General features: G+C 45.5%; 1 protein-coding gene and 1 long non-coding RNA gene across 2 annotated transcripts; both read left to right on the plus strand.

Moving 5' to 3' along the window:
- The first annotated feature begins 155,206 nt into the window (after positions 1 to 155,206).
- LOC127573862 (cyclin-dependent kinase 5 activator 1-like) lies at positions 155,207 to 157,143 on the plus strand. The gene has a single exon (XM_052022407.1). The coding sequence runs from the start codon at positions 155,445 to 155,447 to the stop codon at positions 156,393 to 156,395; it is 951 nt and encodes a 316-aa protein (XP_051878367.1). The 5' UTR covers positions 155,207 to 155,444; the 3' UTR covers positions 156,396 to 157,143.
- Positions 157,144 to 244,865: 87,722 nt separating this feature from the next.
- On the plus strand, positions 244,866 to 248,395 carry LOC127576108 (uncharacterized). The gene is made up of 3 exons (XR_007957171.1): positions 244,866 to 244,967; positions 245,542 to 245,695; positions 248,124 to 248,395. It is a non-coding gene; the product is annotated as an uncharacterized LOC127576108 (long non-coding RNA).
- Positions 248,396 to 288,358: the final 39,963 nt, after the last annotated feature.

Below are 288,358 nucleotides of genomic sequence, written 5' to 3' on the forward strand. Positions count from 1 at the left end.
AGGAATGGAGAGAGGGGGCGAGTGAGAGAGAGGTGAGTTCAGAGGCAAGACAGAGGAACATAATGAGAGGAGGTATTGGAGATATTGGTTTATCATTGTCACATGTACCAAGGTACAATGAAAAGCTTTTGTTTGTGTGCCCTCCAGACAGATCATAAGTATATCAAGGTGGTAAAAAGAGAAACAGAATGCAGGATATAGTGTTGTCACCACAGAGAGAGTGCAGTGCAGGTAGACAATAAAGTGCAAAGGCCATGACGAGGTAGATTGGGAGATCAAGGGTTCATTTTTTGGTATTGGTATTGGTTTATTATTGACACTTGTACCAAGGTACAGTGAAAAACTTCTCTTGCATACCGATTGTACAGGTCAATCCATTACACAGTGCAGTTACATTGAGTTAGTACAGAGTGCATTGATGTAGTACAGGTAAAAACAATAACAGTACAAAGTGTCACAACTACAGAGAAAGTGCAGTGCAATAAGGTGCAAGGTCACAACAAGGTAGATCGTGAAGTCAGAGTCCATCTCATCGTATGAGGGAACCATTCAATAGTCTTATCACTGTGGGGTAGAAGCTGTCGTTAAGTCTGGTGGTACGTACCCTCAGGCTCCTGTATCTTCTACCTGATGGAAGAGGAGAGGGTGGGTGGGGTCTTTGATTATGCTGGCTGCTTCACCAAGACAGCGAGAGGTAAAGACAGAGTCCAAGGACGGGAGGCTGGTGTCCGTGATGTGCCGGACTGGGTCCACAACTCTCTGCAGTTTCTTGTGGTCCTGGGCAGAGCAGTTGCCATACCAAGCTGTGATACATCCAGATAGGATGCATCGATAAAAGTTGGTGAGTGTCAAGTGGGACAAATCTGAATTTCTTTAGCCTCCTGAGGAAGTAGAGGCACTGGTGAGCTTTCTTGGCCGTGGCTTCTATGTGATTTGATCAGGAAAGGCTGTTGGTGGTGTTCACTCCCAGGAACTTGAAGCTCTCAACCCTCTTGATCTCAGCACCATTGATGTAGACAGGTGCATGTACACCGCCTCCTTTCCTGAAGTCAATGACCAGCTCTTTTGTTTTGTTGACATTGAGGGATATCCGAGGGGAAAGGTTTTTTTATGCAGAGAATGGTTGAGATCTGGAACTTGCTGCCAGAGGAGGGGGTGGAACCAGAAACAATCCCTCTATTTAAGAGACATTTAGACAGGCACTTGAATAAGCAAGGCATAGATGGATATGGACAATGTGGGCAAATGGGATTAACGTAAATCGGTTGATATTGACAACGTCTCACAGTTTGCTGTTCACTACTGCATTAAGGAGATCTCCCAGGCTTTGTACTCAAGGAGAGGAGGCCTCATCCTGCTTCTTTCGGCACATAGGACCAGGTAGAGTCAGGACCCCCCTGGAGAAATCCCCATGACCAATCCGCGCAGAGAACGAGGCATAGGTAAGGTAGGTAATCAGTCTTTTTCCCAGGGTGGAAATGTCAAAGACTAGAGGGCGTAGGTTTAAAGCGAGAGGGGGAAGGTTTAAAGGAGATGTGCGAGGCAAGTTTTTAGACAGAGAGTGGTGGGTGCCTAGAATGCACTGCCAGAGGAAATGGTGGAAGCAGATGCGATAGTGACATTTAACAGTCATTCAGACAGATACGTGAGCAGGTAGGGTTTAAAAGGATATTGACCATGTGCAGGCAGATGGGATTAGTTAAATTGGCATCATGGTTGGTACAGACATGGTGGGCCGAATGGCCTGTTCCTGCACTGTACTGTTCTATGTTCAATGTTCCATGTGTCTCCTGTCCAGCTGCCTCTGAGCCTCAGGGAGCCCTGTATCTCCCTTGTGATTCTTGGTTGCTGGAAGAGTGCTGCCTGTATTGTGGTTTGTGCTTTCAGTGCCATTAGAGTCATAGAGTCATACAGCACTGACACAGGCCCTTCAGCCCAACAGGTCCATGCCGACCATGGAGCCCACCCAGCTAGTCCCAATTTCCTGCGTTGGGCCCATAACCCTCCAAGCCTCGCCCCTCCATGTACCTATCCAAGTGATTCTTAAATGATACTATTGTACCTGCCTCACCCACTTCCTCTGGCAGCTCATTACATACACTCACTACACTCTGTGTGAAGAAGTTGACCCTCAGGTTCTTTTTAAATCTTTCCCCTCTCACCCTAAACCTATGCCCCCTTGTTTTGGACTCCCCTACCCTGGGGAAAAGACTGTTACCATCCACCCTATCTGTGCCTCTCATAACTTTAAACATTTCTATAAGGTCGCCCCTCATTCTCCATCATTCCAAGGAATACCTAGCCTGGCCAACCTCTCCCTGTAACTCAGACTATTATTGCTAAGGTGAGTGTCTGTAACGACAAGATCTGGTGATAGGTCTGTAGACTAGCATGCACTGAACAGGGAAATCACACATTGATATTCTAAGACACTTGCATTGGAAGATCACAACCTTTATGGGGCTCTTAAGTGTGGCATTAAATGATGCATAATGCTAGTTCAAAGCCAGTAAAAAATAGGAAAGGGACTTCTCGGTTGGTGTGTTAGTTTGACTCAGCCCTGCAAGAAAACAGGTATGCATTTTGAGTATGCATTATGAGGAGACTAAGGGACCTAGGGCTTTACTCTTTGGAGAGAAGGAGGATGAGGGGAGACATGATAGAGGTGCACAAAATATTAAGAGGAATAGATAGAGTGGACAGCCAGCACCTCTTTCCCAGGGCACCAATGCCCAATACAAGAGGGCATGGCTTTAAAGTAATGGGTGGGAAGTTCAAGGGAGATATCGGAGAAACGTTTTTTACCCAGGGAGTGGTTGGGGTATGGAATGCTCTGCCTGGGGTGGTGGTGGAGGCAGGTACATTGGTCAAATTCAAGATATTACTAGATAAGCATATGGAGGAATTTAAAATAGAGGGATATGTTGGAGGATAGTCCTTTCCCTCAATGACAACAAAAGAGCTGGTCATTGACTTCAGGAAAGGGGGCAGTGTACATGCAGCTGTCTACATCAGTGGTGCTGAGATCAAGAGGGTTGAGAGCTTCAAGTTCCTGGGAATGAAAATCATCAACAGCCTGTCCTGGTCAAATCACGTAGATGCCACAGCCAAGAAAGCTTACCAGCGCCTCTGCTACCTCAGGAGGCGAAAGAAATTTGGTTTGTCCCCTTTGACTCTCACCAATTTTTACTGATGCACCATAGAAAGCATCCTTATCTGGATGTATCACGGCTTGGTACAGCAATTGCTCTGCCCAGGACCGCAAGAAACTGCAGAGTTGAGGACACAGCCCAGTGCATCACGGACACCAGCCTCCCCTCCTTGGACTCTGTCTTTACCTCCTGTTGTCTTGGAGCCAGCATAATCAAAGACCCCACCCACCTGGGACAGTCTCTCATCTCTCCTCTTCCATCGGGTAGAAGATACAGGCGCCTGAGGGCATGTACCACGAGAATTAAGGACAGCTTCTACCCACTGTGATAAGACAATTGAACGGTCCCCTTATACTATGACCTCACGATCTACCTCATTGTGACCTTGCACCTTATTGCACTGCACTTTCTCTGTAGCTGTGACACTTTGCTCTGTACTGTTACTGTTTTTACCTGTACTACATCAATGCACTCTGTACTAACTCAATGTAATTGCACTGCGTAATGAATTGACCTGTACGATCGGTTTGTAAGACAAGTTTTTTACTGTACCTCGGTACAAGTGACAATAATAAACCAATACCAATACCAATACCTTAGGCGAGGTTTACAGGTCAGCACAAAATTGTGGGCCGAAGGGCCTGTATCGTGCTGTACTGTTCTATGTTCTAAAACTCCTCTGACAGAACGGCACTCCCTTGGCTTCAAATCCTACTCGAGCCTCTGGAGTGAGATTTGAACCTGCAGCTTTCCCAGACCAGTGAGCTCCCATTTGATGCTGTGCCCATAAAAGGCATGTGGCAGGAATATGCTTGATGGGCAAAGTTGCCAATTTTCTGCTTTCTTTAATTGAGAAGGTAGTGTTTATACTAATCCTTGACTTCCCAATAGAGCATGGACTGTGCGGATATGTGCAAATATTGTCAGGAAATGTTATAGCCTGTGGGTTTCTACAACCGGGGAATAGCTATGTAAGGTTGGCAAGTCTAAGATCACAGCTTCTTTCATCTTTCATTCAGCAGCACGACGTAAACAACATTAAACAAAAGCTCTAATGACTGGTGTCTGTCTTCATCTGAATTAACTTCAGCAGGAGCTAACTCATGCTCAGTCTACTGGTTTCTGTGCCAAATGAGGGTTCTTCCTATCATCAGATCAGGCACAAATAATTCGTACATCAACTTTAGTACCACAAAGAAAACTAAACAGGCAAAGGTCTCTCAGGCTCTATCTGCAGAAACCTGAGAATCAAGCAGAAGACTATCACTTAGACAGGGACTTCTTTGGAAATGAAAGGAGATTCAATGGGAACTTTCAAAAGAGAGTTGAATAACAACTTGAGGAGAAATAGTTGGCAGGATCACTGGAAGAGGGCATCAGGGTGGCAGAGTCTGAACAACTCATTCAAAGAGTTGGTTACATCATGATGGACAGAGAGACCTGCTGTTCTGTGAATGAGCTTCAAGACAAAGTCTAACAAACGAGTTACCAAATTTGAGACACAAGAGACTGCAGTTGCTGGAATCTGGAGCAACACTAAAGGCACTAGAAGAACTCAACGGGTCAGGCAGCATCTATGGAGGGAAATGGACAATTGATGTTTTGGGTTGAGTCCAGGTGAAGGATCTTTACTGGAAATGTTGACTGTCTATTTCCCGCCACAGATGCTACCTGACCCGTTGAGTTCCTCCAGCTCCTTTTGTGTTGCTCTCATTATCAAACTGGCCAGTGTTGAATGAATACCTCCTTATTTAGAGAACAAGTTCTGCAAAGAACAAGATATGTAAACTCGTTACTAATCTGTGTAACTTTCACAGCCATCATGAAATCAAAGCGGAAACCTTTGAACACCCTCCAGTGTTGGATCTTCCTCTGGGGGGGGGGGGGGGTAGAACACATTCCCTGAGAGGGACAGTTGAAATAGGACTTCCACTTGTACTGGTATTGGTATTGGTTTATTATTGTCACTTGTACCGAGGTACAGTGAAAAATTTGTCTTGCATACCGTTTGTACAGGTCAATTCATTACACATTGCATTGAGGTAGTACAGGGTAAAAACAATAACAGAATACAAGTTTGCAGATGATACCACCGTTGTAGGCCGTATGTCAAACAGCGATGAGTCGGAGTACAGGAAGGAGATAGAGAGCTTAGTGGAATGGTGTCATGACAATAACCTTTCCCTCAATGTCAACAAAACTAAAGAGCTGGTCATTGACTTCAGAAAAGGGGGCAGTATACATGCACCTGTCTACATCAATGGTCCTGAGGTTGAGAGGGTTGAGAGCTTCAAGATCCTGGGTGTGAACATCACCAACAGCCTGTCCTGGTCAAATCACGTAGATGCCACTGCCAAGAAAGCTCACCAGTGCCTCTACTTCCTCAGGAGGCAAAAGAAATTTGGTTTGTCCACTTTGACTCTCACCAACTTTTATCGATGCACCATAGAAAGCATCCTATCTGGATGTATCACGGCTTGGTACGGCAACTGCTCTGTCCAGGACCGCAAGAAGCTGCAGAGTTGAGGACACAACCCAGCACATCACAGACACCAGCCTCCCCTCCTTGGACTCTCATTGTCTTGGTGTAGCAGTCAGCATAATCAAAGACCCCACCCACCCGGGACATCCTCTCTTCTCTCCTCTTCCATCGGGTAGAAGATACAGGTGCCTGAGGGCACATACCACCAGACTTAAGGACAACTTCTACCCCACTGTGGTAAGACTATTGAATGGTTCCCTTACACGATGAGATGGACTCCGACCTCACGATCTACCTTGTTGTGACCTTGCACCTTATTGCACTGCACTTTCCCGTAGCTGTGACAGTTTACTCTGTACTGTTACTGTTTTTACCTGTACTACATCAATGGACTTTGTACTAACTCAATGTAACTGCACTGTGTAATGAATTGACCTTTACGATCGGTTTGTAAGACAAGTTTTTCACTGTACCTCGGTACAGGTGAAAATAATAAACCAATACCAATACTAATAGCATACCAATACCAGAGTAAAGTGTCACAGCTACAGGGAAGTGCAGTGCAGGTAGACAATAACGTGCAAGGTCACAACAAGGTAGATTGTGAAATCAAGTGTCCATCTTGTCGTATAAGGGGAACCGTTCAATAGTCTTATCACAGTGCGATAGAAGTTGTCCTTGAGCCTGGTGGCATGTGCCCTCAGGCTCCTGTACCTTCTGCCAGATGGGAGAGCAGCTTTCAATGAGTCACCACACTCTGGCACCATCTTGCAATGACCCATCTCCTACTCTTTATTTCCTGCGTCATGCCTCAGTGAATATAGGAGGTGAGATGCCAGGCTACTGGGCATGAGAAGTTCTTCACTGTAGCAGCTCAAGGAGGAGAATGTTAAAACTGCACTACCCATCAAAAAATAGGCCAACTGATATGATACCAAAGAGACCCTTGATGCAGATAATAGGGCTGAGGAGAGAGAAAGCCCCATTGCTTGGTCTTCCCCCCTTGCAGATCTAATAAAATTAGATAAAATGACAGGAGCCAAACATTTCTCGGGGGTGGGGGGTTGCTGAGCTGGTTAAAAAGGAAAGGGTTTGGGATCTGGGATTATGTCTGACCCCAGCCAACACTAAATACAGATAAGAAAACTAAACAGTACAGAAGGGATGGTTCATTGAGCCCACATCATACTTCTTGAAGGCACAATCATTCGAACTGGACAAGTTGGACTCCCAATCCTTCCAAAGCCATACCAACATTCAAACATGCCTTCCTTGAACAGTGTCACTCTCAGAACAACAAAGAAATGCAAAAAATAATTGACATCCTTCCTGAGAATTGGAAGAAGGAAAGAGATTTAAAACATCAAACATACAACAGTACAGCACAGGAACAGGCCCTTCGGCCCACAATGTCTGTGCCGACCATGATGCCAAATTAAACAAAACCTATCCACCTACACATGTTCCATATCCCTCAGTTCTCTGCATGTTCATGTATCTGTCTAAATGCCTCTTAAACATCACTATCGTGTCTGCTCCAACCACCACCCCAGGCACCCACCACTCTCTGTGTAAAACACTTGCCCCACACATCTCCTTTAAACATTCCCCTTCTCACCTTAAAGCTATGTCCTCTAGTATTTGACATTTCTACTCTGGGAAAAACACTCTTGACTCTTTACCCCATTTATGCCTCTCATATTTTTTAAAAACCCCTCAGCCTCTGACAATCCGGAGAAATTAATCCAAGTTTGTCTAATCCTTCATTACAGCTAATATGCTCTAATCCAGATAGCATCCTGGTGAACCTCTTCTGCACCCTCACAAAAACCTCCAGATCTTTCCTGTAATGGGGCAACCAGAACTGCACACGACACTCCAAATGCTGCTGAACCAAAGTGATATATTTCCAAGTCAGGGTGGTGTGTGGCTTGGAGGGGAACTTTGTGGTTGTGGTGTTCCCCATGGTTTTGCTGCCCTTGTCCTAGATGTCCTGGTGAATGTTTAACCCAATATTTCACCAATGGCGTTTTATAGAAAGGCTTTCCTGGAATGATTCCAGTTCCAAATTTGGGATTTTTTCTTCTTGGAGCAATAAAGGCTAAGGGAAGACACAAAGTACCCCAGATGCCAAAACCTGGAGCAAAAAACAAACTCCAGGAAGGAACTCAGTGGGTTGAGCAGCATTGGGTTGTGACCCTGCATCAGGACTGAGAGTTGGAGGGGGTTAGCTAGCATAAAGAGGAGAGGGGGAGGGGGAGACAGGGACCAGTAGGTGATTGGTGGACCGAGGGGGGGTGAGGGATGATCGGCAGATGGAGGAGGGGGATGAGGTGTTGGCAGACAGAGGAGGGTGGGTGATAGGTGAAAACAGATAAGGAAAAATTAAGCAGATGGAACCATGTAGGGGAAGGGGGAGGGGGCAGAGGGGAAGGGGAGATGGGGGAAGAGGGGGAGGGGAGGGGGAAAGAGGGAGGGAGAGGGAGGGGATGGGAAGGGGAGGGGAGGGGGAGAGGGGGAGGGGGGAGGGGGGAGGGGGAGACGGGGAGGGGGAGAGGGGGAGAGGGGAGGGTGAAGACAAAGAGTCTGGAGGGAGATAAGCAGGGACCAGTTCTGGAATCTGATAAGTAGGGAAGGTGATAATGGGGACCATTAGGGGAGAGGTGTAGGGCAGAGGGGAGGGTGGGATGTGGTGGGTGAACGTGTGGGTGGTAGGTAGATGGAACCAAGAGGAGGAGGGATGAAAATGGGGGATTGGGGGGGGTGGGGAGCCGGAGGGCTGTAATGCAAAGGAAACAAGAATGGGAGGATCTGAGGGGGTTCAGAAGGGGAGAGAGGAGGCAACACAGGAAGTAAGGGTTACCTGAAACTGGGAAACTCGACCCGCTGAGCTCCTCCAGCATTTTGTGTGTTGTTCAATGTCCATACCATTAGGTTGTGGACTACTCAAGCAGAATATGAGGTGTTGGCAGTACAGGAGGCAGAGGCTGGAAAGGTTGCTGTGGAAACGAGAAGGGGAATTGAAATGGCATGGAACTGTCCTCAATGGGATGGCCATTGAAGGGAGAGTGCAATGTCTGCAAGTCAGTGGCTTGGCTTGCTGTAGTAGGCCGTATCTCAAATAACAATGAGTCAGAGTACAGGAAGGAGATAGAGAGCTTAGTGACATTGTGTCATGACAACAACCTCAATGTCAGCAAAATAAAAGAGCTGGTCATTGACTTCAGGTAAGGGGGCCTGTCTATATAAATAGTTCTGAGGTCAAGAGGGTTGCGAGCTTCAAGTTCCTAGGAGTGAACATCACCAACAGCCTGCCCTGGTCCAAGCACATAGATGTCACGGCCAAGGAAGCTCACCAGCACTTCTACTTCCTCAAGAGGCTAAAGAAATTTGGCATGTCCCCTTTGACACTCACCAATTTTTATCAATGCACCATAGAAAGCATCCTATCTGGATGCATCCTGAATAACCTTCTTTTGTACCAAAACAAGTCCATGATCCTATAATTCTACAAGTTAAGATGATCTGGCCATTATTACACCATTATCTGTGGGAGTTCACAGTGTGAAAATTGGCTGCTGTATCTCCTACGTTGTAACACTGACTACATTTTACAGGGAGGTTATGGTACGACTTGATAAGGCACTGCTTCGGCCACAGCAGGAGAACCGTGTGCAGTTCTGATCACCACACATTGGGAAAGATGTGGTTGCACTGAAGAGGGTACAGAGAAGATTCACCAGGAGGTTGCCTGGAATGGAGAATTTCAGTTATGAAGAGAGACCAAGTAGGCTGGGGTTGTTTTCCTTAGAGGAAAGGAGGCTGAGGGGGAACCTGATAGAGGTATACAGAATTAAGAGATGCATAGAGAGTGGGAAATTTTTTCACATAGCAGAAGTGTCTAAAACTAAGAGGGCACAGTTTAGGATAAAGAGTAAGAGGTTCAGAGAGGATCTGAAAATTTTTTTTTCTCCCAGGGGAACCTGCAATTGAGTGTTGGAGTGTTGTGTTCAGTTTTGGTTGTCATTTTGTGGGGTGGGGGGAATACTATTGAGCTGGAAGGAATGCAGGGGAGATTTGCAAGGATGTCGCCAGGACTCGAGGGACTGAGTTATGGAGATTGGGACCTTTATCATTGAAACATAGGAGAATGAGGGGTGATCTTACAGAGGTGTATAAAATCACGAGGAGCAGAGATAAGGTGAATGTGCACAGTCTTCTGCCCAGGGTTGGGGAATCAAGAACCAGAGGGCATAAGTTTAAGGTAAGAGGGGAAAGATTTTATGGGAACCTGAGGGGCAACTTTATCACCCTCAGAGGGTGGTCCATATATGGAGCGAGCTGCCAGAGAAAGTGGTTGAGGAAGGTACATGAACAGCATTTAAAAGGTACTTGGACAGGTACATGGATAGAAAAGGTTTAGAAGGATTTGGGCCAAACATGGGCAAAATGGACTAGTTTGGATAGGAATCTTAGTCGGCATAGACAAGTTGGGCCAAGGGGCCTGTTTCGTGCTGTATGACTACGAGAGTGATTGGTGGAGGCACACTTAAATGAGTACTTGAATCGTCAATGTGCATAAGGCTATGGACTATGTGTTTCTCGATGGGATTAGTAGAGATGGATACGATGGCCAGCACAGACATGGTGGGCTGAAGGGCCTGTTTCTGTGCTATATGACTCTATGAGCATGTTGGGTTAGAACAAAGAACATAGAACACTACAGCACAGTACAGGCCCTTCAGCCCACAACGTTGTGCCGACATTTTATCCTGCTCTAAGATCCATCTAACCCTTCCCTCCCACATAGCCCTCCATTTCTCTATCATTCATGTGTCTATCTAAGAGTCTCCTAAATGTCCCTAATGTATCTGCCCCCACAACCTCTGCTGGCAGTGCGTTCCAGGCACCCACCACTCTCTGTGTAAAAAACTTACCCCTGACATCCCCCTTATACCTTCCTCCAGTCACCTTAAAATTATGTCCCCTTGTGTTAGCCATTGTCGTCCTGGGAAAAAGTCTCTGACTGTCCACTCGATCTATGCCTCTTATCATCTTGTGCATCTCTATCAAGTCACCTCTCATCCTCCTTCTCTCCAAAGAGAAAAGCCCCAGCTCGCTCAACCTATCCTCATAAGACATGCTCTCCAATCCAGGCAACATCCTGGTAAATCTCCTCTGCACCCTCTCTAAAGCTTCCTATATATTCATCCTTCCTATTATAATGAGGCGAACAGAACTGAACACAATACTCCAAATGTGGTCTAACCAGAGTTCTATAGAGCTGCAACATCACCTCAGGGCTCTGGAACTCAATACCCCAACTAATAAAGGCCAACACACTATACGATTTCTTACAACCCTATCGGCCTGCGCTATCTATGGACGTGGACCCCAAGATCCCCCTGTTCCACCACACTGCTAAGGCTCCTGCCATTAACCTTGTAGTTTGGGGAAAGGTTCTAAATAACTTGTTCAGCAGATCTTTGTGTCTTTGAGTCTTCTGTTTTTGCATAATTCTAGCCTTTGTACTTAACCTTAGTTCAGATGAGTCTTTGCTTTGACCGACTTGCTCAGGGTGAGTTGCCTGTGTCTGGTGTCGAGATTCCTCTCTGATGTAATCTGTAGCGAGTGAGTAAAATCTTAGCCAGTAGCCTCGGGGCCGTTCGTGCAACGTGTCAAGTGTTAGTCGGCAGAACCGCTGCTGACTTAAGGCTCACTCACCCGTGAGTGTCGAACCCCCGAGAGGCACCGAGATGCTAGGATGTCAGCAAGTTTAATCAGGCCTCCAGCGAGCAGCAGTCTCCATCCAGCCTTGGGTTCCTCTGAGATCTGAAGGCAGGTCCTCGCCCCTGACAACGAGCAGGGCAAGGGAAGAAAATGGGGGTGAACTAATCAACTGACATAGTGGAATCGTCTCAAGACAACTGCTGCGATGGGAATCAAAACAGAAAAGACATTAACTGACAGACACCGTAGTAAAAAAAAGCGCCACGGTTATTTTGTACTTGGAGCACAATGGAGTTCTTGTTTCCATGTGTGTAACCAATATCCCTCTATCGCTGCATTGCCCAAAGCCAATTAATGATTCATTGGCAAGTCAAAATATTTTAACTCTTTCTCTATTGAGTAATATAAACTTTTTCAAATCTCTTCTTCGTTTCACTAATCAGTACCATGATATAGGAACAGAATGAAGCCATTCAGCCCATCGAGTCTGCTCCATCATTCAGTCATGGCTGATTTTATTTTTCAACCGCATTCTCCCCGTAACCCTAAACCCCTTCACCAATCAAGAACCTATCAATCTCTGCCTTAAATACACCCAATGACTTGGCCTCCACACCGCCCTCTGTGGCAACGATTTCCACAGATTCACCACCCTCTAGCTAAAGAAATTTCTCCTCATCTCAGTTCTAAAGGGACGTCCCTTTATTCTGAGGGTGTGCCCTCAGATTCTAGACTCTCCTGCTGATGGAAACATCCTCTTCACGTCCACTCTATCCAGGCCTTTCCATATCTGGTAGATATGAGATTCTCCCCTTATCTTTCTGAACTCCCAATTCTGCTTGGGATGGAACATTTCAGTACACTACTTCTAAAGTAGAGCATAGAACATAGAACATCGAACATTACAGCACAGTACAGGCCCTTCGGCCCACGATGTTGTGCCGATGTCTTATCCTGCTCTAATATCTATCTAACCCTTCCCTCACACATAGCCCCCCATTTCTCTATCATTCATGTGGCTATCTAAGAGTCTCTTGAATGTCCCTAATCTATCTGCCCCCACAACTTCTGCTGCAGTCCGTTCCACGCACCCACCACTCTCTGTGTTAAAAAACATACCTCTGACATCCCCCTTTTATCTTCCTCCAATCACCTAAAAATTATGCCCCCTTGTGTTAGCGACTTTCACCCTGGGTAAAAGTCTCTGACTGTCCACTCGATGTATACCTCTTATTATCTTGTACAATTTTAGGAGGAGGTACATGACCTGTTGGTGAATATACACCAATGTTTGAAGGTAACAGGTTAGGGCAATTAGAGAGGCCCAAAGATGAAGGGCTGCAAAGTTTGGTCGTTGAAATATCATTGGTCGGACCCCACCGTGTCCTGTTTTGTCCCATTTTGGCAAGGGTCAAATCCTTAGAGAGGTTACAGAGGAGATTTTTGGAATGGTGTTGGGATGACAGATTTCAATAATGCAGAGAAATTGGCCAAGCAAGTTGTTCTTCTTAGCACAGGAAAGGTTAAGTGGAGGTTTAATAGACATGCTTTAAATCATCAACAACATTTTGATAGATTAAGGGTGAAGCTCTTTCCAATGGTAGGAGGATTTACAGCCAGAGGACATGGATTTAAGATCATTGGCAAAAGCCCAAGAGGTAGACAGGAGGATTAAGCTCACGCGGCAAGTTACTGTGATCAGGAATACACTACCTGAAAGGACAGACGAGCCAGATTTAGTAGGAACTATCAAAAGGGAACTGGATAAATAGATGGAATGCTCAAGAGTCAGGTGAGGGGACAGATCTCCCAGAGGGCTAGTACAGGCATGATAGCACAAATGGCTTCCTCCTGTATTTCATCGTTCCATTAAAGTTAACCTTTAATTTTCTTCCCATTCCTCCCCATTGAGAACAAAGCGACATCATTAAACTTACAAGGTATCAGTTCTGGCTGTATGTAGGTGTAACACATCGACCTTACCCTCTATTCTACCGAATAAACATTGTGGTATAAGCCTCAAGCTCCAGGTACGGGCAGGCACAGTAGTGTAGCAGTTAGCGTAATGCTTTACAACGCCAGCGACCCGGGTTCAATTCTGGCCACTGTCTGTAAGAAGTTTGTACGTTCTCCCTGTGTCTGCATGAGTTTCAACCTGGTGCTCCGGTTTCCTCCCACATTCCAAAGATGTACGAGTTAGGAAGTTGTGGGCACGCTATTTTGGCACTGGAAACGTGGCGGCACTTGCAGGCTGCCCCCGGAACACTGTACGCAAAAGATGCATTTCACTGTGTGTTTCAATGTACATGTGACTAATAAAGAAATCTTATCTTAGAGGTAGTGAGGGTTATGTCTTGGAGTGAGAAGCTGGACTCAGAAGTGCAAAAAGTGGGAGCCAGATAAAGAGGTGTGTGTTGGGATCCAGTTCTTTTTCCAGGTATTTCCAGACAGTATCAGAGGCACACAGCTGTGAATTGTTAGGTGATAATTGAATGGGAAATTAGCCAATTGGCAACAACCAATAAAAAGAAGGGAGGGTCAAGCAGGCCAGTTATTGTTGAAGGGGTCCAGTATCAGAGTGGGTGAGCAGAGGCTAAGGTAAGTTTTTTCCCCTTTGTCTATTAGTGACTATCTAAAGTAGTGACAATGGATCTAGGGTCAGTGGTGTGCTCTTGCCAGATGTGGGAGACCTCTTGGCTCCCTGGTAGCTACATCTGTGGGAGGTGCATCCAGTTGCAGACTGTGTTAGGGAACTGGAGCTGCAGTGGGATACCTTTGGCTCATATGGGAGAATGAGGAGGTGCTAGATAAATGCGACAGGGAGGTAGCCACACCTAAGTTGCAGGAGGCAGGTAGCTGGGTGTCTGTCAGGAGAGGAGAAGGGAATAGGCAGGTAGTGTTGTGTACCCCTGTAGCTGTTTCCCCTCAATAACAGGTATACTGCTTTGGATACTGTTTTGGGGGTGGGTGGGAATGACCTACCAGGAAAAGCTGCAGCAGTCAGGTTGCTGGCACTGAGTCTGTCTCTGTGGCTCAGAAGGGAAGTGAGACAAGAGGAGAGCAATAGAGATAGGGGACCCTATAGTTAGGGGAGCAGACAGGAGATTCTGTTGATGTGAAAGACTCTTGAATGCTATGTTACCCCTCAGGTGCCAGGGTCAGATGTCTCTGATCAGGCCCATGGCATTCTAAAGGAGGAGGTTGAGCAGCCAGAAGATGTGGTCCACATTGGTACCAATGATGTAGGAAAAAGATGAGGTCCTAAAAAGTGAATATGTGGAACTAGGTAGGAAGCTGAAAAGCAGGACCTCAAAGGTAGTAATCTCTGGATTACTGCATGTGCCAGTGAGGGTAAGAACAGGTCGACTTGGATGATGAATGTGTGGCTGAGAAAGTGGCCCAGAGGATGGGGTTTCAGATATATGCATCATTGGGATCTCTTCTGTGGAAGGTACAACCTGTACAAAAGGATGGGTTACACCTGAACAAGAGGGGGACCAATATTCTTATGGGCAGGTTTGCTAGAACTGTTGGGGAGGGTTTAAACTAGTTTCCCGGGGGGTGGGAACCTGAGTAATAGGTCAGGATGGGGCAGTTGGTGTACAGGTTGATGCAGTGTGTTGAGAGACTTATAGGTAGTTTCTAGGGCAACATTGCAGTCAGTTGGATGGGTTGAAGTGTCTATTTTAATGTGAAAAGTATCACGATTAAGGGTGATGAACTTAAAGCATAGGTCAGTACGTGAAATTATGATGTGGCCATTACAGAGACTTCTGTCAGAAGAGTAGGACTGGCTGCTGGATGTTCTGGGGTTTAGATCTCTCAAAAGGGACGGAGAGGGAGGTAAGAGCTGGGGGAGTGGCTTTGCTAATCAGGGATAGTATCACAGATGTAAAAAGGGAGGTTGGCCTGGAGGGATCATCTACTGAATCAGTGTGGGTGGTGGTCAGAAACAGGAAGGGAGCAATCACTCTATTGGGAGTATTCTATAGTCACTCCCCACCCCTACTCCATAGCAACAGAGACACTGAGGAACAGATTGGGAGGCAGATTTTGGAGAAATGCAAAAATAACAAGATTGTTGTCATGGGTGACTTCAACTTCACTAATACTGATTGGCACCTCTTAGTGCAGAAGGTTTGGATGGGGTGGAATTTGTTAGGTGTGTCCATGAAGGATTCCTGACACAACATGTAGACAGGCTGACAAAAGGAGAGGCCATTCTGAATCTATTACTAAGCCATAAGATTAGTCAGGTGTTGGATCTCAGTACATAAGCATTTTGGAGACAGTGACCACAACTCCCTGACCTTTACCTTTTGCCTTAGAGGGATAGGAGCAGATGGTATGGGAAAGTATTCACCTAGGGGAGTGGAAATGATGCTGTTAAGTAAGAACTTGGGAGCGTAAATTGTCAGCAGATACACTCAAATGCACAATGGAAATGTGGAGGTTGTTTAGAGATTACTTGCAGGGGGTTCTGGATAGACTTGCCCTATTAAGGAAAGGATGGTAGGGTGAAGGAACCATTGTTGACAAGAGATGTGGAATCTCTAGTGAAGAAGAAGAAAGAAGGTTGTTTAAGGTTTAGGAAGCAAGGATCAGACAGGGCGCTGGAGAGGTGCAAGGTAGCCAGGAAGGAGCTTAATGGATGTCAGAGAGCTAGAAGGGGCATGAGAAGGCCTTGGCAAGTAGGATTAAGGAAAACCCCCAAGGCATTCTACTTGTATTTGACTGGAGTGCAGGTAAGATCAATTTAGGGATAGAGGAGGAAACATGACTGGAGGTAGGGGAGGTCCTTAATGAATACTTCAGTATTCTCCTGTGAGAGACGTTTGTGGACAGCATAAAACAAGCTGAGCTGGAACATGTTGATGTTAAGGAGGATGTGTTGGAACTTTTGAAAAACATTAGGATAGGTAAGTCTCTGGGGCCTGACAGGATATATCTTGGGATACTATGGGAAGAGATTTGAGTCTTTGGTGATGACCTTTGTCCTCCCTGGACACAGGAGTAGTACCAGATGATCAGAGGGTGGCAAATGTTATTCCTCCCAAGAAAGGGGGCAGGTCTAACACTGGGAATTAGACCAGTGAGTCTTACTTCAATGGTGGGGAAAATCATTGCGAAAGATTCTTAGGGATAGGATTTATGAGCATTTGGAGAAGCATAGTCTGATTAGGGACAGTCAGCATGACTTTGGGAGGGGCAGGTTGTGCCTCATAAGCCTGATTGTCACATCCTCAAAGAATTCAAACACATTGAGGGTTGAGCAGTGGATGTGATTATATATACACTTTAGTAACCTTTTGATAAAATTCCCCATGATAGGGTCATTCAAGAGGCATGGGATCCAGAGAAACTTGGCTTTGTGGATTTGGAATTGGCTTGCTCATAGAAGGCAGAAGGTAGATAGTGTATTCTGCCTGGAGGTTGGTAACCTGTGGTGTTCCACAGGGATCTGTACATGTACAAGTTTGCAGATGACACCAAGGTTGATGGTGGTGTGGATAGTGTTGAAGGTTACAACAGGACATTGATAAGATACAAAGCTGGCCTGAGAAGTGGCAGATGGAATTCAACCTGGAAAAGTCCAAAGTGATTCACTTTGGAAGGTTGAATTTGAAGGCAGAATATAGGGTTAATGGCAAGATTCTTAGCAGTATGGAGGAACAGAGGGATTTTGGGGTCCAAGTCCATAGATCCCTCAAGTTGCCATGCAAGTTGATAGGGTTGTTAAGAAGGCATATAGCATGATGGTCTTCATTAGTCAGGGGATTGAGTTCAAATGCTGTGAGGTAATGTTGCAGCTTTATAAAACCCTGGTTAGACAACACTTAAAATACTGATCAGTTCTGGTTGCCTCACTCCTGGAAGGATGTTGAAGCTTTAGAAAGGATGCAGAGGAGATTTACCAGGATGCTATCTGGATTGGAGAGCAGGTTTTGAGGATAGGTTGAGTGAGCTAGTACTCTTCTCTTGGAGAGGAGGATGAGAGGTGACCTGATAGAAATGTACAAGATAATAAGAGGCATAGATCAGGTGGAAATGGCTAACACAAGGGTCATAATTTTAAAGTGATTGGAGGAAAGTACAGTTTTCATTTTTGGGTCATTTTGGCAGACTTCAGAGCAGCTAAGTTTTCTCTAATCAGGAATAGCAGGGCAAGACTGTGTGCAGGCATGTGATGTAAGCAGTTAGTGCATGGGCAGTTTAAAAAGAAAACTGCCATATCCAGTGGGCAGTGGAGTGAGAGGGAGCAGAGTGATTGGGCTTTGGCTCAAGGGGCCTAGGTGGTAAAGAGGTGAAGTGGATTTGAGGAAAGGAAGTAGAATGAGTGCAGTTTTCTGTGCTTGGTGTCAGATGTGGGAGGTCCTGGAGTCTCCCAGCTTCTGGGATGGCCACATCTGCACCTGGTGTTTTGAGCTGCAGCTACTAAGGGACTGTTAGGGAACTGGAGACATAGCTCAATGACCTTCATATGGTCAGAGAATGAGGTGATAGAAAGGAGTTATAGGCAGGTGGTCACACTGGGGAGATGAGAGTCAGGCAAGTGGGTCAGTCAGGAGGGGGAAGGGGAATAGTCGAGTACTAGAGAGTACCCTTATGGCTGTACCCCTTGACAATAAGTACTCCTGCTTGAGTACTGTTGGGGGAGACAGCCTACCTGGGGGAAGCAATAGTGGCAGTGTCTCTGGCACAGAGCCCGGCCTTGTGGCTCAGGGGTAGGGAAGGAGAGAAGAGGGCAGTAGTGATAGGGCATTCTATAGTTAGGGGGGCAGACAGGTGATTCTGTGGACTCAGGAAGGTAGTTTGCCTCCCAGGTGCCAGGGTCCAGAATGTTTCAGATCATGTCCAAGATATCCTGCAGAGGGAGGCAGAACAGCCAGAGGTTGTGGTACATATTGGTACCAATGATATAAGTAGGAAAAGAGAAGAGGTCCTGACAAGACTATAGGGAGTTAGGAAGTTGAGAAGCAGGACCTCAAAGGTAGTAATTTCAGGATTACTGCCTGTGCCATGTGACAGTGAGTATAGGAATAGAATGAGGTGCAGGTTAAATGTGTGGCTGAGGGATTGGAGTGAGGGGCAGGGATTCAGATTTCTGGATCATTGGGGCCTCTCTTGGGTCAGTTATGACCTGTACAAAAAGGACAGGTTGCACTTGAATCCTGGGGACCAATATCCTGGCAGGGAGGCTTGCTAAGGCTATAGGAGGAGTTTAAACTAGAATTGTTGGGGGGGGGGGGGGTGGGATCCAAACTGGAGAGACTGAGGAAGAGGTGTTTGGCTCTCATAGAGACAGCTTGTAGTCAGTACAAGAGGGAGGATAGGCAAGTGATAGAGATGGGATGTGTTTGAGATGTTTACTATACTCCTTGCATTAAAATAGACACAAGGCAGATGAGCTTAGAGCTTGGATAAGTACTTGGGCTATGATGTGGTGTCCATTACAGAGACTTGGATGGCTCAGGGACAGGAATGGTTACTTCAAGTGCTGGGCTTTAGATCTTTCAGAAAGGACAGGGAGGGAGGCAAAAGAGGTGGGTGAATGGCATTATTGATCAGAGATAGTGTCACGGCAGCAGAAAAGGTGGATGTTGTGGAGGGACTGTCTATGGAGTCTCTGAAGATTAGGAACAAGAAAGGGTCAATAACTTTACTGGGTGTTTTTTATATAGGCCACCCAATAGTAACAGGAATATTGAGCAGGTAGGGAAGCAGATCCTAGAAAGGTGTGAGAATAACAGTTGTTGTGATGGGAGATTTTAATTTCCCAAATATCGATTGGCATCTCCATACAAGGAGGGGTTTAGATGGGGTGGAGTTGAAGTGTGTTAAGGCAGAATCCTTGACACAATTTGTAGATAAGCCTACAAGAGGAGAGGTTGTGCTTGATTTGGTATTGGGAAATGAACCTGGTCAAGTGTCAGATCTCTCAGTAGGACAGCATTTTAGGAAGAGAATTATGATCACTATCTCCTTTATGACATTGGAGAGAGATAGGGACAGACTAGAAAGGCCTATAGCTGGAGTAAAGGGAATTGAGGCTTTCAGGCAGGAAATTGGAAGCTTAAACTGGGAACAAATGTTCTCAGGGAAAAGTACAGAAATATGACAAATGTTCAGGGGATACTTGTGGAGTTCTGCATTCTCATGAACCAATGAGACTGGGAAGTTATGATAGGATACAGGAACTGTGGTGTAAAAAGGCGATAATAAATCTAGTCAAAAGGAAAAGAAAAGGTTGTTAGGTAATGTCAGAGATCTGAAGAGTATAAGGCTAACAGGAAGGAGCTTAAGAAAATTAGGAGAGCCAGGAGGAGGCATGAGATGGCCTTGGTGGGCAGGATTAGGGAAAACCCCAAGGTATTCTACAAGTATGTGAAGAGCAAGAGGATAAGATGCAAAGGAATAGGACCTATCAAGTGCAACAGTGGGAAAATGTGTATGGATCTGGAAGAAATAGCAGAGGTACTTAATGAATACTTCAGTACTCACTACAGAAAAAGATCTGGGGGATTGTAGTGAGGACTTGCAGCAGGCTGAAAAGCTTGAGCAAGCAGATATTAGAGGTGTTGGAATTTTTTTGAAAACATCAAATTGGATAAGTCGCCAGGACTGGATGAGATGTACCCCAGGCTGCTGTGGGAGGTGAGGGAGGAGATTGTGGAGGTTCTGACAATGATCTTTGTGTTGTCAATGGAGACAGGAGAGGTACCAGAGGATTGGAGGGTTGTGGATGTTCCCTTATTCAAGAAGAGTAGGGATAGCCCAGGAAATTATAGATGAGTGAGTCTTACCTCAGTGGTTGGTAAGCTGATGGAGAAGATCCTGAGAGGCAGGATTTATGAACATTTGGAGAGGTATAATATGACTAGGAATAGTCAGCATAGCTTTGTCAAGGGCAGGTCCTATCTTATGAGCCTGATTGAATTTTTTGAGGATGTGACTAAACATATCGATGAAGGGAGAGCAGTAGATGTAGTGTATAATGGATTTCAGCAAGGCATTTGATAAGGTACCTCATGCAAGGCTGCTTGAGAAAGTAAGGAGGCATGGGACCCAAGGGGACATTGCATTGTAGATCCAGAACTGGCTGACCCACAGAAGGCAAAGTGGTTGTTGAAGGGTCATATTCTGCATGGAGGTCAGTGACCAGTGGTGTACCTTGGGGATCTGTTCTGGGGACTGTTACTCTTTGTGATTTTTATAAATGACCTGGATGAGGAAGTGGAGGGGTGGGTTAGTAAGTTTGTGGATGACAAAAGTTGGATGTGTTGTGGATAGAATGGAGGGCTGTCAGAGTTTACAGCAGGACATAGATAGGATGCAAAGCTGGGCTGAGAAGTGGCAGATGGAATTTGACCCAGATAAGTGTGAAGTGGTTCATTTTGGTAGGTCAAATGATGAGAGAGTATAGTATTAATGGTAATACTCTTGGCAGTGTGGAGGATCAGAGGGATCTTGGGGTCCGAGTCCATAAGACACTCAAAGCAGCTGCACAGGTTGACTGTGGTTAAGAAGGCATATGGTGTATTGTCCTTCATCAATCGGGGAATAGAATTTAGGAGCCAGGAGGTATTGTTGCAGCCATATAAGACCCTGGTCAGACCCCCACTTGGAGTACTGTGCTCAATTCTGGTCACCTCACTACAGGAAGGATGTGGAAGCCATAGAGGGTGCAGAGATTTACAAGGATGCTGCCTAGAATGTGGAGCATGCCTTATGAAAGCAGGTTTTGGGAACTTGGCCTTTTCTCCTTGTGACAGAGGATGGGGGGGGAGCGGGGGGGAAACCTGATATATAAGGTGATGAGAGGCATTGATTGGGTGGATAGTCAGAGGCTTTTTCCCAGGGCTGAAATGGTTGCCGCAAGAGGACAAGTTTAAGGTGCTGGGGAGTAGGTATAGAGGAGATGTCAAGGGTAAGTTTTTTTACTCAGTGGTGAGTGTGTGGAATGGGCTGCTGGTAACAGTGGTGGTGCATACAATAGGGTCTTTTAAGAGACTGTTAAATAGGTACATGGAGCTGAGAAAGAGGGCTATAGCACAGCTTTGGGCTGAAGGGCCTGAATTGTGCTATAGGTTTTCAGTGTTCTATGATATTGGTGTAAGTTTTTATCATTGGCGGGTGCATGGAATGTGCTACCAGGGGTGCTGGTAGAGGCAGATACATTGGGGAAACTTTAGACTCTTGGGCACATGGATGATGGAAAAAGAGGGGTATGTAGGAGGGAATGGCTGGATAGATCTTGGAGTAGGTTAAAAGGTTGGCACAACATGGGCCAAAGGGCCTGTACTATGCTATAATATTCCATGTTTGTTTCTATGTGGCCATGGGAACATGGAGCCCATGCCAATATAAAGGCCTCCAACTCCAGGCCAGTATGAGGAGGAGCTCCCCAGCACATCTCCTCTTTCCCCCCCCCCCCCCCCCCCCACAATTTCTGGTGTCTTCCCAACTCTAAGTAAAAGTTGGATTCTTGATTGCATTTTTTGCCCAACAATTCTGCTCCAATAGGAGTATATTTGATTTGGATTTTTATATTTGTATGATATTTGTATTTGATTCACTTGGCCCATCGTATCTAAAACTTTCCCTCTGTAAAAGGAAGTATTGATCTTGGAGGGATTTCATTCTGGGTTCACAGAACAATACTGAAGTTAAATAATGAGAAGACATACCAATTGGGAATTGCTGGAAGGTTGGTTTTTTGGACTTTGAGGAATTCACAGAAGAGATAGCAAAAAAACTGTTCCCACTTGTTACGATTTGGGCAGGGGATAATTTTAATTTAATATTGGGAGATATAATTGGCATCCATATCACCAACAACCTCACCCAGTCCCTTCACACTGATGCTGTGATCAAGAAAGCACATCAGTGTATTTACATGGGCATCTGAGAAGATTCGGCTTGTCCAGGAGCATTCTCTCAAACTTCTACAGATGCATTATAGGAAGTATTCTGGTATGATGACTTCTCTGCTCTGGACTGACAGAATCCACAGGGAGTGGTAAACACTGCCCAGTCAATCACAAGCTCATCATTCCCTTCCTACCAGTCCATCCCAATGGTCCTGTCACATTCCCAGACTCTTGGTAATTCCTCCTTCTGTTATTCCATTATTGTCACTTCATTTCTTTTCACACTTCTTCAGACTCCATGCTGATCTTTGAAATGTTCTACTGTTTTGCACTTGTATTTTTGTATTTATTACTGTGTATACAGTTTGTTCTGAGCAAAAAATGTTGTTACACCCTGGTGCATATGTCCTTGAACTAATCTAAGGAGATAAATTCAGGAAGACTCCTTCAGAGTGGGTGGAGGAAGTGTGGAACTTGCTGTCACTGGATCAACTGTTAATATTGGACCTGAGATTGATGTTTTTGCCAATTAATAAGGAATGCTAAACCATGTTGGAGCTTGCATGTATTTAATGTTAGAAAAGACCTGAAAAGCTGAATGACTGAATAAAAACAAAAAGATATTAATACTGAACAGTGGAAATAGTGAAAGTAGAAGGGGTGCAGCATGGCATATGCCTGCTTCTGTTGTCTTCCAACATTGTCCACATTTTTCCAAGTCCAGGCAAGCATAGGAGTAGGAAATGAGAAGTAATCTTCCACAAAGGCAACTCCACCAAAAAAAAGTTCAGATTTTCCAGAAGAGTATCATTTCCCTGCATGAGCATCAAGTTTCAGATGCCCAGGTGTGGTTGTGTCCTGAGTGCTATAGAGATACAGAATGGAAACAGGCCCTTCAGCCCACTGAGACTGTGCTGACCACCAATGTTGTATTATAATTTTATAAATATCCCAACTGTTTTGTGCTCTCCAGTGGTGAACTACAGCTTAGTGATTACCCCACTGCTTCCTCTGGGATTTCTACCTGTTGAATCTGTGCCAGCTGAGACCTTGTGCAAGAATATCAACTCCATTCAATCCATGGAGAAGGTGTAAGAGACCAAGGCAAGTTCCAGGTTATCCATATTTTATGTATTAGGTAATTAACATTTCTGAATAAATTGAGGTTTTAGTTATCAACACTTAAAACATAGAACAGTACAATACAGAACAAGCTGTTTGGCCCACCAATTCTGTGATGACCATGATGCCATCTAACTAATCCCATCTGTCTGCACATAATACATATCCCTCTATTCCCTGCCTGTTCATGTCTGTCCAAGTGTCTATTAAACATTGTTATCATATCTGCTTCCACCACCTCTGGCAGTGTGTTCCAGGCACCCACTGCTCTGTATAAAACTTGCCTCGCAAATCTTCTTTAAACTTTCCCACTCTCACCTTAAAGCTATGCCCTTTAGTATTTGACATTTCCACCCTGGGGGGGAGAAGACTTGCTCTCAACCCTATGCCTCTCATAATTTTATTTCTATCATGTCAACTCTCAGCCTCTGATGCTCTGGAGAAAACAATCCAAGTTTGTTCAACCTCTCCTTGTAGGTAATACACTCTAATCCAGGCAATATCCCGCTCACCCTCTTCTGTACCCCCTCTCCTGTCCCTGAATAAGCTGTGCCTTTCTAAATGAAGGTGTGTGCTATCCTTTATAATGGGTTCTACTAACTTGCCCACAACCATTATTGGCTTGTAATCACTCTATCTCTTCCTTTTACCAACAGCACATGATAAACAGTTCTCTGGGACCATCCTAGTAGCCAGGAAGGATTGGAAAATGGTCTCCTAAATACCACTATCATATCTTCCTTCACAATACCCCTGACAGCTATTTCAGGCACCTACCACTGTGCAAAACAAAAACAATCTTGCCCCACACATCTCTAATCTTCCTCCTCTCACCTTAAATGCATGTCCTCAAGTATTTAATATTTCTACCCTGGGGGGAAAAGGCTGTCTACCCTATCAATGTCTTTTAATTTTATAAACATCTATCAGGGCTCCCCTCAGCCTCCATTGCTCCAGAGAAAACAACCAAAGTTTGTCCAAACCACTGTCTGTTTGTACGTTCTCCCCATGTCTGTACAGGTTTCCTCTGGGTGCTCTGGTCTCCTCCCACATTCCAAAGGTGTACAGGTTAGGAAGTTATGGGCATGCTATGTTGGTGCTGGAAGTGTGGCAACACTTGTGGGCTGCCCCCAAATCACTATGCAAAAGATGTATTTCACTGTTTTCATGTACATATGACTAATAGAGATCTGATCTTATACCATCTAATCCAGGCAGCATGCTGGCAAAGATTTTCCTGCACCTTTTCCAAAGCCTCTACATCCTTCCTGTAATGGGGCAACTTGAATTGCACGTGTGGCCACTTCCAGTGAACTATAGACTTGGACCACAAGATCCCTCTGTATATCAATACTGTTAAGGGTCCTGCCATTTACTGTACTTTCATTTGACCTCAAGTGCAACACCTTGCACTTGCTCAGAGTACACGTCATCTGCCATTTCTGTCCATAACTGTAACTGATCCATAGCCTGCTTTATCCTTTGACAACCCTCTACACTGTCCACAAGTCCATCTACCTTTGTAGTCTGCAAACTTACTAAGCAATCCATATTTTCATCCAAGTCATTTATATATATCATAAACAGTTAATGTTTCAAATTGGAGACATTTTGTCAGAACTGCAGTCCGGTGCCCAGTGTAGAGTTTTGATTTACAAGTGGGAGTATTGCTTTAAATTCATTCAGCAGTGGTACGAATGGATGACACATCTACTGTCAAACACAGTCACAGATCACTGACAGACAGTAATGAATCTCTCCATTGACACTTCCTCTGGAGGTCCCTTGGTGGTGAAACCCAGACTTGCTAAGACTCCCCTAGCATTTACACTGAGGATGCTGTACCATCTTTGACCTGGTGCAGTGGTTGAGACACCACTGATTTCAATAGAGACTGTAAGGGAGAAATGAGATGAAATGTTTTTTAAGTAGTATTTTGCTTTACTTCAACCTTCATTAGTTATAACTGTTTTTAGTTTAAATTTTCAATTTGCTTCAGGTTTTTAAGGGCATTTAAAAATTATTAAAGTCCTCATGACTTCCACAGCTGGCAAAGCTAAGGGAAGACATTTCTCACTGCATTGTTAGAGGGCCCATTGTTGCTTAATCTACGTCATTGGAGTCATGTCTGCATCTGGTGTGAGATTGGCTCTCCATGCCTGGACTAGATGCATGGCTGAAGGGATCGGGCAGCAAGACCTGCCCCACTCTTGCTCAATATGAACTTTTTTTGTTAAATTCAGTCACAAGATATGATGTCACAAACAATGCCAACATTTAATTTGCATCTCTAATTGTCCTTGAACTGACTGACTTGCTAGACCATCTCAGAAATGTTCAGAGTCAGATACATTACTGTGGGTCTTAAGTCAAACACAGGCCAGACCAAGTAAGGCTGCTAATGGTAAGTTATTTTACTCCACTCCAGCAGTCCTAAAGTGCCCATCACTGATGCTAGTTTTTTTAATCCCTGTTTATTTAATCAACTAAATTTAAATTCTTGGGGGAGACAGACTGCAGATGCTGGAATCTAGAGTAAAAAAAACTGCTGGCAGAACTCAGCAGCTCAAGTAGCTGAAACAGAGTTTTGACCATAAATATCAACTATCCCTTTGCCTCAAATTCCTCCAGGGACTAAAGAAATTAGGTATGTACCCTTTGATCCTCCCTAATTTTTAATCATTGTACCACAGAAAGCATCTTATCTGGCTGCACCACAGCTTGGTACGGCAAATGCTCTGCCCAGGACCACAAGAAACTGCAGAGAGTTGTGGACACAGCTCAGCACATCACAGTCCATGGAGGGGAGGCTAGTTTCTGTCTACTCTTGCTGCCTCAGTGAAGCAGCCAACATAATCAAAGACCCCACCCACCCCAGATATTCTCTTCTCCCACCCACCACCATAAACCCCCACCCCCCACAAAAATCAGGCAGAAGATACAAAGGCCTGAAGGCACATACCACAAACTCAAGGACAGCTTCTACTCTGCTGTTGTAAGCCCCTTGTACAATAGGATGGACTCTTGATCTCACAACTTACCTCGCCATGGCCTTGCACCTATTGTCTGCCTGCACTGCACTTTCCCTGTAACTGTAACACCTTTATTCTGCATTCTGTTATTGTTTTCCCTTGCACTACCTCAATGCAGTGATGTGATGAAATGATCTGTATGCATGGCATGCAAGATAAAAATTTTCTTAGTGACAATAATAAACCAGTTTATCTCAGAGATGCTGTTTGACCTGTTGAGTTCCTCAAGTGTGTTTTTTTGCTTAAATTCCCAAGTCATGCCTTTAAATTGTTGTTTAATGATTCTGGGTACTAATCCAACAACATAATTGATATGGTGTCAAATCCTTGGGTACAGGAGCTGAACTCAATTTTTAAAAAATGAGGCTCTCAGTGATGAGATTAGTGTTGGAAATGTATTTGCTGAATATTATTTGGCCTTATTCACAACAGCAGGCCACTTCCCAAATGGTTGCATTCTCACACAGGCTAATTCTCTTATTGAATTATTTCCTTTGAGCAATGCAAGAAAATTACATTGTAATGTATCAGGTTATTTTTGATTCCAGCATTGGCTCTTGTCAAATTAACCCGTTGTGGCTAAAGCTCAACACTCATGTCTACCTGGAACTCAAGACCATAGATAAGCCAGGCACAACATGGGAGAATCCTCTAAAAGCCCCTGCCCCTCGAGGCAATGGTGCATCTCATTGTCTGGTAGTTAGTTTCCACCTGACATTGTCAGTCCAACAGGCACTTGTATCTGCAGGAGTAGAGCATCTGGCCCATTCAGCCTGGTCTGCCATTCAATAAAATCATGCTAATCTGTCCATGGACCCTAATCCACCTACCTGCCTTTCCCCATAACCCTCAATTCCCCTACTAGGCAAAACTATTCCCCTATCTCCAAGATTCCTTCTAAATTAGAACTCAATATCATCTGGAACTCTGCTGCCTTGTCCCAATTCCCAGCTAAGCAATGTCTTGATCTAGGACTTCTCTCCCTTGTTTCCATAGAATAACAGAAGTTACAGCACAGAAGGCCATGCAGCCCATTATTTCCATGCTGGCCCTCTACCGGAGTAACCCTTTAGTTCCATCCACTGGTCCCCTCTCCATAGTTGCAAATTTTTCCTCCACTATATATTTGTCCAGATTCCTCTTGAAGGCCACATTGGCACCTGCCTCCACCACACCTGCAGGCCATTTGTTCCAGATTTCAACCACACAATATGTAAAAGATTTCTCCATAATCACTTCTAATTCCCTTTACCTTTATTTTATGCCCTTGACCTTGGGTCCTTGGTAACCAATGGGAACCACACTCTGCTCTCCACTTTGTTCAGACCTCTTATGATTTTGTATACTTCCATCAACTCTCACCTCTTCTCTGAAGGAAGATAATCCTAGCCTCACTAATCTTTCCTTGTAACTGTTATCCTTCATCCCAGGAACCATTCTTGTAAGTCATGTCTGGACCCCCTCATGCCTTCAATCCATCCTACAATCAGCCAACCAGAACTGAATACAATGTTCAAGTTGAGGTCTGACCTCCTTCGTTTTATACTCTATTCCTCCATCGATAAAGCCCAGATTTGTTTGCATTATTAATTATTTCAATCCATGTTGCATTTCCCACCAAGTCTCTTCATCCTCCTCCAGCCCTAATATCCTCTACATTCTTCCAACTCTACCAACTAAGTCTTTATGTGATTTATCCACCCCACTACTGATGGCTGTGTATTCACCTGGATTTACCTCACTAACTCTTCAACTCTTTCTTCCTTTTAAAGCTGATCTTATTCTGACTGAGCTCTTGTTCACCTAACGCCCTGCCCCCAACCCCCATACCTCATCTTGTGACTCAGCATCAGTTTTGGTTTGGTAATGACACATGAAGTGCCTGAGAATGTTTTTATTTCATTGAAGGTAGGCCATAAGTTGTCGATGCTGTACCCAAAAGATTCTCAGCAATGGCTCTATCAAGTTGAGAGACTTATACAGGTATTGGTCCCTTTTGACTACATTGTAAATGTCCTTCAGTGACAAAATCAGCTTGTGGGTGTACCTTGGTATTGCAGTGGTCAAAGAAAGTGGCTCATAGCCACAGTCTGTGGGATAATCAGGAGTTTATTATTGTCACATGTACTGAGATACAGTGGAAAGCTTTTATGTGCTATCCAGATTGTCCATACGTAAGTACATTAAGGTAGTAAAAAATGCAGAATAGTGTTAGAGTGTAGTGCAGGTAGACAATAAGTTGCAAGGGCTATGGTGAGATTGAGTTTATCTTTCTCTTGTAAGAGGTCCATTCAAGAATCTGATAAGTGGGATAGAAGCTGTCCTTGATTATGAAATGAGGATGGGCAGTACATGCTGTATGTTCTGGGAGCACAACCTCCTCAAAAATGTGCTTTAAAAAAAAATTATGTAGCTGTCTTTTGGAGTTTACTGTGTTTAAAATTGGCTGTGTAATAACTGACACAATTTCAATCACTTTTCATGCTTTGTAAAGACTTGGGATTCAGAAAGACACTTAAGGTTTACCAAGTGTTAGGTGCATGGAACTGGGTTGATATCAATGAAAATACTATCAGTAACATGTTGAGCTGAAGAGTAAAGGAGTGACTGAGCAATAATGAGGGAACTGGGTGAACATCAGCTGCAACCACAATTAGTGATGCTAGACACTGGAGGGAAGAGGGAGCTTGTCAGACCTGAGTGAACATTAGTGAAAACGTGGTCAGTGATGCATCTTAGTAGCAGGTGTGTGGGAGAAATGGAGGAAGCTGAGTGACTCACTGGCAATGTGAGCAAGCTGGATTAATACCAGTAGAAGTTCAGTCAGTGATATAGGGTGCTGGGGAAAGAAGGGTTACTGACCAGCAGTGTGAATGAGCTGAGCTAACTTCAATAGAAATGCAATCAGTAGCACAGGGTTCTGGTGGAGAACGGTTACTGGATATGAGGGAACTGCGTTAACATCAGCAGCAATACCTCCAGAGGGGGAGAGGGGTTACTGACTCTCAGTATGGCTGAGCAGGTTAATAACAATGGAGACACACGAGACTGCAGATGCTGGAATCTGGAGCAACAATCAAACTGCTGGAGGAACTCAGTGGGTCAGGCAGCATCTGTGGAGGCAGAGGGATGGTCAATGTTTCAGGTTGTGACCCTGCATCAGGACTGAGGGTGTAGAGGGTAGATGGCCGGTATCTAGATGTGAGAGGGAGGGGTGAGACAGGTCAGTAGATGATAGGTGGAACTGGGTGGTGTGGGGGAGAACGATGGGCAGGTGGGGGAGGGGATTGGAAAGGTAAAACAAGGGAGAAGAAACCCAGGGTACAGAAATGTGGGCAATGGGCAGATGAAACCAAATGAGGGAAGGTGATCAGTCTTGGTAATGAGGGTGGAGAGGTGAAGAAGGTGAACAAAGGAAGAATTCAGGTGACCCACACCCTGTGTTCCTTGCCTACCCTACTCCCCAGTTTTCTCTCCTTTTGTTCTGCTTTTCCATCCCTCTAACGTCCTTGTGTAGTGAAGTCCACATTCTAACAACTTTCTTCTGAATTCCTGTCATACCTAAGGCTCAGTTCTGCTCTCGAGCAAGTGAAGATGTATTTCCTGTGCCCATTTACAGAAACCTTTAATGGCCTTAAGAGCTTAGTATAGTTTGGCCTTTGTGTTCTGGCTTCTCATGTGCAACCTTTCAGTTCTGGTTCCACTGATTTGGGCAAAAATCACTGTGCCCAAGTGTGTGGGACTCTCTGGTCAGAGGGAGATGTGAAAACCTTTGTAAAGAAAATTCTGTATCCTCCCATGGATGGGCCAAAACAACCAACATCAAGGTCGAAATGAAGTACTCATTTGTCCATCCTTCATTCTCCCCCTCCCCACATCGCTCCATCTGCCTCTTTCTTTTTCTTTCTCTTTATCTGCCTCCATCTATCTCCACCTGCCACTGTCTTCCACCTCTGCTCTCTTCCCCTACCTGGCACAACCTGCCTGTCATCTTGCACCCCGCCTCAGTCCACCAGTCACCTCGGACTCCTGTCTCACCACTCCCCTTCTCTTGAATACTGGCCATCTCTCCTCTCTGGTCTGTCCTGATGCAGGGTTGCGACCCAAAACGTCGTCAATTCCTTTCCTCCCACAGATGCTGCTCGACCTGCTGAGTTCCTCCAGATCATTTGTTGCTCCTTTCTCATTGAGATTTTCTTGTCTGTTATGTTGCAAGAGAACGATACATCAGAAGGACTTTGGGAGATCCTAAAGGTGTTTGAATGAGTAGAGACCTGGTACATTTACAAAACATAAGATATATTCATGATTGTTCATTCTACGAGAGTTCAGTTCAGTCACAACTATTCAATTGGTCTGGTGAGCGTGCCCCAAATATCTCTCCCTTGGTCTTTCTTTTTGCTTCCTTTAAGTTTACATCACCCAGTGAAAAGACCTGGTGTAACACTTTCTGTAGCTTATGTAGCAGGTATTAGAGTATTTTTTTAATCTGCCATCTCTCATGAATGTTCCTGGATGACAGGTATTTCATTTTGCTTGCACTAATTGTAGCAAAAGAGCTTCTTAATAGGAACAACCTACAGAGAGAACATTGCCTCCTTCACCTCAGCTGCCCCATTACCTGACCGCAGTCACTGAGAATGGTTCTCCTCCCTCCCAGAGTGAACATTGGTCCCTCCATTAACGGCACATTACCTTCATACCACTGTTCAATTATTTTATCTGCCCAACGCATCGCTGGATTAATATAAAGAAGGGCTCACTGCCGATCAACAATGCCAGTAGTGTGCGTGGTTGAGGAATTTTGGCCCAAGTCAGGGTTTGTTTCCATTAGCTGCATTCAGAAATGTTTTCATTGTTAGTGGTAAACCCAAGCAGTAAGAATACAGTTAATTTACCACAGGGGGAAGAATACAGCTGGGTCAGTAAATCTGTCATCACAACTCCAATTCAGCAGTCAAACAGTGAAGGCAAAACAGCCTATCCCTTCCAGTCCAAACCTTTACAGACAACAATCACTGTGTTTTGTATTGTTTCCTTAAGATCATGAGAAACTGGAGCATATTTAGCCCACGTAACAGTTTGACTCTGCTCCATGATTGATAACATGTCCCAAGTCCACATTTCCTTCAACCACCCTTTGCTTCTATTTAAGGTCTCATCCCTATTGAATATTTTTAAGGAGATAGATAAGCTTCTACCTTGTCATGGCCCTTGAACTTTAGTCACCTGCACTGAGGTACAGTTTTTAAAAAAAAACTTTTTGCATGCCATCCATACAGATCATTTCATTACAACAGTGCATTGAGGAAGTACAAGAGAAAGCAATAACAGTGCAGAATAATGTTAGTTACACAGTGCAGGCAGGCATTAAGATGTAAGGCCATATTGAGATATGAGGTCAAGAGTCCATCTTATCGTCCTAGGGGATTGTTCAATAATCTTATAACAGTGGGATAGAAGCTGTCCTTGAGCCTGGTGGTGCATGCTTTCAGGCTTTTGTATCTTCTATCCAATGGGGGGGGGGGGGTGGGGGGAGAAGAGAATGTCTGGGGAGGGTGGGGTCTTTGATTATGCTGGCTGCTTTACTGAGGCAGTGAGAAGTGTAGACAGTCCATGGAGGGGAGGCTGGTTTCTGTGATGTGCTGAGCTGTATCCACAACTCTAGTTTCTTGTGGCCTTGGGCAGAGCAGCTGCCATACAGATCATGTGATGCATCCATATGGGATGCTTTCTATGGTGCAGGTATTTAAAAAAAAAAATTGGTGAGAATCAAAGGGGACAGGCTGAATTTCTTTAGCCTCCTGAGGGAGTAGAGGCACTGGTGAGCTTTCTTTTCTATGGTGTCTAAATTGTTGGACCAGGACAGCCTACTGATTCTCACTCCTAGAGATCCACAGCTTCCCATTTTGGATTTAACCCCTGCACCTTCATTCCCATTGTGAGGAACCAACCAATGATCCTTTGGTTCTCTCATTGTCCCCAAATTCTATTCTCATTTACTCCATGTTTGTAATCACATGAAACTAAGGTTCTTTGACTGTCTTATTTATAGCAATGGAAATGGAACAGATCTTTCTTTGCTATGGACCAGACAGCACAGAAACGGGCCCATCAGCCCATTGAGTCCACAACTACCATCAACCACCCACTAACACTAATTCTTCATTAATCCAATTAAGCTTGAGAACATGTACCACCAGGCTCAAGGAAGCTTCCAGCTTCTACCCTGTTGTTATCAGACTCTTGAACAGGCCTCTTGGATGCTAAAAGGTGAACTCTTGATCTCCCAATCTACCTTGCTGTGGCCCATGCACTGTATTGTCTGCCTGCACTGTGCTGTCTCTAACTGTAACACTATTTTGCATTCTGTTTTTTTACTCCTTTGTATGTACGTATCACTATCTTGGGGTATATCACAATAATAAACCAACACCAATACAATTCTCCCCACATTCTCATCAACTCCCCCAGATTCTACTAATCCCTGTGCACTCACAGCAATTTAGTGGCCAATTAATCTACCAACTGCACTTCTTTGGGTTACGGGAGGAAACTGGAGCAACTGCAGGAAACCCACAGTCACTGGGAGAACATGCAAACTCCACACAGACATAACCCAAGGTCAGGATTGAACCTGGGTCTCTGGCACTGAAGCAGTGGCTCTACCCACTGCACCATTCTGCTACTCCACTTCATGGTGGTATTGGTCATGCAACAAGCCACTTCTGCCCCTCTCATTAGGCAGAAGATACAGGAGCTTGAAAAGGACAGGTTCTATCTTGCTGTTATAAGACACTTGATTGGACCTCTTACACAATAAGGATGATCGGATGATCTCTTGATCTCTCAATCTACATCGTCATGGCCCTTGCACCTTATTTTCTACCTGCACTGTACTTTCTCTGTAACACTGTTCTGCAATCTGTTATTGCTTTTCAGTTTGTACTGCCTCAATGTACTTGTGTTTTGAAATGATCTGTATGGATGGCATGCGAAACAAAGTTTTTCCACTGTATCTCAGTACATGTGACAATAATGAACCAATTACCAATTAAATTACTATTGTGAACAACAAATTTTGCAGCAATTTCTCCCCTTCATTCAGCCTCATTCAGAACACATATTTTCTATTTCAATATCTCGGTGGCTTTGCCACAGGGCAGAAAATGACTGCTTATCAGCTGCTGTTTAGTACATTGTTCACTGAATATAATTAGCCCATTACTGAACTTTGTTTGGTGATATCAAACCACTTCTTTGGAAAACAGATGCAAAGTGTTCTCTGTATCTTCTGTTTCAATTTAATCTCTCAGTTTCTGATTAACAGTGTTCTGTATAAAGATATTCCAATCATTTGGTTTTATCTGCATTTTGTGGAATCCCTGACTCAAGCACAAATCTGATCTAAGCACAATGCTGCTTGGCATTCATCAACTCCCAGATGGCGAATGCAGTTAGAGCAAGAACTGAACATAATAAACGACCTTGCTTCAAACTACCAGAGGAGGTGGTAAACTGAGGACACGTGTTACTTCAGAAAAATGTGTATAGTTTCTTGTCAGTGTTTAAAGTGAATTCCTCCTGAACAGTGTTCTTCCCTCAACCAAACAACAAACTTGGCACAGATAATCATTTGTAGGATCTCACTGAGTAATGGTCACCACACTCTAGAAGTGCATCAAGGAGCTCTTTTTGACAAAATATCGCAGCTTACAATTGAAATAAGTACTGCTTTCTTTCTCAAAATGCTGAGCTGGGGTTCAAGTGATTCCTGTCCATCAAACATAGATGTTCATTATGGTGGGAGGGGGCTTTTCTGGAGCGTAGCATCAGGCTCAAGCACAGCTTCTATCCGCTGTTATAAGACTGTTGAACAGACTTCTTGTATGATAAGATGGACTCTTGACCTCGCGTCATGGTCCTGCACCTTATTGTCTGCCTGCACTGCACTTTCTCTGTAACTGTAACACTATATTCTGCATTCTGTTATTGCTTTTCTCTTGTACAACCTCGATGTGATGAAATGATCTGTGTGGATGGCATGCAAAACAAAGATTTTCACTGTACCTCAGTACATGTGACAATAATAATGCAATTTAGATATTGGTGAGGCCGCACTTAGAGTATTGTGTACAGTTTTGGTCACCCTGCTACAGGAAAGCCGTTATTCTGTTGGAAAGAAGATTTACAAGAATGTTGATAGGACTTAAAGACCTAATTTACAGGGAGAGGTTGGGCAGGCTAGGACTGGAGCATAGGAGACTGAGGGATGACTTTATAGAGGTGCATAAAATCATGAGGGGCAGAGATAGGATGAATGCTCAGTCTTTTTCCCAGGGAAAGGGAACCAAAAACTAGTGGACGTAGGTTTAAGGTGAGAGGGGAGAGAACTAAATGGAAACTCGGGCAACTTCTTCACACACAGGGTGCTGTACATGTGGAATGAACTGCCAGGGGAAGTGGTTGAGGCAGGTACAATAACAACATCCAAAAGACATTTGGATAAGTACATGGATAGGAGGGGTTCAGATGGATATGGGCCAAATGGGACTACCTTAGGTGGGCATCTTGGTTGGCATAGACAAGTTGGGCTGAAGGGCCTGTTTTTGTGCTGTATTACTCTAGGACACGATATGGTATAAATGGGATGGTAGTGGCTTTAAAATGCAGTTGCTTCCTTTTCCAGCTCATGCTAGGGAATGTCTTATTTTGTCTATAGTTTTGGAAGCCGATGGGAAAGCAGCCTTCCTCTTAAGGCTGGAGCGGTCTGACACCTTCCTGCTCCTGCAACCCCACCGTTCCCTGGAAGCTCAGCGCACCTCCAATTCCAACCTTTGGATCATCCCTGAATTTAATCGCTATACCAATGACAGTCATGCCTCAGATGCCATGGCTCTAATCTCTGGATTTCCCTTCCTAACCTCCTCTACCTCCAACTTCTTTTAAGATGCCCCTTTAAAGTCTACCTTATTAACCAAATTTTGGCTGTTTTCCTTAATATACCCTTATATTGGCTCTATGTTAAATTTCATTTGGTAATGTTCATATGAAAAATCTGGGATGATGAACAAATAGAGTCACACAGTACAGAGACAGACCCTTCATCTGACCACATCTATGCCAAGTACCAGGTACCCGTCTATACGAGTCCCATTTACCAGCAAGTGTTCTTGTGTTCATAAGAGCAAAGAAAGAAAATTGAATTTTTTTTTTTTTTGTTGAGATGTGTTCCACCGGATCCCCAAAAAAAAATCACTGGCCACGTTCCCCTACCTAGGGAGGAGTTCTGAGTGTCCCTGGCCTCCTTGTAGGGCCTGGCCAGCTGAGACCCTCCTTAATAACGAGCCCACCAAAGGACGCAGAATTCAAACAGACAGGTGCTGTGTGGAACCTGGGTCTCAGTAAAGGCCCTGGCCAAATGGTACTTATAACAAGCACATAGATCACTCAATCAACCAGTCATCCACTGTGTGGCAAAGTTTAGAGTCAATCTCTGTGCAATTAACATTTTTGATCTGATGTTTCTGCTCCCTCTTTGTGGTGGGCGTCCACTGCTGAAGCTGTAGGAAGATGCCAGATAAATCCATGTTCAACCCGGAAAAGTGTGAAGTGGTACACTTTGGAAGATCCAATGTGAAGGCAGAATACAAGGTTAATGGCAGGACACTTAACAGTGTGAAGAAACAGCGGGATCTTGGGGTCCACATCCATAGATCCCTTGAGGTTGCTGCACAGGTCCATAGGGTTGTTAAGAAGGTGGATGGTGTGTTGGACTTTATTGAGTTCAAGACCAGCGAGGTGACGTTGCAGCTCTGTAGAACTCTGGTCAGACCACACTTGGAGTATTGTGTTCAGTTCTGGTCACCTCATTATAGGAAGGACGTGGAAGCTCCAGAGATGGTGCAGAGGAGATTTACCAGGGTGCTGCCTGGATTGGAGAGCATGTCTTATGGGGATAGATTGAGTGAGCTAGGGCTTTCCTCCTTGGAGAGAAGATGGATGAGAGGTGACTTGATAGAGGTGTACAAGATGGTAAGAGGCATAGATCGAGTGGACAGTCAGAGACTTTTCCCACGGAGAAAATGGCTAACACAAGGGGGCATAATTCTAAGGTGATTGGAGGAAGGTATAAGGGGATGTCAGAAGTAAGTTTTTCACACAGAGAGTGGTGGGTGTGTGGAACGCACTGTTGGCAGAGGTTGGGAGGGCAGATACATTAGGGACATTTAAGAGACTCCTAGATAGCCCCCCATTTTTCTATCATTCATGTGGCTATGTGGGAGGGAATGTGCTGTGCTGTAATGTTGCGTAGAGTGTTCTGGGGGCAGCCCACAAGTGTCACCACACTTCCAACGAAAACATAGCATGCCCACAAATTCCTAACCCGTACATCTTTGGACTGTGGGAGGAAACTGGAGCACCCAGAGGAAACCCACGCAGACACGAGGAGAACGTACAAACTCCTTACAGACAGTTGTCAGAATTGAACCTGGGTTGCTGGCGCTGTAATGGCATTACGCTAACCACTACACTACCCTGTAAACCTTGAGTCGCAATTCAATCCCATCAAACATGGGGTGACGGCCGAATAATATCCACTTTTTTGTTCCAATCTACCTCAGCATCCAATCACATTGAGAGTTCAGTGGAATAATGGTGAAGTGACTGAGTTAGCGTCGAGACAGCTGGACCATTAACCCACAGAGAAGAGTTCAAATCACACCACAACAACTGACTCATCGGACACTCAACATCGAGAACATTTTCAAGAGGCGGTACCTCAAGAAGGCAGCATCTATTACTAAGGACCCTCACCACCCAGAACATGTCCTCTTCACATTACTACCATTGGGGAGAAGGTACAGGAGCCTGAAGACCCACACTCAATGATTCAGGAACAGCTTCTTCCCCTCTGCCATCAGATTTCTGAATGGTCCATGAACATTACCTCATTATTCCTCTTTTTGCATTATTTATTTATTTTTGTGACTTATAGTAGATTTTATGTCTTGCACTGTACTGCTGGCACAAAACAACACATTTCACGGTACATGTCAGTGATGATAAACCTGATTCTGATCTTCTGACCTGGCCACCCTTACCTGATCTAGGCTACAGGTGACTTCAGGCCCACCAATGTGTTTTTTCATATCTCCTTGGTTGGGACAATAAGTAATGTACACATCCTTAGAATAAAAATAAATGAAGTAAAAACAGAAAATGCTGGAAACACTCAGCAGGTCAGGCAGCATCCGTGGAAAGAGAAACAGTTAATGGTCCATGTCCAGGATCCTTCATCAGAACAGGGGAAGAGAGAAAACCAAGTTAGTTTTCAGCACATACAACATGGAACACATACAGCGCAGGAACAGGCCCTTCAGTCCACGATGTTGCGCTAAACTAATTCAACACCTAACTAAACAAATCCTTTCTGCCTACAAGGTTGAATGAAATAACCCAAGATTTATTTATTTATTAGTCACGTGCATCAAAACACACAGTAAAATGCCTCTTTTGCATAGAGTGTTCTGGGGGCAGCCCGCAAGTGTCGCCACGCTTCCGGCGTCAACATAGCACGCCCACAACTTCCTACCCCGTATGTCTTTGGAATGGGGGAGGAAACCAGAGCACCCGGAGGAAACCCACGCAGACACGGAGAGAATGTACAAACTCTTCACAGTGGCGGGAATTGAACCCCGGTCGCTGGCGTTGTAATAGAGTTATGCTAACCGCTACACTATTGTGCCTTTGGACACAACGTCCATATCTCTCCATTCTCTGCACATTCATGTGCCTAACCAAGAGCCTTCTTAGATGCCTCTATTGTATCTACCTCTGTCACCACCCCTGGCAGAACATTCCAGGCACCCCCCACTCTCTGTGTAAAAAAAACTTGCCCTGGACATCTCCTTTGAACTTACCCCTTCTCAGCTTAAATGAATGCCTTTTAGTATTAAACATTTCAACCCTGGGAGAAAGATACTGGCTGTCTACTCTATCTATACCACTCATAATCTTGTAAGCTTCCATCAGGTCTCCCGTCAGCCTCCGCCATTCCTGAGAAAACAACCCAAGTTTGTCCCACCCACGGTAGCAGAAAGGTGAGGGAGGGATGTGTAGAACAAAGGGAATATCTCTGATAGGGAGGGACCAAATGGGTTGATGGGGGTCAGTTATAAGGACATTATGTTTCTTTGTGTCATGTGTTGTTCATGTAATGCTCTGGGACATGCACAGCACGTGAGTTTATACTAATAAGAAAACTGAGCGAAAATGATAATAGGCAGAAATGGCCGGTTCCGATAAGGACAGAAAGAAAGAGTGAACTACCTAATGTTGGTGAATTCGATATTGAGTCCTGTAGGCCAAGTGGAAGGTAAGCTGTTGTTCCTCAATCGGCAGATGGAGTTTAATCTGGGTTAAGTATGAGGTGTTGCACTTTTGGGGGTTGGGGGGGGGTGGGGGTCAAATGAGAGGAGAGTACATACAGTTAATGGTAGACCCCTTAATAGCATTGAGGTACAGAGCGATCTTGGGGTCCAGGTCCATAGTTCACTGAAAGTGGCTACACAAGTAGATAAGGTGGTAAAGAAGGCATACGGCATGCTTGCCTTCATTGGGAGGCATGTTGAGTATAAGAGTAAGGAAGTCATGCTGCGGCTGTACAAAACTTTAGTCAGACTACAATTGGAGTATTGTGTGCAGTTCTGGTCGCCCCATTATAAGAAGGATGTGGAGAGGGTGCAGAAGAGGTTCAGCAGGATGCTGCCTGGATTAGAGGGTATAAGCTTTCAGGAAAGGATGGACAAACTTGGGTTATTGTCCCTCGAGCGTCAGAGACTGAAGGGAGCCCTGATAGAGGTTTTTAAAATTATGAGATACATAGATAAGGTAGGCAGTCAGAATCTTTTCCCCAGGGTAGAAATGTCAAACACCAGAGAACGTGCTCTTAAGATTAGAGGGGGGAAGTTTAAAGGCGTCGTGAGGGGCAAGTTTTTTTACACAGAGGGTGGTAGGTGCCGGGGACGGGTTACCAGGGGTAGCAGTGGAAGCAGGCAGTTTAAGAGGTTGTTAGATAGACACATGAATAAGAAGGGAATGGAGGGATATGGTGATACACAGGAGGAGGACATTTAGTATAAATTGGCATCAAGATCGACACAATATCGTGGGCCGAATGGCCTCTTCAGTGCTGTACTGTTCTACGTTCTGAAGTTGGTCCACATTATAACAGTGCAGGAGGCCACAGACAGAGAGGTCAGAGTGTAAGTGGCATAGTGACTTGGAGTGGATTATAAGAACAGTTAGCACCCACCCAGAGAGGCATCTGACCTGTGCTACACCAGATGTGCGAAGCAGCTACTAGCCAACTCCAATGTAGTCGAATGAGCTGGAAGATTAATGGCCCACATTTCCGATCCCCTTCAGAGGACCCACTATACAAGCCCAGATCTTTTGAATTTTCTGGTGGAATTAATGACTGAGGTTTTATATAACCTGCACACCTTTCTAAGTGCATCTCCTGCACAAAAACCAACAGACTCGATGCAAGTCACCCGATTCTGATTCAGGGTCAGTGTTGAGCCTTGCGCTATCTACAGAGGCTACACGGAAACAGATCTGAGCGATAAGCAGTTCTTGTTCTTTCTGGACCTCATTAGTGCTGATGAGGAGGGAATCTGGTCCAAAGCACTAACATCTGTTGCGTTGGCTCAACTGCTTGTCACACAATGAAAAGCACAAACCCCTGACTCATACTCACAGGCACAACACTGGCAGGTACTGGATGGTTCAGTTTATTAGATTAATTTTGCTGCATTCATGCCCCAGGTATGGGTATCACTGCTATAGTCTCTCCCCAGATGGCCTGAGAAGGTGGTAGTGAGCCACTGTGTGCACCAGTTTGTTATAACTGAGTGGTTGTCATTACAAGGGTAGTTCAGGGACTGGAGTCTCTTGCCCTTGAACGGAATTGCTAACAAGGCCATTCCAGAAGGCAAAGCTGTGGGTCTGGAGTCACATATAGGAGAGATTGTGCAACGATAGCAGATTTCCTGAAGGATGTTCCGTAAGGGGACCTGTGAGTCACAGGGCTGTAGAGCATAGCACAGGCCCTGCAGCCCACCATCTCCATGCCACCATGGAGTGAACATGTCCTGGTCCATCCATGTAGATGCCATGGCCATGACTGCCTCTGCTTCCTCAGGAGGCTAAAGAAATTTGAGCATGTCCCCTTTGACCCGCTCCGATATTTATAGATGCACCATAGAAAGCATCCTATCCAAATGCATCACCGCTTGGTATGGTAACTGCTCTGCCCATGACTGCAGAGAGTTGTGGACGCAGCTCAGCACATCACAGAAACCAGCCTCCCCTCCATGGATTCTGTCTACACTTCCCACTGCCTCGGTAAAGCAGCCAACATAGTCAAAGACCCCACCCACCCCAGACATTCTCTCTTTTCCCCCCTCCTATCGGGTAGAAGATAAAAAAGCCTCAAACCACAGGCTCAAGGACAGCTTCTATCTTACTATCGAACGGTGCCCTAGTATAATAAGATGGACTCACAACCTACCTTGTTATAGCCTTGCACTTTATTGTCTGCCTGCACTGCACTTTCCCTGTAACTGTAACACTTTATTCTGCATTCTGTTATTGTTTTCCCCTGTACTACCTCAATGCACTGTTGTAATGAAATGATCTGTATGGATGGCATACAAAGCAAAGTCTTTCACTGTACCTCAGAACATGTGACAATAATAAACCAATTTACCAACCATTGTATTGGTATTGGTATTGGTTTATTATTGTCACTTGTACCGAGGTACAGTGAAAAACTTGTCTTGCATACCGATCGTACAGGTCTCATCCATACTAGTCCTATTTGCCTACATTTGTTCTGTAACCTTCCATGCTTTGCCCATTCAAGTTCTTGTCTTGATGCTTCTTAAATACATAGGACACTTCAGGGCAGAGCAAGCCCTTGGCCCACAATGTCTGCGCTGAACACGATGCCTAATTTATTTAAACCCTTCTGCCTGCATATCCCTCAATTCTCTGCATATTCTTCTACCTAAGAGCCTCTTAAACACCTCTATCGTATCTGCCTCCCACCACCACACCTGGCAGCCCATTCCAGGCACCCACAGCTCTCTGTGTGAAAAAAAAAACCTGCCCCAGACATCTCCTTTGAACTTTCCCCTTCTCACCTTAAATGCATGTCCTCTAGAACTTGACATTTCTACCCTGAGAAAATGAATCTGGCTGTCTACCCTATCTATGCCTCTCATAATCTTATAAACTTCTATCAGATCTCCCCTCAGCCTCCGACGCTCCAGAGAAAACAACCTAAGTTTTTCCAACCTCTACTTATAGCTCATACCCTCTAATCCAGGCAGCATCCTGGTGAACCTCTTCTGCACCCTCTCCAAAGCCTCCACATCCTTCCTGTAACGGGGGCGACCTGAATTGCACACAATACTCCAAGTGCAGACTAACCAAAGTTTTATACAGCTGCAACATGACTTGTTTACTCTTAATGCCCTGAAATGTTGTGATATACTTGCCTCAACCACGGCCTCCACTTCAGACAGCACATTCCAGATTCTAACCACTCTCTGTGTTAAAAAAAATCCCCCCTTACTTTTTCTCTATACTTCCTCTCACCCTAAACCTATGCTCACTTGTTTTAAAAACCCCAACAAGAGAAAAAAAGGTTCTTACTATCTGCCCTACCTACCTGCCTCTTAATTTCGTATACCTCTCTCAGGTGACCACTTAGCCAGGGAAAACAAAGTCAGCCTGTCCAGTGCCTCTTCATAACCAAAACGTTCTACTCCAGGCAACATCCTGGTGAATCTCCTCTGCACCCTCTCCAGCGCAATTGTGTCCTTCCTTTGATGAAAAACACGATGTTGCTGGAGGAACTCACCAGGCCAGGCAGCATCCGTGGATAAACCCACCAGGCCAGGCAGTCAATGTTTCAGGTCAGAACTCTTCTTCAGGACTGAAGATAAGAAAAGGGGAAGCCCAATATATAGGAGGGAAAAGCAGAGCAGTGATAGGTGGACAAAAGAGGGGAGGCGGGGTGGGCACAGGGTGGTGATAGGTAGACACAGGGAAGAGATAGTGATAGGCAGGTGTGGGGGAGGAGGGGAGAGCAGATCCACCGGCGGATGGGTCAAAGGTAAAGAGAGAGAGGAAGAAAAAGAGGGTAGAAAAAAGAGAGGCTAGGAATAGGGAAGAAGAGAAGAAGCGTGGTGGGGGGGATTAATTAAAGTGGGAGAATTCAATGTTAATGCCATTGAACATGTTCTTTGACCAAACTGGATGGACAGAATAGAACTTCTCTTCCATTCAACCTCTCCCACAAAATTCCCTTGGGAATGTGTGAGTGGTAGAATCTGGGGGGAGTTGAAGAGAATGTGGGGAGAATAAAAAATAAAGAGATTAATGTTTGATTAGTATAAATGGGTCAGCACAGACTCGTGGGCTGAAGGGCCTGTTTCCATTCTGTGTCCCTCTATGTCTAAAATTCTTCAGTTCTTCGCAGGAGCAGCAATCTGGAATCTTTGTGGTCCACCTGAGGGGCCAGACAGGTCTTGGTTCAAGTTTTCACCTGTAAGAAGGCACCTCCAACACTACAGCACTCCTAAGGTACTGCAACATGTGATATGGCTCAGCGTTCTGCACCTGTACCTCTGAAGTGGGACCTGAACCCATAATGGGTTCAACGAGACAAGAGCAGTAGGACACAGCTAATTAATCATCCATAAAAGCTCTCAGAATCAAGATGTGTTGATCACTTCAGGTTCACGATTGTTTTCCAGATGTCTTTCAGTTTGGGTTTAATCCCTTCAAGGGGATTCCAACCTTCACTGTTTGATGGAACAATGCTGATTCTGGTGACTATTTCAAAATCAAAGTTCTAAATTTCAAAGTTGAGTTTATTGTCATATGCAGAAGTACATGTATGCACAGGTGTAATGAAAAACTTATTTGCAGCAGCATCAGAGGCACATAACTTTAGAGACACAACATTTACAAAAAACATAAATTAACAACATAAATTATACAAAACCGTACAAAAAAAGAACATGATGAGGACAAGAAAAACTGAGTCTATTATAGTGCAAAGTGGTCAAAGTGGTCGTAGTATTTGCTATATTGAGGTAGTGATTGCTGTACTGAGGTAGTGATTAGGGTTGTGCAGGTTCGTTCAAGAACCAAATGGTTGAAGGGAAGTAGCTGTTCCTGAACCTGGTGGTGTGGGACTTCAGGCTTCTGTACCTCCTTTCTTTTTCAATCTTTTTATTAATTTTCAAATTAATACAGATTAATACATATAACATCATTGATTATACACGTGATACGAAGAGATCGGGAGGACAATCATGATATATATAATCATAAAGAATAAAAAATATATTCTGGGCCCCATGGTCTCTTAGTAAGCGAATATATTACAAAAAAAATCAAAAAGGGAAAGAAAAAGATTTATTGTATATTAAAAAATCGAAAAAAATTATGTAATAAATTGAAACAAACTAAAAAAAAATTTCAAAAGAAAAGAAAACTGGACTGATATTTCTTGAACAAAGAGCATTATTATGTCATCAACTCTGCTCTAAGTTCAAAGATTATAGAAAAGGGATCTATATCATTTGAAAATATTGAATGAATGGACTCCAAACTTCCTCAAATTTAAGCGAAGGATCAACAGTACCACTTCTAATTTTTTCTAAGTTTAAACATGCTATAGTTTGAGAAAACCATTGAAAAGTGGTGGGGGGTATTGGATCCTTCCACTTAAAATGGATCGCTTGGCCATTACTGTAACAAAGGCAATCATATGACAAGCAGCAGCAGATAGGTGGCCAGATTCCATCATTGGTAACCCAAAAATTGCAGTGATTGGGTGAGGTTGTAAATCAATATACAATACAGTTGAAATAATGTCAAAAATGTCTTTCCAATGTTTTTCCAAAAGAGGGCAGAACCAAAACATATGTGTCAGGGAAGCGACCTCCAAATTACATCTGTCACATATAGGATTTATATGGTGATAAAAACGGGCTAGTTTATCCTTAGACATATGGGTCCTGTGAACCACCTTAAATTATATCAAAGAGTGTCCAGCACACATAGAAGACGTATTAACTAATTGAAGAGTTTTCTTCCATGTCTCTGTGGGTAAAAGTATCCGGAGTTTTCTTTCTCATTCATTCTTAATTTTATTAAGTGTCTCTGGACGTATTTTCATAATTAGATCATAAATTATTGCTATCAAGCCCTTCTGATAGGGATTAAAACCTAAAATTTTTTCCGTAATTTCAATTTTATGTGGAGTCAGAAAAGAAGGCATAGTAACTTTTAAAAAATTTCTAATCTGTAAGTATCGAAAAAGTGTGATCTAGGCAAATTGTATTTGTTAGAGAACTGTTCAAAAGATAAAAAAACAAATTATACACAATTTTTACAAGAAAGAACACAATTAGAACAAAAAAACAAAGTCCATTTTAGTGCAAAGTGATCAAAGTGGTCTTAGTGCTGCTGAACTGTAGTGATTAGGGTTGTGCAGGTTGGTTCAAGAACAAAATGGTTGAAGGGAAGTAGCTGTTGTTGAACCTGGTGGTGTGGGACTTCAGGCTTCTGTACCTCCTGATGATGGTAGCTGCGCGAAGATGGCATGGCCCGGATGGTGGGGATCTTTGACGATGTGTTGCCTTCTTGAGGCAGTGCCTCTTGCAGATACTTTCGATGGTAGGGAGGGATGTGCCCGTGGTGTATTGGGCTATTACAAAGATGCATCAAATTATTGCTTTTTTTTCCTGCTGCCAGTTCTCAAATTGCCAGATTTTTTTTCAACCCCATTCTCCCGCCTTGTCCCCATAACCCTTAACCCCCTTACCAATCAAGAACCTATCAATCTCTGCATTAAATACACCCAATGACTTTGCCTCCACAGCCGTCTGTGGCAACGAATTCCACAGATTCATCAACCTTTGGCTGAAGAAATTCCTCCTCATCTCAGTTTTTTTTTAAATTTTATTTACAGCTTGGTAACAGGCCCTTCCGGCCCAACGAGTCCGCGCCGCCCATTTTAAAGCCAAATTCACCTACCCGTACGTCTTTGGAATGTGGGAGGAAACCGGAGCACCCGGAGGAAACCCACGCAGACACGGGAGAACGTACAAACTCCTTACAGACAGTGACGGGAATCAAACCCCGATCGCTGGCGCTGTAATAGCGTCGCGCTAACTGCTACGCTACCGTGCCGCCGCAAAGTTCTAAAGGGATGTCCCTTTATTCTGAGGCTGTGCCCTCAGATCCTAGACTCCCCCACTGATGGAAACATCCTCTCCACGTCCACTCTATCCAGGCCTTTCAGTATCCAGTTGATTTCAATGAGATCCATAGTGTAGCGGTCAGCATAATGCTATTACAGTACCAGTGACCCGGGTTCAATTCCAACCGCTGTCTGCAAGGAGTTTGTATGTTCTCCTGTGTCTGCGTGGGTTTCCTCCGGGTGCTCCGATTTCCTTCCACATTCCAAAGACGTACGGGTTAGGGAGTTGTGAGCATGCTGTGTTGGTGCCAGAAGTGTGGCAACACTTGCGGGCTGCCCCCAGAACACTCTACGTAAAAGATGTATTTCATTGTGTGTTTCAATATACATGTGACTAATAAAGATACCTTATCATCCTTCTGAACTCCATCGAGTACAGGCCCGGAGACATCAAATGCTCCTTATATGTTAAGCCTTTCATTCCTGGGATCATTCTTGTGAACCTCCTCTCGACCGTCTCCACATCTATCCTCAGATATGGGGCCCAAAATTGCTCACAATATTCCAAATGCAGTCTGACCAATGCCTTATTGAGCAATGAATAGGAGGATATTCCTATCCATGAAGGGTGTAGGTAGAATAAATGCACTCTTTTTCCCAGGGTTGGGAAATCAAGAACTAGAGAGTTGTGTTTAAGGTGAGAGGGGAGAGATTTAATAGGAACCTAAGGGGCAACTTTTTTACACAAAGGGTGGTATGTATGTGGAAAGAGCTGCCAGAGAAAGTGGTTGAGGCAGGTACTATAACAACTTTTAAAAGACACTTGAACAGGTACATGGGTTGGAAAGGTTTAGAAGGTTATGGGACAAACGCTGGCAAATGGGACTAGTTTGGATAGGGCATCTTGGTCGTCATGGACCAGTTGGACCAAAGGGTCTGTTTCCGTGCTGTATATCTCTACGACTCTAATTTTTAATGCAGGTGTATGGGATTAGTGTAGCTGGGCAAAATGGTTAACATGGACATGGTGAGTTGAAGGTCCCATTTTGTGCTATATGGACCTTTGACTCTGAACCTCATTGTCACATTGCCAGCTGCAGTGTCTTTGTTGAGTTCACCTTTGCTATGATATTGAAGTACACATCAAAAGTGCTTGGTTGCCTGTGAAGTGCTTTGGCATGGCTGAGGTGCTGAGAGGCTTTGCGAAGGTTGAGGGTGGAGAAGACGGCAGGTGGGGTGGGTGACCACATTAACGGAGAGCAACATAACACTCTGCAACAGCTGAATCTATCCCATATTGAGCCTGCAGGGTCTGCACTGATTACAGGAGCTGAAAGTAAATAAGTAGTAAGGGATAAAGAAAATAACATCCCAGCCAGGGTCCAATGCAGAGCTGCAGCACATGTTCCTGCCAAAGTCTTTGGGATTTAGCTTGCCTCCAATCTAACATCTGGAGTCCAGCTGCATGCAGACAAGGGGGCTTGGGTCTACTTGAGGACGGGCTGCCCCCTGCTGTGCTGGGAGTGGAAATTCATCCAGGGGACACAAGAGACAGCAGATGCTGGAATCCGGAGCAACAAATGATCTGCTGGAGGAACTCAGCGGGTCAAGCAGCATCGGTGGGGGGAAATAAATGGTCGACGTTTTGTGTCGAAACCCTGCATCAGGACACGAAACATCGACCACTTCTTTCCTCCCGCTGATGCTGCTCGACCCGCTGAGTTCCTCCAGCAGATTGTTTGTTGCTGGAAATTCATCTTTTTTGCTCCAGAGATGTGGAACTCTTTTCCTCAACTGACCGAAGGCCGGGGAAATTGAGGAGGATCGGGAATTCCATCATCAACATCTGAGAGATGCTTCCCAAGATGTGGGAAGTGGTCTGTATTTTCCAGGGTCATGCTATGAGCCTTTATTGTTGGAGGGTGGTACATACGGAGGAAGCAGGTTGGTGGAGGACCTTTTGTCTCGTGGATATTTAGTCTAAGGTCCCATTCTCTCACATAACTCGGTAAAAGCGTCGAAAATGCTTGGAGCTTCCACAGACACAAGATTCATTTGCGTATTACATAGAACATAGCATAGAACAAGCCCTTTGGCCCACAATATCGTGCGGACATAGCTAATCCCTTCTACCTACAGAATGCCCATATCCCTCTGTTTTCCTCTCATTCATGTGCCCATCCAAGCCCCTTTTAAAAGCCCCCAATGAATTTGCCTCCACCACCCTATCAGGCAACATGTTCCAGGCATCCACCACTCTCTCAGTAAAAAACGTACCCCTCACATCTGTTCTGAACCTACCTCCTCTCATCTTAAATGCATGCCCTCTGGTATTGGATCTCTCAATAATGGGAAAAAGATATTGTTTGTCCACCCTATCTATGCCCCTCATAATTTTACACACTTCCAACAGATCACCCCTCAGCCTCCACCGCTCCAGAGAAAAGAGCCCAAGTTTGTCCAGCCTCTCCTGATAGCACATGCCCTCTAATCCAGGCAGCATCCTAGTAAACTTCCCCTGCACCCTCTCTAAAACCTCAACATCCTTCCTATAGTGAGGTGACCAGAACTGCACGCAATACTCTAAATGCGGCCTAACCAGAGTTCTATAGAGATGCACCATAACTTTTTGACTCCTGTACTCAATACCTCGATTAATGAAAGCAAGCATTCCATAAGCCTTCTTAACCACCCTGTGTAGCCACTTTCAATGAGTCATGGACTTGCACCCCAAGGTCTCTCTGCTCTTAAGGGTCTTGCAGCTTGATTTCTGAATTTTGAGTAACCTTGGGTCTGGACAGCAGTCACTGTAAGTCAAACAGCTTCGCATCAGCTGTGAGGATTAGCTCCACTCCTGCAGGAAGTTTGTTGAAGGTGAGGTACAACATTGTGGCATGGTACCAATGTAACAGCACAACATGTGGTGGTGAAATGGTTCTATTCCACTGGTCTTGACGCTCAAGCTGATGATCCAGAGGCATGTGCGTGAACCTTATTATGGTAACCAGGGAGTTTGAGTTCCGTTAAGTAAATAAAAATAAAAACATATGAAATAGGAGCAGGAGAAGGTCAACTGACTCTTTGACCCTGCTCCACAATTCAATAGGATCATGGCTGATCTGGCCATGGACTCAGCTCCACCTGCCTGCCTTTTCCCCATTAATTCCCCTACTATGCAAAAATCTATCTAACTGTGTCTTAAGTATATTTACTTAGGTAGCCTCTACTGTTTTCCTGGGCAGAGAATTCTGCAGATTCACTGACCTCTGGGAAAAGCAGTTCCTCCTCATCTCCATCTTAAATCTACTCCCTTGAATCTTGAGGATATGTGTATGTAATGGTGACTATGACTTTCTGGATTGTTGCAGAAGTCTTTCTGGTTCTGCAACACACTTCAGGCGAGGATATGTGCCTTCCTGATGTGACTCCATAATCCCTTGTGCTTCACTTTCTCTGTAACTGCAACACTATATTCTGCATTCTATTTTCCTTTTACTACCATGACGTACATATGTATAGAATGATCTGTCAGGATAGCGCGCAAACAAAAACTTTTCATTGTATCTCGATACAATAATAGACTAATAATAATGAACAATAATAAGGCACGGTAGTGTAGCGGTTAGCGTAACGTTATTACAGCGCCAGCGACCCGGGTTCAATTCTAGCCACTGTCTGTAAGGAGTTTGTATGTTCTCCCCGTGTCTGCATGGGTTACTCCAGGTGCTCCGGTTTCCTCCACATTCCAAAGACGTACGGGTTGGGAAGTTGTGGGCGTGCTATGTTGGTGCTGGAAGTGTGGCTACACTTGCGGGCTGCCCCCAGAACACTCGATGCAAAAGATGCATTTCACTGTGTGTTTCGATGTACTTGTGACTAATGAAGATATCTTATCTTAAAATGGCCCAGCAGGGTAATAAATTTCAGTAATGTCCGTGTCCTCTGAATGAATAATAAAAAATATAAACAGAGAATGCTGGAAACACTCAGCAGGTCAGGCAGCATCTGGGGAGAGAGAAAACGAGTTAATGTTTCAGGTCAACAACCCTTCATTACAACTGGTGAAAGTTAGAACATAGAACATTACAGCACAGTACAGGCCCTTCAGCCCACAATGTTGTGCCAATATTTTATCCTGTCTCACCCTTCCCTCCCACATAGCCCCCTATTTATCTATCATTCGTGTGTCTATCTAAGAGTCTCTTAAATGTCCTAATGTATCTATCCCCACAACTTCTGCCAGCAGTGCATTCCACACACCCACCACTCTCTGTTTTAAAAAACATATCTCTGACATCCCCCTATACCTTCCTCCAATCACCTTAAAATTATGTCACCTCGTGTTAGAATGAAAAAAAAATTTCAAAAGAAATAAGCGAGGTATGGAGAGAACCAAAGGGAAGGTGTGTGAGAAGAGGAGGGTTCAAATGACCACAAGTGGTGGTGGTGCTGACTGAGAGACAGTGGTGAAGGTTTGTCTGAGGGAGGTGGAAATAGGCGATCTGCTATACAAGAGGAGAAAAGATTGCACATGGGAGACTGGTTCATGAGGTCAGGGCCCACGGGATCCAGGGCAAGTTGGCAAACTGGATCCAAAATATGCTTGGCAATAGGAGGTAGAAGGTAATGGTATCGGGTTGTTTTTGCGATTGGGTGTTTGTGACTAGTTGTGTCCAACAAGGATCAGTGCTGGGACCCTTGCTGTTTGTAACGTACGTGAATGGCTTGGATGTCGATGTGGGAGGCAAGATCAGTAAGTTCACGGACAATATGAAGATTGGTGGAGTTGTTCACAGTGTGGAAGGTGGTCTTAGGCTGCAGGGAGATATCGATGTGGTCGTGAAGTGGGCTGCAAAATGACAGATGGATTTTCATGCAGACAAATGTGATGTGATGCATTTTTGTACTGGTTTATTGTTGTCACTTGTACTGAGGTACAGTGAAAAACTTGTCTTTCATACTGATCGTACAGGTCAATTCATTACACAGTGCAGTTACATTGAGTTAGTACAGAGTGCATTGATGTAGTACAGGTAAAATCAATAACAGAACAGAGTAAAGTGTCACAGCTACAGTTGAGACTGGGACATGAATGGTAGGACAGGGAGTACTGAGGAACAAGAGGGACCTCGGAGTACAAGTCCATAGATCTTTGAAGGTGGCAACGCAGGTAGACAACATGGTTAGGAAGGCATATGGGTTACTGGCCTTCATTAGTCAGGGCATTGAATACAGAAGTAGAGAAGTTCTGCTCCAACTTTATAAAACCTTGGTCAGACCTCAGCTGGAGCACTGTGTGCAGTTGTGGTCATCAATGTATTGGAAGGATGTGACAACGCTGGAGAGGGTGCAGAGGAGATTCACCAGGATGTTCCCTGGGGTGGAGCAGCTCAGTCATGAGGAGGGACTGGAGAGGCTGGCTCTGTTCTCCCCGAGGAGAAGAAAGTCACGAGGGGACATGATTGAGGTAAATAAAATTATGAGGGGTATAGATAGGGTAGACTGCAGGAAACTTTTCTCCATATCAGGGGAAGATAAAACAGATTTACAGTAGGAAGAGTTCAGCGTGGATCTGAGGGCGGACTTCTTCACCCAGGGAGTGGCATGTACCTGGAACACACTGGCTAAGAGAGTGGTTGTAGCTGGGTTGCTGACAACACTTAAGTATCCAGATGAGCATTTGAATCACTTAGGCATAGAGGGCTATAGAAGTTGGATGGGGTTAACATGGGTAAGGCATAGGGAGCTATGGAGTAGGTGCTGGGAGATGGGGTTAATATGGAAGGGTGCAACACTGGTCAGTGTGGATGAGATGGGTCGAATGGCCTGTTTTCATGCTGTATGACTATTATTCTAAAAATAAGCCTGAATTCTGGAAAAGGCTGGAATGGGTGATCATCCAAAATCGTTAGCTCAGTACAGCACAGAAACAGGCCCTTCAGCCCATCTTGTCTACACCGGCCATGATCTGCCTACACATGGTCTGTATCCCTCTCTTCCCAATCTGTTCATGTGTCAGTCTTAATGTCTGTCTCATGTAAATGTCCCTTAAACATTGCTATTGCACCTGTTTCCGTCAGCTCCCCTGGCATTCTGTTCCAGGAACCCACCACTGCTAGTTCAGTGGAGGTACAAGTCACGGCCGATTCTGGAAGATGGAGCAACAAATAGTCTGCTGGAGGAACTCAGCGAGTCGAGCAGCATCTGTGGGGGGAAAGGAATTGTCGATGTTTTGGGGTGAAACATAGAACATAGAACATCACAGTACAGGCCCTTCGGCCCACAATGTTGTGCCGACCTTTTATTCTGCTCTAAGATCTATCTAACCCTTCCCTCCCATATAGCCCCCCATTTCTCTCTCATTCATGTGTCTATCTAAGAGTCTCTTAAATGTCCCTAATGTATCTGCCCCCACAACCTCTGCAGGCAGTGCGTTCCCCGCACCCACCATTCTCTGTGTAAAAAACTTACCCCTGACATCCCCCTTATACCTTCCTCCAATCACCTAAAAATTATGTTCCCTCGTGTTAGCCATTGTTGCCCTGGGAAAAAGTCTCTGACTGTCCACTCAATCTATGCCTCTTATCATCTTGTACACCTCTATCAAGCCACCTCTCATCCTCCTTCTCTCCAAAGAGAAAAACCCAAGCTCACTCAACCTATCCTCATAAGACATGCTCTCCAATCCAGGCAGCATCCTGGTAAATCTCCTCTGCACCCTCTCGAAGGCTTCCACATCCTTCCTATAATGAGATGACCAGAAGTAAACACAATACTCCAAGTGTGGTCTAACCAGAGTTCTATAGAGCTGCAACATCACCTCACGGCTCTTGAACTCAGTACCCTGACTAATGAAGGCCAACACTCCATATGCCTTCTTAACAACCCTATCGACCTGCGTGGCAACCTTGAGAGATCTATGGACGTGGACCCCAAGATCCCTCTGTTCTTCCACACTGCTAAGAGTCCCGCCATTAACCTTGTACTCTGTCTTCGAATTTGATCTCCCAAAGTGTATCACTTCACACTTATTCGGGTTGAACTCCTCGATGGAGGGAAAGGAATTGTTGACATTTCAGGTCGAAACGCTGTATCATGAATGAAAGTGGAGAGGGGAGATAGCCGGTATAAGGAGGATAGGATAGTGGAAAGACAGGGGCCAGTAGGTGATTGGTAGATCGAGGAGGGGTGAAGGATGATGGGCAGATTGAGACAGGTGGGGAGGAATTGGTATTGGTTTAAATTTATCATTTGTACCGAGATACAGTGAAAAGCTTTTGTCTGCATGCCATCCAGACAGATCATTTCCATACATAAGTACAGCGAGATAGTAAAAAGAAAACAGAATACAGAATATGGTGTTGCAGTTACAGAGAAATTGCAGTGCAGGTAGACAAATAAAGTGCAAGGGCCATGACGAGGTAGACTAGGAGATCAAGTGTTCACCCTTAGCGTGCGAGAGGTCCATGCAAGAGTCTGATAACAGTGGGATGGAAGCTGTCCTTGAGTCTGGTGGTATGTGTTCTCAAGCTTTTGTATCTTCTACCAAACTGGAAATGGGAGAAGAGGGAATAAGAGGGGTGGGAGGGGTCTTTAATTACATTGGCTGCTTTCCCGAGTCAGTGGGAAGTGTAGACGGAGTCATTTGAGGGAAGGTTGGTTTGTGTGATAGACTGGGCTGTGTTCACAACTCTGCAATTTCTTGCAGTCTTTTGCCGTACCAAACCATGATGCATCTGGATAGGATGCTTTCTATGGTGTGTCTGTAAAAATTGGTGAGGGTCATCGAGGATGTGCTGAATTTCCTTAGCCTCCTGAGGAAGTAGAGGTGTTGGTGCGATTTCTTGGCCATAGCATCCACCTGGCTGAACCAGGACAACTGAGGCCTTGGTTTAAAGAGAATTCCCCTAGATTTATGTGTCAAGTCACTGAATGTGTTTCTGAACCTGCAACTTTGCATCAAGCAACAGCTCATAGTTAAGAAACAAATTATCTGATTGAAATACTGCTAATGTTGAATGTAGCAAATAAAAAAAACATTTGCCTGTCATTCATTACAATGTTTATGGTGGAATTTTCCGATGTGAATTTATCCATGTAGTGATACAATGCACAGTGAATCATGCAGCTGTTCAGCATAGAAATAGGCCCTTTGGCCCACTAAGTCTATGCTGACCATCAACCATCTATTTACACTAATCCCATTTTCTTCTCCATCCAGATTCTACCACTCTAAGAGGCAATTTTCAGTAACCTACCAGCCCACACAACTTTGGGATGTGAGAGGAAACCCACACAATCTCTGGGAGAACATGCAAACTCTACACAGACAGCACCAGCGGTCAGGATTGAGCACGAGTTTATCAGCTCTACACGGGTTCAATTCCGGCCGCTGTCTGTAAGAAGTTTATACATTCTCCCCGTGTCTGCGTGGGTTTCCTCCGGGTGCTCTGGTTTCCTCCCACATTCCAAAGACGTACGGGTTAGAAAGTTGTGGGCGTGCTATGTTGGTGCCGGAAGCGTGGCGACACTTGCAGGCTGCCCGCAGAACACTCTACAGAAAAGATGCATTTCACTGTGTGTTTCGGTGTACATGTGACTAACAAGGATATCTTATCTTACTTGCCACTATAAAAGAATTACTTCAACATTGTGTTGATGTAAGTTCTTACTCTTTAATCTATATATCCTGTGGCTGGGTAGTGTCATCCTAAATCTGTTGGTATTAATTTCCTATTGGATAATGGATTCAGACTACACACAGCAGAGAGGGAATCCTAAGTGCCTGTGGCAGGCTGACTATGTAACTTGTATTCATGTTGGAACTTCTCAGAGGAGTGTCTTTAAACCAGTGCTGGTGAGTTGAGAGTGGTCATGAGCAATGTTGACCAGATCCACATGCACTAATTTCTCCTGGCAAGCTTTACACAGCGATATGTTTCACTCTAGATGTCCAATCAAGAAAATGCATTGTTCATGTGAACATGATTTACGACAGGAAGCTCCTGGTCAGATTTTTGGAGTGGTACAATTTGACTCAGGAATCATTGAAGTCGCATTGTACTCTGAAACATACTGACCTTCTTGAACATGGTACGGACATACACCAACATACACAGAGGGGCAAGTTTCTTCCATGGAGGGTGGTGGGTATATGGAACAAGCTGCCAAAAGAGGTGGTGGGGGCAGGTACAATGCATTACATGTATAATTACATGGACTGGGCAGAGCATTTGCCATACCTAGCTGGGATGCATCTGGATAAGATGCTTTCAGCGATGCATCTATATAAATCGGTGAGGGTCATTGGGGACATGCCAAATTTCCTTAGCCTTCTGAGGAAGTACAGGGGTTGATGTGCTTTCTTCAACCTTGTGTCCACATGGTTAGGCCACGCAAATGGGGTCTTGGTTTAAAGCAGATCCCCTTGGTTCTCTGCCAGCACAGATTTACGTGTCAAGTCACCGAGTGTGTATCTGAACCTACAATTTGCATCAAGCAACAGCTCATAATTGAGAAACAAATTATCTGATTGAAATACTGCTAATGTTGAACGCAGCAAATAAAATAAAAACAATGACATAGCTTTTAAAGCAATAAAAAGCATTTGGACAGGTACATCGACATATAGAACATAGAACACTACAGCACAGTACAGCCCACAATGTTGTGTTGACATTTTATCCTGCTCTAAGATCTATCTAACCCTTCCCTCCCACATAACCCCCTATTTTTCTATCATTCATGAATCTATCTAAGAGTCTCTTAAATGTCCCTAATGTATCTGCCCCCACAACCTCTGCTGATAGTGCTTTCCACGCACCCACCACTCTCTGACATCCCCCTTATACCTTCCTCCAATCAGGTTAAAATTATGTCCCTTTGTGTTAGCCATTGTTGCCCTGGGAAAAAGTCTCTGACTGTCCACTCGGTCTATGCCTCTTATCATCTTGTACACCTCTATCAAGCCACCTCTCATCCTCCTCCTCTCCAAAGAGAAAAGCCCTAGCTCGCTCAACCTATCCTCATAAGACATGCTCTCCAATCCAGGCAGCATCCTGGTAAATCTCCTCTGCACCCTCTCTAAAGCTTCCACATCCTTCCTATAATGAGGCGACCAGAACTGAACGCAATTTCAGGAGAGGAAAGTTATACAGGAATATGGGCCAAATGCAGGAAAATAAGATTGGCATGAAGGAGTTGGGCTGAAGGGCCTGCTTCCATGCTGTACTGCTCTATGACTCTATGACACATTAAACTTCTTAGTCTGCACAATGAGTTGTTAATGGTAAGTTGGTGGGACCTGCCCAGGAGGCCTGACTTAATAAGTAGGGTCAGATCAGAATCAGATTTATTATCACTTATATGACGTGAAATTTGTTGTTTTGTGGCAGCAGTACAGTGCAAACACATAAAAGTCTATAAATTGCAAAAATAACTAGTGCAAAACAAAACAGAATAATGAATGAGTCATGGGTTCATGGATCATTCAGAAATCTTATGGCAGAGGGGAAGAAGCTGTTCCTGAATCATTGAGCATGAGTAAGAAATACCTAGCCCACATGATAAAGGTCATATCAGCTTGACATGGAGTCCTGATGCAGGGTTTTGGCCCACAGTGCCAATAATTCCTTTCCCCCCACAGATGCTGCTCGACCTGCTGGGTTTCTCCAGCAGATTGTTCGTTACTCCGGATTCCAGCATCTGCAGTCTCTTGTGTCTCCAGTCATATCAGCCCTGTGTCCATGTCCCTGGAGCACGACATGAAGCTATGGTTTCCTGACTCAGAGGGGAGGGCAAAAGGGAGGGTAAATTTTCTTCTTCCATTTTCTTTGATCACTTTCATAGAACATAGAACAGTACAACACAGAACAGGCCCTTCAGCCCACAATGTTATGCCAACATAGTTAATCCCTGCTCCCTACAGAATGTCCATATCCCTCCATTTTCCTCTCATTCATGTGCCCACCCAAGCTCCTCTTAAAAGCCCCCAATGAATTTGCCTCCACCACCCTATCAGGCAACGCACTCCAGGCACTAATTTCATCAACAGTTGGGAAAAGATAGGAGCTTTTACAAAAAGGCTATCCGAATGGGAAGGGATAATTGTTCATTTTTACAAACAGTGTTTGGGTTACTGTGAATCCAGCATTTACAACCCATTCTTAATGGAATTAGTATAACTGCAGTAACTTGCATAGTCTCATGCAAGTTAAATGGACATCATGTAACACAGCAATTAAGAGCTCCGTAGAACAAACAAGCACAGCAGAAGCCACATCTGACCCAAAGAATGCCTTTATGTCATTGATTGACGATCATTGCAAAGTGAAAAAGACCATTCAGCTCATCAAGCCTGTTTGTCCTTCAACTGAAACACAAAACTGCTTTTAGTTCAATGTCATACCGACAAACGAGTTGTACATATTCCCAGCTTGGTGAGTTTCCTGGAAGTGGCAGAATTGTCCTCAGCACCACTGAGATGGCAGGAAATGATGGCTCCAGGCACTCAGTAACTTCTCTCTAATTCACCACCCCATTCCACTCGCCTCCACCATGCTGGGCTTGTGCAAGTCAGCATCAGGACCGTGAAGAAGAACACAATTATGCCGGAGGAACTCAGCAGGCCAGGCAGCATCCGTGGAGGAAAGCAGGCAGTCAACGTTTCAGGTCAGGACCCTTCTTCAGGACCCGAAGCGTTGACCGCCTGCTTTTCTCCACGGATGCTGCCTGGCCCACTGAGTTCCTCCAGCATCATCGTGTTTTTCATCTAGGTTCCAGCATCTGCGGTCCTTTGTTTCTCCAGCATCAGGACCATCCCCACCTCAACTGTACAGCAACTGACTTGAAGTGAGGGAGGTTGGTCATCGGGCTATTAATCAGAGCTTTGTTCCAGAGTGATGAGTGTGTGAGTATAAGAGGAGATCCCTTACTGTAAAGATGGACAAGCCATGGGCTGCCGTGCACATCTGTGACTGTGCATGATCAAGACTGTTCATGTCATGTGTGTGCCCTTGTGACATGCATGTGAGTTTGGATCTGTGTGGATGACATATATTTTTTTATATGCATTGTTTGTGCGTGTGTATCTGCCTGCTAGTTTGCTTGTGTGCATGCATATGTTTGCATGAATGTCTATTCACGCCTATGTGTATAGGGCATAGAACAGTACATCACCATATGCTAACCATGATGCCAAATTAAACTAAACCCATCTGCCTGCACATGATCCATACCCCTCCATTCTCTGCCTGTTCATGTGCCTGTCTAAAATGCCTCTTTAACACTTCTATCGTATCTGCTTCCACCACTTCCCCTGGCAGCGTGTTCCAGGCACCCACCACTCTCTGTGTAGAAACATTACCCCACACATCTTCCTTAAACTTTCCCCCTTCTCAGCTCTAAACAAAAGAGCTGGTCATTGACTTCAGGAAGGTGGAGGGGGTGGTGGGACACATGCAAAGGTGCTGAGGTCGAGAGAGCTGATACCTTCAAGTTCCTAGGAGTGAACATCGCCAACAGCCTGTCCCGGTCCAACCACGTAGACGTCACGGCCAAGAAAGCTCACCCGTGCCTGTACTTCCTCAGGAGGCTAAGAAACTTGGCATGTCCTCTTCGGTGCCACAAGAAGGTAGCATCCATCACAACGTACCCTCACCTCCCGGGACATGCCCTCTTCTCGTTACTACCATCAGGGAGGAGGTACAGGAGCCTGAAGACCCACACTCAGTGATTCAGGAACAGCTTCTTCTCCTCCGCCATTAGATTTCTGAATGGTCCATGAACCCATGAACACTACCTCATTGTTCCTTTTTTTTGAACTAGATATTTATTTTGTAATTTATGGTAATTTTATGTCTTTGCACTGTACTGTTGCTGCAAAACAACAAATTTCACATCATATAAGACACTGATAATAAACCTGATTCTGATTCTGATTCTGATTCAGATGCTCACCAATTTTTATTGATGCACCATAGAAAGCATCCTATCTGGATGCACCATGGCTTGATATGGCAACTGCTCTGCCCGAGACCGCAAGAACTGCAATGGACACAGCCCAGCACATCACAGAAACCAGCCTCCCCTCCATGGACTCTGTCTACACTTCTCACTGCCTCAGGAAAGCAGCCAACATAATCAAAGACCCCACCCACCCCGGACATTCTCTCTTCTCCCCCCTCCCATCAGGCAGAAGATACAAAAGCCTGAAAGCACGTACCACCAGGCTCAAGGACAGCTTCTATCCCGCTGTTATAAGACTATTGAATGGGCCCCTAGTATGATAAGGTGGACTCTAGGAATGGTAGTGCAGCGGTTAGCGTAATGCTATTACAGTGCCAGCGACCCAGGTTCAATTCTGGCTGCTGTCTGCAAGGAGTTTGTACGTTTTCCCCATGTCTGCGTGGGTTTCCTCTGGGTGCTCCAGCTTCCACGTTCCTTATTTGTGTGAAGCTCACAGAGTAAACAGTATACATGGTTCCATAGATTTACAGGTTAGGAAGTTGTGGGCATGCCATGTTGGCGCCGGAAGCGTGGTGACACTTGCGGGCTGCCCCCAGACTCTACACAAAAGATGTATTTCACTGTGTGTTTCGATGTACATGTGACTAATAAAGATATCTTATCTTACAATCTCCCTTGTTACAGCCTTGCACCTTATTGTCTGCCTGCACTGCATTTTCTCTTTAACTGTAACACTTTATTCTGCATTCTGTTATTGTTTTCACTTGTACTACCTCAATGCATTGATATGATGAAACGATCTATGTGGATGGGATGCAGAACAAAGTTTTTCACTGTACCTCAGTACATGTGACAATAATAAACCAATGTACTATTTATCTAACGCATCTCTTGAGTGTGCTCCTGATGTAGGGTCTCAACCCAAAATGTTGACAGTTCCTTTCCTCCCACAGATACTGCTTGAGCTGCTGAGTTCCTCCAGCAGATTGTTTGTTGCTCCTGAATGTGCTTACTGGCTGGCTATTCCAGCAGTGGAAGCATCACCACAGGTCAATTCTGTCTTCAGTCGATCCTTATGGAAGTAGCCTTTCCAACGAACATCACCCACAATAATCTCTGAACAATTCAGATCTCTGTCGCCTCAGTTAATCTCACAGGGCTTCAAGAGTGAGTGACACTGCCCCTTTAAATAGATTCATGGCCCCCTTCTTCTCCCCTCTCCATCCCATTTCCTCCGATGAACAACGAAATAGCTTGGCACTTATACAATGGCAACACAAAAATATTGGAAACATTAGGTCAGAGGAGCGCTCCATGTGAGAGAGAATTATCAAGTTTACACACTCTTAACAGGAGTGGGCAGCTGAAGAAACAAAGACAGAGGATGTCTTTGGCTTTTGAACAATGATGCACTTAATAAGGAAGGTCGCTTGCAACGCATGAAACTACAGCATCCAATCAGCCGCTGCCAAGATTTGGCCAACATCAAAGCAGAGCAGTTTGTACCAGGATAAATGTGTGGATTCTTTCTTGGCGTTGAAATTCAAGTTCAGGAATGGCAGAACAGTGAAGGAAAGGTCAGAAGAAGTTCTTGACACTGATTCACTGTTCGATGTCTTTGCTCAGATGTTTCTGCAAACACACAGGCACATCCACGCACACGCAAGCACACACATGCACACAGAGCTGTGCATACAAATACACAGAGGAAAGTATGCATACATGCACAGAGAGAAATGAATGCACACATGCACTGACGTTCACACGCACGGAGACACACATATGAAGGCGCACCCACATCAACATATACAGAGGGGCACATGTATGCAGAATATGTTCAGAAACAGATGTGCTCACACTAATGCACACATGCATTTATTGTGTGCCATTCTGGTCTCCCCATTACAGGAAGGATGTGAAGGCTTTGGAGAGGGTGCAGAAGAGGTTCACCAGGATTAGAGAGTATTAGGTATAAGGCGAAGTTGGACAAACTTGGGTGGTTTTCTCTGGAGCATCGAAGGCCTGATAGAAGTATATAAAATTATGAGAGGCATAGAAAGGGTAGATAAAATCTTTTTACCAGAGTAGAAATGCCAAGTACTAGAGGGCATTGAGGGAAAGGTTGTTGTCATGACACCATGTCACTAGGCTCTCTTTGAGATCTCATCATTATTTGAGATTCAGCCCACTACGGCGGTATCACCTGCAAACTTGTAGACGGAGTTAGAGAGCAGAATCTGGTCACACAGTCATGAGTATATAGGGAGTAGAGTAGAGAGCTGAGGACGCAGCCTTGTGGGGCACCAGTGTTGAGAATAATCATGCCGAAGGTGTTGCTGCCTATCCTCACTGATTGCCGTCTGTTGGTTAGAAAGTCAAGGGTCCAGTTGCAGAGGGAGGTGTTGAGTTCCAGGTCTCAGAGTTTGCTTGGAATTGTAGTATTAAAGGTGGAGCTGTAGTCAATAAACAATAGTCTAATGTAGGTGTTTTACTGTCCAAATGCTCCAGAGCTGAGTGTAGGGCCAGGGAGATGGCATCCACCGTAGACCTGTTTCAGCGGTAGGCAAATTGCAGTGGGTCGAGGTTATCTGTGAGGCTGGAGTTAATGCATGCCATGACCAGCCTCCCAAACCACTTCATGATGGTGGATTTCAGATCCACCGGGCGGCAGTCATTAAGGCACGTTACCTTATTTTTGTTAGGTGCCAGGATGATAGTGGTATTCTTAAAGCAGGTGGGAAACCTCAGGTTGAAGTAGGAAGAGGTTAAAAATGTCTGCAAATACCCCCACCAGCTGATCTGCGTAGGACCTGATGACACGGCCAGGGACACCATCCAGGCCAGATGCTTTCCGCAGGTTCACTCTCCAGAAGACTGGTCTGACGTCTGCAACCGTGACTGTTGCTACGGGTGCATTGGAGGCTGTCGGGTCGGGTGGTGACATTCCATTCCCCTCCAGTTTAAAACGTGCACAGCTGAAGCCGCTGTTAGGTGCTGCTGGCAAGGGATAAGGATTTAAGATAGCAAAGACAGATCAGGTGTAAAAATCGGACTGCTGGCCCACTAATATCAGACTTCTGAACCAATCATCTCTTTCACATCACCTTCCTGGTGGTGCTGCCGTGTTCTCCAACCCTTAGTTCTACCTCTTCCGTTATTGTTACTTTAGCATTTCTTTTTGCACTACTTCAGAATGCACCACTATCTCCACACCATTCCATTGTGTTTCAGCTTGTTGCTGTATTTATTATTATCATGTACACTGTTTACTCTGTGAGCTTCACGCCAGCAAGGAATTTCATTGCACCCTGGTATATATGATAGTAAACTAATCTGAATTTGAATTTGAATCTGAATTGTATCTCAGCAGGTCAGGCAGCATCTGCTGAGGCAAAAGTTCTGGTTGATATTTCGGATCGAGAACCTACATCAGGCCTGCTTCGACTGGATGGGGAAATGGATGCAAGGTACTGAGGACCTTCACAGATTCCAAATGTAACAACAAGAGGCAGGCAACAAGGAAGACCATTCTGAGACTGTGGTCTGGAAGTTAGGGGCCCAAATCAGGATAAGAGAGCAAATCAAAAACTGTGCCGCCTTTGCACGTGGCCTCCCCGCTGCCGAGATTGAGGAAGCAACGTGTAAAGGATGGCAACCTCGGCAGGAATGAGGGGAGATTTAAATGAGATTTAAATTCAGATGACACAGAAACTCAAACCCCTCAGCTCGGATCCCAAGACAGGTTATTCCCACAGCAACACACACAAAGTTGGAAGAACTCAATGGGTCAGGCAGCATCTAAGAAGCTGCAGAGAGTAGTGGACTCTGCCCAATACATCACGGGCACATCCCTCACCACCATCGGGAGTATCTACAGGAGGCGCTGCCTCAAGAAGGCAACATCCATCATCAAACATCCCCACCATCCAGGCCATGCCATCTTCTCGCAGCTACCATCAGGCAGGAGGTACAGAAGCCTGAAGTCCCGCACCACCAGGTTCAAGAACAGCTACTTCCCTTCAACCATTCGGTTCTTGAACCAACGGGAACAACCCTAATCACTCCAGTTTAGCAACACTATGACCAATTTGACCATTTTGCACTAAAATTGACTTTTTTTGTGTGTTTTCTTGAAAAAAATTGTGTTTTATTTGTTTAATTTATATTTTTCTTGTGAATGCTGCTTATCTGATGCTATGTGCCTGTGATGCTGCTGCAAGTAAGTTTTTCATTGCACCTGTGCACACATGTACTTGTGCATAGGACAATAAACCTGACTAGACTTTGACTTTGACTATTGAGGGAAATGGACAGACCAAGGATCTTGCTCCAAAACATTGACTGTCCATTTCCCTCCACAGATGCTGCCTGGTCTACTGAGTTCCTCCAACTTTTTGTGTGTTGCTCCAGGTTCCAGTATCTGCACTCTCTTGTGTGCCTCGGTTAATCTCAGTATCCTGGTCAGTATCTGTCATTCAATGAATGTCACTAAAATAGGTTCTGTGGACAGGTTGTAATCCAAGACAGCACCCCAGGTCAGGAGTGAATCCAGGTCTCTGGAGCCGCGAGGCAGTGGCACTACCTGCTGCAACACCGTCCCTCTTAGAACCACTGCCGTTCACGCCAAAACCAAGGGATCAGATACAGAGCTGAATGAACGAGGTCAAAGAGCCAGATAGTTTTCAAGTTGACTGATAGAAAAATAGGGGGATTTGTGGGAGGGAAGGGTTAGATAGACCTTAGAGCAGGATAAAATGTCGACACAACATTGTGGGCCGAAGGGCCTTACTGTGCTGTAGTGTTCTATGTCCTAAATTCCTTTGAGGTGAATTTCAGATCAGGAGTGTGAGGGTGTATCTCCAGAACAGAACAAGGGTAACATCAGTGTGCTGAGGCCGTACATGTGGTCAAGTCAAGGCAAGTATGGCTGATGTTGGGATAGTGTGCAGACTTTGAGAACTTCAGTCAGGGCGAGGTAAGTTCAGGCAAGCAGAGGAAGCTGCTGGTTAATGGGTAGGACCTGGAAGTTTTAAGAAATCGTATTGATTCACTTAAGTGGAAGCCATACATGATGGCAGTCACTCTGGCAGTGTAGCTTACTAATGGAGCCTGGTAATTCCTGCAATTTAATATTTACTAAATTACAGAGATTAACAAGAGCCTTTCATAACAAACACTGCAGTGTCATAGAGTCATAGAGATGTATAGCTCAGAAACAGGCCGCTTTTTCCACCAAGCCTGCACCAATCATCAAGCTCCCATTCACATTAATCCATCGGAGACACAGGAGACTGCAGATGCTGAAATGTTGGGCAAAACACAAAGCGCTGGAGGAACTCAGCAGGTCAAGCAGCATCTGTGGAGGTGGGGGAAGGAAGGAACTGTCGGTACTTTGGATTGAAACCCTGCATCTGGACATTGATTCCAACACTCACCTCCCTACTAGGGGCAATTTACATTGGCCAGCTAACCTTCTAACACGCACGTCTTTGGGATGTGGGAGGAAACCGGAGATAAAGATGAAGAGAAGGGGTGAGATGTTACGTTGGTGAGGCCGCACTTGGAGTATTGTGTACAGTTTTGGTCTCCCTGTTATAGGAAAGATGTCATTAAGCTGGAAAGAGTGAAAAGAAGATTTGGAAGAATGTCACCAGGACTCGAGGGCCTGAGTTATGGGATGAGGTTGGGCAGGCTAGGACTTTACTCATTGGAGAGTAGGAGACCGAGAGATGATCTTATAGAGGTGCATAAAATCATGAGGGGGATAGATAGGGTGAATGCACACCAGGGAAAAGGAACCAAAAACTAGAGGACATAGGTTTAATGTGAAAGGGGAAAGATTTTAAAAGGATCTAAGAGGTAACTTCTTCACACAGAGGGTGGTGCATAAATGGAATGAGCTGCCAGAGGGAAGTGGTTGAGGCAGGTCCAATAACAACATTTAAAAGACACTTGGACAGATACATGGATAGGGAAAGTTTAGAGGGATATGGGCCAAATGTGGGCAAATTGGACTAGCTTAGGTGGGCACCTTGGTCAACATGGATGAGTTGGGCCGAAGGGCCTATTTCTGTGCTGTATAACTCTGTGACTCTATGATTCTGGGGTTGGTAATGCCAGCATTTATTGTCAATCTCAAATGACCGCTGTATTGAGTTAACAAAGAGTTAATCACGTTGATGAGTCAAGTGAACAGATTTGACAAGATGGGTGAGATAACTGATCCGTGGAGAATGGACGTCCTAACAGAGAGGTCAATTTGATTCAACGCAGGCAAAAAAAAGTAACAGAGGTCACGGAATGTAATGGTTTCAGAGAATAGTTTTACTTGGAGGAAGCTGAAGTATACTGAGACAACTGTGTGCAATTCTTACCAGGATGCTGCCTGGATTAGAGGGTATGAGCTATAAGGAGAGGTTGAAGAAACTTGGATTGTTTTCTCTGGAGCGGTGGAGGCTGAGGGGAGATGTATTAGAATTACAAAAGGCAGAGATAGGGTAGGCAGTCTTTTTCCAAGGGTAGAAATGTCAAGTAATAGGGGACATGCATTTAAGTTGAGAGGGGGAAAGTTTAAAGGAGATGTGCGGGGCAAGTTTTTTTTCCACAGAGAATGGTGGGTGCCTGGAATGGGCTGCCAGGGATAGTGGTGCAAGCAGATACGATAGTGGTGTTTGAGAGGCTGTTAGATAGGAACATGAAGGGATATGGATCATGTACACACAGAAAAGGTGTAGTTTACTTTGACGTTGTGTTCGGTGCAGACACTGTGGGCCTGAGGGCCTGTTCCTGTGCTGTATTGTTCTATGTTCCGTGTTCTATAATAAGAACCCATAAAATGGACAGGGCCAACTCACTGTCCAAGTGCCGACAACTGGCTTGCAGAACTTTCATAGGACCTACATCTCAGTTCTTTCCCTACTGAGATAATGACCTTCCTGGCCCCATACTTTATAAATCACCACCCCCCTCCACCACAACCCCTGCCCACTCCCATACTTCAAAAAAGCCCAGAGATTTCTGTCCCATTCTAACCTGGGTCTCTTGTGCTCCCTTGAGTTTGAGCCTTGGCTGCCTTGTCCATGAGATTCTGAAATTCCAAATCCTTCCTGCCTCTCTCTCTATCCCTTTCTTCCCTTGAGATGTTCGACCACAAGATATGGGAGCAGAATGAGGCCATTCAGCCCATTGCGTCTACTTCACCATTCAATCATGGCAGATCTTCTCTTCAACCTCATTCTCTTGCCTTCTTTCCGTAACCCTTAACACTGTAACTGACCAAATTCCTCAAGGCGGGAGAATGGGATTGAAAGTTAGCAATGATATTTACCAATATTCCTAGCAGTCCACACCTGTGATCAAGACTTTGGAAATAATATCCCCTTTACAGGCATAGTGAAGCCACTTTCCCATGAACCGAGAGAGATAGATTTTCAGAGGCTCAGTGAATCAAGGAAAATGAGGTTAATACAGGAAAGTGGCAGTGAGGTAACTCATTGAACGTTGAAGCAACATAAGGAGCAGGTTGGCCCCATATCTAAGGAAGGATGTGCTGGAATTGGAGAGGGTCCAGAGGAGGTTTTCAAGAATGACCCCGGGAATGAAAGGGTTAATGTGTGAGGGGTGTTTGATGGCTCTGGGCCTGTACCCGCTGGAGTTTAGAAGGAGTGGGGGGGGGGGGGGGGGGGCGGATCTCAGTGAAACCTACCGAACATTGAAAGGCCTGGAGAGATTGCATGTGAGGAGGACGTTTCCAGTAGTGGGAGAGTATAGGACCAGAGGGCACAACGTCGGAATAGAAGGACATCCCTTTCGAACAGAGATGAGGAGGAATTTCTTCAGCCAGAGGGTGGTGATTCTGTGGAATTCATTGCCACAGACGGCTGTGGAGGCCAAGTCACTGGGTATATTTAAAGTGGAGATTGATAGGTTCTTGATTAGTAAGGGTGTCAGAGGTTACAGGGAGGAGACAGGAGAATGGGGTTGAGAGGGAAAAATAAATCATCAAATGGCGGAACAGACTCAATGGGCCATATAGCCTAATTCTGCTCCTATGTCTTATGGTGCTGCAGTGGCCTAAAGAAAACTATCTACACAGTCTCAGTAGGCCTGGAGGTTTGCTGTCATTTTTACGTCATTGCTGGAACATGCTGATTTATTTGATTTTGGATGGATTGTTATTTGAATCCATTTCTTCACACACTGTCACACCCTGCTACTGTGTGAGTTCTTTCCCCTCTCCGAAACCTTCTGTTCCCTCATTCCCTTCAACTAATGTTTCAAACTCTTTCAAATCCCATGCCACTCTGTGTGTCCTTCCTCTGCGGAATCTTTCCATGTTTTGGATTTTGGGTCATTTTTGACAAACCCTGTTCCCAGTCACCCTCCACCCCCTGCCTCCCAACATTTATCAATGACTGATTAAACCCACCGGTCCCACTCATCCCCCACCCCCATGACGATATCCCACTATATGGCTGGAGTGGGAAGACAGAGACGGATGAGGCAGGCATCTTGAAGGCTGTTGTCGTGTTAGCCAGGGTCTCCCTGGGGGTTGGGCTGGGGTAAAGAGGACAGGGAACCTTCTGTTGCTTCACCAGCCAGCTGCTCCTCCTGAGAGACGTCTGCAGGCAGGAATAGAGCGTCCAGACTTTGTACAGGATGGGATTGTTTGCCTTCTGTTGCTCCTCATTGCCCACACCAGCCACAGGGAGTTGCACTGAATGGACATTACAGAGACAGGGATTGGGTCCTACAGATCCATGCTGTTAGTTATGTCCCTGATCTCTCCCCACTTCACGTCTAAGCTGGAGTTAGTGCCTGACCCGAACACCAACCCTATCCCAAATACCAACCCTGTCCCGAATGCCAGCGCTATCCCGAACACTAGCACTATTCCAAACACCAACGCCAGCCCTAACCATGGGCTAGATCAAAGTGTCAGTTAGCAGTGAGGCTCATAGTCTCAAGTGATGAGAACAGATGCAAGTGTCCAGCATCCCGAAAAACTGACACCAAACCCAAAGGCCAACCCTCAATCCGCCCGCCCCCAGACACAGTAGTGTAGGGGCAGGCACGGTAGTTTAGCGGTTAGCGTAACGCTATTACAGCGCCAGCGACTCGGGTTCAATTCCGGCCGCTGTCTGTAAGGAGTTTGTACGTTCTCCCTGTGTCTGCGTGGATTTCCTCTGGGTGCTCCGGTTTCCTCCCACATTCCAAAGACGTATGGGTTAGGAAGTTGTGGGCATGCTATGTTGGCACCAGAAGCGTGGCGACACTTGCGGGCTGCCCCCAGAACACTCTATGCAAAAGATGTATTTCACTGTGTGTTTCGATGTACCTGTGGCTAATAAAGATATCTTATTTTATTTTCCAAGTCCCCTGAGCATCAGATATAATTCAGGGAAATAGTGGCGCACTTTAAAATAAATTAAAACCATCAGCTCGAGCATCCTCAATCACAAACTCCCAAGTTAGCCCCCAAATTACTAAGCATGTCTACTCCTTCAACATCTTTCATTAAAACTGATACTTAGCCGGAATTCGTGAGTATAACTCCAGCCTGGGTGCCTGAAGGCAAGTGGACTTGGACTAAGGGAATGAAGACATGGGCCTGATCAAGGTAGCAGTGAGGCTGATAATCTCAGGTGATGAGAAGAACAAACACAAGCGGAGCGATTGTCCTGCTGTCACCCTAACCCGAGCACCAACCCTACCAAACACCAACACTCTTAAGATTTCTTTATCAGTCACAGGTACATCGAAACACACACTGAAATGCATCTTTTGCGTAGAGTGTTCTGGGGGCAGCCCGCAAGTGTCGCCACGCTTCTGGCGCCAACATAGCGTGCCCACGACTTCCTAACCTGTACGTCTTTGGAACGTGGGAGGAAACCAGAGCACCCGGAGGAAACCCACGCAGACACGGGGAGAACGTACAAACTCCTTACAGACAGTGGCCGGAATTGAACCCGTGTCACTGGCGCTGTAATAGCGTTATGCTAACCGTTACACTACTGTGCCTGCCATCCTCTCACTGCTGTGTGCTCATCCTCTGCAGAAAGTGCCTGCAGTGCTGTGTTTTCAAATTTTGACTGCACTCACTTCAGTGGAATCAAATGTGTGGCCTCATAGAGTTATACAGTAGGGATAAAGCCCACTCATCCCTGCTGACCAGCAGGCACACATCCATTTTTATCCATTCTCCAAGCACTTGACCCTATACAGGTGATTCAAGCACTCATCCCCTCCACTGAGTCCGTCTGCACTTCTCAGTACTTCGGTAAAGCAGCCAACATAATCAAGGACCCTCCTACCCCGGTCATAGCGGTTAGTGTGGAGGAACAGAGGGATCTTGGGGTCCAAGTCCATAGATCCCTCAAAGTTGCAACGCAAGTTGATAGGGTGGTTATGAAGGTGTACAGTGTGCTAGCTTTCATTAGTCAGGGGATTGAGTTCAAGAGTCATGACATAATGTTGCAGATCTATAGAACTCTGGTTAGACCACACTTACTGTGTTCGGTTCTGTTCGCTCATTATAGGAAGGATGTGGAAGCTTTAGAGAGGGTGCAGAGGAGATTTACCAGGATGTTGCCTGGATTAGAGAACACGTCTTACAAGGAAAGGTTGAGCGAGCTAGGGCTTTTCTCTGGATGAGAGGAGACTTGACAGAGGTGTATACGATTATGAGAAGCATAAATAGAGTAGGCAGCCAGCACCTTTTCCTCAGGGTGGCAATGGCCAATACCAGAGAACATCTGTTTAAGGTGAGTGGAGGAAAGTTCAGGGGAGATGTCAGAGGTAGGATTTTTACAGAGAGAGAGGTGGGTGCCTGGAACGCACTGCTGGGGGGTGGTGGCAGAGTCAATAAAGATGTTTAAAAGACTCTTAGATAGGCACATGGATGGAAGAAAGATGGAGGGTTATGGGCTGTGCAGGAGGGAAGGGTTAGATTGATCGTGGAGTAGGTTTATATAGGTCGGCACAACATCGTGGGCCAAAGGGCCCGCTGTGCTGTACTGTTCTATGTTCTATACCCTCCCTGCTCTCTTACTCATTTGGGTTATTGATGCACTGCAGTGACCTGTACTGTACTGGGTGTTTAATGCAAGCAGTCAGGTTGAATTCCACATCCCAGGTCAGAAGTAAAATAAATGACCTTCCATTATGACTTCTGGGATTGCAGTCTTTGAGCAAGGATAGATATTTAGAACACCACAAGGGATATGAATCAGGGATAAGAACACGGTTACCAGGAGTTTGATGAGGCTACAAATTGGGAGCAGGAGAGGTAGAGAGTAACACAAGGAGATTAACAGAATGACGGAGGAAGTGAAGGGGAATGCCAGAAGATTTGTATTAGTGCAGCATCCTTGGTAATACTCCAACCCAATCTGTGGCATCGTAAGACTGTCTGCTTTTGCCTCCATAACATCATCTGTCTCTGAACTTCTCTGCCTCATCAGCATTAGGCCTGATAATTCCAAACTATTCATTCCTGGTCTCCCCCACTCTCCATAAACCTGAGGTGGACCAAGGTCTATTGCCAGGTTCCAATTCAAACCAAGTCCCATTTACCCAACTTTCTACCCTATCCATGCCCTTCAAAGTTTACTGCTCAAAGTCGACATTGATCTTCTCTTCTCCCGGTGGTTTATCTCTGTTGATTTAGAGCTTCTAGAGTCAGTGACTCTTACTAGCCATGCATTTCGTGCACCAGGACTCCACAACATTTCTATCTGAAAATCTGGGAGCTCTCCCTCCACTTCAATCCAGCCTCTCCTCCATGCCGTCTTGCTGCTGCCTGGTCGCCGTGGGAACTGTGCCTTTAAGGGCTGACACCACCTCTGTGAGGAAAAACACGATGGTGCTGGAGGAACTCAGCAGGCCAGGCAGCATCCGTGAAAAAAAGCAGGCGGTCAACGTTTCGGGTCAGGACCCTTCTTCAGGACTGAGGATAGGAAAAGGGGAAGCCCAATACATAGGAGGGAAATGTTCCTGACCCGAAACATTGACCGCCTTTTTTTCTCCACGGATGCTGCCTGGCCTGCTGAGTTCCTCCAGCATCATCGTGCTTTTCATCTAGGTATTCCAGCATCTGCAGTCCTTTATTTCTCTACTCCTATGTGAGGGTTGTTCAGCAGATATAGTATGATGCATCACAGAAACAGGCCTTTCAGGCCACCGAGTCTGCACCGACCATCAGCTCCCAGTTATAGGACGGATGTGGAGGCTTTGGAAAGGGTGCAGAAGAGGTTCACCAGGACGCTGCCTGGATTAGAGAGGATTAGCTATAAGGTTGGAACAACTTGGATTGTTTTCTCTGGAGCGTCAGAGGCTGAGGGGAGACCTGATAGAAGTATATAAAATTATGAGAGGCATCGACAGCGGATATAGCCTTTTTCCCAGGGTAAAAATGTCAAATACTAGAAGACATAGCATTAAGGTGAGAGGGTGACGTTTAAAGGAAATGTACAGGGTAGATTTTATACACAAAGAGTGGTAGTTGCCTAGAACAGGTGGTGGTGAAAGCAGCTACAATAGCAGCTTTTAAGAGGCATTTAAACAGGTACATACATATGCAGAGAACGGAGGGTTATGGGTCATTTGCAAGCAAATGGGTGTAGTTTAATTGGCATTATTGTCATCACAGACATTGTGGGCCGAAGGGGCTGTTCCTGTGCTGTACTGTTCTATGTTCTTAAACTGTTGACCATTGGGTTGAATCACATTTGATCCCAAGCAGGGAGACACAAGAGGATGCAGATGCTGGAATCTGGAACTACATACAATCTGCTGGAGGAACTCAAGAGGGTCGAGCAGCATCTGTGAGGGGGAAAGTAATTTCGACATTTAGGGTCGAAATCCTGCTTCAGGAACTCCCGCAGTTTGTGCAAGTCCCTTGTAATGCAGTTTCTAGCCGTAACCGACAGTTCCAAATGTCTTTTTGGCGAATTTCCTGTTTTTATTTTGTGGTGTCTCCATTTGGCACTAAACACAACTCTGTTTTAGCACATCAAAAGTAAGGGAAGTCCAACTTCTCACCAAGCACATCAGTGGAATCGCTTCACCCAGACAGCAGGAGAATGTGGAATACCCTTCCCACCGGAAGTTGTTGGGGAAAATATGTGTCCGTTGCTCCTTTGAGTCAGTCAGATTCAGTAAAGGAGGGTTTGATCAGCCTACAAGAGAGGAAGAAATAGAAGGATACAGTCGAGGGTAGGAGGATGCTCATACAGAGCACCGTATAGACCAGAAGGGCCAAATGGCCTGTTTCCATATGATGCTACAAGTTATAGTCATAAAGTCATACAGCATGGAAACAGGCCCTTCGGCCCAACTGGTCCATGCTGACCAATATTCCCATCTAAACTAGTCTCATTTATCCATATTTGGCCCATATCCCTCTAAACCTTTCCTATCCATGGTACCTGTCCAAGTACCTTTTAAATGTTGTTAATATACCTGCCCCAACCACTTCCTCTGGCAGCTCATTCCATGTACTGGCCACTCTCTGGGTGAAAAAGTTGCCCCTCAGGTTCCTATTAAATCTCTCCCCTCTCACCTATGCCCTCTAGTTCTTGATTCCTCATCCCTGGGAAAAAGCTGACACATTCACCTATCTATGCCCCTCATAATTTTATACACCTCTATAAGTTCACCCCTCATTCTCCGACACTCCAATGAAAAAAGTTCCAACCTGCTCAACCTCATAACTCAGTCTGTCCAGTCCCAACAACATCCTCGTAAATCTCCTCTGCGCTCTTTCCAGCTTAATGGCATCTTTCCTATAGCAGGGTGACCAAAACCGAATACAATATTCCAAATGCGGCCTCACAATGTCATGTACAACTGCAACATAACATCCCAGCTTCTATACTCAAGTTCTATGCAACATTTTGCACAGTGGCCTCTCAGCTCTAGTTACTCAGGTTCAACTTTGATCTCTGGTGCTGTCTGTGTGGAGTTTGCACATAAGATAAGATGAGATAAGATAAGATATCTTTAATAGTCACACGTACATCGAAACACACAGTGAAATACATCTTTTTGCATAGTGTTCTGGGGGCAGCCCGCAAGTGTCGCCACGCTTCCGGCGCCAACATAGCACGTCCACAACTTCCTAACCCGTACGTCTTTGGAATGTGGGAGGAAACCGGAGCACCCGGAGGAAACCCACGCAGACACGGGGAGAACGTACAAACTCCTTACAGACAGCGGCCGGAATTGAACCCGGGTCTCTGGCGCTGTAATAGTGTTATGCTAACCGCTACACTACCGTGCCTGACCGCCTGTGACCCTGTGAGTTCCCTCCAGGTGCTCCTGTTTCCTCCCAATGGACAGTAAGTTAATTGCTCACTGTAAATTGCCCCTCGTGTGTAAGGTGAGTGGTAAAATCTGGAAGAAATTGATGGGAATGTGTGTAGAATAAAATGGTATGAGTGTGAGATTGGGGGAGTTGTCAGGAATGTGGGATTAGCGCTTGACGGTCAGTCTGGACTCGATGGGCTGAAAGGCCTGTTTCCGTGCTGCCTAACTGTATGACTCCCTCAGAGAATTACTATTAACTGAGGCAGAAGAATAAATGAAGAGGCAGCGATAAAGGTAGAGTAAAGGAAGAGCTGCCTGGGGCGATGGTAGAGGCAGGTACATTGGTCAGATTCAAGAGATTACTAGATAGGCATATGGAGGAATTTAAAATAGAGGGATATGTGAGAGGAAGGGGTTAGATAGTCTTAGGCGAGGTTTAAAGGTTGGCACAACATTGTGGGCCGAAGGGCCTGTATTGTGCTGTACTGTTCTATAAAAAGGAATGAGAGTGTGCAATAGACAGAACACTATAAAGTGACAAAGAGCTGGGAGGATTAGCTCAAGTGGGAGCTTCCCTTTGTGTCTGACTTCTGACTGAGTCAGGACAAGTCAGCTTGAAGTGAACAATCTCCATCCACTCTGCTCTGCAAGGGGAATATAAGGACCTCTAAGAAAGGTGTGACCCCAGTCCAATTGTCCTGCAGGCCCACGTCTCTGGTTCTCACCTCCCAGCTGCTCCTGACCTACCTCCCAGCAGGAGTTCAAGCCAGCTGATCAATCCTTACAAGGGACAAAGCAGTCCCAGGAGACGGTGTCAGTCACTATCAGTGTTGCGCGCGCTACTTTCCTTCATCAGTGACCGGTCAATTTCAAAGCAGTCCATTTGTCTTTTACACGAGGTCCCAGAGGTTATACCAGCCAACCTCTCAGCTGTGGCTCAAAGGGTCGCACTTATGGCTCCCTGTTTATGGGCTCAAGTTCCACTCCGTCAGTGGCACAGCCAGGAGAGCTGCCGCCTCACAGTGCCAGCGACCCAGGTTCGATCCTGACCTCCGGTGGCGTCTGTGCGGCATATGCACCTTCTCCTTCTGACTACGTGGGGTTGTCTCTCCCACGTCCCAAAGACATGCAGGTTGGTAGGTTAACTGACCACTGTAAATTGCTCCCATTGGGTAGATGACTTTGGAAATTGATGGATATGTGTGTAGAATAAAATGGTATTAATGTGGGATTGGTGTAAATGGGTGCTCAATAACCAGAGGGGAGGGGGGAAGGCATCAAAAGACCTGTTTCTTTGTGGGACAAAGTTAGACACGAAGTTGAAGCCACCTCAACTCTCCTACAGTTAACCCTCCTCAGCCTCTGTGTGTCAATAACTGGGGAGAACTTCCCTGTTCTTCAAAATCATACTTTGAGATCTTTCAACACAAGCAGCAAAAACAATGTTAGTTCAACATCTCTCCAAAAGGTAGCAGTCCCAACAGAAGGGCACTTCCTCAGTATGCATCTCAAGTGCCAGCCTAGATGGTAGTTGCATCGGGATGGAGGTTGTGACGTCGGGAGGAATTTAGGAATGGGGTTAGAAGTGTGGATGGGTGGGAGGGTGTGGGCATGAAAAGTGGAGTGGATTGGAGGAGTGTGTGCGGTGACGATTAAACGAGCTGGAGCCACCAATGAATCCTTCGTTCACCAGTCCTGTGGAAAACAGACACTGATCTTCCATTTTCATTGTTCATGTAGGATTTTAATCCAGTGAGAGATGTCCCGTTCAAAGGAGCAGGACACTCCACATTTTTGGAACCTTGTAACAAGAGGAAAGGTCAATCCTATGAAGATGCTGGCTCTCAGTTTGACCACCGACTAAAGAATATAGACAGAGTTGCATCTATTCCCACACTTTTCTTAAAATTATTTAAATCTTTTCAAAAATTATTGGAAGACTCATCACTTCCTTCCACCCAGTCCATCTTCACGATGCATTGCATCAGGAAGGCTAACAGTATCGTCAAGGATGCCTGCCACCCTGGCCGTTCCTTTTACTGTCTTCTACCTTCTGGGAGAAGATACAGGAGGTTGAAAGCCCGGACGTCCAGAACAGCTTCTTCCCCACTGCTGTCAGACTCCTGAACCAATCACCTCTTTCACATCCCCTTCCTGGTGGTGCTGCCATGTTCTCGGACTCTTTAACTCTCCCTCTCTCGGTTATTCTACTATTGCCACTGTAGTATTTTTTGTTGCACTACTTCAGTCTTGCACTGCGGTTTTGAACCATTCCATTGTTTTGTGCTTTTTATTGTTGTATTAATTATTACCATATATACTGTTTACTTATGACAATAAACAATCCCATCTAAGATCTGGGTATCGTTGGCAAGGCCAGTGTTTACTGCCCATCCCTTACTGACATTGAGAAGGTGGTGGTGAGCTGTCGTCCTGAACCGCTGCAGTCCTTCTGGTGAAGTTGTTCCCATCATCTTGGTCGGCATAGATCAGTTGGGCCGAAGACCTGTTTGTGCGCTGTATAACTCTATGAACTCTACCAACTTTCTGGCGAAGGTGCTCCCACAGTGCTGTTGAGTTGAGACTTCCGGAATTAAGACCTAATGATGATGAAAGAACGATGATATATTTCCAAGCAAAGGTGGTTTGCATCTTGGAGGGGAACCTGCTAGACACGGCATTCACAGGAACCCTTTTTCCTTGTTCTCCTTGTTGGTAGAGGTCAGTGGTTTGGGACATGCTGTCTGAATAACTGAGTAACTGCAGTGCACTTTCTAAATAGGCTGATTTCTCCTGGAAGTGCTTGCAGTTCTCAAGTGCTGGTATTGCATTCATCCAGGCGAGTGTACAGTATTCCATCACACTCTTGTAGATCAAAAAACTGACTGCTGGAAGAACTCAGTGGGCAGCATCTGTAGAGGCAAAGGATGGAGAGGGAGTTCAAGGATTTAGATCCAGTGATGATGAAGGACTGGTGATACATGTTACGGGTGTACAAAACATTGGGAAGGCCACATTTGGAGTACTGGGTACAGTTCTGGTTACCCTGCTGTAGGAAGGATCTCATTAAACTGGAGGGGGTGCAAAAACGATTCATGGGGATGTTACCGGGACTGGAGGGCTTGTGTTATAAGGAGAGGCTGAATAGGCTGGGACATTTTCTCCCGGGGCATAGGAGGCTGAGGAATGACCTTATGCAGATTTATAAAACCATATGGGGCATAGATAAGGTCAACAGCCAAAGTCTTTTCCCCAGGGTAGGGGAGTCCAAAACTAGAGGGCACAGGTTTAAAGCGAGAGGGGAAAAATTTAAAAGGGACCTGAAGGCAAATGTTTCACGCAGAGGAAGGTGGGTATATGCCTCAGCAAATGGTAAAAGTTGATACAATTATGACATTTAAAAGGCATTTGGACAGGTTTGGAGGGATAGGGGCCAAATACGGGCAAATAGGACTAGCTTAGATGAGCATCTTGGTCGGCATGGACAAGTTTGGCTGAAGGGCCTGTTTCTGTGATGTGTGCCTCTATGACGATATTGACAGGAAACAAGGGAGACCTACAGCAGAAGAGTAACTTTTCAAAAAGAGAAAAATCTGCTTAATTATTGCAAGAACGTTTTCCTTTGTATGCGTTAAAAGAGATGGAGAGGAACTTGGAGGATTTTCAGAATAAGGACCTGTCCTTCATTGATTCAGTTTCAGAGTAGTAGAACCAACTGAGCATTTAATAACCATTGTAGTTAATAAAGTGACTTTGTTGTGGTTTGTAGGTAGTATTTGAATAATGTGTGTCATCTCGATCCCTACCTCCCCTATAGATGTGAAGCTGAAGAGCAGTTCTGATGTGGAATCAAAATGGAATTTCTTCCCCTTTTTGTGGCTGAAACTGTTCTTGTGTCAGAATTAACCCCGGCGGGTGAAATCTAAGGTGAAATGGTTTGGAATATTTCACATTAATCTTCCTGAAGGAGCTGACTCCTCTGAACATTAATTTGGCATTAACAAACGTTCAAAACTTCTCAGGACCTGTTGCAAAATAAAAATGTAGTTAAAAAAGCAGCTATTAAAACAAAACTCAGAAGTTAAAAGGCTAAAAGAATAAAAACAAACAAACAGAGATGTACACAAGCAATTTAAATGGTTTAAATTAACAGATCAAATAAAAAGCATAGTTTACCTGTCTCTTAGCAACTAATTTCTCCCATTTATCTCGATATGCCTGCTGTTCTTGCACCAGAGAAGATAAGATAAGATATCTTTATTAGTCACATGTATATTGAAACAAACAGTGAAATACATCTTTTTGCGTAGTGTGTTCTGGGAGCAGCCCACAAGTGTCGTCACGCTTCCGACGCCAACGTAACATGCCCGCAACTTTGAAATGTGGGACGAAACCCCAGCGCCCGAAGGAAACCCACACAAACACGGGGAGAACTTACAAACTCCTTACAAACAGCGGCCGGAATTGAACCTGGGTCGCTGGCGCTGTAAAGCGTTACGCTAACCGCTACACTACCGTGCCTGCCCAGCATTTTACCGTACCGTACCAGCATTTTATTTCGGATTTCCAGCATCTGCAGATTGCTTTACAATTCAACTGCTTTCAGTGCAGCACCAAGATTGTGATAGGAGGCCATTCAGCCCAGCGAGTCCATTCTGACTCTCTGTAGAGCAATCCGTTAGTACTTGTCACCCTATGTTTATGTATTCAACTTCCCTTTGAATTCATTATATCTGCTTCCAACACCCTTGCAGGCAGTAAGTTCAAGATCATTTCTACTCATTGTGTGAAGGTCCTTCTTCACAACTCTTCTGTATCTTTTACTCCAAACCTTAAACCTCTGTCCCCTTATTACTTATTCTTTATTTTATCTGATTCTGTCATAGTCTTGTCCACCTCTCTCAAACCTCCTCTCAACTTTCTCTTCTCCATGGAGAACAACCTCATTTTCTCCCACCTATCACTGTAGCCGAAACCTTTCATCCCTGGGAGTGTAGGTTAATCTCTGCAGCCCCTCCAAGGCCTTCACATCCTTCCTGATATGAGGTAGACACAATACTGTAATCATGCCTTAACCAGAGCATTATAAATGTCCAGCATAACTTCCCCACATTTTTCGATACCTTTCTTTATTCACAGTTCAGGATCTGATCATCACCACCATCCCTTGCTTATTTCTAATTGCCCTTCAGAAAATGACGATGAGCTCCCTTCCCGAGCCACTGCAGTCTGCCATTTTGGCTACCCTGCTGGAAGAAAGATGTTATTAAACAGGAAAGAGTTCCGAAAAGATTTACAAGGGTGTTGCCAGGACTTGAGGGACTGAGTTATAGGGAGAGGTTGGGCAGGCTAGGACTTTATTCCTTGGAGCGTAGGAGACTGATGGGTGCCCTTATAGAGGTGAAAAATTCATGTGGGGCTCAGATCAGGTGAATGCACTCAGTCTTTTTCCCAGGGTAGGATGCTGAAATCCTGATCCACAGGTGAGAGGGGAGAGATTTAATAGGAACTTGAGGGGCAAATTTTTTTACACAAAGGGTGGTATTGATGTGCAATGAGCTGCCAGAGGAAGTGGCAGGTACAATAACGACAGTTGGGCAGGAACATGTATAGCAAAAATAAGATATCTTTATGAGTCATATGTACATCGAAACACACAGTGAAATGCATCTTCTTGCATAGAGTGTTCTGGGGGCAGCCCGCAAGTGTCACCACGCTTCCGGCGCCAACATAGCACACCCACAACTTCTGAACCCGTACGTCTTTGGAATGTGGGAGGAAACCGGAGCAGCCGAAGGAAACCCATGCAGACACGGGGAGAACGTACAAACTCCTTACAGACAGCAGCGGGAATTGAACCCAGATCACTGGCATTTTAAAATGTTACACCAACCGCTACACTACCGTGATTGGTTTATTACTGCCACATATCCTGAGATACAGTGAAAAGCTTTTGTTTTGCGTGCCATCCAGACAGATCACTCTGTACATAAGTACATCGAAGGGGGAAGTGATAAGAAAAGTAGGCCAGGGGACTGGGTGGGTAGATAGGAAATGGAAATGGGAAAGATGAACGAAGAGCGAGAGAGACCAGTAGGATTGAGAAAGGAATACTGGGGTAGTGGGTTACCTGAAAATATAGATCAGTTGTATGGCAGAGCTGAAAAGCCTCCTCCAATTCTGTTGATTAAACTAAAGGATGCATAAATTATAACCAGATAGTGAAGAACCAAACACCCCGTCACTCAGATGATACAGAAACATTACTTCTTGGGCTCAATAAGGAGTTACTTGGAATTTCCTGAAGAATGGCTGCTTGCCATTTACTGACCACACTGTGTTCGTGTTTCACTGCTCCACAGTAACACGAGATCTTTACCTCAGATAACACGATTTAATAGCTACAAATGATTTTCATATGGACCGAGTTCTCAAATAAACACTTGATGGAATGCATTAAGTAGCAAACAGCAGCATCACTTAGCAGTCAATTGCAAACTGTTCTGGAAGGTTCCAAACCATCCCTGTGCTTCCATATGACTAAAGAGTCAGAAGTTATTGTGGTGAATTTACATGTGGCAGGCTTCCTTGCCAAATACTGAGTGCTTCATTTCTAATTGTTCATCCATTTCTTGTCTTGATGTTACACTCCCCTCAAGGATCCGGGCAAACTGTGCTTCCTCTGGGACTTCTGAGTTCTCTCATCAAGAGGACTCCAAGAACGGTCTTGGTCTCTGCTCCTCTCGGGCAGGGTGGGAATGGTGGCATTAGAATTGATGTTGGAGCACAGAGATTGCAGGGGGAAATGTGGAGGTGAATTGGCCAAGGGTTCATAATGTCTCCAATTTTCATTTCAAGACTTCCACCACTCTTCATCAATAATGGAAGTTCCAGCATATTCCCCATTCCTTGCCCTTTCCCCACTCTCTACTCACTCCCCTCTCCCCACCCTTCCCCCATGTTCCATCCTACTTTACTTCCTTCCCCCACTCCCCACCACTCTCCATCCTTCCCCTACTCCCGCCTACCCCCACTCCCTTTCCCCAATCTCCAGCCTCCCCCACTCCTTCAAGTCCTCACCGAGGGGTCAGCGCCGGAAAGGGTGAGCAGTTTCAAGTTCCTGGGCATCAACAGCTCAGAGGATCTATCCTGGGCCCAACACATTGATGCAATCACGAAGAAGGCATGCCAGCAGTTGTACTTCATTAGGAGTTTGAAGAGATTTAGTACATCACCAAAGACCCTTACAAATTTCTATAGATGTACAGCATTCTGACTGGTTGCATCACCGCCTGGAATGGAGATTCCAACGTGCAGGATCGCAAGAAGCTGCAGAAGGTTTTAGACTCAGCCACCTCTATCATGGGCACAACCCTCCCCACCATCGAGGACGTCTTCAAGAGGCGGTGCCTCAAGAAGGTGGCATCCATCACTAAGCACCCTCACCATCCGGGACATGCCCTCTTCTCATTACTACAATGGGGGAGGAGGCTCAAGACCCACACTCAATGGTTCAGGAACAGCTTCTTCCCTTCCACCATTTGTGAACGATCCATGAACCCATGAACACTACCTCATTATTCCTTTTCTTTGCATGATTTATTTATAGATTTTTATGTCTTGCTTTGCACTTCTGCCACAAAACAACAAATTTCACGTAATATGTCAGTGATAATAAATCTGATTCTGACTCTGATTTTATTCTCCGCCCTCTCCCTAACTTCCCACATCCTTCCCCCATTCCCCACCCTCTCCCTGCTCCCTCAGTCCCCCAAGTCAAATTACTGAAGGCAATCTGGTGCAAGAACGCCCAACACCAGTTAAACCACAAGCCACCCCCACCCCCCAACCCGTTAGGAGTTAACATTCTCTGGAGAGGAGGAGAAGGACAAGGGTTGCAAACGAGAGACAATGGCTTCTTTTAAAGCAGTATTGCCAAAATAAAATTTAACATTCCCAAGAATTCCTCATATCCATTGTACATGCCCTGGAATGGAACAATTTTCATATTGGATACAGGTCAGGTAAACTATGTTAGCTTCAGATTGGTAATGATTCTTATTCCTAAGTCACAAAAGGAGCTCCTCTTCCACAAGACTTTTGCTAAAATTTTCCTAAGGCAATTATTTTCCTAAATTGGCTATAGTTTCTTTTGCCTTTCCCCAGAGAAAGTGGGACTCTGGGTGAATCAGGTTACACAGAAACAGGCCATTCAGCTCTTTTGGGTTATCTTCCCTGTAAGCCCTCATTAACTAACTCTCCCACCATGTCTGATCCAGTTACCAACTCCACCTCAAATCCCATTCAACTCAACCAGCCCATAGTGACATATCCCTCATTAATCTCAATCTCACCAATCTCTTTATCAAAGAAAAACTCTCCTAAAGTCCTTATTGGATTACCAGGTCATATTGTGTTCTGGTGAAGTGAGATTCACAATACTTCCAAGTTCAAGTTCAAGTTTATTGTTGTCACAGGCATACATACCCAGGGTATAAATGCCATGAAAATTAGCTTTTTTGCAACTTCGGCACAGTACATAAGATAAGATAAGAAAAGATAAGATATCTTTATTAATCATATGTACATCGAAACACAGAGGGAAATGCATCTTTTGCGTAGAGTCTGGGGGCATCCCGCAAGTGTCGCCACGCTTCCGGCGCCAACATAGCATACCCACAACTTCCTAACCCGTACGTCTTTGGAATGTGGGAGGAAACCGGAGCACCCAGAGGAAACCCACGCAGACCCGGGGAGAATGTACAAACTCCTTACAGGCAGCGGACAGAATTGAACCCGGGTCGCTGGCACTGTAGTAACGTTAGGCTAATTAACGTAAACTTAAATTAACATAAATTATACATAACTTACATGATATGTTGTGAGAGAGAAAAAGAAATATAGTCCAAGGGAGTGTTAGGGTTTATCAGGTCAGTTCAAGGACCTGACTGTGTGGCTAAGCACAGCTCAAACACCATCTATAAATTCGCCGATGACACCACAGTTGTTGGCAGAATCTCAGGTGGCGACGAGGAGGCGTAGAGGAATGAGATAGATCGGTGGTTGAGTGGTGTCACAACAACATGTTATTCCTTTTCTTTGCACTATTTATTTATTTTGTAAGTTACTGTAATTTTTTGTCTGTGCACTGTACTGCTGCCGCAAAACAACAAATTTCATGACGTATAAGTCAATGATAAGAAACCTGACTGTGATTCCGATTCTGAGGGCTGTGGGGAAGATGCCGTTGTTGAACCTTGGGGTGTGGGTCTTCAGGCTCCTGTACCTCCTGCCTTTTTCCTCAGAGGTCTTTTCCCTCAAAATATGAGATGATTTTAATATCCACAATGGTGCAAAGAAGGTGCTAATTGATTGTTGCACCTGCAGACAGAAGGTGGGCTAGTGCATATGAATGGAAACCAACCCTTCTTGCTAGTTATGATTCAGCCCTTGACGATGATGTGTGTAAGTGGGTCCTTCCATCTGATAACCTGGAGCCCCAATGCTCTAGTTCCTCAGGATGCTAAAGAAATTTGGCATGTTCCCATTGACCCTCACCAATTTTTACAGATGCACCATAGAAAGCACCCTATCTGGATGCCTTTTGGTTTGATATGGCAACTGCTCTGCCCGAGAGCACAAGAAACTGCAGAGGGTTGTGGACACAGCTCAGCACATCACAGAAACCAGCCTCCCCTCCAGGTCTACACTCGGTAAAGCAGCCAGCATAATCAAAGACCCCACCCACCCCGGACATTCTCTCTTCACCCCCCCCCCCCCCATCAGGCAGAAAAGACAAAAGCCTGAAAGCACGTACCACCAGGCTCAAGGACAGATTCTATCCCACTGTTATAAGACTATAGAACGGTCCCTTAGTACGATAAAATGGACTCTTGACCTCACAATCTACCTCATCATGGCCTTGCACCTTATTGTCTGCCTGCACTGCACTTTCTCTGTAACTGCAACACTTTATTCTGCATTCTGTTATTGTTTTCCCTTGTACTACCTCAATACACTGGTGTGATGAAATGACCAGTATGAATGGCTGCAAAACCAAGTTTTTCACTGTACCTCGGTGCATGTGACAATAATAAACTAATTTACTAATTTAATACTACAGCTATAACGAGGAGGCTGTGGTTGTGTCCAACCTCATCTGGGATCTGTGATGGAAGTGTGGCTGATTCCCGGCTATTCTTCCACCTGTTGGTGGGATCAGTGGGCGAACAGGAACACCACCAATTCCAAGCTCACATCTGAGTCCTATTTGGTGCTACCTCAGGCATGGCTGGATGAAAATCTTGGAACATCTTAGCAGAAGACACTGGCAGAGGACCCCACTACAAGGCCTCTCATGAACATAGAACATAGAACATAGAACAGTACAGTACAGCACAGTACAGGCCTTTTGGCCCACAATGTTGTGGCCAACCTTTTAACCAATTTTAAGATCAATCTAACCCTTCCAACCCACATAACCCTCCATTTCTCTATCATACATGTGTCTATCTAAGAGTCTCTTAAATGTCCTTAATGTATCTGCCCACACAACCTCTGCCGGCAGTGCGTTCCACACACCCACTACCCTCTGTGTAAAAAACTTACCTCTGATATCCACCACCCCACCCCCCCGTACTTTCCTCCAATCACCTTAAAACTATGCCCCCTCGTGTTAGCCATTTTCGCCCTGGGAAAAAATCTCTGGCTGTCCACTCGATCTCTGCCTCTTATCACCTTGTGCACCTCTATCAAGTCACCTCTCATCCTCCAAAGAGAAAAGCCCTAGCTCACTCAACCTATCCTCATAAGACATGCTCTCCAATCCAGATAGCATCCTGGTAAATCTCCTCTGCACCCTTTCTAAAGCTTCCACATCCTTCCTATAGTGAGGCGGCCAGAACTGAACACAATATCCTAAGTGTGGTCTAACCAGAGTTTTATAGAGCTGCAACATTACCTCGCAGCTCTTGAACTCAACTCCCTGACTAATGAAGGCCAACACACTATACACCTTCTTGACAACCCTCTCAACTTGCGCGGCAACTTTGAGGGACCTATGGACTTGGACCCCAAGATCCCTCTGCTCCTCCATTACATTACGTTAGGTACATTTATCCTGGTTCAGGATAAAGTCCTAGGACAACCAGAATGGACAATAAATGCTGACCATTCTATCCTGCTGTTATAAGACTATTGAGCAATCCCCTGGTATGATAAGATGGATTCTTGACCTCTCAATCTACCTCATCATCACCTTGCACCTTATTGTCTGTCTGCACTGCATTTTCTCTGTTACTGCAGAATGAGGATGAGGAATACCTAGCCGGAGAATCGCTGGGAAAATAGAGAGGGAGGAGTCATATGTAGATGTGCAATGTGCCAAGGACGAAGATTTCAGAACTATAGAATGATGCAACACAATTGAGACCATTCAGTCCGTCATACCTGTACTGGCTCTCTGCCATAGCCGCTCTCCAGTTCCATTTCTTCCAACCCTGACTCCATATCTTTACAAATTATCCCCACCATATATTTATCCAATTCCCTCATGAGGGCTACAGTGGAACCTGCCTCCACCACGTCTGCAGGCAGTGTGTTCCAAGTTCCAACCACACTGTGCAATAATGTTTTTCCCCGTGACACTCTGAATTCTCTTTCCCCTTTAGTTTATACCTATCACCTTGCACCAATGGGAACAGCCCCCACACGATCCACTTGGTCCAGAACCCTCATCATTATAGTTCACTCAAATATCCCCTCCCTTCTCCGAAGAAAACAGTCCTGGCCTCTCCGATCCCTCCCTGTAATGTAGAGCCTCATCCAGGGAACCATTATTGTGAAATGACAAACATTCTGCTGGAGGAACTCAGTGGGTCGAGCAGCATCTGTGGGGGAGAGAGGTATTGTTGACATTTCGGGTCGAAACCCTGCATCAGATGCGGCTTGACCCGCTGAGTTCCTCCAGCAGCTTGTTTGTTGCTCCAGGTTCCAGAATCCGTTCTTCTATCTCCACTCTGGACCATCTCTCATGCCTTCACATCCTTCCTATAACAAATTGATCAGAATTGAACACAATACTTTAATTGAGGCTGGATCAGTGTTTTATTGAGGTCAGCCTGTCCTCTGTGCTGTTATACTCCCTCCTCCACAGGTAAAGGACAGAATTGTGTGTCTGTGGCGACTCACCGTCTAGTCGGGCGAACCGGCTCGGCAGTCGGGTCACGCGGCGTCGGAGCGACGAGGCCCAAGATGGCGGCGGGCCTCGTCTTTCCGAGCGACGGGGAGAACCCGCACGCGAGAAAGTCCTGATGACGTAGGACTTAGTCATTGCCGGTTGTTTTGGGCGGGAACCTTCTCCCTTAAAGGGCCCGCGCAAGGCGGGAAAAAAAAACAGTTCTGTTTGGCAATCCTCCGAGTAGAGTCTTGTTTCATTCCGCGGTAGCAACCGCTACATTGGTGACCCCGACGGTCCAAACGGCTTTTGGACCCGCGAAATGGACGACGGCGCAGCAGCCAACGCAGTGGCCCTCAAGCTGCCCACCTTTTGGTCACTTCGGCCCAGCTTCTGGTTCGACCAGGCCGAAGCGCAATTCCACCTTCGGCAGATCACCTCCGACTCCACGAAGTACTACCATGTGGTTAGCTCTCTGGACCAGGAGACAGCCGCCCAGGTTGGAGACTTCATCCAGTCGCCTCCGGAGTAAGATAAGTACCCGGCTTTCAAAGACCTTTTGATCCGGACCTTCGGCCTCTCCCGTCGTGAGCGCGCCGCCCGCCTGATTCATCTGGGTGGCCTGGGGGACAGATCCCCATCCGCCCTAATGAATGAGATGCTGGCATTGGCCGAGGGTCACAAGCCATGCCTGATGTTCGAACAGGCCTTCCTCGAACAGCTCCCCGATGACATCCACCTGTTGTTAGCTGACGCCGACTTCAGCAACCCCGTGAGGTGGCCGCCCGGGCAGATGTCCTGTGGAGGGCCAAGCGCGAGAGCGGTTCGTCCGTCAGTCAAATCACCAGGCCGCGAGCCCAACGCCCGCCTCGCCCGGCCCCAGCAACCGAGCAGCCACGCCCCAGGAACGCAGACGACGACACGGGTGACCAGCTGTGCTTCTACCATCAGAGGTGGGGTGCGGAGGCCCGTCGATGCCGCCCACCCTGCAAGTTTCAGGGAAACACCAGGGCCAGCCGCCGCTGATGGCTACGGCGGCTGGCCGCCGACAGAGCCTACTCTTCGTTCAGGACAAGAAATCTGGATGGCGTTTCCTCGTTGATACTGGAGCGGAGGTCAGTATTTTGCCCCCGACAGGCCGTGACACTCGTGACAGGCCACCAGGTCCTCTACTCAATGCCGCCAACGGTACAACGATACGGTCTTTCGGCACCCGTACGCTTCAATTACACTTTGGCGGCAGCCGTTTTACCTGGACCTTTACCCTTGCCACCGTCGCCCGACCACTCCTAGGAGCCGATTTCCTTCGGGCCCACAACCTGTTAGTCGACCTGCGAAGGAAGCGATTAGTCCACTCTAGCACCTTCCAGACCTATCCCCTGGGAGAAATCAGCCCACCAGCCCCGCGCCTGGACTCCATTTCCTTTTCTGGCGACGATTTCGCCAAGCTCCTAGCCGAATTCCCATCGATTTTGGCACCTTCATTTACAAATTCTAGGCCCGCACACGGGGTACGACACCACATCATTACCACAGGGCCACCCCTTCATGCCCGTGCACGACGATTACCTCCAGACAAGCTCCGCCTGGCAAAGGAAGAGTTCCGTCACATGGAGGAGTTGGGGATTGTTCGCAGGTCAGACAGCCCCTGTGCCTCCCCCCTGCACATGGTCCCCAAAGCCACCGGAGGGTGGAGGCCCTGCGGCGACGACCGCAGGCTGAATGACGCCACCATCCCGGACCGCTATCCCATCCCTCACATCCAGGACTTCGCAGCGAACTTACACGGGGCCCACATCTTTTCCAAAGTGGACCTCGTTAGGGGATACCACCAAATCCCGGTCCATCCGGATTACGTCCCCAAAACTGCAATTATCACCCCATTCGGCCTGTTCGAATTCCTTCGGATGCCGTTCGGCCTTAAGAACGCCACGCAGACCTTCCAGCGGCTGATGGACGCGGTAGGCCGAGACCTGGACTTCGTGTTCATTTACTTGGACGACATACTGATCGCCAGCCGTAACCGCCAGGAACACCTTTCCCACCTCCGCCAGCTGTATTCCAGCCTCCGCGATTTCGGCCTCACGATCAACCCGTCCAAGTGCCAATTCGGACTTGACTTTATTGATTTCCTCAGCCACAAAATCACTAGCGACGGGGCAGCACCCCTACCCGCCAAGGTGGATGCTATCCGCCATTTTGCCCGCCCCGACACAGTCAAAGGCCTACAGGAATTCCTTGGGATGGTCAACTTTTACCATCGTTTCATCCCTGCAGCAGCCCGTATCATGCGCCCTCTGTTCTCGCTGCTGGCTGGTAAGGACAAGGACATCACCTGGACTGACGAGGCTGCGGCTGCTTTTGTTAAGGCCAAAGACGCCCTGGCAGATGCCACGATGCTGGTACACCCCAGGACTGACGTCCCGACTGCCCTCACGGTACTGGAACAGCTACTCGAAGGCCGCTGGCAACCCTTGGCATTTTTCAGCAAGCACCTTAGACCACCCGAACTGAAGTACAGCGCTTTTGATCGGGAACCTCTAGCGCTGTATCTGGCGGTCTGGCATTTCCGATACTTTCTAGAAGGCAGGCCTTTCACCGCTTTCACCGATCATAAGCCTCTGTCCTTTGCCTTCTCCAAAGTCTCCGATCCCTGGTCAGCTCATCAGCAGAGACATTTATCCTACATTTCCGAGTTCACAACTGACATTCAACATGTCTCCGGAAAGGATAATGTCGTTGCTGATGCACTTTCCAGACCAACCATCCACAACCTATCCTTGGGTGTCGACTACACGGCCCTAGCTGACGCACAGCAAGCCGACGACGAACTGCCCAGCTACAGAACCGCAGTCTCGGGTCTGCAGCTCCGAGATTTCTTGGTTGGTCCAGGTCAGCGGACCCTACTTTGCGACGTTGCGACTGGTCAGCCTCGCCCTATAGACCCTGCAGCCCGGCGGAGACGCGTTTTTGACTCAGTACATGGGTTGGCGCACCCGTCCATCAGATCTACTGTCCGACTGGTCGCCAGCAAGTTTGTCTGGCATGGCCTGCGCAAACAGCTCAATGAGTGGGCCAGGACTTGTCCGCACTGCCAGACGTCAAAAATCCAGCGACACACCAAGGTCCCACCACAGCAGTTCGAGCCTACCCGTAGGAGGTTTGACCATATACACGTCGACCTCGTGGGCCCTTTGCCGGTTTCAAGAGGAGCCCGGTACCTCCTTACCATCGTGGACTGGTTCACGAGGTGGCCTGAGGCAACCCCCCGACTGACATCACAACTGATTCCTGCGCCTGGGCACTGCTCACAACTTGGGTCTCACGTTTTGGTGTTCCGGCCCACATCACTTCAGACAGAGGCACCCAATTCACTTCCAGTCTCTGTGCTGCATTAGCGAACCTGCTCGGGACGCAGCTGCACACCACCATGGCCTACCATCCTCAATCAAACGGGTTGGTGGAACGTTTTCACCGCCATCTGAAATCGGCCTTGATGGCTTGCCTGAAGGGTCCTAACTGGGTTGACGAGCTGCCTTGGGTCCTGCTCGGCATACGCACTGCCCCCAAAGAAGACCTCCGCACTTCGTCGGCTGAGCTTGTATACGGGGCGCCACTAGTTGTCCCCAGGGATTTCATACCTGCCCTTCGGGACCAAGGGGAACAACCCCCAGCAGTCCTACAAAGACTGCGAGAGAAGCTTGGTGCCTTGGCCCCGATCCCCACCTCACGGAACGGTCAAGCCCCATCCTGCCAGCCCAAGGAACTACGGGGCTGTAAGTTTGTTTTCGTTCGCAGGGGCACACCTCGGGCGCCATTGCAACGACCATATGAGGGACCGTTCCGAGTCATACGGAATAACGGATCCACTTTTATTTTGGACATTGGAGGCAGGGAACAGGTTTTCACGATGGACTGCCTCAAACTGGCCCATTTGGATCTGCAACAGCCTGTTGAGGTTGCCACGCCGCGACACAGAGGCCGCCCCCCCTAAGTGGCAGCTGGCACAGCCCACGGACCTTGGGGACTGTATCGCCAGTTCAGGGGGGGTTGTGTGGCGACTCACCGTCTAGTCGGGCGAACCGGCTCGGCAGTCGGGTCGCGCGGCGTCAGAGCGACGAGGCCCAAGATGGCGGCGGGCCTCGTCTTTCCAAGCGACGGGGAGAACCTGCGCGCGGGAAAGTCTTGATGACGTAGGACTTACATCATTGCCGGTTGTTTTGGGCGGGAACCTTCTCCCTTAAAGGGCCCATGCAAGGCGGGAAAATAAACCAGTTCTGTTTGGCAATCCTCCGAGTAGAGTCTTGTTTTATTCCGCGGTAGCAACCGCTACACGTCCATTATTAACTGCGCTATCAGCTTGCCCTGCCACTTTCAAAACGAGTGTCTTTCCTGAATTTAAGTCCTTTATATCCTGAAGGATTTTCTATTAAGACATTGGATGTAGACATCACTTTCATTATCCATCTCCAGTCGCTCCTGAACTATGTGGAACGAGCTGTCAGAGGAAGTGGTTGAGGCAGGTACAATAACAACTTTTAAAAAACACTTAGACAGGTACCTGGATTGGAAAGGTTTGGAAGGTTATGGGCCAAAGGTAGCAGCTAGCGTAACGCTATTACAGCGCCAGTGACCAGGGTTCAATTTCCACTGCTGTCTGTAAAGAGCTTGTACGTTCTCTCCCCATGTGTGCGTAGGTTTCCTCCGGGTGCTCCGGTTTCCTCCCACATTCCAAAGATGTTGTGGGCGTCCTATGTTGGCGCCGGAAGCGTGGCGACACTTGCAGTCTGCCCCCAGAACACTCTATGCAAAAGATGCATTTCACTGTGTGTTTCAATGTACATGTGACTAATAAAGATATCTTATCTCTTATCTAATCTTAAATGGGACTAGCGTGGATGGGGCATCTTGGTCAGCATGGACCAGTTGGGCTAAAAGGCCTGTTTCCATGCTGTACAACTCTATGACTCTAGGACTATGACTTCATGAACTGAAGGACTAATTCAGCATCAACCACATTGGTAGATCTAGAGTCAAAAGTACACATTGAATAGCAGGGCCCTTAGGAGCATTGATGTACAGGGTCATCTTGGAGCCCAAGTCCATAGCTCCCTGAAAGTGGCAACACAAGTAGATAGGGTGGTGAAGAAGGTGTACAGCATGTCCTGTCCTGGTCAAACCATGTAGATGCCATGGCCAAGAAAGCTCACCTGCGCCTCTACTTCCGCAGGAGGCTAAAGAAATTCAGTATGTCCCCTTTGACACTCAACAACTTTTATCAATGCACTATAGAAAGAACCGTATCTGGATGTATCACGGCTTGGTATGGAAACTGCTCTGCCCAGGGCCTCAAGAAACTGCAGAGAGTTGTGGACACAGCCCAGCGCATCAGGGAAACCAGCCTCCCCTCCATGGACTCTGTCTATACCTTTTTGCTGCCTTGGTGAAGCAGCCAGCATAATCAAAGACCCCATCCACCCAGGACATTCTCTCTTCTCTCCTCTTCCATCAGGCAGAAGATACAGGAGCCTGAGGGCATGTACCACCAGGCTCAAGGACAGCTTCTACCCCACTGTGATAAGACTATTGAACGATTCCCTTAGAAATCGATGGACTCTTGACCTCACAATCTACCTTGTTGTGACCTTGCACCTTATTGTCTACCTGCACTGCACTTCCTCTGCAGCTGTGACACTTTAATCTGTACTGTTATTGTTTTTACCTGTACTACCTCAATGCACTCTGTACTAACTCAATGTAACTGCACTGTGTAATGAATTGACCTGTACGATCAATATGCAAGACAAGTTTTTCACTGTACCTCGGTACAAGTGACAACAATAAACCAATACCAATGCTTGCCTTCATCGGTCAGGATGTTGTGTATAAAAGTCAGGAAGTCATGTTGCAGCTGGATAAAACTTTGGTGAGGACACATGGGGAGTACTGTGTGCAGTTCTGGTCACTGCATTACAGGAAGGGTGTGGAGGCTTTGGTGCAGAAGAGGTTCACCAGGATGTTGTCTGGATTAAAGAGTATTATCTATAAGGAGAGATTGTATAAACTTGGATTGTTTTCTCTGGAGCGTCGGAGGTTAAGGGATGACCTGACAGAAGCATATTAAGTTATAAGCGTCACAGACAGGATAGTTAGTCAGAACCATTTGCCCAGGATGGAAATGTCAGATCTAAAGAGCATAAGCTTAAGGTAAGCAGGGGAAAGTTTAAAGGAGATTTAAAAGGCAAGATTTTTACATAGAGAAGATGCCAGTCCTGAAGAAGGGTCCTGACCCAAAACGTTGACCGCCTGCTTTTCTCCACAGATGCTGCCTGGCCTGCTGAGTTCCTCCAGCATCATGGACGGTGGTAGGTGACTGAAATATGCTGGCAGGGGTGGTGGGGGAAGCAAATCTGATAGCAACGCTTGGGGCACTTCCACAGGCACAATGAACATGCAGGGAATGGAGGGATATGGATCATGTGCAGGCAGATGGATGCAGTTTAAATCGGCATCATGGTCAGCACAGACATGGTGGGCCGAAGGGCCTGTTCCTGTGCTGTACTGTTCTATGTTCTATGTTGTATGTGGGTAAGAACAACGCATCCCTTCCCTTCCCTTCCCTTCCCTGACTTCTGATGGACTTTTACCTCAATCAATATGAACACTTAGGTTTTTAATTCCAGATTTATTTAATTAATTGAACTGAAATTTCCCAATTGCCATGGTGAGATTGAACATGTCTTAATCCAGGCAGGTTAGCGATTCAGAACTTCAACCACTGTGCCTCAACACACAAAATCTGGTCTCTCTTGCCTGGATCTCATTAGCTTTAATATCCCAATGTTCTATCAAAATCAACATTTACCTTGGCAGCGTTAGCTCCTTGGAAAGAATAATGAGCAATGTTCTGTCCTTGTCGGATGATGCCTGATTCCTGAAGCATGCTGGCTTTTTAATCCATTTGGTTAACGCCTGCCATTTAGTCAGAGTGTTCTGAGATAACCCTTCACAATTTGCTGACATCTGGCTTATATCCCTGGAACAACCTCTCCAATCTAAAATCCTGCAACACCACACTTGCATTTCCATTTATATAGCACCTAGAGCATTGCCAGATGTTTTAAATTGCTTCACAGAAGAGTTTACCAAACAAACTTTAGCACTGTTGATAGAAGAAGCTGCAGAGAGTAGTGGACTCTGCCCAATACATCACGAGCACATCCCTCCCCACCATTGGGATTATCTACAGGAGGCGCTGCCTCAAGAAGGCAATGTCTGTCTTCAAAGGTCCCCACCATCCGGGCCATGCCATCTTTTTGCAGCTACCATCGGGCAGGAGGTACAGCAGCCTGAAGTCCCACGCCACCAGGTTCAAGAACAGCTACTTCCCTTCAACCATTTTGTTCTTGAACCAACCTGCACAACCCTAATCACTGCAGTTCAGCAGCACTATGACCACTTTGATCACTTTGCACTAAAATGGACTTTGATTTTTTTGTTCTAATTGTGTTCTTTCTTGTAAAAGTTGTGTATAATTTATGTTTATGTTTTTCTTGTGAATGCTGCTTGTCTGATGCTATGTGCCTGTGGTGCTGCTGCAAGTTTTTCATTGCACCTGTGCACACATGTGCTTGTGCCGATGACAACAAATTCGATTTGACATGGGATTAGCGTGGCTGCCTCACATCTCCCAATCCTCAGGTTCAATCCTGGCCTCAGGTGCTGTTTATGTGGAGTTTGCATGTTCTCTCTGACGAAGTGGGTTTCTCCTGGATTCTCTGGTTTCCTCCCACATCCCAAAGGTGTGCTGGTAAGTTAATTTGCAACTGTAAATTACCCCGAGGGTGGGAAAGTGGTGAGTTGTAGGGTCGTACAGCATGGAAACAGGCACCTCCACCCACCATGTCCATGTCAACCGTCAAGTTTTTATTAACAGGTGGAAACAAAAGATGTATGAGGAGACCATGGGATATGGCACTGAGAGAGATAACCCCTGATCGTATCAGAGTCATAGAGCTATACAACACCAAAACAGGCCCTTCAGCCCAACTCATCCATGCCTACCTGAGCTGGTCCTAGTTGTGTGCGTTTGGCCCATATCCCTCTAAACCTTTCCTATCCATGTACCTTTCCAAATGTCTATAAAACGTAATTGTATCCACCTCTATCACCTCCTCTAGTGGCTCATTCCATGTACTCACCATCCTCTGCATGAAAAAATTGCCCCTCTAAATCTTTCCCCTCTCACCTTAAACCTATGCCCTCTAGTTTTAGACTCCACTACCCAGGGAAAAAAGCTGTGACCATTCACCTTACCTATGCCCCTCATTATTTTATATCCCTCTAAGGTCACCCCTCAGCCTCAGAATCAGAATCAGGTTTATTATCACTGACATATGTCGTGAAATGTGTTGTTTGGTGGCAGCAGTACAGTGCAAGACATAAAGACATAAAAACTACTGTAAGTTACAAAAATAAAGAAAAGTGCAAAAGAGGAACAATGAGGTAGTGTTCATGGACTGTTCGGAAATCAGATGGCGGAGGGGAAGAAGCTGTTCCTGACTCGTTGAGTGTGGGTCTTCAGGCTCCTGTACCTCCTCCCTGATGGTAGTAACGTGAAGAGGGCATGTCCCAGATGATGAAGGTCCTTAATGATGGATGCCGCCTTCTTGAGGTGCCACCTCTTGAAGATGTCCTCGATGGTGGGGAGGGTTGTGCCAGCCTATCCAGTCTCTCCTTATATCTCAAACCCTACAGTCCCGGTAACATTTTCAGCTTAATGACATCCTTCCTATAGCTGGGTGACCAGAACTGCACATAATACTCCAGGTGTGGTCTCACCAATACCTTGTAACATGACATCTCAACTCTTCTTCTCAATGCCCTGACCAATGAAGGCAAGTATGCCAAATGTCTTCCTTACCACCCTGTCTACCTGCATCGCCACTTACATGGAACCATCTCTAAGGCCACTAGGTCCAATACACAGTGTGGGACTGGAGTCACACGTTGGGCCCTTCAATTCTTGCTTTATAGGCTAGCCCCAACTGGCCAGTTGGACCTCTCTGTGGACAGTGGAGAGCCAGTCTCTGCTTGGGAAGTTATTCCTCTGACATACAAATAACCAAGCTTTCTCTGTGTGATAATGCAGCCAAGTCACTGTCATTATTCAAGGTCCTTATCATAGAACATTTTACATATAATACAGCTAAGGAACAGGCTCTTCAACCCACGATGTTGTGCCAAACTAATTAAGCTAATGACACCTGGCAGTACATTCCGGGCACCCACCCTTCTCTTGTGTAAAAAATGTGCCCCGCACACCTCCTTTGAATTTACCCCCTCTCACCTTAAATGCATGCCCTCTAGTATTAGACATTTCGATCTTGAGGAGAAAGATACTGACTGTCTACTCTACGTTTGCCTCTCATAATCTTATAAACTCCCCTCAGTCTCCCCCGCTCCAAAGAAAACAACCCAATTTTGTCCAAGCTCTCCTTATAGCACATGCCCTCTAATCCAGGCAGCATCCTGGTGAACCTCTTCTGCACCCTCTCCAAAGCCTCAACGTCCTTTCTATAATGGGGCGACCAGAATTGAATGCAATACTTCAGATGTGGCCTAACTAGAATTTTATAGAAGTTGCAAAATAACTTCCTGAACTCAGTGCCTCGACCAATGAAGGCAAGATTGCCATACGCCTTCTTTACTACTCTATCAACCTATGCAGCCACCGTGCTTCCAATAAGCTGTATAACAGGCCCTTCAGCACACCTCATCCATGCCAACCAAGGTGCCCGTTTGCCTGCATTTGGCCCATTTCCCTCCAAACCTCTCCTATCCATGCACCTGTCCAAATGTCTTTTAAACATTGTTATTGCATCCGCCTCAACCACTTCCTCTGGCAGCTCATTCCAAATAAATATCACCGTCTGCAAAAAGAAGTTGCCCCTCAGGTCCTTTGTTGCCCTCTCACCTTAAACCCATCCCCTCTCACCTTAAACCCATGACCTCTCGTTTTTTTGTTCCTTTTCCCTGGGAAAATTACATTACGCATTCACCCTACCTATGCTATTCATGATTTTATATGCCTCTATATGTCATCCATCAGTCTCCTATGTTCCATTGAATAAAGTCCCAGCCTGCCCAACCTTTCCCTGTAACTCAGGCCCTTGAGTCCTGGCAGCATCCTCGTAAATCTTCTTTGCTCTCTTTTTAGCTTAATGACGTCTTTCCTATAACAGGGCGACCAAAACGGAACACAATGCTCCAAGTGCGGCCTCACCAACATTTTGTACAACTGCAACATAACATCTCAACTATACTCAGTGCCCTGACCGATGAAGGCCAGCATGCCAAGCACCTTCTTCACCACCTTGTCTACCTGTGACACCACTTTCAATGAACCATGTGCTTGTACTCCTGGGTCCCTTTGTTCAATAACACTCCCCAGGGGCCCTGTTGTTCACTGTGAAAGTCCTACCATGTTTGATCTCCCAAAATGCAACCAATGTGAGCATGTTTCTCTGTGTGTGTGTGTGTGTGTGTGTGTGTGTGTGTGTGTGTGTGTGTGTGTGTGTGTGTGTGTGTGTCTGTGTGTCTGTGTCTGTGTGTGTGTGTGTGTGTCTGTGTGTGTCTGTGTGTATTGGTATCGGTTTATTATTGTCACGTACTAAGGTACAGTGAAAAACTTGTCTTGCATACTGATCGTACAGGTCAGTTCATTACACAGTGCAGTTACATTGAGTTAGTACAGAGTGCATTGAGGTAGTACAGGTAAAAACAATAACAGTACAGAGTGAAGTGTTACAGCTACAGAGGAAGTGCAGTGCAGGTAGACAAGGTGCAAGGTCACAACAAGGTAGATCATGAGGTCAGAGTCAATCTCATCGTATAAGGGAACCATTCAATAGTCTTATCACAGTGGGATAGAAGCTGTCCTTGAGCCTGGTGGTATGTGCCCTCAGGCTGCACATGTGTGTGTGTGTGTGTGTGTATGTCAGTGTGTGTACAACAGTTTCCCTCTCCTCGGCTGATCTCCCCAATGTCTGCAGGGCGTAGTGTTTGTTCAGTCCAATACAACATGTGGTGTTGCTCTTGGACCAGCTGTGAGGTGTGTCAGTGTAAGACAAAGAACCTAGTCCTCTCTCTTCAAACGTCAGAGAGTTTGTGGGTGTGTGTGAGTGGCTGGTGTAGGGGGGTGTTGAACCCACAGATAGGATACACTCTACTACCCAACACAACAAAGTACAACACAGCACAGTGAAAGAAACAACACAACACAGAACTCCTGCTGACACCTGTATTCATGGACTGTTGGAGAAGGGGTCAGGAGAGGGGGGGACGGTCACAGTCACTGGGGCAGAATTAAATCATTCTTTCTTTGTTTTTTTCAAGGCCAAATATAGAGAAATCAGATTCTGTGCCAAAGCAGAATTTCCAAAATTCCCAGTCCAAGAACAGCAACAGGACACAAACCCGACCAACATGTTCTCTCAGCGACAGTGTCCGTAACGTGGCTGAAATGGTGCTGCTGTCACATCACTGTGAGCCTCCCCATGGTTATTCTTCAACCATCTCCTCCAAGCAGTTCTACCACCTGTCAATAGAGTTGTTAAGTTCTCAACCCTCTTTTTCATGTGATAGAACATAGAACATTACGGCACAGTACAGGCCCTTCAGCCCACGATGTTGTGCTGACCCTTTAACCTACTCTAAGATCAATCTAACTCTTTCCTCCCACATAGCCCTCCATTTCTCTATCACCCATGTGCCTATCTAAGAGTATCTTAAATGTCCCTAATGTATCTGCCTCTACCAGAACCCCTGACAGTGTGTTCCACACACCCACCACTCTCTGTGTGAAAAACTTACCCCTGACATCCCCCCTGTATTTCCCTTCAATCACCTTAAAATGATGTCCCCTCGTGTTAGCCATTTCTGCCCTGGGAAAAAAGTCTCTGACTGTCCACTCGATCTATGCCTCTTATCATCTTGTACACCTCTATCAAGTCACCTCTCATCCTCCAAAGAGAAAAGCCCCAGCTCGCTCAACCTATCCTCATAAGACATGCTCTCCAATCCAGGCAGCATCCTGGTAAATCTGCTCTGCACCCTCCCTAAAGTTTCCACATCCTTCCTATAATGAGGCGACCAGAACTGAATACAATATACTAAGTGTGGTCTAACCAGGGTTTTATAGAGCTGCAACATTACCTCACGGCTCTTGAACTCAATCCCCCAACTAAGGAAGGTGAACACGCCATACGCCTTCTTAACAACCCTATCAACTTGTGCAGCAACTGTGAGGGATCTATGGACTTGGACCTCAAGTTCCCTCTGTTCCTCCACACTGCTAATAATCCTGCCATTAACCCTGTATTCTTCTTCCAATGCGACTCAGTGTAACTGTACTGTGTAATGAATTGATCTGTACGAATGGTATGCAAGACAAGTTTTTCACTGTACCTTGGTACAAGTGACAATAATGAACCAATTCCAATACCAATACCAAAGTGAATCACTTCACGCTTTTCCGGGTTGAACTCCATCTGCCACTTCTCAGCCCAGCTCTGCATCCTATCAATGTCCCGCTGTAACCCTCGACAACCTTCTACACTGTCCACAACACTAACCTTGGTGTCATCTGCAAACTTACAAACCCACCGTTCCACTTCCCCCTCTCCCTGTCTCTGGAACTTCCTCAGCCTTACAGCCCTCTTAAACCTCTGCACTCCTCCAATCCCTGGTCATATTCGTCTCCAGTCATCCTCACTCCAACAATAGCGGCTGTGCTTTCATCCAACAATTCACTGGGCTACTAAACACCCCTCTCCTCTCCCCAACATAATCCTCTCCACTTCCTTTCCTTCTCCAACCTCATCTCTCTGATGACGTCTGATAAACATACAACATGGATGCTTCCCATCCCATTCAGCCTACCATGTCCAGTCTGAGCAGTGGACCAAGTCCTGAGTGATGAATGTCCTTTCCCTGTTCCTCTATGCCTACTCAGGCTCCCAAAATCAAAGAACATAAGGTACAAAAAAGAAGAGTATGAACAGAGAGACCTTGGAGTACAAGTTCCCTGAAAATGGGGACACAGGTAGACAGGGTGCTGAGGCAGATATCTGGCATGTTTGCCTATATTGGTCGGGGCAGTGAGTATAAGAGTCAGGAAGTCATGTTGCAGATATATAAAACTTTGGTTCGGCCGCACTTGGAGTACTGTGTGCAGTTCTGGTTGCCACATTACAGGAAGAATGTGGAGGCTTTGGAAAGGGTGCAGATGTTCACCAGGATGCTACCAAGGTGAGAGGGTATGAGGTATAAGGAGAGGTGAGACAAGCTTGTGTTGTTTTCTCTGGAGCATCAGAGACTGAGGGGAGTCCTGATAGAGGTTTATAAAATTATGAGAGGCATAGATAGGGTCGACAGTCAGAATCTTTTTTCCCAGGGTAGAAATGTCAAGTACTAGAGGACTTGCATTTAAGGTTCAGTTCAGTTCGGTTCTGGTCACCTCATTATAGGAAGGATGTGGAAGCTTTAGAGTGAGTGCAGAGGAGATTTACCAGGATGCTGCCTGGATTGGAGAGCATGTCTTATGAGGATAGGTTGAGTGAGCTGGGGCTTTTCTCTTTGGAGAGAAGGAGGATGAGAGGGGACTTGATAGAGGTCCACAAGATGATAAGAGGCGTCGATCTAGTGGACAGTCAGAGACTTTTTCCCAGGGAGACAATGGCTAACACAAGGGGACCTAAGTTTAAGGTGATTGGAGGAAGGTATAAGGGGGATGTCAGTGGTAAGTTTTTTACACAGAGAGTGGTGGGTGCGTGGAAGGCACTGCCGGCAGAGGTTGTGGGGCAGATACATTAGAGACATTTAAGAGACTCTTAGATGGACACATGAATGATAGAGAAATAGAGGGCTAAGTGGGAGGGAAGGGTTAGATAGATCTTAAGGCAGAATAAGATGTTGCCACAGCATCGTGGGCCAAAGGGCCTGTACTGTGCTGTAATGTTCGATGTTCTATGTTAAGGTGAAAGGGGAAAAGTTTAAAGGAGATGTGTGGGGCAAGTTATTTACACTGAGAGTGGTGGGTGCCTGGAATGGGCTGCCAGGGTTGGTGGTGGAAGCAGATATGTTAATGGCATTTAAGAGATACATGAATATGTATGTAATGGATGGATCACGCGCAGGAAGAAGAGATTTAGTTTAATTCAGCATCACATTTGGCACAGACACCGTGGGCCGAAGGGCCTGTTCTTGTGCTGTACCGTTCTATGTTACAGCTGTACAACACATTGGTTAGGCCGCACTTGGAGTATTGTGTGCAGTTCTGTTCACCACACTATAAGAAGGACATGATTAAGTTCGAGAAGGTGCAGAATAGATTCATAAGGACGTTGCCTGAACTGGAGGGCTTGAGTTATAAGGAGAGATTGAAAAGGCTGGGGCTTTATATCCCCTGGAGCAAAGGAGGCCGAGAGGTGACATGATAGAGGTATATAAAATGATAGGTAGGGTAAATATCCAGTGATGTTTCCCATCATAGGGGAGTCAAAGTGAAGGGAAGGGGTTTAAAGGGGACCTCAGAAGTAAGTTTTTCACACAAGAGTAGTTGGTGTCTGGAATGAGCTGTCAGAGGAGGAGGTGGAGGCAGGAACAGAACAACATTTAAGAGGCATCTGGCCAGGTGCTTGAACGAGCAGGGAAAGGAGAGATATGGAATTAACACACGCAGGTGAGATTAATATAGGTAGGTATGATGGTCAGTGTAGACATGATGGGCCGAAGGGCCTGTTTCTATGCTGATAACTCTATGACTCCAGCATTAAAGTGAGAATGCTGGAATTTCTCTCCTCAGTCAGGCAGCAAGTGTGGAGAAATAACTAACATTTCACATCAATGACCGTTTACAATTGAGAAAACTAAGAAATTAAATCTGAATCAACAGTGCTGAGGCAGAGATGGTTGAGACCTTCAGGTTCCTAGGTGTAAATATCACCAACAATTTGTCCTGGTCCAGTCACGTGGAACTATGGTCAAAGAAGCGCCTCTACTTCCTCAGAAGTCTAAGGAAATTCCGCATGTCTACAATGACCTTCACCAATGTTTACAGATGCACCATAGAAAGCATCCTATCCGGATACATCATGGCAACTGCTCTGCCCGGGACCACAAGAAACTGCAGAGAGTTGTGAACGCAGCCCAGTCCATCATGCAAACCAGCCTCCCCTCCATGGACTCTGTCTACACTTCTCGCTGCCTCGGTGAAGCAGCCAACATAATCAAAGACCCCACCCACCCTGGACATTCTCTTTTCTCCCCTCTCCCATCAGGCAGAAGATACAAAACCTTGAGAACACGTACACCGACTTTGGCATAGACCAGTTGGGCTGAAGGGCCTGCTTCTGTGCTGTATCACTCAAGGGCAGCTTCTATCCTAAGATAAGACAAGATAACTTTATTGGTCAAGTGTACATCGAAACACACAGTGAAATGCATCTTTTGCGGAGAGTGTTCTAGGGGGCAGCCCACAAGTGTCGCCACACTTCTGGTGCCAACATAGCATGCCCACAACTTCCTAACCCAGATGTCCTTGGAATGTGAAAGGAAACCAGAGCACCAGGAGGAAACCTACGCAGACACGGGGAGAAACTCTTTACAGACAGTGGCTGGAATTGAACCCCGGTCACTGGCGCTGTAATAGTGTTACGCTAACCACTACACTACCTTGAACGGACCTCTTACATGATACAGATGAACCCTTCATCTCTCAATCTACCTCGTCCTGGCCCTTGTACTTTATTTATCTACCTGCACTGTACTTTCTCTGTAACAGTAACACAAAATTCCGCATTCTGTTTTCTTTTTAACTACCTCAATATAATTATGTATGGAATGATCTGTCTGGATGGCATGCAAACAATAGCTTTTCGTTGTATCTCGGTACATGACAATAATAAACCAATTGCCAAGAGTGTGTGTGCTGAGAGACGGTGGTAATCGTACATTACCACCGTCCGAATGAAATGTTAGTACATGAAGACAATTGAAAGAAAAGGAGAAAATAAAAGCAACACCAGAATTGAACGATACGCAGCGGAGAAGCAAAACATTGCAGATGCTGGAAATCTGAAATGAAAACAGAGAAAGCTCAAAAGACCCAGCAGGTCAGGCAGCATCTATAGGGAAAGTTACAGAGTTAATGTTTCACAGCTGGCTGGATATCTGAAATAGTTAAATTCGGCGATAATTCTTGACAGCCGTAACCAAACATTCTTCTGTCTTCGTTTTCAAAAATCTTATGAAAGCTCGTCTCCTCTGAAAAGTTGACTGTTTCCCTCTCCACAGATGCTGCCTGACCTGCTAAGTCTTGCCAGCATTCTCTGTTTTTATCTCAGATCTCCAACATCTGCAATATTTTGGCTTTAAATCCAGGCCAGAGAACTGTCTGCTGGTGACGCTGCAGAGCGCCAATGGATCTTCAGTGCTATCTGCAGGTCCACACCGGTACTGCAACTAGTGCCTGAACATTTTGGTTTTAACTAATAAAAATTTAAAAAGCACCTATGTGAAAAATCACTTTTCTTTCCAATGATCAGTCACTGTGTAGAATTTACATTTTCATTAATTTTGCATTAAGGATGCTGTGCATGGTTTCTGAAGTATTATTTCTGAGTAATCTAAGTATTGTAGGGGAGGTGGGTCAGTGAGAGACCCTTGGGGAATAAAAACAGAGGTGGAAGGTGGAACAAGAAACAAAATACTTTTGTGATTACATGAAAAAAATTGATAACTTTGTCCACAAAATAAGTAAAGTAAAACTGAATGAGTCTGTGATTGGTATAATTGCCAATATCAATTTAGTTACTCTTTATAGAGATTGAAAGTTGGAGTCATTGAGTCACAGAGCACCACAGCACAGAAACAGGCCCTTTGGCCCATCTAGTCCATGCCGACCTGATCTTCTGCCTAGTCCCACCTACCTACATCCTGACCATAGCCCTCCAAACCCCTCCCATCCATGGACCTATTCAAACTTCTCTTAAATGTTACAATTGAACCTGCATCTACCACTTCCACTGGCAGCTCGTTCCACACTTGCACCACCCTCTGAGTGAAGAAGTTCCCCCTCGGATTTCCCTCAAATATTTCACCTTTCATCCTAAACCTATGACCTCTAGTTCTAGTCTCACCCAACCTGAGGAGAAAAAGCCTGCATGCATTCACCCTATCAACACCCCTCATAATTTTGTATATCTCATTCGCCTGCGCTCCTGGGAATAAAGTCCTAACCTGTTCAACCTATCCCTATAACTCAGGTCCTCAAGTCCCAGCAACATCTGTGTAAATTTTCTCTGCACTCTTTCAAGCTTATTGATATCTTTCCTGTAGGTAGGTGACCAGAACTGCACACAATACTCTATGTTTGGCCCCACCAACGTCTTGTACAACTTCAGCATAACATCCCAACTCCTGTACTCAGTGCCCTGATTTATGAAGGCCAATGCACCAAAAACTCTCTTTACGACCCTATCTACCTGTGATGCCACTTTCAAGGAATTATGGATCTGTATTCCCAGGTCCAGTTGTTCTACTGCACACCTCAGAGCCCTGGTCTTACCCTGGTTTGTCCTCCCAAAGTGCAACACCTCACACTTGTCTGCATTAAATTCCATCTGTCATTTTTTAGCCCATTTCCCAGCTGATCCAGATCACTTTGCAAGCTTTGATAGCCTTCCTCGCTGTCCACTACACCCCCAATCTTGGTGTCATCTGCAAATTTGCTGATCCAGTTTACCACATAATCACCTAACTCATTAATATAGATGATAAACAACATGGACCCAGCACCGATCCCTGCAGTACACCACTAGTCACAGGCCTTCAATCAGAGAGACAACCATCTACTACCACTCTCTGGCTTCTCCAGCTAAGCCAATGTTGAATCCAATCCAACTACTTCATCCTGAATGCAAAAACAACTTAACCTTCTGGAGCAGCATCCCATGCGGGACTTTGTCAAAGCCCTTGCTAAAGTCCAGGTAGACAACATCCATTGCCTTTCCCTCAGCAACCTTCTTGGTAACCTTCTCAAAAAACTCTATAGGATTGGTTCGACATGACCTACCACGCACAAATCTATGCTGACTATCCCTAATCAGACCCTGTCTATCCAAATACATACATCCTGTCCCTCAGAATACCTTCCAATAATTTACCCACAACTGACATCAGGCTCACCGGCCTATAATTTCCCGCCTTATTCTTAGAGCCTTTCTTAAACAACAGAACAACATTAGCTATTCTCCAGTCCTCCAGCACCTCACCCGAGGCTAAGGATGTTCTAAATATCTCCGCCAGGATCCCTGCAATTTCTGCACTAGCCTCCCATAAGATCGAAGGGGACATATCGTCAGGCCCTGGAGATTTATCCACCCTAATTCACCTCAAGACAGCAAGCACCTCCTCTTCTGTAATCCGGATAAAGTCCATGACCTCATTACTCTTTTTCCTCAGTTCTATAGACTGTGTCTGTCTCTCGAGTAAATACAGATACAAAAAATTTATTTAAGATGTCTTTCGGCTGCACCTATAGATGACCACACTGAACTTCGAGGAAGATCCTCAAGTATTTCACTTTTGATAGCGCCCCACTTACCAAGCATCTTTCTGCCGGAAAACAACCTATCCCAGTCCACGCCTGCCAGATCCCTTTTGATGCCATCAAAATTGGCCTTCCTCCAGTTTAGAATCTTAACCCTTGGACCAGTCCTATCCTTCTCCGTAATTATCTTGAGACTAATGGAATTATGATCACTGGATTCAAAATGTTCCCCTACACTCACTTCTGTCACCTGCCCTGTCTCGTTCCCTAAAAGGAGATCCAGTATCACGGTATCTCTAGTTGGGACCTCTACATACTGATTAATGAAACTTTCCTGAACACATTTGACAAACTCGATCCCATCCAGTCCTTTCACAGTACGGGAGTCCCAGTCAATACGTGGAAAGTTAAAATCACCTACTATCACAACTTTATATTACCTGCAACTGTCTGCTATCTCTCTACAGATTTGCTCCTCTAAATCCCACTGACTATTGGGAGGTCTAGTCCTATTAACGTGGTCAACACTTCTTTATTCCTCAGCTCCACCCAAATTGCTTCAGTAGTCGAGCCCTCCAGTATGTCCTCTCCGAGCACTGCCGTGACACTTTCCCTGATGAGTAATGCCACCCCTCCCCCTTTAATACCTCCCCCTCTATCATGTCTAAAACAACAGAACCCTGGAACATTGAGCTGTCAGTCCTGCCCCTCCTGCACCAAGTCTCACTAATGCCTACAACATCATAATTCCACGTAGGGATCCACACTCTAAGTTCATCTGCCTGACCTACAATACTCCTTGCATCGAAATAGATGCAACTCAGAACATTAATCCCACCACACTCAATCTTTTGGTTTCCATCTTTGCTTGTAGTCTTAACATCTATTTTCCCCACAGCCCTCTCCATGCTGTCCTGCCACTCTGGTTCCCACCCCCTGCAACTCTAGTTTAACTCCCCCCGCCGAGCAGCACTAGCAAAGCTAACTTACCTCTTGAGAGAAATTTGCTGAACACTAATAAATTAATTGGTAATTGGTTTATTATTGTCACATGTCCCAAGGCACAGTGAAAAACTCTGTTTTGCAAGCCATGCATACAGATCATTTCACCACATCAGTGCATTGAGGTAGTACAAGGGAAAACAATAACAGAATGCAGAACAAAGTGTTACAGTTACAGAGAAAGTGCAGTGCAGGCAGACAATAAGGTGCAAGGGCCATGACGAGACAGATTGTGAAGTCAAGAGTCCATCTTATCATACTAGAGGTCCGTTCAATTAAAATAAATTCTCAAACAGAAACAAAAATAAAAACTGATAATTTTGGTCATGAGAGGTGCATTCGGGTCCGTCAACAGCGGGATAGAAGCTGTCTCTGAACCTGTTGGTAGATGCTCTCTCTGTCCAATGGGAGAGGGGAGAAGAGAGAATGTCCAGGGTGGGTGGGGTCTTTGATTATGTTCGCTGCTTTCCTGAGGCAGCGGGAATTGTAGATGGAATCAATGGAGGGGAGGGGAGAGGAGGGGAGGGGAGGGGAGGCTGGTTTGAATGATGGATTGGGATTGCATTCACAACTCTGCAACTTTTTGTGGTCTTGGGCAGAGCAGTTGCCATACCAAGCTGTGATGCATCCAGATAGAGTGCTAAAATAAACAGAAAATGACCTGAAACATTAACTGTTTCTCTTACCACAGACGCCGCCTAACCCACTGAGTGTTTGCAGCTTTTTCTATTTTTATTTCAGATTTCCAGTATCTGCAGTTTTTTTTATTTTCAGTCTGGATGACCAGCTGTGACCCCCTCACAACTCATACACAAACACACACACACACACACACACACACACACACACACACACACACACACACACACACACACACACACTATCTGAGGAGACTGGAATTCTAAACTAAAGTGTCGTGGACTTCAGAGGATAGTGTTGCAGGAAGCAACGAGAAGGACTGAGTCTATCCATACTATAGATAAGATATCTTTATTAGTCACATGTACATCGAAAACACACAGTGAGATGCATCTTTTGCGTAGAGTATGCTGGGCGGCAGCCCGCAAGTGTTGCCGCTTTCCCGGTGCCAACATAGCATGCTCATGACTTCCTAACCCGTATGTCTTTGGAATGTGGGAGGAAACCGGAGCACCCGGAGGAAACCCATGCAGACGTGGGGAGAACGTACAAATTCCTTACAGAGACCGAATTGAACCCAGCTCGCTGGCGCTGTAAGAGCGTTATGCTAACCGCTATAATACTAGGTTGAAGGAGTCAGTAAGTGGCCACAATCAATACCCCACCCTCACACAACCCCAGCATACTACACCTTTATAAATTACCAGGCCGGTTTGAGATAATCAGTTAGTACTTTCAGTTCAGTTCATGGGTGGTTTTTCCGTTATAACTATCACTTGGCAAAGTTAAATATTTTCCATCATTTTAAAACAACTTTAAGTAAATATGTCAAGTTTTGCTTTCAATAATAAGTTGCAATGAGGAGACACAAGAGATGGCAGATACTGGAATCTGGAGCAACATACAATCTTCTGGAGGGACTCAGTGGGTCGAGCAGCATCTGTGGGGGGAGGAGGAATTGTTGATGTTTCGAGTTGAGACCTTGCATCAGGAATGAGTTGATTAAGGTTCCCCAGATGTTCAAGGACACCCATTGGCTCCACAGTGAACTCACCAGGGGTTTTGTCTCCATGTCACTGGATCGCATTGAGTAAAACTGTGTTTCTTATGACACAGGAGAATCTCATTGAATCTCTGTTGGCTCACAAGACATAGCTGAAACTGTATCTGTAATATTGCATGCAGTTCCTTTCACCACACTATAGGAAAGATGACATTAAGCTAGAGAGAGTCCATAAAAGATTCACAAGAATGTTGCCGGGACCGGAGGGCTTGAGTTATGAGGAGAGACTGGATAGACTGGGACTGTCTTCCCTGGAGCGAAGGAGGCTGAGGGGTGACCTTGTGAAGATGCATAAAACCATGAGCAGCATAAGGTGGATGGTCACAGTCTCTCTTCCAAGTCTAAAACTAGGCTTAAGGTGAGAGGGGAAAGATCTAAAAGGGACATGAGGGGCAATTTTTTTGGGTAAATGGAACGAGCTGCCAGAGCAGGTGGTAGAGATGGGTACAGTTACAGCGTTTAAGACATTTGGACATGTACGTGGATGGGAAAGGCTCAGAGAGTTATGGGCCAAACACAGGCAAATGCAACGAGCTCAGGTAGTCAGCTTGGTTGGCATGGATAAATTGAGCCAAGGACCTGTTTCTATGCTGTATTACTCTGTAACTATGATGCTATAATCCCATTGTTCCACTAATTGTCCCTGGTATCTATTCTCCCCCACCCCCCACCCCCACCACCCCACCTATTCCCATTAACAACCCCCACTCATCCACACACTAGGGGCCACACGTCTTTGGAATGTAGAAGGAAACAGGAGGACCTGGAGAACGTGCAAACTCCACACAGACAGCACTGGAGGTCAGGATTGAACCTGGGTCTCTGGAGCTGTGAGGCAGCGGTTCTACCCGCTGTGCCACTGATCTGTGACAAGTATTAGTGATTTGATAGCCACATTCTTAAACCAAAATTCTAAAGTGCTTTCCCAACATTGAGTTTTATCAGTGGAAAAAAATAAGAAAACTTTTTTTCTCAAGTAGGTCATTGTTGCTGTTTGATTATTCTTAATAACGAAAATTTAAAGATTTTAGTATCAGTTGGGACATGTCCAGAATTCTGGATGCCTTGGAGAGGGTTCAGAGATTTAGTAGGAATAAGGGGTCTAAACTATGCAGGAAGAGTAATCAGAGCAAATATTGTTCTCCTAATGGTATTGGCAGGGATATTTAACAGTGGTCAATTAACCCTCCAATCCGCATGTCTTTGGGATGTTGGAGGAAACCGGAGCACCCGGAGGAAACATGCAGTCACAGGGAGAAAGTGCAAACTTCACACAGACAGGACCTAAGCTCAGAATCGAACCCGGGTCTCTGGCACTGCGAGGCAGCGACTTTACCCACTGCGCCACAGTGCCTCCCTATAGAAACTGCAGAACATGTTGAACCTTTCTACAACATTCACCACTGCAAAACTCAGCAGGTCAGGCAGCAAGAGGAACAGAGATAACACTTCAGAACTGGGAAATCTGTTCAGCAGCTGTAAGGTTCCTTGAGGTGGCCGGGCAAGGTGCTATTGCAATACGCGTCTCCTCTTAGCCAGGATGAACCAGTAAGGCTGGAATAGTTTTGATCCAGGATCTGCCTGAGAACCTTTAGATTTGTTGGGTGAATGTGGATCTCAGATGAGGATGAGTTGGCTGATGTCTTCTAATTGATAATTGGTTTATTATTGTCATATGTACCGAGATAGTGAAAAGCTTTGTCTGCTTGACATCCAGACAGATCATTCCATACATAATGGATTTAAAATGGGTGGCGCGGACTCGTTGGGCCGGAAGGGCCTGTTACCACGCTGCAAATAAATTTTAAAAATGTTTTAAAAAGTACATCAGGGTAGAACAAAAGCAAAACAAAACAGAATGTTGAATATAGTGTTACAGCTGGTTCCATTTACCCGCATTTCACCTCTGTTCCTCTGTGACTCCATGGGTTTCCTCTGGGTGCTCCAGTTTTCTCTCACACCCCAAAACATGTGCATTGGCCGGTTAATTCAGCATGTCCCAGATGACTCTTAAAAATTTTTATAGATGCACCATAGAAAGCATCCTATCTTTAAGTTCATAGGAGTGAACATCACCAATAGCCTGTCCTGGTTCAACCACATAGATGCCATGGCCAAGGTATCTCACCAGCGCCTCTACTACCTCAGGAGGCTAAAGAAATTTGACATGTCCCCTTTGACACTCACCAACTTTTACCGATGCACCATAGAAAGCATCCTATCTGGATGATTCATGGCTTGGCATGGCAACTACCCTGCCCAGGATCGCAAGAAACTGCAGAGAGTTGTGGGCACAGCTCAGCACATCACGGAAACCAGCCTCCCCTCCGTTGGCTCTGTCTACACCTCCAGGTGCCTCGGGAAAGCAGCCAGCATAATCCAGGACCCCTCCCACCCCAGACATTCTCTCTTCTCCCGCCTCCCATCAGGCAGAAGATACAAAAGCCTGAAAGCACGTACCACCAGGCTCAAGGACAGCTTCTATCCCGCTGTTATAAGACTCTTGAATGGACCTCTCATACACTAAAAGATTAACTCGAGCGCTTAGAGTCATTGACTCATACAGCATGGAAACAGGCCCTTCGGCCCAACTCGTCCATGTTGACTGTGTTGCCCAGCGAGCTAGTCCCATCTGCCCACGTTTGGCCCGTAGCCCCCTAAACCTCTCCTATCCATGTACTTATCTAGATGGCTTTTAAACGTTGCTAATATGCCCGCCTCAACCACTATTTCTGGCAGCTCATTCCAAATACGCACCACCCTTTGCGTGAAGAAGCTGCCCCTGATGTTCCTTTTACATCTCTCGCCTCTGATCTTAGACCTATGACCTCTTGTTTTTATCACCCCTTCCTTGGGAAAAAGACTGTGTGTTTTCACCCTGTCTATGCCCCTCATGGTTTTATATATTATATTAGGTCGCCCCTCAATCTCCTACGTTCCAGGAAATAAAGTCTTAGTCTACACACCCTCTCCTTATAACTCAGGCCCCCAAGTCCAGGCAACATCTTGGTCTTGGATCTCCAAATCTTCCTCGTCGTGGCCCTTTATTTGTCTACCTGCACTGTACTTTCTCTGTAACTGTGACGCTATATTCTGCATTCTGTTTTCTTTTTACTCCGGCAATGGTATGATCTGCCTGGAGGGCACACAAACAAAAGCTTTTCACTGTGCCTCGGTACACGTGACAATAATAAACCAAAGGAGAATATCTGGACACTATAAGTTGCTCCTGGTGTGTAAGTGAGTGATAGAATCCTGGGAGGAGTTGATGAGAATGTGGGGAGAAAAAAAGATCAGTCTAAACGAGCGCCTGACAGTCAGCACCATCTCAGTAGGCTGAATGGCCTGCTTCCATACTGCATTCCCCTCTCTATGAAAGATAGTCACTTCCGTCTGCAGAGGAGCCCTTATACTGGGACCCTCCTCTCCCTCAGTGTCCCATTGACCCTTTCCCTTGTAATTCCAGAGGAGCAGTGATTAGAAACACATTCTCCGCAAACTGCTGAATCAGTCCCGATTCGTCGAGCACTCTCCGGAGGTGACGCGGAAAGAGGATTCCAAGTGTGCGATGGAGTCTGTTCAGTGTCAGTCTGGCGGGGGTCACACATTGCTCAAATTCCTCCAGCTCCTGAAACATTCCCAGCAATTTCACCGATCAGATACCACCGGCTAATAACTCACAGGAAAGAGAAGCTGAAATATGGAACTGGCTGGGTTCCAGCATCCAATCAAAGATTCCAGTATTCACCGCTCTTTTCAACCTCATCTCTTAACCAGAGCTCCAGCTGAGGGAACCTCAGAGCCCCCAACACTGGCTGATGGACTGTTAAAGGAACACAGCTGCAGTTTAATTGCTGATAGAGGTTCAAGTCAAGTCGAGTTTATTGTCTTTACCTTTATATCTTTATTCATCACATGTACATCAAAACACACAGTGAAGTACATATTCTTGCGTAGAGTGTTCTGGGGGCAGCCCTCGAGTGTTGCCACACTTCCGGCGCCAACATAGCATGCCCACAACTTTCTAACCCGTACGTCTTTGGAACGTAGGAGAAAACCAGAGCACCCGGAGGAAACCCACGCAGTCACAGGGAGAACGTACAAACTCCTTACAGACAGCGGCCGGAATCGAACCCAGGTCATTGGCGCTGTAATAGCGTTACGCTAACTGCTATACTACTGTGCCTGCCCATATGCATCTTTTTGCATTACTGAGAATGTGCTGGGTTCAGCCCGCAAGTGTCACCACTCTTCTAGCGCCAACATAGCGTGCCTACAACTTCCTAACCTGTACATCTTTGGAATGTGGGAGGAAACCGGAGCACCCAGAGGAAACCCACGCAGACACGGGGAGAACGTACAAACTCCTTACAGACAGTGGCCGGAATTGAACCGTAGTCTCTGGCACTGTAATAGCATTATGCTAACCACTACACTACCGTGTCTGCCCATAAGTACAGTGAGGTACAGGTACAATGAAAAACTTGTTGCAGCATCACAGGCATGTAGATACAGACAATTTACAGAACATAAATCATAAATAAATTATACATGTATCATACAAGATGGTGAAGAGAGAGAGAGAAAATATAGATTGTGCGTAAACAAGATATATATCGTGGGGCAGGCATGGTAGTGTAGCGGTTAGTGTAATGCTATTACAGCACCAGCGACCTGGGTTCAATTCCCACTGCTATCTGTAAGGAGTTTGTACGTTCTCCCCGTGTCTGCGTGGGTTTCCTCCGGGTGCTCCGGTTTCCTCCCACATTCCAAAGACGTACAGGTTAGGAAGTTGTGGGCATGCTATGTTGGCGCCGGAAGCGTGGTGATACTTGTGGGCTGCCCCCAGAACACACTACGCAAAAGATACATTTCACTGTGTGTTTTGATGTACATGTGACTAATAGAGAAATCTTAGTCTTAAAAAAAAGACACAATCAGAAGATACAAGGCACAAATGGCTAACACGAGGGGGCATAATTTTAAGGTGATCGGAGGAAGGTATAAGGGGGATGTCAGAGGTAAGTTTTTTACACAGAGTGTGGTGGGTGCGTGGAACGCACTGCTGGCAGAGGTGGTAGAGGCAGATACATTAGGGACATTTAAGAGACTCTTAGATAGGCACATGAATGATAGAGAAATGGAGGGCTATGTTGGAGGGAAGGATTAGATAGATCTTAGAGCAGGACAAGCAGGACAAGCAGGACAAGCAGGACATTGGCACAAGATTAAATCTCAGGCTGAAGGGCCTGTATTGTGCTGTAATGTTCTATGTTCTATCAGAGACAAGTCCGTGGTAGAGCAAGAGGTGGTCCGTAGAGCATAGAACATAGAACATTGAACCTAGAACAGTACATCACAGGAAAAGGCCCTTCGGCCCATGATGTCTGTGCCAAATACGATGCCAAATTAAACTAAATCTCTGGAGACACAAAAGACTGCAGATGCTGGAATCTGCAGCAACAGACAAAACGCTGGAGGAACTCAGGCCCGAAATGTAGACTGTCCATTTCCCTCCACAGATGCTGCCTGACCTGCTGAGTTCCGCCAGCACTTTGTGTCTTCCACCAAATTAAACTAAATCTCTTCTGCCAGTACATGATCCATATCCCTCCATTTCCTGCATATTCATGTGTCCATGTAAAAGCCTCTTAAACGCCACCATCGTATCTGCCTCCACCACCACCCCTGGCAGCACATTCTAGGCACCCACCACTCTCTGTGAGAAAACTTGCCCCACACATCTCCTTTAAACTTTCCCCTCTCACCTTAAATGCATGCCCTCCAGTATTTGACATTTCTACACTGGGAAATAGACTTTGAATGTCTACCCTATCTATGCCTCGCATAATTTTATAAACTTAGATGGCAATGAGGAGGCGTACAGGAGTGAGTCAGATCAGCTGGTTGAGTGGTGTCGCAACAACAACCTCACACTCAACATCAGCAGGACCAAGGGATTGATTGTGGACTTCAGGAAGGGGAAGTCGTGAGAACACACACCAGTCCTCATTGAGGAGTCGGCAGTGGAAAGGGGGAGCAGCTTCAAGCTCCTGGATGTCAACATCTCAGGGGATCTATCCTGGGCCCAACACATTGATGAATACACAAAGAAGGCATACCAGCGGCTCTACTTTGTTAGGAGTTTGAGGAGATTTGGTACGTCACCAAAGACCCTTGCAAATTTCTGCAGATGTATGGAGAGCATTCTGACTGGTTTCATCACAGCCTGGTATGGAGGCTCCAATGCACAGGATCACAAGAGGCCGCAAAGGGTTGTAGACTCAGCCAGCTCCATCACGGGCACAACCCTCCCCACCGTCGAGGACAGCTTCAAGAGGAGGTGCCTCAAGAAGGCAGCGTCCATCACTAAGGACCCTCACCACCTGGGATATGCCCTCTTCTCGTTACTACCATCGGGGAGGAGGTACGGGAGCCTGAAGACCCACACTCAACGATTCAGGAACAGCTTCTTCCCCTCCGCCATCAGATTTCTGAACGGTCCATGAACCCATGAACACTACCTTGTTATTCCTCTTTTGCACTAGTTATTTATTTTTGTAATTTACAGTAATTTTTATGTCTTTGTGTCTTGCACTGTACTGCTGCTGCAAAACAACAAATTTCACAGCATATGTCAGTGATAATAAACCTGATTCTGTCTCTGATTCTGACCGAGTGGTGATAGCTATTGCCAATCGGAGAGTTTGCTGGAAGTTTGGGCCCAAGCAGTAGCTACATCATTGGTGTAAAGATGAACTGCAGTCAAAGATGAAAGTAGCCGTCTGTCACTGCAGTGAATATTACTCAGACATCTGTTTGAGTTATTAAATGTTGAAGCACAGCCTAGGGCTGTTGACAGCCTATCTCAACAAAGAGCTCGCAAGGTACATAATGAAGGGTTGAAGGCATTCAATGTCTGCACCTTGTGTACTGGGGTGCCATCTAGTGGGGCAAATTGGAGGAGCAGGTGGCCATTCAACCCCTCATGTTTGTTTTACCATTTCAAAGAGAAAGGGGAGATTTGACTGAAATTTTCAGAGATTCAAGGGGAGTTTGCAGGAAGCTTCTTTCCGCCGTTGACCAAGTCTGGGGCTCAGGAACATAGTGCAGAAGTGTCTGATTAATTCCAACGATGTAAGTAGACCAAGGAGTGAGGTTCTGCTGAGGGAATTTGAGCAGTTAGGGACGAAATTAAAAAGCAGAACCAAAAAAGTAATAACCTCTGGATTACTACCTGAGCCACGTGCAATTCGGCACAGGGTCAATAAGATCAGAGAGTTAAATGCTCAAAGATTGGTGTGGGAGAAGTGGGTTTGAATTCGTGGGACATTGGCACCAGTATTGGGGAAGGAGAGAGCGGTTCCGATGGGACGGTCTCCACCTGAACCACCCTGGGACCAGGGTCACATAATGAGGGCTGTGGATAGGGCTTTAAACTAAATAGTAGGAGGGTGGGTTCAGCAGATTGGAAAAGTATGGATAAAGTAAAAAAGGAAGGGGATTGCAGGAGAGGTTACTGAAGTCTCCAGAATAAAGAATAAAACAGTAAGATTAGAAAGGGATAAGAATTTAACCAGGCAACATGGAGACAAATTTGAGAAGAAGGGTGGTGAGTACAGGACTGAAGGTGTGATATTTGAATACATGCAGTGTACAAAATAAGGTAGATGAGCTCATGGTGCAGTTAGGACTTGTCAGGTATGATGGTGTGGGCATCACAGAGCTGTGATTGACAGGAGCTAAACATCCAAGGATACACATCTTATCGAAAAGACAGGCAGGTGGGCAGAGGGGGTGGGGGTGACTCTGTTGGTGAAAAATGAAAAATCCTTAGCAAGAAGTGACATTGGATCAGAAGATGTGGAATCCTTGTGAGTAGAGTTAAGAAACTGCAAAGGTAAAAAGACCCTGATGGGAATTACATACAGGCCTCCGAATAGTAGCCAGGATGTGGGGTACAAATTACAACAGGAGACAGAAAAGGCATGTGAAAAGGGCAAAGTTACAGTGGTCATGGGGGACTTCAGTATGTAGGTAGACTGGGAAAATCAGGTCAGAACTAGAACATAGAACAGTGCAGCACAGAACAGGCCCTTGGGCTCACAACGTTGTGCTGACATAACTAATCCCTCCTGCCTACAGAATCCCCATATCCCTCCGTTTTCCTCTCATTCATGTGCCCATCCAAGCCCCTCTTAAAAGCCCCCAATGAATTTGCCTCCACCACCCTATCAGGCAACACATTTCAGGCATCCACCACTCTCTCAGTAAAAAACTTACCCCTTACGTCTATTCTGAACCTACCCCCTCTCACCTTAAGTGCATGCCCTCTGGTATTGAATCACTCAGTTTTGGGGAGAAGATATTGCTTGTCCACCCCATCTATGCCCCTCATAACTTTATACACTTTCAACAGATCACACCTCAGCCTCTGCCTTTCCAGAGAAAAGAGCCCAAGTTTGTCCAGCCTCTCCTGATAGCACATGCACTCTAATCCAGGCAGCATCCTGGTAAACCTCCTCTGCACCCTCTCTAAAGCCTCAATATCCTTCCTATAGTGAGGTGACCAGAATTGCACGCCATACTCTAAATGTGGCCTAACCAGAGTTCTATAGAGATGCATCATAACTTCTTGACTCCTATACTCAATACCTCGATTAATGAAAGCAAGCATTCCATAAGCCTTCTTAACCACCCTATCTACCTGTGTAGCCACTTTCAATGAACTATGGATTTGCACCCCAAGGTATCTCTGCTCTTCAACACTGTTAAGGATCTTGCCCTTAAGAGTACACTGCCTCTTGACATTAGTCCTGCCAAGGTACAACACCTCACATTTATCCGGGATAAACTCCATCTGCCATTTCTCTGCCTGGATCCAAAAAGAAGGAATTTGGAGAATGTCTTCGAGATAGCCTTTTAGAGCAGCTTGTGGTTGAGCCCACTAGGGAAAAAGCAATTCTGGATTTGGTGTTGTGCAATGAACCAGATTTGATTAGGGAGCTTAAGGTAAAGGAACCCTCAAGAGGAAGTGATCATAATATGATAGAATTCACCCTAATTTGAAAGGGAGAAGCTAAAATCAGATGTATCAGTATTACAGTTGACCATAAGACCTTAAGACATAAGCAGAAGTCAGCCATTCAGCCCATCGAATCTGCCCCGCCATTCTATCATGAGCTGATCCATTCTCCCACTTAGCCCCACTCCCCCGCCGTCTCACCATAACCTTTGATGCCCTGGCTACTCAGATACCTATCAATCTCTGCCTTAAATACACCCAATGGCTTTGCCTCCACAGCCGCCCGTGGCAACAAATTCCACAGATTCACCACTCTCTGGCTAAAGAAATTTCTCCACATCTCTGTTCTGAATGGGCGCCCTTCAATCCTGAAGTCGTGCCCTCTTGTACTAGACTCCCTTACCATGGGAAACAACTTTGCCACATCTACTCTGTCCAGGCCTTTTAACATTTGAAATGTTTCTATGAGGTCCCACCTCATTCTTCTGAACTCCAAGGAGTACAGCCCAAGAGCCGTCAAACGTTCCTCAGATGTTAACCCTCTCATTCCTGGAATCATTCTAGTGAATCTTCTCTGAACCCTCTCCACATCCTTTCTTAAATAAGGAGCCCAAAACTGCACACAGTACTCCAAGTGAGGTCTTACCAATGCCTTATAGAGCCTCAACATCACATCCCTGCTCTTGTATTCTATTCCTCTAGAAATGAATGCCAACAATGCATTCGCCTTCTTCACCACCGACTCAACCTGGAGGTTAACTTTTAGGGTATCCTGCACGAGGACTCCCAAGTCCCTTTGCATCTCTGAATTTTGAATTTTCTCCCTATTTAAATAATAGTCTGCCCATTTATTTCTTCTACCAAAGTGCATGACCATACACCTTCCAACTTTGTATTTCATTTGCCACTTCTTTGCTGATTCTCCTAGTCTATCGAAGTCTCTCTGCAGACTCTCCATTTCCTCAACACTACCCGCCCCTCCACGTATCTTTGTATCAAACTTAGCCACAAAACCATTTATTCCATAATCCAAATCATTGATATACAACATAAAAGGAAGCGGCCCCAACACAGACCCCTGCGGAACAACACTGGTAAACAGCAGCCAACCAGAATGGGATCCCTTTATTCCCACTCTCTGTTTCCTGCCAATTAGCCAATGATCTATCCATGTTCATAACTTTCCTGTAACTCCATGGGCCCTTATCTTGTTTAGCAGCCTCATGTGCGGCACCTTGTCAAAGGCCTTCTGAAAATCCAAATACACAACATCCACTGCATCTCATTTGTCCAGCCTGCTTCTGATTTCCTCAAAAAATAACAATAGGTTTGTCAGGCAGGATTTTCCTTTAAGGAAACCATGCTGAGTTTGGCCTATCTTGTCATGTGCCTCCAGGTACTCTGGAACCTCATCCTTGACAATCGACTCCAGCAACTTCCCAACCACTGACGTCAGGCTAACAAGTCTATAATTTCCTTTTTGCTGCCTCACGCCCTTCTTAAATAGTGGAGTGACATTTGCAATTTTCCAGTCCTCCGGAACCATGCCAGAATCTATTGATTCTTGAAAGATCATTACTAAAGCCTCCGCAATCTCTACAGCTACTTCCTTCAGAACACGAGGGTGCATTCCATCTGGTCCGGGAAATTTATCTACCCTTAGACCATTCAGCTTCCTGAGTACCTTCTCTGTTGTAATTGTGACTGCGCACACTTCTCTTCCCTGACACCCCTGAGTGTCCGGTATACTGCTAATGTCTTCCTCAGTGAAGACTGATGCAAAATACTCATTCAGTTCCTCTGCCATCTCCTTGTCTCCCATTACAATTTCTCCAGCATCGTTTTCTATCGGTCCTATATCTCCTCTCGCCTGTCCTTTACTCTTTATATACTTGAAAAAGCTTTTAGTATCCTCTTTGATATTATTTGTTAGCTTCCTTTCATAGTTCAACTTTTCCTTCCTAATGACCTTCCTGATTGCCTTTTGTAAGCTTTTAAAAGCTTCCCAATCCTCTATCTTCCCACTAATTTTTGCTTCCTTGTATGCCCTCTCCTTTGCTTTTACTTTGGCTTTGACTTCTCTTGGCAGCCACAGTTGTGTCCTTCTTCCAGTCGAAAATTTCTTCTTTTTTGGGATATATCTATCTTGCACTTTCCTCACTTCTCACAGAAACTCCAGCCATTTCTGCTCTGCCGTCCTTCCCGTTAGTGTCCCTTTCCAGTCAACTTTGGCCAGTTCCTCTCTCATGCCACTGTAATTTCCTTTACTCCACTGAAATACTGACACATTGGATTTTGGCTTCACTTTCTCAAATTTCAAAGTGAACTCAGTCATGTTGTGATCACCGCCTCCCAAGGGTTCCTTCAGCTTAAGCTCTCTAATCACCTCTGGTTCATTACCCAATACCCAATCCAGTACAGCTGATCCCCTAGTGGGCTCAACAACAAACTGTTCTAAAAAGCCATCTTGTAGACACTTTACAAATTCTCTCCCTTGAGATCCAGTACCAAGCTGATTTTCCCAATCCACTCGCATGTTAAAATCCCCCACGAGTATCATAACATTGTCCTTCTGACAAGCCTTTTGAATTTCCTGTTGTAATCTGTAGTCCACATCACGGCAGCTGTTTGGAGGCCTGTATATAACTGCCGCCAGGGTCCTTTTACCCTTGCGATTTCTTAACTCAACCCATAAAGATTCTACACCTTCTGATCCTATGTCACCTCTTTCTAATGATTTAATATTAATTTGTACCAGCAAAGCCATGCCACCCCCTCTGCCTACCTGCCTATCCTTCCGATACACTGTGTACCCTTGGACGTTCAGTTCCCAAAGACATCCATCCTTTAGGCACATATCTCAGTGATGACCACAACATCACACCTGCCAATCTGTAGCTGTGTTCAAGATCATCCACCTTATTACTTATGCTGATTGCATTTAAGTAAAATACTTTAAAGTCATTTGGTACTTTTTGCTCTGATTGCACTGCAACTCTATTACACTGCAACTCATCCCACTGGTCACAAATTTGCCCCATCACCTGCCTGTCCTTCCTGTCCTCTTTATTGCGTGCTATAGAAATAGAAACATAGAAAAACCTACAGCACAATTCAGGCCCTTCGGCCCACAAAGCTGTGTCGAACATGTCCCTGCCCTAGAAATTACTAGGCTTACCCATAGCCCTCTATTTTTCTAAGCTCTATGTACCTATCCAAAAGTCTCTTAAAAGACCATATCGTATCCGCCTCCACCACCGTTGCCGGCAGCCCATTCCACACACTCACCACTCTCTGAGTAAAAAACCTACCCCTGACATCTCCTCTATACCTAGCACCCAGCACCTTAAACCTGTGTCCTCTTGTGGCCACCATTTCAGCCTTGGGGAAAAGCCTCTGACTATCCACCCAATCAATGCCTCTCATCAACTTATGTACCTCTTATCAGGTCCCCCCTCATCCTCTGCTGCTCCAAGGAGAAAAGGCAGAGTTCCCTCAACCTGCTTTCATAAGGCATGCTCCGCATTCCAGGCAGCATCATTGTAAATCTCCTCTGCACCCTTCCTATGGCTTCCACATCCTTCCTGTAGTGAGGTGACCAGAACTGAGCACAGTACTCCAAGTGGGGTCTGACCAGGGTCCTATATACTGTAACAATACCTCTCGGCTCCTAAATTCAATTCCCTGATTGATGAAGGACAATACACCATATGCCTTCTTAACCACAGAGTCAACCTGCGCAGCCGCTTTGAGCGTCCTATGGACTCAGACCCCAAGATCCCTCTGATCCTCCACACTGCCAAGAGTCCTACCATCAAGACTATATTCTGCCATCATATTTGACCTACCAAAATGAACCACTTCACACTTATCTGGGTTAAACTGCATCTGCCACTTCTCAGCCCAAATTTTCATCCTATCTATGTCCTGCTGTAACCTCTGACAGCCCTCTGTACTATCCACAACACGTCCAACCTTTGTGTCATCCTCAAACTTACTAACTCATCTCTCCACTTCCTCATTCCGGTCATTTATAAAAATCACAAAGGGTAGGAGTCCCAGTACAGATCCCTGAGGTACACCACTGGTCATCGACCTCCATGCAGAATACGACCCTTCAACAACCAGTCTTTGTCTTTTGTGGGTCAGCCAGTTCTGGATACACATTGCAATGTCCCCTTGAATCCCATGCCTCCTTACTTTCTCGATTAGCCTTGCATAGGGTACCTTATCAAACGTCTTGCTGAAATCCATATACACTACATCTACTACTCTCCCTTCATTGATGTGCTTAGTCACATCCTCAAAAAATTCAATCAGGCTCGTAAGGCAGGACTTGCCCTTGACAAAGTCATGCTGACTATTCCTAATCATATTATACCTCTCCAAATGTTCATAAATCCTGCCCCTCAGGATTTTCTCCATCGGTTTACCAATCACTGAGGTAAGACTCACTGGTCTACAATTCCCTGGGCTATCTCTACTCCTTTTCTTGAATAAGGGAACAACATCTGCAACCCTCCAATCTTCTGAAACCTCTCCCGTCTCCATCGATGATGCAAAGATCATTGTCAGGGCCTCTGCAATCTCCTCCCTTGCCTCCTACAGCAACCTGGGGTACATCCCATCCAGTGCCGCCGACTTATCCAATATCCAATCCAAAAGTTCCAGCACCTCCTCTTTCCAAATATCTATATGCTCAAGATTTTCAGCCTTCTGCAAGTCCTCACTACAATCCCCCAGATCTTTTTCCATAGTGAATACTGATGTAAAGTATTCATTAAGTACCTCCGCTATTTCTTCCGGATCCATACACACTTTCCCACTGCTGCACTTGATAGGCCCTATTCTTTCGTATCTCATCCTCTTGCTTTTCACATACTTGAAGAATGTCTTGGGGTTTTCCTTAATCCTGCCCACCAAGGCCTTCTTATGTCCCCTCCTGGCTCTCCTAATCTCCTTCTTAAGCTCCTTCCTGTTAGCCTTATACTTTTTCAGACCTCTAACATTACCTAGCTCTCTGTAACTTTTGTAAGCTTATCTTTTCCTTTTGACTAGATTTATTATAGCCTTTGTACACCACGGTTCCTGTATCCTATCATGACTCCCGTCTCATTGGAACATGCCTATGCAGAACTCCACACAAATATCCCCCGAATATTTATCACATTTCTTCCGTACTTTTCCCTGAGAACATCTGTTCCCAATTTAATCTTCCAATTTCCTGCCTGAGAGCCTCATAATTCCCTTTACTCCAACTAAACGCCTTTCTAGTCTGTCTGTTCCTCTCTCTCCAGTGCTATCGTAAAGGAGGTAAAATTATGATCACTATCTCCAAAATGCTCACCCACTGAGAGGTCTGACACCTGACCAGGTTCATTTCCCAATACCAAATCAAGCACAGTCTCTCCTCTTGTAGGCCTATCTACATATTGTGTCAAGAATCCTTCCTGAACACACTTAACAAACTCCACCCCATCTAAACCCCTCACTGTCTGGAGATGCCAATCGATGTTTGGGAAATTAAAATCTCCCATCACAACAACTCTGTTATTCTCACACCTTTCTAGGATCTGCTTCCCTATCTGCTCCTCAATATCCCTGTTACTATTGGGCGGCCTATAAAAAACACCCAGTAAAGTTATTGACCCCTTCCTGTTCCTAACCTCCACCCACAGAGACTCCGTAGACAGTCCCTCCATGGTGTCCACCTTTCCTGCAGCCGTGACACTGTCTCTGATCAACAGTGCCTCTCCCCCACCTCTTTTGCCTCCCTCCCTGCCTTTCTGAAACATCTAAAGCCCAGCACTTGAAGCAACCATTCCAGTCCCTCAGCCATCCAAGTCTCTGTAATGGCCACCACATCGTAGCTCCAAGTATTGATCCAAACTCTAAGCTCATCTGCCTTGTTCACAATACTCCTTGCATTAAAATGGACACATCTCAAACCAGTCTGGGCACGTCCCTTCTCTATCACCTGCCTATCCTCCCTCTCGTACCTACTACTAGCTTTCTCTATTTGAGAGCCAAACACCTCTTCCCCAGTCTCTCCAGTTCGGATCCCGCCCCCCAACAAATCTAGTTTAAGCTCCCTCCAGTAGCCTTAGCAAACCTCCCCGCCAGGATATTAGTCCCCCTGGGATTAAAGTGCAACCCGTCCTATTTGTACAGGTCATAACTGCCCCAAAAGAGGCCCCAGTGATCCAGAAATCTGAATCCCTGCCCCTTACTCCAATCCCTCAGCCACGCATTTAACCTCCACCTCATTCTGTTCCTATACCCACTGTCTCTTGGCACAGGCAGTAATCCTGAAATTACTACCTTTGAGGTCCTGCTTCGCAACTTCCTTCCTAACTCCCTATAGACTTTTTTCAGGACCTCATTCCTTCCCCTACCTATGTCGTTGGTACCAATATGTACCATGACCTCTGGCTGTTCTCCCTCCCCTGCAGGATATCTCGGACACGATCTGAAACATCCTGGACCCTGGCACCTGGGAGGCAAACTACCTTCTGAGTTTCTCTCCTGCATCCACAGAATCGCCTGTTTGCGATAGTTCCCTATCGCAACTCTATAGTTGCGATAGGGAACTATAGAGTCCCCTATCACCACTGCCCTCCTCTCTCCTTCCCTACCCTTCTGAGCCACAGGGCTGGACTCTGCCACTGTTGCTTCCCCCAGGTAGGCTGTCTCCCCCAACAGTACTCAAGCAGGAGTACTTATTGTCAAGGGGTACAGCTCCAGTACCTGACTATTCCCCTTCCCTCCTGACTCCCATGGTCCCAGTGTGACCACCTGCCTATAACTCCTTTCTATCACCTCCTCATTCTCCCTGACCAGACGCAGGTCATCGAGCTGCATCTCCAGTTCCCTAACACGGTCCCTCAGGAGCTGCAGCTCGACACACCAGGTGCAGATGTAGCCTTCCCGGAGGCAGGGAGACTCCAGGAACTCCCATATCTGACACTGAGTACAGGAAACCGCACTCATACCCCTTCCTTAACTCAAGTCACCTACCTTTCCTCACCCCTTTACGCCTAAGCCCCTTGAGCCAAAGCCCAACCACTCTGCTCCCTCTCACTCCACTGTCCACTCCGAGGCTGCCCGCTGGATATGGCAGTTTGCTTTTTAAACTGCCCGTGCGCTACCTGCTGACGTCACGCGCCTGCGCAGTCCTGCCCCCACTATTCCCGATGAGATATAAAAAATTTATAAAAAAGAACCTTATAAAACAAAACCTTATAATAAAAACCTTATTAAAAAAAACTTATCTGTTCAGAAGTCCCAATGCCTGCCGAAGCGAAACTCACGAAACCCTATCTTTGATTTATTACTGTTTTCCCCTTCCTCAGCCCTATCACTCCAGTTCCAGTTGAGTAAAGGCAACTACAGAGGCATGAGAGAGGAGCTGGCCAAAGTTGATGGGAAGGGGACCCCAGCAGGGATGACGGTAGATCAGCAATGGCAGGAGTTTCTGGGAGTAATTCGGAAGACTCAGGATCAGTTCATCCCAAAGAAGAAGCAACATTCTAAAGGGAGAATGAGACAACTGTGGCTGACAAGGGAAGTCAAAGACAGCAGAAAAGCAAAAGAGGGACATGCAATATTGCAAAAATTAGTGGGAAGCTAGAGGATTGGAAAGCCTTTAAAACCAACAGAAGGCAGCTAATGAAGCAATAAAGGGAGAAAAGATGAAATATGAAGGTAAGCTAGCCAATTATATAAAAGAGGATGCCAAAGTTTTTTCAGATATATAAAGAGAGGCAAGAGTGGTAAATGATGCTGGAAGTAATAATGGGGAACAGAGAAATGGTGGACGAATTGAATCAGTATTTTGCGTCAGTCCTCACTGTGGAAGACACCAGCAACATGCCAGAAATTCAAGAGAGTCAGGGGGGCAGAAGTGAGTGTAGTCGCTATTACTAAGAAGAAGGTGCTTGGGAAGCTGAAAGGTCTGAAGGTAGATAAGTCACCTGGACCATATGGACTGCACCCCATGGTTCTGAAAGAAGTAGCTGAAGAGATTGTGGAGGCATTAGTAGTGATCTTGCAAGAATCACTGTAGTCAGGAATGGTTCCAAAGGGCTGGAAAATCACAAAAAAATGTCACTCCACTCTTTAAGAAGGGAGGGAGACAAAAGACAGGAAATTATAGGCCAGTTAGCCTGACTTCAGTGGTTGTTGTTAGAGTCCATTATTAAAGATGAGGTTTCAGGGTACTTGGAAGCTCATGAAAAAATAGACCGAAGTCAGCATGGTTTTCTCAAGGGAAAATCTGTTGGAATTCTTTAAGGAAGTAACAGGCAGGATAGACAAAGGAGAGTCAGTGGATGTTGTTTACTTGGATTTTCAGAAGGCCTTTGACAAGGTGCCGCACACGAGCCTGCTAAACAAGATAGGAGCCCATGGTATCACAGGAAAGGTACCAGCATGGATAGAAGATTGGCTGACTGGCAGAAGGCAAAGAGTGGGAATAAAGGGGGCCTTTTCTGGTTGGCTGCCGGTGACTGGGTGTTCCACAGGGGTCCGCTACTTTTCATGTTATGTGTTAATGATCTGGATGACGGAATTGAGGGCTTTGTGGCCAAGTTTGCAGATGATACAAAGATAGGTGGAGGCTCAGGTAGTGTTGCGGAAGCAGGGAATCTGCAGAAGGACATGGACAGTTTGGGAGAATGGGCAAAGCAGTGGCAGATGGAGTACAGCGTAGGGAAGTGTACGGTCACGCACTTTGGTCAAAGGAATAAAGGTGTAGACTATTTTCTATATGGGAAGTGAATTCAGAAATCAGAGGTGCAAAGGGACTTGGGAGTCGTAGTGCAAGATTCCCTAAAGGTTAACTTACAGGTTGAGTCGGTGGCAAGGAAGGCAAGTGAAATGTTAGCATTCAGTTTGAGAGGACTAGAATATAAAAGCAAGAATGTAATGCTGAGGCTTTATAAGGTATTGGTGAGACCACATTTGGAGTATTGTGAGCAGTTTTGGGCCTCATATATAAGGAAGGATGTGCTGGAATTGGAGAGGGTCCAGAGGAAGTTTACAATCATGATCACGGGAATGAAAGGGTTAACATGAGGAGCATTTGTTGTCTCTGGGCCTGTGCTCGCCAGAGTTTAGAAGGATGAAGGGGGGTGTCAGTGAAACTTACCGAATATTAAAAGGCCTGGAAAGAGTGGACGTAGAGAGGATTTTTCCAGTAGTGCGAGAGTCTAGGACCAGAGGGCACAGCCTCAGAATAGAAGGACATCCCTTGAGAACAGAGATGAGGAGGAATTTCTTTAGCCAGAGGGTGGTGAATCTGTGGAATTCATTGCCACAGATGGCTGTGGAGGCCAAGGCATTGGGTGTATTTAAAGCGGAGGTTGATAGGTTCTTGATTAGTAAGGGCATCAAAGATGACGGGGAGAAGGCAGGAGAATGGGGTGGAGAGGGAAAAATAGTCAGCCATGATCGAATGGCGGAGCAGACTCGATGGGCCGAATGGCCTAATTCTGCTCCTATGTCTTATGGTCTTATTTGTAAGTGGGTTATTGATGGTGGGTGTGGACTCATCGGGTCTGCCTTCTTTCTGATGAAATCATAGTCATAGAGCTACACAGCACAGAACTCATCTGTGCCAACCAAGTTGTCTCACCGAGCTGGTCCCATTTGCCTACATTTGGCCAATATCCCTCTCAAACTTTCCTCTCCATGTACCTGTCCAAATGCCTTTTAAATGTCGTAATTGTACCCACCTCTACCACTTCCTCTAGCAGCTCGTTCCATGCACCCACCACTCTCTGTGTCAAAAAGTTGCCTTTCAGGTTCCTTTTAAATCTTTCCCCTCTCACCTTAAATCTATGCCCTCTGGTTTTGGACTCCCCTACCCTGAGGAAAAGAATTTGGCGTGCCCCTCATGATTTTATAAATCTCTAGAGAAACAAAGGAATGCAGATGTTGGAATCTAAATGAAAACCACGATGACGCTGGAGGAACTCAGCAGGCCAGGCAGCATCCGTGGAGAAAAGCAGGCGGTCAACGTTTTGGGTCAGGACTCTTCTTCAGGACTGAAGATAGGAAAAGGGGAAGCCCAACATATAGGAGGGAAAAGCAGAACACTGAAAGATGGGAGGCGGGGTGGGCACAAGGTGGTGATAGGTAGATGCAGGTAAGAGATGGTGATCGGCAGGTGCGGGGGAGGAGGGGAGAGCAGATCCACCGGGGGATGGGTCAAAGGTAAGGAGAGAAAGGGAAAAAAGGCTAGGAAAAGGAAGAAGATGCATGGTGGGGGGGGGGGGGGGGGGGTGGTGGTGAAGGGGGGTGGGGATTAACTAAAGTGGGAGAATTCAATGTTCATGCTATTAGGCTGCAAGGCTCCAAGACGGAAAATGAGGTGCTGTTCCTCCAGTTTGCGCTTGGAATTCTCCCGGCAGTGGAGGAGGCCGAGGACTGTGATATCAATGATAGTGTGGGAGGGGGAGTTGAAGTGACTGGCAACAGAGAGGTGCAGATCGCGGTTACGGACAGAGCGCAGGTGTTCTGCGAAATGGTCACCTAGTCTGCTTCCAGTCTTACCAATGTAGAGGAGGCCACACTTAGAGCACCAAATGCAGTCGATGATATTAAGGGAGGTGCAGGTGAATCTCTGTCTCACTTGAAAGGACTGTTTGGGTCCCTGGAAGGAGGTGGTATAGGGACAGGTGTTGCACCTATAGCGGGGGCAGTGGAAAGTTCCCGGCGTGGGAGCGGGATGGGTGGAGGGGGTGGGAGGAGTGAACAAGGGAGTCATGGAGAGAGCAGTCCCTGTGAAAGGCAGAAAGGGGTGAAGAGGGGGAGATATGCTTGGTGGTGGGGTCCCGTTGGAGATGGCGGAAGTGGCGGAGAATGATGTGTTGGATACGTAGGCTGGTGGGATGAAATGTGAGGACTCTCATAAATCTCTGTAAGGTCATCCCTCAGCCTCCTGTGCTCCAGGGAAAACAGGCTCCAATGATCAATACTTATTCTTCACTTATCTGTCCATTATGCTGTCTATACTTCTCGATGCCCTGGAAAAGCAGCCAACATAATCAAAGACCACATCGACCCTGGACATTCTTTCTTCTCCCCCCTCCCATCGGGCAAAAGATACAAAAGCCTGAAAGCACGTACCACCAGGCTCAAGGACAGCTTCTACCCGTTGTTATTGAACAGTTCCCCTGTATGATAAGATGGACTATTGACCTTGCAATCTACCTCATCATGACCTTGCACCTTATTGTCTACCTGAACTGCACTTTCTCTGTAACTGTAACACTACATTCTGCATTCTATTATTGCTTTTCCCTTGTACTACCTCAATGCACTGATGTGATGAAATGATCTGTATGGATAGCATGCAAAACAAGGTTGTTCACTGGAGCTTGGCACCAATTCACCAGTTTATCACAGCCAAATGACTACTGTATTTTGTCAAAATATTACAGCTGAAGACATCTCCATCTGTGCTAAGTCCCTTCGGGTATGATGAAGTCAAGAAAGGTCCATTTTTATCAATAAAATCCTTACCTGTCAGGACTGAGTATGTTCAGGCCTGAGTTTAAAAGATTAAGGGCACAAAGGGAAATAAGGGTTATGGGGGTAGGAAAAGGTCAGCAGGGATAGCAGAATGGGCTAGAGAGGCTGAGTGGCCTACCCCTGCTTTCTTACCTTCTTAGAGAACTTGTAAAAGGAGGGAGGGGACAGGCAAAGACAATGCCCTATTAATACAGTGCTCCCATTTCCCAATGGATCTCCAAAGAAAGTCTAATTTAAGAGTAACCTGCAATAGACTAAACGCTGTGGTAAGAAGGTAATCCCCACTTTAGAGAATTGTTTTAGAATTAGTTTTCAGTTAAGTACAGCGGGGTTAGGACTTAATAATAGCACAGAGAGCTCATTCATGAGAAAGAGCTATTAGTTGATACTTTAGTACATGCTAAATGCAAAGAGATCTCGCAGATCTGGTTATCTCGGTGCTGAAACACTGCCAAACAATGCAGGATATTGGATATTGGTTTATTATTGTCACATGTACCGCAGTACAGTGAAAAACGTGTTTTGCATACTGTTCATACAGATCAATTCATTTCACAGTGCATTGAGGTAGTACAGGGTAAAACAATACAAAATAAGGTGTAACAGCTACAGAGAAAGTGCAGTGCAGGGAGACTATAAGGTGCAAGGTCATAGCGAGGTAGATTGTGAGGTTAAGAGCATCTTATTGTACTAGGGGACTGTTCAATAGTCTTATAACAGTGGGATAGAAGCTGTCCTTGAGCCTGGTGGTACGTGCTTTCAAGCTTTTGTATCTTCTGCATGATGGGAGGGGGGAGAAGAGAGAATGTCTGGGGTGGGAGGGGTCTTTGATTATGTTGTCTGTTTACCGAGGCAACGAGAAGTGTAGACCGTGGAGGGGAGGCTGGTTTCCATGATGTGCTGAGCTGTGTCCACAGCTCTCTGCAGTTTCTTGCGGTCCTGGGAAGAGCAGTTGCCATACCAAGCCATGATGCATACAGATAGGATGCTTTCTATGGTGCTTTCTATGGTGCATCAAAGGGGACATGCCAAGTTTCTTTAGCCTCCTGAGGAAGTAGAGGCGCTGGTGAGCTTTCTTGGTTGTGGCATCTATGTTGTTGGACAAGACAGGCTATTGGTGATTTTCACTGCCAGGAACTTGAAGCTCTCAACCCTCTTGACCTCAGCACCATTGAATTAGACAGAAACATGTGCACCGCACCCCCCTTCCTGAAGTTGTTGACCAGTTCTTTTGTTTTGCTGACATTAAGGGGAAGGTTGTTGTCATGACACCATGTCATTGAGCTCTCTATCTCCTTTCTGTACTCCGACTCATCATTATTTGAGATACAGCCCACTATGGTGGTACCATCTACAAACTTGTAGATGAGGTTAGAGCAGAACCTGGCCACACAATCATGAGTGTAGAGTAGGGGGCTGAGGATGCAGCCTTATGGGGCACCAGTTTTGAGAATAATTGTGCCAGAGGTACTGTTGCCTATCCTCACCGATTGCAGTCTGTTGATCAGGAAGTCTAGGATCCAGTTACAAAGACAGGTGTTGAGTCCCAGGTCTCGGAATTTGGTGATGAGTTTACTTGGGATTATTGTATTGAAGGCAGAGCTGTAGTCAATAAACAATAGTCTAACGTAGGTGTCTTCACTGTCCAGATGCTCCAGAGCTGAGTTTAGGGCCAGGGAGATGGCATCCACAGTGGACCTGTTTCAACGATAGGCCAATTGCAGTGGGTCGAGGTTGTCTGGGAGGCTGGAGCTAATGCGTGCCATGACCAACCTCTCAAAGCACTTAATGATGGTGGATGTCAGAGTCATTGGGTGGTCGTCATTAAGGTACTCTATCTTGCTTTTCTTCGGTACTGGATGATAGTGGTCTTCTTAAAGCAGGTGGGAACCTCAGATTGAATAAGGAGAGGAATTGATGAGGCCGTCTGATTACTAACCCACCTGCCACCAGCCCTCCCGTCTCCTGTCCTCCCCAATGCACGTTTGGACAGACAAGTTGTTTTCTCTGAAGGAGGCTGAGGGGAGAACTGATAGGGATTTATAAAATTATGAGAGGCATAGACAGGGGAATATAGTCAGATTCTTTGTCCCAGGGTAAAAATGTCAAATACTAGACGACATGCATTTAAGGTGAGAGGGGGAAAGTTTAAAGGAGATGTGCGGGACAAGTTTTTTACACAGAGAGTGGTGGGTGCCTGGAACGGGCTGCCGGGGGTGGTGTTGGAGGCAGACATGATAGTGGTGTTTAATAGGCTGTTAGATAGGTGCATGCGTATGCAGGAAATGGAGGGATACGGGTCACGTGCAGGCAAAAGAAATTTAATATGACACAACAAAGCACTGGAGGCACTGCCCCCCTTCCTGATGCCAATGACCAACTCTTTCTTTGGTTGTTGGAAAGGTTGTTGTCTTGGTACCATGCCACTAGGCTCTCTATCTCCTTCCCATACTCTGTCTCAACATAGGTTTGAGAACCAGCCCACTACGGCGGTGTCACCTGAGAACCTGTAGATAGAGTTAGGCCAGAATCTGGCCATGCAGATGAGTGTGTGTAATTGCCTGACATGGATCCGGATTCCAGCATTCCGTTTCTCTATGGATACAATGGGCTGACTTGTCTCCCCCTGTGCATTAAAGTTCTGTGATTCACCTTGAAGAAACTCTGAGAGTTGCTGAACCCCACTAAAATATCCCCCTGTTGAATATAGACAAGAACTAATTGTTATTAGTATTATTATTACTATTGGAGCATGGCCAGGAAGTGCAAAGGCAAGAGTCCCTTATTAATTAAGTATAAAGCTGACAAAGTCTACTCCAAACCCACAGGAGTGTGTCTGCCTTTTAACTCCAGCCTCGGAAGTGATCTCGCCAGCCACTCTAGTCAACTACAACACCACCTTTTGAGGGATTAAATGCCAGTCATTCATTCCCCCTGAATAGAGCTGCTTTGGCTCTGATCCAGAGTTGACCCAACACTGTTAATCTGCCTCCGCTGTGATGCAGAGTATGTCCTTCCTGTTTTAATTGAGAATCTTTTTGTTGTGAATATGCGCCGAAGAATCATTTATTACCCATCCCTGCTTTGCCCCTAAAGGCATTCAGGATTCATGACTAACCAGTAAATTAACTAATTGCATTCATTTTGAAAACTCATTTCCTGCATTACTAATCCTGTAGTTCATTTTCAAAAAATGATCCCACACAACTACAAGGGACTGAATTGCCTTCACTTAGTCATAGACAAGTCATAGAGCTATACGGCAAGGAAACAGGCCCTTCGGCCCATCGAATCCACGTCAACCATTGAGCTCCCATCTGTGCTAATCCTGCACTGATTGCATTTGATAAACATTGCACTGTCCACCTGAGTGAGCGTACAGACTGCTCACTGGGTGATGATGGAAATTCTGCCCATCAAGAGAACAATGGGCACAATCTTCACTGCGCAATTAATTCAAGAAAGGTGCAGGGAGCATCATCACTATATAGAGCCTCTTTAACCAACAACAGAGAGGGGCTAAGGGGAATCCTTCTCAGCATTGTAGTCATAGAGTAATACAGCATGGAAACAGGCCCTTTGGCCCAACTCATCCATTCTGACCTTGGTGCCCAACAAGCTAGTCCCGTTTGCTTGCGTTTGGCCCATATCCCTCGAAACCCCTCCTATCCATGTACTTGTCCAAATATCTTTTAAATGTTGTTAATGTACCTGCCTCAACCAATTCCTCTGACAGCTCGTTCCATATAAGCATCACCCTCTGTGTGAAGTGATAAGACTATTGAACGGTTCCCTTATACGATGAGATGGACTGTTGACCTCACAATCTACCTTGTTTGACCTTGCACCTTATTGTCTACCTGCAATGCGCTATCCTGTAGCTGTGACACCTTACTCTGTTCTCTATTATTGTTTTTACCCTGTACTACCTCAATGCTCTGTATAATGAATTGACCTGTACGATCGGTATGCAAGACAAGTTTTTCACTGTACCTCGGTACAAGTGACAATAATAAACCAATACCAATACCAAGTTACCCCTCAGGTCCCTTTTAGTTCTTTCACCTCTCACCTTAAAGCTATGCTCTCTAGTTTTTTGGTTCCTTTTCCCTGGGAAAAAGACTGTTTGCATTCACCCAATCTATGCCCATCATGATTTAATATCATGAGATATTATGATCACCTATAAGATCACGTCTCTATCTCCTATGCCCCAAGGAATAAAGTCCGAGCCTACCCAACCTCTCCCTATAACTGAGGCCCTCGAGTCCTGGCAGCATCCTCATAAATCTCCTCTGCACTCTTTCCAGCTTAATATCTTTCCTATAACAGGGTGACCAAAATTGCACATAATACTCCAAGTGCAGTCAACAACTGCAACATAACATCCCGACTTCAATACTCACTGCCCTGATTGATGAAGGCCAGTGTGCCAGATGCCTTCTTCACCACCCTGTCTACCTGTGATGCTGCTTTCAGTGAACTATGTATTTGTACTCCTGGGTCCCTCTGTTCTACAACACTCCATTGTCACTTCTTGGGTTTGATGGTCCCCCAAAAATGCAAACTGTGATTCTCACGGCTGGGCTCAGCACAGAACCCAGTGCAGACTGGATGAGGCAAGACTATCATCACAATAACCTTCCCCTCAGTTTCCCTAGAACAAAGTTGCAGCTCATCTCCAATGAGCTCTCAGTGGAGTACAGGCATAGGCAGGAAGAAAGCACGTAGTCTTTTTCCCAGAGAGGGGGTGCTAAAAGCAAGAGGGCATAGGTTTAAGATCAGAAGTGAGAGATTTAAAAGGGACATCAGGGGCAGCTTCTTCATGCAAAGGGTGGTGCGTATTTGGAATGAGCTGCCAGAAACAGTGATTGAGGCGGGCACACTATCAATGTTTAAAAGCCATGTAGGTAAGTACATGGAGGAAGAGGTTTAGAGGGCTACGGGCCAAATGCAGGCACAGGGAGTAGCTCACTGGGCAACCCAGTCGGCATGGACGAGTTGGGCCGAAGGGCCTGTTTCCATACTGTATTACTCTATGATCTTGCACCTTATTGTCTATCTGCAATACACTTCCCTGTAGCTGTGACACTTTGCTCTGCATTCTGTTATTGTTTTTACCCTGTACTACCTCAATGCACTGTGTAATGAATTAATCTGTATGAACTGTATGCAAGACAAGCTTTTCACTGTACTCGGTACAAGTGACAATAATAAACCAATACCAATACCAATTGGTTTATTATTGTCACTTGTACTGAGGTACAGTGAAAAACTTCTCTTGCATACTGATCGTACAGTTAAATTCATTACACAGTGCAGTTAAATTGAGTTAGTACAGAGTGCATTGATGTAGTACAGGTAAAGACAATAACAGTACAGAGTAAAGTGTCACAGCTACAGAGAAAGTGCAGTGCACTAAGCTGCAAGGTCACAACAAGGTAGATCATGAGGTCATAGTCCATCTCATTGTATAAGGGAACCGTTCAATAGTCTTATCACAGTGAGATAGAAGCTGTCCTTGAGCTTGGTGGTACGTGCCCTCAGGCTCCTGTATCTTCTGCCTGATGGGAGAAGTGAGAAGAGAGAATGACTCGGGTCGGTGAGGTCTTTGATTGTGCTGGCTGCTTCACCAAGGCAGTGAGAAGTATAGAGTCCATGGAGGGGAGGCTAGTTTTCGTGATGTGCTGGGCTGGGTTCACAACTCTCTGCAGTTTCTTGTGGTCCCAGGCAGAGCAGCTGCCATACCAAGCCATGATACATCCAGATAGGATGCTTCCTATGGTACATCGGTAAAAGTTGGTGAGAGTCAAAGGGGACAAACCAAATTTCTTTAGCCTCCTGAGGAAGTAGAGGCGCTGGTGAGCTTTCTTGGCCATGGCATCTATGTCATTTGACCAGGACAGGCTGTTGGTGATGTTCACTGCCAGGAACTTGAAGCTCTCAACCCTCTCGACCTCAACACCACTGATGTAGACAGGTGCATGTACACCACCCCTTTCCTGTACCACTACCAATGACTCTACAGGAGGAGTGGATCGCTGTTCAATCTTGATGCCAGTTCTGACGCAGGGTCTGGATATGAAAAGTTGATTATTCCTCTGCCTCCAGAGATGCTGCCTGACCTGCTGAGATCTTCCAGCAGTTGGATTTTTACTCCAAGGGTTGGAGGCTGAGGGGAGACCTGATATAGGTTCATAAAAATATGTGAGGTATAGATAGGGTAGGTAAGTCGGAGTCTGATCTCCAGGGTAGAAATGTCAAGTAAGAGAGGGCATGCACTTAAGGTGAGAGGGAAAAGTTTAAAAGGGATGTGCCGGGCAAGTTTCTTTCTCCGAGAGTGGTGGGTGCCTGAACTGAGCAGCCAGGTGAGGTGGTGGAGGCAGACACAAGTGTGGTGTTTAAGAGGCTTTTAGCCAGATACATGAATATAAGAGAATGAAGGGATGTGGGAGATCATGTGCAGGCAGATAGGTTCAGTTTAATTTGGCATCGTGGCTTGAAGGGCCTGTTCCATTCTGTACTGTTCTATGTTCTATGTTCTATGTTCTGTTTTCTGTGTTCTTTGTTTCATGTTCTATGTTCAATGTTTTACCTTCTGTGTTCTACGTTCCACCTACCCTATCCAAACCTCTCATAATTTTACGAACTTCCATCAACAATCCAAGTTTGTCTAACCTCTCTTTATAGCTATGTCCTTTATAGAACTCTGGTTAGACCACACTTGGAGCATTGTGTTCAGTTCTGGTCACCTCATTATAGGAAGGATGTGGAAACTTTAGAGAGGGTGCAGAGGAGATTTACCAGGATGCTGCCTGGATTGGAGAGCATGTCTTATGAGGATAGGTTGATTGAGCGAGGGCTTTTCTCTTTGGAGAGAAGGAAGATGAGAGGTGACTTGATAGAGGTGTACAAGATGATAAGAGGCATAGATCGAGTGGACAGTCAGAGACTTTTTCCCAGGGTGACAATGGCTAACACGAGGGGACATAATTTTAAGGTGATTGGAGGAAGGTATAAGGGGGATGTCAGAGGTGGGTGCTTGGATCACACTACCGGCAAAGCTGGTGGAGGCAGATACATTAGGGACAGTTAAGAGACTCTTAGACATATGAATGATAGAGAAATGGAGGGCTATGTGGGAGGGAAGGGTTGGATAAATACTAGAGCAGGATAAAATGTCAGCACAATATTGTGAGCCAAAGGGCCTGTACTGTGCTGTAACGTTCTATGTTCTAATACTATTCAATTCAGAATTAGAATTGGTTTATTATTGTCACATGTACTGAAGTACTATATATTGAAAAACTTGCATACCGTTCACACAGATCAATTCACTACACAGTGCATTGAGGTAGTGCAAGGTAAAACAATGAGAGAATGTAGAATAAGGTGTAAAAGCTACAGAGAAAGTGCAGTGCAGGTAGACAATAAGGTGAAAGGTTATAATGAGGTAGATGGTTATACCTAGGGAACCGTTCAATAGTCTTTTTCCCAAGAAAGGGGTGCTAAAAGCAAGAAGCATAGGTTTAAGATCAGAGGCAAGAGATTAAAAGGGACATCAGGGCTTTCTTCACACAAAAGGGGGTGCGTATTTTGAATGAGCAGCCAGAAATAGTGGTTGAGGTAGGCACATTAGCAATGGTTAAAAGACATCTGGATGAGGGCAGGCTCAGTAGTGTTGCGGTTAGCGTAACGATTTACAGTGCCAGCGACTCGGATTCAATTTCGGCCGCTGTCTGTAAGGAGTTTGTACGTTCTCCCCTTGTCTGTGTGGGTTTCTTCCGGGTGCTCCAGTTTCCTCCCACATTCCAAAAATGTACGGGTTAGGAAGTTGTGGGCATGCTATGTTGGTGCCGGAAGCGTGGCGACACTTGCGGGCTGCCCCCAGAACACCCTATGCAAAGATGCATTTCACTGTGTGTTTCAATGTACATGTGACTAATAAAGATTTTATCTGAAGTACATGGATAGGAGAGGTTTGGAGAGCGCTGGTCCAAATGCAGGCAGAGGGAGTAGCTCACTGAGCAATGCAGTCAGCATGGACCAGGGAACCGTTCAATAGTCTTATAACAGTGGGATAGAACCTGTCCTTGAGCCTGGTGGTACGTGCTTTCAGGCTTTTGTACCTTCTGCCCGACGGGAGGGAGAAAAAGGAGAATGTTTGGGGTGAGTGGGGGTCTTTAATTATATTGACTGCTTTACTGAAGCAGTAAGAAGTGTAGACAGAGTCCATGGAGGGGAAGCTGGTCTCCGTGCTGTGCTGAGCTGTGTCCACAATCCAGGCAACATCCTTGTGAAGCTGCTCAGCATTCTCTCCAAACCCTCTACATTCCTCCCAGACCAGAACTGCACAATATACTCCAAATGTGGCCTAACCAACATTTTATACAGCTGCAACATGACTTCCCAACTTTTATACTCGGTGCCCCAACTGATAGAACATAGAACAAAGAACATTACAGCACAGTACAGGCCCATCGGCCCACAATGTTGTGCCGACATTTTATACTGCTCTAAGATCTATCTAACCCTTCCCTCCCACATAACTCCCTATTTCTCTATCATTCATGAGTCTATCTAAGAGTGTCTTAAATGTCCCTAATGTATCTGCCCCCACAACCTCTACCGGCAGTGCGTTCCCCGCACCCATCACTCTCTGTGTAAAAAACTTACCTCTGACATATCTTCCTCCAATCACCTTGAAATTATGCCCCCTTGTGTTAGCCACTTTCACCCTGGGAAAAAATCTCAGACTGTCCACCCAATCTCTGCCTCTTATCATCTTGTGCACCTTTATCAAGTCACCTCTGATCCTCCTTCTCTCCAAAGAGAAAAGCCCTAGCTCACTCAACCTATCCTCATAAGACATGCTCACCAATCCAGGCAGCATCCTGGTAAATCTCCTCTGCACCCTCTCTAAAGCTTCCACATCCTTCCTAGAATGAGGCAACCAGAACTGAACACAATACTGCAAGTGTGGTCTGACCAGAGTTCGATAGAGCTGCAACATCACCTCGTAGCTCTTGAACTCAGTACCCCGACTAATGAAGGCCAACACTCCATACACCTTCTTAACAACCCTATCGACCTGCATGGCAACCTTGAGGGATCTATGGATGTGGACCCCAAGATCCTTCTGTTCCTCCACACTGCTAAGAGTCCTGCCATTAACATTTTATTCTGCCTTCATGTTCGACCTCCCAAAGGCAAGTATGCTGTATGCCTTCTTTACCTGCTTGTGTGGTCACCTTCAGGGAGCTATGAACCTGCACCCCAAGAAACCTTTGTACATCAATGCTCCAAAGGGTCTTGCCATTTATTGGATACTTTCCTCTTGGATTTGGCCTCCCAATATGCACCCCCTCACACATCCAGATTCAACTCCATGTGCCCAAATTTCCAAGGGACATATATTCTGTTGTATTCTTTGACAACCTTCCTCAATATCCACAACAATGTCAATTTTTGTGTCCTGAGCACTACAGCATTTACAAGGATGCTGCCTGGACTCAAGGGCTAGAGTTATAGGGAGAGGTTGGCCACGCTGGATCTTTATTCCTTGGAGTGTAGGAGAATGAGGGGTCACCTCATCGAAGTTTATAAAATCATGAGGGGTATAGATAAGGTGGATGGGCATCGTCTTTTTCCCCAGGGTTGGAGAGTCCAAAACCAGAGGGCAGAGATACAAGGTAAGAGGGGAGAGATTAAAAGAGACCTGAGAGGTAACTCCTTTACACAGAGGGTGGTGAGTACCTGGAATGAGCTGCCAGAGGGAAGTGGTAAAGGCAGGTACAGTTGCAACATTTAAAGGCATTTGGATAGGCTCTTCTTCATTAGGAGTTTGAGGAGATTTGGTACGTCACCAAAGACTTTTGCAAATTTCTACAGATGTTCGGTGGAGAGCTTTCTGACTGGTTGCATCACCGCCTGATATGGAGGCTCCAATGTGCAAGATCACAAGAGGCTGCAGAGGGTTGTAGACTCAGCTAGCTCCATCATGGACACAACCCTCCCCTCCATGGAGGACATCTTCAAGAGGCGGTGCCTCAAGGCAGCAGCATCTATCATTAAGGACCCTCACCATCTGGACATGCCCTCTTCACGTTACTACCATCAGGGAGGAGGTGCAGGAGCCTGAAGACCCACTGAGTGTGTTTCAGGAACAGCTTCTTCCCCTCCACCATCAGATTTCATGAACCCATGAACACAACACTTATTTAGATAAGATCAGATAAGATATCTTTATTAGTCACATGTACATCAAAACACACAGTGAAATGCATCTTTTGCGTAGAGTGTTCTGGGGGCAGCCCGCAAGTGTTGTCACACTTCCGACGCCAACATCGCATGCCCACAACTTCCTAACTCATATGTCTTTGGAAAGTAGGAGGAAACCGGAGCTCCCGGAGGAAACTCACGCAGACACGGGGAGAACATACAAACTCCTTACAGACAGTGGCCGGAATTGAACCCGGGTCGCTGGCGCTGTAAAGCGTTACGCTAACTGCTACACTACCATGCCTATTCCTCTTTTGCGCTATTTTATTTATTTTTGGGTCACTTACAGTAATTTTTATGTCTTGGACTGTACTGCTGCCGCTAAACAACACATTTCCCGATATATGTTCAGCACAGCTTTGTGGGCTGAAGGGCCTGAATTGTGCTGTAGGTTTTTCTATGTTTCTATGATAATAAATCTGACTCTGATTCTGAGGTACATGAAGGGGAGGGACTTGGAGGGTTCTGGGCCAAACATGGGCAACTGGAGCTAGCAGGGAGGATGCTGTAAGCCAGCATGGGCCAGTTGGGTCGAAGGGCCTGTTTCCGTGCTTTATTGTTCTGTGACTCACTCTGGGTTCTGAGCACTCACAGGCACCTGTGGAGACCAAGCACACACACCAGTCCAAACAACCCACCCACCCATCCTTGAGAGTTCGAGGAGCCCACACAAGATTCATTAGTCAGCTCAGAGCCATAGAACCAAGTCACCCCAAGGAAGGCCTGAGAAGAAGTTGTTGTGATATTTAAAATTCTCTGCTGACAGCCCTCTGATTCACAAATTCCAAATTTATCTAATTTCTTCCTGTCCTGGATTTAATTAGTAGTCATCTGAAACCCATTAAAAATCACTGACTGGCATTCATTCCCCTTTCTTTGTCTTTGCAGGCATTTGCACCCATTGTCCTCGGCTTTATCACACTTATCTGCGAATATCTCCTTGTAAATCACCTGAATTACCATGGGCCAGTTCAGTATTTTACTTCCAAACAGCAGGGGCTTTGACACCACAGTCCATTCATCTTCTCTCAGTTTCCTGCCCTTCCCCAACAATGTAAAGTCAATGAATTATAGGGTTGTGCAGCACAGAAACAAGCCGTTCGGCCCATCACATCCATGCTGACCTTACTGTCCATCTACAGTCATCCCATTTACATACAGCATAGAATCATAGAACAGTCCAGCACAATACAGGCCCTTCAGCCCATAATGTTGTACCGACCTTTAAACCTCGTCTAAGACTATCTAACCCCTTCCTCCCACATTTTAAATTCCTCCATAAGCTTATCTAGTAATCTCTTGAATTTGACCAATGTACCCGTCTCCACCACCACCCCAGGCAACATATTCCATGCCCCAACCACTCTCTGGGTAAAAAACCTTCCTCTGATATCTCCCTTGAACTTCCCACCCATTACTTTAAAGCCATGCCCTCTTGTATTGAGCTTTGGTGCCCTGGGAAAGAGGCGCTGGCTGTTCACTCTATCTATTCCTCTTGATATTTTGTACACCTCTATCATGTCTCCTCTCATCCTCCTTCTCTCCAAAGCCCTAGCTCCCTTAGTTTCTTTTGCCATCATATCCCTCCATGCCTTGTTTAGTCATATGTCTGACTGATGCCTCTTCAACATAGTGGGTGTATCTGATTCCACCAGCTCCTCAGGCAGTGAGTACAGAGATCAACCGCTCTCTGCGTAAAATCTTCCCTCAATTTCCCATTAAAACTCCTTCCTCTCACTGTAACTTAGTCATAGAGTCATACATCACGGAAACAGGCCCTTCGGCCCAACTGGTCCGTGCCGACCAAGATTCCCATCTAAGCTAGACACAAGAGACTGCAGATGCTGGGACCTGGAGCAACAAACAATCTGCTGGAGGAACTCAGCGGGTCGAGCTGCGTCTGTGGAGGGAAGGCAATTCCTTTCCCCGCACAAATGATGCTCGACCCGCTGAGTTCCTCCAGCAGATTGTTTATTGCCACAACTAAGCTAGTCCCATTTGCACTCATTTAGAACATAGAACATAGAAGATTACAGCACAGTATAGGCCCTTCAGCTAACAATGTTGTGCCAACCTTTTAGCCTATGGTGTTCAATCTAACCCTTCCCTCCCACATACCCCTCCATTTTTCTATCGTTCAGATGCCTATCTAAGAGTCTCTTAAATGTCCCTAATGTATCTGCCTCTACCAGCACCCCTCACAGCTCGTTCCACGCACCCACCACTCTCTGTGTAAAAAACTTACCACTGACATCCCCCCTGTACTTTCCTCCAGTCACCTTAAAATTATGCCTCCTTGTGTTAGCCATTTCCGCCCTTGGAAAATGTCTCTGACTGTCCACTCGATCTTTGCCTCATCACCTTGTACACCTTATCAGGTCACCTCTCATCCTCCTTCTCTCCAAAGAGAAAAGCCCCAGCTCACTCAACCTATCCTCATAAGACATGCTCTCCAATCTGGGAAGCATCCTGGTAAATCTTCTCTGCACCCTTTATAAAGCTTCCATATCCTTCCTATAATGAGGCGACCAGAACTGAACACAATACTCCCGAGTATGGTCTAACCAGAGTTTTATAGAGCTGCAACATTACCTCATGGCTCTTGAACTCAATCCCCTGACTAGTGAAGGCCAACATACCTTCTTAACAACCCCATCAACGTGCGGCAACTTTGAGGGATCTATGAACTTGGACCCTAAGATCCCTCTGTTCCTCCACACTGCTAAGAATCCTGCCATTAACCCTGCATTCAGCTGGTGGGAGTATTTGCAGACAAATTCAAACTCTTCCTGCTTCAATCTCAGGTTCCCACCTGTTTTAAGAAGATAACTATTATCCCGGTACCAAAGAAAAGCAAGGTAACATGCCTTAATGACTACCGACCAATGGCTCTGACATCCACCATCATGGAGTGCTTTGAGAGGCTGGTCATGGCACGCATCAACTCCAGCCTCCCAGACAACCTCGACCCACTACTATTCGCTACCGCTGTAACAGGTATTGATATTGGTACTGGGTTATTATTGTCACTTGTATCGAGGTACAGTGAAAAGTTTGTCTTGCATACCAATTGTACAGGTCAATGCATTACACAGTGCAATTACATTGGGTTAGTACAGAGTGCATTGCGGTAGTATAGAGTGCATTGATGTAGTAGAGGTACATAGAGTTTAAATTTAGACATGTAGAACAATTATAGTAAGGGTAATTAGAAAATCTGTAGAGAGAATCTTGCAAGGAGTCGCCACGCTCCAGCACAATCTTGTAGCCATTTTCTACAGTAATTTCTGCTTCTGGGAACTAGGGATAGATGCAAGATTTTGTTCAACATTCCTCTGCCATTAAAACATTTTTAACGTTCATTCGTGGATGCCATCTCCCTAGCCCTACATTCAGCTCTGGAGCATCTAGACAGTAAAAACACCTACGTTAGACTATTGTTTATTGACTACAGCTCCACCTTCAATACTATAATTCCAAGCAAACTCATCACCAAACTCCCAGACCTGGAACTCAACACCTCCTTCTGCAACTGGATCCTTGACTTTCTGACCAACAGACCGCAATCAGTGAGGATAGGCAGCAATACCTTCAGCACGATTATTCTCAACACTGGTACCCCACAAGGCTGCATCCTCAGCCCTCTGCTCTACTCCCTATACACTCATGACTGCGTGGCCAGATTCTGCTCTAACTCCATCTACAAGTTTGCAGATGACACCACTGTAGTAGGCTGTATCTCAAAGAACGATGAGTCGGAGTACAGGAAGGAGATAGAGAGCTTAGTGACATGGTGTCATGACAACCACCTTTCCCTCAATGTCAACAAAACTAAAGAGCTGGTCATTGACTTCAGGAAAGAGGACAGTGTACATGCACCCGTGTATATAAATGGTGCTGAGGTCGAGAGGGTTGAGATCTTCAAGTTCCTAGGAGTGAACATCACCAATAGCCTGTCCTGGTCCAACCACATAGACGCCACAGCCAAGAAAGCTCACCGGCACTTCTACTTCCTCAGGAGGCTAAAGAAATTTGGCATGTTTCCTTTGACATTCACCAACTTTTATCGATGCACCATAGAAAGCATCCTATCTGGATGCATCATGGCTTGGTATTGCAACTCCTCTGCCCAGGACTGTAAGAAACTGCAGAGAGTTGTGGACACAGCCCAGCGTGTCACGGAAACCAGCCTTCCCTCCATGGACTCTCTCTATACCTCTCACCGCCTTGATGAAGCAGCCAGCATAATCAATGACCCTACCCACCCAGGTCATTCTCTCTCCTCCCCTGTCCCATCAGGCAGAAGATACAGGAGCCTGAGGGCACATACCACCAGGTTCAAGGACAGCTTCTATCCCACAGTGATAAGACTAGTGAACAGTTCCCTTATACGATGAGATGGACTCTTGACCTCACAATCTACCTTGTTGTGACCTTGCACTTTATTGCCTACCAGCAATGCACGTCCCTGTAGCTGTGACACTTTACTTCATACTCTGTTATTGTTTTTTACCCTGTACTACCTCAATGCACTTTGTACTAACCCAATGTATTTGCACTGTGTAATGAATTGATCTGTACGAATGGTATGCAAGACAAGTTTTTTGGTACAAGTGATAATAATAAACCAATACCAATATACTGCCTTCAAATTTGACCTTCCAAAGTGACTCACTTCACACTTTACTGTGTTGAACTCCATCTGCCACTTCTCAGCCCAGGTCTGCATCTTTTCAATGTCCCGTTGTAACTCTCGACAACCTTCTACACTGTCCACAGCACCACCACCCTTCGTGTCATCTGCAAACTTACTAACCAATCCTTCCACTTCCTCATCCAAGTCATTTATAAACATCACAAAGAGCAGGGGTCCCAGAACAGATCGCAGCGGAACACCACTGGTCACCGACCTCCAGGCAGCATACCCTCCATCTACAACCACCCTCTGCCTTCCACGGGCAAGCCAATTTCAAATCCACACAGCCACGTTTCCCTGGATCCCATGCTTCCCGACTTTCTGAATGAGCCTATCATGGGGAACTTTATCAAACGCTTTACTAAAGTCCATGTACACCGCATCCACTGCTCTATCCTCATCAATGTCTTTTGTCACATCCTCAAAGAATTCAATCAGGCTCGTTGAGGTATAACCTGCCCCTCACAAAGCCAAGTTGACTGTCCCTGATCAGACCATGCTTCTCCAAATGCTCATAGATCCTGTCCCTAAGAATCTTTTCCAATAATTTGCCCACCACTGAAGTAAGACTCACTGGTCTGTAATTACCAGGGTTATCCCTACTTCCTTTCTTGAACAAAGGAATAACATTTGCCACTCTCCAATCATTTGGTACTTCTCCTGTGGCCAGTGAGGACGCAAACGTCATCACCAAGGGCTCAGAAATCTCTTCCCTTGTTTCCTGTAGTATCCTGGGATATATCCTGTCCGGCCCCAGGGCCTCATTTGGCCCACATCCCTCTGAATCTTTCCTATCCATGTCCCTGTCAAAGTGTCTTTCAAATGTGGTTAATGTACCTGCCTCAACCACTTCCTCTGGCAGCTCGTTCCATATACAGACCTCCCTCTGGGTGAAAAAGTTTCCCCTCAGATTCCCATTAAAGCTCTCCCCTCTGACCTTAAACTTATGTCCACTAGTTCTTGATTCCCCAACCCTGGGAAAAAGACCCTGAGTGCATTCACCCTATCTATGCCTCCCATGATTTTATACACCTCTATAAGGTCACCCCTCACTCCCCTACGCTCCAATGAATAAAGTCCCAGCCTGCTCAATCTCTCTCCATAACTCAGTCCCTCGAGTCTCACCAAAATCCTCCTAAACCTCCTTTGTATCTTGTACTTCTGTAACTTGTACTTACACAAGTGAAAGTGTCAGAAAGAGCTTGAGAAAGAACTTGCATTTATGGAACCAGCAACTACAACCAATTCAAATTGTGGTTACTATGGAGGTATGGACTGGTCTGTGTGCTGTCCCCCACAAGGAAAGATATCACCACGCTCCTCCTTGACCTCCCTGTCTCAATGTCAAAGAGCTACTCGCTGAATCATATTGGCACAGTGGCTATGATCTTCACTGTGGGACAACTCCCAGAAAAGTGCAGGGACCAAGCCCTGATATTCCACATTAGGTTGACTACAGAACCACTCTCAGTGAAGTTGGTGTCAGGGCTGTGTCATTGCCCCAACCATTTTCACAATCTTACTTGTCACAACGTTGTACCTCACCCCCACTAACTTCCCATTGGAGTGGAACTAACCATCAGAGCAAATGAGAAGCAGTTCATTCTACAGTGATTCTACTGCAGTTTACCCAAACCTCAAAGTCAAAGTCGAGTTTATTACCACATGCACAAGTACAAGTAAGATAAGATATCTTTATTAGTCACATGTGCATCGAAACACACAGTGAAATATGTGTTTTTGCATAGAGTGCTCTGGGGGCAGCCCGCAAGTGTCGCCACACTTCCGACACCAACATAGCATGCCCACAACTTCCTAACCCGTACGTCTTTGAAATATGGGAGGAAACCGGAGCACCTGGAGGAAACCCACGCAGACACGGGGAGAACGTACAAACTCCTTACAGACAGCGGCCGGATTTGAACCCGGGCCGCTGTAAAGTGTTACGCTAACCGCTACACTACCGTGCCTGCAATGAAAAACTTACTTGCAGTAGCATCACAGGCACATAGCATCAGAGACATAACATTCACAAATAGAAAAAAAATTAAACATAAATCATACGAAATTATGCAAGAAAGAAGACAGTTGGAAATAAGAACAGTCTATTGCAGTGCAAAGTGTTGCTATGCTGAGGTAGTGATTAGGGTTGTGCAGGTTGGTTCAAGAACTGAATGTTTGAAGGAAGCAGCTGTTCCTGAACATGGTGGTGTGGGACTTCAGGCTTCTGTACCCCCTGTTGGATGGTAGCTGCGAGGAGGTGGCATGGCCCGGATGGTGGGGAATCTTTGATGATAGATGTTGCCTTCTTGAGGCAGCGCCTCCTGTATGTACAACTGATGACAAGGAGGTATGTGCCTATGATGTACTGGACAGAGTCCACTACTCTCTGCAGTTAAAGTTTATTTTCATAGGTAGACATACACAGGGTATAAATGCCATGAAATTTAGCTTTTTGCAGCAGCAGCACAGTACATTATAGACATGACCAAACTCAGCTGTTCACTGCAGACAGTGCTTGCATTTGTTCACGTTCAAAGGCTGAGTTCTAAGCCATCGTCAATGCTTTTGTGGCAGCACATGGTGCACTAGTCAAGCTGCTGCCTCACAGTTCCAGCAGCCTGGGTTCAATCCTGACCATCAGTGCTATCTGTGTGAAGTTTGCGCATTCTCCTTGTGACCACGTGACTTTCCTCCTGGTGGTCCGGTTTTCTCCCACTTCACTGGAAGGACAAACCAACATCAGCATCCTCTCCCAGCCAACATCCCTGATTTGGAATTGGAATTGGTTTATTATTGTCACATGTATTAGGTACAGTGAAAACCTTGTCTTGAATACCATTCACACAGATCAATTCATTACAACAGTGTAGTGAGGTAACACAAGGGAAAATAACACAAAATGCAGAATAAAGTGTTACAGTTACAGAGAAAATGCAGTGCAGGCAGACAGTAAGGTGCAAGGCCACAACAAGGTAGATTATGAGGTCAAGAGTCCATCTTATCGTACTATGGAACCGTTCAATCATCCTTTAACAGTGGGATAGGAGCTGTCCTTGAGCCTGGTGGTATGTGCTTTCAGGCTTTTGTGTCTTCTGCCCGATGGGAGAGGGAGTAATCAGGCAATGATGTTCACCTGCCAACATCAGACTTCCGATACAGACACTCTACTCCAAGCTCGGGCGTGGGAAGAAATTACCAAGCTGAAAGAGGAGAAGAATCTGGGATGTGCTCAAAGACTCCAAGGAATTCCTGGGCAAAGCAGAGAAGGGACATTTGGATATGTTTCTGTGTGGAGAACCTTATGGCCATGTATCAGGAGCGCACAAAGGCCCTGCACTGGTACTGGTAGAGAAAAGAGTGGACCACCTTGCAACCTACCCACCCACTCATCCATCTACCATCACCTGCCCTAACTGTGGCGGAGACTGTAGGTCTCACATTGGCCTCATCAGCCACCTCCAAACCCAGTTGAAGCGAGTCATCCTCAGTTCCAAGGGACTGTCTATGTAGGAGAAGGAGAAAATGTCCCAGCAAGATTTGTAGGAGCAGTGTCAATCAAAATTTGACCTTGAGTCACAGCAAATTGGTAAATTGGTTTATCATTGTCACATATACCGAGGTACAGAGAAAAACTTTGTTTTGCATGCTGTCCATACAGATCATTTCATTACAGCAGTGCATTGAGGTAGCAAAAGGGAAAAGCAATAACAGAATGCAGAATAAAGTGTTACAATTATAGAGAAAGTGCAGTGCAGGCAGACAATAAGGTGCAAGGCCATAACAAGATAGATTGTGAGGTCTAGAGTCCATCCTCTCGTATAAGGGAACCATTCAATAGTTTTATAACAGAGGGATAGAAGCTGTCCTTGAGCCTGGTGTATGTGCTTTCAGGCTTCAATATCTTCTGCCTGGTGGGAGGGGGGAGAAGAGAGAATGTCGGGGGTTGGAGGGGTCTTTGATTATGCTGGCTGCTTTACTGAGGCAGTGAGGTGTAGACAGAGTCCATAGGCGGGATGCTGGTTTCTGTGATGTGCTGAGCTGTGTCCACAACTCTCTGCAGTTTATTGCAGTCCCGGGCAGAGCAGTTGCCGTACCAAGCCGTGATGCATCCAGATGGGATGCTTTCTATGGTGCATCGATAAAATTTGGTGAGGGTCAACAGGGACACATTTCTTTAGCCTCCTGAGGAAGTAGAGGAGCTGGTGCATTTTCCCGGGCATGTCTTCTAAGTGGTTGGACCAGAACAGGCTATTGGTGATGTTTACACCCAGGAACTTGAAGCTCTCAACCATCTCCGCCTCTGCACCATTGATGTAAACAGGAGCATGTAAGACATTAAAGACATATGACTAAAAGCTTGGACACAGATACAAACAGAAAATGTTTAAAATACTCAACGTCAGGCAAAGTCTGTGGAAAGAACAATTAGAGTTAAGATTTCAGTTCATTCTAATGACCTTAAGAATTATTGACCCAAACTCTCCGCTGATATCAGACACAAAATGCTGGACGAACTCAGAGGTTCAGGCAGCATCTGTGGAGGGAAATGGACAGTTAACATTTCTGGTTGAGACCCTTCATCTGGACCTCCAGATGTTCCACCTGACCAGCTGAGTTCCACCAGTGTTTTGTGTGTTGCTCCAGAATACAGCACCTGCAATCTTGTGTGTCTCTGCTAACTCTGCCTGATTTCTTGAGCACTTCCAACATTTTGCATCAACTTCACACTGCAGTACTTTTCATTCACACTGTGGTAGGAAATGCAGCAGGCAATTGGCACAGAGCGCGTGTAGACTCGACACAAACAGTGCCAAAAGTCACAGTCTGTCATGTGATCGTTTCGTCACTACTGATTTAGATAAATATTAGATGAACAGATGAGGGGTGCAATCCTTGCAGTTTATACCATGGGATTATGGGATTGTCCAGCTAACATTCATAAAAAGATAAAGCCAAGTTATTTCTTTTAAAGAATTAAGAACTCTGCTTAGTCTTGCTAGCAGTTACACAGAATCACTTGAATCAACACCCAGCTGAAACTCTGTTCAAGACCCAACTTTGCTGAAGGAACTTTAAATGGGTCACAGTGAACTGCCTGAAATAGACTGTGCAAGTGTACTTTAAGTGGGTCAGTGGGTGACAGTTTGGCCCCTGAGTCAGAAGGGTACATGATCTGAGCACAAAAACCTGGGCAGATGCTCCGGGAATGTGGAGCAGTATCTGTTGGATATGTTGGGCTGTAGCCCCATTTGCTTTTACACATCTGCAGCCAGCAAAATCAAAGACCCCACCCACCCGGGTCATTCTCTCTTCTCTCCTCTCCCATCAGGCAGAAGATACAGAAGCCTGAGGGCATGTACTACCAGGCTCAAGGACAGCTTCTATCCCACAGTGATAAGACTAGTGAACAGTTCCCTTATACGATGAGATGGACTCTTGACCTCATAATCTACCTTGTTTGAACTTGCACCTTATTGTCTACCTGCAATGCACTTCCCTGTAGCTGTGACTTTTGACTCTGTATTCTGCAATTGTTGTTGCCCTGTTGTATTGTGGAGGGTCATGGCTGTCATGTGACAGCACCGCCCACTACCTGGTCAGAAGACACACCACTGCCAATCAAGGTTTGGCCCCACCCCACCCATCAGCGCACACCTGACCATTTGCCCCCTGTAAATTACCTGGGCTGGATCCCCAGCCTTCCAGCACTATAAAGGGTGCCACGTGTGCTCAGCTCGCTCTCTTTTTGTCATCTTCGAGGGACCACCCTGTTTCACTCCAGGCCGAGTACCGTGGAACGGCGCTGGAGAAATCGTGGATGAGGTGTGCACTGTTAAAGGGTTGGGAGAGTTTTAGTTAGTGTCCCTAGTAGCAAAGAGCCATGCCTGCACTGAGTCAAGGGGTGGCGGGTATTGTATTGTTTTTCCCTGATTGTATGTACCCAGTTCGTTGTGTGTGTGTGTGTGTGTGTGTGTGTGTGTGTGTGTGTGTGTGTGTGTGTGTGTGTGTATTTTATCCCCAGTGCGATTTTCCCATGCTCGCTATAAACTGTGTGCGTGTTATTCCCGTTACCGTTTTCCCACGGTCATCTTTTGTAAATTAAATCATTTACTGCCAGACTATGTTCAGAGTCCTTGCTTTTGAGACCCATCGAATCTGTTTTCTCACAACACCTGTACTTCCTCAATGAATTGTGTAATGAATTGATCTGTACAATCGGTATGCAAGACAAGCTTTTCACTGTACCTCGGTACAAATGACAATAATAAACCAATACCAATACCAATACATCTGTTGGATGAGATGTTGAACAGTAGCCCCATTTGCTCTCCCAGGTGCACATAAAAAGATTCTGAGGCAGTAATTCAAAGAGGAGCAGAAGAGATTGTCCACTGGCACCTTGACCAATATTTATTGTTCAATCAAACAGAGTGAAATGGATGATCCCATCATCTCATTGGTGTTTATGTGATCTTGCTAAGTATGAATTGGCTATGGCTTTTCCAACATTACAGCAGTGACTGTAGACCAAAACATTTGCTGGCACCTCTCTGAAATTAACTTTTTTTTTCCCCTTTCCAGTTCTAATGAAGGGTCTTTGACCTGAAAGGCTATCCCTTGTTTCTTTCTCCACGGATGCCTGACTTTACTTGCAGGCCGTTCTTTCTTTCTATCATGTTATCGACTCATACAGGACGGAACACACCCTGCATCACAGCTTGTTCTGACAACTGCTCTGCCCGAGACCACAGGAAACGGCAGAGAGTTGTGGACACAGCTTAGCACATCACAGAAACCAGCCTCCCCTCCATGGACTCTGTCGATACTTCTCTCCATTTCGGTAAAGTGGCCAGCATAATCAAAGACCCCAACTACCCCAGTCATTCTCTCTTCTCCCCCCTCTCGTCAGGCAGAAGATACAAAAACCTGAAGGCACATACCACCAGGCTCAAGGACAGCTTCTATCCTGCTGTTATAAGACTATTAAATGGACCTCTTGTAGGATAAGGTGGTCTCTTGACCTCACCATCTACCTCATTATAGCCTTGAACCTTATTGTCTGTCTGCATTGAGCTTTGTCTGTAACTGTAACACTATATTCTGCATTCTGCTACTGCTTCCCCCTGTATTACCTCAATGTACTGAAAATGATCTGCATGGATGGCATGTAAAACAAAGTTTTTCACTGTACCTTGGTACACGTGACAATAATAAACCAGTTTACCACTTTATTTGATCCATGCCAACAAAAATGTCCATCCAAGCTCATCCCCTTTGCCAGTATTTTGCCTATATCCTTCTAAACCTTTCCTATCCATGTACCTGTCCAACTGTCTTTTAAAAATTATTATTGTACATGCCTTAAGTGACATGAAAAGACTCACATAGAGTCATGGAGAGGTACAGCAGGGAAACAGGCCTACTGTTTCCACACCGACCATTCATCACCCATTGCAATAATCCTACATGAATCCCATTGTTTAGATAAGATAAGATCTTTATTAGTCACATGTACATCGAAACACACAGTGAAATGCATCCTTTGCCTAGAGTGTTCTGGGGGCAGCCCGCAAGTGTCGCCACGCTTCTGGTGCCAACATAGCGTGCCCACAACTTCCTAACCCGTACATCTTTGGAATGTGGGAGGAAACCAGAGCAGCCGAAGGAAACCCACGCAGACACAGGGAGAACGCACAAACTCCTTACAGACAGCGGTGGGAATTGAACCCAGGTCGCTGGCGCTGTAATAGCGTTGTGCTAACCGTGACACTACCGTGCCTGCCCACTCCACATTCTCTCCACATTCTTGTCAACTCTCCGCAGATTCTACCACTCACCTATTCTAGGGTCAATTTACAGTTGCCAGTTAACCTACCAACCTGCATGTCTTTGGGATGTGGGAGGAAACCAGAGCACCCCGAAGAAACCCACATGGCCACAGGCATTGGTATTGGTATTGGTTTATTATTGTCACTTGTACTGAGGTACAGTGAAAAACTTGTCTTGTACACCATTCGTACAGATGAATTCATTACTCAGTGCAGTAACATTGAGTTAGTACAGAGTGCATTGATGTAGTACAGGTAAAAACAATAAAAGTACAGCTACAGAGAAAGTGCAGTGCAATAAGGTGCAAGGTCACAACAAGGTAGATCATGAGGTCAGAGTCCATCTCATCGTATAAGGGAACCGTTCAATAGTCTTATCACAGTGGGGTAGAAGCTGTCCTTAAGTCTGGTGGTACATGCCCTCAGGCTCCTATATCTTTGAACAAATCTTCACTGAACAAAGCAGTATCTGCGAACAAATCTCCTCTCAGGACAGATGCAGTTCTGATGCAGACTTTCATCACGAAGCTTCAACAATTCCTTCCCCCCCCCCACCCCTCCCCCCCACAACAGGTGCTGCTCAATCCGCTAAGTTCTTCCAGCAGATCATTTGTTGCTCCTGATGAGATCATGTTTACTGGTGACATTGAATGATACATTAATATAAACCAGGGCAACATTGCCATAACTCATCTGATCTTCTTCAATGTCATACTTTGGAATCTTTCATGCCCAACTCAGTGGGATCTTGGCTCAGGGCATGGAGTATTCAGAACAGAGATGCAAGACAGAGGGCAGCACAATGACACAGCCAGTAGAGTAGCTGCCTCACAACACGAAAGACTTGGATTCATCCTATACGGATGCATCACGGCTTGGTACGGCAACTGCTCTGCCCGTGACCTCAAGAACCTGCAGAGAGTTGTGGACACTGATCAGCGCATCACGGAAACCAGCCTCCCTTCCATAGACTCTGTCTACACTTCTCGCTGCCTCAGTAAAGCAGCCAGCATAATCAAAGACCCCACCCACCCCAGACATTCTCTCTTCTCCCCTCTCCCGTTGGGCAGAAGATACAAAAGCCTGAAAGCACGTACCATCAGGCTCAAGGACAGCTTCTATCCCACTGCTATAAGACTATTGAACAGTTCCCTCGTGCAATAAGATGGACTCTTCAGCTCACAAGCTACCTCATTATGAGCTTGCACGTTATTGTCTGCCTGCACTGCACTTTCTCTGTAACTGTAACACTTCATTCTGCATTCTGTTATTGTTTTACCCTGTACTGCTTCAATGCACTGTGCAATGAATTGATCTGTATGAACGGTAAGACAAGTTTTTCACTGTACCTCGGTAAAGTGACAATAATAAAACAATTCTAATTTCAATTCTGACTTCAGGTGCTGTCTGTATGGAGTTTGCATGTTCTCCAGGTGCTGTCTGTATGGAGTTTGTATGTTCTCCAGGTGCTGTCTGTGTGGAGTTTGCATGTTCTCCAGGTGCTGTCTGTGTGGAGTTTGCATGTTCTCCCTGTGACTGCCTGGCTTTTCTCCAATTTCCTCCCATCTCCCAAAAGCAGGCAGGTTGTTAGGAGCAAAAACAAACTGCTGGAGGAACTGGACCGGGAGAAGGGTCTCGACTGTCTATTCCCCTCCACAGATGCTGCTCGACCCGTTGAGTTCCTCCAGCAGATTTTTTGTTGCTCCAGATTCCAGCATCTGTAGTCTCTTGTGTCTCCACATTGCTGGGATAATTGACTCTGGGAGGAGTTGATGGGAATGTGGGGAGAATAATTAGGATGGAGTAGGATTGGTGTAAGAATAGGTGTTTGATGGTTAGTGCAGAACTGGAAGGTAAGTTGGTAAATTAGTAAATTGGTTTATTACTGTCACATTGAAATTTTGTCTTGCATATCTTCCATACAGATCAATTCATTACAGTGCATTGAGGTTGTACAGGGTAAAACAATAACAGAATGCAGAATAAAGTGTTACAGTTACAGAGAAAGTGCAGTGCAGGCAGACAATAAGGTGCAAGGTCAAAACAAGGTACATAGTGAGGTCAAGAATCCATCTTTTTGTACTAGGGAACCATTCAATAGTCTCATAACAGCAGGATAGAAGCTGTCCTTAAGCCTGGTGGTACGTGCTTTCAGGCTTTTGTATCTCTTGCCCGATGGGAGGTGGGAGAAGAGAGAATGTGGGTGGGGTCTTTGATTATGCTGGCTGCTTTATCGAGAAAGGGAGGGGAGGCTGGTTTCCGTGATGCGCTGAGCTGTGTCCACGAGCTCTTTTGTTGTGCTGACATGTTGAAAATGTTGTTGTCATGACGACATGTCACTAAGCTCTCTATCTCCTTCCTTTACTCTAAAACTATCATTATTTGTGATACGGCCCACTATGGTGGTGTCGTCTGTAAACTAGTAGGTGGAATTAGAGCAGAATCTGACCACATATGTTTGCGTGTATAGGGAGCAGAGTAGGGGGCTGAGGACGCAGCCTTGTGTGGCACCAGTGTTGAGAATAATTTTGGCGGACATGTTGCTGCCTATCCTCACTGATTGCGGCCTGTTGGTCAGGAAGTCAAAGATCTAGTTGCAAAACTGTATATCTCTGAATTCCCTCACCCGTAAACATCAGTCCACATTGGAATCTTTGCTTCAGCTGCCTGGGCCCTGAGATCTGCCTCTCAACTCATTCCTCACTCTTTAACTCACCCTAATACCTCCTTAGGAGACAGAAGAGACTGCAGATGCTGGAATCTGGAGCACAAACATTCTGCTGGAAGAACTCAGCAGGTCGAGCAGCCTCAACACCTCCCTCTGCAAGTGGATCCTTGGCTTTCTGACCAACAGACAGCAATCAGTGAGGATAGGCAGCAATACCTCCAGTACGATTATTCTCAACACTGGTGCCCCACAAGGCTGCATCTTCCGCTCTGCACTCTACTCCCTACATACTCATGACTGCGTGGCCAGATTCAGTCCTACAAGTTTGCAAATGATAGCACCATAGTAGGCCGTATCTCAAATAATGATGGTAAGATAAGAGATAAGATATCTTTATTAGTCACATGTACATCGAAACACACAGTGAAATGCTTCTTTTGTGTAGAGTATTCTGGGGGCAGCCCGCAAGTGTCGCCACACTTCCGGCGCCAACATTGCATGCCCACAACTTCCTAACCCATATGTCTTTGGAATGTGGGAGGAAACCGGAGCACCCGGAAGAAACCCATGCAGACACGGGGAGAACATACAGACAGCGGCCGGAATTGAAACCGGGTTGCTGGCACTGAGAAGCGTTACGCTAACTGCTACACTACTGTGCCAGGAAGGATATAGAGAGCTTAGTGGCATGGTGTCATGATAACAACCTTTCCCTCAATGTCAGCACAATAAAAGAGCTGACTTCAGGAAAGGGGGCGGTGTAGATGCAGCTGTCTACATCAACAGTGCTGAGGTCAAGAGGGTTGAGAGCTTCAAGTAACTAGCAGTGAACATCACCAATAGCCTGTCCTGTTCCAACCACATAATGCCACAGCCAAGAAAGCTCACCAGCATCTCTACATCCTCAAGAGGCTAAAGAAATTTGGCATGTCCCCTTTGACACTCACCAACTCTTATCGATGCACCATAGAAAGCATCCTATCTGGATGCATCACAGCTTGGTATGGCAACTGCTCTGCCTGGGACTGCAAGAAACTGCAGAGAGTTGTGGACACAGCCCAGCACATCACAGAAACCAGCCTCCCCTCCATGGGCTCTGTCTATACTTCTCACTTCTTTGGTGAAGCAGCCAATATAATCAGAGACCCCACCCACCCAGGTCATTCTCTCTTCTCCCCTCTCCCATCAGGCAGAAGATACAGGAGCCTGAGGGCACACACCTCCAGGCTCAAGGGCAGCTTCTATCCCACTGTGATAAGACTATTGAACAGTTCCCTTGTACGATGAGGTAGACTCTTAGCCTCACAATCTACCTTGTTATGACCTTGCACCTTATTGTCTACCTGCAATGAACTTCCCTGCAGCTGTGATACTTTACTCTGTATTCTGTTATTGTTTTACCCTGTACTACCTCAATGCACTGTGTAATGAATTGGTCTGTACGAATGGTGTACAAGTTTTTCACTGTACCTCGGTACAAGTGACAATAATTAACCAATACCAATGCCAATCTGTTGGGGGAAATGAACTATCAATGTTTTAAATCGAATTGATGGGATTTCTGTGACACACTGCTCCTTGGCTGTGGTTTCTACTCTTCTCCGGCTCCTCGACCTCCTGATTCGGGGTTCAAACCAAAATGTCGACAATTCCTTTCCTCCCACAGATGCTGCTCGACTCGCTGAGTTCCTGCAGCAGATTGTCTGTTGCTCCAACATCTCCTTATGTGGCTTGGTGTCAAATTTTGATGATAATTGCTCATGAGAAGCACTTGGGATGTTTGACTATATAATGGCACTAAATAAATGCAAGCAGTTGCTGTTGTTAACTGGTCTAAGAATTGTTCATTATGATTGAACTCGGGAACTGACCTAGAACCAAAAATATGGTTTCCATGCATCACGTTGTCACCACGTTGATTGCACAGACCCAGAATAGATTCTGCAGCTATTACCTTTGAATCTTATTTCAGCAAAAGCTTGTGCATTTAATGGCGCTTAACCCATTGCTTTTATTTAAAAATTCGTGGACATCATCAGGTGCACACAACTGCAAATGTTATTCCCATGTCTTTTGCGGTTTATATCGGTAACGCGGCTAAAGACGGTATTAAACGCAGGCGAAGGAGATTATTACCCCTTCCTTGTAGAAATAGACTCAAACCAGCAGATCTTTCGAACGCCTCTGAAGGACCCGCCGTTAATCTTACACCTTGAACTTCTGTCAGCAAATGCATCAAACAAAAATCTAAATGCCAGAATATAAACTAGAATTTTATGACAACATTCGCATCCAGCTCAGCTGCTGTTCTGCAAAGCAACACAACGCATTCATCCAATTACCAGCAGCCCAGTGAAATATATCCCGCCCCTTTGCCTTAGTACGTTGAATCCTAATGGTTACCGGTATTTCGCGTCATCGCAATACGCCTTATGATTGACTAATTTCATGTCAATTATAACCGCCGGCTTCTTTTATTTATGAATGGGCTGGGCGCCTCCTCGGTTTCTCTGATGTTGGTTGGCTGATTGAAATATCAATCAGTTGAGCCTGGGCGTTACTGGTTCCCCTCGTTCCAGCCTCCACTCCAATTGGTTGGAGGGGACTTGCTTCTGTATGTGTCGGAGGGTGTGATTGGTTTGCTGACCATCGTTGTGGCAAAGTGGAGGGGAGGGGAGCGGTGGGTGAGACAGATCGCGTCACTCCATCGAGAAGAGGCTTGCGGCAGGTTGGGGCGAGGGACTGGTGAAAGGCATCCGAAGATTTAGAGGCAGCTTCTTCTATCACTGCCTTGCATTGACCCGGGCGCCGTCTCCCACCAGCCAGAGAGACCACCAGGTCGCCCAATGCGGCGTTGTTGAGCTGGGAAGGATTGCATCGGTCCACCCGAGTCCAGCGGCACACAGAGCAGCAAGACCTTCACCACAGAAAAAGGCAGGGCGGCCGGCTACCAGACCAGGAGATGGGCACGGTGCTCTCATTGTCTCCGGAGCCCAAGGGCAAGGCAGGAGAGACTGATGCTGGGCAGCAGGGCGGCAAGAATCCCAAGGAGAAAAACTTGAAGAAGCATTCGGTCCTCATCTCCGCCCTGACCTGGAAGCGCCTGGTTGCAGCCTCTGCCAAGAAGAAGAACGCCAAGAAGGTGAATCCAACGCCGGCCGGACAGGTGAACGCCACGGGTAACAATGACCCGGTGAAGCAGCTCAACAGCGAGAACCTGAAGAGGTCTCGCCCATCCCTGACCCAAGCCCCAGCCGCTCCTGAACCCTACCCGGGACAGCACAAGCCACCGAGCGTCCCCATCCCGGTGCCGGTCCCCGTGGCTCCCAACAGCGTCAAGCCGTCCGCCAAGAACTTGCCGCCTCCACAGAAGCAATCGAGCAGCGGCAGTCTGGGTTCGCCCCGCCGGGTCGTGGTCCAGGCGTCCACCGGAGAACTCCTCCGGTGTTTGGGAGACTTCCTGTGTCGCAGGTGCTACCGTCTGAAGCAGCTGAACGCCAACGAACCGGTGCTGTGGTTCAGGAACGTGGACCGCTCCTTGCTCATCCAAGGTTGGCAAGACCAAGGCTTCATCACCCCGGCCAACGTGGTGTTCGTCTACCTGCTCTGCAGGGAAGTGGTGGACGAGGAGCTCGCTACCGACTTCGAACTGCAAGCCACTTTCCTCACCTGCCTCTACCTCGCCTATTCCTACATGGGCAACGAGATCTCCTATCCCCTGAAGCCTTTCCTGGTGGAAGCCAACAAGGAGATCTTCTGGGAGAGAAGCCTTGCTATCATCGACCGAATGAGTGCCAAGATGCTGCGGATTAATTCCGACCCGCATTACTTCACTGAGGTCTTCCAGGACCTCAAGAACGAATCTAACATCAGAGACTCCAATGGGCAGTATATAATTAACCTGGACCGTTAGATAGCTTTTTTTAAAAAAAACAAAATAACATTAATTATAAATATATAATAGTTGAAGAAAGGGTTGAACAAGTGTCTATTGTTAATCTCAGTGAGACAGGCTGCAGTGCCAGAGTTCTGGGAACGCAGGGTTAATGAGACGTTTGGAATAAAGTGTTAAATTTAAAAAAAATCTGACCCAGAGCCCTAAAACCTAACAAGATTGGCGTAGATTACAACATCGAAAAAAATACTGAAGCCCAAATCTTCACCTCAGTGAGTTTTATTGAGAAAAAAAATGTTTTCCAAATTGTGTTGTGGATCACGGTATCAACGGTGGTCATTGTTACATTTTGAAAGGTTATTCTAATTTTTTTTGTTTTGAGGGGTGGGAGCATAACAACAGCAACAACGCATGCAAAACATTGTCCCTGTTGTATTCCATCGATGGCCGTTTCAATATCAACGTCGCGCAGCTGCAGTCAAAGGCTGTTGAACAAATTCTGTAGATAGGGTGTGAATTTAAAAACAAATATATATATACATAAATTTATCTATTTATTTATTTATTTTCCCATTTTTGGGGAAAAAACGAGAATTGTTGAGAGCCTTGACCGGGAGTAGGTGATATGTGTGTGAGACGGAGGGGGCAGGAGAGAGATGCCCTGACTTTCCATGGAACTGATGTTTTGAAGCCAGCGTTTTAATTTGCACATTTGATCCGCAGAATCTCATTCTGTCAGTCTGTGAATGTACTTTTTTTTCTCAATGACAAAAAAAAACAAAAAAAGGGGGGGGGGGGATTAAGGGTGAGATGGTCTTGAGCAATTGTCAAACGTGCCAATTGTTAAGATACTATAGACAACTTTTCGTTTTGTATTGTACATTAAACATGCAGTAACGAAAATGAAATATATTGAGATATGATCCGATTGGTCGCCTTGATTATTTCCAAAATGTCCAAGCAGAACTGCGAGTGTGTTTTAATGCGTCTGGGCATGTGAATTTGTGCGTGTATGAATGTGTGCAATTTTTAATGTATGCATTTGTTTGGGAGTCAATATGTTTCTAGGCGTCTATTTATTGTGTGGAATTTACTAATGTAAGTGTATGGCTGCGTATAAGTATTTTAAATATGTGTACAATTGTATGGGTAATCTGTTACTGAATCTAATCGTGCGTTCAGTTAGCGAATGTTTCGGGTGTAGGGGTGGGTGCTGTCTGCGCTCAGTGAGTGGGCGCAGCCGTAACTCCCACCTCCATTTGCCCTCTTGTCCTTGTGTGCCGATTACTGACAGCAGATTTAACACTAATCCCGAGACCACTGCGATGGAATGAGATTGGAACCGCATTCAGTGCGCTGGGTGTGACGTCTATTCCTGCACATCGCTGCCGTTCGGAAAGGACTCAGCTCAACATCGCAGGCAGCTTGGGGGCGGATCGCCGCGCTACACCCGGCAGCGGGTGCGTTTTATAATTAAGGTCTGCGGCCTTGTTGAGCCCGGAGTTAACCCCTCCGCCCATCCCCCAATTTACAGGACGAGAGTCCAATCAAACTGACTCCAATCTGCTCGAACATCGCCTGTAAAATTATTTCACTCAATGTGCGTGAAACCTGATCGGGTAGCACATTCTGTGCCCAGTGGTTTATCGAGTGTTAACAGACAATCAATAACTTCTCCGGTGACCTTTATCCATTTGCCCCCCCCTCTCTCTCTCTCTCTCTCTCTCTCTCTCTCTCTCTCTCGCTACCCATCGCTTACATCTTGTCCGTCTATCTCTGGGCGACAGAGTGGCGAAGCGAGTAGAACTGCTGCCTTATACCTTATCCCCAAACCCGCGTTCAATCCTGAACTCCAGTGCTGTATGCGTGGAGTTTGCTCGTTCGCCCTGTGACTCCAGATTTTTTACCCCACATCCCAAAGACTCGCGTGTTATTTGGCCGCTGTCAATTGCGCCGAGTGTGTTGATGAGCGGTAGGATTGCGGGGGGGGGGGGGTTGACGGGAATGCGGGGAGAATAAAAATGGGATTAATGTGAATGGATGTTTGATGGTCGGTACAGATTTGATGGGCTGAAGGGCTTGATTCCGTGCGTTATGACACTTATCTAGTCAGTAATGCTCTCTATCTCCACCTAACCCCGGGCTGTCTGTTCACACAGATGCGCAGTACAGCAGAATAGTTTGTCTACAGCCCTTTCAGAATTTACATACAAGCACGTTGCTTTAGGCCGAATTTTCCTGTGAATGCAGTTCTGGCATCAGGAACCAGTATCAAAGATTAAAAAACACATTGACTTCGTTTCGTTACTCGAGCGTAACTGGAGAGAATATTCTCTGTCCAAGGTTCTGAAGATTGTACCCACAAGTCAAACAAACGGGTTTCGCTGTCCAAAGTGCTGAACCCTGCGTCACCATTGATTCCGCACCCACATTTTCTTTTTTTTACACAGTTTATCCATTCAACCATTCAGGTGAGTTCGGCAGCTTAAGCTAGGACGGTGCTGGTACCTAGCTTCATACCAACCTTCATAAGTGTCATTGACTGAAACGTTAACTCCGCCTCCCCACAGAAGAATCTCGTCCTGTTGAGCATTTCCACAGTTGCAAATAACTTGGTTGAGCTGGACATTGGTTAAGGTGCACTGAAAGCATATGGATGCACAAGGATCAGGAGTAATTGTTTCTCATAAGATGTAAGATATAAGATATTTATTTATTAGTCACATGTACATTGAAACATACAGTGAAATGCGTTCTTTTGCGTTACCGAGAATGTGCTGGGAGCAGCCCGCAAGTGTCGCCACACTTCCAGCACCAACATAGCATGCCCACAACTTCCTAACCTGTAGGTCTTTGGAATGTGGGAGGAAACCCGAGCACCTGGAGGAAACCCCCGCAGACACGGGGAGAACGTTCAAACTCCTTCCAGACAGCGGCAGGAATTGATCCTGGGAGGCTGGCGCTGTAATAGCATTACGTTAACTGCTACACTACCGTGCCTGTCATGTGTCCATCACAATCAGTGCTGGATTGTGAGCCCAACTGCCTCAAAGTCATCCCTTCAGGGCAATGTGTTCACAATTCAGCTCGGAAGAAGGAACACTGACTCTGTCTCTCCCTTCACAGATGCTGCCAGAGTATTTCCAACTGGTAGGTAATAGGTGGAGCCAGATGGGGAGGGCATGATAGAGATGGAACCATGTGGGGGAAGGGACTAAGAGGGATGAAGAAAAGGAACTGAAAAACTAGGTGGGCAGGGGAATGTGCGTGGAAGGAGAGCAGTGAGGATGGTGGTTTGTCCAATTTCAGATAACCACTGAAACCACTGATTCCTGCCAATGTATCGGCACCTGACCGTTACCCATTCGTTGGTTACAGCAATTCCAAACCCCTTTCTTATTGGGGGTGCTTTTCTACATTTAGTATTATTGTATTATTAATAATTTTTTAGCTCACTGTACAAATGTTAAAGCACTATCTAAATATTTCTGGTAAGTAAGGCATATGGCATGCTTGCCTATATTAGTCGAGGCATTGAGTGCAAGAGTCAGGTATATTGCAGCTTTATAAAACTGGTTAGGCCACATCTGGAGTATGGCATTCAATTCTAGTTGCCCCATTATAGATAGGGTGTGGAGGCTTTGGAGAAGGCACAGAAGAATTTTAGCAGGATGCTGCCCAGATTAGAGGGTATTAGCTATAAGGAGATGTTGGACAAATGAGTTGTTTTCCCTGGAGCGACGGAGGCTGAGGGGAGATCAGAAGTTTATAAAATTATGAGAGGCATAGACAGAGTAGACAGCCGGTATCTTTTTCCCAGGGTCAAAATATCTAATACTAGGGAGCATGCATTTAAGATAAGAGGGGGTAAGTTCAAAGAGGTTGTGTGAGGCAGATTTTTTTACACAGAGAGTGGTGGGTGCCTGGAATGCACTGCCAAGGGTGGTGGTGGAGGCAAATATGATAGAGGGATTCAAGCGGCTCTTAGATGGCACACGAATGAGCAGAGAATCGAGGGATATGGACATTGTGCAGGCAGATGGAATTAGTTTAGTTAAGTGTTTAATGACCAGTTTAATTAGTTCAGCACAACATGGTGAGCTGAAGGGCCTGTTCCTGTGCTGTACTGTTCTATGTTAAATTGTTGCTGTTGTAACTGGAAATAGATGAGTTGGGTGAATCCCTGCTGGAAGTACATGTGTGAATATTGGCTGAACCGTGACTATTCTTGTGTAACCTGCCATCACCAACCCTGCCATGACTCACACAAGAAGAATGGACATTTAGTTTAATTTAAAGAGGCCAATCACATCAATAAGCAATAATTTCATTATGAAGCCTCTTCAGCCTGAAGCAAACTGCAAACACATGCCCAGAGACTATTGATCAAGAAGGAATAATATGAAGAAAATACCTAGGAATGCCTAACGCTATCTCTCACTGTTGGGAATACTGTTCAGGAAACTTCAGACCAGCTCTGTTCATGCTGCACTCACTTGAACCATGGCATTGTAGTTCCATTTCACACTTCAGATCTTTGGTCTATGGTTTGTTCTATTTACTTAAGGTAATTCGAGTGAGTCTGCATGTGCCTGTGGAAGCAGATGTAAAATATCTCATGACCATGCCTGAAAGAAGGAAATTGCATTGATGTAGCTGCTTTCACATTCTCAGTGGACCCTTGTTGCCTCTAGACCTCTCTTCCAATGATCTAGAGGATGATTTCCCTCAACCTTCCCATCCTCCCACAACATTACCGTCATCCAACACTCTACTACCCACTCCCTACCTCACACTGTCGCATCCACCTGGCCCTCTGTCCCTCCTGGTTATCACAAGATCACAAGACAAAGGAGCAGAAGTAGGCCATTTGGCCCATCAAGTCTGCTCTGCCACTTCACCATGAGCTAGACTATTCTCCCATCTAGCCCCAATTCCCAGGCTTTTCCCCATATCCCTTGATTCCTTGACTAATTAGATACCTATCAATCTCCTCCTTAAACACCCCCCCATGATCAGGCCTCCACAGCTGTACGGGGCAACAAATTCCATAAATACACTTATCAACATCTTGGTTTTAAAACTTTTATCCTTAGAGCTAATTGCAGACCTTCTAAGGAGCAATTACTGCTGTGAGGAACTCATTAGGTCGAGAAAGGTTACTGCTGTGACGTGGGAAATACGGCAACCAATTTTTCATGGGAAGATACCACAAACAACAATGAGATTGTTACCGAATCATCTCATGAATCATAGAGGGCTTTGATGTTGAAGGAAGCCATTCTGCCCATTGTATCCAAACAAACCAAATGGACTTTAAGTCAGACCATTTCAGTCCATAGCTCTAAGTGTTCCGGAGGTGCTTTGCTGGTGGTGTGAGGTGTGTGTTGCCATCGATCTTGGTAGTGAGTTCAAACCTTCTCCACTCATTAGGTAATTGACTTTAATCTCTAATCCTTCCACCATTTTACCCATTACTATCTCAACTCCTCTCTAATCCCTTATGACTCCTCTCACAGTCATAAGGAAAGTGCGCCAGCATCTTTACTTTCTTAGGAGGGTAAGGAGATCGGCTTGTCATCGAACACTGTAATAAACTTGTAAAGATACACTGTTGAAAGTATCCTGACTGGTTGCATGACAATGGTCTGGTATGACAATTCCAATGCACAGGAACATAAGAAGCTGCAGAGAGTAGTGGCCTCAGCCCAATATATGTATCACAGGCACATCCCTCTCCACCATCAGTAGTATCTACAGGAGGCGCTGCCTCAAGAAGGTAACATCCATCATCAAAGACCCCCACCATCCAGGCCATGCCATCTTCTCACAGCTACCATCAGCAGGAGGTACAGAAGCCTGAAGTCCCACACCACTAGGTTCAAGAACAGCTACTTCCCTTCAACCATTCGGTTCCTGAACCAAGCGGCAAAACCCTAAACATTACAGTTTAGCAACGCTATGATCATTGCACTAAAATGGACTTTATTTTGTTCTAATTGTGTTCTTTCTTGTAAAAATTATGCTTAATTTATGTTTTTCTTTCTGAGTGCTGCTTATCTGATGCTATGTGCCTGTGATGCTGCTGCAAGTAAGTTTTTCATTGCAACTGTGCATACATGTACTTGTGCATATGAGAATAAATGACTTTGATCCTTCTGCTAGTAATCTAAAATCTCAAATCTATGTTCCTCTCTGCTAAGGGAAATATTTATTCAATCAAGGCCATTCGTGACTTTAACAGTGTCAGTTGAAGGATAAATATTGGCTCGAGTACCAGGGAAAGTTGGCCACATTACTTCAGACCAACGCCTTGGGGATTCTAATATTCACACAAGAGGAAGAAAGAGCCTTAATTAATTTTTCATCTGGAAAGGCTGGAACATCTGGAGTTGGACTTGAACATGGAGATGAGATTGAAAGAACAGAAGGATATTCTCCTGGGGTCCTGTCCAGCGCTATTTCCTTCGTGAATGTGGCCAAGCACAAATCAATGCCATTCACCTCATTCCTGCTAGTGAGACCTCACTGTGTACTACATTGCAGCCATATTTTTCATATAACAACACTGACCATAAGACTCCTTCTTGGGTAGCTCAGCAACTGAGCAGTGGAAAGAGAATGGATCAGTGCTTTGAAGAGGGAATTGGATGTCACTTGAGATAGAATAATTTTCAGGTTGAGGGGACAGAGCAGGAGAATGGGTCTGATTGGGTTACTCTATAAGGAGCCAACATACACTTGGAGACTTGTGAGACTGCAGATGCTGGAATCTGGAGCAAAAAGGAACTGCTGGAAACTCTTGTATCCACAGATGTGGCTTGACCTGCTGAGTTCTTCCAACATACAATTGATAGGCCAGGTGGCCTCCTTCTGTATTAGAGTGATTCTATGATTCAATGATTACAATTGTGTTGTTTTATTTTGAGGTCACCTTATCCACTGCTGTTATCCTGTAAGTGTAGGGACAGATCACCAAAATGAGTCTGTCAACCCTAGGATTAATCTGGGTGATGTTATGGCTCTTAAGCAGAGTGGCCACTCAGGAAATTACAGGCAGTTGTGTACAGTTGGCAATAATCACTTGGATTTGAATCATTTTAAAAATTGCTTTTGTAAAGGACAAAACACCTTCAGGAAATATCATTATTCTGGAATGAAATGACTCATAGATTACACCATGTGAAATGTCAGAGCCACTTGCAAAATCATGAGGTAAGCAATGCAAATGGAAATACTTAGAATCAGTCGGTTAATGAGAATGAAGACGTAAGGGATTGAATCCAATGATCAGGCGATCCGTGCCTACGTTCAGTAAATCCTGGACAATATTCAGGCATGGATTTAAAATTGAGAATATTCATTCCACACAAGTGACAGGCAATGCAAAAGAGAGCCTGAACACCTCTCCATGACATTCCAAGGCCTGATCATCATCAAATCCCTCCACCACTGATGCACAGTGGCTGCAGTGCATACCATCAACTAAATACACTACAGTTACTCACTCACTGAACACACCTCTTAACACCAGGTTCAGGAACAGCTTCTTTCTTACAACCATTAGGTTCTTAAACCGACCTGCACAACCCTAACCCTACCTCAGCAACAGAACACCACGGACCACCTCTTATGTTTCTTTTTTGCACCAATGTTTTGTTTTGCACAGTCTTTTCTCTTCACTGTCTTGTATAATTTCTGTATAATTTATGTTCTGTGTGTTGTCTGAATCTACGTCCTCGTGATTCTGCTGTAGCAGTTAGCGTAACGCTATGACAGCACCAGCAACCTGGGTTCAATTTTGACCACTGTCTGTAAGGAGTTTGTACGTTCTCCCCGTGTCTGCGTGGTTTTCCCCCAGGTGCTCTGGTTTCCTCCCACATTCCAAAAGACGCACAGGTTAGGAAGTTGTGGGCATGCTATATCGGCGCCGGAAGCATGGCTACACTTACGGGCTGCTCCCAGAACACTCTACGCAAATGATGCATTTCACTGTGTGTTTTGATGTACATGTGACTGATAAAGATATCTTATCTTATCTTTTCATTGTACCTGTACCTCACTGTACTTGTGCACATGGCGATGAACTCCACTTGACTTGAGACATAAGTCTGCAGATGCTGAAATCTGGAGCAACACACACAAAAACGTGCTGGAGGAACTCAGCAGGTCAGGCAGCATCTATGGAGAGAAATATTGGTATTGGTATTGGCATTGGTTTATTATTGTCACTTGTACCGGGGTACAGTGAAAAACTTGTCTTGCATACCGTTCGTACAGATCAATTCATTACACAGTGCAGTTACATTGAGTTAGTACGGAGTGCATTGAGGTAGTACAGGTAAAAACAATAACAGAATACAGAGTAAAGTGTCACAGCTACAGGGAAGTGCAGTGCAGGTAGACAGTAAGGTGCAAGGTCAAACAAGGTAGATTATGAGGTCAAGAGTCCATCTCATCGTATATGGGAACCGTTCAATAGTCTTATCACAGTGGGGTAGAAGCCATCCTTGAGCCTGGTGGTACGTGCCCTCAGGCTCCTGTATCTTCTGCCTGATGGGAGAGGAGAGAAGAGAGAATGACTCGGGTGGGTAGGGACTTTGATTATGCTGGCTGCTTCGCCAAGGCAGCGAGAGGTGAGGTGAATAAACAGTCGACGGTTTATTTCTCTGCATCAACATTGCCTGATCTACTTGACTTGACCTGACCTCTCGAATCTGCAACTGCTTTGACCTAGAAGATGAAGGAGAGCAACCACATGAGAATGCCCGCAGCTTGCAGGATCCCCCCCAGACCCTGCACCATCCTGACTTGAAAATATATCAGCGTACCGTCATCATCACAGGATATTACAGCAGGAATTTCCTCCCTTGTTAACAGCCCAGAGGGAATACGTATCACCCCGTGAAGACACTTCCTCAGGAAGGCGACTCACTACCCTTTAAAACTAAGTGGCTGGCCTTGCCAACAAAGGTCACATCCACTGCTAGAATAAAAATAACAAGTAACATAGAGAGTGAAAAAACAGGAGATTATAGAATTCATCAATTAACGAGAAAGTCAACGTTAGGGATTAACATTGCTTATTTTTCACTGGGCATTTAAAAAATCCTCCCCCTCCATCCTTGCTTAATCCTTCAATTTGGAAATCAGGCAGGGAAGTGACTTTGAGCTGAGGTGATATTGGATTTTTTCTGCCATTGGTTCGTAGAATCGTTATCACAGCAATGCACAGCACAGAAACAGGCCCTTTCAGCTTGCTTCTTCCACGCTTATCCATGCTAACACATACGTCAGCATCTACGGACGGAAATGGATGGTTAATATCTCAGGTCAAGACCCTTCATCTGGAGTCCAGGAGCCAACATACTCGTGAGATTGCAGATGCTGGAATCTTGAGCAAAAAGAAACTGTTATATCTGTTCCATTTCCCCCAATCCACTGAGTTGCCCCAGTTTTTTGTGCATTGTTCCAGATTCTAGCATCTGCGGTCTCTTGTGTCTCCTACCTACACTAATCTCAATTGACTACGTTATCATAACCCTCTGCACCTTTCCTCCAAGTCATTGTCCAAATGGCAGGATAAGACAGTCCAGTGTCTGCCTTACAGTGGTAACAAGTGTAACTGTGGGTCAGGGGGCAAATTCCTATCTCCTTTTGAGTTAGAAGGCTGTAGGTTCCCCCCATACTCTTGTCATACAGTCATAGAGCAGTACAGCATGGATACAGGCCCTTCAGCCCAACCAGTCCATGCCGACCATGGTGTCCACCCAGCTAGTCCCAATTTCCTGTGTTCGGCCCATACCCCTCCAAGCCCTGTGTTACGGATTGTTATCATTGGTGACATAGTACAGTAGTGTGTGTGTGTGTGTGTGTGTGTGTGTGTGTGTGTGTGTGTGTGTGTGTGTGTGTGTGTGTGTGTGTGTGTATGTGTGTGTGGGGCGTGATTACGACATTTTTGGGTCAGTCAGAGTCAGAGAAGAGGAGAGAGAGAGAGAGAGAGAGAGAGAGAGAGAGAGAGAGAGAGAGAGAGAGTGAGACACCTGCCTGCTGGTCTCTGTGTCGATGGATGAAAAACAATGACTGTATCTGTCACTACAATCCACGTATGGATTTTTGGAATAGTCCAGTGGAGTCCACTTTGTCATTAACCTGTAGAGGGAAACAGGTATTTGTGTGGACGGCCACGTTTCGAATGCCTTTTAGGGTGGCAGGTACTTCGGAACAAAGGAATAGAGGTCATCAGTGACTGAGGTGTTGTATGGGTTCCATCGTGGAACATTTGGATTTCGTAATTACTATCTATATTCTCTCTACATCTTCTCTTCAGTCAACGGTGGTTTTGAAGAAGCCTTTGCTCACGTTTCACCTTATGGCTTACTGAACTGAACTTTGAGAACTATTCCTGGGCTTGGAGTTTGGGAATTTGCGACACACACACTTCGAGTTTAGTTTTTGGGGTTAATGTTTAAGATCTAACATTTTTTACTTCTAACATTCTAAGACTTTTACTTTTATTTTTTCTTATTATCATAAGTAGTTATTAATAAAATAGTATTTAACACTTATACATGACGGTGTGTTTTTTTTGTTGCTGGTTCGTGACAGCCACCCCTCCATGTACCTATCCAAGTGCTTCTTAACTGAAACTATTGTACCTGCCTCAACCACTTCCTCTGGCAGCTCTGACACTTGAACAAAAAAAAGAGATTCGTGTTAGTTTATTGTCATATACACCAGGGTGCAGTGAAATTCCTTGCTCATGTGATGCTCACAGTGTAAGCCCTTCGGATTTACCTTCACATTATCTGCCAAAGCAACCTCATGTCTTCTTTTTGCCTTCCTGATTTCCTTTTATAGTATTTTCTTACTTTTTCTATACTCTTCAATTACCTCATCCGTTCCTAGTTGCCTATACCTGCTATACACCTCTCTCTTTTTCTTAAGCAGATCGCCAATATCCCTTGAAAACCAAGGTTCCTTATGCCTTTTAACTTTGCCTTTAATCCTGGCAGGAACATGCAAACTCTGCACTCTCAAAATTTCGCCTTTGAAGGCCTTCCACTTACTGAGCACATCCTTGCCAGAAGACAACTCATCCCAATCCACTCTTCCTAGATCCTTACTCATTTCCACAAAATTGGCCTTTCTCCAATTTAGAACCTCAACTCGAGGACCAGACCTGTCTTTATCCATAAGTAACTTGAAACTAATGACATTATGGTCACTGGACGCAAAATGCTCCCCTACACATACTTCTGTCACCTGACCTGTCTGGTTCCCTAATAGGAGATCAAGTATTGCATTCTCTCTCATTGGTACCTGATTTAGAAAACTTTCCTGAACATATTTGACAAATTCCAAGCCATCCAGCCCTTTCACAGTGTGGGAGCCTCAGGAGATGGGGGAGATCTTAAACAATTTTTTTGCATCAGTATTTACACAGGAAACGGGCATAGTGGATATGGAAAGAAGGGAAACAAGCAATAGAGTCATGGAACATATAGAGATTAAAGAGGAAGAGGTGCTTGCTGCTTTACAGTGAATAAAGGTAGATAAATCCCCTGGGCCAGATAAGATATTTCCTCAGACATTGAGGAAGACTAGTGTAGAAATTGCAGGGGCCCTGGCTGATATATTTAAAATGTCCTTAGCCACGGGTGTGGTGCAGGAGGACTGGAGGGTAGCTCATGTTGTTCCATTGATTAAAAAAAGATCTAAAAGTAAGCCAGGTAACTACAGACCGGTGAGCCTGACATCAGTAGTGGGTAAATCATTGGAAGGTGTTCTGAGAGATAGGATATACAAGTATTTGGACAGCCAAGGGCTGATTAGGGATAGTCAGCATGGCTTTGTGCATGGTAGATCATGGACAGACACTAGGTATCCGTGGAGAGGTTGTAAACTGGATTCGAAATTGGCTGTGTGGGAGAGGACAGAGAGTGGTAGTGGACGATTGTTTCTCAGACTGGAGGTCTGTGACTAGTGGTGTGCCTCAGGGATCTGTGCTGGGGCCATTGTTGTTTGTTGCCTATATCAATGATCTAGATGATAAGGTGGTAAATTGGATCAGCAAGTTTGCTGATGACACTAAGATTGGAGGCGTTGTGGACAGCGAGGAAGGCTTTCAAAGCTTGCAGAGGGATCTGAACCAACTGGAAGAATGGGCCAGAAAATGGCAGATGGAATTTAATGCAGACAAGTGTGAGGTGCTGCATTTTGGTTGGACAAATCAAGGTAGGACATACACAGTAAATGGTAGGGCACTGAGGAGTGCAGAGGAACAAAGGGAGCTGGGAGTTCATATACATAATTCCCTGAAAGTGGTGTCACAGGTAGACAGGGTTGTAAAAAAGGCTTTTAGCATCCTGGCATTCATAAATCAAAGTATTGAGTACAGGAGTTGGGATGTTATGGTGAGGTTGTATAAGACATTGGTGAGGCCAAATTTGGAGTATTGCGTGCAATTCTGGTCACCTAACTATAGGAAGGATATCAGTAAGATTGAAAGAGTGCAGAGGAGATTTACTAGAATGTTGCCAGGTCTTCAAGAGTTAAGTTACAGGGAAAGATTGAACAGGTTAGGACTTTATTCTTTGGAGCGCAGAAGAACGAGGGGAGATTTGATAGACGTTTACAAAATTATGAGGGGTATAGACAGAGTTAATGTGAATAGGCTCTTTCCACCTAGATTAGGAGAGATAAGTACGAGAGGACATGGCTTTAGGGTGAAAGGGGAAAGGTTTAGGGGGAACATTGGGGGAACTTCTTCACTCAGAGAGTGGTGGGAGTATGGAACGGGCTGCCATCTGATGTAGTAAATGCAGGCTCACGAGTTTTAAGAATAAATTGGATAGATACATGGATGGGAGAGGTCTGGAGGGTTATGGACTGGGTGCAGGTAAATGGGACTAGCAGAATAACGTTTCAGCACAGACTAGAAGGGCCAAATGCCCTGTTTTTCTGTGCTGTAGTGTTCTATGGTTGTAACCTTTTAACAGTGCACATCTCACCAATGATTTCTCCAGTGCCGTTCCACGGTACTCAGCCTGGAGTGAAGCAGGGTGATCCCTCAAAGGCAAAAAGAAAGAGCCGAGCACATGTGGCACTCTTTTTAGTGCTGGAGGGCTGGGGGGGTGGGGGTCCAGCCCAGGTAATTTTCAAAGGCTATAAAGGCCCGGTGCCAGCAAGGACTAATCGATTACAAAGGCTAATGGTCAGGTGTGCGCTGATGGGTGGGAAGGGGCCAAACCTTGATTGGCAGTGGCGTGTCCTCCAACCAGGTAGGGGACAGTGCTGTCATGTGACAGCCACGACCCTTCACAATAAAATGACTCACCTGATTTGAGACAACTTACACTGGACAATTAACTTAACACCTGTGCATCTTTGGGATGGGGAGAGGAAACCCATACAGTCACAGGTAGAACATTCAAACAGACAGCGTCCAAGGTCAGGACTGGTGCTGTGAAGCAGTGGCTGCACCAAATGTGCCACCTGATCAGAGAGAATAAGAAGAGAGATTGATCTATTGGGAATCGGCATGGATCCAATGGGCTGAATAGCCTCATTCTGTGTCACAATTGGAAAGAATATTCCAATGGAGACACAAAGGACTACAGATGTTGGAAGCTGGAGCAAATAAAAACTGCTGGAGGAACTCAGTGGGTCAAGCAGCATCTGTGGAGGGAAATGATCAGTCAACTTTTTGTGTCGAGATCCTTCATCTGGACTGAAAGATAGAGAGGAGATAGTCTCTGCTGCGTGTAGACACAGCTGAAGTACATGGCCATGTTTTTTATACTTTCCATCAAGTTTCTATCTCCCACCCTGAGCACGATGGGCGATGCCTTTGTTCCAACGGTGAAGTCCTCGGGAAGATCTGAAGGAAGTTCAATGTCTAATATATGGGAACGATTTACTTTTTGTTGATTGCAGCTGCCTGACTGAAGAGTGCCTGAGACAATTGGGCCCAGGAAGAGAAAGGAACAATCTTTGATCAGACATGGGAGGAACAGGACTCCAATCCAAGCCAATACCTTCAGGGCAAGAAGCAAGAAACAATCTTTTGCTGAGTTAAGTAACTTATTTGAGAAAAAGTTTAAAGAAGTATTTCAAACAAAGTGCAAAGGGAGAAACACCAGCCAATGTCTCCCCATTCATAGAACATAGAACAGAAGAGTACAGCACAGAACAGGCCCTTTGGCCCACAATGTTATACCACCATAGCTAATCCCTCCTACCTACAGAATTCCCATATCTCTCCATTTTCCTCTCATTCATGTGCCCATCCAAACCCCTCTTAAAATCCCCTCTGGCTTCTGCCCTCTTCCTCTCCAGCCCCGATGAAGGGTCTTGACCCAAAACGTCGACCACCTGCCTCCCTCCATAGACGCCGCCCAACCTGCTGAGCTCCTCCAACATCTGCAGAACCTCTTGTGTCAGCATTTAGGGGGTATCTAGATTAGCAGTGCATGAGAGAGACAGGAACAGGGGGATAAAATGATAGAATTGGAAATGAAAGTGTTGGATATACTCAGAAAGTCTGGTAGCATCTGTGGAGAGAGAACCAGAGTTAATGCTTCAGATCAATGGCATTTCAGCAAAAGTGGGAGAATCAGGCAAACAGGCATGTTTTATGGAGAAGGGGGCGGAATGGGGATGGGACATCCATAGGAGATGCCTGTGCCTTTTTCCCAGTGTTGGGGAATCAAGAACTCAAGGGCATCGGCTTAAGGTGAGAAGGGAGAAATTTAATGGGAATAACTTGAGGGGCAACTTTTTCACCCAGAGGGTGGCTCCAACCCATTTCAGCATATGCTGAAGGAAGCCATGGGCAGAACCTCGATACATTACAGTAACCCTACCCCAGGTCTTTTGTAAAGACACCACCTGGCTTAAGTGCACCAACTTCTTGCCTTATAATCCACACATTGGTAACACAGCCACTGACGCAGCTCCCCTGTGCTCCACACTCCCCACACTCAGGGGTCTCCTCTGTATCCCACACACCCCACATCAGGGACTCCCTCTGTGTCCACCACTCTCCATACTCAGGAGTCCCTTGTCTAGCACACTCCCCACATTCAGAGGTCAGACTGTGTCTCACACTCCCCACAGTCAGGCGTTCTTGGTGTCCCACAGTCCCTACACTCAGGGATCCCTCTGTGCCCCACACTCCCCACACTCTTGGACAGGGAGTAGTGATGACCCCACGTGGACAGTGGGCACAGCAGTGAGAAGCTCCCATGGACAGTGGGTACAACAGTGAGAAGCTCCCATGGACAGTGGGTACAGCAGTGAGGAGCTCCCATAGACAGTGGGCACAGCAGTGAGAAGCTCCCATGCACAGTGGGTACAGCAGTGAGGAGCCCCATGGAGACTGGGTACCGCAGTGAGGAGCCCCATGGACAGTGGGTACCGCAGTGAGGAGCCCCGGTGGCCACTAAACCCCCGAGCTCTGTACTTTGCCAGTTGTAAAAGCAGAGGGTGATTTTTATTACTATTTAATCAACGTTCAGAGACATTGAACGACTGTGAAAACAGAAATAAATAATTTAAAAGGATTGTACTTTTTGAAGTAAAATCCTTATTAACTTAAAGCACAGAAATAATTAAAAACATTAAACAAAGTGAAATAAATTTTAAAAAATGAGCTTTCTGTTGTGTGGAGAGCAGGGTGCAGCTGAGTGTGAGGAGTGTGGGGCACAGAGGGACCCCTGAGTGTGGGGAGTAGGGACACAGGGGGACCCCTGAGTGTGGGGGGCGAGGGACAGAGGGACCCCTGAGTGTGGGCAGTGTGGGACACAGAGGGACCCCTGAGTGTGGGGAGTATGGGAGACAACAAAGTGAATTGGGGAGAGAGAGGACGCTGTGTATAAGGTGAACAGGGTTCAGATAACTTCTGCTTTTGGGGGGAATATGGGAGACAGAGGTTGGGGCACACACTCAATATTCCCAGACTATGAATGGTATTTAAATCACAGGCAATTCCCTTTGGGGTCACAGTTTTTGGTCACTGAGATCTGGCCCAAAGTCCATCTCGTTGTACAGGTTAGTCTGTAGAGCATGGAGTCCAACATTAACAAATTATTGGTGGTTGAACAGGAGAATATGGCCAACACTTTGGACCTGTGGTATCACAGAATGAAGGCAAACCATAGGAATCCGTAAGAACCTCACTGGGGAAAGTAATTAACCAACATCGTCTCTCCTGCTGAATTGGCAATGAAATTGATTGGGCTCTGTGCCCCAGGGAACTCTCTGATGGGAAATACGTGCCTCTCTTAACATTGCTTCCTGGATTCAGGCATCAGTGCTATAGTATTAGCTAAGGCATAATTCAGAGCAATCGTTATCGACCTTATTAATGAAATTCCAGTATAAGTATGAAGAGACAGCCATTACATTATCATGGAGACACAAGATCACTGAAAGGTTATAGCCTGTCAAGCCTGTGCTGACTCTGTGTATGTAATATCCAGCTGCTCTCACCCAGTGCCCCTGCAAATTCTTTCCTTTCAGAGACTCTCCAGCTCCCTTTCAAACACTACAGTTGAATCTGCCTCCACTACTGCACCCTGCAGTGCACTCACTGTGCAAAAAACGTTTTGCTCTATCCACACATCTTGCTGTCATAAAGCAGCCAACATATTCAAAGACCCCACCCACCCCAGACATTCTCTCTTCTCCCCATCCCATCGGGCAGAAGGTACAAAAGCCTGAATGCACGTACCACCAGGCTCAAGGACAGCTTCTATCCCACTGTTATAAGACTATTGAACAGTCCCCAAATACGATAAGATGAACTCCTGACCTCACAAACTACCTTGTTATGGTCTTGCACCTTATTGTCTGCCTGCACTGCACTTTCTCTGTAACTATAACACTTTATTCTGCATTCTGTTATTGTTTTCCATTGTACCATTCAATGTACTGATGTGATGAAATGATCTGTATGGATGGCATGCAAATCAAAGTTTTTCACGGTACCTCAGTACATGTGACAATAATAAACCAATTTACCAATTTATTTACAAAATTATTTCCTTCATCATTTTTGGCTCTTATGCCAATCACCTCCATTCTATGGTGTGTCACTTTTTGGTCTCTCTATATGTGGACGCAGTTTCTCTCTGTCTGCTCTGTCTGTACCCTTCATGATTCTAAATACCCGTCAGATCCCCTCACAACCTCCTCTGTACCAAGGAGAGTAATCCCAATATCTCCAGTTAATCTACATAAACATAGAGTATTGTGTGCAATTCCTGTCAGCCCACTACAGGAAGGATGTGGAGTCTTTGGAAAGGGTGCAGAGGAGATTTACCAGGATGCTGCCTGGATTAGAGGGCATGAGCTATAAGGGGAGGCTGGACAAACTTGGGTTGTTTTCGCTGGAACATCAAAGGCTGAAGGGAGACCTGATAGAAGTTTATAAAAGTACGAGAGGCATAGATAGAGTAGACAGTCAGAATCTTTTTCCCAGGACGGTACGGTAGTGTAGCGGTTAGCGTAACGTTATTATGGCACCAGCGACCCAGGTTCAATTCCCGCTGCTCTCTGCAAGGAGTTTGTACGTTCTCCCCATGTCTGCATGGGTTTCCTCCGGGTGCTCCGGTTTCCTCCTACATTCCAAAAACGTACGGGTTCGGAGCTGTGGGCATGCTATGTCGGCGCCAGAAGCGTGGCGACACTTGCAGGCTGCCCCCAGTACATTCTCAGTAACACAAAGAGATGCATTTCACTGTGTGTTTCAGTGTACATGTGACCAGTAAATAAATATTTTAAAATACTAGAGGACTTGCATGTAAGTGAGATGGAGAAAGTTTAAAGGAGATGTGCGGGGCAAGTTTTTTACACAGAGAGTGGTGGGTGCCTGGAACGGGCTGCCAGGGGTGGTGGTGGAGGCAGATATGATAGAGGCATTTAAGAGGCTGTTAGACAGATACATGAATATGCAGGATGGAGGGGTATGGATCATGTGCCGGCAGAAGAGATTTAGTTTAATTTGGCAATGGGTTGGGCACAGTCATGGTGGGCCGAAGGGCCTGTTCCCATGCTGTACTGTTCTGTGCTCTATAGCTAAAGTCCCTCATCCCTGGAATCAGTTTGATAAACCTCACCTGCACCCTTTCTAAAGCCTTCCTGGATTCACAGACGTTCGACATAAAAATCTGACCATTACCCCACCACCTTGACTATCAACTACCCATTTACACTAATTCTATTTTAAGATAAGATAAGATATCTTTATTAATCACATGTACATCGAAACACACAGTGAAATGCATCTTTTGCGTAGAGTGTTCTGGGGGCAGCCCGCAAGTGTCGCCACACTTCCAGCATGTGCTATCAGGAAAGGCTGGACAAACTTGAGCTCTTTTCTCTGGAGCGGCAGAGGCTGAAGGGTGATCTGTTGGAAGTGTATAAAATTATGAGGGGCATAGATAGGGTGGACAAGCAATATCTTTTTCCCATTGTTGCGTGATCCAATACCAGAGGGCATGCATTTAAGGTTAGAGGGAGTAGGTTTGGAACAGACGTGAGAGGTACGTTTTTTACTGAGAGAGCGGTGGATGCCTGGAATGCGTTGCCTGATAGGGTGGTGGAGGCAAACTCATCGGGGGCTTTTAAGAGGGGCTTGGATGGGCACATGAATGAGAGGAGAATGGAGGGATATGGGCATTCTGTAGGTAGGAGCGAATAGCTATGTTGGCACAACATTGCGTTCCATAGCGTGGAATGGGCTGCCGGAAACAGTGGTGGAGGCTGATACAATAGGGTCTTTCAAGAGACTGTTAGATAGGTACATAGAGCTGAGTAAAATAGAGGGCTATGGGTAAGCCTAGTAATTTCTAGGGTAAGGACATGTTCGGCAAAACTTTGTGGGCCGAAGGGCCTGAATTGTGCTGTAATTGTTCTATGTTCTATGTTCTAACATTGCGGGCTGAAGGGCCTGTTCTGTGCTGTACTGTTCTATGTTCTACGTACTATGTATCATAGCATGCCCACAGCTCCTAACCTGTACATCTCTGGAATGTGGGATGAAATGGGAGCACCCGGAGGAAACCCTTTTCCCCATCTTCCTATTAACTGCCCCTAGATTCTTGCACTCGTTGTACACTGGGGACAATTTACAGTGATCAGTTTACCAACCAACACGCATGTCTTTGGGATGTGGGAGGAAACGGGAGTGCCCAGAAGAAACTCATGCAGTGATAGAAGAACATGCAAACTCCACACAAACAGCACCGGAATTCAGGACTGAACCCGGGTCACTGATGCTGTGAGGCAGCAGCTCTGCACGCTGTACCACTGTTATCTACCCAATATCTTTCAGAAAGTGTGGTACCCAAAACAATATTCCTGTTGTAACTGAACCAGTGTTTTATAAAGGTTTATCATGTCTTCCTCATTCTATGGCTTTATATATATTGGTATTGGTATAAAGTGCAGGATCCCAAATAATTTTATAAATACTTTTTTAACTGCTCTACTACATTTCACAAACTGGCGTACAATCCAAATTGACTGCTAATAGCTATTTGCTAATGTTAACTTTGTTTGGGAAACTGTGGACCCAGCAGGGTTTCAGACCAGAGATAAGACCTGATTGTTCTGCAAGTAACTGGTAATTGAATATTAATGGTAGATTAATGTTTGCTTCTGCATCTTAGTGAGATGCAAACTGGCAAGTACAACCCTTCATGCCTGAAAATTACAAAGCACATAAGATGCCATTGCAAATAAATACTTGCTATTAATTTTCGCTAAGGTATAAGAAACTGCCTGCTCATTTTAGCAGCTCTGAGGAGTCGACTTCCAAAAATAAAGGATGATAGCAGAGCTTTGATGGTGTTACCACCGGGAATTATTGAAAAGGAAATCTTGAGTAGGCAGGCTGACTTAATGGTGTCTTTAACATTACAAAAGAGTTTAAAAGAGCAGAGAAGAACAAATTGGAATAATTGTTGCTTGATGGCTCCATCAATGAAAGGAGATCTCGGGGAAACAAACAATGTGAAATAATCACTGAACAATCAAATTCAGAAGAGACACCTTTCCCCAACAGGAGGAAGCATCTCATGTTTCTATAGTGGTGGACCAGCGAGTAGAGCTACTGCCTCACAGTGCCAGACATCCAGGTTCAATCTGACCTCGGTGCTGTCTGCGTGGAGTTTTCACTGAGTGCTCCAATTTCCTCCCACATCCCAAATACATGCAGGTTGGTAGGTTAATTGGCTGCTCTAAATTGCCCTGTGTCTACTGTGCAGATGAGTAGTAGAACCTGAGGAGAGTTGACAAGAATTTGGGCAGAATAAAAAAAATGAGATTAATGTGGGATGTAATTGGTATTGGTATTGTCACTTGTACCGAGGTACAGTGAAAAACTTGTCTTACAAACCGATTGTACAGGTCAATTCATTACACAGTGCATTGAGGTAGTACAGGGTAAAAACAATTACAGAATACCGAGTAAAGTGTCACAGCTACAGGGAAGTGCATTGCAGGTAGACAATAAGGTGCAAGGTCACAACAAGGTAGATTGTGAGGTCAAGAGTCCATCTCATCGTATTAGGGAACCATTCTATAGTTTTATCACAGTGGGATAGAAGCTGTCCTTGATAGAAGCTGGTGCTATATGTGCTCAGGCTCCTGCATCTTCTGCCCGACGGAATATTGATGGAGGAGGACTTGATGATGATACAGACTTCCCCTTGTGGGAGATGGTCATTGCTTGGCACTATTGTGGCATGAATGTTATTCTGATGGACATAAGTTTTTCACTGTATCTCGGTATACAGTATGTGACAATAATAAACCAATTACCAATTAACATGCACCTGTTGTCCTTTCCTTTCTTGGCCGTAGAGTTCGAGATTTGGGAAGTTTTCTTGGATTAACCTGAGCAAATAACTGAAGTGCATTTTCTATATGATCCACAGTTCAGAGTTGAGCACAAGGTGCCAGTCGATTCATTCACTTTGACCTGGCTAGTATCAAGCTTCTTGAGTGCTTTTGGAGCTGCCATAATCCACTTCCATCACTCACTTCACTCTAGATGGTGGAAATGACCCATCAAAGGAAACAGATTCTGACTTGGTTGAGTAGCCATGGCAGTTCCACAGGTGGTGAGTTCAGTTTTTGGTCGTTGTGACCCCCATAATGTTGGCAGAGGGGGACTTGACGATGGTGCAAATGTTTCCTTGTTGGAGATGGTCATTTCTTGGCACTATTGTGTCATGAATGTTATGTGGATCACTGTGAAAAACACAGTGATGCTGGAGGAACTTAGCAGGCCAGGCAGAAAAACAGGCAGTTGATGTTTCGGGTCAGGACCCTTCTCCAGGACATGGATTGTTGTGTCTGGGTACTGGTATTGGTATTGGTTTATTATTGTCACTTGTACCGAGGTACAGTGAAAAACTTCACTTGCATACTGATCGTACAGGTCAATTCATTACACAGTGCTGTTACATTGAGTTAGTACAGAGTGCATTGATGTAGTACAGGTAAAAACAATAACAGTACCGAGTAAAGTGTCACAGCTACAGAGAAAGTGCAGTGCAATAAAGTGCAAGGTCATGACAAGGTAGATTGTGAGGTCAGAGTCCATCTCATCGTATAATGGAACCGTTCAATAGTGTCATCACAGTAGGATAGAAGCTGTCTTTGAGCCTGATGGTACGTGCCCTCAGGCTCCTGTATCTTCTGAATGGTGGTAGAGAACAGAGAAGAGAGAAGAGGGTCTTGCTGCATTCCAGGATGGGCAGCTTCATTTGAGGAGTTGCAAATGGGATTGAGCCTCTGCAGTTTTAACCATTGAGACATTGATGAAGCAGCTGGAAAGGGTAAGGTCCTGTATCCTGCCTGAGGAGCTTCTGCAATCATGTCCTGGAGCTGGGATGATTGGCCTCCATGAACAACACAGTGGTGCAGCTGGACAAGCCACTGCCAGAGAGCCGAGCGTTCGATCCTGTCCTTGGGTGCCATCTGTGTGAAGCTTTTACACGTTCTCCCTTTGACCATATGGGTGTCCCTTGGGTGCTTTGGTTTCATAGAATGATACAGCGTGGAAACAGGCCATTCAGCCCAACTAAACCACGCTGACCAATGGGCACCCTTCTGTGTTAACCCCATCACCAAGCCCTCTATATACCTCAGCGGTTCTAGTGCTTTCTCTCAGGCAATCCATTCCAGGTACTCACCACTTTCTGGGTGAAGAAGGTAATTGGTAATTGGTTTATTATTGTCAAGTGTATCGAGGTACAGTAAAAACTTTGTTTTGCATGCCATCCATACAGATCATTTCACAACATCAGTACTTTGAGGTAGTAAAAGGGAAAAGCAATAACAGAATGCAGAATATAGTGTTACAGTTACAGAGAAAATTCAATGCAGGCAGACAGTAATGTGTACGGCCATGACGAGGTAGATTGTGAGGTCCTCAGATCCTCTCTAAATCTCTTGTCCTTTATCCTGTAGTTTTATCCACCTTGGACATGGGGAAAAGTTTCTTGCAGTCTACCCTATCTATATCCCTCATAATTTTATATACCTCTGTCATGTCCCCTCTTAACCTCTGCTCCAGGGAGAACAGACCTAGCTTCTCCAATCTCTCCTCATGATAGAAGCGCTCCAACCTGGGCAATGCTCTGGTGACAGAGCTGGTTCGAAGGGCTGGATGCTATCTTCCTGCTCCCATTCCACATGTTCTACTGCCTTTGCTTGTACACCACTGATCTGCCAGCTTTGGTGGGTCAGTCCTGCTGGTGAGATAAGACATACATGCTAGTCAAAACAGCCTTGCCTCCATTGATTCCATCTTCGATCCCCACTGCCTTGGGAAAGTAGCCAGCGTAATCAAGGACCCCTCCCACCCCAGTCATTCTCTCTTCTCACCCCTCCCATCCATTGCACAGAAGATACAAAGGCTTGAGAACAAGTACGACCTCTTGATCTCACAATCTACCTCGTCATGGCCTTGCACTTTATTGTCTGCCTGCAATGCACTTTCTCTGTAACTGTAACACTATATTCTGCATTCTGTTATTGCTTTTCCCTTGTACTACCTTGACGTACTCATGATGTGAAATGATCTGTATGGCTGGCATGCAAAACAAAGCTTTTCACTGTACCTCGGTACATTTGACAATAGTAAACCAATAACCAAGTACCAGTCACCAGGCTCAAGGACAGCTTCTATCCTGCTGTTATTAGACTCTTGAATAGACCTCTCATACGCTAAAAGATGAACTCTTGATCTCCCACTCAACCTCGTTGTGGCCCTTGCACTTTATTTGTCTATCTGCATCACACTTTCTCTGTAATTGTAACTCTCTATGACTATATTTTCTGCGTTCTTTTTACTACCTCGGTGTACTAATGTATGGAATGATCTGTCTGGATGGCACGCAAACAAAAACTTTCCGCTGTATCTCGGTACATGTGACGATAATAAACCAATTATCCATTACTTAGACACAAGAAATTCTGCAGATGCTGGAATCTGGAGCAATACACAAAAAGTGCTGGAGGAACTCAGCAGGTCAGGCAGCATCCATGGAGGGAAATAAACAGTCGATGGCCCGAAACGTCAACTGTTTATTTCCCTCTAAAGATGCTGCCTGACCTGCTGAGTTCCTCCAGCACTTTTTTATTTATCCATTACTTAGGGTGTCTGACATATAGTTGCTCAGATAAGATTCTCTGAGTATAACCACATTGGGTTGTTGCTTGACAAGTGTATGGGACACTCTTGGCATACCTGTTACCTATCTTCCTTCTCAAGTGACCTTAAACTACTAATTTCATGGGCAATTATAGAATTATCAATAATTATCAGCCTAAACAGTGAATGAGTGAATAGAGTCATAGAAATATATAGCATGGAAACAGGCCCTTCTGCCCACTGAGTATCTGCTGGCCTTCAACCACCCAATTAGTGACATGGTGTCATGACAACAGCCTTTCCCTCAATGTCAGCAAAACAAAAGAGCTGGTCATTGACTTCAGGAAAGGGGACGGTGTACATGCACCTGCCTACATCAATGGTGCTGAGGTTGAGAGGGTTGAGAGCTTCAAGTCCCTGGGAGTGAACATCACCAACAGTCTGTCCTGGTCCAACCACGTAGATGCCACGGCCAAGAAAGCTCACCAGTGCCTCTACTTCCTCAGGAGGCTAAAGAAATTTGGCATGTCCCCTTCAACATTCACCAACTTTTATCGATGCACCATAGAAAGCATCCTATCTGGATGCATCATGGCTTGGTATGGCAACTGCTCTGCCCAGGACCGCAAGAAACTGCAGCGAGTTGTGGACACAGCCCAGCACATGATGGAAACCAGCCTCCCTTCCATGGACCCTGTCTATACCCCTCGCTGCCTTGGTGAAGCAGCCAGCATAATCAATGACCCCACCCACTTTTGGTAAGCAGAACTGGCGCTGCGGGATGAACCAAACGCTGGGTTAAGGCGCTCGATCCCGTCCAGAGTTGCCACTGCACCGCCCCTTCCCGGAGGGAGGGGAGGCAGCACCTCGTCCATCTCTTAGGACCGACTGACCCATGTTCAACTGCTGTTCACATGGAACCCTTCTCCACTTCGGCCTTCAAAGTTCTCATTTGAATATTTGCTACTACCACCAAGATCTGCACCTGTGGCAGCTCCACCCGGGCCCGCGGGCTAGGCTTCCGTGCTCACCGCAGTGGCCCTCCTACTCATCACGGCCTAGCCCCTGCGGGCTTTCACACTGCCAGCAACGGCCGGGTATGGGCCTGATTCACTCATATTGAAAATGCACCAGTTACTTCCTCAGGTTAATCCAAGAGGAGGCATTGGACAGGTACATGGATAGGAAAGGTTTAGTGGGATATGGATCAAACATGGGCAGATGGGACTAGCTTAATGGGAATCTTCATCAGCATGGACCATTTGGACTGAAAGACCTGTCTCGGTGCTGTAGGACTCTTATGACTCCCAAACCACAACCTCTAACACTAAAATAGATAAGGGCAACAAGTACATGGGAGCATCACTACCAGCAAGTTCCCCACCAGCCTGACTTGGAAGTATATTACTGTTGCTAAGTCTAAATTCTGGATCTCCCTTCCCAACACCTCTGTGGGTGCACCTTCACCAGTTTTTCTCTATGGATATTGCCTGGCCAGCTGAGTTCCTCCAGCGTCACTGGAATGTCTACAGCAGTTCTGGAAGGTGGATCGCCATCCTATCTGGATGCCTCATGACTTGGTACAGCAACAGCTCTTCCCAAGACTTCAAGAAACTGCAGAGAGTTGTGAACTCAACTGAGCACATCACGGAAACCAGCCTCCCCTCCATGGACTCTCTCTACACTTCTCGTTGCCTTGGTAAAGCAGCCAACATAATCAAAGACCCCACCCACCCTGAACATTCTCTCTTCTCCCCCCTTCCATCGGGCAGAAGATACAAAATCCTGAAAGCACGTACCACCAGCCTCAAGGACAACTTCTAGCCCGCTGTTATAAATTGTCTTCCAGTACAATAAAATGGACTCTTGACCTCTCGATCTGCCTCGCCATGGCCTTGCACCTTATTATCTGCCTGCACTGCACTTTCTCTGTAACTGTAACACTTTATTCTGTATTCTGTTATATTTTTCCCCTCAATGCACTCTTGTAATGAAATGATCTGTGTGGATGGCATGCAAAACAGTTTTTCACTGCAGCTCGGTACACATGAAAATAATAAATCAATTTACCAATTTATAAGGAGATTTCTTTATTAGTCACATGTACATCAAAACATACAGTAAAATGCACCTTTTGCGTAGAGTGTTCTGGGGGCAGCCCGCAAGTGTCACCACGCTTCCGGTGCCAACATAGCATGCCCACAACTTCCTAACCTGTACATCTTTTTTTTTGGAATGTGGGAGGAAACCTGAGCACCCAGAGGAAACCCACGCAGACACGGGGAGAACGTACAAACTCCTTACAGACAGTGGCCAGAATTGAACCCGGGTCGCTGGCGCTGTAATAACGTTAAACAACTGCTACACTGCTGTGCCTGACAAGTATACCAAATGCCTTCTTCACAACTCTATCCACCTGTGTCACCACTTTCAGGGAGCAATGCACTTGCACCCCAAGGTCCTTCTGTACATCAACGCTCCTTAGGTCCCTGTCATTTACTCAATATGGAAAACCTTTTTGCAGGCAAGTCCCCGTTGAACATGTGGAAAGTGAGTACGGGATAGGTATGTCCTTATTAGAAGGAAGGAAATGAATGGGAAAATAAAGGAACCTTGGATGTCCAGGGAAGTAGTGAACTTAGTCAAGCAGTAAAAGGACAAGTATGTAGAGCTTCGGAAGTTAGGATCAGACGGAGCAAGTGAGGACTACAGACAAGCTAGAAATTAACTTAAGAAAGGAATTAGGAAAGCCAGGAGGGGCCATGTAAAGTCCTTAGCAAGTAGGATTATGGAGAATCCAAGGGCATTCTATACCTATGTCAGGAATAACAGGATAATGAGGGAAAGGGTAGGACCACTTAAGGATAAAGAAGGCAATCTATGTTTGGATGCAGAGGATGTGGGTGAGGTTCTGAATGAGTATTTCTCTTCAGTTCTTACCCAGGAAAGGGACATGCAGGATACAGGAGTTGGAACTGAGGGCAGAAACATGTCAGGGCATTTAGAGGTCAAGGAGGAGGTAAAGTTAGATCTCCTAAACAGTAGTAAGGTGGATAAATCCCCGACGCCCAGGTTACTGAGGGAAGTGGGAAAGGAAATTGCTGGGGCCTTAACCAGTACCTTTGTGTCCTCTTTGACCACGGCTGAGGTCCCGGATGACTGACAAGTGGCTAATGTTGTTCCTCTTATTTAAAAAAAGAACAAGGGAAAATCCGGGGAACTATAGACCGGTGAGTCTCACATCAATTGCAGGGAAATTGCTGGAGAAAATTCTTAGAGATAGGATATATGAGCATCTGGAATCCAATGGCTTGATTAGGGAAACCCAGCATGGCTTTGTGCTGGGTAAGTCGTGTCTTACTCACTTGGTTGGGTTTTTTGACAGGGTGACGAGAGAGATTGATGAAGGTAGAGCTGTGGATGTCATCTATATGGACTTCAGTAAGGTATTTGAAAAGGTCCCACATAATCGGTTAATCAAGAAAGTTCAGATGCATGGGGTCAGTGGAGAATTGGCTGTGTGGATCCAGAACTGGCTTGCCTGTAGAAGACAGAGGGTGGTGGTTAAAAGTACTTATTTGGGCTGGAGGCCTGTGAGTAGTGGTGTTCCACAGGGATCTGTGCTGGGACCTCTGCTGTTTGTGATGTACATAAATGACCTGGATGAGTATGTTGATGGGTGGGTTAGTAAGTTTGCAGACGATACCAAGGTTGGTGAAGTTGTGAATAGTGTCGAAGACTGGCGACAGATGGAGTTTAACCAGGATAAGTGTGAGGTGTTGGTAGGACTAATGTCAAGAGGCAGTATACTCTTAAGGGCAAGACCCTTAACAGTGTTGAAGAGCAGAGAGACCTTGGGGTGCAAGTCCATGACTCATTGAAAGTGGCTGCACAGGTGGACAGAGTGGTTAAGAAGGCTTATGGAATGCTTACATTTATTAATTGGGGTATTGAGTACAGGAGTCAAGAAGTTATGATGCATCTCTATAGAACCATAGAACCATAGAACCATACAGCACAAAACAGGCCCTTCGGCCCACCGTGTTGTGCCGTCCATCAGACCACCCTCACACTACCTAACCCCTTCCTCCCGCATATCCCTCTATCTCACATTCCTCCATATGCCTATCCAACAAGCTCTTGAACCTGTTCAATGTATCTGCCTCCACCAGCACCCCAGGCAGTGCATTCCATGCACCAACCACTCTTTGGGTGAAAAACCTCCCTCTGACATCTCCCCTGAACCTCCCACCCATAACCTTAAAGCCATGACCTCTCGTCTTGAGCATTGGTGCCCTGGGAAGGAGGCGCTGACTGTCTACTCTATCTATTCCTCTCAATATTTTATATACCTCTATCATGTCTCCTCTCATCCTCCTCCTTTCCAGTGAATAAAGCCCTAGCACCTTAAGCCTCTCCTCATATTCAATACTTTCCAATCCAGGCAGCATCCTGGTAAATCTCCTCTGCACCCTCTCTAATGCCTCCACATCCTTCCTATAATGAGGCGACCAGAACTGAACACAGTACTCTAAGTGTGGCTTAAGTAGAGTTTTGTAAAGCTCTGGTTTAGGACGCATTTAGAGTATTGCGTGCAATTCTGGTCACCTCACTACAGGAAGGATGTCAAGGCTTTAGAGAGGGTGCAGAGGAGGTTCACCAGGATGCTGCCTGGATTAGAGGGCATGTGCTATCAGGAGAGGCTGGACAAACTTGGGGTCTTTTCTCTGGAGCGGTGGAGGCTGGGGGGTGATCTGTTGGAAGTGTATAAAATTATGAGCAGCATAGATAGGGTGGATAAGCAACATCTTTTTCCCATTATTGAGCGATCCAATACCAGAGGGCATGCATTTAAGGTGACAGGGGGTAGGTTCAGAACAGATGTGAGGGGTACGTTTTTTTACTGAGAGAGTGGTGGATGCTTGGAATGCATTGCCTCATAGAGTGGTGGAGGCAAATTCATTGGGGGCTTTTAAGAGGGGTTTGGATGAGCACATTAATGAGAGGAAAATAGAGGGATATGGGCATTCTGTAGGTAGGAGGGAATAGCTATGTCAGCACAACATTGTGGGCCAAAGGGCCTGTTCTGTTCTGTATTGTTCTATGTTCTATGCCCTACCAGAATTTGACTTCCCAAAGTGCATTACTTCACACTACACACTTCCTCAGTTATAAGGAGAGACTGGATGCTGTAATAGCACTATGCTAATCGCTACATTACTGTGCCTGCCCAGTACTAAGAACAATAAGGGATTCCAATATTCTCCGGTCTTGCCAGGGCTGTCCAAATCTTGAAAAAGCATGACATTTTTAAAATATTGCCAATATGCATTTTGCTTATTACAAATGCCTTTGTAAAGTAGCAATGTCAAACTCTAAATGGTTTACTGAGGCATTTAACTTCAATCAAGAAGTACATCTCGAACAAATGCTTTTTGAATTCAGAGAATGGGTTACCATGGAAACTGATTTTCAAGGCCTGAAGAAGAAAGGTTGTGAATGTGTGTATCAAAAGGCTCCACTTAGAGCATTGGACCCTGGCAGCAGTTGGAGGTTTGGATTCAGACCACTGCAAACGTACAAATCACAGAAAAACCTTGACCACTACTGTATCCATGGCTTCAGTAAAGAAGTATATTCCATCATCAATCCTCAACAAAGTGAGGATAATGAAGCAACAGGCTCTTTTGCTGAGCTCCTAATTTGTCAGCAATGTCACTTATTATGCAGTGAGCAACCCACTCCCTTTGAGTCAGGCTTGACTGTCACTCCAGTATAGAACTGAAATAACACACACAAAATGCTGGAGGAACTCAGCAGGTCAGGCAGCATCTATGGAGAGAAATAAACAGTTGACATTTTGGGTCGAGACCCTTCAACAGGACTGTTTATTTCCCTCCATAGATGCTGTCCAATAAACAGCAAAATGTCAACTGTTTATTTCTCTCCATAGGTGCTGCCTGACCTGCTGAGTTCCTCCAGCATTTTGTGTGTGTTTCTCCAGACTCCAGCATCTGCAGAATCTCTTAGAACTGAAATGCTGTCCTTTGTGAGATCATATACAGAGCCCCTGCCTTGTCCCTCAGCTGAATGGAAAAGTTGTCATGGCATTATTTTGAAGAAGAACTTCCAAATTTTCAGATGAAGCAAAGCTTGGAAGTGTATAATTGGTAATTGGTTTATTATTGTCACATATACAGAGGTACAGTGAAAAACTTTGTTTTACCTGCCATCCATACAGATCATTCCAAATGATAAATACGTTGAGGTAGTACAAAGGGAAGAGCAACAACCGAACGAGAGTATAAGGTAAGATACAATAAGATCTCTTTATTAGTCACATGTACATCGAAACACGCAGTGAAATGCACCTTTGTGTAGAGTGCTCTGGGGGCAGCCGCAAGTGTCGCCACACTTCCGGCGCCAACATAGCATGCCCACAACTTCCTAACCCATCCGTCTTTGGAATGTGGGAGGAAACTGGAGCACCCGGAGGAACTTCTTACAGACAGCAGCCAGAATTGAACTCGGGTTATTGTTACAGAGAAAGTACAGTGAAGGTAAACAACGGGAAGGATTGTAAGAAGACATGGATGGGCAGACATTGCAGATGAAATATAATATTGGGAGATCAGACCAGCAGTAGGAATTAATACAGTGAATGGTAGGTCCCTGGGGGAAGGAAAAGGAAACCCAGTAAATATACTGTGTGGGTGATAGGCAGATAGAACTAGATGCTGAAAGAAAGACTCTGGGGACCGAGGAGAGCAAATGCAGAGTTCACTGAAAGTGGCGGCACAGCCAGACAGGGTGTGAAGAAGGCATTCGGCATGCTGGCCTTCATTAGTCATGCCATTGAGTATGGGAGTTGGGAACTTATGTAAGATTTTGGTGAGGCTACACTTGGAGTATCGTGCACTGGTATAGGAACAATGTTAGTAAACGAGAAAGAGTGCAGAAAGGAGTTACCAGGATGTTGCCTGGACATGCAGGCCTGAGTTACAAGGAGAGGTTGTGTAGACTAGGACTTTATTCCCTGGAACATAGGAGATTGAGGGGTGACCTGACAGAGGGATATAAGATCATGAGGGTCATATACAGGGGGAAAACACATGGTCTTATTTCCAGGGAAGGGTGTGTTAAAACAAGAGGGCATAGGTTTAAGGTTGGAGGTGAGAGATTTGAAAGGGGCATCAGGTGCGGCTCCTTCACGCAAAGGGTGGTGCGTATTTGGAATGAGCTGCCAGAAATAGTGGTCGAGGCGGGCAAATTAGCAACATTTAAAAGCCATCTAGATAAGTCCATGGATAGGAGAGGTTTAGAAGCCTATGGGCCAAACGCAGGCAGATGGGACGAGCTCACTGGGCAACACAGTCGGCATGGATGAGTTGGGCCGAAGGGCCTGTTTCCATGTTGTATGAATCTATGACTCTAATTGTGAAGTGATGTATGACCAGAAAGAATAATGTGAGATGATATAAGCTAAATAGTACAGTTCTGAAGTGTGTACAGGAACAGAGGGATCTGGTTATACACACACGTATATCCTCAAATACTGAGAAAATAGTAAAGTCGATAGGATCCTGGGATTCAGTAATAGAGGTACAGGGTACAAAAGCAGAGGTGCTCTGTTGAACCTATGCAAGACATTGGTAGGTCATAGCTGGAAGATTGTGTCCAATTCCAGTCGCCACACTGAAGGAAGGTAGCAAAGGTCCTACAGAGGGTGGAACAGGCTCACCAGAATGGTTCCACGGAGGAAGGGTTTCAGATCCAAGTTCAGACGGGAGAGGTTGGAGTTGTTCTGCCCGGAGCAAACAAGATTGAGAGGAAATTTGACCAACATGAAAAAGAATCATGACTGGCTTCAGCTGGGGAAGCAGAGGGGAGTTGCTTCCATTATCGGACTGAGGGATACTGACTCAAAATTTTTGAACAGAAGATACAAGGAGGTTATGAAGAAAATGTTTATACTCAAAAAGTAGATAATAATCTGGAACCCACTGTCTGTAGAAGTCGAGTCAATTAAGGTTTTCTAAAGAATATCAGATGGGCATTCAAGAAAGAATAATTTGAAGAGATCTAGGGAAAGATCAGGGAAATGGAACTGATGTGCAGGGGATAAACTCAGTTGGGCTGATTGGCCCTGTTCCACGTCCAGTATTCAATGACTCTCTGAAGAATGGTGTTCTAGTGTTAATGTTTCCTGGAGGTTTGAACCAACCACCTTTCCAAGTCTACAAACCATCAAAGAACCACTCCGTTTTCCGCTTCGATTCTGAGTCAGCAAATTGGCTTTCTTATTTGTTTATTCGTGGAACGTAAAAGTCACTGGCTTTCTGGAATATTGCAGAGAGCAGTTAAGAGTCACTACTGACTCCTTCTATCACTGTCATAAACACCTTGATGTTTGAGAGAACTTGCTCTGGGCAAATCGTGGACACAGCTCAGCACATCACGGAAACCAGCCTCCCCTCTATGGATTTTGTCTGAACTTTTCGCTGCCTTGGTAAAGCAGCAAGCCCACCCACCCCAGACCTTCTCTCTTCTCTCCCCTTCCATCAAGCAGAAGATACGAAAGCCTGAAAGCACGTACCTCCATGTTCAAGGACAGCTTCTATCCCACTGTTATAAGAGTATTGAACGGTTTCCTAGTACAATAAGATGGTCTCTTGACCTCACAATCTACCTCGTTATGGCCTTGCACCTTATTGTCTACCTGCACTGCACTTTCTCTGTAACTGTTACACTTTATTCTGCATTCTGTATTTGTTTTACCTCGTACTACCTCAATGTACTGTGTAATGATTTATCTGTATGAACTGTATAGAAGACAAGTTTTTCACTGTATCTCAGTACATTTGACAATAAACCAATTCCAACTCCCATTGGCTTCTTATATTATTTGGATCAGTGACTACACTTACAATGAACTTGACTGGCTGTAAGCTGTCAACCCCTCAAGTCTCTCCATCACTCAATATGATCATGGCTGATCTCTGCTGGTCTCAATTCCTCTTCTGTGCCAGTTCCCCATAACTCTTAATTCCATGATCTTTCAAATATTCATCAATCTCTACCTTAAATGTATCTCATGATCTGACATCCATCACCTGGAGGTGAAGAGAATTCCAGAGATTTACTACTCTCTGAGAGCAGAAGTTTCTGCACACCTCAGTTTTAAATGACCAGCCTCTTACATTGTAGCCATGACCCCTTCTTTGTGACTCCCCCAACACAACCCACACAAGCTGACAGCCCTCATTGCTTTCAATACCTCAAAGGATGGCAAGTCACAGGAAGCTGGATCTTTGATATTTTGGGAATATTGCCTGCAGTTTGCCTTTCTCCTCTCCCTCTTCCTTGCAAAATTCTTTCTTGCGAAATTCATCTTTAGATGGTGCAGAGCTTGTTATGTGTGTCCAGGAAGGATTCCTGACACAGTATGTAGACAGGATGAGTAGAGGAGAGGCCATACTGGATCTAGTCAGGTGACGGACCTCTCGGTGGGCTAGCATTTCGGGGATAATGACCACAAGTCCCTGACCTTTAGCATAGCTACGGACAGGGACAGGAGCAGCCAGTATAGGAAAGTTTTAATTGGGGGACAGCTAATTACGATGCTATTAAGTAGGATCTTGGGAGTGTAAATTTGAAAGAGATGTTCTCAGGGAAATGCGCAAAAGAAATGTGGAGGCTGTTTAGGGAACACTTGCATGGAGTTCTGGATAGTTTTGTTCCAATGAGACAGGGAAAGGATGACAGGGTGAAGGAACCATGGTTGACAAGAGAGGAGGAACATTTAGTCAAGAGGAAGAAGGAAGCATACTTAAGGTTTAGCAAGTGAAGGAGGTAGGGGAGGTCTTCAATGAATACTTCGCTTCAGTGTTCACTAGGGAGAGGGACTTTGACGAACGTGAGGTCAGCGTAGAACAGGCTAATGTGCTGGAGCATGTCGAGGTAAGAAAGAGGTAGTGTTGGAGCTTCTGAAAAACATAAGGATAGATAAGTTCCCTGAACCAGACGGGATATACCCCAGGGATATACTCTCCTCCCTCACCTTCCGTGGTAATTGATGCTTGAAGTAGTGCTTGTAGTTTTCTTCCACCACCCGCCCCCTTCCTCTGAAGAGATTGCTGGAGCGTTGACGATGATATTTGCATCTTCCCTCGCCACAGGAGTGGTACCAGAGGATTGGGGGGTGGCAAATGTTGTTCCCTCCTTCAAGAAAGCTAATAGGGATAATCTTGGGAATTATAGACCAGTGAGTCTTAAGTCAGTGGTGGGCAAACTATTGGAGAGGATTCTTAGGGAAAGGATTTATGAGCATTTGGAGAAGCAAAGTCTTATGAGGGATAGTCAGCATGGCTTTGTGAGGGGCAGGTCGTGCCTCACAAACCTAATTGAGTTTGTCAAGGAGGTGACAAATCAAATAGATGAAGTTAGAGTGGTGAATGTGGCGTATATGGACTATAGTAAAGCATTTGACAAGGTTCCCCATGGTAGGCTAATCCAGAACGTTATGAGGCATGGGATCCATGGAGACTTGGCTGCATGGATTTGGAATTGGCTTGCCCACAGAAGGCAGAAGGTGGTAGATGGAGAATATCCTACCTGGAGGTCAGTGACCAGTGGTGTTCTGCAGTGATCTGTTCTGGGACCCCTACTTCTTGTGACTTATATAATAAACTTGGATGAGGAAGTGAAGGGACGGCTTTGTAAGTTTGCGGATGACACGAAGGTTGGAGGGGTTGTGGATAGTGTAGAAGGTTGTCGTAGGTTACAACAGGATGGAGATCAAACCGGATAAGTGTGAAGTGATACACTTCAGGAGATCGAATTCAAAGGCAGAATACAGGTTAATGGCAGGACTCTTAGCAGTGTGGAGGAACAGAGGGATCTTGATCCACGTCCATAGATCTCTCAAGGTTGCCATGCAGTTTGATAGGATTGTTAAGAAGGCTTATGGAGTGTTGGCCTTCATTAGTCGGGGTATTGAGTTCAAGAGCCACGAGGTGATGTTGCAGCTCTATAGAACTCTGGTCAGACCACACTTGGAGTATTGTGTTCAGTTCTGGTCACTTCATTATAGGAAGGATGTGGAAGCTTTAGAGAGGGTGCAGAGGAGATTTACCAGGATGTTGCCTGGATTGGAGAACATGTCTTATGAGGATAGGTTGAGTGAGCTGGGGCTTTTCTCTTTGGAGAGGAGGAGGATGAGAGGTGACTTGATAGATGGTAAGGGGCATAGATTGAGTGGACAGTCAGAGACTTTTTCCCAGGGCGACAATGGCTAACATGAGGGGACCTAAGTTTAAGGTGATTGGAGGAGATATAAGGGGGATGTCAGGGATAAGTTTGTTACATAGGGAGTGGTGGGTGTGTGGAATGCACTGCCGGCAGAGGTTGTGGGGGCAGATACATTAGGGACATTTAAGAGACTCTCAGATAGACACATGAATGTTAGAAAAATGGAGGGCTATGTGACAGGAAAGGGTTTGATAGATCTTAGAGCAGGATAAAATGTCGGCACAACATTGTGGGCTGAGGGCCTGTACTGTGCTGTAATGTTCTATGTTCTATGTTCTATGATATAGGCAGGATGCAGAGTTGGGTGGAGAAGTGGCAGATGGAGTTCAATCCGGAAAAATGTGAAGTGATACACTTTGAAGAATGAACATGAATGCGGAGTACAAGGTTAATGGCAGGATTTTGAACAGTGTGGAGGAACAGAAGGATCTTGGGGTCCAAGTCCATAGATCCCTCAAAGTTGACACGCAAGTTGATAGGGTGGTTACGGAGGTGTATGGTGTGCTGGCCTTCATTAGTCTGGGGATTGAGTTCAAGAGCTGCGAGGTAATGTTGCAGCTCTATAGATCTCTGCTTAGACCACACATAGAGTGTTGTGTTCAGTTCCGGGCACCACATTATAGGAAGGGTGTGGAAGCTTCAGAGAGCATGCAGAGGAGATTCACCAGGATGCTGCCCGGATTAGAGAACATGTCTTATGAGGAAAAGTTGAGCAAGCTGGGGCTTTTCTCTTTGGAGTGACGCAGGATGAGAGGCGACTTGGTAGAGGTGTATAAGATTATGAGGGGCATAGATAGAGTGGTCAGCCAGCACCTTTTCCCCAGGATGGTAATAGCCAATACCAGAGGATATCCATTTAAGGTCAAAGGAGGAACGTTCAGGGGAGATGTCAGAGGTAGTTTCTTTACACAGAGAGTGGTGGGTGCCTGGGATGCACTGCTGGGGGGTGGTGGTAGAGGCTGATACAATAGGAACCTTTAAAAGGCTTAGATAGGCACATGGAAGTAAGAAAAATGGAGGGTTATGGGCTGTGCAGGAGGAAAGGGTTAGATTGATCATGCAGGGGGTGTTCATATAGTTCAGCACAACATTGTGGGCCGAAGGGCTTGTTCTGTGCTGTACTGTTCTATGTTCTAAGTTTTTCATTGCACCTGTGCACATGACGATAAACTCAACTTTGATTAGTTTGTTGGTCTAGTTTTCTTCCCACCCCCCACACCTCCCTCCCTCCCTCCCTCCTCCTCCCCCCTCCCTCTCCCCCCTCTCCCCCCTCTCTCTTCCCCCCCCCCTCTCTCTCTTCCCCCCTCTCTCTCTTTCTCTGATCTGACAAAGGGGTTTCGACCAGAAACTTTAAACCTTTCACTTTTCACAGATGCGGCCCGACCTGCTGAGTTTCTCCAGCATGTTGTGCTTTTATCTCCAAAGGTTGTTGGTCTGGAGAGGGCAAAGTGATGTGGGAGATATGAGAATTAATAAAATGATAGCATTTGTGGGACGGCATGGCTCAGCAAGAACCACACACTACAAGCATCAACAGTAGTTTATAATAAACAGGTGTCTTCACATGGAGCCTGCAGAGCTGGCTTGTAGGGTAAAGTATCCTCAAACTCTTTGTGATTCATGCTTCTTATTCACAGCTTCTGATGAGTAAGGATTGACTGAGCATCTAGAATTCTATTGCACTGTGAAACTGGTCAAAAGCTGAATGGGGTATCATTAACATTTGTAATGGAGAAAAGCAGGACTCATTGTCAACAACTATAGCCCGTTACCTGTGAATCCAGTGGACATCTATAACATGCCTCACATACAGACGGAGTCGCCTCAAAGCAACGTTCATTGATATTCTTATTTTCAAATCACCTTCTTGGCTTCTCCCGTCCCCGTCTCTCAACCTCCTCCAGATATACAGCCCTCTAAGACCTCTGCATTCTGGTCTTCTGAACTTATCAAGTTGTCAACTCCCAAACCACACAAACCACAGGAATGAACATCACCAACAGCCTGTCCTGGTCCAACCATGTAGACGCCACAGCCAAGAAAGCTCACCAGCGTCTCTGCTTCCTCAGGAGGCTAAAGAAATTTTGCATGCCCCCTTTGAGAGTCACCCATTTTTATCAGTGCTCTATAGAAAGCATCCTATCTGGATGCATCTTGGCTTGGTGTGGACACAGCTCAGCATGTGGAGGGCTGTCGGAGCTTACAGAGGGATATTGATAGGATGCAGAGCTGGGCTGACAAGTGGCAGATGGAGTTCAATCCGGAGAAGTGTGAGGTGGTACACTTTGGAAGGACAAACTCCAGGGCAGAGTACAGGGTAAACAGCAAGGTACTTGGCAGTGTGGAGGAGCAGAGGGATCTGGGGGTTCATATTCACAGTTCATTGAAAGTTGCCTCACAGGTGGAAAGAGCAGTTAAGAAGGCCAATGGGATGTTGGCTTTCATAAATCGCGGGATTGAGTTTAAGAGCCACGAGGTTATGATGCAGCTTTACAAAACTCTAGTTAGGCCACACTTAGAGTACTGTGTTCAGTTCTGGTCACCTCATTATAGGAAGGATGTGGAGGCGTTGGAGAGGGTGCAGAGGAGATTTACCAGGATGCTGCCTGGATTGGAGAGTATTGAATATGAGGAGAGGCTTAAGGTGCTAGGGCTTTATTCACTGGAAAGGAGGAGGATGAGAGGAGACATGATAGAGGTATATAAAATATTGAGAGGAATAGATAGAGTAGACAGTCAGCGCCTCCTTCCCAGGGCACCAATGCTCAAGACGAGAGGTCATGGCTTTAAGGTTATGGGTGGGAGGTTCAGGGGAGATGTCAGAGGGAGGTTTTTCACCCAAAGAGTGGTTGGTGCATGGAATGCACTGCCTGGGGTGGTGGTGGAGGCAGATACATTGAACAGGTTCAAGAGCTTGTTGGATAGGCATATGGAGGAACGTGAGATAGAGGGATATGTGGGAGGAAGGGGTTAGGTAGTGTGAGGGTGGTCTGATGGACGGCACAACACAGTGGGCCGAAGGGCCTGTTTTGTGCTGTATGGTTCTATGGTTCTATGGTTCTATAACATGGAAACCAGCCTCCTCTCCAAGGACTTGGTAAAGCAGCCAACATAATCAAAGACCCCACCCACCCTGGGCATTCGCTCTTCTCCTCACTGCTATTGGGCAGAGATATGAAAGCACATACGACCAGGCTCAAGGGCAGCATCTATCTTGCTGTTATAGACTATTAAACAGTCTCTAGTATGATAAAATGGATTCTTGACTTTACAATCTACCTCATTATGGTCTTGCACCTTATTGTCTGCCTGCACGGCACTTTCTCTGTAACTGTAACACTTTATTCTGCATTCTGTTATTGTTTCTCCTGTACTACCTCCATGCCCTGTTGTAATGAAATGATCTGTATGGATGGCATGCAAAACAAAGTTTTTCACTGTACCTTGGTACATTGACAGTAGTAAAGCAATTTACCAATTTACCTATTGGTAGTGGTGTTGGTATTGGTTTATTATTGTCACTTGTACCGAGGTACAGTGAAAAACTTGTCTTGCATACCGTTCATACAGATCAATTCATTACACAGTGCATTGAGGCAGTACAGGGTAAAAAGAATAACAGAATACAGAGTAAAGTGTCACAGCTTCAGGGTAGTGCATTGCAGGTAGACAATAAGGTGCAAGGTCACAACAAGGTAGATTGTGGGGTCAAGAGTCCATCTCATCGTATAAGGGAACCATTCAATGGTCTTATCACCGTGGGATAGAAGTTGGGATACAGAGTGGAATGGGAGGCAGTTGACCAATTTCCTCCCATTCTACTCTGCCTCTGCAAATCAGAATCCAAATCAGATTGATTATCACTGATATATAACGTGAAATTTACTGTTGTACAGCAGCAGTACAGCGTAAAGAAATAAAAATCTATAAATTACAAAAATAAATAAATAGTGCAAAAAAGAACAATAGTGTTCATGGGTTCATGGACCGTTCAGAAATCTGATGGCGGAGGGGAAGAAGCTGATCTTGAATCGTTGAGTGTGGGTCTTCAGGTTCCCGTACCTCCTCCCTGATGGTAGTAACAAGAATAGGGCGTGTCCCGGATGGTGATGGTCCTTAATGTTGAGGACCATGTCACTATCCTCTATGTGGTAAATGGGACTAGCTCACTGGGCAACGTAGTGGTCATGGACAAGTTGGGCCGAAGGGCCTGTTTCCATGCTGTATGACTCTATTTCTTACAGCTATCTCTTTGATCTAACCTTCTGTAATCAGTCCTTATATATCTTTGTGGACCCGAGGTGGTGGGAAGGGAAGGGTGAATGGAAGGGTCGCTGACCCAAAACATGGGCTGGGTTCTCCTTCACCAGATGCCGCTTGACTATCTGAGTTCTTCCAGCATTTCTGTTTTTATTGAAAAAAAGTCTCAAAGCTTTTCACAAGTACGTTTTCAAACATAGAACATAGAACATAGAACAATTACAGCACAATTCAGGCCCTTCGGCCCACAAAGCTGTGCCGAACATGTCCCTACCCTAGAAATTACTAGGCTTACCCATGGCCCTCTATTTTACTCAGCTCGATATACTGATCTAACAGTCTCTTGAAAGACCCTATCGTATCAGCCTCCACCACCGTTGCCGGCAGCCCATTCCACACACTTACTACTCTCTGAGTAAAAAACTTACCCCTGACATCTCCTCTGTACCTACTCCCCAGCACCTTAAACCTATCTCCTCTTGTGGCCACCAATTCAGCCCTGGGGAAAAGCCTCTGACTATCTACCTTATCAATACCTCTCATCATCTTATACACCTCTATCAGGTCCCCCATCATCCTCCCATTTCTCCAAGCAGAAAAGGCCGAGTTCCCTCAACCTGCTTTCATAAGGCATGCTCGGCATTCCAGGCAGCATCCTTGTAGATCTCCTCTGCACCATCTCTATGGCTTCCACATCTTTCCTGTAGTGAGGTGACCAGAAGTGAGCACTGTACTCCAAGTGGGGTCTGACCAGGGACCTATACAGCTGCAACAATACCTCATGGCTCCTAAATTCAATTCCCCGATTGATGAAGGACAATACACCATATGCCTTCTTAACCACAGAGTCAACCTGCGCAGCTGCTTTGAGTGTCCTATGGACTCAGACATAATTGAACACAGGCCATTGGTGAGACCGCACTTGGAGTATTGTGTACAATTTTGGTCGCCCTGTTATAAGAAAGGTATCATCGAACTGGAAAGAGTGCAGAGAAGATTCACGAGGATGTTGCCAGGACTCGAGGGCCCGAGTTATAGGGAGAGGCTGGACAGGTTGCGACTTTTATTCCTTGAAGCGTAGGAGATTGAATGACCTTATAGATATGTATAAAATCATGAGGGGCGTAGGTAGGGTGAATGTACACAGTCTTTTTCCCAGGGAAGGGGAACTAAAAACTAGAAGCCATAGGTTTAAGGTGAGAGGGGAAAGATTTAAAAGGGATCAGAGGGGCAACTTCTTCACGCCGAGGGTGGTGGGTATATGGAAATAGCTGTCAGAGGAAGTGGTTGAGGCTGGTACAATAACAACATTTAAAAGACATTTGGATACGTACATGGATAGGAGGGGTTTAGAGGGATATGGGCCAAACGTGGGCAAATGATACTAGCTTGTTGGGCACCATGGTTGGCATGGATGATTTGGGCCGAAGGGCCTGTTTCCATGCTGTATTACTCCATGACAAGCCGCAGAATAAAATATGGGGTTAAAGCATCGCGATATAAAGATATCATGGAGCAGACATGGGCTGAATGTCCACCTTTTCTGTTTCTTGTGTTCTTTTCAGCAGCATAATTAGTTGAAAAATGGGCTATTCTTCAAGCTTGTGAGATTTGTTGGATTAGTGTAAACGTAATGTTGATGGTTAGCACAGACTTGGTGGGCCAAAGGGTCTCTTATTTTCTTCCGTTTCTCTCTGTGACTCCATGAAAAACGATTGACAGGTCAAGCGCAAAGCATGATGGGTGGCACGGTGGTCCGGCAGTTCGTGCTGCTGCCTGACGACACATGGGCTAATATGTGACTCCTGTCCCACACCAATGTGAAGCGGCTTAACAAACTAACTAGATTTTATCAAACTGCAAAACACTACCGTGGCATTTCATTCACTCTCTTAGTGCAGCTCACGCAGTGCTAAATGCCAATGGCAAACACGTCAGGAGAATTAAAGACTTTATATAGAAAACTATGATGTTGTTCACATCTCAAAAACCTTAGTACAAGAACAGAAGAAAATAGGAGAAGGAGTAGACCATTTGGCCCCTCAAGCCTGCCCCACCATTATAAGATATAAGATAAGATATCTTTATTAGTCACATGTACATCGAAACACACAATGAAATGCATCTTTTGCATAGAGTGTTCTGGGGACAGCCCGCAAGTGTCGCCACGCTTCCGGTGCCAACATAGCATGCCCACAACTTCCTAACTCATATGCCTTTGGAATGTGGGAGGAAACCAGAGCACCCGGAGGAAACCCACACAGACACAGGGAGAACGTACAAACTCCTTACAGATAGCCCCCTTTTGATCCCTCTTAAGAGTGCAGAGAAGATTTACCAGGATGTTGCCAGGACTAGAGGGCCTGAGTTACAGGGAGAGGTTGGCCAGGCTAGGTGTTTATTCCTTGGAACGTAGGAGAATGAGGGGCGACCTTATCGGAGTGTTTAAAATTATGAGAGGCATAGAGAAGGTGGATTGTCTTTTCTCCAAGTTGGGGGAGTCCAAAACTAAGGGGCAATGATTTAGGGTAAGATGGGAAAGATTTTAAAGGCAACTTTTTCACGCAGAGGGTGGTGAGTTGCCAGAGGAAGTGGTTGAGGCAGGTACAATACTATCATTTAAGAAGCACTTGGATAGGTACATGGGGGGGTGGGGCTTGGAGGGATATGGGCCAAATGCAGGAAATTGGGACTATCTGGGTGGGCACCGTGGTCGGCATGGATTCATTGGGCCGAAGGGCCTGTGTCCATGCTGGATTGCTCTATGACTCCACCAATGTGCGTAACCTCGCGCTTCTCCACATCAAACTCCATTTGGCAGGTTTCGCTCAGTCACACAATCTGATTGCGCCTGATTCCCTCAGTACTACCTTTCTGACAGTGGAGTCTACCTGTGGACTCATTTAGAGCCACAGAGTCATGGAAACAGGCCCTTCGGTCTAACTCGTCCAACAAACCAACCAACCAGCTGGTCCCATTTGCCTGCATTTGGCTCTCAAAACCTTTCCTATCCACGTACCTGTCGAAATATCTGCCTCAACCTTTTCCTGTGGCAGCTTGAGAAAGAACAACAAGATGGATTCTTCATGAAAGTCAGAGGCATTTTGAACAAGTTTACTCCAGAGAAGTTTGACAAGCTATCCCTTGAGACCCTCAGTGTGGGTGTAGACTCACCCTTTCCCCCTTCTGTACTTTCAGAGTGGCCAACAACCTTCACCACCACACCCTCAAAAATGGGATGTTTCTTCAGTACTTCCCCTCTGAAAATTGTGGCACTCCCTCATCACTGGCCCTCTGGGGGTACAACACTGTTTCATACTGTTCCTCTGTCATTGAAACAGGCCCATAGCACTGCCTCTCTGACAGAGTGGCACTCCCTCAATTCTGCCCCTCATTAGAGGGTGGCACTCCTTTAATTCCTCACTTACGGCCTTTTAGGGTGGCGTTCCCTCAGTCCCTGCCCTCATCTCCAACAATGTGGAACTTCTGCAGTACTTCCCTTCTACTACTGCAGAACTCCCTCCGTACTGTCCCTCCCACAGTGACACTCCCTCAGTACCTCCCCTTTCACAGTGTGGCACTCCATCAGTACTGCCCCTCCCACAGTGTGGCACTCCCTGTACTGCCCCTCCAACAGTGTAGCGTTCCCTCAGTACTTCCCCTTTTTAATAATAAACGTTTTTATTCACTAAAAGCACTACAAAAGACAACCAGTGTCAATACACTACATCTAATACAGAAAAGAAGAAACTACGCAACGACATACTACGGTAGAGAATGCAAACTAATACTAATGAAACACACATGCGACGCTACACCCGTTAACGCGACACGTGACACTTCAAATAAGAATCGCATTCGTACCGTCCACGACACAGATGATCCCCTGAGGGGCCCACCGAGCGCGGAACTCGGCTAGGGTGCTGGCGGAAACCGCGTGCTCCCTCTCTAAACGCACCCGCGCGCGCACGTAAGCGCGAAAGATGGGCAGGCAGGCCGACCTGCCGGTACCCTCGGCCGCCCGCCGCCATGTCCCGTGGATGGCCAGCTTGGCCAGGCTCAGCAGGAGACCCACCAGGAGATCCGCCACGCGCCCCTCCCCGCGCCGCATCGGGTGCCCGTAGACCAACAGCGCCGGGCTGAAGTGCAACCAGAACTTCAGCAGCAGCCGTCGCAGATACTCGAAGAGGGGCTGCAATTAGTACTGCCCCTCACACAGTGTGACATCCCTCAGTTCTGCCACTCCCACAGTGTGACACTCCCTCAGTACTGCCCCTCCAACTGTGACACTCCCTCAGTACCTCCCCTCCCACAGTGTGGCATTCCATCAATACTGCCCTTCCCACACAGTGTAGCACTCACAGTACAGTCCCTTCCATACTGTGGCACTCCCTGCACTGCCTCTCCCACAGTGTGGCACTCCCTCAATACTGCCCCTCCCACAGTGCGGCACTCCCTTAGTACTGCCCACACAATGTGGCACTCCCAGTACAGTCCCTACCATATTGTGGCACTCCCTGTACTGCCCCTCCCACAGTGTGGCACTCCCTTAGTACTGCCCCTCCCACAGTGGGATCAGAACATATCCGTACCCTCTGATATCTCAGCACCCTGACCCCCCCCCCTCATTGGCAGGACACCCACAGTACTAACAGTACAGCCCCAGCCACAGTGTGGCACCCTCAGTACTGCCCCTCCCACTGTGGCACTCCCTCAGGGTGCTAATTCCTTCAGTCCCTCAATCACTCCGGCATTCCCTCGGTACTGAGGCACTGAGGAGAGAGTGAGAGAGAGAGAGCTGTCCCATACAGAGGGGCAGTGCCACTGTGGGATGCCATGGCCCCCTCATAAAACGAGCTCCTTCCCTAAAAAGTGTGGCATAAAGTAAAGCCTCCTAATTCCCATTTATTGGGGCCCTCCCCTAAATCCCCATTTACTGAGGCTCTCCCCTAAATCCCCATTTACTGGGGACCTCCTCTAATTCCCCATTTACTGGGGACCTCCTCTAATTCCCCATTTACTGGGGACCTCCCCTAATTCCTCATTTACAGAGGCCCTTGTGCATTTACTGTGGAGTTTATTGGGGCCCTCCCCTAAATCCCCATTTACTGAGGCTCTCCCCTAAATCCCCATTTACTGAGGTCCTCCCCTAATTCCCCATTTACTGGGGCCCTCCCCTAATGTCCCATTTACTGGGGACCTCCCCTAATTCCCCATTTACAAAGGCCCTCTGTGCATTTACTGTGAAGTTTGCCTGATCCCCCCATTTGTTGGAACACTCCTTTATCACACAATTATTGGGGCCCTCCCATAATTACAGCATTTGCTAATTTACCATGAGACTAATTTACTGTCTGAGACCTGACCCTTACTGTCCCTCTGCTAGTGTGGCACTACATCACTACCCATCACTCACCCTCTGTTAAAGCTTCCATGCATCTGTACTTAATGGATTGTGAGGCAGACATCAATCTTCTGATCCCACACACCAGGCACCTCTCAGTCTGGTCTGTAACTTCCAGACTGCTCCACTGTGTGTCAAGGTCAAAGTGTTGATTGGGTGGGGTGTTGGCTTCTCTACCAAGACAGCGAGAAATGTAGACAGGAGTCCATGGAGGGGAGGCTGGTTTCCGTGACGTGCTGGGCTGTGTCCACAACTCTCTGCAGTTTCTTGTGGACCTAGGCAGAGCAGTTCCCATATCAAGCCGTGATGCATTTCTATGGTGCATCGATTAAAAATTAGTGAGAGTCACAGGGGACCTCTAGGGCTTCTTGACTCCAGTCCACAAGAACAACAGCAACATTACTTAAACAAAGTTAGTAATGGACCAAAATGCTTCAATGTGCTTCATGCAAAAGCAGGCAAATAGAAGTGTGACACCAAGCCACATATGGAATAGGGACAGCTGACCAGTAGCTTGGTTAGTAGATTGGTTTAAGGATGGTCTTAAAGGAGGAAAGAGAGGTAGTGAGGTTTAGAGAGGGAAATCCAGAGCTTAGGGCCAAGGATGGAGAGTTGAAGCAGAGAAGGTTCTTCTTCAGAACAAGGGTCCTGACCCAAAATGTTGACTGCCTGCATTTCTCCACGGATGCTGCCTGGCCTGCTGATTTCCTCCAGCATTATTGTGTTTTTCATCTACATTCCAGCATCTGCAGCCTCCTTAAGGTCACTCCTCAATCTCCTACATTCTAAGGGATAAAGTCCTAGCCTGCTCAACCTCTCCCTATAACTCAGGCCCTCGAGTCCTGGCAACATTCTCGTAAATTTTCTCTGCACTCTTTGAACATTAAGTTCTCCCACTTTAAGTTATCCCCACAGCCCCTTCCCCACAAAACCCACCCCCACCACGCTTCTTCTCTTCTTCCCTTTACTAGCCTACCTTTTCTTTCCTTTGACGCACCTCCCTGGTGGATCTGCTCTCCCCTCCTCCCCCACACCCTGCCTATCAATATCTCTTACCTGCGTCTACCTATCGCCACCCTGTGCCCACCCCGCCTCCCCTCTTTTGTCCACCTATCACTGCTCTGCTTTTCCCTCCTATATATTGGGCTTCCCCTTTTCCTATCTTCAGTCCTGGAGAAGGGTCCTGACCCGAAACGTTGACCGCCTGCTTTTCTCCACAGTTGCTGCCTGGCCTGCTGAGTTCCTCCAGTATCATCGTGTTCTTCATCTCTTTGTTTCTCTTTTCTGCACTCTTTCCAGCTTATGACATCTTTCCCATAACAGGGTGACCTAATCAGCACAAAATACCCCAAGTGCAGCCTAACCAATGTCTTGTAACTCATTGAAATTTTTATCAGCCAAGACAGAGTAAATATGGAGTCGATATATCTACAACCAGGAGTCGCGCACTCAAAATAAAGATTCAGTTATTCAGGTCAGAGATGGGAAGAAATTCCTTCTTTCAATGGGTGATGAATCTTTGGATTTGTCGCATGAGCAGATTGCTGTTCTCATTCAGTAGAAAGACCCCATGAGTGAACAGGCTGATGCTCTGGAGTGATGCACGGAGTCAGCCGCCCAGCAGTTCAAGGTTCCACTGGAGCAGTGCAACAGTGCATGTCAGCAGATTGCTCTCTTGCATGAGCAGAGAGGTGCCATGCACGAGCAGTCTGGTCTCCTGCAACAGAAACGCTGTGGTACGCCTCTCTTTTGCAGGAGCAGAGACAAGACACACCCCCCCCTCCCCTCCCTCTGCCACCACTCTCTTCATCATCAGCAGAGTCTTGCTCAGGTTGAACAAGAGCTGACTCCGAGACAGGAGGGGTGGGACGCTTGTGTTTCTATCAGCGGAGACAGCTCCAGGTCTGGACCTTGACACAGTGGTGGAGCAGTCTTGGAGCCAGCAGACCGTGGTCCAATGGGTCCCCCTGAGAGGTGCATGTGGAGTGTGGGGACATTGACGTCTGCCCCACACTAAATAACAGGAGCATGGAAGCTTTAACTGAGACATGTTCAATGAAGGTGGACCTGCATTTTGGTACATGGAGAGATGTCATGCATTATCAGGGCTTCCCCAGTCGTACACTGGTGAACTATGTTGAGTTGTAGTGCAGGGAGAGTCATGACATTTACACGGTGGACAATGATTTTGCAGGATCCTTATGAAAATCATCACTCTATTAAGGATTCTGTTATACCTCGAGCATTCAATGTGCACTCCCTCTGCTCCTCTGGGAGGTGAGTCTCCGGATGCAGAGCAAGGATATTGTTCCGTGTGCCACATCCTGATCTTGCTCCTGCTGTTTTCCAGGCTCCACCTCATGGCCCTCCCTATGCCAACAAAGTCATCTATAAAGCAACAATAATGCATAATCAAAGACCCCACCTACCCGGGTCATTCTCTCTTCTCTCCTCTTCCATCAGGTAAAAGGTACAGGAGCCTGAGGGCATGTACCACCAGACTTGAGGACAGCTTCTACCCCACTGTGATAAGACTATTGAACGGTTCCCTTATACGATGAGATGGACTCTGACCTTATGATCTACCTTGTTGTGACCTTGCACTGCACTTTCCCTGTAGCTGTGACACTTTACTCTGTACTGTTATTGTTTTTACCTATACTACATCTATGCACTCTGTACTACTTCAATGCACTCTGTACTAACCCAATGTAACTGCACTGTGTAATGAATTGATCTGTACAATTGGTATGCAAGACAAATTTTTCACCATACCTCAGTACAAGTGACAATAATAAACCAATACCAATACCAACAAACTAGCATCATGTTCTCGCTGTCTCGGTAAAGCAGCCAACATAAACATCCCATCCACCCAGACATTCTCTCTTCTCCCCTCTCACAATGGTTTCTGGGGAATTGTCTATTATCTTTTGTCTTTCTATTATCTTTTGTCCATTGCCTTTCTCTTCAACTCTGACACTTTATTCTGCATTCTGTTATTGTTTTCCCTTGTACTACCTCAATGCACTGATGTGGTGAAATGATCTGTATGGATGGCATGCAAAACAAAGTTTTTCACTGTGCCTCGGTACAAGTGACAATAATAAACCAATTACCAACTTAATTCATCAATTTATTGTAACTCAAGTGCGACTCTTCCAGGACTGATGTGGTGCTTTGTGCTCCAGTGTCTGTATAGATGGAGATGGATAAGCATAGCTTAATTTACTAGATTAGCATCCGAAGGCCTAAACTGTTGATCCAGAAACATGTCCTTGAATCTCACAATGGTTTCTGGGGAATTTAGAATCAAGTAATGAAGTAAATCTGAGGGAGAGAGAAAGCTAGAGCCAAAACTAGTGACCAGGCAGATATTAGACACCCAGCTGCTTCACCAATATTGTTCAGTCAAGAAAATCTTTGCTAACCCCCCCTTGACTATTCATGTATCCACCCACAAATGGTTCCACCGACAGGCCCCTTCCAAGTCACACACCACCCTGATGTGACGAGATAAAGTGGAGGGTGCAGTTTAAGGAGATTTAGCATGTCACCGAACACTCAAACTCCTACAGATGCACTGTTGAAAGTAACCTGTCTGGTTGCACTGTGGTGTGGTATGGCAATTCCAATGCACAGGAACGCAACAGGCTGCAGAGAGTAGTAGACACAGCCCAGTTCATCACGGGCACATCATTGACAGCATCTACAAGAGGCAATGATTCCCACCATCTGGGTCATCCCCTCTTCTCACAGCTACCATCGGGCAGGAGGTACAGAAGTCACCAGCTTCAGGAACAGCTACTTTCCTCCAACCATCCGGTTCTTGAACCGACCTGCACAACCCTAACCCTACCTCAGCAACGGGACACTACAGACCACCTCTTGCACTAGCATGGACTGGTCTTCGATTGTGTCTTTGTCTTTTATGGACTTTGCTTTTGTACAGATTTGTTTTCACTGCATGGTATAATTTTATGGATAATTGATGTATAATTTATATTCAGTGTGTTGTCTGTACCTACATGCCTGAGATGCTGCTGCAAGCAAGTTTTTCATTGTACCTGTACCCCACCTTACTTTCCGCACATGACGATAACTTCAACTTGACTTGACTTGCGGCAAATCACTAAAAGCACTGGTGTGTGTTATTAAAGCCATAAAAAACAAAGCACTTTATCACTGGAGCAGTAGAACTGTATAACAGGAAACTTAACATTCAAGTGAAATGTTAAACTGCTGTCTCAGGTGAATGTTTGATGATATTATTATGAAGAAGAGCAGAGGGTTTTTGGAGGGACTAAAGTGATATGTCTAACATAATCGCTCCACCACTGGTAAATGAATCAGGATCAGAATCAGGTTTATTATCATTGACATATTTTGTGAAATGTGTTGTTTTGCACTATCAGTACAGTGCAAAGACATGAAATTACCATAAATTACAAAATAAATAAATAGTGCAAACAAAAAAGAATAACAAAGTGTGGTGACAAGGGTCCTTAGTGGTGGATGCCGCCTTCTTCAGCAACGCCTCTGGAAGATGTCCTCGATGGTGGGAAGCCCCTCCAATGTTGAAGCAGTGCATCACCCCAGGGGCCACATGACTGGCAATGGTGCTATTTAAAAAAAAAATTTAACACTACTGAATTTAATGATAATGGATGTAAAAGTTTTGCACTGTTCTTCTTTTGTATATATATTTTTAAATTATGAATAAAGTTTATTTTTGAAATATAAAAAGTACTCACCTAGGCTATTCTGACAGCATCTCCCGAAGCTTCTATAACCAAGAAGGACAAAGGCGGTAGGCACATGGATGCATCACCACCTGCAGGTTCCCCCCAACTCTTAGCAGTGTGGAGGAACAGAGGGATCTACATCCATAGATCCCTCAAGGTTGCCGCACAAGTCGATAGGATTGTTAAGAAGGCGCATGGTGTGTTGGCCTTCATTAGTCGGGGTATTGAGTTCAAGAGTCGCGAGGTGATGTTGCAGCTCTATAGAACTCTGGTGGGACCACACAGGAGTATTGTGTTCAGTTCTGGTCGCCTCATTATAGGAAGGATGTGGAAGCTTTAGAGAGGGTGCAGAGGAGATTTACCAGGATGTTGCCTGGATTGGAGAGCATGTCTTATGAGGATAGGTTGATTGAGCTAGGGCTTTTCTCTTTGGAGAGAAGGTGGATGAGAGGTGACTTTATAGAGGTGGACAAGATAGTAAGAGGCATAGATTGACTGGACAGTCAGAAATTCTTTCCCAGGGCAAAAATGGCTAACACAAGGGGGCATAATTTTAAGGTGTTTGGAGGAAGGTATAAGGGGGTTGTCAGAGGTAAGTTTTTTACACAGAGAGTGGTGGGTGCGTGGAACGCACTGCCAGCAGAGGTTGTGGGGCAGATAGATTAGGGACGTTTAAGACTCTTACATAGTCACATGAATGATAGAGAAATGGAGGGCTATGTGGGAGGGAAGGGTTGGATAGATATTAGAGCAGGGCAAAACGTCGGCACAACATCGTGGGTGGGCCTGTACTGTGCTGTAATGTTCTCTATGTTCTTAAGTCATACACCATTCCTTACTTGGAAATATATCAGCAATCCGTCAGTGTCATTGGTTCTAAGTCCTTGAAATTCCTTCCCAATAGCACTGTGGGAGCACCTTCACCAGAAGGACTGCAACAGTTCAATAAGGCAGCTCACCACCACCTTCTCAAGGGCAATTAGGGATGGGACGTAAATGCTGGCCTTGCCATCTATGTCCAGATCCTAGAAATGAAAGTAAGAAGAAAAATGTGGCTGAGTTTTAACTGTTCCGTATGGGGGAAATTTGGAATGATCCATACATGATAGCAGTGTCTACATCCCATGGACAAATTTTTAAAAAATCAAAGTCAAAGAGTTCATGGACACAACTTTGCAAGGAAAGCAATCATCAGGCAATTGTTGCAATGACATGAACTGTTGATGTGAAAGAAATGGTCTTTGACTGATTCTATTATTCATGTGTTGCACAGTTGTTATTCAGGAGAGAACAGCAGAATTGACAGCCTATCTCAGAAATGTGTAGGCAGACAAATTTGCTGCTACAGGTTTGATGAAATGACACCTGTGTGATATTTAGGGGCATTATGAGATCTTAAGGGGGCTGTGAAGGTTGCTGCAAATTGCTCTTTGTAGTGCATTCTCCTCTTAACAATATCGAAGCATTGAGATAATGCAGGCTGCTCACAGGGTCTGAACCAGTGATGACTCATCTGGGGCTGAAAATAAAAAGAAATCATTCATAGCTATCTGCGTGTCATCCCACATAAAATAAAACATTCCTACACAAACATAACTCTTTTCTAATATGACTGGCTATTGTGAAGACATTTCTTTTCAACACTAGACTTGCTGTGCTCTGGTTATTTTAACAAGGGAAGGAACATTCACTTCTGTTGCAAAATTCATGTCGAAATGAGTCAAACACTTTGGAAGTCCAGCCATTGTTGGTCTTAGAACAATATTAATTTGCACACAGCTGCATTCAGCTGTGAGGTAAAGTGAGTTCAATAGTTAACACTCCCACCAGGAATGTTGTGTGTTACAAGCACAGAAATAAGATAAGAATAAGATCTTTATTAGTCACATGTACATCGAAACACACAGTGAAATGCATCTTTTGCGTAGAGTGCTCTTGGGGCAGCCCACAAGTGTCGCCACGCTTCCGGCGCCAATATAGCATGGCCACAACTTCCTAACCTTTGAGCCTTTGTACATCTTTGGAATGTGGGACGAAACCGGAGCACTTGGAGGAAACCCATGCAGTCACGGGGAAAATGTAGAAACTTCTTACAGACAGCGATGGGAATTGAACCTGGGTCGCTGGCGCTGTAATAGCGTTATGCTGACCGCTACACTAAAGGCCATTTGGTCCACTAAGCTCATAATGCTTCTTCGTGGAACAATCTCATTAGTCCTTTTCACCCCTCTCCTTGTTTGTTTAGCCGCACTGCACTATCTCTGTGGCTGCTACATTATATTCTGCGTCCTGTTTTCTCAATGTACTTATGTAAGGCATGATCTACCTGGATGCCATGCAGACAAAAGTTTTTTCACTGTATCTCGGAACACGTGACAATAAACCAATAATAATAATCATATTTCCCTGTACCACTGCAATTAATTGTCTCTCACACTCACTTATCAATGCCTCTTTTATGGCATTAACCCACATTGAGGTAATTTACAGTGATCAGTTAACCTACCAAATAGTAGGGCAGGCACGGTAGTGTAGCAGTTAGCGTAACGCTATTATAACGCCAACGACTCGGGTTCAATTCCCGCTGCTGTCTGTAAGGAGTTTGTACGTTCTCCCCCTGTCTGAGTGGGTTTCCTCCGGGTGCTCCGGTTTCCTCCCACATTCCAAAGACGTACAGGTTAGGAAGTTGTGGGCGTGCTACGTCGGCGCTGGAAGCGTGGCGACACTTGCGGGTTGCCCCCAGAACGTTCTACGCAAAAGATGCATTTCACTGTGTTTCGATGTACATGTGACTAATAAAGAAATCTTATCTTATCTGAGATGTAGGAGAAAACTGGAGCATCTGGGGAGACCCAAGTGACCACAGGGAGAACGTGCAAACTCCTCTCATACAGCACCAGAGGTCAGGATTGGACCTGGGTCCCTGGATGTGTGAGGCAGCAGCACTACCTGTCGCACCACCGTGAACGTCCACTCTGACAAATCTGGGGTTACATAGGCCAGACGGACCTCATTCCCTGGACGGAGATGGACAGTCACTGCTTCTGGTTGAGCTCCTTCCTCTTCAACTATCCAGATGAAGGGACACAATCAGAAACATTAACTGCCCATTTCCCTTCGCAGATGCTGACTGACCCGCTGCGTTCCTCAGGCAGTTTGTTCTGTGCTCCAGATTCCAGCATCTGCAGTCTCCAGTGTTCATTCCCCGAACACTATTCGTGGACCAGCTGGTTATTTACTGCAATCCAACATTTTCACAGTCACCATTTATTGCAATCTTCAGATTAGTTTATTGGGGTGCAATGAAATTCCTTGCTCGCATGAGGTTCACAGAGTAAGTAGTATACATGGTAACAATAAACACAACATTGAATGCAGGGATGAATACAAAACAACAGAATGCTGCAAAGTACAGTAGTGCAAACCGAGGTAGTGCAAACCGAGGTAGTGCAAACTGAGGTAGTGCAAACCGAGGTAGTGCAAACCGAGGTAGTGCAAACTGAGGTAGTGCAAACTGAGGTAGTGTAAACCGAGGTAGTGCAAACCAAGGTAGTGCAAACTGAGGTAGTGCAAACCGAGGTAGTGTAAACTGAGGTAGTGCAAACTGAGGTAGTGCAAACCGAGGTAGTGTAAACCGAGGTAGTGCAAACCGAGGTAGTGCAAACCGAGGTAGTGTAAACTGAGGTAGTGCAAACTGAGGTAGTGAAAACCAAGGTAGTGCAAAAAGAAATGCTGAAGTGACAATAATGGAAGAGGTAGAATTAAGGGTTTGAGAATGTGGTGATCTTGTATTCTATGCCATGACTAATGAAGACAAGTATTCTTCACCACGTATTCCACTAAATGTTTTTCTTGAACCCTTCCATTGTTGTTTCAGTGCTCCTGAGATCAGCACATTTTTAAATCAACAATAGGATTTCATGTCTGTTCCTTTACTTCATTCACGAGTTCAGTCACTTACCTACTTGTGGCGTCATGTTTGGCCGATGGAATGTTGTGTCCCTGACAGGGCTGATCTTCTGAAGTTTTAAGTTCCACCTCTTCCTCTGCGAGATGTGTGGGTAAATACCAGCCACCGGGAAGGGGATGTGAAAGAGGTGATTGGTTCAGAAGTCCGGTAGCAGTGGCGAAGAAGCTGTTCTTGAGTTTGATCGTCCGGGCTTTCAAACTCCTGTATCTTCTCCCAGAAGGTAGGAGAGAGAAAAGGGAATGGCCAGGGTGGCGGGTATCCTTGCTGATACTGTTAGCCTTCCTGATGCAACGCACGGTGAAGATGGACTGGGTGGAAGGAAGTGACGAGCCTGTGATGTCCTGGGCTGTGTTTACCACTCTCTGCAGTTTCCATCGGTCCAAACCAGAGCAGTTGCCGTACCAGGCTGAGATGCATCCTACCAGGATACTTTCTATAGTGCATCTGCAGAAGTTCAAGAAAATCCTGGTGGACGCCAAGTCTTCTCAAACGCCTTAGAAAGTACATGCAATGGTATGCGTTCTTGATCACCACATCAGTATGGAGGGAAGCTGTTGGTGATATGGATGCCAAGGAACCTGAAGCTGTCAACCGTCTCGACAGCAGCTCTGTTAATGAACAAAGGGTTGTGTTCACCACTGCTTCACCATCCCTGTGCTGCACTCTGTCCCATCTTTGCTGTTGATCCGGCCTATTACAGCCGTATCATCAGTGAACTTGAAGATGGGGTTGCTGCTGTGCTTGGCCACACATTAATGGGTGTACAGGGAGTAGAGCAGGGGACTGAGCACCCAGCCCTTGGGAGCACCAGTGTTGAGAGTCAGGGTGAATGAAATGTTATGACCGATTCTAACCGACTGAGGTCTGCTGGTCGGGAAGTTTAAAAGCCAGTTGCAGATGAGGGCACCAACGCCGAGGTCCAAGAGTTTAGCAGTGAGCACCTTACCTAAGGCAAGCATATCTTTCCTTAGGATAGGTGACCAAGCATATACATGTAGATCTGGTGTGAGTCTTGCTAAAACTTTATATAGTTCAACAAGATATCCTTACATTTATACACTTTGCAATAAACTACATTTTCTGCTTAATTCCATCCTCTACCTGAATATTAGTTCCCTGTCATAACGTACATCATCAGATCCCTCCGAAAGAAAAATAACTCTACTCCCCTTATAAAAATTATTCTGCTTCTCATTCTTCCTACCAAGATGGATAACTGCATACTTCCCCACATTATACTCCATCTGCTCCCTTGCTCAATGACTCTGGTCTCTCTTAACCTCCTCACCATCCAGCTTTGCAGTGTCTGCAAACCTGGACATACAATACACCATCCCCTCATTGACATAGGTTCTAAAAGCCTCAAAGATCGGTACCTTGTGGTGCCATGACTTACCACCACCTCTCTGCTCTACTTCTAGTCATCAATGTCGAGCTAATGGATCGCCCTGTAATTTTGCACAGGAATCTCCTAGATTGTAGAATGCCTCATGAAAATCCAAATATACCTCATAGAACATAGAACAGTACAGCATTGGACAGGCCATTCAGCCCATGATGTTGTGCCAACCTTGATGCCAATATATACTAAGTGTCCTGTGTATCATCCATATCCCTCCATTCCATATTCGTTTATCTAAAAGCCTCTTAAACTCCACCAAATGGCCTGCTTCCACTGCTACCCCTGGTATCCCGTCCCAGGCACCTACCACTCTCTGTGTAAAAAAAACTTCCCCCCTCTAACCTTAAAAGCATATCCCCTGATGTTTGACATTTCTACCCTGGGTCAAAGATTCTAACTGTCTACCCTATCTAAGCCTCTCATAATTAAAAACTTCTGTCAGGTCTCCCCTCAGCCTCCGACACTCGAGAGGGAACAATCCAAGTTTGTCCAACCTTTCCTTATCACTCATACGCTCAACATAAGTTCCTTGCTGAATGGTTCACTGATCACAAGAAAATGGCTGGAACCATAATCTAAAAGAAAACAGGCACTGCAGACATATCCACAGAAAGAGTAATGTCAAAATCCTTTTGAAGACAGAGTTATATTGTGACCAGCTACGAGATGAGGAGAGAGTAGCATGGGATTTGTGAAGCACTCGGTCAAGCTCACTTCGACCTTTCACTGTGCAGATCAGCTGGTGGGGATATTTGCAGACATTTTTAATCTGAGGTTCCCACCTGCTTTAAGAAGACAACTATCATCCCGATGCCTGAGGAAAACAAGGTAACATGGCTAATGACTACCTCCCAGTTGCTGTGACATCCACAATCATGAAGTGCTTCGAGAGACTGGTCTTGGCACGCGTCAACTCCAGCCTCCCAGAAAAACTCGACCCACTGCAATTCACCCATCGCCGAAACAGGTCCATGCCGGATGCCACCTCCCTGGCCCTACACTCATCTTCGGAGCAACTGGACAGTAAAGACACCTATGTTAGACTATTGTTTATTGACTACAGCAATACTATTATTCCAAGAAAACTCATCTCCAAACTCCAAGACCTGGGACTCAACACTTCCGTTTGCAACTGGATCCTTGACTTCCTTATCAACAGACCACAATCAGTAAGGATAGGCAGCAATACCTCCAGCACGATCATACAGAACACTGGTGCCCCACAAGTCTGCGTCCTCAGCCCTCTACTCTATTCCCTATATACTCATGACTGCATGGCCAGATTCTGCTCTAACTCTATCTACAAGTTTGCAGATGACACCACTGTATTGGGCTGTACCTCAAATAATGATGAGTCCGAGTACAAGAAGGAGATAGAGAGCTTAGTGACATGGTGTCATGACAACAACCTTGCCCTCAATGTCAGCAAAACAAAAGAGCTGGTCATTGACTTCGAGAAGGGGGGTGGTGCACATGCCCGTCTATATCAATAGAGCTGAGGATGTGAGGGATTAGAGCTTCAAGTTCCCTGGATTGAACATCACCAATAGCCTGTCCTGGTCCAATCACTTAGATGCCATAACCAGGCAAGCTTAGCAGCACCTCAGGAGGCTAAAGAAATTTGGCATGTCCCCTTTGACACTCACCAACTTTTATCGATGCACCATAGAAAACATCTTATCTGGATGCATTACAGCTTGGTATGGCAACTGCTCCTCCCGAGACCGCAAGAAACTGCAGAGAGTTGTAGACACAGCTCAGCACATCACGGAAACCAGCCTCCCCTCCATGGACTCTTGTCTATACTTCTCGCTGCCTTGGTGAAGCAGCCGGCATAATCAAACTCCCCACCCACCCAGGTCATTCTCTCTTCTTCTCTCTCCCATTGGTCAGAAGATACAAAATCCTGAAAGCACGTACCACAGGCTCAAGGACAGCTTCTATCCCACTGTTATAAGACAGGATGATAAAATGGACTCTAACCAATGTAAGATTGGTTATTCGAGGAGGTTACCAGGAATTTTGATCAGGGGAGGATGGTGGACATTGCCTGCATGGACTTTAGCAAGGCCCTTGACAAGGTCCAACATAGCTTTCAGGATGTAGTCAATTGGATTCAACATTGGCGCAACGGGAGAAGCCAGAGAGTGGTTGTCTCTCTGACTGGAGGCCTGACTACTGGTGTGCCACAGTGATTGGTGCTGGGTCCATTGTTGTTTATCATCTATATTGATGATTTAGGTGATAATGTGGTAAATTGGATCAGCAAATTTGTGGATGACACCAAGATTGGGGCATAGTGGACAGTGAGGAAGGCTATCAAAGTTTGCAAAGTGATCTGGACCAGCTGGGAAAATGGGCTGAAAAGTGGCAGATGAAATTTAATGCAGACAGGTGTGAGGTGATGCACTTTGGGAGGACAACCCAGGGTAAGACTTACCCAGTGAATGGTAGGGCACTGAGGTGTGCAGTAGAACAAAGGGACCTGGGAATACAGATCCATAGTTCCTTGAAAGTGGCGTCACAGGTAGATAGGGTTGTAAAGAGAGCTTTTGGCACAATGGCCTTCATAAATCAGGGCATTGAGTACAGGAGATGGGATGTTTTGTTGAAGTTGTACAAGATGTTGGTGAGGCCGAATTTAGAGTATTGTGTGCAGTTCTGGTCACCTACCTACAGGAAATATTTCAATAAGCTTGAAAAAGTGCAGAGAAAATTTACAGAGAATTTACAGAGAAAAGTGCAGAGAATTGACTCAGCCTTTCCCTTATGGAGAATGAAGGGAATAACATGTTTTCGAGATTTATTCATTGATAACTGTTTTTTATCTTTTGAACAGTTGTCTAATAAACACAATCTGCCTAGATCACATTTTTTTCGATACTTACAGATTAGAAATTTTTTAAAAGTTACTTTACCTTCTTTTCCGACACCATATAAAATTGAAATTATGGAAAAAATTTTAGGTTTTAATCCTTATCAGAAGGGCTTGATAGCAATAATTTATGATCGGATTATGAAAATAAGTTCAGAGGAACTTGATAAAATTAAAAATGAATGGGAAAGAGAACTCCAGATACATTTACCTACAGAGACATGGAAGAAAATTCTTCAATTAGTTAATACATCTTCTATGTGTGCTGGACACTCTTTGATACAGTTTAAGGTGGTTCACAGGACCCATATGTCCAAGGACAAGTTAGCCCATTTTTATCACCATCTAAATCCTATATGTAACAGATATAATTCGGAGGTGGCTTCCCTGACACATATGTTTTGGTCCTGTCCCCTTTTGGAAAAATATTGGAAAGACATTTTTAACATTATTTCATCTGTATTGAACATTGATTTACAACCTCATCCTATCACTGCAATTTTTGGGTTACCAATGATGGAATCTCGGCATTTATCTGCTGCTGCTTGTTGTATGATCGCCTTTGTCACATTAATGGCCAAGCGATCCATTTTGTTTAAGTGGAAGGATCCAATACCCCCCACCACTTTTCAATGGTTTTCTCAAACTATCGCATGTTTAAACTTAGAAAAAATTAGGAGTGGCACTGTCGATCCTTCGCTTAAATTTGAGGAAGTTTGGATTCCATTTATTCAATATTTCCATATGATATAAGCAGACCTTTTTCAAATCCCTTTCAATAACCCGTGAAAACAGAAGAGCGGAGTTGATGACATAGTAATGTTTTTTTCCTATTTAATTGAAGAAATATCAGTCCAGTTTTTTTTTTGAAGTTTTTTTTTTGGTTTATTATCAACATTTTTTTTGATTTGGGGGTTCTTCTTTCATGTAATTAAATTTCATTTCTTTTTAATCTTTCCTTTGGTATTTGTTCTCTTGATAAGAGAACGGGAGGTCAAGATTACTTTTTTTTACTCTATGTGATTATATATATTACCTGTTATGATTGCTATCCTGATCTCTTTACATCATGTGTATAATTACTAATGTTATATATTTTGCACTAATTTGAAAATTAATAAAAAGATTGAAAAAGAAAGAAATTTACACGAATGTTACCAGGACTTGAGGACTTGAGTTATAGGGAAAGGTTGAGTAGGTTAGGACTTCATTCCCTGGAGCGCAGGAGAATGAGGGGAGATCTTATAGAGGTATACAAAATTATGAAGGCTATAGATAGGGTGAATGCATGCAGGCTTTTTCCTCTCAGGTTGGGTGAGACTGGAACTCGAGGTCATAGGTTTGGAGTGAAAGGTGAAATATTTAAGGGGAATCTTGAGGGGAAACTTCTTCACTCAGAGGGTGGTGCGAGTGTGGAACGAGCTGCCAGCGGAAGTTGTAGATGAGAGTTAAGTTGTAACATTTAAGAGAAGTTTGGATAGGTACATGGATGGGAGGGATTTGGAGGGTTATGGTCAGGATGCAGTTAGATGGGACTAGGCAGAAAATTAGGCCGGAATGAACTAGATGGGCCGAATGTCCTGTTTCTGTGCTGTAGTTCTCTATGACTCTATGCCTCTATGACTCTTGACCTCACAATCTACCTTGCACTTTGTCTACCTGAACTGCACTATGACACTTTATTCTGTATTGTTTTACCTTGTACTACATTGTTGCACTGTGTAATGAATTGATCTGTATAAATGATATACAAGGCAAGTTTTTCACTTTACCAAGGTACAAGTGACAATAATAAATCAATTCCAATTGCAGAATTTAAATCTTTGTAACACCAGAACAGTGAGCAGCATATTTTAATCAGAATCAGATTTATTATCACTGACTTTTATGACATGAAATTTGTTGTTTTGCAGCAACACTACAGTGCAAAGACATAAAATTACCGTGAATTTCAAAAATAAATAGTTCAAAAAGGGAATAATGAGGTAGTGTTCATGGATTCATGGACCGTTCAGAAATCTGATGGCGGAGGGGAAGAAACTGTTCCTGAATTGTTGAGTGTGGGTCTTCACGCTTCTGTACCTCATCCCTGATGGTGGTAATGTGAAGAAACTATGTCCCAGATGGTGAGGGTCCTTAGTGATGGATTCCCCAGACAGACTTCTCAACTCCCTAAGCATATGCTTACAGAAGGTATGTGTGTATGCTGTTGCCATAACAACTATCTGTTGAGTTTTTTCACCATCCTTAGAAACTTTTAAAGATGAAGGTTCGTTGTCAACAAGAAGGATTCTTCAGAAGTTAACAAAACGTTTTTGACCAGAGAACCATTGTCTTTATTTGCAGAGATTTAGCCATGCCTTCACCACATTGTGGTGATGGGACTTGCATTGATTTTTAAATGGGTGCCATTCAGTTTGTACTCTGTGCAGGTAGGTAAAGAGGCCAGAAGCAAGTCAGTCATGCCAAGTTCTTCTTGCTCTAATTCTCATCGTAGTTCTGGCAGGCCTGTTGGAAATAGCCACGAGTTATTGGTTCAGAACTAATGTAGAATGAGGCAGCTAAGACCCAATGCTGTTCCTGTCCTGTTGAAATGACTGCCTTCAACTGAAGATGTTCTCCAATGCCTTGGCCAACATTGCCACCATTGTTCTTGGACTTCTGGATTTGGAGTACTTGGAATCAGCTGCCTGACCTGTACATTGTGTGTTATCCCATGAACAAACTGATATAACTTGCCCAGTAAACCTCCTTTAAACTTTTCCCCTCTCACCTTGACATCCTGGTGAAAAACACTATGATACTGGAGGATCTCAGCAGGCCAGGCAGCATCCGTGCAGAAAAGCAGATGGTCAACTTTTCGGGTCAGGACCCTTCATCTAGGTTCAATTCCCGCAGCTGTCTGTAAGGATTTTGTACGTTCTCCCCGTGACTATGTGGGTTTCCTCCGGGTGCTCCGGTTTCCTCCCACATTCCAAAGACGTACGGGTTAGGAAGTTGTGGGCATGCTATGTTGGCGCTGGAAGAGTGGCGACACTTGTGGGCTGCCCCCAGAACACTCTATGCAAAAGATGTATTTCACTATGTGTTCCGATGTAGATTTGACTATTAAAGATATCTTATATTTTCTCCATGGATGCTGCCTGACCTGCTGAGTTCCTCCAGCATCATCGTGTTTTTCATCCAGATTCCAGCATCTGCCGTCCTTTGTTTCTTTTAACATCCTGGTGATCCTCTTCTGTACTGTATCCAAAGCCTCCACATCCTTCCTGTAATGGAGTGACCAGAACTGCACACAATACTCCAGATGTGGCCAATCTAAAGCTGCAACATGACTTCCCTACTTTTATACTCAATGCCCCGACCACCATACACTTTCTTTACCACCCTATCTACTTGTGCTGACACCTTCATGGACCCCAAGATCCCTCTGTACATCAATGCTCCTGAGGGTTCTGCCGTTAATTGTATACTTTCCCCTTACATTTGACCTCCCAAAGTGCAACACCTCACACTTGTCCAGATTAAACTCCACCTGCCATTTATCCGCCCATATTTCCAACTGATTTATATCCCACTGTATCCTTCGACAACTTTCCTCACTGTCCTTAAATCTACCAATTTTTGTGTCGTCTGCAAACCTACTAATCAGCCCACCTACATCTTTGTCCAAATCATTTATATATATTCCAAACAGTGGTCCCAGCACGAATCCCTACGGAACACCATTGGTCATAGACCTCCAGTCAGAATAATATGCCTCCATCACTGCCCTCTGTCTTCTATAGCCAAGCCAATTTTGAATCCAATCTGCCAAGTTACCATGAATCCTATGTGCCTTAACCTTCTGGATCAACCTACTATAAGGGACCTTGTCGAATGCTTTACTAAAGTCCATGTAGGTAACATCCACTGTCCTATCCTCATCAATCGTCTTCATCGCCTCCTCAAAAACCTCATTCAGGTTCGTAAGACATGACCTTCCCTGCACAAAGCCATGATGACTGTCTGTAATAAGGCATGTTTTTCCAAATGTCAGTAAATCCTACCCCTAAGAATCTTCACCAATAATTTCCCTACCTCTGATGCAAAGTCTACTGGCTTATAGTTTGCTGGATTATTCCTACTGCCCTTCTTACCATAGAAGGCATCTTATTGGGATGCATCATGGCTCACTATGACAACTGCTCTGCCCAAGACAGAGGTTGAAACTGCAGAGAGTTGTAGACACAGCTCACTCCATCACGAAAACCAGCCTCCTCTCCATGGAGTCTGTTACACTTCCTTCTGCCTCAGGAAAGCAGCCAACAGAAACCCCACCCACCCCAGACATTCTCCCTTCTCCTCCCTCCCATCGGGCAGATGATACAAAAGCTTGAAAGCACACCTTACCAGGCTCAGGGACAGCTTCTATCTCACTGTTATAAGACTATTGAACAGACCTCTTATACGATAAAGATGAACTCTTCAACTACTTCGTCATGGCCCTTGCACCTTGTTGTCTACCTGCACTGCACTTTCTCTGTAACTGTAACACTATGTTCTGCATTCTGTTATTGCTTTTCCCTTGTACTACCTCGATATACTTATGTTGTGAACAAAAGAATAACGCTGGCTATTCTCCAGTTCTCTGGGACTTCACCAGTGGCTAAAGAAAATACGAAGATTTCTGTGAAGGCCCCACTGGAAAAGGAATTTTGCAGGCATATTTCAAAGACAATGGTGAAGGGGAAGAGAAACTCATTTATCTGGAGAATTACATCACAGACTGGGGCTAAGTATCCTGCTCCAGTGGTCAGTTGGTTGCTGTGCTGAGAGACAGTGGTCTCATTGTTCACTGTCTGGCGAAGGGAAAACATTACTACCCAACAGCATCCTCCTCTCAAACACAGCACTTACCTTCAACAGGTGACCAATCTCAAACCAACTATTGCACCTTATTGTTTGGGTCAAAATTAATCCCCAGGTAATAATTTGTTTTGTATATATTCTCAAGACCAACAGTTTCAGGGAGAAAAGTTAAATGCAAACACTTTTGGATGACAGATGATTTTTACGGTGAAAATGGATTCTCAACATGTTGTGATAAGTGACCTTCATCTCTGCAGTAAATTGACAACATTTCGATGAATCCAAACAATAGCACAATTTCATACCTTTCTTCTCTCATCTCTGCAGTGCCTCAGCGGGAGTGCAGATCAGGCAACAGAACAAGGACACCAGTCACTTCTGACTGAAAAGGATGGATCATGTGATTTTTCTAAGTGGACAATAAGGTTTACTGAAATGCATTGAATCCTCCAAAATTCAGAGGATATGATCTAAATAAAAGGGGATATCACATGTTTTGGAGTGAGTCAGAGATTTCCAATGTGACAATGGCTTAAATGTAGATTTATTTCTTCTTGCAGAAGGTAGTGAATCTCTGGAGTTCTCTACGCCAAAGGATTGTGGGACCATCTGCTGTTATAATGGAGGCCAGTGGCTTGTTTGCATCAACTGACTCCCAAGTAACCTTCTTCTACATTATGGTTAATTCACTAGACTGATACGCAGATCCTTGAACTATTTATCAGGAGATCAAATCCCACCAAGGCAGGGATGAAATGAAACTGAATTAAGTAAATCTGGAATCTAAAAAATAAGATTATATAAACCACCCAGTTCTGGCTCAATGTGACTGCAGACCCACAGAAATGTTGTAGATTCTTAAATACTCTCAGAAATGATTCAGCTGGCCTTTCAGTTTGAGGAACATTTTGAGCTCCAGCTCCTGAATCCCACTACCACCAGTTCCTGAATCCCATCACCTCATTCCTGAATCCCACTTTTTCAGTTCCTGTATACCATCCCCGCCAGCTCCTGAATCCCACCCCCACCAACTCTTGAATCCCATCACCCCATTCCTGATTCCCACTTTTCCAGTTCCTGAATCCCAACTTGTTCATGAATCCCATCCCCACCAGCTCCTGAATCGCATCCCCACCAATTCCTGAATCCCATCACCTCTATATCCTGAATCCCACATCTGTTCCTGAATTCCGCCACCTCCAGTTCCCGAATCCCATCCTACCCAGTTCCTGAATCCCATACGTCCAGTTCCTGATTCCCACTTCTTCATTTCCTGAATTCCATCACCCCCAGTTCCTGAATCCCACATTTCCAGTTCCTGAATCCAATCCCCACCAGCTCCTGAATCCCATAACCTCCCTTTCCTGCATCCCACATCTCAGTTCCTGAATCCCACCACCTTGAGTTCCTGAATCCCATCCCATCCAGATCCTGAATCCTGTATCTCCAATTCCTGATTCCTGATTCCCACATCTCCAGTTCCTGAATCCCACTACCTCCAATTCCTGAATCCCGTCGCATCCAGCTCCTGAATCCCATCCCCTCCCATTCCTGGATTGCATCCCCTCCAGCTCCGGCCTCCACTGTCACCTGCTTCATAACTTTGATCTTCCCATCCAGAACTGACAGTGGGCAGACGTTAAGCTTTGCTACCATGAGTCAGCTTTGCTGGCTGGCTGGCTCTGTGCGGAGGTAGGGGATTAAGCATCTTGAATTGAAGCTCAATGTGAACAAAGTACAATGTTTACTGGGAGCTAAACTTCTGACTGGATTAATGTGAACTGTGGCTGTCTGAGGCAGGTGGTTCTTGGTACTTGGAAATGCATGGACAAATCAATGTCATCCAGCACGGGCCCAGGACAAGATCTTTTTAGGTCAGGACTCTCGCAATCAAACAGGGACAGGTGGCTTCTGCATTAAATCTGCATTTGCTGATTACTGCACCATCTGCCACAGTTTCTCCTCATTTACTCTCACAAACCTGCCAATGACAAACAACTCCTCCATCTAACCCTCCCTGCTCTAAGGACAGAAATTCCAGTTCCTCCACATAATTCATCCCATCCTGGTAAATCTCCGCTGCACCATCTCCATTATCTTTCCCAAAGTTGGTTGCCCAGAACTAACCAACATTCCAGCTGGTGCTACACTTGTAATAAAGAAATGTCTGGCCAAACTCCTTTCCTTTGCCAGCTATTCAGGCTCTGAATAAAGCCCTGGTCTCCACTTGCAGGTTTACGATGTTGTCCTGCTGGGTTCGGATGCTGGGTTTCGACCCGAAACGTCGACTATTCCTTCTCCCCCACAGTGCTGCTTGACCCTCTGAGTTCCTCCAGCAGATTGTTTGTTGCTCCAGATTCCAGCACCTGTAGTCTCGTGTCAACCTTGTTCCTTCCACTGCCAGAGGTGGGGAATTTAAATTCAGTTAATCAAATCATCTGCATTTCAATATGTTGACTGTAAACCTACCAGACTTCCTTAATAATCTTTCTGCTCACTCCTGCCTTTTAGAATCATAGTCATACAGAACGGAAACAGGCCCCTCGGCCCAAATGGTCCATGCCAACCAAGATTCCCACCTAAGCTAGTCCCATTTGCCTGCATTTGGCCCATATCCCTCTAAACCTTTCCTATCTATGAACCTGTCCATATTGTCTTTTAAATGTTGTTAATGTACCTGCCTCAACCACTTCCTCTGGCAGCTCATTCCGTATACTGATCACTCTCGGGTCAAAAGTTGCGCCTCAGGTTCCTACTAAGATCACACAAAATCACAAGACAAAGGAGCAGAAGTAGGCCATTTGGCCCATCGAGTCTGCTCCATGAGCTAAGCTAATACTAGTTCTCTCTAGCCCCAATTTCCAGCCTTATCCCCAAATCTCTCCCCTCTCACCTTAAAGCTGTGTCATCTAGTTCTTGATTCCACAACCCTGAGAAAAAGATTGTGTAGGTTCACCCTATCTATGTTCCTCATAATTAAACACCTCTATAAGATCACCCCTCATTCTCCTATGCTCCAATGAAAAAAGTCCGAATCTGCTCAACCTCTCTCCATAATTCAGTCATTCGTGTCCCGGCAACATCCTTATAAATCTCTGCACTCTTTCCAGTTTAATGACATCTTTCCTATAACAGAGTGACCAAAACTGAACACAATATTCCAAATGCAGCTTCACCAATGTCTTGTACATAACTTCCCAACTTCTATACTCAATGCAAGATGAGATGATGTTCCTCAAGCTTGCATTTGGCCTCATTATAAGTGCAGGATGCCATAGACAGGTCAGAGTGGGAGTGGATGCAGCATTAAAGTGCCAGGCAACCAGAAGGTCATGGTTCCTCCTGAACTGCAAACTGAATGCAAGTCCTCTATAAAACGATCACCCGATCTGCATTTGTTTCTCCAATGTAGGGGAGGCTACATTGTGAACACTAAATGAAGTACACCAGACTGGAAGAAGTACAAATGAATTTCTGCTTCACCTGGAAAGATTTGAGTCTCTGGATGGTTGGAAGGGAAGAGGGGAAAGTGCCACATGGCAGGGAGCAGTGGCAGAGCAGAAGACCGAACCAGGGAGGCATAAAGGGGGCATTCCCTTTGAAATATTGAAACAGCCAGAGAGAGGAACGTATCCGGTGGTTGAATCTTGTTGATTCCAGAAATTGCAAAGGATAATCCATTGAATCTAGAGGCTGGTGTGAGACTCCCCCCACAATTGCCTCTGAGATGTCTTCCTTCTTCCATAACCATGGCTTCAGACTGAACACAGCCACGGAGCAAGTCATCTATTTCCATCACCTCTGCACTCAGCTCCTCGTGTCAAGTCAAGTTAGGTCAAGTTGACTGTTAAATGGTTAATTAGTAAATTGGTTTATTATTCTCACATGTACTGAGGTACAATGAAAAACTTTATTTTGCATGCCATCCATACAGATCATTTCATCACCTCAGTGCATTGAGGCAGTACAAGAGAAAACAGTAACAGAATGCAGAATAAAGTGTTACGGTTACAGAGAAAATGCAGTGCAGGTAGACAATAAGGTGCAAGATCATAACTGTGAGGTCGTGCCCATTTTATCGTACTTGGGGACCATTCAATAGTCTTATAATAGTGGGATAGAAGCTGTCCTTGAGTCTGCTGGTATGTGCTTTCAGGCTTTTGTATCTTCTGCCCAATAGGAAGAGGAGAACAGAGGATGTCCGGGGTGGGAGGGGTCCTTGATTAGTTTGGCTGCTTTACCGAGGGGACCGAGAAGTGTAGACAGAGTCCATGGAGGGGAGGCTGGTTTCTGTGATGCGCTGAGCTGTGTCCACAACTCTCTCCAGTTTCTTGTGGTCTCAGGCAGAGCAGTTGCCACATCAGCTAAAATGCATCCAGATAGGATGCTTTCTATGGCGCATCGATAAAAATTGGTGAGGGTCAAAGGGGACATGCCAAATTTCTTTAGCCTCCTGAGGAAGTAGAGGCACTGGTGAACTTTCTTGTCTGTGACATCTAAGTGGTTGGACCAGGACAGGCTATTGGTGATGTTCATTCCTAGGAACTTGAAGCTTTCAACCCTCTCAACCTCAGCACCATTGATGTAAACAGGAGCATATGCACTGCCCCCCACCTTCCTGAAGTCAATGACCAACCCTTTAGTTTTGCTGACATTGAGGGAAAGGTTGTTGTCATGACGCCATGTTCCTAAGCTCTCTATCGCCTTCCTGTACTCCGACTCATCGTTATTTGAGATTTGGCCTACTAAGGTGCTGTCACCTACAATTGTAGATGCATTAGAGTAGAATCCGGCCACATGATCGTGAATGTGTAGGGAGTAGAATAGGGGGCTGAGGATGCAGCCTTGCAGGGCACCAGTTTTGAGGATATTCATGGCAGTGTGTTGGTCAGGAAGTCAAAGATCCAGTTGCAAAGGGAAATGTTGAGTCCCAATTATGTTGCGGTCTGCACAGTGAGGTACAGGTGCAATGAAATACTTGCTTGCAGCAACATTACAGGCACGTAGATCCAGACAACACACAGAACATAAATTATACATACATTATGCAAGGCAGTGAAGAAAAAGGCTGTGCAAAACAAGACATGAGGACAAAACTAAACACAATCAGAAACAAGTTCACGGCAGTGCAAGAGGTGGTCCACAGTGTTACGTTGCTGAGGTAGGGTTAGGGTTGTATTGGTATTGGTTTATTATTGTCACTTGTACCAAGGTACAATGAAAAACTTGTCTTGCATACCAATCATACAGATCAATTCATTACACAATGCAGTTACATTGGGTTAGTACAGAGTGCATTGAGGTAGTACAGAGTTTGGTTGAAGAACCTGAATGTTGTCAATCTTGAGCCTGGTGGTATGGGACCTTAGGCTGCTGTACCTCCTGCCTGACGGTAGCCGTGGCATCTTTTCCTGGAGAGGGCAAAGATCTAGAGTTCCCCTGGCCCTCTGCTTCCACCCCCACAAGCCTTGATGTTCAATGGACCACCTTTCCCAGATTCCACCAGTTCCAACAAATGGGCATGTTCGCAACCTTCTGAAGCACTCCCCCATGACTGAGCCTCCCACTGGTTTTAGTTCTTTTCATGGCCTCCTTCCTCCATCTCTGTGAGCTCCTGCAGACCCACCCACCTCTTGGAACCCAGGTTACCAAACTGTGTCCTCTATTCGATTTAATTTATGTCTCATTATGATTGGAGCTCTGCAAATGGTTACAGGTTTCATGAGCTAGAGAGGAAACTCCATAATATCTGGTTGTAGTATTTCTTTCATGTTGGTCTGAGCTCCTCTCCTTCACCATTATAGTGTTTAAAGTAAATGGATTTTCTTCAACAAGGGAGTTCAGCTATTAAATGCTCATGTCTATAACTATTGGACCTCAGACACAGGGTACAAAATGTTCCGAACCTGTTCCAATTATTGTCAGATAATCTGTCCTTGCATTACTCCCCCTGACGCTTTCTTAAATCAGTTCTGCTAAGACATTTACTTGGATCATGCAGGGAATATCTACCTTCAGATACAATACAAAAAGTGATCAACAACACTGTACAGTAACACCTCCAGCACGATTGTTCTCAACACTGGTGCCCCACAAGGATGCGTCCTCAGCCCTCTACTCCTTATACGCTCATGACTGTGTGGCCAGATTCTGCTCTCACTCCATCTACAAGTTTGCAGATGACACCACCATAGTGGACCGTATCTCAAATAACAATGTTCGGAGTACAGGAAGGAGACAGAGAGCTTAGTGGAATGGTGTCATGACAACAACCTTTCCCTCAGTGTCAGCAAAACAAAAGAGCTGGTCAGGAAAGGGGGCGGTGTACATGCACCTGTCTACATTAATGGTGCTGAGGTCAAGAGGGTTGAGAGCTTCAAGTTCCTATGAGTGAACATAACCAATAGGCTGTCCTAGTCCAACCACTTAGAAGCCACTGCCAAGAAAGCTTACCAGTGCCTCTACTTTCTCAGGATGCTAAAGAAGTTTGGCATGTTCCCTTTGACACTCACCAACTTTTATCGATGCACCATAGAAAGCATGCAGTCAAGGCTTGGTATGGCAACTGCTCTGCCTAGGACTGCAAGAAACTGCAGAGAGTTGTGGACACAGCCCAGCACGTCACGGACACCAGCTTCACTCCATGGACTCTGTCAAAACCTCTCGCTGCCTTGGTGAAGCAACCAACATAATCAAAGACCCCACCCACCCAGGTCATTCTCTCTTCTCTCCTCTCCCATCAGGCAGAAGATACAGGAGCCTGAGGGCACATACCACCAGGCTCAAGGACAGCTTCTATCCCACTGTGATAAGACTACTGAACAGTTCCCTTATATGATGAGATAGACTCTTGACCTCACAATCTATCTTGTTATGACCTTGCACCTTATCGTCTACCTGCAATGCACTTCCCTGTAGCTGTGATATTTTACTCTGTATTCTGTTATTGTCTTTACCCTGTACTACCTCAGTGCACAGTGTAATGAATTGATCTGTACAAACAGAATGCAAGGCAAGTTCTTCACTATACCTTGGTACAAGTGACAATAATAAACCAATAGCAATACCAATAAATCTCTCGGGAATATTTAGTGTCTGTAACTTCCCTGAGGTTGAGAAAAGTGCCGTATAAACAAGAGCATCTTTGAGAGAGCAACAATTTACTGCTGGAAGAACTCAACGGGTCACGTAGCATTTGTGGAGGTGAGGATCAATTGTCATTTCAGGTTAAATCCCTGCATCAGGACTAAGAATGGAGAGGGGAGATAGTAGATAAAAAGAGGAGGGTAGTAGTCAGGAGCTATCTGCCCTTCATCCTTCACCCCTCCCCTGTCCACCAATCAATTACTGGCCCCTCTCTCACCACCCCCTCTTTATACCGGCTATCTCCCATCTCCACTCTTAGTCCCGAAGCAGAGCTTCGCCCTGAAATGTAGACAAATCTTCTCCCCCTACAGATGCTGCTTGACCCACTGAGTTCCTCCAGCAGATTTGTTGCTCCAGATTTGTTGCTCCAGATTCCAGCATCAGCAGTCCTATGTGTCTCCATCTTTGGGGGGATTTACCTTTCACTCCTTTTGACTCTGGGATATGGTTTTAACCCACACAAGGTATTAAATGTCTTTGAACATAGAACATAGAACATTACAGTACAGGCCCTTCAGCCCACAACGTTGTGCCGACATTTTAACCTGCTCTAAGATCTATCTAACCCTTCCCTCCCACGTAGCCCTCCATTTCTCTATCACTCATGTGGCTATCTAAGAGTCTCTTAAATGTCCCTAATGTATCTGCCCCCACAACCTCTGCCGGCAGTGCGTTCCACGCACCCACCGCTCTCTGTGTAAAAAACTTACCCCTGACATCCCCCTTATACCTTCCTCCAAACACCTTAAAATTATGTCCCCTCATGTTAGCCATTGTCACCCTGGGAAAAAGTCTCTGACTGTCCACTCGATCTATGCCTCTTATCATCTTGTACTCACCTGAGAGGTGAGTATGTTGTGAGGCTATTCTGGGTTTGGAGAATTTTGAAGGAACAGTTGACCATTTTCTGATATTTGCCAGTTCAGGCAATGTCCAAGTAAGGCAGGTGACCACACTTTATGTGCCACTTGGTCTTGTGACTGTTTACTAGTTGGTGATTATATCTGAACCTATGTTTACCTGTTGCACATACAAAAATCACGCGACCCTTTTGAGATCTTGGATGAGGACAGATTGAGTGGGATGGGCCTTTATTCTCAATGAGGGGTGACCTCACTGAGGACAGCAATAACTCTGAAGAAGCTCAGCACCATTAAGGACAAAACAGCCCACTTGGTTGGCACCCCATTAACGACCCTAACCACTCACTCCCTCCACCACCAGCACAAGTGGCTGCAGTGTGTACCATCTACAAAACAAAGAGCAAAGAGGACGCAAAGGTATTTAATTGGGGAAAGGTGAATTATGAGTCTATAAGGCGAGAACGTGAGAGTGTAAATTGGGATGACATTTTTGAAGGGAAATGTACTATGGAGATGTGGTCGATGTTCAGGGATCTCTTGCAGGATGTTAGGGATAAATTTGTCCCGGTGAGGCAGAGAAAGAATGGCAGGGTGAAGGAATCGTGGGTGACAAGAGAGGTGGAACAACTGGTTAGGAAGAAGAAGGCAGCGTACGTAAGGTGTAAGCAGCAAGGATCAGACAGGGCTCATGAGGAATATAGAGTAGCAAGGAAGGGGCTGAGGAGAGCAAGAAGGGGACATGAAAAGGCTTTGATGAATAGGGTTAAGGAGAATCCCAAGGCTTTTTTCTCGTATGTAAAGGGGAGAAGGATGGCTGGAGGAAAGGTAGGTCTGATTAGAAACAAAGGTGGGAAGATGTGCCTGGAAGCTGTGGGTGAGGTTCTCAATGAATACTTCTCTGCAGTATTCACCAAGGAGAGGGGTCTTGATGATGCTGAGGACAGTGTTGGTAAGGGTAATGTTCTAGAGCATGTAGATATCAAGAGAGGATGTGTTGGAGTTGTTAGAAAATATTAGGACAGATAAGTCCCTGGGTCTGATGGAATATTCCCCAGGCTGCTCCGCGAGGTGAGGGAGGAGATTGCTGAACTGTTGGCTAGGATCTTTGAGTCCTCGTTGTCCACGGGGATGGTACCGGAGGATTGGAAGGTGGCAAATATTGTCCCCTTATTCAAAAAAGGTAGTAGGGATAGTCCAGGGAATTACAGACCAGTGGCCCTTACATCTGTGGTGGGCAAGCTGCTAGAAAGGATTCTAAGAGATAGGATCTATGAACATTTAGAGAATTATGGACTGATTACGGACAGTCAGCATGGCTTTATGAAGGGAAGATCATGTCTCACAAGCCTGATAGGGTTCTTTGTGGAGGTGACCAGGAAGATTGATGAGGGTAGTGCAGTAGATGTGGTCTACATGGATTTCAGTAAGGCATTTGACAAGGTTCCACATGGTAGGCTTCTTCAGAAGGTCAGAGGGCATGGGATCCAGGGAGGCTTGGCAGTGTGGATTCAGAATTGGCTTGCCTGTAGAAAGCAGGGGGTTGTGGTGGAGGGAGTGCATTCAGATTGGAGGGCTGTGACTAGTGGTGTCCCACAAGGATCAGTTCTGGGACCTCTATTTTTTGTGATAGTTATTAATGACTTGGATGGGAGTGTAGAAGGGTGGATTAGCAAGTTTGCAGATGACACAAAGATTGGTGGTGTTGTGGATAGTGAGGAGGGCTGTCGAAGCTTGCAGAGGGATATTGATAGGATGCAGAGCTGGGCTGACCAGTGGCAGATGGAGTTCAATCTGGAGAAGTGTGAGGTGGTACACTTTGGAAGGACAAACTCCAAGGCAGAGCACAAGGTTAATGGCAGGATTCTGGGTAGTGTGGAGGAGCAGAGGGATCTGGGGGTTCATATCCACAGATCACTGAAAGTTGCCTCACAGGTGGATAGGGTAAATAAGAAAGTTTACGGGATGTTGGCTTTCACAAATCATGGGATCGAGTTTAAGAGCCTCGAGGTAATGATGCAGTTTTACTGAACTCTGGTTAGACCACACTTAGAGTATTGTGTCCAATTCTGGTTGACTCATTATAGGAAGGACGTGGAGGCATTGGAAAAGGTGCAGAGGAGATTTACCAAGATGCTGCCTGGATTAGAGATTATGGATTATGAGGAGAGACTAAGGGAGCTAGGGCTTTACTCATTGGAGAGGAGGAGGATGAGAGGAGACATGATAGAGGTATACAAAATATTAAGAGGAATAGATAGAGTGGACAGCCAGCACCTCTTTTCCAGGGCACCAATGCTCAATACAAGAGGACATGGCTTTAAGATAATGGGTGGGAAGTTCAAGGGAGATGTCAGAGGTAGGTTTTTCACCCAGAGAGTGGTTGGGGCATGGAATGCACTGCCTGGGGTGGTGGTGGAGGCTGATACATTGGTCAAGTTCAAGAGATTGTTAGATAAGCATATGGAGGAATTTAAGGTAGAAGGATATGTGGGAGGAAGGGGTTAGATAGGAGTGGTTTGAAGGTCGGCACAACATGGTGGGCCAAAGGGCTATGGTTCTATGGTTCTACACACTGAAGTTAAGAAACAAGCTGCTGGAGGAACTCAGCGGGTCAGGCAGCATCTGTGGAGGGAAATGGACAGTCAGCATTTCGGGCCGGGACTTTTCGTCTGGACAGACACTCGTTGACGTTACTCCAACAGCATCTCCCAAATCCATGAGCTCTCCCAAGCAGATGCGTGGGAACACCACCAGCCACAGATTCCCCTCCAAGTGACCCACCATCCTGATCTGGAAATGATCCATCGTCACCACTAAGCCCTATTCCAGGAACTCCCTCCCCAACAGCACTGTGGGAGCACTTTAGAGTCACAGAGTGACAGAGCATTACAGCACAGAATGGCCCTTCAGCCCAACTTGTTCATGCCAACCAAGGTGCCCACCTGAAGAAATCCCATTTGCCTGCATTTGGCCTATATCCCTCTAAACCTTTCCTATCCATATACTTATCCAAAGGTCTTTTAAATGTTGTTATTGTACCTGCCTCAACCACTTTCTCTGGCAGCTCATTCCATATACCCACCACCCTCTGCGTGAAGAAGTTGCCCCTCAGGTCCATTTTAAATCTCTCCCCTCTCACCTTAAACCTGTGCCCTCTAGTTTTTGATTCCCCATCCCTGGGAAAAAGACTGTGTGCATTCACCCTATCTATGCCCCTCATGATTTTACAATAAGATCCCCCTCAATCTCCTTCGCTCCAATGAATAAAGTCCTCGCCTGCCCAATCTCTCCATATAACAGGCCCTCATGTCCTAGAAACGTTCTCGTAAAACCATAAGGTAAGATAAGATAAGATATCTTTATTAGTCACATGTATATCAAAACACACAGTGAAATGCACCTTTTGCGTAGAGTGTTCTGGGGGCAGCCCTCAAGTGTCTCCACGCTTCCGGCGCCAACATAGCATGTCCACAACTTCCCGCACATCTTTAGAATGTGGGAGGAAACTGGAGCACCTGGAGGAAACCCACACAGTCACACGGGGAGAACGTACAAACTCCTTACGGACAGCAGCCAGAATTGAACCCAGGTCACTGGCGCTGTAATAGTGTTATGCTAACCGCTACACTACCATGCCTGCAGTGAACTGCAGTGGTTCAAAAAGGCAACTCACCACGACCTTCTCAAAGTCAAATAGGGATGGACAATAAATGCTGACCTTGCTAGCAATACCTAGATCTAGAAAAATGGATAAATCAAAGAGCAGGGAGAATGTTTTCCCCAGTTAAAGATCTTCAATTAGTGGTTACATTCTCAAGGCAAAACTAAGCCATTTAAGAGTGAAATGAGGATTTTTTTTCACTCACAGGGGAGTGGATATTAGGATATTCCTATCCTGGAGGAATAATAAACCAATACCAATACCAACACCAATACCAATACTGTGTTCAGACACTGATCGCAGGTACAGTGAAAAACATGTCTTGCATACCGATCGTGCAGATCAATTCATTACACAGTGCAGTTACATTGGGTTAGTACAGAGTGCATTGAGGTAGTACAGGTAAAAACAATAACAATATAAAGTGTCACGGCTACAGAGAAAGTGCAATGCAATAAGGTGCAAGGTCACAACAAGGTAGATCGTGAGGTCAGAGTCCATCTCATCGTATAAGGGAACTGCTCAATAGTCTTATCACAGTGGGGTAGAAGCTGTCCTTGAGCCTGGTGGTACGTGCCCTCAGGCTCCTGTATCTCCTACCCGGTGGAAGAGGAGAGAAGAAAGAATGACACGATTAATAGATTCCTTGATGTTAGAGGAATGGAGGGTTTGAGGAATAGAGCAGAAAAATAGTGTTGAAGCAGAAGATCAGCCAAGGTCTTGTTGAATGTAGATGGGTTGGAGGACAAGTGGTTTACACCCACTTCAAATTCTTATGCTTTTATGAATTATGAAAATACATAATGTAAATATGTTCTTTGCAATAAAATGCAATAAAACATCCTAAGATGTTTCACAGGAATGTTTTTTTCAAGCAAGATCAAGCCATGTCAGGATATTCATGAAATAAATGCAGAAGATACTGGAAACACTCAGCAGGTCAGGCAGCATCTGTGGAGAGAGAAACAGTGAATGTTTCGAGTTAAAAATCATTCATCAGAACTGGGGAAAAGATAAAAGATGTTTTTAAGTTGCAAACAAGGTGGATCAGTGTGGGTCAAACAGAAGGAAGCAACTCAGCGGGTCAGGCAGCATCTGTGGAGGGAAATGGAGAGAAATGTTTCGGGTCAAGGCCGTTCATCTGGAGGGAAGGTTAAAGAGGGGAGGGGAAGGGGTGGCAAGCGATAGGAGGGGTGATAGGCAGATGGAGGAGGGCAGAGCGGAGATAGCGACAGAGGCTGGGAGGTGATAGGCGGAGGTGACAAAGGGCCAAAGATGATGGAATCTGATAGGAGAGGAAAGTGGAATCAATTGAAGGAGGTGGGAGGCCAGAGAGTAGTGGGGGGAGGGGACCCAGTGGGAGGAGTGTGTGGGTGACGGGCAGATGGGGTGGGTGTAGGAAGAACTGGGTAGATCAGGAGGAGAGAGAAAAGGGACAGAGGGGGAGCAGTTTACCTGAAACTGGAGAATTCAGTGTTCATGCCATTGGGTTGTAGACGACCCAGGCAGAATATGAGGTGCTGTTCATTCAGTTAGGTGAGGTCAAGATTGCAGTAGGGATAAGTTGTAGAGGTCAACTGGTGGGGGAAGTTCAAGAGAAAATGAACAAAAGCTATGAAATGAGGGCAGTTAAAGTGGGGGAGAACAAAGAAAGGCATTTAGACAGGTACATGAACATGCAGGGAATGGAGGGATATGGATCCTGTGCAGGTAGATAGGTTTAGTTTAATTTGACATCATGGTCAACACAAATATTGTGGGCCGAAGGGCCTGTTCCTGTGGTGATGCAGACAACCAAAAAGGTGGATGAGTTACAGCAAAAAATGACCAGTTCTGACAGAAGCGGAGAAAGCAAGTTACCTGGCGTTGTGGAATTCAGGACACAAGAGAGTGCAGATGCTGGAACCTGGGGCAAAATACAAACTGCTGGAGGAACACTGACAATTCTTCCCCCCACCCCCCCACAGATGTTGCTCGACCCACTGAGTTCCTCCAGCAGTTTGTTTGTTGTAGAATTCGATATTGTATATAGAAAGCTGTAATGTGACTAGACAGAGGTATCAGGGCTGGAGGGAATTTCGCAATGAAGACACAAGAGATTGCAGATGCTGGAATCTGGAGCAACACACAAGATGCTGGAGGAACTCAGCAGGTCAGGCAGCATCTGTGGAGGGAAACGGACAGTCAAAATGTTGACAGTCCATTGATGCTGCCTGACCCGCTTTCATCCAGCGCCTTCTGTATTGCTGAGGGAAGTTCTCAAGAGGAGAGAGGTTCTCTTCAATGAGGAGAGTGAGGTAGCAAGGTTTACAGAGGAAATTCTGAGACAGCTGGTTGTCGTGCTTGGAGGGATGTACAAGAGGTTTGGGTGAGTACAGAGACCTTGGAGATTTATGACACTGGAGCACGGAGCACGGATGAATCCAAGGAAGACTGCAACACAAATTTAAAATTAAATCCTGGTGCCAATGCAGGTGCAAGTACAAGAATGATGAGCAAATGGTTCTCAGTGGGGAAGGTTATGAAAGTGAGAGGTTTGAATGAGTTTATATATACAATGTACAATTGGGTAAACTGCCAAGAGATAATTTATATGCAGACACACAAATGTGCGCGCACACATGCACACACACACACACACGGGCACACACACCACATACACACACACACACACACACACACACAAATGCACACTAGCACATGCAATGCACATATATGCATTCACACACATGCATACTCACTCAAGCATACGTGCACTCGTGCCCGCACGCACACATGTACATCACACACACACACACACACACACACACACACACATATATACACACACACATGCACACATGCAACATGTATTTTGCATTATGGTTGATTCTACAACCAAGATCCCTGACAGTTTCTCTCTGCCTGGAATTAAAACCACTGCTGTACCCACAGCCACGATTCGATGTGTTACCAATCAACTGGAGGACAAAGTTTGGCAACCTGAATCCTGTGGATAAATGTAATGCGCTCTGCTCAATCCACTAATGAAATGAGTTGGATGATGGCTTTACATCTAATTAAAATTCCTCCTGCAACATTGTTTAACTCAGCACATTGAATTTGCAATATTACAGACAGAATCAATGTGGCTGTTTATCATTGCTGGGCCTCACACGGATTCAGCCCTGTGTTGGAAGAAGATAAATAAGCTCCGTACCAGAATCATACAGCACAGAAACAGGCCCTTCAGCTCACCATGCTGACCATCAAGCACCTTTTCACACTAATTTATTTTATTTTCCCCCAGATTCTAACACTCAGCTACACATGAGGTGCAACTTACAGTGGCCAGTTAGCCTGTCGAGCCTCACACCTTTGGGATGTGGGAGGAAACTGATGCACCAGCGAGACACCCACGTGGTCACAGGTAGAACATGCAAACTCCACACCAACAGCACCAGATCCGGTGTCCGGTGATCTCGACAAAATAGCATCAAGGGAAGGATGACATAGTGGTTATGTTGCTGGGCTAGTTCAGATCTTATCTCACAGCTTTCTCTGCATCCTGTCTGGATGCACCATGGTTTGGTACGGCAACTGCTCTGCCTGGGACTGCAAGAAACTGCAAAGAGTTGTGGACACAGCCCAGCACATCACAGAAACTAGCCTCCCCTCCATGGACTCTGTCTATACCTCTCGCTGTCTTGGTGAAGCAGCCAGCATAATCAAAGACCCCACCCACCCGGGTCATTCTCTCTTCTCTCCTCTCCCATCAGGCAGAAGATACAGGAACCTGAGGGCACATACCACCAGACTCAAGGACAGCTTCTATCCCACTGTGATAAGACTATTGAACGGTTCCCTTATACGATGAGACGGACTTTTGACCTCACAATCTACCTTGTTATGACCTTGCACCTTATTGTCTCCCTGCGTACACTTCCCTGTAGCTGTGACACTTTACTCTGTATTCTGTTATTGTTTTTGCCCTGTACTACCTCAATGCACTGTGTAATGAATTGACCTGTATGAACAGTATGCAAGACAAGTTTTTCACTGTACCTCGGTGCAAGTGACAATAATAAATCAATACCAATATATTCGATACCTTATATCCTACATAAGATATAAGATATCTTTATTAGTCACATGTACATCGATACACACAGTGAAGTGCATCTTTTGCGTAGAGTGTTAGGGGGGAAGCCCACAAGTGTCACCACGCTTCTGGCACCAACATAGCATGCCCACAACTTCCTAACCCGTATGTCTTTGGAATGTGGGAGGAAACCGGAGCACCCGGAGGAAACCCACGTAGACGTACAAACTCCTTACAGACAGCAGCCGGAATTGAACCCGGGTGGCAGGCGCTGTAATAGCGTTACGTTAACCGCTACACTGCCGTGCCTGCCCACATTACAGCTTAGTAAAATATCTAGTTGGCTTTAATGTGTTTTTGAACACCCTGAGACAGTGAAAAACACTCTGCAGAGCCAGCTTTCTTTTCTTTAGCACATTGCAGCAAAAAGCAAGCAAGGATGCAGTGACAGCATTGTGGCGTAGCTGGTAGAGCCGCTGTCTCATAGCAACGGAGACCCGGGTTCAATCCTGACTTCGGATGCTGTTGGTGTGGAGTTTGCACGTCCTTCCTGTAAATGCTTGGGTTTCCCCTGGGCTTTCTCCCACTTCCCAGAGACTCGAAGTTCAGTGGGTTAAATAGCCAATGTAAATTGCCCCGTGTGAGTGATAGAATCCGGGGAGGAATTGAGATGATGTGGGGAAGGATTGTGAGCAGAGCGGCAGGGAGCAGCTTGCAACGAGTTGCCATGCTCCCACACAGCCCAGCACATCACGGACACCAGCCTCTCCACCATGGACTCTGTCTACACTTCTTGCTGCCTCGGTAAAGCAGTCAGCATAATCAAAGACCCTACCCTCCCCGGACATTCTCTCTTTCCCCCCCCCTCGATACAAAAGCCTGAAAGCACGTACCGCCAGGCTCAAGGACAGCTTCTACCCCACTGTGATAAGACTATTGAACGGTTCCCTTATACGATAAGATGGACTCTTGAACTCACAATCTACCTCGTTATGGCCTTGCACCTTGTTGTCTGCCTGCACTTTCTCTGTAACCGTAACACTTTATTCTACATTCTGTTATTGTTTTCCCTTGTACTACCTCAATGCACTGATTTAATGAAATGATCCGTATGGCTGACATGCAAAGCAAAGTTTTTCACTGTACCTTGGTACTTGTGACAATAATAACCCAATTCAATTGAATTCTGTTCAGTAGGATTAATGTAAATGGATCAGATTCATTGGGCTGAAGGGCCTGTTTCCGTGCTGTAGGGAGATATTGGGAGACGCCTGCGATGGAGGTGGCCTGTGTGTCACAGATTTCATAGAAACATAGACATAGAAAACCTACGGCACAATTCAGGCCCTTCAGCCCACAAAGCTGTGCCGAACATGTCCCTACCTTAGAAATTACTAGGTTTACCCATAGCCCTCTATTTTTCTCAGCTCCATGTACCTATCCAACAGTCTCTTAAAAGACCCTATCGTATCCGCCTCTACCACCGTTGCCGGCAGCCCATTCCACACACTCACCACTCTCTGAGTAAAAAACTTACCCCTGACACCTCCTCTATACCTATTCCCCAGCACCTTAAACCTATGTCCTCTTGTGGCAACCATTTCAGCCCTGGGGAAAAGCCTCTGACTATCTACCCAATCAATGCCCCTCATCATCTTATATACCTCTATCAGGGTCCTATATAGCTGCAACAATACCTCTCTGCTCCTAAATTCAATTCCACGATTGATGAAGAACAATACACCATATGCCTTCTTAACTACAGATTCAACCTGTGCAGCTGCTTTGAGCGTCCTGTGGACTCGGACCCCCAAGATCCCTCTGATCCTCCACACTGTCAAGAGTCCTACCATTAATATTACACTCTGCCATCATATTTGACCTACCAAAATGAACCACTTCACACTTATCTGGGTTAAATTGCATCCGCCACTTCTCAGCCTAACTTTGCATCCTATCTACGTCCCGCTGTAACCTCTGACAGCCCTCTATACTATCCATAGCACATCCAACCTTTGTGTCATCCGCAAATTTACTAACCCATCCCTCCCCTTCGTTATCCAGGTTGTTTATAAAAATCACAAAGAGTAAGGGTCCCAGTACAGATCCCTGAGGTACACCACTGGTCGCCGACCTCCATGCAGAATACAACCATTCAACAACCACTCTTTGCCTTCTGTGGGCCAGCCAATTCTGGATCCATAGTGCAATGTCCCCTTGGATCCCATGCCTCCTTACTTTCTCAATAAGCCTTGCATGGGATACCTTATCAAGTGCCTTGCTGAAATCCATAGACACTACATCTACTGCTCTCCCTTCATCGATATGTTTAGTCACATCCTCAAAAACTTCAATCAGGCTTGTAAAGTAGGAGCTGCCCTTGACAAAGCCATACTGACTATTCCTAATCATATTATACCTCTCCAAATGTTCATAAATCCTGCCTCTCAGGATCTTCTCCATCAGCTTACCAATCACTGAGGTAAGACTCACTGGTCTATAATTTCCTGGGCTATCTCTACTCCCTTTCTTGAATAAGGGAACAATATCAGCAACCCTCCAATCTTCTGGAACCTCTCCCGTCTCCATCGATGATGCAAAGATTATTGTCAGAGGCTCTGCAATCTCCTCCCTCACCTCCCATAGCAACCTGGGGTACATCCCATCCGGTCCCAGCGACTTATACAACTTGATGTTTTCCAAAAATTTCAGCACTTCCTCTTTCCTAATATCTACATGTTCAAGCTTTTCAGCCTGCTGCAAGTCCTCACTATAATCCCCCAGATCTTTTTCCGTAGTGAATACTGATGTAAAGTGTTCATTAAGTACCTCCGCTATTTCTTCCGGATCCATACACACTTTCCCACTGCTGCACTTGAAAGGCCCTATTCTTTCGCATCTTTTCCCCTTGCTCTTCACATACTTGTAGAATGCCTGGAGTTTTCCCTAATCCTGCCCGCCAAGGCCTTCTCATGTCCCCTTCTGGATCTCCTAATTTCCTTCTTAAGCTCCTTCCTGTTAGCTTTATACTCTTCCAGATCTCTAACATCACCTAGCTCTCTGAACCTTTTGTAAGCTTTTCTTTTCCTTTTGACTAGATTTATTATAGCCTTTGTACACCATGGTTCCTGTATCCTATCATGACTCCCCTGTCTCATTGGAACATGCCTATGCAGAACTACACACAAATATCCCCTGAATATTTGCCACATTTCTTCCATACTTTTCCCTGAGAACATTTGTTCCCAATTTAAGCTTCCAATTTCCTGCCTGAGAGCCCCATAATTCCCTTTACTCCAAGTAAATGCCTTTCTAGTCTGTCTGTTCCTATCTCTCTCCAATGTTATCGTAAAGGAGATAGAATTATGATCACTAAAATGCTCTCCCACTGAGAGATCTGACACCTGACCAGGTTTATTTCCCAATACCAAATCAAGCGGAGGCTCTCCTCTTGTAGGCTTATCTACATATTATGTCAAGAATCCTTCCTGAACACACTTAACAAACTCCACCCCATCTGAACCCCTCGCTGTATGGAGATGTCAATCGATGTTTGGGAAACTAAAATCTCCCATCACAACAACTCTGTTATTATCACACCTTTCTAGGATCTGCTTCCTTATCTGCTCCTCGATATCCCTGTTACTATTGGGTGGCCTATAAAAAACACCCAGTAAAGTTATTGACCCTTTCATGTTCCTAACCTCTACCCACAGAGACTCCGTAGACAGTCCCTCCATGACGTCCACCTTTTCTGCAGCCGTGACACTTATCTCTGATCAACAGTGTCACTCCCCCACATCTTTTGCTTCCCTCCCTGTCCTTTCTGAAACACCTAAAACCTGGCACTTGAAGCAACCATTCCAGTCCCTGAGCCATCCAAGTCTCTGTAATGGCCACCACATTGTAGCTCCAAGTATTTCTCCAAGCTCTAAGCTCATCTGCCTTGTTCACAATACTCCTTGCATTAAAATAGACACACCTCAAACCTTCGGTCTGAGCACGTCCCTTCTCTATCACCTGCCTATTCTCCCTCTCGTACTGTCTACAAGCTTTCTCTATTTGAGAGCCAAACACCTCTTCCCCAGTCTCTCCAGTTTGGATCCCACCCCCCAACAAATCTAGTTTAAGCTCCCCCCAGTAGCCTTAGCAACCCACCCCGCCAGGATATTCGTCCCCCTGGGATTCAAGTGCAACCCATTCTTTTTCCATGGTAACCTGTTTCAATATGTTTCATTCAGTGATTTCATTTGTCATTTAAACTTTAGATCTTTTTTGAAAGCACAGTACAGAATTAGCAAAACTAACAAGTCATGCGTCATCTTGGATCAGGCGCAAACTGCTTGCTGCTGGTCTGAAAGTCATAACTGCTCTCTGAGATTTAGAGTCAGAGAGTTGTACAGCATGGAACTAGGCCCTTCGGCCCAACTCATCACCCTGAGCTAGTTCCATTTCATTACATTTGGCCCATATCCCTCTAAACGTTTCCTACCACATAGCTATCCATATGTCTTTTAAATGTTGTAAGTCCACCCACCTCTGGCAGCTTGTTATGTAGAGACCAAAAAAAAATGGAGAAGAATTAGGCCATTTGGCCCATCAAGTCTGCTTTGCCATTTAATCATGACCGATCTTTTTTTCTCAACCCCATTTTCCTGCCTTCTCCACCACTCTTTGTGTAACCCCCTGAAGTGTCAAAAAATATTCATCAGTACCACACAATGAATGCCTCCAGCAAGGGTCTAACAGGCCACCTTTGGCATTCATGGGCATTGCCATTGATTAGCTCCTGTCTCCCACATCTTGGAGGTCATCATAAACCGGAAACTTAACAGGACTCTGAGTTAGTAGGCGCTGTGTGTTGATGAACAGCTCTGACCATGAGTATCCTGCACGATCTGACACCCCAAAGATGTGACGTCATCCACAAGGCAAAAGTCAGGAATGTGATGGAACACGCTCCAAATGCCTGGCTGTGCACAACACCAAGAAGCTCAACAACATCCAAGCCAAAGCTAATTACTTAACTAGCAATTCAAGCCAATCTTGACACTTTAACTTCCACTGAACTTCAGCAAGGACAAGGAATTGATTGTGGATTCAGGATGGGGAAGTCAAGAGAACACACACGAGTCCTTAGTGAGGGGTCAGCGGTGGAAGACGGTCAGCAGCTTCAAGTTCCTGGGCACCAACATCTCAGATGATCTATCCTGGGCCCAACCCATTGGTGCAATCACAAAGAAGGCACGCCAGCGGCTTTATTTCATTAGGAGTTTGAGGAGATTTGGTACGTCACCAAAGACTCTTGGGTTTCCATATATGTACACGGGAGAGCATTCTGACTGGTTGCATCACCACCTGTTACGGAGGCTCCAATGCACAGGATCGCAAGAGACTGCAGAGAGTTGTAGACTCAGCCAGGTCCATCACGGGCACAACCCTCCCTGCTATCGAGGACATCCTCAAGAGACAGTGCCTCAATAAGGCGGCATCCATCACAAAGGACCCTCACCATCCAGGACATGCCCTGTTCTCGTTACTACCATCAGGGAGGAAGTGCAGAAGCCTGAAGACCCACACTCAACGTTTCAGGAACAGCTTCTTCCCCTCCGTCATCAGATTTCTGAACGGTCCTTGAATCCATGAACACTACCTCATTGCACTTTTTTTTGCACTATTTATTAACAACAAATTTCATGTCATCTAAATCAGTGATAATAATCTGATTCTGATTCTGATCAACCACCCTAAATACCGTGGCTGGAGTATGCAGCAATTATATTGCCGAGGTCTCGTTAAACGTGCAACCTCCATCACCAAATAAGGCAATGAGCACAAGGGAACAACACCAGCTACGAGAAGTAAAGATTAACCCTTTAATGCCACCCCATTCTGCTGCGGCTGGGCCAGTTGAGTAGATATAGATCAGCAATGTTTCCATTTTAATCTTGTTATATTGTGGATGATGTTGGCAATGCCACACTTACCGCTCTCCTACGTTGCTCTAAGAAAGAGTTGTGGGACTTTTCTCCGACCTCTCCAATGTTTGAGATGATGGTGCTGGGAAAGGAATTCAGAATATGGATTCATGGTGATGTGTGACTGAGAGGGACCCTTCATTGAGGAACAATTCATTCAGCTTGGAACGGTTCCCTTATACGATGAGATGGCCTCTTGACCTCACAATCTACCTTGTTGTGACCTTGTACCTTGTTGTCTATCTGCACTGCACTTCCCTGTAGCTGTAACACTTTGCTCTGCACTGTTATTGTTTTTACCCTGTACTACCCTGTGTAATGAATTGATCTGCATGTATGGTATGCAAGACAAGTTTTTCACTGTACCTCGGTACAAGTGACAATAATAATCCAACACAATGCCAACGGATCCATTGCAGAACAGAAAGCAGAATACTGCAAGAATTCAGCAGGTGAAGCAACATCTGTGGAGGTAGTTTAATGTTTCGGGTCAAGACCCTGCACCAGGAAGGTATCTACGTCCCTCACAACTCTCCAGCCTCCCCTCTACATAAAATTCATCAATTTTCTCCCTCATTCCATTTCCTCTGAAATGTTTATTAAGAAACTTTAAAGTCCATCTATACCAGTCCCCTCAACTGCTACACCTGTGAATATCTTCCACATCCCAGCTCATCCTGGGTGATGAAGTTTCTCCTGAATTCCCTATTGGATAAAGTGGTGACTCTCTTACATTTAAAATTGGTTAATTGGTTTATTATTGTCACATGTACAAGGGTACAGTGAAAAACTGTTTTGCATGCCATCCATACAGATCATTTCATTACACAGTGCATTGAGGTAGTACAAGGGAAAACAATAACAGCATGCAGAATAAAGTGTCACAGCTACAGAGAAAGTGCAGTGCAGGTAGACAATGAGGTAGAAGGGCCATGACGAAGTGGTTGGAGAGTTCATCTATATCATACAAGAGGTCTGTACAATAGTCTTATAACAACGGGATAGAAGCTGTCCTTGAGCCTGGTGGTACGTGCTTTCAGGCTTTTGTACCTTCTGCCTGATGGAGGGAGGTGGGGAAGAAGAGAGAATGTCCAGGGTGGGAGGGGTCTTTGATTATGCTGGCTGCTTTACCGAGGCAGCGAGAAGTGTAGACAAGAGTCCATGGAGGGGAGGCTGGTTTCCGTGATGTGCTGAGCTGTGTCCACAACTCTCTGCAGTTTCTTGAGGTCACGGGCAGAGCAGTTGCCGTACCAAGCCATGATGCATCTGGATAGGGTGCTTTCTATGACGCACCGGTAAAAATCAATGCGTATTTGGTGACTATTTATAATCCCTACTTTTGGATTCTCCCACCCATGGAAACATCTTTTCAATGTCTCCCCTATAAAACCATAATCTTAAAGAGTTTCATTATATCTTTCTCTTTTCCAAAGAATACAGGCCTGGCTAGTTTAATTCTTCCTGCTCGGTAGTGTAGCAGTTAGCATAATGCTTTGCAGCGCCAGCGACCTGGGTTCAATTCCGGCCACTGTCTGTAAGGACATTGTACGTTCTCCCCGTGTCTGCGTGGGTTTCCTCTGGCTGCTCCAGTTTCCTCCCACATTCCAAAAGACTTACAGGTAGGAAGTTGGGGGAATGCTATGTTGGTGCTGGAAGTGTGGTGACACTTGCGGGCTGCACCCAGAACACTCTACGCAAAAGATGCATTTCACTGTGTGTTTCGATATACGTGACTAATAAAGATATCTTATCTGTTAATTTTGGTAGCATTTTTCTCATTCTTCTATATACATTTTGTAATATGGAGACCTAAACTCAACAGCTCATCCCTTGCATAATGAAGCTGTGAGTGACTGTCTATATATTTTTAATAATGAGCAGCTGAGTTGCAAATAATATCTGTTCCACACAAGTACCATGAGTTCACATCTTACACAATAGCCGAACAATATGCTTGTGATATCCAAATGCATTACCTTCCCTGAGTCTCTCACCAGTGTCACCATTGTCCAGAAACTCAATGGCCACAGTAGCAGACAAGAAGCTGGGGTTCATGCTATGAGTGACTGACTTTGGACACGCCAATGCCTTTCCAACTTCTTCATGGAACTTTAGAAGCAGAGGGGAATGCATAGACCTGATCATATTTAAGGTGGAGATGGATAAATATTTGAAAGATCCAGGTTTGGTTTGGTCAACTGGCACAAAAAGGTGTTGAGACCAGCATAGATCAGCAATGAACATATCAGAATCAGGTTATTATCACTGACTTACATGACATGAAATTTGTTGTGTTGCAGCTGCAGTACAGTGCAAAGGCATAAAATTACTATAAATTACAAAAATAAATAAATAGTGCAACAAAAAACAAAATAACAAGGTAGTGTTCATGAGTTCATGGACCATTCAGAAATCTGATGATGGAGGGAAAGGAGCTGTTTCTGAATCGTAGAGTGTGGGTCTTCAGGCTTCTGTACTACCTCCCCGATGGCAGGAATGAGAAGGCATGTCCCGGATGGTGAGGGTCCTTAAGTGATGGATGGCATCTTCTTGAGATATTGAATGGCAGGGCAGGCTTGAGGGACTGAGTGGCCTATTCCTGCTCCTACTTTCTTGTGTTGGTACAACCCTTGGAGTTTGGAGCACTTCTTAAAGAGATCATATCTCTCGTTACTTAAGTAAGTTTGGTGAATTGATGTATCCAAAGGTTAGTATACAGTGTGGCAGTAAAGTAGGGCAACAGTAGTCTATTTGCCAAGCTATTATCTTTCAGTGGCTTTGCTGACATTACGCTGATCCCACGAGCAAATTAAGATAAGCTAAGGTATCTTTATTAGTCACATGTTCATTGAAACACACAGTGAAATGCATCTTATGCATAGAGTATTCTGGAAGCAGTCCGCAAGTGTCGCCACGCTTCCGGCACCAACTTTGCATGCCAACAACTTCCTAACTCGTACGTCTTTGGAATGTGGGGGGAAACCGGAGCAGCCAGAGGAAACCCATGCAGACACGGGGAGAACGTATAAACTCTTTACAGACAGCGGCCAGAATTGAACCTGGGTCACTGGTGCTGTAATAGCGTTACGCTAACCGCTACACTACTGTGCCTGCCCAAATTGCAAAGGGAAGCTCTGCGTTGACTAGGAGAAGGAAGCTTGGGTAGTTTCTATTCTCTCATTTCGAGGCAGCAGCCCACAACAACAACGTACAAGATATAAAACCAAATGGAGATACTCAGCAGGTCAGGAGCATCTGTGAGAAGTGAAACAGAGTCAGTGTTTCAGGTTGGAGACCCTTCTTCAGGATGATACAAAAATGTAACAGCATTTAAAACATCCAAGGCAATTCACAGGAACATTATCAGACAACATTTGACGCTAATCCAGTTGACAAAATATTAACATAGTTAGCCGATAGTTTAACGATCAAGTTTATTGTCATAGACATACATACACAGGGTATAAATGCCATAAAAATTGGCTTTTTGTAGCAGCAGCAGCACAGTAACACAGTATAGTACAGCACAGTACATTATAAACTTAAGTGAGGAGGAAAGTGAGCAGTGGAGAGGTGGAAAGGTTTGGCAGAACAATTCCAGTGAGCAGGAGAGAGACAAGAGACCGCGGACGCTGGAATCTGGAGCAACAAACGATCTGCTGGCGGAACTCAGCGGGTCGACCAGCATCTGTGGGGGGGGAAGGAATTGTCGACGTTTTGGGTCCTACACCACGTAATGTCGTACCAGATCCCATCTCTCTTACCCCTGCTTTCTGATCGTAGTTCTTTCTTTGTTTAAATGCCCCTGAACTATTCTTGTCTGTTGTTGAGAAGGAAAAGGTGCACTGTGATTGCAATCAACTTTTCCTCATCACCTGAGCAAATTCTCCAGACAAACATAATTTATTCCCTTCTTGAAACCTGTCTGCCTCACAGCAGGAGAAGGGAGGTGCAGTGACATGATTGCTAATTTATTTGAATTCCATTTGTGCCTCGCATCCAGTAGAAGGGAGCAGTCAGGCTTAAAGGAGATCCTTCCGCTTTTTAGCAGTCAGGAGCTTGTTGTTAAGGACTCCTGAAAGATTTACAAATTGGGAGAGAGAGAAGCCAGGAACCTGTTCTCTTGGGTTTGGCTCTGCCTGAGCTGATTGGCTGGATTTTGGTGCAATATGTTAGTGCTGTCAGTTACTGGGCTGACACATCGAGCTGCTCAGGGAATGCAGAACCTTTTGCACTGAGCCCTGAGCTGCTTCTGAAGTGAATATCATGCCGCAGGCTCTACCGAAAAGCATCAGTACCCAAAAACCAGCTCTAAAGATTGATAAAGACAACACACAGATTCTCAGTCATAGAGGGATACAGCACGGAAACAGGTACCTCAGCACACAGTCTACACCAACCATCAATCACTCATTTACACGTCCATAAGACCATATAGGGGCAGAATTAGGCCATTCGGTCCATCGAGTCTTCTCCGCCATTCAATCATGGCCGATTTTTTTTCAACCCCATTCTTCTGCCTTCTCCCCATAACCCTTAACCCCCTCACCAATCACGAACCTATCGATCTCTGCCTTAAATACACCCAATGGCCTCCACAGCCCTCCGTGGCAACGAGTTCCACAGATTCACCGCCTTCTGGCTGAAGAAATTCCTCCTCATCCGAGTTTTAAAGGGACATCCCTCTATTCTGAGGCTGTGCCCTTGGATCCTAGACTCTCCCACTAATGGAAACATCCTCTCCACGTCCATTCTATCCAGGCCTTTCAATATCCAGTAGGTTTCAATGAGATTCCCACCTCATCCTTCTGAACGCCATCGAGTGCAGGCCCAGAGACAACAAACCCTCCTCATATGTTAAGCTGTACATTGATCCTATTACGTAATCCCTTTATGTAATGTAATTCTACATTGATCCTTTTTTTTGTATTCTCCCCACATTCTCAGTGACTCCCCCAAGATTCTGCCATTCACCTACAGACTAGCGATGATTAACCTACCAACTCAGAGGCTTTGTGGTGCGGGAAGAAACAGGAGGATCAGGAGGAAACCTACATGGTCACATGGAGAGCGTGCAAACTCTACACAAGCAGCACCAGAGGTTAGGATTGAACCCGGGGCTCTTGTACTGTGAGACAGCAGTTCTACACCGCTATGCTGCACTCACTAAGATTCTCGTAGATACTGCAACTTTCATGAGACGTAGAGACAACCCCACAATCAGTTTTACTTTTATTTATTCATTTTCTGGGATGAGACCATTTGTCTTGAGCTAGCCATTGAGAAGGTGGAGGTCAGCCACCTTCTTGAACAACTGCAGTTCTCCTGGTAAAGATGTTCCCACAGTGTTGTTGGGGAGGGAGTTCCAGGACTCACAGTGATAGTGAAATCTGGCCATATAATTTGAGGCTAGGAAGATAAGATAAGACGAAATGAGATAGGATAAGCTTTCTTTATTAGTCACATGTACATCGAAACACACAGTGAAATACATCTTTTGCGTAGAGTGTTCTGGGGGCAGCCTGCAAGTGTCGCCACGCTTCTGATGCCAACATAGCATGCCCACAACTTCCTAACCTGTACGTCTTTGGAATGTGGGAGGAAACTGGAGCACCCAGAGGAAACCCACGCAGACACAGGGAGAATGTACAAACTCCTTACAGACAGTGGCCAGAGTTGAACCCAGGTCGCTGGCGCTGTAATAGCGTTACACTAACTGCTACACTACCATGCCTGCGCAATTGATCAAACAATACAGTCGGTCAAAGTCAAGTCAAGTTTATTGTCATATGCCCAAGTACATGTGTGCACAGGTGCAATGAAAAACTTACTTGCAGCAGCATCACAGGCACTTAGCATCAGATAAGCAGCATTCACAAAAAAATGCATAAATTAAACATGAATTATACACAATTTTTACAAGAAAGAATGCAATTAGAACAAAAAAAGTCCATTTTAGTTTACATTCCAATTTGGAATTGTAATTGGTAATTGGTTTATTACTGTCACATGTACTGAGATGCAGTGAAAAGCTTTTGTTTGCGTGCCATCCAGACAGATCATTCCATACCTCAGTACATTGAGGTAGTAAAAAGAAAACAGAATGCAGAATATAGTGTTACAGTTACAGAGAAAGTGCAGTGCAGGCAGACAAATAGTGCGAGGGCTATGATGAGGTAGATTGAGAGATCGAGAGTTCATCTTTTAGTGTATGAGATGTCCATTCATGAGTCTGATAACAGCGGGATAGAAGATAAGATATTTATTTATTAGTCGCATATACATCGAAACACACAGTGAAATGCATCTTTTTGCGTCAGTGAGAATGTGCTGGGGGGCAGACTGTCCTTGAGCCTCAAGTTTTTATATCCGTTGCCCTGTGTGAAGGGGGAGAAGAGAAAACGACTGGAGCGGGAGGAATCCTTGACTATGTTGGCTGCCTTCCCGAGGCAGCGGGAATTGTAGACAAGAGTCGATGGAGGGGAGGCTGGTTTGCGTGATGGACTGGGCTGCGTTCACAACTCTCTGTAATTCCTTGTGGTCTTGGGCAGAGCAGTTGCTGTACCAAGCTTTTAATGCTTCCAGATAGAATGCTTTCTATGGTGCATCTGTAAAAAATGGAATGAGTCATCGAGGACATGCTGAATTTCGTTAGCCTTCTGAGGAAGCAGACGCGAGGAAGGAGGGGGAGCCTGCTTGTGGTGGTCTTCCCATGCTCCTGCATCCCTTGTCCTGGTTAGTGGTAGACATTGTGACTCTAGGAGGTGCTGTCAGAGTAACCTAGGTTACTCAATAACTTGATAGATTTTTTTTTGTGAAGTTAAGGGAACCAGGGTATATTGATTTAGTGCAGGAAAACAGCACTGAGATATAAAAAAGAATCGGCCATGATCTTATTGAACGGCAGAACAGGTATGAGAGGTTGAATAACCTACTGCTGTTATTTCTTATGTTCCTTTGGTTGAACTGCAGTGCACTTCAGAGGAACTGAGAGAAAAGGTTGGCTGATGAAGCAGGGAAAGATACTTATCTTTGACCCGAAGGAGTGTATTCAGGAGGGAATAATTTCAGCACCTATCAAGTAAACCTCTTCTTTTAGTAATGGATTGCTAAATCCTGTTGTTAGTTATACCTGGAACTTCATCACACCTCAGCCTGATTGTTTTGTCACACAAAATCCATTCACTTAATACCGCCCAACATATTTGCTTGTTCATTCATGAGAGGTGGCTATTTACTGTCAAAGGCTGCAATTTATTGCACTGGTTTCTATGGCAATGCAGCAGTTTCATGATCACGACACGAGCTTCTTAATTCAAGATTTTATTTAGTTAGCTGAATTTAAATTCTCAGCTATCTGAACTCTTGAAGGTTGCACACACATCTGGATTACTAGCTCAGTGAAAGAACCACCATTCAGCTATGGTTTGGTGTTGGAATTGGAACTTTGGGGACTTCCTGCTGGGATTGGGAACTCTGGGTTGATAGGACACAATATCACACCACATAAATGTCTTTCAAATGTGCAGGAACGTGAGAAGCTGCGGAGAGCAGTGGACTCAGCCCAATACATCACGGGCACATCCCTCTCCACCATCGGGAGTATCTACAGGAGGCGCTGCCTCAAGAAGGCAACATCCATCGTCAAAGATCCCCACCATCTGGGCCGTGCCATCTTCTTGCAGCTACCATCGGGCAGGAGGTACAGAAGCCTGAAGTCCCACACCACCAGGTTCAGGAACAGCTACTTCCCTTCAACCATTCGGTTCTTGAACCAACCGGCACAACCCTAATCACTACAGTTTAGCAACACTATGACCACCTTGACCACTTTGCACTAAAATGGACTTTGTTGTTTTTAGTTCTAATTGTGCTCCTTCTTGTGAAATTTGTGTACAATGTATGTTAATTTATGTTTTTCTTGTGAGCATTGTGTCTCTGATGCTCTGTGCCTGTGATGCTGCTGCAAGTAAGTTTTTCATTGTACGTGCATATAACAATGAACTCAACTTTGACTTTCCCCAGCAGAGTCATGGAATTATTTGCCTAGAATCTGGAGAGCAAAACCTTACTTATTTTCAGTGCTGTGGGATCCAACATGAACGTTAGTTGGAGTTAAATGATGTTCGCAATCATTTCTGGGTGAAATCACACCATTTGTGTCATTGCACAGGGTTCTTCTGGACTGAAGTCACACTATTACGCCTGATGCTTCTCCAGCAGCAGGTCCACACCTATATCATGCATCACACAGTTACAGCCTCCCCAAAGTAAACTGGAGCCTTTAAGTCTGGAAAGTGTAGAAGAGGGCAAATGTTAGCCTTTTTTACTACAAGAGGCACAACTAGGAGAACCACTGCCTTGCAGTGCCAGAGACCTGGTTTGATCCTGACCTCTGGTGCTGTCTGTGTGGAGTTTGCACGTTCTCCCTGTGACCTGGGTTTCCCCCGTGTGCTCCAGTTTCCCCTCACATCCCAAAGACATGTGAGTTAATAGGTCAGAGACACAAGAGATTGTAGATGCTGGAATCTGGAGGAACAAACTGCTGGAGGAAATGGACAGTCAACGTTTTGGATCAAGACCCTTCATCAGAGACCCCTCTGCCCTTTCAGTCCAGATGAAGGGTCTTAACCAGAAACATCAACTGTCCATTTGCCTCTACAGATGACGTCTGACCTGCTGAGTTCCTCCAGCAGTTTTTATTTGGGTTGATAGGTTCATTAGCTGCTGCAAATTGCCCTGAGTATTCAGACGAGTGGTAGAATCAAGAAGGATTAATGGGAATATGGGGAGAATAGAATGGGATTAGTGTAAATGGGTGGTTGATGGTTGGTATAAACCATGGGCCGAAGCACTATTCACTCCAGCAAAAATCTGAACATGAACATTTCCAAAGGCTTTTGTGGATGACTCCAAACATAGTGGGAACATGGGTCCCATTTCTCTGTGGAGTTATAACTCCAGTCAGCAGTAGTTCAATAAACGAAACAATAATTTCAACAAGTACATGTGGTTATGTGGTCTGATCCGTGTGAAGCTCCCCCTGTTCGTGTTTCTATAGCTCCTCCAGCATTTCCTACTGTTTACCCCTCACCTACACAGGGACAATTTATGGTAACTCTAGTGGCCTGTCGCTGTGGTTGTTCTGGTTCTGTGGTGCTTGTAGAGGCAACGTCGGTCAGTGAGAACGTTGGCCCGAGTGGAATCATGTGGGGTGCCTACACACAGTGAGCCTTTACTATCAGCAAGGATAGCACCTGAAATGTGAACACCAACTACTCCCGGTATGAGAGGGATCAGTGTTGTCAATAGTGATTTTAGTTATCTAGTATTTATTGCAATAAATATGTGGGCAGGCACAGTAGTGTGTGGGCAGGCACGGCAGTGTGTGGGCAGGCACGGCAGTGTAGCAGTTAGCATAATGCTATTACAGCACCAGTGACCCGGGTTCAATTCCGGCCGCTGTCTGTAAGGAGCTTGTACATTCTCCCCGTGTCTGCGTGGGTTTCCTCTGGGTGCTCCGTGTCCTCCCACATTCCAAAGGGTTAGGAAGTTGTGGGCATGCTATGCTGGTGCTGGAAGCGTGGAAACACTTGCGGGCTGCCCCCAGAACACTCTACACAAAGATTCATTTCACTGTGTGTTTCAATGTACATGTGACAAATAAGTAAATCTTATACGATTGGTAAATAATTTCCAGCATTCCCCTCACCTCCACAAGGACAATTTACAGCAGACAATTAAACTACCAAGCAGCACACCTTTAGGATGTGGTAGGAAACTGAAGCACCGGAAGGAAACCCACAGTCATTTACAAAGTCTACACTGACAGCACCCGAGGTCAGGATTGAACCGGTCTCTGGAACTCTGAGGTAACAGCTCCACTGTCTGCACCACTGTCAGATTGCAATTGTAACCTCATCTTCTGTATGAGTAATTTTTGGAAGTGATTACACCAGGAAAAATATCACAGCAAGCCTGACTGTGTCCTCACACAATGTCCATTTACTTAACACTTCCCAAAAGGAGCCTAAATGACTCATACATGAGAAATGACCATTGCTGCAAAGAACGGAGTTACTCTGGTTTCTTTGACAATGCAGGAGTTTCATGAAACTGAACCTGGAACATTCTGCACGGTTTTGGTCTCTTTACCTAAGAAAGGATGTACTTGCCACGGGGGGAGTGCACGGAAGATTCACCAAACTGCTTCCAGGGATGGCGTGTTTCCTTTTTGAGGAGTAGGAAGGGACTGTCTTCTCCAGAGTTTGGAAAAATGAGTGGAGATCACATCTAAACAGAAATAATTCTTAAAGGGCTGAACAGGCTAGATATGGGGTGGATGTTTCCCGTACCTGGAGTCTAGGACCAGAGGTCATAATCTCAGAATAACTGCAGAGAGTTGTGGACACAGCTCAGCACATCACGGAAACCAGCCTCCCCTCCATGGACTCTGTCTACACTTCTCACTGCCTTGGTAAAGCAGCCAACATAATCAAAGACCTCACCCGCCCCGGACATTCTCTCTTCTCCCCTCTCCCATCAGGCAGAAGATAGAAAAGATTGAAAGCACGTACTACTAGGCTCAAGGACAGCTTCTATCTTGCTATTGAATGGTCCCCTAGTACGATAAAATGGACTCTTGACCTCACAATCTACCTCATTATGACCTTGCACCTTATTGTCTGCCTGCACTGCACTGTCTCTGTAACTGTAATACTCTATTCTGCATTCTGTTATTGCTTTTCCCTTGTACTATCTCAATGCACTGATGTGATGAAATGATCTGTATGGATGGCATGCAAAACAAAGTTTTTCACTGTACCTCAGTATACGTGACAACAATAAACCAATCTACCAGTTTAAAGGGTGGACCACGTAACACTGAAGAAAGAGGAAATTTCTTCACTTAGAGGATGGTGAACCTTTGGAATTTTTTATCCCGGTGAACTGTGGAGGCTCAATTATTGTGTTCATTCAGCCGCAGATGGACAAATGATTGGACATTAAAGGGATATCAAGGGAAATGGGGATAATGCTGGAAAATGGCACTCAGGAAATTCGTCATGTTCTCGATGATCCTCACCAATTTTTACAGATGCCCCATGGAAAGCTTCCTATCCAGATGCGTCACAGCGTGATACGGCAACTGCTCTGCTCAAGACTGCAAGAAATTGCAGAGTTATGAACACAGCCCAGTCCATCACAAAAACCAGCCTCCCCTCCATTGACTCCGTCTACACCTCCCACTGCCTTGAGAAAGTAACCAACATAAAGACCCCTCCCACCCCGGGGATCATGGAATGGACTGTCTGGATGGCATGAAAAGCTTTTCATTGTATCTCGTTACATGTGATAGTAAATCAACTACCAATTGAGGTAGAAGATCGGTCATGATCTTGATGAATGACAGAGTGGACTCGATGCATCGAACAGCCAACTTCTCCTCTTATAGAGCTTTTATCTTCTATCATTTGACAATCACAAAAAAATAAAGAAGCACCCTGCTTTTAGAGGACATTTGACGGACCACCCTCTTTGCTGCAGGACTCTTCAGGACACTCTGGAACTTTGGGGAGTGTAACTACTGAGGAACTTTTAATTGGGACCAAACTGGGCCCTCTACCAATGAGGAGGGAGGTCAACAGTGGTGTGCTGCTGCCCCGAGAGGGACCCTCACTCATTTGGGAGTGGTAGTGTAGCGGTTAGCACAACGCTATTACAGCGCCAGCGACCCGGGTTCAATTCCGGCCGCTGTCTGTAAGGAGTTTGTACATTCTCCCCGTGTGTCTGTGTGGGTTTCCTCCGGGTGATCCGGTTTCCTCCCACATTCCAAAGACGTACGGATAAGGACGTTGTGGGCATGCTATGTCGATGCTGGAAGCATGGCGACACTTGCGGGCTGCCCCCAGAACACTCTCAGTAATGCAAAAAGACGCATTTCACTGTGTGTTTCGATGTACATGTGACTAATGAATAAATATCTTATCTTTTCTTTCCTCCTATCCAATCTAAGTGGACGCATTGGACAATGCTGTTCAATTGAGAGGTGGGGGAAATTGTAGACTTGTGGAGTGTGGTTGTGGGGTGGGTTCAGTTGAGTATCAACTGTCTTTGTAGATGCATTGGAGTTACGAATGGGGACGTAGGAGTGGGTTTGGATGGGCATGTGTAAGTACCATACTCTAGAGTCATAGAGTCATACAGTATGGAAACAGGCCCTTCGGTCCAACTGGCCCATGCCAGCCAAGCTAGTTCCATTTGTCCGCGTTCGGCCATTATCCCTCCAAACCGTTCCTATCCATGTACCTGTGCAAGTATCTTTTCGAAGTTGTTATTGTATCTGCCTCAACCACTTCCTCAGGCAGCTCGTTCCATATACGCACCACCCTTGCCTTACACAGGTTGGGCCTTTCCAACCTCTCTTGCCTACAGTCAATCCTCAAACCTTGCACCTCGGCCACAGGAGACCAGCATCATCTCCACTGCCTTCCACTCCTATTTATCAGAGTTGTTTGGAATCAGCAAACAAGTTGCAGTTGAACCAGAGAGCTCTGGCATTCCTTCACTGTCTCCCCTCTGGACCAGTCAGTCCTCTTGGTAAGCTCTTGTTTCCTACTGAAGTGCTTATTTCATGGAGACACAAGAGACTGCAGATGCTGGAATCTGGAGCAACAAACAATCTGCTGGAGGAACTCAGCAGGTCAAAGCAGCATCTGTGGGAGGAAGGGAATTGTAGACATTTCAGGTTGAAACCCTGCATTTGACCCTCTGAGATCTTCCAGCAGATTGCTTGTTGCTTATTTCATGGAATTTGCCCTGTAGTGTAGCGGTCAGCGTAACGTTATTACAGCACCAGCGACCCGGATCCAATTCCCGCCGCCGTCTGTAAGGAGTTTGTACGTTCTCCCCGTGACTGCGTGGGTCTCCTCCGGGTGCTCTGGTTTCCTCCCACATCCCAGAGACGTACAGGTCAGGAAGTCGCAGGCACGTTACTGGCACTGGAAATGTGGCGACACTTGTGGGCTGCCCCCAGAACACTAGGCAAAAAGATGCATTTCATTGTGTGTTTTGATGTACGTGTGACTAATAAAGAGATCTTATCTTCAAGACAATGCATCCTCTATTTCTTTCTTGCTCATCTCTGCATTCTTTTATCGCTTTTTTTTCTTGTTCACTTTCATTCTCTTACTTTACATTTTCTTTTGTACACTCGTTTTCTCTATTTTGTTTTCTTCTTGCACTCTCTCTTTCTTACAGTCTTTCTCTCTTCCTTCTTCCTCGGTTTCCATTCACCTTCCTTCATTTTTCTTCCTCCAAGTTCAAGTTTGTGGTCATGGGCATCCCTACCCAGGATACAAATGCTATGAAAATTAGCTTTCTTCAGCAGCAGCACAGAACATTATAAACATGACACATAAATTAACATAAACTTAAATTAACTTTCCATCATCTGTAAATTCACTAGTTTAGCAACACTATGACCACTCTGATTACTTTGCACTAAAATAGAACATAGAACATAGAGTACAGGCCCTTCGGCCCACAATGTTGTGCCGACATTTTATCCTGCTCTAAGATCTATCTAACCCTTCCCTCCCACATAGCTCCCTATTTTTCTATCATCCATGTGTCTATCTAAGAGTCTCTTAAATGTCCCTAATGTATCTGCCCCCACAATCTCTGCCGGCTGTGCTTTCCACGCACCCACCACTCTCTGTGTAAGAAACTTACCTCTGACATCCCCCTTATACCTTCCTCCAATCACCTTAAAATTATGTCCCCTCGTGTTAGCCATTGTCGCACTGAGAAAAAGTCTCTGACTGTCCACTCGATCTATGCCTCTTATTATCTTGTACACCTCTAGCAAGTCATGTTTCATCCTCCTTCTCTCCAAAGAGAAAAGCCCTAGCGTGCTCAACCTATCTTCATAAGACATGCTCTCCAATCCAAGCAACATCCTGGAAAGTGTCCTCTGCACCCTCTCTAAAGCTTTCACATCCTTTCTATAATGAGGCGACCAGAACTGAACACAATACTTCAAGTGTGGTCTGACCAGAGTCCTACAGAGCTGCAACATCACCTCACAGCTCTTGAACTCAATACCCCAGCTAATGAAGGCCCACACAACATATGCCTTCTTAACAACCCTATCGACCTGTGTAGCAGCGTTGAGGGATCTATAGACGTGGACCCCAAGATCCTTCTGTTCCTCCACACTGCTAAGAGTCCTGCCATTAACCTTGTATTCCACCTTCAAATTTATCTCCCGAAGTGTATCACTTCACACTTATCGGGGTTGAACTCCACCTGCCACTCCTCGCCCAGCTCTGCATTCTATCAATATTCTGTTGTAACCTACAGCAACCTTCTACACTGTCCACAACACCACCAACCCTTATACCATCAGCAAACTTACTAACCCACCCTTCCACATCCTTATCCAAGTCATTTATAAAAATCATAAAATGGAGGGTTTTTTTTGTTCTGATTGTGTCCTTTCTTGTAAAAATTGTGTTTAATTTATGTTTTTCTTGTGAATGCTGCTTATCTGATGCTATATGCCTGTGATGCTGCTGCAAGTAAGTTTTTCATTGCACCTTTGCAGACATATACTCGTGCGTATGACAATAAACTTGACTTTGACTTTGACAATTCCATCTTTTCTACTTTGTTTTATCTCACTTCCTATTTTATTTTTCCCCTCCAACCACCTGACATAGTCTGTCCATTTCTGTTGCTCAATATGAAAGCCCCACATCACTCCTAGGAATCAAATATCCATTACAAGGCTTCACTTTGGGAAATATTACATATCAAAAGAATTCTAACAAATCCCAAGTCGAACCATCATTAAAAGCAGAGAGAAGGTTTCAGCAGCTGATGGAAATCGTTCCATACTTAATGATAGGATCAGATCTCATTACGTTATCCATTGTGGCCGTCTGTCAGAACAGAAATTCATTTTACATTAGATTGTCTTTGATCAACTATTGACCCAAGAGTAAAATGTCAATACAAGGCACCAGGTAGCAGTTGTAATTTTGGAAACGTGCATTGATTCTTTTTCAGTGGAGGGCTTGCGAACAATAAATGCAACTAAAAGAGTGCATCTACACAGATTTTTTTTTCATTTGATCTCCTTCATGGTATAGAGGGGAATTAACACACGTGGAATTTGCACACAGTTTTCAAAGGAAATTTGAGGGATTTTAGGATTGTTCTGGTGGACATGTTCAGAACTGTAAGTCAGGCTGGTTGTCAGAGTGGGGTCCCTGGATCCATGGTAGCCCCCCTGAAGTTCTACAACTGCAACCTCTCATCCCAGATTCCAGCCCTGGGTGGATATCCTGACAACCATGCTTTCAATAGAATTTGAAATACACTATATCTAGCCCCGGACCTAAACCATATCTGACTTTTGCCTCCACAAGACCATAGAATAATTGCAGCACTGGACAAGGTTTCTTGGATCCTTAATGTCCATGTTGGCTCTCTACCAGAGCAACACACCACCTGGTCCTTTCCCCACAGTCTTGTGATCTTGTCGTTACTAATTCCCTCACCTCCCTTCATTACAATTATACATGTGTGCTCCCAATTCCAAATATAAACTTTGTAAAGAAGTTTTTCCTCATGTCTCTCTCAATTGTCTTCTGAACCTACACAAAACATTCCTTAAATCCATCCCACAGCCCAAACTTGAGGCTAACCAGTACAAGCAAATCCACTCTGCCTCCTGTCTCATTTCCCATTGTAAAGTGCCTGTGATGTACCAAAACCTATTTAGCTCAGCCCGTTGAGTTAAGGAAGTGTTGGTTCACTTCTGGGATGGAGGATGGGCTTACAGCCATAAGAAGCTTGTTCTAACGCACAATGAGATCATGGCTGATCCTGTAAACGTGTTCATATTCTTGTCAGATCCCATCACCTCGAATATCTGGCAGCAAACAGATGGGACCGTATCAAACAGCTGCTCTATTCTTTCATAGTTTCTCTCAGTCTGGCTTGGTTTGTTGGTAGCAGTCTTGTCTCTGGGACGGAAAATCGTTGGTTCAAGTCCCTCAAACAGCTTAAAAAGCTAGACAAATCCTGGAGCGGTTTCTGGATTTCTGCTTTCTTTTGGGTCAAAAATGAAACCAAGGATCTCTATCCTCTCTCAGTTGGATGTCTAAACCCCTGTTGCACTGTATCAAAGAAGAACAGGAGGGATTCTGTCAGTTCCCGATTTATATTTAATGCCAATTAATAATGAGAAACTGAATATTTGATCAGCGCTGTTAGTAGAAGCCTATTGTGTACAATTTAGCTCCAGTGTTTCCCATTACAAAACAAATGCACTTCTGAACTGTGATGCTGGCTGCAATATATTGTGGGATATCAAGAAAGATGTAGCCAAACCTGCAGCAAGGACATATCAACTCCAAATAAACCAACAGTAGGTATTGGTATTGGTTTACTATTGTCACATGTACTGAGATACAGTGAAAAGGCGTTTGTTTCATTCATTCCACACATAACTACGTCACAGCAAAAGAAAGCAGAATGAAGACTTTCTGCAGACCTTTGTTGCCTCCACCCGTCACCTCCCAGCCTCTTGTTACTATTTCCACTTCCCTCCTCCCTCTGCCCATCACCCCTCCTCCTCAGGATCCACCTATCACTTGCCAGCTCTTGCTCCATCCCCTCCCCTCACCTCTTTATACTGGCTGTCTCCTCTCTTTTATCTTTCAGGCCAGATGAAGGGTCTCAACCCAAAACGTCAACTGCCCATTACCCTCCACTGACCTGCAGAGCTCCCCCAGCATTTTATTTGTTAATCCAGATTCCAGCGTCTGTAGTCTCTTGCATCTCCAGATTTGTAGGTGAATTGGCTACTGTAAATATTACTGTACCTCTAGTGTAGTTGAGATCAGGAGGGAGTTCATGGACATGAGAGAGAGAATAGGCTATAGGAAAATAAGTAAGGTGATGGGATTGCTCTGAGACTCAATGGCTAAATATCCATACTGGGAGAAATGCAAAACAAACTGTGAGAAAGGGTAAGACTTCTGGGAGGATGCAATTCCAAGAAAATTCCAAAACTCACACTTGATGGATGATTGATGGAAAGGGGCTTGGGGTATCGGTGGGGGCAGGGGATTTAGATTACTGCTCAAATGGAGGAGAAGCATCAGCAGGGAGTAACTGGGTCAAAAGGCTTTTCTTGTGTTGATTCCTATAAGGATGGAGTTGCCCTCCAGTCAGATTAAGTAGGATTGGCCCATTTTCATTGGCATCTAAGAGAATGTGTGGTGACCTCCGTGAGTGATTGACAAGGGGAGATGTCAACAGGTTGTTTCCTCTCTTAGAAGAGACCAGAACTAGTAAATAATGTCTTGCGATCAAGGTTTGGTCGTCCAGGAATGATATGAGAAGGAAGGACTTTATAAATCTTTAGACTTCTCTACCCCAGACTGTTGTGAGTTCTCAGTCATTTAACTCCACAAGGTAGAGCCTGAAATGTTTTTAATATATAATGTCTTTTAAAGGGATTCAGAGGATATGAGGTGAGAAAGTGGTTGAAGCACACAGTCTTACTGAATGGTGAAGCAGGCTAGAAGGGCTGAATGGTCTAATCCTGCTCCTTATTTTGTAAGTCATATTATATCCAACAAATTTAACATAGAACATAGAACAGTACAGCAGAATGCAGGCCCTTCAGCCCACAATGTTGTGCCGACCTTTAAACCTCACCTAAGACTATCTAACCCCTTCCTCTCACATTTTAAATTCCTCCATATGCTTATCTAGTAATCTCTTGAATATGACCAATGTACCTGCCTCCACCACCGCCCCAGGCAGCACATTCCATGCCCTAACCATTCTCTGGGTAAAAAACCTTCCTCTGATATCTCCCTTGAACTTCCTACCCATTACTTTAAAGCCATGCCCTCTTGTACTGAGCATTGGTGCCCTGGGAAAGAGGCGCTGGCTGTCCACTCTATCTATTTCTCTTAGTATTTTGTACACCCCTTAATATTTTGTACACAAAATAGTTTATTCTATTAAATTGTACCCAGTATCTGCGAATGGAAGCCAGGTACTTTTCTTGTGTGTCCACGAGGTTCTGAGTGTAGACAGAGTCATAGAGACATTCAGCATGGAATCAGGCCCTTCAGCCCAACTGGTTCATGCCGACCAAGGTTTCTATATATGTTAGTCCCATTTGCCCACATTTGGTTCAATCCCTCTAGACCTTTCCAACCATGTACCTGCCCAAGTGTCGAGAGTTATTTGCATTGTTTTTATTCTGTTGCAGTTTGATTGGTATTTGCTAAAGTTTGAGTGTAGTTTGACTTTGGAGAGAGGAGAGATCTTTACTTATTCCCAATGAATCTGCAGTTGAAAGGTCCATTTACTAATTTGCTAAAATTACTACATTACAAAACTCCTACATACAGAACTTCGATATTATGTAAAAGTCTTCATACAGTATATACTGACCTATAAACTTCTATATTATGGGTCAGTATATGTGATGACTTCATCTACATGTGAAGGAGTTGTTCAACTAGTGTTTGAGAACACTGTCATTCATTCACCTTTTCCTGGGAACGTGTCCGGATGAGGTGTTGCGTTCCCTTGGATTTTCATGAGAAGGTTTACAAGGATATCGCCATGTATGGGAATGTGGAGACGATGTCCAGACAGGGATTGTTTTCTTTGCCACAAAGGAGACTAGGGAGATTTAATTATAATATCACGAGAGGCATAGACAAGGTAAACAATAAGGATCTTATTTCCTTGATCAGAAAAGTCAGGAAGTAGGTGGTATGGATTTGTTAATTGGTAGAAGAATTAGAGAGGAATTGGGTGGAAAAAATAATTTCACAAACTTTATTCTTTGAAGTTTAGAAGAATGGAGAAGTGATCTCAATGAAGCTTTAATAATCCTCAAAGGACTTGACTGTCAAGATATTGGTAGGAAGTTTCCCCTGGCTGAGGAGTGTCAGATCAGCAGGCACAGTTTCAGAATAAAGGCCGGGGTATTTCAGACTGAGCTGAGGAGAAATTTCATCACTTGCAGGGTGGTCAATCTTTGGAGCTCGCTGGAACTCATGGCCTGGAGGCAGAAACACACATCACATTTAAGAAGTACGTAGATAAGCACTGGAAGAACCTTAAGCTGAAAGGCCTTGGACCAAGAGCTGGGAAGTGGCTGTTATGGACTCGATGGGCTGAATGGCCTGCTTCATGCCACTAACCTTCACCACTCAATGTTGGTGCAGTCCCAAGCAGACACTGGTTGAAACATACAAGTCCTTCTGCACATCTGCATGGACAAGTGAGCCCAAATATTATCCCTCCCGCTCACCACAGACCTGATGTACACCCAAGCTCTGCACCTGTCAGGCTGAATTAAATTGGTAAATTGGTTGGATGGCCTCAACATCGATTTCACTAACTTCCGGTAACCCCAAGCCTTCTTTTTCTTTCCCCCCTCCACTCCTTTGTCTTCCCATATTCCTGTGGCTCCCTTCCCCTGCCTTGATGACCTGCCCATCTCCTCTTCTCCCATTCCCCATCCCCCATCCTTTATTCCATGGTCCACTGTCGTCTCCTACTGGATTCCTTCTTCTTCAGCCCTTTGCCTCTTCTACCTAACACCTCTCAGCTTCTTACATCTTCCCCCCCTCCCCCACCCACCTACATTCCCCCTCTCACCTGGACTCGCCTATCACTTGAACTCACCTGTCCCCTGCCTGCGTGCGCTCCTCCCCCCTCCCCCCCACCTTCTTATTCTGGCTTCTGCCCTCTTCCTTTCCAGTCCTGATGAAGGGTCTTGACCCGAAACGTCGACTGCTTATTTCCCTCCACGGATGCTGCCTGACCTGCTGAGTTCCTCCAGCATTTTGTGTATTGCTCCAGATTCCAGCGTCTGCAGACATTTTTGTGTCTGAATCCACCACTTCCACTGGCAGCTCGTTCCACGCTCACACCACCCTCTGACTGAAGAAGTTTCCCCTCGGATTCCCCTTAAATATTTCACCTTTCCCCCTAAATCTATAACCTCATTCCTACATCCTCCCACCTTCTCCCCATAACCGTTAACCCCCTTACCAAGCAAGAACCTATCAACCTCTGCCTTAAATACAACCAATAACTTGGCCTCCACAGCCCTCTGTGGCAACAAATTCCACAGATTCACCACCCTCTGGCTGAAGAAATTCCTCCTCATCTCAGTTCTAAAGGGACGTCCCTTTATTCTGAGGCTGTGCCCTCGGATCCCAGACTCTCCCACTGATGGAAACATCCTCTCCACATCCACGCTATCCAGGCCTTTCAGTAGGTTTCAATGATCCCCCCTCCCCCCCCCCCCCCCCCCCCCCCCCATTCTTCTGAACTCCATTGAGTATAGACCCAGAGACATTAAATGCTCCTTACAGTCTCCTCAAACATCAGAGGCTGTTTAGGACTGAGATGAAGGAAAACTACTTCACTTCAAATGTAGTGAACCTTTGGAAATCTCTACCCTGGAGGACTGTGGAGGGGCAAGTCATTGTGTTCATTCACTACCAAGCAACAGATCTCTGGACTGAGGGAAACAAGGGGGATGGGGATGCTACCGACAGGAGTGGGACTGTGGGACTAACTGCTCTTCAAGCAGGAAGGTAGCCACTGTGTGTTTTGGTGTGTCTGACTGTCATGGGGAGTGTTTCTAAGGGCTGACGCCCTTCTCTGACTGCTGCACAGCAGTGTGCTGGGAGTTGCACTGAACTGAGTGAGATATTATTGGGAACTGCACTGTGTGTGTGTGTGTGTGTGTGTGTGTGTGTGTGTGTGTGTGTGTGTGTGTGTGTGTGTGTGTGTGTGCATTGTGTGTATGTTTGTCTGTATGTGCACATCTGTTTGTGTGTGTATATCTGTGTCTGTGTGTCTGTGTGTGTGTGTGTGTGTGTGTATGTTCATGTGTGTGTGTATGTCTGCACACATTGTGGGTATACTTGTCTGTGTGTGCATATCTGTGTGTGTATGCCTGTGTGCATTGCGTGTATGTCTGTATGTGCATATCTGTTTGTGTATGTCTGTAAGTCCATACGTGTGTGTGTGTGTATGTGTGTGTGTGTTTACATAAATCTCCTCCTCGCTGACAATCAACACAGGTGCACCTTAAGGATTTGTGCTTAGCCCACTGCTCTACTCTCTCTACACTCATGACTGTGTGGCTAGGCATAACTCAAACACCATTCTGTAAATTTGCCGATGACACCACTGTTGTTGGTAGAATCTCAGATGGCGATGAGGAGGCGTACAGGAGTGAGGTAGATCAGCTGGTTGAGTGGTGTCGCAACAACAACCTCACACTCAACGTCAGCAAGACCAAGGAATTGATTGTGGACTTCAGGAAGGGGAAGTCGGGAGAACACACACCAGTCCTCATTGAGGGTTCAGCGGTGGAAAGGGTGAGCAGCTTCAAGTTCCTGGGTGTCAACATCGCAGAGGATCTATCCTGGGCCCAACACATTGATTTAATCACAAAGAAGGCATGCCAGTGGCTGTACTTCATTAGGAGTTTGAGGAGATTTGGTATGTCACCAAAGATTCTTACAAATTTCTACAGATGTACGGTGGAGAGCATTCTGACTGGTTGCATCACTGCCTGGTATGGAGGCTCCAATGCGCAGGATTAAAAGAGGCTGCAGAGGGTTGTAGACTCAGCCACCTCCATCACGGGCACAACCCTCCCCACCCCTGCCATTGAGGACATCTTCAAGAGGTGGTGCCTCAAGAAGGCGGCATCCATCATTAAGGACCCTCACCACCCGGGACATGCCCTCTTCACGTTACTACCATTGGGGAGGAGGTACAGGAGCCTGAAGACTCACACTCAACGTTTCAGGAACAGCTTCTTCTCCTCCGCCATCAGATTTCTGAATGGTCCATGAACACGACCTCATTGTTCCTCTTTTGCTCTATTTATTTATTTTTGTAACTTATAGTAATTTTTATGTCTTGCACTGTACTGCTGCCGCAAAACAACAGATTTCACAACATGTCAGTGATAATAAACCTGATTTTGATTCTGATTCTGTGTATATGTCTGTATATGAATATCTGTGCGTATGTGCGTGTCTCTGTGTGTGTCTGTATATGCATATCTGTGTGTGTGAATGTGTGTGTGTGTCTCCGTGTGTGCCTCCGCCTGTGTGTGTGTGTGTGTGTGTGTATGTGCATATCCATGTGTGTGTGTCTGAATTGTATGTATGTCTATGAAAATGTGCGTGTTTGTGTGTGTGTTTATCTGTGCATTCATTGGTGTGTGTTTGAGTGTGCATGCCAAGTGTGAAAGTACTCCTTTATGGGTGTCTCTTTCTGGATGTGAACAGTTTCACTCTTGGCTAATTTTCCAGCAGTTCTGGGGTTGTGGGGAGACGACTGGGGAGTGCACTAAGCTGGATTACTCTGGCACAGATTGATTGGGCTCCTATCCTGCTGTGGCCTTTTGTGTTTCTGCGATTCGTGGTTCTGTCAATCAATGAGAAAACTTTCTCCAGTGGACAGTTGGAGCAAAGGGAGAATGGATATAATGGATATACAGACAAACATACACACAATGCACATGGACACACACACACACACACACACACACACACACACACACACACACACACACACACACACACACACACACACACACACACACACACACACATATGTTGCTCCATCCTACAAGATCATGGCTGATCCTCAATTGCCCTTGTCCCCACATCCCCCCAAATCCTTTAATTCCTCTTGTGTCCCTTACTTTGAATATATAATAACTGAGCACCCTCTGGGGTAAAACAAAATTCTGGAAGGTTGTAGCCCTGAATGAAGAAGATTCCCATCATCAACATTTAACAACATTTAAAAGACATTTGGATAAGTACATGGATAGGAGGGGTTGAGAGGGATATGGGCCAAATGCGGGCAAACGGCACTAACTGAGGTGAGCACCATGGCCAGCATGGAGGAGTTGGGCCGAAGGGACTGCTTCCGTGCTGTATTACTCCATGACTATCTCTCAGCCTGAAATTACTAAATTCCTATCTTAGGACATCCACTCATATTTCCAGATCCCAGAAACAACAGTCTCCTGCTATGATTCTTTAAAATGTCAATTAAATCACAGAGCTGGGGAATTTAAATTATGTAATTAAATAAATCAGTGAGTCTGGATTCAGTATTTTCCCTCTGGGGCATTCTCTCATCTCAGGAATCCATCTCCTGAACCTTTTCTCTGCTGACTCCAAGGTAGGTGTGTCCTTCCTTAGGTGTGGTAAATTGGTAAATTAAGTTGGTAAATTGGGTTATTATGTACTGAGATACAGTGAAAACATTTGTTTTGCATGTCATCCATACAGATCATTTCATCACATCAGTGCATCAAGGTAGTACAGTGGGAAACACAATAACACAATGTGTTACAGCTACAGAGAGAGTGCAGTGCAGGCAGACAATAAGGTGCAAGCGCCATGACGAGATAGATTGTGAGGTCAAGAGTCTATCGTCGTACTCGGGGACTGGTCAATAGTCTTATAACAGCGGGATAGAAGCTGTCCTTGAGCCTGGTGGTTCGTGCTTTCATGCTTTGGTATCTTCTGCCCAATGGGGGACGGGAGAAGAGAAAATGTCAGGGCTGGGCAGGGTCTTTGATAATGCAGGCTGCTTAACCGAGGCAGCAAGAGGTATAGACAAAAAAGGGGAGATCAAAACTGTGCATCATACCTACTCCAATTGTGCCCCCACCTGAGGCTACTTTGCTGGAACAGTACAAAGGGCAAACAAACCAGAGTCCATCCCCTTGGTGATGGAGTTGCTGGGTGTACCTTGGGACCTAGTCTATTGATTGGCCCTGAATTCAAATTGCACCACAGAGCTGTGGAATTTAAATGAAGGTAATTAAAGAAATCTACGTTCAACAGTCCCACAGGGTCAAAGATGTCTTTATTTTGAGAGGTGAAAGCTGCCTGAGAGTGATTCCTTTTAATGAAGAGCAGTGGTTGCACACCAGTGACCACAGATATGACAGGGCACGGTCTAGGCCCAGTGAACCATAACCATAGAACCATAGAACCATACAGCACAAAACAGGCCCCTCGGCCCACTGTGTCGTAGCGTCCATCAGACCACCCTCACACTGCCTAACCCCTTCCTCCCGCATATCCCTCTATCTCGCGTTCCTCCATATGCCTATCCAACAAGCTCTTGAACCTGTTCAATGTATCTGCCTCCACCACCACCCCAGGCAGCGCATTCCATGCACCAACCACTCTTTGGGTGAAAAACCTCCCTCTGACATCTCCCCTGAACCTCCCACCCATAACCTTAAAGCCATGACCTCTCGTCTTGAGCATTGGTGCCTTGGGAAGGAGGCGCTGACTGTCTACTCTATCTATTCCTCTCAATATTTTATATACCTCTATCATGTCTCCTCTCATCCTCCTCCTTTCCAGTGAATAAAGCCCTAGCACCTTAAGCCTCTCCTCATATTCAATACCCTCCAATCCAGGCAGCATCCTGGTAAATCTCCTCTGCACCCTCTCCAATGCCTCCACATCCTTCCTATAATGAGGCGACCAGAACTGAACACAGTACTCTAAATGTGGCCTAACTAGAGTTTTGTAAACTCTTAAACTCAATCCCGCGACTTATGAAAGCCAACATCCCATTGGCCTTCTTAACTGCTCTTTCCACCTGTGTGTGTCTCTGTGAGTCTGTGTGTGTATGTATGTTTATGTGTGTGTGTGCTTGTGTGTGTCTGTGTGTGTACATGTGTCTTTGTGAGTCTGTGTGTGTGTGTGTATTTGTGTGTGTGTGTGTGTGTGTGTGTGCATGTGCGTGTGTGAGTCTGTGTGTGTGCACGTGTTGGTGTGTGTGTGCGCATGCTTGTGTGCGTGTGCGTGCGTGTGAGCGTGCTAAGTCTGTGTGGTGGTCTCCAACCATTAAGGTGCAAGGCCATAATGAGGTAGATTGTGAGGTCAAGAGTCCATCTTATTGTACTAATGGACCATTCAATAGTCTTCTAACAGCGGGATAGAAGCTGTCCTTGAGCCTGGTGGTATGTGCTTTCAGGCTTTTGTATCTTCTGCCCGATGGGAGGGGAGAGAAGAGAGAATGTCCGGGGTGAGTGGGGTCTTTGATTATGCTGGCTGCTTTACCGAGACAACGAAGTATAGTCAGCGTCTATGGAGGGGAAGCTGGTTTCCGTGATGTGCTGAGTTGTGTCCGTAACTCTCTGCAGTTTCGGTCTCTGTCTTGGGCAGAGCAGTTGCCGTACAGAGCAGTAGCAGTTTCTAAGTGAGTCTGAGACTCCATCCTTCATCAACTCTCAACTGTTATTACCAGCCAACACAGAACACAGGCAGGAACCAACCCACCAGGGGCTGAGGATATTTATAACAAGTCGCTGATCGTTTGAGCCACTCTCTCTGCAGCCGCTATTAAATATTAAAGGCAATAAGGGGTTGGAACAGCAGGGCACCAGTCACTGACAGGCACCGTCCTACCACCTGCCTCTTCTCCAATGGCATTGGACTCAGACTACATGTGGATTCAGAAGCAGGAAACCCCTGGGATCAAGGTCTGAATGAGAATAAATGTTTACTGCCCTCAAAAGTCTTCACAAAGCCTTTGATTTCTATGTTAAAAGACTGATTGTGATGAAGAGAAGAAATCCCTCACAGACTTGAAACTGAAAATAAATGGATAGTTTACAGGGCTGGTGACGTGCTCTGGTTACATAAGGCTATCAGGCAAAGACCTCATTTACAGCAGCCAGATCTCATCTGTGGCTTGGTGGGTAACACACTTGGTTTTCGGTCAAATGGTTGTGGGTTCAAGACCTGGTCCAGTGCTAATGGGTGCAGATGAGCTGAACCAAGACCATAACAAAAGATTGTAAAAGATCCGTTGACAATAAAAGCCTGATTGGTGCACACACAGGAGACTGCAGACGCTGGAATCTGGAGCAACAAACAAAATGCTGGAGGATCTCAGTGAGTCAGGCAGCATCTGTGGAGGGAACTGGACAGTCCATGTATCAGATGAAGAGTCACGATCTGATATGTCGACTGTCCTTTTCTCTTCCTGATTAGTACCAGCGATCTGATTACATGTTCAAGTTTATTGTAGTCATAGGCATATATACACTGGGTATAAATGCCATGAAAATGAGTTCTTTGCAGCAGCAGCACAATACATTACAAGATCAGGACAAACATCAGTTAACATAAACTTAATTTAACATAAATTATACATAACACACATGTGCAAACTAAATAACAAAATAAACAACAACATTAGTGCAAGATTGAGAGGGAGAAAAAATATATATACAGTATACAGTATAGTCCAAGGTAGCGTTGAGGTTTTTCAGGAAGATAAGATATCTTTATTAGTCACATGTACATCGAAACACACAGTGAAATGCATCTTTTGGGGTAGAGTGTTCTGGGGGCAGCCCGCAAGTGTCGCCACGCTTCCGGCACCAGCGAAGCATGCCCACAACTTCCTAACCCGTACATCTTTGGAATGTGTGAGGATACCAGAGCACCCGGAGGAAACTCAGTCAGACACGGAGAGAATGTACAAACTCCTTACAAACAGCGGTCGGAATTGAACCCAGGTCACTGGCGCTGTAACAGTGTTACACTAACCGCGACACTACTGAACCTGATGACAGTGAGGAAGAAGCTGTTGTTGAACCTTGAGGTGTGGGTCTTCAGGCTTCTGTATGTCCTACCTGATGGCAGCATCGAGAAGAGGGCATGGCCCGGATGGTGGGGGTCGCTGATGATGGACATCACCTTCCTGAGACATCGCCTCTTGCAGATGTCCTCGACGGTGGGGAGAGCTGTACTACTGATGGAACTGGCTGAGTTCACCAGTCTCTGTAGTTTCTTCCATTCCTGTGCCTTGTCCTTAGAGTTGGGTCAGGTTTTAACTCAGATGTCCAATGTCCATATTTCCTTGAAGAGTTTATTTCCACTAAACTGACTATGCGGCTTCTCTTCCACGCCACATGTTGTGCCTTCTGGCACTGCCCCCTCTCATCGCTCCAAAACTGTCCTTTCCACAAAATTCCCCAATACTTGACCCCCCCCACCCCCCCACCAGACCAACTACTGTTCAATTCCAATCTCCATTGAGCCTGCATCATTGCAAAGCACTGCTGATGAGTGCCCCTTGTTCTTTCTTCTAGATACTTGAACTCAGCAAAAACCTACTGCCTGATGACAATTCTCCTCCCTCCACAGATGCTGCTTGACCCACTGAGTTCCTCCAGCAGATTGTTTGTTGCTCCAGATTGGTATTGATGTTGGTTTATTATTGTCACTTGTACCGAGGTACAGTGAAAAACTTGTCTTGCATACCAATCGCACAGGTCAATTCATTACACAGTGCAGTTACATTGAGTTAGTACAGAGTACATTGAGGTAGTACAGGTAAAAGCAATAACAGTACAGAGTGAAGTGTCATAGCTACAGAGAAAGTGCAGTGCAATAAGGTGCAAGGTCACAACAAGGTAGATCGTGAGGTCAGCGTCCATCTCATCGTATAAGGAAACTGTTCAATAGTCTTATCACCGTGGAATAAAAGCTGTCCTTGAGCCTGGTGGCATGTGCCCTCAGGCTCCTGTATCTTCTGCCTGATGGAAGAGGAGGGAAGAGAGAATGACCCAGGTGGGTAGGGTCTTTGATTATGTTGGCTGCTTCGCCAAGGCAGCGAGAGTCCATGGAGGGGAGGCTGGTTTCCATGACGCGCTAGCCTGTGTCCACAACTCTCTGCAGCTTCTTGTGGTCCCGGGCAGAGCAGTTGCCATACCAAGCCATGATGCATCCAGATAGGATGCTTTCTATGGTGCATTGATAAAAGTTGGTGAGTGTCAAAGGGGACATACCGAATTTCTTTAGCCCCCTGAGGAAGTAGAGGCGCTGGTGAGTTTTCTTGGCTGTGGCATCTACATGATTTAACCAAGACAGGCTAAGGTTCCAAAACCTGCAGCCTCTTGTGTCTCCAAAATGGACTTCTGCTTCATTCACACCAAGTGCTGGTCACCAATCGCCACAGTATCCACTGACTTCCTCTGGCGCCAAGTTTTTTCATTTATTCATTCACATGGGAAAATCGTTAGTGATACTCACACTGGTGGGTCTGAGTCACACTCAGATCAGACTGGGTAAGGATGATAGATCTCCTTTGCTGAAGAACGTTGGTGAAACAGATGGAATTTTAACAACAATCAAGATCTTACATTCAAGATTTACATAATTATTTGAATTTAAATTCCCCATATATTGGCTACCATGCTGGGAGTCAACACCTCTCTCTCTCGCTAATCCAGCAATTTAGGCACTATATTAACAGGTAGACGGAGGAAGATATCCAAGGAGACACAAGAGATTGAAGAAGCTGGAGCAAAAATCTGGAACCCAGCAGGTCAGGCAGCATCTGTGGAGGGAAAGGGGTGGTCGACATTTTGGGTCGAGACCCTTCATCAGAACTGTGAGTGTAGAGGGGAGATGATCAGTATAAAGAGGTGAGAGGGAGCGGTGAGGCAGGGGCTGGCAGGTAATAGGCAGAACCAGGTGAGGAGGGGAATGATGGGCAGATGTAGCCAGCTGGGGGAGGGGATAGGAGGGTGACAGGTAGGAACAGATCAGGAGAGATAAACAAAAAATATTCAAGAATGTGCTCAAAGCTTCCTTTACAAATGTGACTTCCTCACAGACTTCTGGGAATCTCTGGTCCATGTCTGCTCGAAGAGGGGAGGGAGTATTTGGAATGGTATTTAAGAAACTTGAGCATTGGGCCCAGCAGAAGTACCTTACACACTACCCACGGACAGATTGGTAGGTGAAGTGGCCACTGTAAACTGCTCCAAGTGTCTGAAGGAGTGGTAGAACCTGGGGGGAGTTAATGGGAATTTGGGGAGAATAAAATGGCATTAGTGCAAAGGAGTGGCTCATGGTCAGTGTAGACTCAATGGGCCAAAGGGCCTGTTTCTGTCCTCTGTCGCTCTGTCTTACCTGCCAGTCCGTCGGGCACCTCCTGCCCTGTCTGTGGAAGAGTTTGCAGTTCCCACATCAGTATAAACCATCCCCTCCGAACCGCAGCATTGTAGTGGAAGCAAGTGATCCCCCATCCAAGGGACTGCCTGAGAAGAACATTACGTCACCCCCTTAGTTTCATGATTTTAATATTTTGTTTAATCCTGTTCGCCAATCCCCAAAACAAAAGAGCTGGTCATTGACTCAGGAAAGGGGGCGGTGTACATGCACCTGTCTACATCAATGTTGCTGACGTCGAGAGGGTTGAGAGCTTCAAGTTCCCAGGAGTGAACATCACCAATAGCCTGTCCTGGTCCAACCATGTAGACACCACAGCCAAGAAACCTCACCAGCACCTCTACTTCCTCAGGAGGCTAAAGAAATTTGGCATGTCCCCTTTGAACTCACCAACTTTTATCGATGCACCATAGAAAGTATCCTCTCTGTATGCATCACGGCTTGGTATGGCAACTGCTCTGCCCAGGACCGCAAGAAACTGCAGAGAGTTGTGGACACAGCTCAGCACATCACGGAAATCAGCCTCCCCTCCACTGACTCTGTCTATACCTCTCGCTGCCTTGGTGTAGCAGCCAACATAATCAAAGACCCCACCCACCCGGGTCATTCTCTCTTCTCTCCTCTCCCAACAGGCAGAAGATGCGGGAGCCTGAGGGCACATACCACCAGGCTCAAGGACAGCTTTGATCCCATGGTGATAAGACTATTGAATGGTTTCCTTAAACGATGAGATGGACTCTTGACCTCACAATCTACCTTGTTTGTCTTATTGTCTCCCTGCGTACACTTCCCTGTAGCTGTGACACTTTACTCCGTATTCTGTTATTGTTTTTACCCTGTACTACCTCAATGCACTGTGTAATGAATTGATCTGTACAAATTGTATGCAAGACAAGTTTTTCACTGTACCCCGGTATAAGTGACAGTAATAAACCAACACCAATACCCACATCGCCTTTTTACCTTCTTCCAGCCCTACCACCCTCAATTTGACCTGCCGCTTCCATGCCAGGTGTGACGTCTGGCCAAAGGGGTGCTGAGGCCAACAGGTAAATCCCAGCTCAGTCCTGGCTGAAGAAAGGTCGAAACTTCAGCAGGAAGAAGATACACTTGTGGCAGATCAGGGAATTGAGGACCTGGGGAACTGGCACACAAGAGGAGTTGACGCCTGGGGTATATCAGCCACGATCATATTGAATGGTGGGGCAGGTTTGAGGGGCCGAGTGGCCTACTCCCACTCCTGTTACTTTGTGCTACTCATAAACTGTCCCTTTTGACTCGGCCTCACCAAAGAATTAGGAACAAGAGGATTTGGAATAACAAATAACAAAAGGATCCATGTCCTGATTACAACAATCTTTTGGATAAAGTTAACAACAGGACCAAATTGTGAGTGGTTTCTAACCATTATATCCACCACAGTATTAGATTAAAGCTGTGAAATTACTCCCTAGTGTCTATTTTCCTTTGAATATATACTTTTAATTTGACGCCATGTCTTACAGAGCTTGACATTAACTGTGAGTTAATGGGTCTGGGCCCAGCACAGAGGTGCAATCACAAGGAAGGCACAGCAGCATCTTTACTTTCTGAGGAGGTTAAGGAGGTTCAGCTTGTCATCAACCATTCTAACAAACTTCTACAGATGTACTGTTGAAGGTATCCTGACTGGTTTCATTGTCGTCTGATACAGCAATTCAAATGTACAGGGATGTAAGGAGCTGCAGACAGAAGTGGACTCTGCGCAATACATCACGGGCACATCCCTCCCCAGCATCAAGAGTACCTACAGGAGGCGCTGCCTCAAGAAGGCAACATCCATCATCAAAGATCCCCACTATCCAGGCCATGCCACCTCCTCGCAGCTATCATCGGGCAGGAGGTACAGAAGCCTGAAGCCCCACACCACCAGGTCCAAGAACAGCTACTTCCCTTCAACCATTCAGTTCTTGAACCAACCTGAGCAACCCTAACAACTACCTCAGTATAGGAACACTATGACCACTTTGATCACTTTCCACTAAAATGGACTTTTTTTGTACTAATTGTGTTCTTCCTTGTAAAAAGTGTGTATAATTTGTTTTACTTATGATTTTCTTGTGAATGCTGCTTATCTGATGCTATGTGCCTGTGATGCTGCTGGAAGTAAGTTTTTGATTGCACCTGTGCACACATGTAATGTGCAGATGACAATAAATGACTTGGACTTCGAGTTGGAAGCTGTGAGATTACAGGTTATTTGTGTGTCCTGTGTTAATGATACCTACTGCTACATGGGTGCCCAGACTCAGTGCTCCGTAACTTCATCCCAGCAGCAGTGCGCCTCACGAGAAAGGTGGCTAATAGATTGTCAGGGGCAAAAGACGGAGTGGAAGAGAAAGAAAGGGACACGATTTCCAGCAAGCATTGCTCCCGTGATTGTCTTTGGCAGCTCGCTCAGTAAGTGGCACCCATTTCACAATGAGGTTCACTGTAACAATGGCCACATGAGTAACTTATCCTTCCACTGCCTCAATGTCAAGCCATGTAAAGCATAGCGTAAAATTCGTAGTATATGTTAAGAGGACACAAGGGAGTCATTTTTCTGCTCAGGAAGTGAAAGCAAAGAAAGGACAAAGAAGGACGAGACACTGTTATGTAACTCATGATGTCCCAGCGAGTTTTTCATCCAGTGAAATGCATTTGAAATTCGATCAGTATTGGGATGCACAGCAACCAATGTGTATATAGTGAGATCCCTCAAACAATGTCGATGTAATGGGAAAATAATCTACTTTGGAGACTCAAGAGCCTTCAAATGCTGGAATCTGGAGCAACACACAAATTGCTGGAGGAACTCAGTGGGTCAGGCAGCATCTGTCGTCCTCGTGGCTATCCCTCGAGGTCGAGGATGATGGTCTTCGTTCCGTTGATCTATTTATGGGCTCGGGGTGAAGCAGACTATTTTTAGGGCACCTTTTCTAGCCCCCTTCCCAGTTCAGGGTGAGCAGAGTGGATCCTAAATAGGGCTGCTCAGACGTGAATACTGCTGCCGAACAACTTTCCTGCTTCTGTCCAAAGGTTGAGCGACTGAATCAAGTATTGACCGCTTTCCTGCCGGTTCTTGACTAGGAGCTTCCAGCCATCACATTGCCTGCTCCCGTCACCCTCCCCTGATCGCCGAAAGACTTGAGAAGTAGCCCACAGAGTGAAGACGCCTGTGCATGTGTTTGCTTAATGTGTACTTGATGTTGCACTACAAAAAGCACACGATACTTCACAAATCAACCAACTGATTCCAATGGCATGGAAACCATGACGATTGGAGCTGATGGATTTGTTGCAGCCTTCATCCGCCTTCACAGCCGTTGAGTTCAAGTAACTTCGTCCGCCTGTTCCACCGTTGAGGTCTTGGTTAGATTGTTCTTTGTCAGGGACCTCACCATTGACCTTACCGCCGTGGGTGACCCTACCAGGAGCATCGCTCTCAGGATCTCAGGACCACACAAGCCTCTCCACCACGACAAGGTGACAATCCATGCAGAAGGGTATCTGTGGAGGGAAATGAACAGTCGATGTTTCAGATCGAGACCCTTTGTCTGGACTGATGAAGGGTCTCAACTTGAAACATCGACTGTTCATTTCCCTACGCAGATGCTGCCTGACCCGTTGTATTCCTCCAGCATCTTGTGTGTTGCAACAGAAGTCTCTTGTTCACATTGTGCCGTGGGATCTTTTATATCCACCTGAGAGGATAAACCGAGTTCATAGAGTTCACAGGGTTCACAGGGTAACCCAGCACGGAAAAAGGCCCTTCTGCCCAACTTGTCCATGCTGACCAAAATGCCCCATCCAAGCTAGTCCCATTTGCCTGCATTTGTTCCATAACCCTCTAAACCTTTCCAATCCATGTACCTGTCCAACTGTCTTTTAAAAGTTGTTACTGTACCTGCCTCAACCACTTCCTCTGGCAGCTCATTCCACATAGACACTACCCTTTGTGTACAAAATTTGCCTCCCTATTAAACCTTTCCCCTCTTAGTGCAGGACATGTTTTGCCAGCTGATCTCACAAGCTGTGGTGCTCGGATCTGGGACTCAGAATCAGAATCAGGTTTATTATCACAGACATATGACGTGAAATTTGTTGTTTTGTGCAGCAGTACAGTGCGAGACATAAAATCAATAAATTACAAAAGTAAATAAATAGTGCAAAAAAAAGGAATAATGAGGTAGTGTTCATGGGTTCATGGACTGTTCAGAAATCTGATGGCGGAGAGGAAGAAGCTGTTTCTGAATCATTGAGTGTGGGTCTTCAGGCTCCTGTACCTCCTCCCTGATGGTAGTAACGAGAAGAGGGCATGTCCTGGATGGTGAGGGTCCTTGATGATAGATGCCTCCTCCTTAAGGTCCTCGATGGTGGGGAGGGTTGTGTCTGTGATGGAGCTGGCTGAGTCTACAACCCTCTGCAGCCTCTTGCTATCCTGTGCATTGGAGCCTCCATACCAGGCAGTGATGCAACCAGTCAGGATGCTCTCCATTGTACATCTTTTGAAATTTGTAAGAGCCTTTGATATCATACCAAATCTCCTCAAACTCCTAATGAAGTAGAACCACTAGCATGTCTTCTTTGTGATTGCATCAATGTGTTGGGCCCAGTACAGATCCTCTGAGATGCTGACACGCAGGAACTTGAAGCTGATCACCCTTTCTGCCGCTGACCCCTCGATGAGGACTGGTGTGTGTTCTCCCGACTTCCTGAAGTCTACAATCAGTTCCTTGGTCTTGCTGACCAAGGCTTGATTAGACTTGAATCTGCCATCTTTCAGCATTCTCCTTATCGATCCAGAGCTGCCAATTTTAGGCCAGACACATCCAATCTCAAAAGCTAAACAGGCTCAGACCTCAAACCTGGGTCTCTGGTGCTGTGAGGCAGCAGTTCTACTAGCTGTGTCACTGTCCCACTTACCACAGCCTCCTGGACCATTGGCCTTTATTGCAAGATGGGCACAGGGAATAAAATCAGAGAACAGAAACAGAAAATCCTCTCTTTTTTCTGTCTGTCTGTATGTCCGATGAAGGTTCTTTGACCTAAAACATCGACCGTTTCCCTTTCAGCAGATGCTGCCTGACCTGCTGAGTTTTTCCAGCATTTTCTGTTTTTATTTCAGATCTCCAACACCTGTAGTTATTCTTGATTTTCATAAAAATTGGGAAGTCCAGCTCCAAGTGTACAAAGTGATGAGACCACACCTGGAATATTGGGCAAAATTCTAGTCTTCTCATTGAAGGAGGGATACATTTGAATTGGAAAAACAAACAATGATCCTAATGCAGGGTTTCAACCCAAAACATCTACAATTCCTTCCTCCCCACAAATGCTGCTCAAGCATTTTGTTTGTTGCTCTAGATTCCAGCATGCATTTAAGGTAAGAGGGGGTAAATTCAGATGACATGTGCAGGGCAAGTGTTTTACACAGAGAGTGGTAGGTGCCTGGAAGGTGCTGCCAGGGGTGGTGGTGGAGGTGTTTATCTTGAGGTGTCTAAGAAGCTTTTAGATGGGGGTGGGGGGTGGATCTGCAGAGAATGGAGGGATATGGACGTTGTGTAGGCAGGAGGGATTAGTTTAGTTAGGCATTTAATTAGTAGTTTAATTCGTTCGGCACAACATTGTGGGTCAAAGGGCCTGTTCCTGTGCTGTACTGTTCTATGTTCTATGTTCTATCTATAGTCTCTTGCATCTCTATATTTGAATTGAAGGCAGTTCGGAGAAGATCCAGATTGATTCCTGCCTGAAAGAGGTTGTTTTATAATGAAAGTTTAAGAAGATTGAACCCATGCTCAATCTGTTTAAACTTTCATGAGAGAATATTGAGAACATTGCAACATATGTTTTAACGTAATTGCAGTGAGAGCACGCGTCCAGTTTGCTTCATCTCTGCCACTGGTTACCAGAATGCTGATCTCCCATCTTGCTCCCATTCCCAGTCAGCCTCTAGCCCTGGAGACACTAGAGACTGCAGATGCTGGAATCTGGAGCAACAAACAATCTGCTGGAAGAAATCAACGGGTCAGACAGCATCTGTGGAGGGAAATGGACAGTTGTTATTTTGTCTTGAGATCCTTCATCCGGGCTTTAACCCCAAACTCATTGACGTACACTGACTCCCAATATTGTGTGTGACAGTGCTATTAAAATTCTCATCCTTGTTTACAATGTCATCATTGTCCCCTCCCTACAGATAGATGCTTGTTAAGTGAAGGCAAAGTAATGAACGAGTTGCGCCAGGAGCCTAATAATCTGGTGAGATTATTGCAGGGGCATACCCAGTCAGTGATCCTTGTGCTCCTGGAAAAGCCAATCAACTGAAAGCTCTGAGATCAAAGGGACTGAGCTGTATGAGGAAGAGACTTTGTTTTATTTATGCATTGGTAATTTGTTTATTATTGAGATTGAGATTTCTTTATTAGTCACATGTACATCGAAGCACACAGTGAAATGCATTTTTTTGCATAGAGTGTTCTGGGGGCAGCCCACAAGTGTCACCACACTTCCGGTGCCAACATAGCATGCCCACAACTTCCTAACCTGTACGTCTTTGGAATGTGGGAGGAAACCGGAGCACCCGGAGGAAACCCATGCAGTCACGGGGAGACCGTACAAACTCCTTACAGTCAGTGGCTGGAATTGAACTCGGGTCTCTGGCGCTGTAATAGAGTTACGCTAACCGCTATACTACCATGCCGACCACATGTACTGAGGTGAAAAGCTTTTAATTGCGTGCCATCCAGACAGATCAAGAGTTGACCATCTCATGCCCACCTGACCTGAGGAGGCAGTTAGGAATCGGTGTGTCTTAGAGTCACATACAGGGCAGACCGCAGAGCAAGAACATCAAGTTGAAACCGATGGGTTTAACAAGGCAGAGGAAGGAAGATGCTCGGCAGACAGATGGATAGAAAGACAGGCAGAAAGGTAAACAAACAGATGCTGGATGTAGATACAAGGTTTTGATGCTGAAGCATCAATAATTCCTTTCCCTCCCACAGATGCTGCTCAACCTGCTGAGTTCCTCCAGTGGATTGTATGTTGCTCCAGATTCCAGCATCTGCAGCATCTTGTGTCTCTAGATAGAAAGATAGACAGATAGACAGAGCGAGACATGAGACACTGTAGGTGCTGAAACAACACACAAAGGAGCTGGAGGAACTCAGCAAGTCAGGCAGTATCTATGGAGGGAAATGGACAGTCAGCGTTTCCGGTCAAGACCCTTCATCAGTCCTGTCTATGATCAACTGTCCATTTCCCTCCATAGATGCTGCCTGACCCACTGAGTTCCTCCTGCTCCTTTGTAGATAGATAGATAGATAGACAGATAGATAGGCCATTTTACGGACTGGTGTTTTAAAGTGGTCCATTGCTCCCTCTGGTGTAAGTTAGATGTAAAAACAGCCAAGAACAATTGGTCTGATTGAAGTCACTTTACGCCTGATTGAGGCTGATAATGCATTGTGCAGACTGCACGGATCTGTGTATAGTAATTACTGGCTTGAAAACTTATACTCTTGGATTGTTCCAGACAACAAAAGGTGATACATCTCTTCCAACCTACAGCACCACAAATCCCAAGAGTCTAATTTATTCACTTCATTGAATTCAACTAATTCCAAAAGAACTCAAATGTAAGAAAGCAGAGCTTCTACTCTTTAAATAACTGAATGAATTCCCCACAGATTTGACGGATGATAGCAAATACACAGATGGATTTGAACCTCCACCCATGGAACAGTGCCAAGTGGTTGGGAAAATCCTAAAACTGCAGATGCTGGAAATCTGAAATAAAATCAGAAAATGCTGGAAACACTCAGCAGGACAGGCAGCATCTGTGAAAAGAGAAACAGGGTTAATGTTTCAGGTCAATGAGCCTTCATCCAAGTAGTTCATTTGATAATTGGTAATTGGTTTATTATTGTCACATGTACTGAAATACAGTGAAAAGCTTTTGTTTCCATGCTATCCAGATATATCATTCCATGCATAATTGCATTGAGCTAGTACAAAAGAAAAGCAATAACAAATAAAGTGTTACAGTTACAGAGAAAGTGCAATGCAGGCAGACAGTAAGGTGGCATGACAAGGCAGATTGAGAGATCAAGAATTCATCTTAATCACACAAGAGGTCTGTTCAATAGTCTTATAACAGCAGGATAGAAGCTGCCCTTGAGCCTGGTGGTACGTGCTCTCAGGCTTTTGTATCTTCTGCCCAATGGAAGTGGAGGAGAAGAGAGAGTGACCAGGTTGGGACGCATCCTTGATTATGTTGGCTGCTTTCCTGAGGCGGCAGGAGCTTGGTGGTCACAGATTGGCAACCACGTCTTAAGTTACAGCAGTGATTATATAGATCCCTGATACAAAATCATCTCCAGATAATTGCCCAGGCTAATCCAACCAATGCCCCAGGCAATCATGCAAACCAGCCACCTACCACTGTCTTTGTAAAAACACTTGCACATCTCCTTTAAACTTTTCCCCCTTCACATTAAACCTCTGCCCTCTAGTTGTGACATCCTGGGAGAAAGACTCTGACAGAGATCAGTTGCAGATGTGGGCAGAGAAATGGCAGATGGAGTTTAACCAGGATAAATGTGAGGTGTTGCACCTTGGTAGGACTAACGTCAAGAGGCAGTGCACTCTTAAGGGCGAGACCCTTAACACTGTTGAAGAGCAGAGAGACCTTGGGGTGCAAGTCCATGACTCAATGAAAGTGGCTACACAGGTAGATAGGGTGGTTAAGAAGGCTTATAGAATGCTTGCTTTCATTAATTGAGGTATTGAGTATAGGAGTCAAGAAGTTATGATGCATCTCTATAGAACTCTGGTTAGGCTGCATTTAGAGTATTGCGTGCAGTTCTGGTCACTTCACTATTGGAAGGATTTGGAGAAGGTGCAGAGGAGGTTTACCAGGATGCTGCCTGGATTAGAGAGCATGTGTTATCAGAGAGGCTGGACAAACTTGGGCTCTTTTCTCTGGAGCGGTGGAGGCTGCGGGGTGATCTGTTGGAAGTGTATAAAATTATGAGGGGAATAGATAGGGTAGACAAGCAATATCTTTTTCCCATTATTGAGTGATCCAATACTAGAGGGCATGCACTTAAGGTGAGAGGGGGTAGGTTCAGAACAGACGTGAGGGGTACATTTTTTACTGAGAGAGTGGTGGATGCCTGGAACACGTTGCCTGATAGGGTGGTGGAGCAAATTCATTGGGGGCTTTTAAGAGGGGTTTGGATGGGCACATGAATGAGAGGAAAATGGAGGGATATGGACATTCTGTAGGTAGGAGGGAATAGCTATGTCAGCACGACATTGTGGGCCGAAGGGCCTGTTCTGTGCTGTACTGTTCTATGTTCTATAACTACCTACCCTGTCTATGCCCCTCATAATTTTATATACTTCTTTGTACTTTATCAGGTTACACATTTTTGCGTTATTTTAGTTTTTAATTACTTTTTAATTTTTAAATTTATTCAGTTTTATTTTTTGATTATTAAAAGCAATTTTAGTAGTTTTCTAATGTATCTGAACATTGCAAAACTGTAGAAAATCATTGACAGCTTCATCAGGAGGTGAGGCTCCACCTCAAGGTGCCTCCCGTCAGAGGCTGTCAGAGTTTTTCAGTGGAGGGGTCACATCTTCAGTGTGCCCTGACGTTGCCAGGGAGAAGTGATGAGCTGCTGACAGAGGCAGACTGTTCCTTCAACATGTGTAGGAACAGCTGGGGCATCAGCCTGCTTCATTTGTTGGCCCAGCCAAGGGTTCAAGACATGGTGTCGCTCCCTCACTCAGTGATCACATCCCAGGTGAGTATAAAGAGGGGAAAGGTGAGGTGATCCACTTTGGTGGGAATAATTGAAAGACATTACTTCAAGAGGAAGCATATATTGGTGTGGGAACAAGAGTCCTCTGTGTACATAGAGTCAAACAGCAAGGAAACAGGCCCTGTGGCCCACTATGTCCATGTCAACCGCTGACACTAATTCCGTTTCACTCCCTTCAACTTCCCCCTGATTCTACAGCTCACCTACACACTAGAGGCAATTTACAGTGACTAATCAAACTGGTAAATTGCTAAACTGGTAAATTGGTTTATTATTGTCATATGTACCGAGGTACAGTGAAAAACTTGTCTTGAATATAATTCATACAGATCAATTCATTACAACAGTGCATTGAGGTAGTACAAGGTAAAACAATAATAGAATGCAGAATATAGTGTGAGAAACAAAGGACTTCAGATGCTGGAATCTAGAAGAAAAGCACAATCATGCTGGAGGAACTCAGCAGGCCAGGCAGCATCCATGGAGAAAAGCAGGCGGTCAACATTTTGTGTCAGGACCCTTCTTCAGGACAGTGTTACAGTTACAGAGAAAGTGCAGTGCAGGTAGACAATAAGGTGCAAGGCCACAACGAGGTAGATTGTGAGGTCAAGAGTCCATCTTATTGTACAAGGGAACCATTCAATAGTCATAACAGTGGGATAGAAGCTGTCCTTGAGCCTGGTGGTACGTGCTTTCAGGCTTTTGTATCTTCTGCCTATCCGGGGTGGGTGGGGTCTTTGATTATGTTGGCTGCTTTACCAAGGCAGCGAGAAGTGCAGACAGAGTCCATGGAGGGAGTAAGTAAACTACCAACCTGAATGTCTCTGGGACATGGGAGGAAACCCATTCAGGCACAAAGAAGACATGCAAACTCCACACAGACAGCACCCGAGGTCAGGATTGAACCTGGATTTCTGGAGCTGTGAGGCTTTAATTTACCACATAACATATTTTCAGTGTAGAAAGCACCCACAATATCTCTTGGCTAGCCATGATCTGTAGTATGACTGTAAACAAGCTGTAAGACATGGATTGGAATGGTGAAGTTGGCACATAGACATTGCAGTGGTTGAATTAATGGACTATGAATCTAGAGGCCAGACAAACAATCCAGAGATACAAGTTCATATCCACCACAGGAATTTAAGTTCAGTAATAATCAGGAATTTGAAAAAAAAACTAGATAACAACGATTACTGCAAAATCTACCAGATTGTCCTAAAAAGCCTCTGGTTCATTATTGCCTTTCAAGGGAGGAAGCTGGTCAGGTCTTTATGTGATGCCAGACCCATCCTGTGTGGTTGACTCTTGATTATCTCAGAAAGTCTCTCAGTTTGAGGGACTAAGGATGGGTAATAAATGCATTAAAACCATGGGCCCATCCCTCCCCACTGTTGAAAGTATCTACAGGAGGCGCTGCCTCAAGAAGGCAACATCCAACATCAAAGATCCCCACCATCCATCTTCTCGCAGCTACCATCAGGCAGGAGGTACAAAAGCCTCAAGTCCCACACCATCAGGTTCAGGAACAGCTACTTCCCTTCAACTATTCGGTTCTTGAAACAACCGGCACAACCCTAATGTTCAGGTCTTGAACCGAAACATTGACCGTCTGCTTTTCTCCACAGATGCTGCCTGGCCTGCTGAGTTCCTCCAACATCTAGATTCCAGCATTTGCAGTCCTTTGATTCTCAACCCTACAGTATAACAACAATACAACTACTTTGATCATTTTGTACTACAATGGTTTTCGATTTTTTTTGGTTCTAATTGTGTTCTTTCTTGTAAAAAATGTGTATAATTTTTGTTTTTCTTGTGAATGTTGTGTCTCTAATGCTATGTGCTTGTGATGCTGCTGCAAGTAAGTTTTCCATTGCACCTGTGCAAATGTGCATATGGCAATAAATTCGACTTTGACTTTGAAAACATAAGTAACAGAGATATGGGAACAGTGAGATTTAATACAGGCCACAAGTACAGTGTGTCAAGTTCCATATGGCATGAACAAAGTTGATGACAAATTGGACCCTACCCTGTAGAAGCAACCCAACCTTGTGGTGTACCAAGTGTGTGAAAGTCAGCAATGTTGACAGCATGGTCCCGTGACAAATTTTTCATAGATCTGGTCAGGATTTTAATTGTCTGGCTGGCTGATTTCCCCAGAGCTTACAAGATCCTATCCTTTCTCTCCCATCCTCCAAAGGGTGAGGCTAACTTTCCCTTGTGCTATTCAGAAAGGTATGAACTGTCCATTTACAATGCTAGAAACACAGAAACATAGAAAACCTACAGCACAATTCAGGCCCTTCAGCCCACAAACCTGTGCTGACCATGTCCCTACTTTAGAAATTACTAAGCTTACCCACAGCCCTCTTATTTTTCTAAGCTCCATGTACCTATCCAAAAGTCTTTTAAAAGACCCTATCATATCCGCCTCCACCACCGTTGCCGGCAGCCCGTTCCACACACTTCTGCTTAAATTTTCTAAATGTAATTGGTAATTGGTAAATTGGTTTATTGTTGTCATATGTACTGAGATACCGTGAAAAACTTTGTTTTGCATGCCATCCATACAAGTCATTTCACAACATAAATACATCAAGATAATACCAGGAAAAAGCAATAACAGAATACAGAATAAAGTATTACAGGTACAGAGAAAGTCCAGTGCAGGTAGACAATATGGTGCAAGGTCATAACAAGGTAGATTGTGAGGTCAAGAGTCTATCTTATCGTAGAAGGGTTCCACTCAATAGTCTTCTAACAGCGGGATAGAAGCTGTCCTTGAGCCTGGTGGTACATGCTTTCAGACTTTTGTATCTTCTGCCCGATGGGAGGGGGGAGAAGAGAGAACATCCGTGGTGGGTGGGGTCTTTGATTATGTTGGCTGCTTTTCCGATGCAGTGAGTAGAGGGAATCCATGGAGATGATGTCAACCATCATTATGACAATATGACATTAATTTCGATAAATTCAAGCCTGAGTGTGTGTCTGTACCTGTGCATCTCACTGAGCATCCATCTGGATGTGTGAATAACCATAAGGGTGTACGGTGCATCTGAGTGAGTGTAGGGAGTGTTTGTGTGTGATTTGGTGAGCGTGAGACATATCTGTGTGTCTGCATTAAACTATTAAACTGTGTGACTGTGAGGGAGTGTGTGTGTGTGTGTGTGTGTGTGTGTGTGTGTGTGTGTGTGTGTGTGTGTGTGTGTGTGTGTGTGTGTGTGTGAGGGTATATCTGTGTGTGTCTAGGTGAATGTGACAATGTAAATGTTTGTGAGTGTCTGATTGAGTGTGGGTGTACTTCAGATACATGTGCACTCACTAAGTGTGGGTGAGGTCACGTACTCCAGACAGCGATACCCTCCCAACCCTGTCCCATCGCTGACCATCAAGGTCACAAATGAAGATTGACTGCTCTGGTTTTTTTGATAACAATGGAAAAGGGAGCAGTGATGAGAAAGAAACAGGAATGGTCTGGAAGTTAGAAGGTAAAATGCAGAGAGATGAGACCTGCAGATGGGTTATTCAATTATTAATTCAATTCCATCAGTTCTCCATGTACTGCTGGGTCTGTGCTCAGAGCTCTGAAGATCGTGGGATTTAAAGCATATTATGGAAATTCTTTTCAGCCACAGAACGCACAGAGACAGTGTGGGAGGCAATGCCATGGGAAGCAGTCCAGACAAAGCCATTCCATTCCAATCACTTGTTCCTGAATCCAGGGATCAGGAAATGAAAACAGATCAAAGTGGAATATGTATAAGGATCCTCCATCTAGGCTAGTGGCTCTGTGTTGGTATCAACGTATGTTAACAGTTATAACTCACGAGCAGGTCTGGTACATCTGAGCTCAGAGGGTTATGGGTTTAAAGTTCAAACCCGAAGCGTAAGACCTGCCATCTCCATCGCAAAGTTGAGGGACTGCCGCATCACTTTAAATCAAAGTCTTTTGTGAAAACTCACATGGAATATTTTGAAGAACAGGAGAGAGTTCTTATAGCCATTAACCAATATCACCAAAGGCCATCTGTCATTATTAGGTTGCTGTCTGTGTTCATAGAGTCATAGAGTTATAGAGTACAGAAACAGGCCCAAATCCATGCTGACCAAGATGTCTACCTGAGCTAGTCCCATTTGGCCCATGTCCCTCTAAACCTTTCCTAACCATGTTCAGTGTTGTAATCATACCCGCCTCTACCCACCTCCTCTGGCAGCTCATTTCAAATACCCTCCACCCTCTGTGTGAAAATGTCACTCCTCTGGTCCCATTTAGCTCTTTCTCCTCTCACCTTAAACCCAACCATCAGAGGTTTCAGCATCTCCTTCTCTGCTCCAAGGGAAGCATCTTCTGGTTCCCACATAACTGAAGTCCCTCCCATGGACCATCTGGCCCATATCCCTCTAAACCTTTCCTATCCATGTACCTTTCCGAATGTCGTTCAAACATTGTCATTGTACCCACCTCTACCACTTCCTCTCGTAGCACGTTCCACACACCCACCTCCCTCTGCGTGGAAAAGTTGCCCCTCATGTCCCTGTTAAATCTTTCCCCTTTCACCTCAAGTCTATGCCCTCTAGTTTTTGACCCCCCCTACACTGGGAAAAAGACCCTAACCATTCACTTTATATATGCCCCTCCTGATTTTACATACGTCTATAAAATGTAACACATCCTTCAGCATCCTACGCTCCAGGGATAAGAACCCCAGCTTATCCAGTCTCTCCTTATAACTCAAGCCCTCCAATCCCGGTAACATCCTTGTGAGTTTTTTTTGCACCCTTTCCAGCTTAATGACATACAGATGGGCAACCAGAACTGTGCATAACACTCTCACTATCATTTGTATGGTTTTAACATGACGTCCCGACTCTTGTACTCAGTGCCCTGACCAATGAAGGCAAGCATGCCAGACGCCTTCTCCACCACCCTGCCTGCTTGCGTCTCCATTTTCAGGGAAGTACGTACTTATACCTCAAGGTCTTTCTGTCTACAACACTCTCCAGGGCACTGCCGTTTACAGTGTAAGTCCTGCCCTGGTTTAACTTACCAAAACGCAACACTCCACACTTGTCCAAGTTAAATTCCATCTGTCTTTCCTTGGTCCACTTTCCCAGTTGATCTAGATCCTATTGTAACCTTAGACAACCTTCTTCACTGTCCACTATACCACCAATTTTGATGTCAACTTCCTAACCATGGCAGTTACATTCTTATCCAAATTGTTAAATGAATAATGAACAACAATGGACCCAGCACCGATCCCTGGGGCATACTGCTGGTCACAGACCTCCAATCTGACATACTAGCCACCACTAACACCATCTGACTACTTCCACCAAACCAATTTTGTAACCAATTGGCTAGCTCACCCTAGATCCCATGTGATCTAACCTTCCTGGACCGGCATCCATGCAGGACCTTGTCCAATGTCTACCTCCCTGTCCTCACCAATCCTCTTGGTCACCCCTTCAAAAAAATCTCAATCAAACTCGTGAGACACAATTTCCCCTGTACAAAGCCATAGCTTTTCAAAACCTCACTACAGGAAAGATGTGGAAGCAATAGAGAGGGTGCAGAGGAGACTTACAAGGATGCTGCCTGGGATGCGGAGCATGCCTTATGAAAGCTGGTTGAGGGAACTCGGCCTTTTCTCCTTGGAGAGACGGAGGATGAGGGGGGACCTGATAGAGGTGTATAAGATGATGAGAGGTATTGATAGGGTAGATAGTCAGAGGCTTTTCCCCAGGGCTGAATTGGTGGCCACAAGAGGACATAGGTTTAAGGTGCTGGGGAGTAGATATAGAGGAGATGTCAGGGGTAAGTTTTTTACTCAGAGAGTGGTGAGTGCATGGAATGGGCTGCCAGAAATGGTGGTGGAGGCTGATACGATAGGGTCTTTCAAGAGACTGTTAGATCGGTATATGGAGCTGAGTAAAATAGAGGGCTATGGGTAAGCCTAGTAATTTCTAGGGTAGGGACATGTTCGGCACAGCTTTGTGGGCCGAAGGGCCTGAATTGTGCTGTAATTGTTCTAGGTTCTATGTTCTATGTTCTACCTGTCACATAAACAAGGCTTTCTGTCTTCTGTGCCAATGCCTCCTCATGACCATGACATCAGTTTTTATTGGGTAGTGTTCCTGTGTAAATTATGTTTGTGGTGTTTTATATACAAAGGATTGTCAGGAAAGGTGGGGTGCAGGTTGGAAGGAGAGCTGTGAGATTCTCTATGGCTGGAGTTGCAGTTTCGTACTTTAGGATTTAATAACTCCTTTAATGCAACCACAGATCCTATCAGAGCCATCAATCTCTCAGCTAGAAAGGGGCCGTGATAACTAAAGCAATCAGTGCTTATCTGGACAAACCTGAACACATCTGACCTTTTCACATCCAACAGGATATTATTACCTTTCTCATTTAGTAAACCTCTCTCAGACATCTGTGCAGAATGTGCTGGGTTAGAATTAGCCCTTGCAATGCACTATTAACGTGCTGATGAATAATTAACAATGGCCATGAAAAATTCAACAGTGCAAGGATTTTTCGTGTGAATCAGCAATGAGGTTAATCTGCCCCGACTGTGAGTGACGCTTTGATGCTTCCTTCCCCTCTCACTGTTGGAACTCCCTTTCCAACTGCCCTTCTACAATTAAAAGGCATTTGGTGAGGTACATGGATCAGAAAGGTTTGGAGGGATATGGGCCAAATGCAGCCAGATGGGACTGGCTCAGGTAGGCAATTTGGTCGGCATGGAGTTGTTGGACCAAAGGGCCTGTTTCTGTTCTGTATAATGCACAGGCGAGAGAGGTGTGGAGGTTTTGGGAGGGAAACCCAGATCTTAGGGCCTTAGCAGGTGAAGGCAAGGCTACCAGCGTTGGATCAATTAACCAGATATGCTTAAAAGGCCAGAATTGGAGGAGGATGGATACGTTGGCTGGAGGAGATGACAGATAAATGCAGTGGCATGGCGATGGAGGGGTTTGAAATAAAGGAGAAGAATTTTAAAATCTAGGTGTTACTTAATTGGGAGCCAACACAGCTCGTCAAGCAAGGAATCATGGTTCTAATGAGCTCCTGAACAGATGACCTCGTTTGTGGAGACTAAAAGGCTTGCTGGAGTGTGTTGCAATATCAAGTCTGGAGGAAGCAACATCAGATGAAGGTCTCCGCAGGAGATGAGGCTGGAGATAGACATTCTGCAGAGATTGGACAACCATAGTGCAGATATCGGCAATGACATCAGGTTTTGTCAGATAACGCTCCTGTGTTAAATATACTGCTGCTGATTCTTTCTGTTTTCCAGGGGATAGAACATAGAACAGGACAGCACAGGACAGGCCCTTCGGCCCACAATGCGCCAAACTAATTAAACCAATGACTCCTAATTAATCTATTCCCTCTTCCCTGCACACTTGACCATATCCCTCCCTTGTCTGCATATCCATGGGCCTATCTAAGAGTATCTGTAACACTTCTATGCTATCTGCCTCCACCACCACCCCTGGCAGTGCGCTCCAGACCCCCACCACTATGTGTAAAAAAACTTGCCCCGCACATCTCCTTTGTATTTTCCCCCTCTCGCCTTGAATACATGCCCCCTAGTACGAGACATTTCAATCCTGGGAAAAAGGATGGTCAAATCCTGGGATGGTCAAAGCCTTCAAAAGGTAGTTGGAAGGAGAGCTACGAGTTTCTCTATGGCTGGAGATGCTGTTTCATACTTTAGCATTAATAAAGCCTTTAATGCATCTACTGATCCAATCAGAGCCATCAATCACTTGGGCTTGAAACAGGCCACGATAATTAAAGGTAATCACTGTTTATGCGGAAAAACATGAACACATCTGATCTATGCCTACCCAACAGGAAATTATTACCTTCAAGATTTAGGAAATCTCATTCTGACGTCAACCCAGAGCACAGACCACTGATCCAAATCTCAACCATCACCTTAGAGTTAAGTACAACACCAAGCTTGCAAACAGTTTTCTACAGACGGTTGCCATGGAGATGGACAGTCGGCGACCAGGAGATGGGGTTTGCGGCAGGGACTGAACATAATGGATTTGAATTTCTCGATATTTGGGAGGGATTTCTGCCTATCACTGCTGGGTAGGAGAGGGAGTGGTCTCAGGAGAAGTGCAAGTAAGGTGGAGCTGACTGTCATAGAACATAGAACAGTACAGCACAGGAACAGGCCCTTTGGCCCACTATGCTGTGCTGAACTAATTAAACTAGTAATTAAATGCCTATCTAAACTAATCCCTGTACAATGTCCATATCCCTCCATGCTCTGCACATCCATGTGCCTATCTAAGAACCTCTTGAAAGCTTCTATCACATTTGCCTCCAGTACCACGCCTGGAAATGCATTTCAGGCACCCACCACTCTCTAAAACACTTGCCCCACACATCTCCTTTGATCTTTGATCCCCTCTCACCTTAAATGAATGTCCTCTAGTATTAGACATTTCGACCCTGGGAAAAAGATACCAGCTGTCTACTCTATCCATGCCTCTCATAACCTTATAAACCTCAACCTCCCCTCTTATCTCCCCTCAGCCTCCGCCGTCCCAGAGAAAACAACCCAAGTTTGTCCAACCTCCCCTTATAGCACATGCCCTCTAATCCAGGCAGCATCCTGGTGAACCTCTTCTGCACCATCTCCAAAGCCTCCACATCCTTCCTATAATGGGGTGACCTGTTGTTAGTGGATATATGGAAACTGTCACCATGTTTTCAGAAGATGTTTGTAGAGTCACAGAGTCATACAGCACAGAAACAGGACCTTCAGCCCATCATATTCATGCTGACCA

This window comes from Pristis pectinata, chromosome 1 (assembly GCF_009764475.1).
Source record: "Pristis pectinata isolate sPriPec2 chromosome 1, sPriPec2.1.pri, whole genome shotgun sequence".
Classification (NCBI taxonomy): domain Eukaryota; kingdom Metazoa; phylum Chordata; class Chondrichthyes; order Rhinopristiformes; family Pristidae; genus Pristis; species Pristis pectinata.

Excerpts from the sequence above, each read along its gene's own strand:
- LOC127573862 (XM_052022407.1), top strand. The coding sequence starts at position 155,445 with ATGGGCACGGTGCTCTCATTGTCTCCGGAGCCCAAGGGCAAGGCAGGA.